We start from the raw sequence: 223,149 nt of genomic DNA, 5'->3' as shown, positions 1-223,149 counted from the left end.
CCTTTGCTTAAAGGTAAGTGGACAGGGAGTAGGGTTTGGAAAATAGAAAGGGAAGAAATTTGGGACTTTATTGGCACCGGTATTAAAAAAGTATATATTTTATTGAAGAAAATCAAAAAAGTATATTTGAGAAAAGACATAACAGGAATATATAAAAATTCACATATATTTTTTACATACAGTAAAATTAGGCGGCAAAGCCTCAAAACCATGTGCAAATGAGATTGCACAACCTACTAGGTAGATAGGGTTGTAACAACAATCGCATATACGCATATATTACAGAGTAACCTGTATTCATAAGACGGCCATAGAGAGGGATGGTTGCCGTCTCCAAAGGTCGTCTGTACAATATGAGTGATCAGATGTTGAGTTAGGGAGTAGGGTTACTATTATTTATTTATTTTTTTTATTATTAAAAAAATAAAAAATGTTTTTCTTTTTTCTTCAATTCTTATTAAAAAAAAATTATATATTATATATTATATATATATATATATATATATATATATATATATAATTTTTTTTTTCTCATCACCATGCCACAGCCGAAGGCCCCTTTCACACGGGCTGTCTGATTAGGTCCGCCTGTCGGTTTTTCAGGCAGACCTGATCGGACCCTTCATTCTCCTCTATGGAGCGGTAATCTGCCGCCATCTGATCCTGTCCGCCAAAAACAGATGGATGGTGGTTCTGTTTTATATCCATCTCGTGGATCGGATCAGATGGCATCGGATGGAAAGAGACAGTCTGTTTCCATCCAATTGCGCTATAGAGAGTAGGGTTCTATCCATTTTATTAAATAAAGGTTGGTTGTTAATTTAAAAAAAAAAAAACAAAAAAACTGGCTCCTAACTTTTTTAGCTGGCTCCTAGATTTCAGGCAAATTTGTCAAGCCCTGTATATATGTATATATATATATATATATATATACACACACACACACACACATATACATACACACACACACACATATACATACATATACACATACACACACTGGCCAAAAAATTTAAGAAATTGTTAATCAGAGTATGGCATCAAGTCAATTAAACTCCTGGGACATTGCTCTGGTCAGTTAAGTAGCAGAGGGGGTTGTCAATCAGTTTCAGCTGTTATGGTGTTAAATTAACAACAGGGACACTAGATGGGTAACAATGAGACGACCTGCAAAACAGAATGGTTTTACAGGTGGAGGCCACTGAAATATTTTTCCCCAAACATCTTTTCTGACTGTTTTTCACAAGTTTTGTATTTGGATAGGGTCAGTGTCACTACTGGTAGCATGAGGTGATACCTGGACCCTATTAGAGGTTGCACAGGCAGTCCAACTCCTCCAGCATGGAACATCAATACGTGTCATTGCCAGAAGGTTCTCAAGACCATGGAGGAGATTCCAGGAGACAGGTAGTTACTCCACGAGAGCTGTACAGGGCCATAGATGGTCCTTAACATAGCTCAACAAACCACCGGGCGCCAGGTCACATTGGCAACTAGAATTAGCGGCCTGATGTCCGGATTACACTGCCAAAGGGGTGTTGTGGCCAGACGTCCCAAATCTCCTGCGAGGTGCGGGAGTCTCCTGCATGTGGGTTGTGGCTCCCTGAAATCCGCAAGTGCTGCGCCCACATGCGGGAGACATGGGATGTCAGGCGAAAGATTGGCGCCTGTCGGCTGTGACAGAACGGAGCCAATTGCTTCCTGTGTAGTTCCAGCTCCGTCCTGTCATAGGCGGAGTGATATCAAACACACTCCATCTGTGAGAGGAGATATAGGAAGCATTGGCTGTGTATGATTCCTCCAGCGCTGCTCAGTGATCTCTGCCAGCATTCATGGTGGTGGATTTCATCAATCAACGTTACTTATACACTTTTTTGCATTTTATGGACACTCTTGTTTAATACTGAAAAGGACTTTTTCATTGAAAGGACTTTTTAATGTTCACCTAACACTGGATTTTTCAACTATTTCATGATATCACTTTTATAGGATTGTTTTTTTTTTTTTTCAATGGATATAATTTTGCTCATAATTTATTCACTGCATATTTTAGTTTTCATGCCACATTATTTACCATATGATTATTCATGATTGCACCATTAGGATTTAGCGCCGCTTCTTATTTATATTTATCATTTGTCGCTGGTATCCAGTCGGTTAACCTGCTGCTTTCCTTTTTGTTCTTTTTGCTTGACCTAGCGCAGATTTTTTGCCTGTTTTATACCCAAAATGAGTTGCAGCTTACCTAAGGTGAGGTGGATGCATTTTTTTTCTCTTGATTTTGGGAATACCACTTACTGTCTTAGGGTGCCTATGCTTACTCATGTATGAGGATGGAGCCATGGTTGTCACTTATGCTGGATTTCTAATGCCGGCCTTTGTTCGCTATTACATAGGGAATGTTTGCAGCTCAGCTCATAGGAAGTGACACTTCTGGCAAGTTCAACAGTTTTGTTTTTTAAATGTGCAAATCTGTGCTACAATTAGTTGTAGGCCAACTACTGCAAGTCTACCATACAAAACAAAGAGTAAGAGAAAAATTATATATCTTTCTACCAGTTTACATACTGGTTGCACTATCCTTTACCAAGGTAATAGGCATACAGTTGACTATTTTTTTTTTAAACGTGAGTGTGTGCAGTTGGTCAGAGTGTAGGTAAACAGCCACTTTTGGTGAGAACATACAGGTGCATCTCAAGAAATTAGAATATCAAAAAGTTCATTTCTTACAGTAATTCAACTCAAAAAGTGAAACTCATTATATAGATTACACCAGGGGCCCGGGCTTGACAAATTTGCCTGAAATCTAGGAGCCAGTTAAAAAAGTTAGGAGCCAGTTTTTTTTTTTAAACAAACAACCAAGCTTTATTTCCAAAAAATAACGTACTAAATTTACACATAAAGACTACTAGAACCCCACTCTCCTCTATAGAGCAATTGGATGGAAACAGACCGTCTGTCTGTTTACATCCGATCCACGGGATGGATAGAAAATAGAACTACCATCTGTCTGTTTTTGGCAGACAGGATCAGATGGCGGCAGATTACCGCTCCATAGAGGAGACTGAAGGGTCCGATCAGGTCTGCCTGAGAAACTGACAGGCGGACCTAATCAGACAGCCCGTGTGAAAGGGGCCTTCAGCTGTGGCATGGCTATGAGGGAAAAAGATATATAGATATATATATATATATATATATATATATATATATATATATATATATATATATATAGATATATATATATAATTTTTTTTAATAAGAATTGAAAAAAAAAAAACAAAAAGAAAAAAGATGTTTTTTTTTAATAATTAAAAAAAAAAAGAAAAAATTATTATTTTTTTTTTTTTAATTTAAAAAATAAATTAATAATAATAACCACACTCCTTGTCCAATTACCTTTAAGAAAAGGTAACTGGACAGAGAGATGAAGCCTGCAAAAACTTTCCATCTCCTTCCAAAGAGCAGATGAGAGGGAAGGCATTGAGAACATGCATTACTCCCGGCCACCACAAGAGGGCGCCAGTTCCCCTAGCCTCTCATCTCACAGAAGAAGGCCGAAAAGCCGGGGCCTCAATTTATGGACGGCGTGGAAGTCCGTGCACTCGGGAAAGAAGGTGGGGGCGCAAAAGGGACAGGACACCTCCTGCAGGGCACCCCAGGCGCCAGGTCGCTAATTCTTGTCGCAAATGCGACCCGGCGCCCGGGGTTTGTCGAGGCCTGGATTACACACAGTGGGATTTCACGCATTTCTCTTTTCATTTTCATGATTATGGCTTGCAGCTAGTGAAAACCCAAAATTTAGTGTCCCAGAAAAGTAGATTACGTAAATAAGACCAAAAAAAAAAAAAAGATTTTTAATACGGAAATGTTGGCTTACTGAAAAGTATGTCCATGTACAGTACAGTATAGTATGTGTAGTGTTGGCTTCCTGGTGGGATCGGGCACATGGAACTCAAACACGTTCTAGCCCATCTCTACACTTGACAATACCCCACAGGTTCTCTATGGGGTTTAGGTCAGGCGAGTTTGCTGGCCAATCAACCAGTCATACCATAATCATTAAACCAGGTATTGGTACTTTCGGCAGTGTGGGCAGGTGCCAAGTACTGCTGGAAAAATAAATCAGCATCTACATAAAGCTGGTCAGCAGAGGGAAGCATGAAGTGCTCTAGAATTTCCAGGTAGAAGGCTGCACTAACTTTGGACTTGATAAAACACAGTGGACCAACACCAGCAGATGACATGGCTCCCCAAATCATCACTGACTGTGGAAACTTCACACTGGACCTCATGTGACTTAGATTCTGTGCCTCCCCACTCTTCCTCCAGACTCTGGGACCTTGATTTCCAATTGAAATGCAAAATGTACTTTCATCCGAAAAGAGGACCTTGGAGCACTGAGCAACAGTCTAGTCCTTTTGCTGCTTAGCCCAGGTAAGACGCTTCTGACATTGTCTCGGATTCAGGATTGGCTTGGCTCATGGAATGCAACAGTTGTAGCCCATGTCCTGGATACTTCTGTGTGTGGTGGCTTTTGAAGCACTGACACCAGCCGTAGTCCACTCATTGTGAATCTCCCCCAAAATCTTGACAAGGCTACGATTAGTTGCTTGTGCGCTTTTTTCTTTCCACTCAACTTTCCATTAATAAGCATGGATACAGCACTCTGCACAGCCAGCTTCTATAGCAATGACCTTTTGTGACTTAAGTGGGGTACACACTAGTAGAAAATCTGCCGAAAATTCCCGTCCAAGGTAAAATCGTACGATTTTCGGCTAGTGTGTACACAACTTTCAGCAGCCGATGCTGACATTTTCAACGAAAAAAAACAGAGGGACAAACGCCAAAAATGTTATCGTCAGTCCCCAGACGACCAATTTTCGTTTAATGTGTATGCAGTAAGTCCGCAAAAAATCGGATACGAAAGACCATGCATGATCTGAAGTTGCTGACGACCCGAAACAAATGTCCCGAAAAAAAGAGAAATTTCGTGAACATTATGCACGGTCTACTAAAAACGGCTATGACCGCTGAGCATGAGCGGAAAAATTGGAGGATATTTCATCCGATTTTCGTCAAGCGTGTACGAGCCTCAATGACTGTCTTCTGGACAACTGTTAAGTCAGCAGTCTTCCCCATGATTGTGTAACCTACGAACTTTGGGTTTTCACTAGCTGTAAGCCATAATCAACAAAATCAAAAGTAAAAAACGCTTGAAATATATCACTCTGTGTGTAATAAATCTATATAATATATATGTTTCACTTTTTGACTTGAATTACTGAAATTAATTAACTTTTTGATGATATTACATTTTTTTTTTTTTTTCGGGATGCACCTGTATTCTTAAACTTTTTTTTTTTTTTTTTAATAAAAGAAGGTTATGCCTACCAAACTGGTCAACGTTATTTAATATGCTAGGGTTTGCAAAACCAGCACAGAAGCAGGAGCAGAGCTCAGCAACTGTTACACAAAGGCAGGAAAGATAAGAATGGGAGAGCAAGTTTTGCAGAGTGCAGCTATCTCACTAGTAAAGGGACAGCTCCCTCCGCAGATGTGTCCTAGTGACAAACAGCAGAGCTAGAACTGAGCATTTATTCAATGGTATCAGATACTGTTTGCTCCATGGCTCCCATCATCTAAGACAGTAACTGGAAAAAAAATTCACTACATACCTGCTATTGGCTCCTGCTTGTATCGGTCAAATCCTGTGAGGAGGGAGCAGGGGTGTATGGCTAAGACTAGGGATGCACCGATCAGATATTCGGATCGGATATTGGCGCCGATATGGCCATTTTAGATGGATCGGGGGATCTGTAACATTGACCGATCCACTGGCCGATCCGGTTTTTGCTTGGTAACGGCTCATCCATCCCTTACTAGGTGCAGTAGTAGTATGGGATAGGAGCCGCTACTTCCTGTATAGGTCCGGCTCACAGGCGGAGTGATATCAGATGCACTCCGCCTGTGAATGGAGGAGCCGTACACATGAAGCAACGGCTTTGCTCTGTACTGCAGCCGCTTGATTTGTGTGTAGCTCCGGATCGGTTCCGGTATCGGCGAATTTCACAACGCTAGATATCGGGTCCAAAAAATTCGGATCGGTGCATCCCTAGTTAAGACACAGTTTGTCTATAGACACACACAGCTTGGCGGTTCACCTGCACCCCTTAGCACACTGCTGTGCAGAAGAGGACAGCGCTGGCAGGGGACCCCAGAAGAGGCAGTAAGAGATCACTCTGAGCATTATCTGTGAACAGTGCAGGCAAGTATGACATCTTATTTTAAGGGGGGAAAAAAGCCTTTAGAATTACTTTAACTAAAGATACATGCACTGCCTTCACCAGGCAAAAGGAGTTTTTTTTTTTAGGAAACAATCAATGGACGACTGCAACGGAATACAAAATTACAAAAATTATAAAAGTTTCATACCATATAAACCTTTGGTAGCTGGCTCTCTTGATTGTTATTTTGATAAAACACTGGTTAGACAGTGGATGAAAGTTGTTGCCTTGTATATGGGCAACATTAGAGATGCAGGAAGATAGGGTTAGTAAGTATACTGTACTTTCCTGACCCTGGCTTTCTTACTGCAGGGGATACGACCACCAACCTTTTGGTGGGAATCTGGGGAATGCTAAGTACCCCAAACCTTGTTAGAAGAGACTCCAGCAGTGTTCCTTCACCACACCATATGTGACCCAATTCCATTCACTAAAAATAAAAGCCTGTTAACAGGATCACAAGCAGCGGTCACAGACTTTCTACTGAAGTGAAAGACATAGGTTGCAAGAAGAGCTGCATTAGAGGCAAATATATAAAAAATGCTGGGGACCCCGAAATGTTTAGGCGGAACTAAACCCCGCTATACTTAACTCATCTATGTTATGTCCGTTAGCTCACTCATCTGCAGACAATTTTGATTGGTCAGGGCATGAGGAAACTCCTGCGCATGCACTGGGGAGTTAATTCATCCCAGCACCCAGAAGATTCTGCTATCGTGCATTTTACACCTAAAGATAATTGTGAATGAGAAGGTAGGGAACCTTTGTTAGAAGCAAAACATAGTATGCCTCTTGCAAAAAAAAAAAAAACCTAGTCATACATTTTTATTCTTGAGACCCCGTTCAGACAGGGGCGACGTGACTTGCTGGGGCGACCTGTGAAGTTGCGGTGCAAAGCGTGCACCGCGACCTCGGCGCGTCATGCACGGACTTCATATCATTGAAGTCAATGCAGGTCACCCCAAAGTAGTACAGGACCCTTTTTCTAAGTCGGAGCGACTTGTGTCGCTCCTATTAGAACGGGTCCTGTGCTAAACTATGGCAGACGACCCACCGCGACTTGTCAGGCGACTTGGTCGCCTGACAAGTCGTGCTAGTGTGAATGGGGTCTGACAGTTCTGTTTTAATTTGTCCTGAAAACAACACTTGTGCCAGTGTTCCCTCAGAATCGGTACCGGAAGTGACGTTCCACCACAACCCCGTGACGGCCATCTTGGTACAACTCGCGTTCATCCACAGTAAGCCTGCGGTCAGAAGGCGGTAGCAGACATCTTTTTACACCCAGTTAGGTCTTGCATTTTACACTTATTTTTACCAGTAAACTGAGCTTATATAGTAAAATACAGTATTTTGAAATCCATGACACTGTTTTGATTTTGAAGTTTAAAAGCAGCGGCTAGCCTGCTGATCTCACAGGTTTGCTAATCTGACAGAACACCGCAGCTTTTAAAATTCATCCAAACAGTCTGATGGATTTCAAAATACTGTATTTTACTATATTAGCTTAGATTACTGGTAAAAATAAGTGTGAAATGCAAGACTTGGGTGGGTGTAAAAAGATATCCGCTGCCACCTTCTGATTGCAAGCTTACTACGGCTGAGTGCGGGGTGTACCAAGATGGCCGTCGCAGGGTAGTGACAGAACGTCACTTCTGTTACCTAATCTGACGGGTCGACTGCTTCATGCTGTGGAATAAGCAGACACACACAGCACTATATCATTAAAAGTTGGATATCTTTTAGAGCTTATGTCAATAGGCAAATGCATCTTTCCGGGAAATTTAGCTTGCATTTGTGAGGAGGAGGATAATTCTGAGACTGATTAATGTTCTGACGTCCAATGCAGCATCAACCTGCCTCTGCAACCCCATTACATTATATATATATGGAATGGAGTTGGGACATGAACAAATTTCCACTGATAATGTTGCGCCAGTGCCGAAACAAAGCATTTTCACGAGTGCTTGTGCAAGTGCTCTGATACCTTTTTCGTGTGGTGCGATTTGAGCCAATACAAAACGGATGTGCTCAAATAGCACTGCAAAGAATCATAAGTGATTTAAACAGGAATGCAGTGCGATTCCTGTCCGAATCACATGCAGTTTCTGCCACCACTCCTGTGTGAACCCAGGCTTGTCAGTGACTTCAGCCTGGGTTCACAAAGTAGCAGTGTGGGGAACCACATAAAATTCGGACAGGAATCACACTACATTCTTGTTCAAATCCCACGAATCTTTACAGTGCGATTTAAACCTATTCATTTTGTTTAGGCTCAAAGCGCACTGCATGAAAAAAAATAAGTATCGGTAATTGGTATTGACGAGTACTTGAGTTTAAGTATCAGTACTCGCTCTGAAAAAACTTATCGGTGCATTCCTACCACTGAGGCAGGTCTTTATATTGGATACATAAAATGCTATTATGAAGGAAATGGCAGGGGGCCTCACAAAAACATTTTAGGGAGCCAATGTTCCATGACAACTCACAGCAGTTAAATGTCACACACAGGTGGTGATTTTGTGAAGCTTCTCTGCTAGGGATAACCCCAGCATCTGAGGGGTGGCCCAGGAACACCCAGCCATGGGGGGGGGATTGGGGGTCACAGGGACACCCCAGCATCCGTGGGGGGTAGTACCAGGGGTTGCACGGGGATGCCCCAGCATAGGCGGCGGGGGGGCACAGGGACGCCCCAGCATAGGCGGCGGGGGGGGGGGCACGGGGACGCTCCAGCATAGGCGGCGGGGGGGGGGGGGGCACGGGGACGCCCCAGCATAGGCGGCGGGGGGGGGGGGGGGGGCACGGGGACGCTCCAGCATAGGCGTGGGGGCGCACGGGGACGCCCCAGCATAGGCGGGGGGCGCACGGGGACGCCCCAGCATAGGCGGGGGGGGCGCACGGGGGCGCCCCAGCATCCGCCGGGGAGGGGCGCACAGGGACGCCCCAGCATCCGCCGGGGAGGGGCGCACAGGGACGCCCCAGCATCCGCCGGGGAGGGGCGCACAGGGACGCCCCAGCATCCGCCGGGGGGGCGCACAGGGACGCCCCAGCATCCGCCGGGGGGGGCGCACAGGGACGCCCCAGCATCCGCCGGGGGGGGGGGCGCACAGGGACGCCCCAGCATCCGCCGGGGGGGCGCACAGGGACGCCCCAGCATCCGCCGGGGGGGGCGCACAGGGACGCCCCAGCATCCGCCGGGGGGGGGCGCACAGGGACGCCCCAGCATCCGCCGGGGGGGGCGCACAGGGACGCCCCAGCATCCGCCGGGGGGGGCGCACAGGGACGCCCCAGCATCCGCAGGGGGAGGGGGGCATCTATGGTGGAACCCCTTTTGTTTCTGGGGGGAGAGAAGATTGGTGAGCATACAGTCAGCAGAAACACTGCATATGTTGTTCAGCCATTCTGCTCAGAGCATTACAGCAGATGTGTCTACCAAGAGTCGCATTTTAGCGCCTATGTACATCCAGCCCTAGCAGTCTCCTGTCATGTAGGAGGGAGGCCGTACTCCCACCCATGTACCTGTCTGTGAAGCACTATAGGCAGCTCAGTACTATGCGATGCCCCAACCACGATCGCCCCATTCACTAACCATTGTCACTAGAAGGACTTTCAGAGCCCAGCTTATGGTGTGACCAGTCAGAGCAGCCGGTGACTCACTCCCCAGCGTCGGCCGACCTCCCACATCAGGCCAGATGGCAGGCCGTACAGGTGCTCACTTACCGGTGATAAGGCGGGGAGGGGAGTTGCTGCCCCTGAGGCTGCTTGTTGGGAGAGGGGAGACTTGTCGGAAGATATCTTCCTTCCCCCGTATCTCGGTAGTCCCGATGGCTCTCCTCCCCGGGCAGCAACGTGCAATCCACACGAAGAGAAACCGGCCAAGATGGCCGCCACTGACGTTCCTACCCACACCGCCGGCGTGCAGCGCTGCGTCTCACCGTGGAACGCAGGCCCTCCCGGCGCACATGAGTGAGTCGCGGAGATGATGTCATCAGGAGGCTTCCAGCTCGTAGGGACTGCTGGCGGTTATGCAGGGAACCATTTGAAGTGGATATGGTGACGGGGATGAAGTGAGCACTGTGAGAAGACTGCATATGATCTCCGCCCAGTACAAAGTACGTTTGCCATGGAGGAGGGTGGGAGAGCTCCTGTCACTCTGTGCTTCATTCACAATGTTGATGTCATGTTCTCGTTAAGGGTACCTGTCATTGTTAAGCTTGGACCCCCAGGCTTGGCCTTTCATGTTCCAGTGTGTATTGCAAGCCTGCAGTTGGAAATAATCCTTTCATTACTAGTCTTTGGATATTTCCTTTAAAGTAGAACTATAGGCAACATTTTTCCCCTTTTGATAGAGTAAGGGAGGGTTACAATCCCTGCCACATTTTTGTTTATTTTACACCATCTGTGTCCCATTGTGGAGATTTCACTTTCACTTCCTGTGCCATAGCCCAAACAGGAAGTGAGAGGAAATTGCTGCAAATTAAGGAAATTACTCGGGAACCCCCAGAACTAGTGTCCCCATTATAAGATTTCCCGACTATTACTTTTCTGGGGACATCCCCCATATTGGGCATTTTCTTTCACTTTCAATGATAATAGTAAACAGGACAAATAGAGAGGAGGGTGAATCTCTCTAATGGGGGGGAAGGGTGGCACAGATAACAATAAAAACTGACAGGTATTCTAATCCCTCTCCCCTCTATTCAACACATCCAAAAGTTTTGCCTTTAATTATACTTTAACATTCATGTATATTCAAAACTTTTATGTTTTACGTTTAGATAGGTTATTTCCTCTGTGTTCTGTTGGGAAGATTTCTCGTCACTTCCTGTTCCAGAGAAGGAACAGGAAGTGAGAGCAAATTTCCATTAAAGCAATGTTCCAGCCTCCCCCTTCAAAAATTAAAAGTCAGCAGCTACACATACTGCAGCTACTGACTTTTAACCACTTAAGCCCCGGAAGATTTTACCCCCATTCCGACCAGGGGGTATTTTGCGATTCGGCACTGCGTGACTTTAACGGAGAATTGCGCGGTCGTGCGACGCTGTACCTAAACGAATTTGGCGTCCTTTTTTTTCCACAAACAGAGCTTTCTTTTGGCGGTATTTGATCACCTGTGCGATTTTTTGATCACGCGCTATAAACAAAAAAAGAGCGTCCATTTTGCAAAAATAGCAATATTTTTCCCTTTTTTTTATATGAAATTCCCCCCAAAAAAAATGTAAAAATCAAAATTTTTTAAAATTTTCGGCCAATTTGTTTTATGCTACATATGTTTGGTAAAAAAAATCGCAAAAAGCGTATTTTGATTGGTTTGCGCAAAAGTTATTGTGTTTACTAACTAAGGGAAAGATTTTTGTCATTTTTGTTGTTTTTTTTTTTTAACGCGTAATGGCGGCGATCTGCGATTTTTTTTTTTGCGGTACTGCGACATTGCGGCGGACAGATCGGACCCTTGACTGACATTTTTGACACTTTTGGGGTTACCAGTGACATTTCTACAGTAATCAGTGCTATATATATGCACTGTTACTGTAAAAATACACTGGTAGTGAAGGGGTTAACTTTATTTGAGAGGGAGGGGCTGTGTGTGTCCCTAGGGGCGTGATTCTAACTGTGATTGGCTGGGGCTTCAGCTGTATACAGACTGATCAACGGATCTACATAGTAGATCCAGATGATCAGCTCTCATACAGCGAGGAGAATGACAGGCAGCTTGTTTACACAAGCTGCCTGACATTCTCCCTCTCCCCCGCCGATCGCAGAGTGGCCGGCGGACATCGGGTCCGCCGGTCACACGCGCGGGGGGGTCCGTGACCACTCGGGAGCGGGAGCGCGCCTCCGGGGGCGCGCTCGCTCCCTAGACCCTCACAAGCTAGTGACGTAGCCCTACGTCACTTTGCCTGTGAGGGGCTGACCGCCGACGTAGATAGTCGTGTGGCGGTCGGCAAGTGGTTAATATTAGGACACTTACTTGTCCTGGAGTCCAGCGACGTCGGCACCGCAGCCGATGTTTCCGCCGCCATTGCAGGTAAGGGAACCCGGCAGTGAAGCCTTGCGGCTTCACGGGCGGGTCCCTATTGCGCGAAGTGCGATGGGCATTAGGATTGGCTCGGCGGCGGGGGAAGAAGGCGGGGGCCAAACTTCTGAGGGACAGCGCCGTCTCCTGGAAGTAGGGAAGGGTACCCGTCAAAACAGGTACCCGTCTCCCCCCCCCTCCCCCCCAAATGTGTCGGAGGGGGGCGAGGAAACAAATGAGTGGAAGTTCAACTTTTCGGTGGAACTCTGCTTTAAGTTGTCACAAGAAAAGGTTTCTACACTGGAAGGTTATCATCACCTCTTGTTCTGAAAACTATAAAATTCTAGATTTCACCTCACTTTCTGTTCCTGTGACAATCCAATACCTGGAAAAATTCAAAGTGTGGATCTACCTTTAGGGGGTTTAACCCCACACCACTCAATCTAAAACTAAAAAACAAAGTTTACTCTATATACTCACTTTGAGGCGTGTATGGATCTGTACCAGAATGATGTGTGTCCTGTATAGAAGGATGTTCAGTATTTGGGCCAGAATCTTCAACAGTTAAGGAAGGCCATAGATGGAGTAGATTTATTTTCTTCAACTGCAGGTTGCAGTAAAGAAATTCACACTATTCCCCCTATAAACACAGACAGTGCTGACAGGGGAATCCTTCTTGTCGAGTCATTGTGTTCTCGGAGGGGGACAGGGGAAGTCAACAGTGAATATTGCTAGCGGCAATCCTAAGCGAATTTGGCAGGCTGGTTGTACCCAAGTTGATAGATCAGCTTGGTACATTCAGCCTACCCACATATGTTTCGAAACTCAGCCTGCTCCTGCTGAACCTGCCGAGATTCAAACCATCAATGGCCAGGCCTTATGCCTCGTACACACGCAATGGTTATCGGCTGACCGATCGTCCGTCTTTTGTCCTGAGTTGTGTTTTGTTGGTTGGAATGTGCCTAGACTGCACACAAATTTTCTCGGCCAACAAAAATCTACTTCAGAAGTGATGTCATGTGCTGGTTAACTTTCCGTGTGTTTTTTCTTCTCTGAGCATGCCCAGTCTTGCTCATCAGATTTTTGTCAGCTGAAATCTGTACTGACTGACGGAAAATCGGCCGTTGTGTTGACGACCAACAAAAATTTTATAGCCTGCACACCAGATTTTATTCGGCCGAAAGGTCGGAGTCGGTTGTCGAAAGCATCATACTAACAAGCCGAAGATCGGACGTTGGCCGAAAATTCCCGGCCAATAATCGATGCGTGTGTACGAGGCATTAGGGTCTACTGTTACATTTTCAGAGGTCTTTCCTGTCCATAATGGACAACAAAAGAAAGTACTTCGTATGACAGAGTTAAAGGATTGATGCAAAGCTGAAGGTTTTGGTTATGTTGGTTAGTGGTGCACCAAAGTGAAAACTCTGGACCAAAACCGAAAATTTAGGACGTGCAAACCTAAACTGAAGAGTTAAAAAAAAAAAAAAATATATATATATTTATATATATATTAGGGATGCACCGAATGTTCGGCAACCAAAATCATTCGGCCGAAAATAGCCAAAAAAGCAATTTCGGTGTTCGGCCGAATAAGTAAATAGGCCGAATAAAATTTTGCCGAACAATGATGTTCTTAATGACGCGGATGGTGGGTCGGTAAGCCCAGATTGCGGGTCCCCGACCGGCGACCCGCCATCCCCGAGCATCACTGTAAACATAGCCGGAGGCACTACAGGAAGCAGAGCCGATGCTTCCTGTATAGCCGCTTAGCGCCGGCTTCTGTCACAGGCGGAGTGATACCAAATGTACTCCGCCTCCGCCTGTGACAGGGCACAGGAGCCATACAGCAAACATCGACTCTGCAGATGGGAGGGAGGGAGGTAAGGAGAGACATGAGAGGACAGAGACACGAGAGGACAAGAGAGAGAGTGAGAGGACAAGAGAGGACAAGAGAGAGGACAAGAGAGAGAGAGAGACATGAGAGGACAAGAGAGAGAGAGAGACATGAGAGGACAAGAGAGAGAGAGAGGACAAGAGAGAGAGACATGAGAGGACAAGAGAGAGAGAGACATGAGAGGACAAGAGAGAGAGAGTGAGAGGACGAGAGAGAGAGAGACATGAGAGGACAAGAGAGAGAGAGTGAGAGGACGAGAGAGAGAGAGAGAGAGACATGAGAGGACAAGAGAGAGAGACATGAGAGGACAAGAGAGAGAGACATGAGAGGACAAGAGAGAGAGACATGAGAGGACAAGAGAGAGAGAGGACAAGAGAGAGAGAGACAAGAGAGAGAGTGAGAGGACGAGAGAGAGTGAGAGGACGAGAGAGAGTGAGAGGACGAGAGAGAGAGGACAAGAGAGAGAGTGAGAGGACAAGAGAGAGAGTGAGAGGACAAGAGAGAGAGTGAGAGGACAAGAGAGAGAGATAGACATGAGAGGACAAGAGAGAGAGATAGACATGAGAGGACAAGAGAGAGAGATAGACATGAGAGGACAAGAGAGAGAGATAGACATGAGAGGACAAGAGAGAGAGATAGACATGAGAGGACAAGAGAGAGAGAGACATGAGAGGACAAGAGAGAGAGAGACATGAGAGGAGGAGAGAGAGAGACATGAGAGGACGAGAGAGAGAGACATGAGAGGACGAGAGAGAGAGACATGAGAGGACAAGAGAGAGAGAGTGAGAGGACAAGAGAGAGAGAGAGAGAGAGACATGAGAGGACAAGAGAGAGAGAGAAAGACATGAGAGGACAAGAGAGAGAGACATGAGAGGACAAGAGAGAGAGACATGAGAGGACAAGAGAGAGAGACATGAGAGGACAAGAGAGAGAGAGTGAGAGGACAAGAGAGAGAGAGAGAGTGAGAGGACAAGAGAGAGAGAGACATGAGAGGACAAGAGAGAGAGAGGACAAGAGAGAGAGAGTGAGAGGACATTTAATTTTTACCATTTAATTATTGTAATGGTGAAAAAATTGGCAAAATAAATGGAAAAAATGCGAAACACCGCGTTCGGTCTTCGGCCAAGCATTTCATTATTATTCGGCTTCGGCTTCTGCCAAGAATTTCATTTCGGTGCATCCCTTTTATATATATATATATATATATATATATATATTATTATACATTTTTTTTTTCTAACTTTTTATTAAAAACTAAATTTTTAATGAATTTAAATGAATATGAATTTATTTTTGACCATTCCCAGCACTTAGTTTCGGCCAATAATATTCAGGAATCATTATCTGCCAGATGCTAATAACCCTATTTTCAGCAACCAATATATTGGTACATCCCTAATGTAAGTTATGATGCTATCCGGTAATCTGACATTGAGCTGTACAAGAAAGATGGTCTACTCTGCACCCCTCACACAAGGGCACTGAGCTTCTTAGTGTGGTGGAATTTAGGAAATGCATTTAAACTGAAAAATGGGGGCAGAGATGTAATTGAGCATTTCTGTCCCCAGCAGGTTAAAGAGGTTGCAAACCCAAAAAAATGTTTTTTTTTTTCAACCTGAAAGAGAAACACATAATGAGCTAGTATGCATTGCATACTAGCTCATTATGAAATACCTTAGAACGAGCCCCCGCCGTGCCGCCCGCTTACCGGTATGATGGGCGACATGTTCAATCGCCCGTCTTCCTGGATCGCGGCATCCGGCCATCTGATTGGCCGGACCCGCGGTGACGTTACTCCCGCGCACATGCGCGGGAGCTGACGGTCACAGCACAGGGCTCTGAAGGAACGGCACCAGCGGCCGTTCCTTCAGAGCGCATGCGCCAGTGACGTCACTGGCTGCATGCAAAGTAAATATCTCCTAAACGGTACATGTTTAGGAGATATCTACAGTACCTATAGATAGGCTTACCTATAGGTAAAAGTTGCAGAGGAGGGATTACTTCCTCTTTAAAACATATGTGAGGGTTTGTGTTGCTAAGGACTCGGCTGATGGGGTGGCCACTTAAGTTAAAGTTTCTGACAGTAAAAATAAAGCAGTAGATAGTAGTGTTTGTCATGTTGTGCACTAATGGTCGTAGTTTAGACCAGTGTTTCTCAACCTTTTTTAAGTCAAGGCACCCTTTAAAAATTATAAACAGTCTCGAGGCACCCCATTCTACAATGTAAATGCTATTTTATCTATCCACACAAGTAGGACACCCAGCGTTAGTATCAGTGTGCAAAAGTATTTGCTTTGGTAGAATAAATCACCTATGACTAGTATTCCAATGTTTCTCTTCTCCCTCAATTTCTCTCCATCACTCATCTAATGTGACTCTTATGCTGACTGAAAGAGGCAGGGGATGGTCAAACAAGGATGCTGTGCAGGCAACTGACATCCTCTATATATCAACTGATGATACCATTGGTCGTTAGAATGCCGGCTGCTAAAAGGTTTTAATGGTGCACAATGAAAACCTGTGACTTTGTGTAACTAAAAGGCAGGTTTCATCCACACACTGGCTTGTATACAGATTTTGAGCAATTTTTTAGGCATTTTGCCAAGGCACCCCTGAAGAGACCTCAAGGCACCCCATGGTGCTTGTGCACCCTTGTTGAAAAAGGCTGGTTTAGACAACAAGCTTTGTGAGCTGACATATCTTATGTCTAGGGACAACTTGGACCTTGTTGCAGTTGCAGGGACGTGGTTCAAGAATTTAAATTAAACAACTATAACCAGGGTACACACCATACAGGAACAACAGAACAGGGAAGAGGGGAGGTAGAGTTGCCAAATATGTCAAAAATAGCATAATGCTAACATTAAAGCAGACCTTCAATCATTTTTTCATCTTTCCATCTTTTAAATCTTCTGCGCTTTGTTGTTTTAACTTTGGATAGTAAAACTTTTTTTTCTCTGCCAGTAAAAACCCTATACAGCCCACATCCTTTTTCTTATCTGGTAATTAGCCCAGGCTAATGACATCATGCACAGCTCTCTCACTCTCGTAAGAGTATGCCAGCACGGGAGGAGGGGTGAGTAATAGGAGAGTCAAGGAGGGTTGCAGAGCTGGAGGGGGCTGGATGAGGGCGGAGATAACAGGAGACTGCAGAGATCCATGAGTATTCATCAAGAGAGGAGAAATGTGCAGGCAAGCAGTGGCGTGAATGTGTCTGTCTGTTAGAGCTGCACGATTATGGCAAAAATGAGAACACTATTTTCTTTGCTTAGAATGAAGATCACGATTCTCACGGTTCTCAAAATCTTTTTTTTTTTTCGGATATATATATATACTTTTTTTTTTTTTCTGTTAACCATTTGAAATAAAGCTGTGACTAGGATTGCCGCCCCCCTCCTCTGTCATGGATTACCCCTGGGTACTGCTGGTTGGTGGGACCATTTCCAGATGGATCAGGCAGACGGTGGTGCTGGCCTACTCAAATAAGGGTCAGGTTCCTCCTTTCCCTGTTGAGGCGCATTCTAGGAGGGCACTCAGTGCCCCCTGGGCCTTCCGTCATCAAGCATCAGTGGTTAAGGTTTGCAAAGCAGCCACCTGGGTGTTGCCAGAGTCCTCCATTTCCATGACTACCCATAGTTTGGCCTGGGCATGACAATACCAGTCAATCAGTCTGGTTAAATGAACTTCTCTAAAGTAGGCCTTCACATCTGGCAGCCCCAACCCCCCACTAGACTTCGGTAGATAAAGGAGCTGGAGCTGAATTTGTGTTCTCCAATGGGACCAAACAAACTCCCGGGAAAAGGCGTACATGCATTTGAAGAAGAGAGATGGGAGACACACGGGGAGAGCCTGCATCAAGTACAGTATTTTGGAAAGGATAGTCATTTTAAGAGCGTTGCAACGACCGAACCATGTCGGGGGGAGAGAGTGCCAGTGGGTTAGGTCCTTCTTAATTTGCGAAAGAAGGGGGTCAAAGTTTGCCATGTTCAGGGCCTCAGGATCAGGTGTGATGTTTACTCCAAGGTAGCGAATAGAGTCTGTCGCTACGGCCTGGCTATTGAAAACCAGGTGCTGAAGGACAGAGGACTGTCGAAGTCGGTGATTCCTACGTTGTTAAAAGCTAGGAAATCTACCTCTAGGAATGTTTATCATAGAGTTTGGAAGGCGTACATTACTTGGTGCAGGGCTTGACAAATTTTCCTGAAATCTAGGAGCCAGCTAATAAAATTAAGAACCAGTTTTTTTTTTTTCTTTTAAACAAACAACCAAGCTTTATTTCCAAAAAATAACATACTAAATTTACACATAAAGACGACTAGAACCCCACTCTCCTCTATAGCGCAATCGGATGGAAACAGACCGTCTGTTTCCATCCGATGCCATCTGATCCGACCCATGGGATGGATAGAAAATAGAACCACCATCCGTCTGTTTTTGGCAGACAGGATCAGATGGCGGCCGAGATTACCGCTCCATAGAGGAGACTGAAGGGTCCCATCAGGTCTGCCTGAGAAACTGACAGGCGGACCTGATCAGACAGTCCGTGTGAAAGGGGCCTTCGGCTGTGGTATGGCGATGAGGAAAAAAAAAATTATATTATATAATATATAATTTTTTATTTTTTTTATAATTGAAAAAAGAAAAATATTTTTTTTTAATAATCATAAAAAAAGAAAAATAATTATTTTTTTTAAATAATTAAAAAAAATAAATTAATAATAATTAAAAATAATAATAACCACACTCCCTGTCCACTTACCTTTTAACCCCTTGCCTACAGTACACTTTCACCCTCTTCCTGCCCAGACTGATTTTCAGCTTTCAGCGCTCTCACACTTTGAATGACAATTACTCAGTCATGCAACACTGTACCCATAAAAAAATTGTGTCCCTTTTTTCACACAAATAGAGCTTTCTTTTGATGGTATTTAATCACTACTGGGTTTTTTATTTTTTGTGCTATAAATAAAAAAAGACAGAAAATATTGTGAAAAAACGCATTTTTCTTTGTTTCTGTCATAAAATTTAGCAAATGAGTAATTTTTCTTCACAAATTTTGGCCAAAATTTATACTTCTACTTATCTTTGGTAAAAATAACCCAAATAAGTGTATATTATTTGGTCTTTGTGAAAGTTATAGAGTTCACAAGTTATGGTGCTAATCATTGAAAATTGATCACACTTGACCACACCTGATGTACTGAAGGCCTATCTCATTTCTTGAGACACTAAAAAGTCAGTAAAGTACAAATACCCCCCAAATTACCCCTTTTTGGAAAGTAGACATTCCAAGGTATTTAATAAGGGGCATGGTGAGTTTTTTGACGTTGTAATTTTTTCCCTCAACTCTTTGAAAAATGAAGATTTTTTTTTTTTTTTTTTTACAAATTGAAGTATTAACAGGTTTCTTCTCTCACACAGCATATGTACAGGTCCTTCTCAAAAAATTAGCATATTGTGATAAAGTTCATTATTTTCTGTAATGTACTGATAAACATTAGACTTTCATATATTTTAGATTCATTACACACAACTGAAGTAGTGCAAGCCTTTTATTGTTTTAATATTGATGATTTTGGCATACAGCTAATGAAAACCCAAAATTCCTATCTCAAATAATTAGCATATTTCATCCGACCAATAAAAAAAAAGTGTTTTTAATACAAAAATAGTCAACCTTCAAAAAATGATGTTCAGTTATGCACTCAATACTTGGTTGGGAATCCTTTTTTCAGAAATGACTGCTTCAATGCGGCCTGGCATGGAGGCAATCAGCCTGTGGCACTGCTGAGGTGTTATGGAGGCCCAGGATGCTTCGATAGCGGCCTTGAGCTCATCCAGAGTGTTGGGTCTTGCGTCTCTCAACTTTCTCTTCACAACATCCCACAGATTCTCTATGGGGTTCAGGTCAGGAGAGTTGGCAGGCCAATTGAGCACAGTAATACCATGGTCAGTAAACCATTTACCAGTGGTTTTGGCACTGTGAGCAGGTGCCAGGTCGTGCTGAAAAATGAAATCTTCATCTCCATAAAGCTTTTCAGCAGATGGAAGCATGAAGTGCTCCAAACTCTCCTGATAGCTAGCTGCATTGACTCTGCCCTTGATAAAACACAGTGGACCAACACCAGCAGATGACTGAAGCTGACTGTGGGTACTTGACACTGGACTTCAGGCATTTTGGCATTTCCCTCTCCCCAGTCTTCCTCCAGACTCTGGCACCTTGATTTCCGAATGACATGCAAAATTTGCTTTCATCCGAAAAAGTACTTTGGACCACTGAGCAACAGTCCAGTGCTGCTTCTCTGTAGCCCAGGTCAGGCGCTTCTGTCGCTGTTTCTGGTTCAAAAGTGGCTTGACCTGGGGAATGTGGCACCTGTAGCCCATTTCCTGCACACGCCTGTACACGGTGGCTCTAGATGTTTCTACTCCAGACTCATTCCACTGCTTCCGCAGGTCCCCCAAGGTCTGGAATCGGTCCTTCTCCACAATCTTCCTCAGGGTCCGGTCACCTCTTCTCGTTGTGCAGCGTTTTCTGCCACACTTTTTCCTTCCCACAGACTTCCCACTGAGGTGCCTTGATACAGCACTCTGGGAACAGCCTATTCGTTCAGAAATTTCTTTGTGTCTTACCCTCTTGCTTCAGGGTGTCAATGATGGCCTTCTGGACAGCAGTCAGGTCGGCAGTCTTACCCATGATTGCGGTTTTGAGTAATGAACCAGGCTGGGAGTTTTTAAAAGCCTCAGGAATCTTTTGCAGGTGTTTAGAGTTAATTAGTTGATTCAGATGATTAGGTTAATAGCTCGTTTAGAGAACCTTTTCATGATATGCTAGTTTTTTGAGATAGGAATTTTGGGTTTTCATGAGCTGTATGCCAAAATCATCAATATTAAAACAATAAAAGGCTTGCACTACTTCAGTTGTGTGTAATGAATCTAAAATATATGAAAGTCTAATATTTATCAGTACATTACAGAAAATAATGAACTTTATCACAATATGCTAATTTTTTGAGAAGGACCTGTATACTTGCAACTACACCCCAAAACACATTCTACTACTCCTCCTGAGTATGGCGATACCACATGTGTGAGACTTTTTCACAGCCTGGCCACATACAGAGGCCTAACATCCAAGTAGCACCGTCCGGCATTCTAGGAGCACAAATTACACATATAATTTCCTGACAACCTATCGCACTTTTGAAGGCCCTGGAGCACCAGGACAATGGAAACCCCTATAAAATGACCCCATTTTGGAAAGCAAACAGCCCAAAGTATAATTTTTGAGGCATAATGAGTCTTTTGAATATGTCATTTTTTTCCACAAGTTTTTGGAAAATGTGGAAAGAAAATGAAAACGCATTTTTTTTACACAAAGCTGTCCATTTATGCAATATTTCTAACACATAGCATGTACATAGCAAAAATTGCACCCCAAAATACATTCTGCTATTCCTCCTGAGTATGGCGATAGCACATGTGTAACACTTTTACACAGCCTAGCCACATACAGAGGCCTAACATCCAAGTAGCACTTTTCACAAAGTTGTCCATTTATCCACTTTAAGACTGGGCCTATTTTTGACACTTGGTGTTTACAAGCTAAAATCATTTTTTTTGCTAGAAAACTACTTAGAACCCCCCAAACATTATATATATTTTTTTTTAGCAGAGACCCTAGAGAATAAAATGGAGATCGTTGCAATATTTTTCATCACACCATATTTGCGCAGCAGTCTTCCAAATGCAATTTTTTTGAAAAAAATTCACTTTTTTGAACTAAAAAATAAGAAAACAGTAAATTTAGCCCAATTTTTTTCCATAATGTGAAAGATAGTGTTACGCCGAGTAATTAGATACCCAACATGTCATGCTTCAAAATTGCGCATGCTCACAGAATGACGCCAAACATTGGTACTTAAAAATCCCCATAGGCAACATTTTAAAAATTTCTGCAGGTTACCAGCTTAGAGTTACAGAGGAGGTCTAGGGCTCAAATTATTGCTCTCGCTCTAACGATCGCGGAGATACCTCACATGTATGGTTTGAACATAGTTTACATATGTGGGCAGGACTTGCGTATGCGTTTGCTTCTGCGCGCGAGGTAACGGGGGACAGGGCGCTTTAATTTTTTTTTTTCCTATTTATTTTATTTATTATTTTTTTATTTTTACACAGTTTAAAAAAAAAAACACCTTTGTGGATTAATTTACTTTGAGAAGCACAAACACTTCTGAATTGAAATTGCACTGGTATGCACTTTTCTTTGCTAATTGCACCAATAGTAGATCATATATATATTTGTAGCAATTTTTAATCACATATATTACACTTTAAATCACCTATTAATTTTTATAACACGTGATATATTAAGATTACCAGCGCCTTTTTACCTATGATATATACCTATTTATTGTTTTATTACAATTAAAAGGGCAGCAGGTTCAACAATCTTTTATTTAAAGGGCCAGGCGCCTTCTCTTTTCTTTTTATTGCTATTTTAGATACTCTGTATCTATTGAATGGCAGCCGGCTCTAAAGCAACTGAGAAAATGGATGTATTTAACTTATTAAAAGAAAGAACCTATAACTCTAGTGAGATCTTCCAACAAAGATCAATTAATGAGGTTAATATGTCCCAAAATTTTAAACAGCTACAATATAATTTGGAGAGACAAATAAGAACCTGGTGGGATATCACTACCTTTGATAGGTACATAGAGGAAGATATTACCCCCAGACGCCTTAGATGGGATGTCAATCCCAATGATGGAATAGAGGACAAAACCTCTATGGAGGAATGGTTCAAATTTTTCAATAATAAAGAGAAACAACTAATGGAACTCTTAACTAAAAGGAGGAAAACCAAACTCAGTATTATAGAATCAAAAATACAAATAATTAAAGAAAAACTAGCTCCACTCAACGAGACCCAAGAATATAAAGATAAAATAACAATGATGCAAAAACATATCGCACAATATGACATTGAGATAAAAAGGAAAAAAATAAAGAAATACCAACGTGACATAGAAGATTACAAAAAGGGTGTGGTTTACAAATGGCAAGAAGTAATAGGTACTAATTCAAGGGAATCATCCCCAGAAAGGGAACCTAATAGCCTGGACGTAAGATACAACCTTATGAAAGACTTCAGGGTAACACCACATAGAAATATAAGGAGAGAAGAGATGACTCCCATCATTTGTGAAGATGACGAGGGGGACACTACTGCCAATACCATCTTGATACCCACAAGTAATAGATTCTCACCCTTAAGGAATAGAGAAGAATTCTCTACTCCTAGATATATGGAACACCCAAAAATAAGGGAAAATCATAACTATGAACGGAGGAACTCCAACTCTACACCCTATACACCCCAACATACCTTCCAACAACCCCAATTTAAGCCGGTGAGAGGGAGAGGCAGAGGGAGAGGAAGAGGACGGGGAAGAGGGAGAGGATATAAGAAAAATAACTATCAATATGATAATTATAACAATTACCAACAACAAAGAGGAGGAGAAAGACAGACAACATATAGAAATGACCAAGAATATTATCAACCGCCGGGCAGATTAAGACAGGAACCCTCGGGAATGTATAGAGAGAGAGAACGACTCCCTTCCCATCAGGAATATAGGAACAACCAACATCATTACTCATACCCCTCAGATGGCCAAAGACCAGGACCTTCAGAACACTATATCTACCCTCATCCCAATGATGGACAAAAGCCAGGTCCCTCGGGACAATTCAAGCAACAGGGGGAAGAGAGGTCTTGGAAAGACAATTATTGGGCCAACATGCGGGAAAACGCAAAAAAAGAGGATGTAGAGGAGGGAGAAAGAAAACGGAAAAGGGACGTCTAGAGCAAGGGATATTCAATTTAGCAGGGGTGGAACTTACACCATCAGAATTGAAAATATTACAAGAGGGACTGAAATTTGCCCCTGCTAAATCTCTAGATCATTTTGAGACTTTTATCGATCTAGAAAAGTTTACACGAAAACTTAATATTAAGAAATTTTTTGCGGAACAACACAAGAAAGGGATAGGAGGAGAGGAAGAAACAGAATACCAACATACCCAACTTCGGAACAAATCAGTTTTTAATCCTAAATCCAGTACCTACCAATATATCCAAGTGTTCAGGAATATTGTTCAAAAAGAGGTACAGATGATGAAAAGGAAGCCAACTAAAAATACAAAGGAAGTTTGGGAAGCCATCAGAAGTTTGGAAGAAAAGAAGAATATCATTATTAGAGCAGCTGATAAAGGAGGGGGTCTAGTGATTCTCAAAAAAGAAGATTATATCAAGGAACTGGATCGTATTGTAAATGATGAAGATACATATGTTAAATTACCTGGAAATCCTACAAATAAATTGAAAGCCAAAATGATACAGTGGATTAATAAAGGGATGAAAAAGGGCCTCCTGAACAAAAAAGAAGGAAAATACCTGAATATTAAAGCCCCTCGTATGCCGGTGATATATCAAATCCCCAAGATTCATAAAAATCTACAGCAGCCACCGGGAAGACCCATAATCAGTGGCATAGAATCTTTATATGCTAGGATGGGTGAATATTTGGATACATTTTTTCAGCCTATAGCTGCTATTGGAAAATCCTTTTTAAAGGATACCAAGGAAACATTAACCTCACTAGTGGACATAAATATCACCGAAAATACAATATTGGCATCGATCGATGTGGAATCATTATATACGAACATCAGACAGAAGGATGCATCAAGGGCTATCAAATGGGCCTTAGAAAAATACACCAATTTAAAGGAACCACAAAGAGATTTCCTATTGGAAGGCCTGAATATGGCTATGTCAAATCATCATTTTTGGTATAAGAATGAGTACTATAACCAAATAAAGGGTGTAGCTATGGGAGCACGTTATGCTCCCAGCGTAGCAAATATATTTTTAGCCAAATGGGAAGAGGAGGATATCTACTCAAAACTTCCACAACAACTGAAGTATTACCGCCGATATCTTGATGATATCTTGGTTGTGTGGGAAGGATCGCAAGAATCCCTGGAACATTTCTTCAAGAAAATGAATAAAAACAAATATCAGATCAAATTTACAGGTAATATGGACAAAAATACAGTGCAATTTCTCGACTTGGAGATCTTTAAGCACAACGGCACTTTAAACACCAGAACCTTCTTTAAAAAGGTGGATACTAATGGCTACATCTCTAAGAGGAGTTGCCATCACCCGGCTTGGATACAAGCGATACCAAAAGGGCAATTCACCCGAATTAGAAGGAATTGTACAGATTTAAAAGACTACAATACACAGACAGATAAATTAATAGAAAGATTCAGAGAAAAGGGATACAAAGAGAAAGACCTGAGAATCACACAAAAGAAAATATCCGAATTGAAGAGAGAAGACCTCCTAAAGAATAAGAAGAAAAAGAAGAAAGAAAACCCAAACTTTGAACTAGCTTTTATTACGGGATTCAACACCCAATACAAAGAGGTTGAAAAATGCATAAAGAAAAATTGGCACATCCTATTAAGGGATGACACTTTAAAAACACTCCTCCCAAAGAATCCAAAATTTATTTATAAAAGAGCCCCGGGACTACGGAATATCCTATCAAAAAATGTTCCAGACCCACCAAAAAAACCACAAATGTTTTTCGCAAAAAATGGCTTCTATAGGTGCAGAAGATGTAAAGCATGCAGGACAAGCAGATTTAAGAAAAGGATTGAACACAAGTTCTTCTCCGCGGACAATCGGGAATTTGAGATTAAAAAATTCATCACCTGCGACACTAGATTTGTTACATACATGTGTACTTGCCCTTGCGGATTAAAATACATCGGACGCACGACCCGCACTTTAGCAATTAGGATAGGAGAACATGTCGATAACATAAAGAAAGGCTTCAAAAAGCACAGCCTGTCCAATCACTTCAGAATTTTCCACAACCAAGATCCCTCCCTCCTTTGGTTCTGTGGAATTGACAAAATATTCAGTCATTGGAGAGGCTCAGATATGCGAAAAATGATATCGCAGAACGAAACCGCATGGATCCATAGACTAAAAACATTAAAACCCATGGGGTTAAATGCAGACATAGACCTTAATTGCTTTTTAAATAATTTTTAGGAATTTAATTGATTATATCCCTTGCCTTTAGATAATATATCTCATATTTATATTTTATATATCCATTTTATATATATATTTTTTTAATTACAAATTATGGATTTTTATATAGATAATATTATTTTAAAAAATTTATAATGTACACTGTACCTTTTTAATAAGCATATGTCCCTATAAATTAATATCTATGTCCATAAGAATGATAAAATAAAAAATAATTGTTCCTATATATGGCCACTAGATGGAGTTATAGTCCCGAATTACACTAAAAAGAATGTAGGAAAAATTAGATGACCACTAGATGGCGTCAATTAAAGATATATATTTTTTTATTTTTTATTTTATAATGTCTAATTTCAATTTTATTTATAATGTTTTATTAATAAAGATTTAATACTAGATATAAATAGTTTTATAATTGTGGGAAATACATTATGTGTTTTTAAGAATTATTGGATGTGAATTGCTGTTGCGGGGAATAGGAATATACCCGGGCGATTTGCAGCAAATGTCAAATACACATAAAATAAAAGGGTCACGTAATAAATCGATACCATCCTGTTAAATATACAGATCGGCACTTAATGTCAATAAAAATAAATGAATGGCGCTACAAAAGCAAAATTAAACACCGGCCAATCATAATAGAGATAGCGATACTTAAGATGTGACTGACAGGGCCAGCACAGACTGCCTGAGGACGCTCGTTAAGCGAAATGCATTGTGGTCAATGCTAACCCGGAAGTAACACACAGAGGCATTCGGAACAGAGGCTGGGATACACATCCACCGCTGCAATACAAAGAAAGGGGGAAAGGAGATACAGGGTGCTGCAGATCCCCGGAGAATATCTTCCTAAGACCCAAAAAAACGATTTTGTACTGCCGAATTGCCCAGTGCCAGGAGGGCACAACAAATAGTAAGAGGCTAATTGTCACCTTATAGTGTATGTTTTTTGGAGAATAAAACAGTATTTCACTATTGGAGGCTATTTGTTCTTCTATATCTTTATGTGTATGGGGGGACTACATGGTCCAACTCGAGTAATATAGGAGCCAGAGATCCAAGCAATCGAGGAGAGGTCTGATCCACCCAATAAAGGGATCACAGGCGTTGGGGGTCCTTGTGACCTGCTGCTAGCTGGTAAGAGGCCACGGTTGTCACATCCCAGCACCTGGAGCACTGTGAATGGATTAATAAGAATTCACCAAGCACAATTTTGATTGCATGCTATTGCTTGGACTTTTAAACACTACTTGGAGCACATTTATATATTTATACTTTTTTATATATTCTTATGTGATTTTTTTATATATCCTTATGTGATTTTTGTATGGAATTCTTTATATATTTATTTATTGGTTCACTGATCCACACCTTTGTGGATTAATTTACTTTGAGAAGCACAAGCACTTCTTAATTGACGGTTGTCACATCCCAGCACCTGGAGCACTGTGAAGGGATTAATAAGAATCCACCAAGCACAATTTTGATTGCATGCTATTGCCTGGATTTTTAAACACTACTTGGAGCACATTTATATATTTATATTTTTATATATTCTTATGTGATTTTTGTATGGAATTCTTTATATATCTATTTATTGGTTCACTGATCCACACCTTTGTGGATTAATTTACTTTGAGAAGCACAAACACTTCTGAATTGAAATTGCACTGGTATGCACTTTTCTTTGCTAATTGCACCAATAGTAGATCATATATATATTTGTAGCAATTTTTAATCACATATATTACACTTTAAATCACCTATTAATTTTTATAACACGTGATATATTAAGATTACCAGCGCCTTTTTACCTATGATATATACCTAATTAAAAAAAAAAATGTTTTGATCATTTTTATTCCTATTACAAGGAATGTAAACATCCCTTGCAATAGAAATAGGCATGACAGGTCCTCCTTATTGTGAGATCTGTGGTCAAAAAGACCTCACACCTCACAACTACACTAAAAAAGGAAAAAAAAAAAAAAAATTGTTGAAAAAGGAAAAAAAAAAAAAGCGGCCTTTTAAACCGGTTGCTAGGCAATGACTTTTGACGTAGCTCCGGTCCTCCAAGACCATAGAGTCGAGTGAGGGCCATCTTGCCCTCACTCGACTTCCTGTCTCTGAGGATCCGGGACCGGATAGTTTTCCCCGCTGCCGGCGGGTCCGGTAAGCTGGGAAAACGTCTGGGACGCGGCGGGAGGGGGCACCTCTTCCCCTGCACCGTAAGGGTAATTCCGCGGCGAATCCGCCACTGGTACCACCCTTATCTGAAAGCCGACCGCCTGCCGTTTAAAAAAATACCGGGGTTATGGCAGCTATCTGCTGCCATAACCCCAGTATTTAGCTTTTAATGGCCGACGCATATAGTCGTTAGGCGGTCGGTAAGTGGTTGCATGTATATGGCAAACAGGTGACGATGACTGATGGGGTGACAGGTGACGATGACTGATGGGGTGACAGGTGACGATGACTGATGGGGTGACAGGTGACGATGACTGATGGGGTGACAGGTGACGATGACTGATGGGGTGACAGGTGACGATGACTGATGGGGTGACAGGTGACGATGACTGATGGGGTGACAGGTGACGATGACTGACGGGGTGACAGGTAACGATGACTGACGGGGTGACAAGTGACGATGACTGACGGGGTGACAAGTGACGATCACTGATGGGGTGACAGGTGACGATGACTGATGGGGTGACAGGTGACGATGACTGATGGGGTGACAGGTGACGGTGATTGATGGGGTGACAGGTGACGGGCGATGGTCACTGATGGGTGACAGGTGACGGGTGATGGTGCACGGCGGTACTGATGGCAGACCGGTGAACTTTAGGCTATGTCCACATGTGAGCGTAGCGTTTGCGGGCAGAATCACTGCGATTCTGCCCGCGATCCAGAAATAATTGCAAATCACGGGACGCCTGTGCGTTGCCAGTGATTTGCAATAGCACCCCAAATGCTGTGCGATGTTGCCGCGATTTCCGCCTGTCGAATCGAGGTAACATCACGCAAACAACGCATGATGCCCCAAAGAAGCTCTTGTACCTTTTTTGGGCGTCATGCGATGTTTGCGCGCGATGTTACCGCGATTCGGCAGGTGGAAATCGCGGCATCGCACAGCGTTTGGGGTGCTATTGCAAATCACGGGCAACGCACAGGCGTCCCGCAATTTGCAATGCGGGACGGGCAGACGGTGGTGCAGGGCTATTCTATTAAAGCGGTAGTATCCCGCTTTTTTACAATTTTACCTACAGGTAAGCCTATAATAAGGCTTACCTGTAGGTACAATTAATATCTCCTAAACCGGCACAGTTTAGGAGATATTAATCGGAGTGACGTCATCGCGGGTCCGCCCAATCGCAGCGCCGGAGCCGCGGAACCCGGAAGAGACGCCGAGGGATCATGGCAGCGCCCGCAGCGATGTCCGGGGGTCCGTGTCGGGGCTTCGTCTAAGGTAAGTAATACATAATGAGCTAGTATGCGATGCATACTAGCTCATTATGCCTTTTGTCTTGCAGGTTTTTTTTTTTTGTTTGCATTTTTGGGTTTACAACCGCTTTAAGGGTCAGGTTTCTCCTTTCCCTGTTAAAGTGCATTCTACGATTCCACGATTTCTCTGGTGCTGTCCTGAAAGACTCATGGAAAACAAGTTACTGGTAAGACTAACTTGGATTTTTTCAGCTGCCAGGTGGAATTCTTATGAAATCGGTACAAGTGGCTCATGAGCCGCGGGATCGCTTTCAGAATTGGCTGGAGGGGACATCAACACCCACAATGTCACCCCCCCCCCCAATTGTCTTTTTGACACCATATTTCTCCATAAAGAGGACCTGTTATCCTTTCTTATATTACACGGGATGTTTACAGTCCTTGTAATAGGAATAAAAGTGGTCAAAAAAAAAAAGGGGGAAAATTAAAGGACAGTGTAAAGATAAAAAGTAAAGCCCCCCTATTCCTCCGTGCTCACGCATGGATCTTAGAAAGTATTATTTTACTAATGAGTAGTTGATGTTTAGAATAAACTTCCAGCAGTCAACAGTAAATGGCTTCAAACATGCTTGGGACAAACATATAGCTATGGAAAAAATGTAATAAAAAACAAAAATATGTATAAAACAAAACTGGCGGACTCGATGGACTACTGTTTTTTTTTTTCTGCCATCACTTTTCTATGTTTCTATGTCACACAGGCTGCAACAGGGTAAATGCTTTCTGTCACTGAGCCAGAATTAATATACAGATCCAGAAAGTCAGAAAATCTTTTCTGTTTGCTAGTTTTAGGCTAGTTGCTCACATTACTAAAGTCTAGGGGAATATGTAATTAGGGCTCATGCACATGGACTATGATAGGCATTTTTATGCCTAGCATAAATTTCCCAGCACTTTCCAGGGCGCCCCACCTGCTGTGTGCAAATTGACATTCAAGAGATTGGCTGTACTTAGTTGTACTCTTGTAAATGCCGATGCTTCCTGGGTGCCTGTCTACCGATACATGCTTGATATATTTCTCAAACATGAACGTTTAGACAGACGTGGTGTAAACCAAATACACAGAAGCATTGGTGTTTACAAGCGTATGACTGCGCATAGCCATTCACTTGAATGGCAGGCTGTATGCGGCACCCTACACCTGGGAAAGTGGTGGGAAATTTACACTATGCATAAGAAATGGCAGTAATATTTTGTACGAACCTTTACAATGCTGGGACAGATCATGTTTTTATCCATGTAGCGCACAGGAAGAAAGAGTTTTTAGCAAATAGCAGCAGGTAAGCATCTACTATAAAGGGTAGTAAAATCTTTGCAATATACATGCTATTCTAAAGCCCCGTACACACGTAGCGATTGTCGGCTGTAAATATTCGGCCAACGTCCGATCGGCCGATTGTCGGCTTGTTAGTATGATGCTTCCGACGGCCGAACAAAATCTGGTGTGCAGGCTATAAAATTTTTGTTGGCCGTCAGCAGAACAGCCGATTGTTCCTCAGTCAGTACAGATTTCGGCCGACAAAAATCAGATGATCAAGACTGGGCATGCTCAGAGAAGAAAAAACACACGGAAAGTAGACCAGCACATGACATCACTTCTGCAGTTGGTTGTTGTTGGCCGACAAAATTTGTGTGCAGTCCAGAGCACATTTCAACCAACACAACAACACTGGACAAAAGACGGCCGATCGGTCGGCAAACAATCGCTGCGTGTGTACGGGGCTTAACAATTACAGATTTCTATTACGTGAGGCGCTTTGATAATTGGTGCTCTGTATATGAATTTTTTTTTTTTTTTTCTGCGAGAATACAGATTTCTGAATTATATTGTTTTGTAGAATAGGCCTAAGAAACCTGAAATACTCCTGTAAAACCATTGTGGGCATATTGTTAATTTTTTTTTTTTTTTTCTTGCGTAAAAATCCATTAGTTTGAATTGGCCAGACTCAATAAAAACTCATCTACCACATTCGCTAACCAACCACCATATGACAAGTGGTGTTCCCATCTAGGCCTTTGCTATCACAGTGAATTTGTGTCAGGAGCTGCTGTTGACGTGTGGAAGAGATGATAGGAAAACAGCATTCTGTGATGCAGGTGGTGTATCTGAAATAAAAAGCCCAGTGTGCATGGCCAGTGAAAATGTATCCAACTGTGATGGCCGGGATAGAGAGTCTGCCAGTGTCTGAGACTGCAGGGGATTGGTGCAGTTGGCACCTGACAGCAGTTATCATGCCTGAAGTGAAAGCTGTTGTCCCTGGCAACATAAGTTTAAATGTGCCACAGCGTGAGGCAGGGAGGCTTGTGAGCTGCATACTTTGCGGCAAAAGGGGAAATGCTATTACTCAGTGTAATTTGTTCTTAGGTGCAATGTGAGAGGCTGGCCAGGAGTAAAAGTGAAATGTTGTCATCCGTGGCAACAACATTAAGGCCTGTTGGGATGAGGGGAGTTTGCCTGCTAAAGAACGTGACAAGTGGTGTCCTTGAAAGAGGGATCAAGTAATCCGGAAAAGCCAGTAATAGAGAGAGCCCAGTTCCTGAGGAATGCAAGTCTGCTTTTACCCTCTAGCAACGGGGATCCTGCTTTTCCTGCAGAAGGAACCAAAGAGTCCAGAAAGGCTGCAGCGTCACCACCTGGGGGCATTGGCCTGCGCATGTGCAGCAGAAACTAGGCTCAACTAAAGGCTATGACACCTGCCCCGGGAACAGGTGTTGCCTTCCTGCAAAAGATTGACTGTGGGACTGATCCCAGTGAAATGGGCGTGCGTTTGTTGGGAAGATCTCCTATGTGTGTAGACATGGACTGCAGTGCGCTACCCTAGGAAGTGGGGAGGCGCGGGTTAAAGCCCAACCTGCAGCAAGGCTGAGAAATGAAATGAACATGTGGACTCTGTGTGTACCTGAGGTAATCCAGCAGAGTGCTGGGAAAGTAGTACGAACGGTGACCAAGAAAGCGCATAGCAGTGTATACAGTGACAGCAGCAGGTGCTATAGAGGTGCCTGGGGAAACCTCCCAGGAGCCTGCAGCAACAGTGCTGAAGGTTTGCCCGGACAGCTGTGATGCTGCCCTAATGGACAAAAGTTTCCCGTTAAAGAGGAGAGATGGTGTAATGGGAAGCTCACAAGTTCCACTGGGTAATAGTCTAAGCCAAAAATACTGATGTCAATGCTGATAAATGTATAACTGGTGATGTTTTTATGAATAATAATCATAATGAAGATTGGATGTCTCCCATGGCAATCCGAGGCAGAGCCGTATGGTTGTACCTGGCAATCTCATCAGGATGTTTTTCGGAGCCGGAGGTTGTTCAGGACACCTCTGATATAGCTCTGATGGAACAGAGAGGCCTACACCATACAGTAAGAGTGTAGGGTTGCAGTCCAAAATGTGAACTGACTGGTAGTGGGTTACCCTGCCTGCTAAGATTAAAGGTACAGAGGTAAAGCGCCACCAGAGCCAGCTGATAAAAAAATACTAATGTACTTTGTTTGCTGTTGAATTCCTGATTTTGTTAGCACCACATCCTCTGCCAAACACTATCGAACACCAATGATGTAGACACCACAGCACTACGGTATAAAGACCACTATCTCCACTGAGGTGGAGATATCTTTAATGTCTCAACCTCTCGACCTTCAGTGAATTAGCCCCTCCACGTCTCTGATAAATCCTCCCAAAAAAAAGTTTTGTGTATTTAGATTTGGAATGCATTGAGGTGTATTTAGATTTGGAATGCATTGAGGTATCACAAATATTATTTATGTATGATAGTAACCCTCTAACATTGCAGCTTGTCCTTATTAGACATAGTGATTGAAGCGTTGTTATATCAGTGTTATAATCTCCAGTTGTCATAATAATAGTTCACTGTGAGATATATTGTACATTTATGGCACCACCATGCCCTAGCTTGTATGTATTATATTTTTGAGGCCTATTTATAATCTTATTATAGACATCGTATGCAAATTTTTATCAACATGTAAGTGAAATGGTGCATCAAACAAAATGGTAATGAGAAATATACATGTGGATACTAGGTGTTTCTTACATGTGTGTTAATTTTGCTTTATTATAGAAGTGATCTGTTATCACAGGGCTCGACAAACCCCGGGCGCCAGGTCGCATTTTCGACTAGAATTAGCGACCTGGTGCCTGGGGTGCCCTGCAGGAGGTGTCCTGTCCCTTTTGCGCCCCCACCTCCTCCCCGAGTGCACGGACTTCCGCGCCGTCCGAAAATTGAGGCCCCGGCTTTTCGGCCTTCTTCTGTGAGATGAGAGGCTTCCAATGGGGAACTGGCGCCCTCTTGTGGTGGCCGGGAGTAATGACTGTTGGTGTAGTATCCGTTTTATTAAATAAAGCTTGGTTGTTAGTTTAAAAAAAAAGCTGGCTCCTAACTTTTTTAGCTGGCTCCTAGATTTCAGGCAAATTTGTCAAGCCCTGTGTTATCATTATTAAAATATACACCCCTGAAGAAAGAATGAACTTCTGAAACACGTCGGTTGTTTTTTGCTTATTCTGCCATGGTGTCTCCATCACGGTAGTCTGGGGATCTATACAGATCTACATATACTTGTTTGTATTCTGTTGATTCTCATATACATCAGACACTATTGCTGTGTCTTCTTTTTTAATTAATTGTTAATAAACCTTGTATGATTTTATATACTTTGTTGACACTGCATTCTGCCATTTGATGATACAATGTAGTTAGGCCAGTAAAGTCCCACTTAGGGGGTTCCTTTCCAATTTTTCCACAATATCAGGATGTAGGCCCCACCCTTTGATCAATCTCACCCTCATTCCTCCTGTCTTTAATGTCTCAACATATTGACCTTCAGCGAATGAGCCCCTCCATGTCTCTGACAAGTCCCTAAAAAAAAAAAAAAAAAAAGGTTATTTAGATTTGGAATGCATTGATGTATCCCGAATATTACTGGAAATGCATGTACTTGTGAAAGGCAAGCACATTCTCTCTATGCATGGGTGGCCCCATCTCAGTCAGACAAGCTGGTACTGTGTAGTGCCAATAAGTGGAGTGAGGTAGCACTGTTTAATATTGATTAAAGTGGAACTGGTGAGCACGGTGCTTGTTACTAGTGTGCCAATTGGCTTTACGGTTCCCTGTAAGAGCGCTTCTGGATGCGGGTTCGTATGCAAGCTGAACTGTCCAAGAAATCACAAGAGACAGACATGTCGAAGGTGTCTCCCCTAAATGCAGTATTCGCTGGACCTCCTAAGTAGAAAATGCTCAGAACTGGCGTGACAGCAGCAGAGATTGTGGCCATCCACTGTAAAGAGGTACAGGTTAAGGTACCGGAAGACACACTGAAATACAGTACTGATGGTGTTCAGAATTGTGACACTGAAATGTGTAATCTGGTAATGAATGTTACTGCAAACAATTATTTTGTTGTCAGGGGTAACCTCAACAGGGTTGATGAACCTAGAAAACCACCAATGTTGAGAAAAACTGGTCCAAGCACCCCACAAAACGAAGATAAGCCCGAGAAAGCTTAGTGTGAAGAACAGTGGGACCCTGTTTAGATTCAGGGTAAGGTGAAGCATACCTGGAAAAAGGGTTTTGGCCTATGTGGCCAAGGGCTGGCACAAAGGTGTCCCAACCAGAGTTTAAGTTTTCTGCCCTCCGGATGGAAACAAAGAGGGGAGGGTATGTGACAGGGCTAGGCCTTCCACTGTGTGGGGATAGGCAGAAAATGCACAGGATTGGCACAAAGAGAGTTCAGAGCTCCAGAGGATTATTTTTGAGTGTAGAAGACTGACTTGTTAGTGTTCTCTGGCTATTGCAATCCTTGATCTGGGCTCGGAGCTTGAAGGCTTCAAAGTGTCTCGGGGGAAAGCACCCTTTAATTCTATGTCCGGGTCTTATTAGGGACCTGCAAGTGGTGTGCTGGTGTGTATGCCCATTATAAGCCAAGCTTGAGCATAACTCAGGGCTCACATTTTGGAGACGGAGCCCTGTCGGAAGAGAGAGCTGTGTGTTCCTACCAAGTGACTGCATCCCATGTTGGGGGTATTACTTGTTCACAGGACTGAGAGAGTCAGTACAGCTGCGCGTGTCTGTGGAGAAAGCTGAGGCAGCTATCAAGTCCAGGGGACTACAGGAATACTCTTAAGTCTTAGGATGAGTGCGAGAATCTAGGGTGCCTGAATACCCCATATTGAGAGGCCAAGGAGTGGACCTGTGTTGCAGGGGTGATGTATCTGTTCCAGTTGAGTGAGCCAAGAGAGGTCAGGTGGGACAGGTCTAAGAGACCAAAGTAAAGAGAGCAGTGGTGCTACTGATAAGAGAGCCAGGTGGCTCGGCATTTTCAGTTGACTATTTGCCTTGTGAAGCTGAAACGCCTGTGTGGGCAACTTTGAACTTTTCTTTTTGTTTTAATAAAAGTGGTCTGGTAAGACATGAATAACCCCCTGAGTTCAGATTGGCAGGACTCATTAAAAAAGCATTTTCCACATAACCTTTACCTAACTAATCCCCAAATAGGACACTCTCTAATCTTTTTATTTAGACTTTGTGCTAATATTTCAATCCAAAAAAAAAAGAAGATTGTAGGACCATCTCCAGGGTAAAATGTTTTCTTTCAATGTAGGTCCCAAAAGGAAACCATTCTCTACCACTCTAATCCAGGTAAGATTTTATGGGGATTGAATGACTTAGTACCAGGTATTCATTTAGCAAATCTGTGACAAATTTACACAACGCATTACATATTTTTCATTTGCATGAATCTCTCTCCTCAAGAACCTTAAGACCGCATTCACACTGAAGCGGCACGACTTCGGGGGCGACCTGTGAAGTCGCGTGCACCGCGACTTCAGCGCGACTTGCACGGACTTCATATAATGAATGTCTATGCAAGTCGCTCCGAGGTCGCCCCGAAGTAGTACAGGACCCTTTTTCTAAGTCGGAGCGACTTGTGTCGCTCCTATTAGAACGGGTCCTGTAGCACTGCATGGACCGCGACTTGTCAGGCTGACAAGTCGCGGTAGTGGGAATGGACACTTAAATCTAAGAATGTTTTCCTATTTTTGTTAAAAAAATATTTGAAATAGGATGTACCATAGTTTTGTGCTTTATTTATAACACTGTTTATTTCTTTTCCATCAGCTTTTCTACTCTGGTTTACATCTCATACTGTATTACGCAGTCACTTAAAGAAGCAAAGCCAGGTTTGTAGACTTTACGTTTCTTTTTTTCTGCTTATATTTTCAGTTTGTATGTAAAGACATTTTCCTCTTTTGGACACTTGTTCTTAGCCAGTCCCTCTTTAAATCTTTACGTGTGTAAACTAATTTTATCCATGACAAAGTAACAGAGCTTTGCTTACTGAACTGTCATGTTTACCATTCACTTTGTAATATCAAGGGGACATCTTACTACCACACAGGGATGTCTGAGACCCCATTCACACTAGCGCGACTTGTCAGGTGACTTGGTCGCCTGACAAATCGCGGTGGGTCGCCCGCCATTGAATAGTACAGGACCCGTTCTAATAGGAGCGACACAAGTCGCTCCGACTTAGAAAAAGGGTCCTGTACTACTTTGGGGCGACCTGGAGGTGACTTGCATTGACTTCAATGATATGAAGTCCGTGCAAGTCGCGCCGAGGTCGCAGTGCACGCTCTGCACCGCGACTTCACAGGTCGCCCCAGCAAGTCGTGTCACGTGTCGTGTCACTCTTCTAAAGTCCATTCAAAACAAGAAATAAGTCACAGGTGAATTTTGGAGCTCATTTGCTCCTTTGCGTGTGTTAAAGCTTTCTTGGTATAGAGAAAAAAAAAAATGAAAAAAAGAAAGAACTGAAGGGAAGAGAAAAATATCTTGCATTCAATGTAAAGTGGGTCCACTGTATCCAAGTTGTTGTTTTTTAAAGCAAGCTTCCTGTCTTCTCAAGGAAGCTGTAGTAGTTCCAAGTACATTATATAGTTTACTGTTCTAATTCATTGGTGCACAGTGAGGGTAGAAGGGGCTTTCCAATTGCCAAAGTGCTGGTATGCATGCCCTCGCTGCGTTTAAAAGATGTTTGGAAAGAGAGCTAAGGTGTAGCAAACAGGCTGCCGGGTCATGGACAAGGTCCGTAAGATCTTCAAAGCACATACATCCTGCTAGTAAGGTCGAATTAGAGGGTCCAAAAAATATGATAGAGCATTGAGATTCAATTTAAATGGAAGCAGGCGTATACAATATGTTGCTGTGCATTGTGGTGAAGTGAATGTTAGCACTCGCTACTACAACACTTTGATTTAAATGCAGCCTTTATCACAGGGTTTCTCAACTAGGGTTCCACGGAAGCCTGGGGTTTCTCCAGAGGGTACTAGGGGTTCCTGGAGCAACAAGCAAATATTGCCTCTCAGATGAGTTCCCAGTGCACTATTGACAGGGTTCGTATGGTCCTGAAAAACCTGGAAAAGTCATGGGATTTTAAAATGGCACTTTCCAGGCCTGGAAAAGTGTTGGAAAATTAACGTAATTATTTGTTCCATATGCAGAAAAGATAGAAAGCGCCACTCAGTGGAGCATGTAAATAATTTTATTGACACATATTCTAATTAAGAAATTACATGGAGGTGTAAACGTCTATCATATTTCGGTGTCCTTCCGGGTCCGCGGTGTTTCCGTACCAGGCTGGCCAGCAGCCGGAAGAGGGGAGAACCAATCAGGGGACTCAGTGTGACCAAGGCAGCACTGAAGCGCATACCTCACCGGAGGGCCGCACGAACGTGATGATGCGGGGGGCGGTAACTGGTTTCGGAGCATGCATGCTCCTTGAAGGAGGTTCGTGTGGCCCTCCAGTGAGGTATGTGCTTCACCGCTGCCTCGATCATACTGAGTCCCCTGATTGGTTCTCCCCTCTTCCGGCTGCTGGCCAGCCTTGGACAGAAACACAGCGGACCCGGAAGGACGCCGAGCTATGATAGATGCTTACACCTCCATGTAATTAACATGTATACATAGACATTTCATGAAACATTAGGTCATGAATATTTACTTGAATACCTGGAAAAGTCATGGAATTTTATTGGTAAAAATGTGTATGAACCCTGTATTGATCTTTTTAGCTATCTGTAAGGGGGTAATTCTTCCCAATGACCACAAGTATAAGGAGCAATCTTCCCACTGACCATCACACTAATGTATCCTGAGTTATAAATATAGTAATTTTTAGCAGGGGTTCCCTGAGACCAGAAGGTTATTTTAAGGGTTCTTCTGTGTTAAAAAGGTTGAGACAGGCTGCCTTATCAACTGCTGGCTTGCTCACAATCTGTCAGACACTGGAGAGGTTCTTTATGCTTCTTACCCTCCCTCTACCCAAGTCTCAGCCGTCTGGCCATTGTCTTTTATTGTATTGCTTAAAAAAATATTAAATGATGGTTATGCAGATTTGATGTTGATTTTAACCAATCACTACAAAACAAAGAAAAAGATTTAGCTATAGATGTACTTTCTTTTACATTAAGTTACTCAGGAAGTATTGAACCTTCAGGTTACACTGTCGCATTGTGGAAGATTGGAAATTACTAAACCACGAAACTGTAGACAAGCCCAGAAAAAAACCTTCCTACTACCAGCTGGTCTCATTTTTTTGCTAGTGTCCTAGGGGGATGGATATATTTTTTTTTTAGCTCTAATGAGTTAAAGACTAACCTAATGTTTCCAAATCACCTTCCAGGGCAGTATAGGAGAGTGGCTCTGCCAAACTAAAACAGGAAACATGTCACCCACAATTATAAAAGCCAGAGAAGATCAGCCTGCACAGTTTGTGTTTCCTCAGGTCTACAGGGAACAACGTCAGAAGATTAGATTCTGATATTTGGTTTTCTCAATCGTTCATTGACAGACGCAGCTCCATATCTTCTTTAGACCATTGGGTTATACTCCTCCCATCAGGAATAGAACACTAGGCAGAAAAAAGCTTTACCATGCCTATGGGGGCTGTCCCTGCAGGCATAACCCCACACACTCTGACACATGGAACTGCAGCTCGGCTCAGGAGCCTCCATAGCAAGCTTCTTTCTGTGGGGGCACTCGACAGAAGGGAAGGGCCAGGAGCAGCGAAGAGGGACCAGAGAAGAGGAGGATCCGAACTGCCCTGTGCAAAACAACTGCACAGAGGTGGAAAGGAAAACATGTATGTTAGTTTGAAAAAACAAAAAAAAACTGAGACTTTACAATCACTTTAAGTGACGTCTCCTAAGCCTCTTGTACAAATGATGAGACTATCGGATGTATTATCGTTTTGTTTTTTTGCATGCTAGCCTCATTGAAAATAAAGAGGCTACTCGATGTACGAAAGTTCTCATACGACAGAATATAACTTCAGAAGTTATATAATGTATTGTATAGTAATGTATTCTTTAGTTTCCGAACATGCGTAGCCTTATTCCGATTTTTTTGGATTCAATGAAAATCATGTTTCTGATCATTTCGGATGAACTGTTGTGATCAGCTCTCGAAAGGTGTGTGCCAACAATCAGATTATGTTACGATCGCTTCGAAAGCGGTATTTTTTTTCGTAAGATTTTCTGATCGTGTGTACTTTTTTTTTTTTTTTTTTTAGGCTTTGGTCTGCTGGGGCTTCTCACTCTTCATCCAAGATATAGATGCTCCCAGGAACAATATCAAGGTTTTGAAAGCCTACAGTATCAAGGTTTTGAAAGCATACACAAGGGGGGCTTTTACGGGTGAATAACATGCCTAAAATATTTTAAATGCACAACTAATCTTTTGGGAAGAATGCTTTTGTAATGAATAGTCTGCCAACAGGGTATTTTGAAAAATAGGTTATGAATAAAATCCCTGATGTTTTCTTTATATCAATGGTAAGCTTCATTTTTTGTTCCGCAGTAGTTGGAAATGACAACGCCGAACAAAACCCCACCAGGTGCTGACCCTAACCAGTTAAAAAGAACTGGTACTGTTCGAGAAATTGGCTCTCAAGCGGTTTGGTCTTTGTCTTCTTGTAAACCAGGTACAATATTGTTAATTAATTGTACTAACGAAGATGTGAAAATTTGTAAATAAATTGTAAAAATCCTTGGTTTTCTGAGAAATCCCCTGTTTGAGTCCACGCATAACTAATATACGGTATCTGTTTTGAGTGAATAGGAGGTGGTTGAATCCTACTTTTGTTTGGTGTCACCATTAGGCAATCTGCCACTAGTTCCCAGGTCAAAAAAAAAAATCCAATTTTTCCTATGGATTTTACGTGTTTCCAAAACAGAAAATGCAGGGATAGAAGAAAACGGGTGAATCAAGCCTTTGAGCATTGATCCATAACCAAAATGTGATTTGGGTTTACCCAGCAATTGAAGGTACAATCTAAAAAAGCATGAATAAATGGCATTCATTTCTGCATTAATTCTGTGCGTTAGACTCTCCTACTCTGCATTTCCACATATTCAGTACGGTGAGTTACTTTTGAATGCAGGATCAGTGTGAAGATGCCAACCCCTTTCTAGAAGGCTACAGGGGATTTGGCCATGACAGCCCATGTGCATAATAGGAAGTTGGATTACACTTGATGTATCCAACCTGAACTTAGGGTAATGGGAATGGATTCTAATGGTGTGTCTGCGGAACACAGCAAGGAGAACACAGTAAGTATTACAAATAATGCTGATATTTTGCTAGTGTTAGTAGCAACTGAGGGTGTAGCTGGGCTTCTTGGTAAATTGAGTAAATCTGCTGTCTGCATGAGTCACTTGTGACAAGTTTTCCTGACTGACATCAGGAGAAAAAAGGTGATAGGGAAAGGATCTCTAGCAGACTGAGAGCCCCTGCCCTTTTCCTATGTGCTGTGAGAAGGGGGGGGGGGGGTCCCTCCCCTCTGTGTCCCTCCCCTCCCCTCTGTGTCCCTACCCTCAGTGTCCCTTCCCTCCAATCATCTTTTAGAGCTTGCATCACTGAAATTTTGCAGTGTGTCATTTCTGCTCTCCGCCCCCTTTTTTCTGACTGCTTAGACAAACTTTATACATTTTTTACTTTGAATGGATGTAGAGAAGAAATAACTTCAGATAAACAAGTACAACTTTTATAGGAGGATTTGTTTCTTTCCTGTGTACCACCTGAGGCCAGTCACTTTAGTGTGTATATGTAATGGTTTACAACAACTTAAACATAGCAGCATTGTATTTTGTATTGCATTTACAGTCTGCAAAGTAGGGCTACAACTAACATTTTTTTTTTTTATATAATTGATTAGTGGGCTAATTTTTGTTTCGAATCTGATAAAAACCTCAAAGTGTGGTGCATTATTATTAGTTATGTAAAGGTTTTTTTTAAAAATATTCTTGAATATCTATATGTAGTGGTAAATATGATTACGGAACAAAATATATCCAATCCACTCTGAGAATAACAGACAGAAGAGATATACATGTGTGTAATTACAGTGAGGGAAAAAAGTATTTGATCCCCTGCTGATTGTCTATGCTTGCCCACTGACAAAGAAAAGATGAATCTGTAATTTTAATGGTAGGTTTATTTTAACAGTGAGAGACAGAATATATCAAAAAATACAAAAATATCCAGAAAAACACATTTCAAAAAAGTTATAAATTGATTTGCATTTTAATGAGTGAAATACGTGTTTGACCCCTTTGCAAAACATTAGTTAGTTAGTGCTTGGTGGCAAAACCCTTGTTGGCAATCGCTGAGGTCAGACATTTCTTGTAGTTGGCCACCATGTTTGCACACATCTCAGGAGGGATGTTGTCCCTCTCCTCTTTGCAGATCCTCTCCAAGTCAATAAGGTTTCGACTCAAATCTTCAGGTCCCTCCACATATTTTTTTTATGGAATTAAGGCCTAGAGACTGGCTAGGGCACTCCAGGACCTTAATGTGCTTCCTCTTTAGCCACTCCTTTGTTGCTTTGGCAGTGTGTTTTGGGTCATTTATCATATTGGAATACCCATCCACTACCCATTTTCAATGCCCTGACTGAGGGAAGGAGGTTCTCGCCCAGGATTTGATGGTACATTGCCCCGTTCATCATCCCTTGATGCAGTGAAGTTGTCCTGTCCCCTTAGCAGAAAAGCACCCCCAAAGCATAGTGTTTCCACCTCCATGCTTGGGGATGGTGTTTTTGGGGTCATAGGCAGCATTTCTCCTTCTCCTCCAAACATGGCGAGTTGAGTTGATGCCAAAGAGCTCGATTTTGGTCTCCTTTGTCCAACACTTTCACCCAGTTCTCCTCTGAATCATTCAGATTTTCATTAGCAAACTTCGAACGGGCCTATACATGGGCTTTTTTGAGCAGGGGGACCTTGCAGGATTTCAGTCCTTTCTGGCGTAATGTGTTACAAATTTTTTTCTTGGCGACTATGGTCCCAGCTGCCTTGAGATCATTGACCAGATTCTCCTGTGTAGTTCTGGGCTGATTCCTCACCGTTCTCATGATCATTGAAACTCCATGAGGTGAGATCTTGCATGGAGCCCCAGACCGAGGGAGATTGACAGCTATTTTGTGTTTCTTCCATGCGCAAATAATCGCACCAGCTGTTGTCACCCTCTCAGCAAGCTGCTTGACAATGGTCTTGTGTAGGTCTACGATCTTGCCCCCGACATCCTTGGACAGCTCTTTGGTCTTGGCCATGGTGGAGAGATTAGAATCTGATTGATTGCTTCTGTGGACAGGTGTCTTGTATACAGGTAACAAGCTGAGATTAGGAGCACTCCCTTTTAAGAGCCGGTTCACTCTGCCACGACTTGTCAGGCGACTTGGTCGCCTGACAAGTAGCGCTCAATTCTGTGCAATGGAACCGTTCTAACCAGAGCGACTCAAGTCGCTCCGATTTAGAAAAAGGTTCCTGCACTACTTGGGGGCGAAGTCGGAGCGACTTGCATTGACTTCTATTAGGAGAAGTCGTTTGCAAGCCGCGATGAAGTCGTGCTGCACGGGCGGCAGCAAAGTCGGGGCGACTTTGAGTCGTCCTGGTGTGAAACAGCTTTCAGAGAGTGCTCCTATTCTCAGCTCGTTACCTGCATAGGAGACACCTGGAAGCCAGAAATCTTGCTGATTGATAGGGGATCGAATACTTATTTGACTCATTAAAATGCAAATCAATTTATAACTTTTTTGAAATGTGTTTTTCTGGATATTTTTGGTATTCTGTATCCCACTATTCAAATAAACCTGCCATTAAAATTATAGACTGATCATTTCTTTGTCAGCGGCCAAACGTACAAAATCAGCAGGGGATCAAATACTTTTTTCCCCTCATTGTGTATGTGTGTGTATGTATATATATATATATATATATATATATATATATATATATATAATGTGTGTGTATATATATATATATATATATATATATAAAATTAAAAAAGCCCTAAAACGCTGTTTTACAGAGTTTCAGACAGGATTGTAATATAATATTCATGACAGACTCCCTTGTCACAGACTGGTAGCTTAATACAAGCTCCCTGCGCCTGCTGTCACCTATTTTATGCTGGCCATTTACAAACAAACTTTTTGCTTTTGAAAATTTGCATTTTAGGAATGTTTGATTTTCCCATCGTTAGTAAGCTGAATCGACATTCTTTTTCAACCACAGTGATGGAAAAAATGGGTAGGAGCAGAATAGAAAACTTTTCTCAATAGAACGAATTTTCGGTCAGAGTATGTGGTTTTCATTAATTTTAAAATTGAATGTTAAAAGCAAGTGAAATTTTTGAACGACATCCATTCATCAGATGTACAAAGTGTTTTTATACGAATATTTTCATCCAAAAATTGATACGTTTGTGGCCAGCATAAAACGTGGAAGCAGCAGCATGCTTTTTTTTTTTTTTTTTACACCAGTCATTATGGGGTTAAACAAAAATAAAAAAACATCAGATAACCACTACTATAAGGGGCTTATTTATACTCTAAAACCATGAGAGTAATAAAATACTATATCTATAGCTATATATCCCACTGCAGGCAAGATGGCCCCCACTCGACTCTATGCCCTTGGAGAACCGCACCGTCGTCGCTTCCGCCCAGTGGCATTAAGCGCTTCCCGAACCGCCCAACGCATATATACTGTATCAGGCTGGCTCGGCTGCGCAAATCGCCGTACCTGTACAGCGATTCGTGGGAGCGCTCCTGGGGGCGAGCGCATGGCAGTGCGTACCCACCCCCACTAGGTAGTGGGGATGCCGATCCACGGAACAGGCGGCACCGATTGCCGCTGGGCATCCGCGATTGTTCCCCTCTGAGAGAGAAGGACGGTCTGCTGTTGTAAACACAGCAGACCGTTGTTCTCTCTGAAATGATCACAGAGCTCCTGTGATCCTGCTATATAGGAACACAGGTCTCTGTGGTCATTTCACAAGTCCCTTCCCCATGGCTCACACTTAACCCTTTGATCACCCCTGGGTTAACCCCTTCCCTGCCAGTGTCATTATTACAGTAATAGTGCATATTTTTAGCACTGATTACTGTAGTAATGTCACTGGCCCCACCCCAAAATGTGTCAAAAATGTCAGTTCGTGGTCCGATCTGTCCACCTCAATGTCGCAGTCCCGCCAAAAATCGCAGATCGCCGCCATCACTAATAAAAATAAAAATCACATAAATCTTTCCCCCTAGTTTTGCGCAAACCAATCAAAATACGCTTTTTTTTTTTTTTTTTTTTTTTTTTAGAGTGTTATAAAGCAGAAAGTAAAAAATATTGTTTTTTTTTTTTTTTTCAGAATTATCGCTCATTTTTTCTTTTTTGTTTATAGCGTAAAAAATAAAAACCGCGCAGGTGATCAAATACCACCAAAAGAAAGCAGGACTGCGCAATTGTGCGTTAAAGAAACGCAGTGCTGACTCGCCAAAAAAATGGCCTGGTCATTAAGGGGGCAAATACTTGCAGTCCAGAAGTGGTTAAAGGGCCTTTTTTTTTTTTTATTTTTATTTAAACAAATTAAATTTTTTTTTTTTTTTTTTCTTTAATTGGTTTTTAGTATAGATGAGATCTAAGGTATTTTTGACCCCAGATCTCACATTAAAGAGGACCTGTCCTGCTTTTTTCTATTGCGAGGGGTTTACATGATACAAGAGAAATGGACGCACACCAGGCAATAGCTCACGATGAAAGGCTTTCTTGAACAAGGATGCAAGGTACAGCAAAATGGATGGTAGACATGTTTCACACGACTCACAGCGTGCTTGTTCACTACCTGGTGAATGTCTCCTATGGAGATTTTTAAGTACAAATGTTTGTTGCCATTCCACGAGCATGCGCAATTTTGAAGCATGACATGTTCGGTATCAATTTACTTGGCGTAACATTATCTTAAACAATATATAATAAAATTGGGCTGACTTTTTTCTTATTTTTTAATTCAAAAAAGTGTATTTTTTAAAAAAAAAAAATTGCGTTTGTAAGGCTGCACAAATAGGGTGTGACGAAGTATTGCAACAATCTCCATTTTATTCTCTAGGGTTTTTGCTAAAAAAAAATATATATATATATATATATATATATATATATATATATATATATATATACACAATGTTTGGGGGTTTTAAGTAATTATGTAGTAAAAAATACATATTTTTACCTTGTAAACAACAATTGTCAGAAATTGGCTTGGTACAGAAGTGGTTAAAGCGGTTAATGTTTTTTTTGCACTGCTCTTTGGAGGAGAATAATCATAGTCTGAATTGCATTTTTCAGTATAATAATCAGTATTATCTCTTTTTTTTTTTTTTTAATATTCCCCAAGGGTTTGGAGTCGACCAGTTAAGAGACGACAATTTGGAAACTTACTGGCAATCTGATGGATCTCAACCTCATTTAGTGAATATACAGTTTAGGTACCGTAAATATTTTTCCTTTAATGTGTAATGGGAATGGTTTAAAAGCTTGACAAGTTTTTTTGCTGCCTGTGTCCAGTTGGTCAGATTTTCCTTCACTGTCTGTTCTGAGATGCAAGACGTGAAAGGAGAATCACAAAGTAATGGAAAATCCTCTCTTAGTCTAGGTTCCCACTTATGCATTTTTTTGTGCGTTTTGTAGTATGCAGAAACGCACTACAGTCCATTTAATATGATTTTTTATGGTACACGTTCAAATCTATGCGTTTTGCAGCCGGTGCGTTTTTGGAAAGGGACGGGGACTTTTTTTTCACATGTTTTGCATGTAATAGACTTCAGTGGAATCACACCAGAAACGGAAGTATTGTGTTTGTGATGCGATTTTAACAGTTGTCAATTGACCAAATCTCTATTCCTAAACTAATGACAGCTCAAAAATTCTGATTTTTGCTCACTTTCAGTCTTGGCCTGGTTGCAATGGTTAGAACAATTGGAGAGGGCAACAACCGACACACAGACAGCAATAAAAACATGACAGCAGTTTTTTCCGTTCCATACTTTATCCAAAACGGGAATAAAAAAATGTGGGCACAGGTTTGATTTCATTTTTTCTGCCTTACTATAACTAAGTTATGGGGTGGCAGTAAACTAAGTTATGGGGTGGCAGTAAAAAAGTTAAACACGCAAATAATTTGATTGCTAACTACTGCATGCTCTTTAACATGTGGGAACTTTGATGGTGTAAGTAGCAGATTATTTGTCTTTGGGAATTCCTATAATTTACTACTCTAAGCATCCTGAAGCTGGTAGGATACACCAAACCTGCAATTTCAGCCACCCAGGTAGAAAAGTTGATGGGTTGATATTTCATCACTTTATACTATTTTTGTGTCAAGCCTATGCCCAACTTGCCTGGCCAAAAGACATACTCTATTTTAATTTTAGTATACAAAGGAGCAGTACTTGGACCATCCTGTGGGAAGTAAGAGACAGCTACTGGTAGACTGGTCTGTGGATCAGCACTATACAGATTAAAGGACCGGAGCATAAAGAATGTATGTTGTGAGATCACCATGCGTGTTCAGAAAAAAATACTTGTTACTAGGTATGTGGGACTTTGCATTTGACTTGAATATAAAAAAGTTGTGACCAAAGTTCAACACAGTAGTTACCTACACATTAGGTCCAGTTTGGTGTCCCGAATCCCTGATCTATCTGGTATGTGCATATTTGCTCATTTTACTGCATTAGCTAGATTCTGCCTGCCTACATTTGTCCTTTGACAGAAAACATAAACTAAAAACAGGCCGGGACTTTAAAGAAGGAAACGTCTGGGTTCCCTCCTAGATGTTTTGCTTTCCACAACTTCTTGCTTAGAATCGCATGGGATGAAGAAATGATAAAGGATTTATCTAAACACATCATCCACAATCAATAGAAAGAGCACAGTCGCCTAGTTTTCTTGGTATTTGTATTTCCTCTAGCCTAACAGGAATATCAAAATGTTTTATTTTGCCATAGGCAATTTGTGCTAGTTGCAGGGGCCTCCCAGTATAAAGTATTGTGCAAATGTTTTAGACAGGCGGGTAGGAAGAAATGCTGTAAATTAAGCATGCTTTAAAATATATATATTAGTGGTTTTAAAGACTGAAGGTTTACCTTCTTGTATTCATTCTATGCATGAAGATACAAAAAAAAACTGTGTGCACCCCCTCTTATACTTTCCTGAGCCCAATCTCGATCCAGCAATGTACACGAGAGCAGAGACTCTCCGGGCTCTTTGGCTCTGACATAGCAGCTGGAGCCATTGCCTGCTGTTGGTAATTTACAGCCTGTGAGGAGGGAGTGGGGGTTGAGCCCCATTCTGTGTGTCAGTGTGGGGCACGAATGCCCCCATAGCAAGTGCCTTTCTATGGAGGCACTCAGCAGGGGGGAGAAGCCCAGAGTGCTGGCTGGTAACCTGTGAAGAGGAAGATCAAGGCTGCTTTGTGCAAAAGCTTTGCACAGAGCAGGTAAGTAAAACATATTTGTAAGTTTAAAAAAAAAAAAACCCTTAAGTATCACTTTATTTGATTTTTTTGTTTTTTTATCAATTTACAAAATGCAAAGTGATCAAACGGAAGAAAAATCTAAATCGTATATTTATTTGGTGTGACTACCCTTTGGCTGCAAACCAGCATCTGTTCTTACACGTGCAAAGTTTGTACACTTGCACAAAGTCAAGATTTTGTAGGATTAGAGTCAGGTGTATAGTTAACCAATTCAAACAAGCAGGTGCTAATAATCATCAATTTCATATGTAGGTTGAAACACAGTCATTAAATGAAACAGAAGGAACTGTGAAGGAGGCTTAAAACTTGGTGAGGAAAAGCCAAACTCTGCTACTAAGATGAGGTCATGGAAGTCCGTTTAATGTCACGGGGCATACACCATGGCATGACTAAGCACAGCAACAATCCACACGGTAGTTTTACTGCATCAGCAAGGTCTCTCCCAGGCAAAGATTTAAAAGCAGACTGGGGATTTCAAGATGGGCTGTTCAACCTCTTTTGAATAAGCTTAAAGAATCCGGCAACATTGAGGACTGTAGACGCAGTGGTCAGCCAAGAAAGCATTATGCAGCAGATGAAAGACACATCATGCTTGCTTGCCTTTGATATAAAAAAAGAAAGCTGTCCAACAGTGCCATCAGCACAGAACTGGGTGAAACCAGTGGGATCCAGGTACACCCATCTACTTTCTGGAAAAGTTGACCAGGAGTGGTCTTCGTGGAGGGAGAAAGAAAGCTGCGCTAATGTGACAAAAGTACAAATAAATGTGACTCTAATAATAAGAACCAACATATGTAATAATGTACAAATGAATGTGAACAAATTGGTAATAACCAACATATATATTGTAATAAAGTCCCACGTAATAGTGATGGTGAAGTCCCAAAAAAATAGTGGTCAAAAGGTCGTGTTGATAAATGTATAAAAATGATATAGGTGCTGTCCTCCACCACAGTGCTCCAATCACCAAGGCATGTGATTATGCTTACCAAAAGGCAAGAATAGATAAGCCTGTAAACCAGCACATATGTTCAAAGAGCCGATTCCCATAAGAAAATCCAGCCAGCAGGGAACATCCAGCGTAGCAGACACAATGCCAGAGAGTGTACAGGGCAGCAATCGATGGTAATTATACCATATAAAACAGCCGCCTCCGTTCCCTTGCTCCCCTCACACTCCGTTCATGGAAGAATTGCTGCCAAAAATCCATACCCATGACATAGAAACAAGGCTAAATTACTCAACTATGCACAAAAACATGGCAGCAGGTGCTCCGATAGGTCAAAATTTTAAATATTGGCTGTAGCAGGAGGCAGTTTGTTCACTGAAGGGCTGGAGAGCAGTGCAATAATGAATGTCTGCAGGCAACAGTGAAGCATGATGGAGGTTCTTTGCAGGTTGGGGGCTGGGTTTCTGCAAATGGTGTTGGAGATTTGGTCAGGATTAGTTGTATCCCCATTGCTGAGCAATACGGGCAGATACTTATCCATCATGCCATACCATCAGGGACTTGTGTGATTGTCCCCAAATTTATTCTGCAGTAGGACAACGACTCCAAACCTACAGCCAATGTTATCTTCAGCGTAAACAAGGTGTTCTGAAAGTGATGGTTTGGCCCCTACAGAGTCCTGATCTCTGCATCGAGTCTGCCTGGGATTACATGTAGAGATAGAAGGATTTGAGGCAGCCTACATCCACAGAGGATCTGTGGTTGGTTCTCCAAGATGTTAACAATCTACCTATCAAGTTCCTTCAAAAACTGTGTGCAAGTGTACCTAGAAAAATTGATAGTTTTGAAGGCCACAAAATGTTGATTTTGAATTTAACTTCTCTTCTAAATATAAAACATACACTGTTGCTGCGCTCAAGGTAACATAGATGAACAATATAAAATCAGCAAATAAACATTTGTGGGTAAAGCAGACACACTAATCCGAAATGTGGCAGATTAAAAAAGAATAAAAATAATAACTGTGGCGCTAAACCCTCTTGATTACAGTCCCAAATAAATGTGAGAAAAGCAGTCCATATGAATCCGTCTCCACACTTGAGAAGAAATTCCAGAGTAGAGAAACCAGCACCAATACTTCTTACCAGATGTAGTTGATCTCCATGACAGAGATCAAAATGCGCATAACCGGTAAATATCAGAAGGCTTCCCCCAATGTTGTCCGATAGGCTCACAGAATGGTGTGGTATGCGGAAAGAAAGAGGACATCACATAGCGCAGACTGCTTTTAAGGCTTTATTCCTACTCACATATAGGGTACTCACAGGAAGAAGGAAGACATCTCGCATGTATTGCAAATAAGCAGAGACCTCCCCGATGTTCCTGGGCGTCTCGACCACGGACCACCGGAACGATGGCCGCTCTGTCTCCTCCACGCTTGCGACACGCGTCACCTAGCACGCCACCCGACGTACGTTTCGTCATATTGGACGTCGTCATCTGGTAAGAAGTATTGGTGCTGGAGTGCTTTTTGGTGGTGGTTTCTCTACTCTGGAATTTCTTCTCAAGTGTGGAGACGGATTCATATGGACTGCTTTTCTCACATTTATTTGGGACTGTAATCAAGAGGGTTTAGCGCCACAGTCATTATTTTTATTTTTTCTCTTCTAAATATACATGGTTAATACTTCTATTTCTGAAATAATTCTTAAGTTACAGTCACACTTCCCTAAAACTTTTGCATGGTTATTTATGCTCCACCATAATTTCAAGGACAGTGGACTTGGATATGTGAGATTTTCCTGGCTATGTTTATTAGAATCCTAGTTGTGGGACCCTTAGGTCTCTTCTCCACCTGAGGGTAGGCAGCTGGAAAATTGGGTGCAAAGGCTCTAGTGGAGTCCTCCCTTAACCACATTTGGTTAAGCTCTGAATCTTCCCCTGTGGTGCCTCAGGAGGTGTGGGGTAGGGAGGAGCCCTCGTGGCTAGATTAGTCCCTTATGTAGGCTGACAATTGTTGTGGATGGACCTTGGCTGACAGCGTGCCAGAGTCCTTTAGGGGGGACGTGCGTAGCTAAAAGTAGGTCTGTGCCCCTCCTCTCCGTGTGTCGGCGAGATGGGAGCAGAAGAGTTTGGCATTTCTGACAACTTTCAGACAGTTGATGCTTGTCTGCCAAGCCAAGTGGTTAATTTCCAGTGCACAGGCCAAAACGTGCTATGTTGTGGTTCTCCCTGAATGGGCAGCAACTTTATGGATGTGTGTGTGTGTGTGTGTGTGTGTGTGTGTGTGTGTATACCCTTAAGCCGGCATCCACAGATGCTGGGGAGGGGATGTGCAAGTGGGTGGGGGATGAAGCAGTGAGCAGACCTGGATGTTCCCAGGAATATTACAGCAGGGTTTCTCTGCTGAGCAATGCTATACCATTCAGTCTGGTTTCATTATGCCAGATAATGTAGTTCTGGCACATATAGGCACCAATGGCTGCAAGATAGGTTGGAGTTCTTTTCTTATAATTCTCATTCCTACTATACCTATACTGTAGGAAGGCACAGTGTGGGGTACCTTTTGGGGTGGATATCCTATCTTTGGGTGTTGTTTGCTTTGGTTAGGGGTGTTGGTAAGCCTTTTACAAGTGCATGAGTTAAATGTGCTGTGTGTTCCGGTTTGTCATTGGTGTGGCAATTGGGAGACCGAGGCTGCAACCCTAAGCAGGGCTGCTGTTAGAAATCGCGGGGCCCCGTACAGACTACCTGGCAGGGCCCCCCCAAGAAAATATTAAAGATATATTTAACTAAAATTGCAACAAAATCACTATTAGCAGACACAAATATAACCTAACTCGCATAATTCCTGCTAAATCTAAAAAAAAAAAAACTATGTTAAATAAAAAAGAAGATGAGATGGGAAAAATATACAGGCTGGGCAGTTGGAGCTCAGTGATCAAGAGGGAGAAACAAAGTTACAATTTACAAATAAACTCCTGAGCAGAGATAAGTGCTGGGAGGGGGGGGCCCACACAAGGGAGGGGGATTAGTGAGGGACAACTGTCTCTTTCTCAACAGATAAAAGCTGAAAGCAGGGAGAGGGACAGGTCAGTTCAGGTGCTGGAGGAAGATTTCTGTATTTGTTGTCCATCACTAATCCCCCTCTCTGTGTGGGCCCCCCGTGTGCTCGGCCCCCTACAAGAGGGCTGGTGGTCCCCCCCTATCAGCGGCCCTGACCCTAAGACTTCTCAAGCTACAGAGTGCCAGCAGCTTAGAGGCCAGCAGAAGCTCCAACCTATGAACTCCTTCCTATAAGTTACAGTTACTGGTGTGTAGGGATACTGAATAACATTATACCCTCTATTAAACTCTCCTTTTCGCTTTTTTTGCTAGGTGGCCTAGGGGGGGTCTGTGGTGATTTAATTAGGACTCTTTTAAAAATGGTTTTAGGCAATAGCCCACCCCTAGCGAGAACTAGAAACTTAAAATGGCAATCCTGGACTAAACCTCTATGCAAGTGTTGCATAGAAAAACCGAAATAACCTAAATATGCACCGTTTAGGAGATATTTACAGTGCATGCAGCCGATGACGTCATCGGCGCATGCGCTCTGAAGGAACGGCCACCCGTGCCGTTCCTTCAGAGTCCTGTGCCGTGGACGGCGGCTCCCGCACACATGCGCGGGATTGATGTAATCGCGCCTCCGGTCAATGAGATGGCTGGAGGACGCGAACCAGGAAGCAGGATGGCCGAACATGTCGGCCGTCCTGTCGCTGAGCGGGCAGCACTGCAGGGGCTTCGTTTTAAGGTAAGTATTTCATAATGCGCTAGTATGCGTTGCATACTAGCTCATTATTCCTTTTGTCTTTACAGGTTTTTATTTTTCTAATTTTTTTTTCTTTTACTTCCTCTTTAAGGACTAGCCAGTGAATATGTTTATTATGAAAAGGATCCTAAGATTTCAGAAAGAAATAACTGTGTCTCATTCATAAATGAGTTGCATTATGTGCATTTTCAATTGACAAAATGGGATTGAATCTTAAATTACTGTTTTGATCCATGGTCTGCAAAATGCTACACTTGAGGCTTCCTGTAGTTTATTGTTTGGTGAATCTTGTTTATGTATGCAAGTGTGTGCCAAGCCTTTGCAAATTATTTCAGGCATAAAGCGTACATTGCCCAACTTTTTAAAAGAGCAGAAAAAAAAACATTTTGATGAGCTTTCATTGTGGTTCTCTTGCTGTGTGTTTTTATTTTTCTGGCTTATAGAAGAAAGACTACCGTGAAAGCTTTATGCATTTACGCTGATTACAAGTCAGACGAAAGCTACACACCAAGCAAAATCTCGGTCAGAGTGGGAAACAACTTCCACAACCTTCAAGAAATTCGGGTAGGTTAATTTTGTATGTTTTCATTTTACCGAACAAAGTGCAATTGGTTTTAGTATGTAGCACTGTAAGTTATGGGTTGTTAAATTTGTAAACTTTAACTATTTCCAAGTTGACATCATGCGGTTTGGATCTTTTCCTGATTGTGTAACTATTTTCAATGCATCCAGTTTCTCTGAATCATTTTTTTTCTTGTTTTAAAGGAAACTTGTGCTGAAAGAAATGCAGAGACTGCCTTTGCTGTCCCAGTTTCCTGGCTTTCTCTGGCTTCAATGTTTCATCACTAACCCAGAATAATAACGCAGCCAATGAGAGCCGAACTCTTACTTGTTTCGGACAAGTCGCTCAAAAAATATTGATCAGCCTGAAAGCCAGGCAGCTAGTTTGCACAGAATGAAATGTGAGCCGTGGCATTGTTTGTCATTAAAAAAAAAAAAAAGGACCAATTAAAAAAAAATGTATACACAACCTATTACTCTGCCCTCCTAACCACTACATCACTACTGTGTTGTAGTGCCGGGTCACACTTGTGCGATGTGGAAAGGCTGCGAATTCGCAGCCTGTTCCCGCATCGCATCCGCACATCTGGCAGTTCACACTGCCATATGCGATATGCAGGGGGTGTCAATGAAATGTTAACGACACCCCCAGTTTGATCGCATATCGCAGTGCGATCTGACAGTTCGCACAGGATCGGATCTCACAAGTGTGAAGCACTGTGCGATCCGATTCTGATGCGGCTGAAAAAATGCCTCATGTGCGACTTTTGTGCGGGTTCAGTGCGAATTTAGCCATACAAAGTGTATGGCTGAATTCGCACTGCACATCCGATCGCATGTAATGAAGGAGCAGTGTGCTCCGATCTTACATGCGATAGCCGCACACGCTTGAGTGTGAACCGGCACTCAGTGATCCAGCAGGGGATGCAGTCATCTGATATGTACCAAATGAATAGATGCAGAAGATTCACTGGCCATTGTGGTTTTGATAGACAGCAAAGATTAAAAGTGCAAACAGCCGGACAGATTATGCCTTGCCTTTTAAGTGTGAAATGGATTTGAATAGTTTTCTCATGATTTTCAAATTATATCTTCGTCCAGTATTACAAGTAATGTTGTGGTCTAGCTAATTAATAGGTGATCTCTGCTTTAAAGTGTTCACCTTTACAGAAAATCTGTATTTGCCGTCACATGAACGGCACGGACAATCTTAATCCATCTGACCCATACTGGCAGTGCTAGATGGAGAGGAGAGAAGGTAACAAGGATTTCAAATCTCTGGACCATTGGAGTGGCTTACAGGAGCCTTGACAGCTCAGGATTGTAGGAGGTAAGTACAACAGAGACTGGCGGAGGGAGTTTGGTAGGGGGTCTGGTGTTGGGTCCCGTTTAGAGATTTTCTGTAAAGGTGAACTTCTTACACTTTGTTTTCCTATTGGGATCAGTAATTTCATTAATGTGAACCTGGTCTAGCCTAAAAGTTAAAAGTTCTAGTCTCTCGGGTATTAAAATTGCTGGAGTGCGGGCACCAAGACCTGTCTTCAGGACTTTGTAGAGCTGCTTCAATCCTAGGCCCAGGCTAAATATGAGGATTTGATTTCTGCCCAAATTAGAATTCAATTTCAGTTACAAGTTCCCCATTCTGATTTAGCACCATTAAAGATGACCAGGCACTAGCAGACTTGGGTAGGAAATGTTTTGCTTTCGGGAATGTTCGTTAGATTTGCTAATGGTTAGTGCGGTCAAATCAACATTTGTTTTTAACCAAAGTAACAAAACATTTTGAAGTAGCCGAAAGGAAATTTTTTCGACAGAACAAAATTCTAACTGTAATTGTGCTTTTTGTTTGAAGGCAAAAATCATAATCAAAATCAAACGCAGTGAAACCTGTTGCTTACATCTGGGATTACATTAAAATAGCAGATCTGGATGAAATCTTAATGGCTTTTGAATAAAATTAGTCGATTAAAAAAAAAACAAAAAAAACATTCTGAGACTGTTTTGCCAATGAAAGCTGTATTAAACCCAAAACCAAAATGTAATATCTTGAAGCTTACCAATTATGCATCAGTTTTCATTTTTAAAATCTTTTTCCCTCGGTGTTCACCTAGTGATCTGGCCAGTAACACTCCTCCTGTATTAGAGTGCCCCACTCTGGATGAAGGAGCACATGGGGCAAATTAGACAGTGGCATTGACAGCCTGGGGTGAGGGTGGTGTTAATTGTACTAGCGGATTTAATGACACTATTAAATTGGCTGGAAAAGTTCTGGAGCTCCTCAGGTTCTAAAGAACCCCAACCGGACCCTGAGTATCCAGCCTATCCAGGAAGGGGACCCCGGACCATAGGGGACTACAAAGCCCAGCAGTCGCCATCTCTCTGGCCTAGGAGGCCACAAGGCTCTTAAGGTCTTTCTGCCATATGGTAACTAAGACCCACAACCTCTGGTGAGTGCACACCCCCATTATTCCTTTAAGCCTTACCACAAGTACCAGCAGTTGGACTACTGGAGGACCCAGCACAAGCATTGCACTTTCTCCCCCTTTAGCACCGAAGTTATTTTTTATGCACTTAAGTCACATATGAACTTTATTTGGACTTATTTGGCACTTATTTGCACTTTAAGGCACTTATGTGATTTGATTGACTTTTTATAACCTGATATTTTATGACCATTTATTGATTTTACACTGTAATTATTTGTGATTTATCACCATCCAGTCTGTTATTTATTGAGTTCTAAAAGTCATCACTTTATTTACGTATTCAATCTACATTTATCACTTTTTATAATTATATTTGCCTCATACATTTCATCCAGGCTATTAACAAGCAATTGTTTACCCCTGGCTACTAACAGCAAGCGCTATACTAATCCCAACTACTTTGGGGTTTTTCTTACTCACTAATAAATTGATGCCAAACTCCAGCTCAAACTTTATAATCAGCTACAGCAAACTTTTTTTTTTTTTCTTTTAGCATAAAGATTGTACATAAAAGCTGATAATTGCAGGCACCCCTGTCTGTGTTAAATGGTTTGCCTCATGCCAATAAACTGATGCATCTGTAAGAGAGCTTGTTCTTTAAAAAAAAACAAGACTTACTTTCCAGATCACCAGATGAAAAAAGAAGAAAGCAAGCCTAAAAAACAAAACTAATGCAGTCATCACACCTAAGAATTTGTAAGCTGCAATATGTTAAATGTTTCCTTTTTTGGGTTTAATACTTCTTGAAATTCTACTAGTATATTCCTAGCTTTGTAGCTCACATAAAAACCAGAATTAAACTCCTACACGTGCATAATGTGATTATACCACAATATACAAACAAATTAAAGTGCAATGGTGCTAAAATAGTGATCCAAAAAGGATTGACCAAAATAATTATATGCGTTTATGGGCATCAATATTAAAAAGCCTCTATTTTGTGTGGACACAGTCCCAATCCATATGGTAGTCCTTGAGTTAGGTCACCCGTGCTACCACAGATCTTGTATATCCTTCACCAATTACAGGAATTTCACCCAAGGTAGTGAGATTACTGGCTGCTTACCAGAATGATTTGACCCCTGTGCTGGGCGGTCAAATCAAGCCAAAGGAATAGAGGAAGGTCTAATCCTCGGATATCAGGATGATCCATCTCAGCAATCAAGCAAACGAGACCATTGCAAGAGAGACAAAAAGAAGGGATCCTCATAGTGTAGTAGAATTAGATTCCATCTTTATTAAGTGTAAATAACTTACAGTTGAGTAGACCACATAGAGCCGATAACCGCAGCGGTGAACAGCAATCAGGGGAGACCTCTTACGCGTTCCACCTGCGCTCCGGAAGCCGGAAGTGGCGTATAGCAATTCCACATGTTTTATCATTGTAAAGGACAACTGTACCTTTAATAAAAAAAAGTATTTTAGCCTCTTGCCGACCTCCTTCCTTAAAAGTACACCAGCAAAGCGGTCCTTGTTGCACTGGATCCTGTATCTTATACGTGATTCAGCACTTCCGGGTAGGGGCATGTGCACCCGCCACCCTGGGTGTGCTGTGATTAGTGCCGGTTCACACTACCGCGGCACGACTTCGGGGGGCGACCTGTGAAGTCGCGTGCACCGCGACTTGCACGGACTTCTTATAATGAATGTCAGTGCAAGTCGCTCCGATGTCGCCCCGAAGTAGTACAGGAACTATTTTCTAAGTCGGAGCGACTTGAGTCACTCCTATTAGAACGGTTCCCATAGCACTGCATGGACTGCGACTTGTCAGGCTGACCAGTCGCCTGACAAGTCGCGGTAGTGTGAATGGGCACTTAGTCCTGTCATTCAGGGAAGGGAGTTCTGTGTTGTAAACAACACAGAGCTCCAAATAGTGACAGATAATCTTGCAGTTTTTTTATGCTCTGCAAAAAAACAGCAAGGGCATTTAGTAAAAGCAGCACATCTCACACACATGACACATAGTTAGGCACATAAATACCCATTGATTGCCCCTAGTTAACCCCTTCCCAACCCGTGTCATTAGTACAGTGACCGTGTATAGTATTAGCACTGATCACTGTATTAGAGTCACTATTGATGTCCATGTCTATGTACCCCCATGACAGTGTGTCAGATTGTCTGCCATATTATCACAGTCCCACTATAAGTTGCTAATCGGCACCATTACTAGTAAAAAAAATACATTTCCTGTATTGATACTATAACTTTCACGCAAATTAAATAACATACACTTATTGGGATTTTTTTTTTACCAAAGACATGTAGCACAATACATTTTTAGGTGGCATTCACACATTTTAGTTTCTTCTTAAGTCTCCCTAAACTTATGCTGGCCATACACGCACAGAATTTTGGCCGTTTGCAGATTAAATGATCATTCGTCGTTCAAAAGCATATTGTCCATTAACTGATAGAATAAACTTGTTTATATGATCGTTTCCATGTTCGTAGTGATCGTTTCGATAACAATAAAATCATTTAAGACAGTATATTTTCATTTTGATTACAACCTACACATGTTCACTTTCATTGAAACGGTAAAAGTTTTCGCTTCAGATCCAATGACATTAGCTGGGCCTATGGTTGAAATCGGTGGTAAAGTTGGGTTCACTAACGGCGCGAATGTTGAATGATCTTACCAAAAACGACCAGTTTTGGATGAAATTCTGTGCGTGTATGGCCAGCATTAACTGTTTTATGCACTTATTACTGGCTAAAATGTGTAATTATTAGTTTATCACCACTTGCTTTTCTACATCCTCCAGCTGCTACAGAATGTGAAATACAGAAGCGAGAACCAGCTGAGATTCGAACCATTAATGGGCAGGCTGACTTACCAAGTTGATTGATCGATCAACTTGGGTACAACCAGCCTTCCCGATTCTCTTGTGATTATCGCTAGTGGCTGCTATAGCCGCTAGAAATATTCACGGTCTTTTCCTGGCGGGGAGGGTTTCCCCCACCCACCCTTGCTGGGAGTAGACAATTGCGGATTCCCCATCAACACTGTCTGTGTTGATGGGGGAATCGTGCAAATTTCCTTACTGCAACCATGGGTCGCACCGTGTATGGCCAGCCTAACGAATCAGCATGGGTGGAAGCCTAGAAGAAACCTTGACAAATGAGGAGGGGGGAAGGGATACGTTTTTCTTAAATTACTGTATATCTATAGGCAAAACTTTTTTGTTTTCTTTTAGATAAATTGGGTTATGAGTTTTTTTTTTTTCTTTGTTGTTTGTATCCTGTTTAAAAGATAAGACCATAGACGGTTCGAATCTCGGCCGGTTCTGCTGGAACTGCCTGATATTCGAACCATGTATGGGCAGGCTGAATGTACAAAGTTGATTTATCACCTTCGGTACAACCTGCTGGATTTTGCATGCGATTATCGCTAGCGGCTAGTATAGCCACTAGCAATGATTTTAATCTTTTCCCTGTGGGAGAATACAATGGCTCAGCAGGAGGGATTTCCCTGTCAACACTGTGTTGATGGAGGAATCCAGCAAATTTCTTTCCTGCAACCCATGGTTGCAGGAAAGAAATTTGCTCAATGTATGGCTGGCTTTAGACAGTTGCTATGTTCTGATAATAATGACCTGAACAAACAGAGAGGGTGATTCCCTCCTGTTGGAACACAGACCACAATAAAACCTGACAGGTTCCAAGAATTTCCAAATTCAAAAATCCAAAACTAAAAAATTTAGCTTTAGGTTTGCCCACTTTATTTTCCAGTAGCTCGGATTCCAAAGCCTGGACAGTAGAGGCCAAACTGTACTTTTAGACACTGCCACAAAGTCCTCCTGCCTCTATCACATTGCATCTCATCTGTAATGTCACCTGCTGGTGAAATTTGGTGTGACTGTGTAACCATTTAGATGCAAAGCAAATCTGTGTTTAGCCTACCTAGTGGAAAAAAAACAATAGTACGACATGGCTCACATTGTGTTCACTCACATTCGAATTGTTCAAATTCAAAAACAGTGGAATTTTGACCAAGTGAAGAGGTAAGACAACAGGAGTCTTCTAACCTGCAAGTAACATCTTAAATTTCCTCTAAGTGATATAGTGGTATTAAACCCAAAAGTTAATATTATATTTCAGAATACCAGTTTCTAGATGTGAGTCATTTTCTTTTTTAGGCTTCTTTCTTCTATTTTTTACCTGGTGATCTGGCCAGTAAGTCTGTTGTTTTATAAAGAAACAAACTCTCCCACTGAATGTGTCAGTTGCACGGACAGGGGTGCTTACTAAGATCGGCTTTTATTTATGTAAAACCTTTATCCCAAAAGGAAAAAACTTTTTGCTGTAACTGCTTATGAAGAATTAGCTGGAGTTTGGCTGTTAGTGTATTTAAATCTGCTAGTACAGCTAATGCTCCCCTCCCCCCAGATTGGCAGGGCTATTGTCTAAAGGTTCCCCCTGTGCTCATTCATGCAGAGTGCAAAACAAGAAAAGGCAGGGGAGCTTAGAGAACTAAATGCATGGCTAAAGGCCTGGTGTAAGAGGGAAGGATTTGGCTATCTAAAACACTGGGCTGACTTTTCATTGGAGTACAACCCACACTTTATTACCAAAAGTATTGGGACGTCTGCCTTTACACGCACATGAACTTTAATGTCATCCAGTCTTAAGCCCCATACACACGTGCAGATTATCTGCAGACTTTTACCAAAACCATATAATATGAGGTCAAACCTAAACACTTTCAATTTGTATGCAATCCGGCAGGCCCTTGCACTACATAGAAAAGGTAAGTCTGCAGACAAAAGTCTGCAGATAATCTGCACGTGTGTATGGGGCATTAGTCTGTAGGGTTCAATATTACATTGGCCCACCCTTTGCAGCTATAACAGCTTCAACTCTTCTAGGAAGGATGTCCACAGGGTTTAGGAGGGTCTCTATGGGAATATTTGACCATTCTTCCAGAAGCGCATTTGTGAGGTCAGGCACTGTTGTGGACAAGAAGGCCTGGCTTGCAGGCTCCTCTCTCATTCATCCCAAAGGTGTTCTATCGGGTTGAGGTCAGGACTCTATGCAGGCTAGTCAAGTTCCTCCACCCCAAACTCTCCAAACAACTCCACAACATAATCCCCTCTCCACCAAATGATTTGGATCAGGGCACAGCAAGGTCCATAAAAACATGGATGAGTGAGTTTGGGGTGAAGGAACTTAACTGGACTGCACAGAGTCCTTACCTCAACCTAATAGAACACCTTTGGGATGAATTAGAGCGGAGACTGCAAGCCAGGCCTTCTTGTCCAACATCAGTGCCTGACCTCACAAATGCGCTTCTGGAAGAATGGTTAAAAATTCCCTTAAACACACTCCTTGTGGACAGCCTTCCCAGAAGAGTTGAAGCTGTTATAGTTTCAGATGGTGGGCCAACTCAATATTGAACTCTATGGACTAAGACTGGGATGCCATTAAAGTTCATGTGCGTGTAAAGGCAGGCATCCCAAAGTTTTTGGTAATACCTATATACTCTTCAAGTCATTAAAGAGGAAAAGAGATTTAACCTCCATTTATGGAAAGGCTTCTTCACAGTAAGAGCTGTAAAAATGTGGAATAGACTCTATCAAAAACTACTTCTGGCCAGTTCAGTAGATTGTTTTAAAAACAAGCTGGATGCAATTTCTAAATGCAAAAAATATAACTGAATAATAACATTTATAAGCAATAACACCTTGAATAGTTGATCGAATATCCGATTTGCCTTATGGGGATTAGGAAGGAATTTTTTTTTCTCTGCTCAAACAAATTGGACCGTGCTTTGTTGGAGGCCTTTTGGCTTCCTCTGGATCAACTATGGGTGAATGATTGTGTATAAAGAGGTTTGCTATTTGATTTTGTTTTCTCTTGGTTGAATTTGATGGACTTTCTTCACCCTGAGAAACAATGTAACTATGATACTGTTTCCTCCAAGGGCACTGTCCATTTCCAGGACATAACGGTTGAATTCTATGTGTAAATGTTATCTTATAACGGCATGGTCCCTGAGTCCCACTAAAGGTAGAGTGTTTCTACTGCTATTTGCCTTTCAGATGACTAAAAATTCTGTTTATTTTAAATTTCCCTTGGACCTACCACATGCAGGAAAAGATTTTATTATGTAATCATAGGTCAGAACAGCCAAAGGATAATACATGCTTCTTTTCTTTCCAGCGTGATTGTTGACACACAAATAAACTAGAAGATAAACAGCAAGTGTGGTAGGGCAGTTTGTGAAGTGTTTCGTTCTTTAATTGGATCCATCAGAAAATATTTTGCTGCTAAGACGATTTTGTACTTTGTAGGGTTCAATAGCCATGTAACGTCTGATATACAATTATGATTTAGCACCAGAATCACTTTTCTGCCTTTTGCAAAGATCCTCTTTCTCCTGTCTTTTTAACAAATTTTAAAATCTGCCATTAAAGCGAACCTGTGCTGAAAGAAGTATGGAAGCTGTGTGTCTGAACTCCTTTTGGATATACGAATTGCTTGCTTGTCATGCTGACTTAATGACTTTGGTGATTTGTGAGTCATTGATCCAAAGTGAGAATGCAACAAGTGAAGTAAGAACATGCATTTTTGGTGCATATTTCTAACTCCGTGAGTACTAAAGCCATAGCATGACAGAAGGAAACCTCAGCAGTGGTATTGCACAGTATTCTATTCAACCACTTGACCTCCAAAAGGTTTTACCCCATTCATAACCAGGCCATTTTTTGCTATTGGGCATTGTGCTACTTTAACTGGTAATTGCACGGTCATGCTACACAGTATGCAAATGAAACACAATTAGAGAGTCTCTCAAAGATGATACAATCTTAATTGGTTGAGCTCCCAAACATCTGACACAGATTAGTCTCCCACTGCAGTTTCCCATCCGGCAACTTGTAGAGTTATGCCTCGTACACATGCATCGATTATTGGCCAGGAATTTTCGGCCAACGTCCGTTCGGCCGATTTTTGGCTTGTTAGTATGATGCTTTCGACAACCGACTCAGACTTTTCGGCCAAATAAAATTTGGTGTGCAGGCTATAAAATTTTTGTTGGCCGCCAACACAACGGCCGATTTTCCGTCAGTCAGTACAGATTTCGGCAGACAAAAATCTGATGAGCAAGACTGGGCATGCTCAGAGAAGAAAAAACACACGGAAAGTAAACCAGCACATGACATCACTTCTGAAGTAGATTTTTGTTGGCCGAGAAAATTCGTGTGCAGTCTAGGCACATTCCAACCAACAAAACACAACTCTGGACAAAAGTCGGACGATCAGTCGGCTGATAATCGTTGCGTGTGTACGAGGCATTAGGCCCCTTTCACACTATCCGTCCGTCGGACGGATTCCGTTTTTCTCAGCTGGGGATCGAGGCGCCGATCCCCCGCTGAGCAGGAGGATGACAGCTGTGTCTCCGCGCTGTGTGCGGAGACACAGCTGTCAGTCCCCCATACATCTCTATGGGGGAAATCAGATGGGAACAGACCGTCGGTCCGTTCTCATCCGATCCCATCCAATCCGATCCGCTGGACGGATGGAAAATAGGGTTTCCATCCATCCAGATTTGACGGATCGGATGTCAGCGGACATGTTTCCGCTGACATCCGATCCCCCATAGAGATGCATGGGGGGACCTTCAGATCCGCCAAAAAAACGGACAGGCGTATCTGAACGGTCCGCCTGTGTGAAAGGGGCCTTAGGCAGGCCAAAGACGGTGCTAATTTCTTTGGTGGCAGGAAAGAAATTTGCATGAATCCCCCATCAACACACAGTGCTAACGGAGAAATCTATCCTGCCGAAAAAAAAAAAATTGTATTCTCCCAGGGAGGGCCGGGGAAGCTGTCCCTGCCAGGAGAAGACAGTGAATATTGCTAGTGGCTATACCAGCCACTAGGGATAATCGCAAGTTAAATCTGGCAGGCTGGTTGGTCGATTGATCAACTTGGTACATTCAGCCTGCCCATATACAGTTTGAATCTCGAACTGTCTGTGGCTGGCCTTACAGTGTTGCAGTGTGATTGCTTAAGAAGAGGAGACTGAGGAAATGCTTCCTCCACCTGCAGCAGACTGATCATCATTTTGGACTTGGCGAAGTCTCTCAAGTGGAACATTAGGACTGCTTTTTAATCAAAACAAGTATAACTTTTTATTAAATATACTTTTGCGATTTCAATAGCTGCAAACTGTGGACATACTACTCATATTTTTTTTAATGACAAAACAGAGGAAAGGATACATGTATGTGGACGAAAGGGACTACAAAATCCCATGTATCAATTGATTATATTATTGGAGAGTAAATGGTATGGAATTCCAATGAAAAAGACAAAAGCTAGGCATCCAATATTCATTAAATCCATCTTGTATTTATGTTGGAATAATTAATCAAAATGATTTTGGGACTAAATTTGACACCACCATAATAAGAAATGGCAGTTTTATCGGTAATATATTTTAATCTGTTCTGTCCTGATTTGCTCCCACTTCCTTTCGGTTTTTAATAACTCCTTTTTTAAAACTAACTTGGATCCTAATGTTCATTTCTGTATGCTTTTGCAGGAAGGTGTTAAATGCAAATATCAAGTGTAATAGTATTTTTATTGGTCTGAGATGACCTCCAAGTTTAAAAATGTCAATATGTCTCCAGCTATCCAAACATTGTTGTGCCTGCCATTGCCCCCTTCTGCGTTAAAAAAAAAACAAAAAAAAAAAAACTTTTATGTTAATGTGTGACAGGTACATTAGGCTGGGACTTAATATGCATTGGTAAAACAAACATTGAAAGGTTGCGACCACATAGCATGGATGAGATGCGTTCCCATTTTGTACTAAAAAGAACTTGTTGCAGTGCTAGTAGCATTTCAGTTTACTCATGTCTCACAGCACACAACCGAAATAGCTTTTTGGTGATATTTCTAGCCCACAGGGGATTTGCTTTATATGCATTTTCCTTTTAAGATGTAGACTCTTCCTGAGTAGGCTGAATATGAAAATAAATGGTAAAATGGAAGCTGGGTACACACAGCTGTGTGCCTGTTCGTGTGAGTGATGTCTGGCTGAAAACTATTTGTAGCTAGAGAGTCTGCATGTATGTTTAGGTTGCTGATAATAACATTTTTATAGTGCTGCTTTTCCCAGCAGGGTGCAGGTTTTTTATATAGTTCTGAAATAAGGGAATGAAGCTATAAAATACCGGACACAATTGACTTTATTTAGAGGGCAACTTCACAATTGACTTTATTTAAAGGGCAACTTTAAGTGATATTAAAGGTTCAGTTTTGTACAGAGCAGCCCTGATTCTCTTCTTCACGAGTCCCCCTTTGTCGCTCCAGTCTCCTCCCCCTTTGACCAGTGCCCCCAATAGCACTGCTGCATGCTCTCTCCTGAACCCTGCTCTATGTGTCCGTAAGACACATAGAGCCGCAGCTTGGCCCCACCCCTACACTCTTTTCATTGGCACAGTGGCTGTGATTGACCGTAGTAGGAGCAGGAGAGAGAGACCTGGGACAGCCAAGGCTCCTGCGCACATCACTGGATCAAGAGGGAGCTCAGCTGAGTATTAGGGAGGACTGAGGGGGGAAGAGGCACACTGAAGTAGGGCTGCACGATATTGGGGGAAAAAGTACATTGCGATATTTGGTTTTTAACGATGTATATCGCGATATTTCTCCCGGACAGTCTCCGGAGGAGGGATCAGTGAGCAGAGCTCAGCTCTCCGCCAGGGGATTCGCCACACTTGTAGAACTTTGTCCCCCAGTGCTCCTCCGCCATGCTCCGGGCGTCTCTCCCCCCTCTCCTGCTGCTTTGCACTGTAGCGCTCTGCAGCCTCTCCGCTGCCATGCAATCCAGCCCTCCCAGCTCTGCCTCTTAGTCTCCAGCGGACCATTACTCCGCCCTGCTCCGCCCATTGTCTCTCCATTGAATCTATTTGCAATACATTACAGCCTGATCCTGCCCCCGATGCAGCCAGGAGAGAGAATGGGCAGAGCAGGGCTGAGTAACGGTCGGCTGGAGACTAGAGGCAGAGCTGGGAGGGCTGGATTGCATCGGGCTGGAGGGGCGGAGTTCCGATCACAGCCGAAAGCAAAACGGATGTGTCGGCTGCCAGCACTGCGAGTCCTCCTCCTCCCCCCCGAGTCCCGACTTCTCCCTGCCTATGCTAAATATCGCGTCTTCGACGATATGAATATCGCCCACGCCCGTAGAACGATAGTCGATATCATATCGACTATCGTTCAGCCCTACACTGAAGGTTTTTTACCTTCATGCATAGAATGCATGAAGGTAAAAAAAAAAACCTTCAGCCTTTCAAACGACTTTCAAATTCCAGTTGTTTGGGCAAGGGGAAGTCATATGTACTCATGTTTTAGTCCAAATGACCTCCTTATTATCACTCCAGTAGGGGGCATATTTATAAAGCAAAAAAATGTCACATTCACCACACATTTACAGTTGAGAGGAGGAATGGATGAACAACAGGATCTCCCTATGTCCATTCACAGAATGCCTTGTATTCTCTGAAACCAAAAATACAAGGCCTTTTGTGAATGAATAAGGGGAGAGGAAGGGGACGGTGAATGATGGGATCCTTTACTGTCATAGCTGCAGCTCTTCAACCCCGCAGCACTGGGAATACAGCACTGTGTGTGGGATCCAGCGAAAATTAAACGGATTTCTAAAGTGAACCGCAGACATCTAGAACTCAAAAGCAAACATCTATTATATTGCAGCTTATCAGGTCTTAGATGTGATGGCTACAATAGTTTTATTTTTTAGGCTTTCTTACTGCTATTTACATGTGGTGATCCAGCCAGTAGGTCTGTTTTTAAAAAGACCAAACGCTCTTCCAGATGTTTGTTTACAGCAGCCTTTCTCAACCTTTTCAACACGGAGGAACCCTTGAACTAACTTTCCAGTCTCGGGGAACCCCTGGTAAAATTTACTTTATCTATAATTCATGATACATTAGTGTAAAGTACAGTATATGATAAAGAAATATTGTGCTTGTGTCAATGTATAATATTGTGCAAAAGCCGTAATCACATCAGTGGGATATTTATCACAATAATTGCTAAACAAAATGTTGCGCTAAAATAAACCTAAACTAATGGCCCCCAGTGAAAAAATTTAAATAATAAAAAAAAACAGTCCTAAGAAGATGATGATGATGATATCCTGCAGCTACAAATTGGAGGTGAGTCACATCATACTCCCTTCACCGCAAAGGCCAACCAGCAACACATGGACAGAGTGCAGTCTTACCAAATGGCCAGGGCCTCCTGGTGACAGGCAGGTCTGGCAAGCATTGAAGACTTCTCCTTTAAATCAAATTCGGTATAAGCTTTAAAACAAACGAGGATTCCACCTTAGGGTGTTCTCCTTATGGACATCCAGTGCTCCTAAACACATTATATAAAAAGGAAAAAGCAATGGATAGTGCAAAACTGTAAAGCATTGATTTATTGAATAAGAAAATCACTCACAAAGGTAAGAGTAATGTGCATATCTGCAAACAAAGCTCCGGCATATCAAGATGGCATCCACCGTTTCTTCTGGTTAGTGCAATGACATAGACAAGTCGCTCCGTCCTACGCGTTTCGTGACAATAGGACTTCCTCCTGGGGCACATCAGTGTGATGGCCAGTGAGAAGAATGCTCCTTACGCTTCTGGTTATTGGGAAGAATAACCCCCTTCCAGATAGCTTGCAATGATCAACAATAATTTATTCATGTAACCCTTTTCCTAAAAGGGAAAAAACTGTTTGCTGTAACTGATTTATAAAGTGTGAGCTGAAGTTTAGCTTCACATTGTTGTGCCCCCCTGTGCTGCTGCATCCAGAGTGGAGGCACTCTAACAAAGGTTGTGCGTTACTGACCAGATCTCCAGGTGAAAACAGAGGGTAAAAGTCCCTCAAAAAAAGAAATGTAGCCACCATATTGGTAAGCTGCAATATATTATATTTTTTGTTTTTGCTTTAAAACTGCTTTATTTCACTTGTGGCCTTAACAAAATAAATTTTTCTTTATCGTTCATCGACAGACGCAGCTCCATAACTTCATTACCATTTGGGTCATGCTCCTCCAATCAGGAATAGGCACTAGGCAGGAAAAAAACGTTACCACACCGAAGGGGGCTGTTCTTGCAGGCATAACCCCACACACTCTGCTTCAGATTGCAGTTGGTTTTTGCTTGGTTTTAGCAATAGGACCTAGCTACCTGTTGGGACTTCGGTCTTAGCTGTAAATAGGGAATTGTTATTATTTTGTGATTTTTTTTAAATTTTATTTTCCCTAGTTAGTTCCTGGAGAACTTCAAGCTGTGGTTTCGGACTGGATAATCTAGATCGTTAAGGTCTCCCAGCCTGGCCAGCAAGCATGAGCAGGTTATAGTCCAGAACTAGGCCTCGTCACGAGCCTGCGAGTGAACCATCTCGTGGGGATGCGATCAACCTGGAACGTCCTGAGTCGCCGCGTACCCCCTGGCTTACAGCGCCCCCATCCTGGGTGGGAGGTGATCTGTTTTGAAGTGGCGCCCACCTTGTATCGTGGTATGGTGAGTAATTGCCCCCCAAAACCTCTAGCGGTCTCGGGGCGGACATGGGCCCTATCCTTGGAATGGTCGAACCCTCAAGACTCCCTCGGTTCCCCTGGCCTCTCGGGAGGACTAGGCCCAAACCCCTCAGTTTTTTTTCTCCTACCCTGTGCAGTTTCCTACCTTGGGGGGGCGAAAATACTGCGGCCGCTGTGGCGCCTTTTTGATGGGGGTGGTTGGTCCTGGTGGGGTCCCTTTCTAGGGACCCTCCGATGCCTAATGTACAGGGACCCCTTTTGGGGGTCCTGGAGACCGCATGGCACGCCGTGGGGGCCACCTTTTTGCTGTGGATCAATGTGTACTTTTTCCCATTGTATTACATTGGCAGCCATTTTCTGTTAGTTCCCCATAGGAATGCATGGGCCAGCCATTTTCCTGTGGTCCACGATTGCTGGACAGTTGAGCGGCATGGCATTTTAATTCTAGCAAAGACACAGGCTGTTCTTTCCTTTTCCTATGCAGATTAGTTTCACTTATGTTTTTTCAGAATATGCTGGCAGCTCCTGAAGTAAATTTTTTCTGGGGTTCCCTGTGGGTTTTCCTTGTACACTCTGCTGTTGGATTGTACTAGCCTGGGGTTTGGTAGCCTGCTGAGATAGCGGTGAGATCGTGATTTGGCGACTCTTAAAGGGACAGTGCACCAGTGTAAAATGGAGTCCCAGGATAAAATTTCACCTACAGACCCCTTAGGTGCTGCTGCAGACCCTTCTGGGTCACAGCCCGATCTCACAGCATTTTTACAAAGCCTGATGTCAAAAGAAGATTTTGTAATTACAAGTGTTGCCAGCCGCAAATGCCCTCTGCCTCCATCGGCAATGTCTTCAGACTCTGAGGCAGATATGGCCACCGCAGACGCACCCCACCCTGCAGGGTCGGGGTCTTCACATTCTGTCGGTGAAGAGGCCCTGTCATCCGCTGCAGCGTGGGAACGTGCCTTGGTGGAAGCCCTTATAGTTTTAGTGCGGAAAGCATTACAATTGGCTGATGAATCTACAGCGTCGGGTACGCAGGTGTTATTTGGCTCCCGCAAATCCCAGAAATCGTGCAAGGTGTTCCCTTGTCCTGATATGTTTAATGCCATTGTGGATGAACAATGTCAGTGCATCAAGCACATGCTGGTGGTGCCTAAGCATTTTAAACACTGGTACCCTTTTGCAGATGTAGTATCCACTAGGTGGACTGTACCACCGAAGGTGGATCACCCAGTTCCCAGGCTAAACAAGTCTACTGTGGTTCCGATGGAGGACTCACTGACTTTTGCGGACCCCGTGGATAGATGGGCAGAGTCCCTATCCCGCATTTACACGTGATGGCGGGTTCCATTTTGAAAACTACTTTTGTAAACATTCTGGTGTCAGACGGTTACTAAATGGGTGAAGCTACTAGAAGCTGAACGGCTCCCCCCCCGGCGGTGCTTGAACTAATGGACCAGCTGGCTCAAGCCCTGGTGTTCATGTGTGATACCTCCCTGGATGCAGCTCCACTAGTGGCCAGGGTGTCGGCAGTGGGGATTGCTATTAGAAGCGGTATATGGTGTGGCTAAAAAGCTGGTCTGCCTACCACGTTTCCAAAAAGGCCTTGACTGGTCTCCCCTTTACAGGAGAAAGGCTGTTTGGATCTTCTCTGGATGAGTTGATCAAAGATCTCACTGGGGAAAAAAGTACTCTTCTTTCTCAATTCTCTAAGGGTAAGGCGCCACGTTCTATGCGAGGGGCCTTCCTTCTCTGCTCATAAGCGGCTTTTTCCTACCTCCGGGTCGCAAGAAAAAGGTAAACCATTCAGGTCTTCTGGGGGTTCCAAGAAGCCATGGTCGGGGAAAAAAAATCAAAGGCCAGACTTTCCGGATCTGCAGACAAATCTTCATCTGCATAAAGGGGCGCCCTTACCCGTTTCTGGGGTAGGGGGGGCTTTTTTGCTTCTTTCCGGAACCATGAACCTCAAATTCAGGACAAATGGGTTCACGAACAGATCCAATCTGGGTACAAGATCGCATTCCGGTCTCGCCCGTCGGACAGGTTTTTCCCATCCAATCTTCACCTATTTCCAGACCGGTTAAGGGAATTGCGAGGGGTGGTACACAATTTGCTGTCGCAAGGAGTAATTGTGCCAGTTCCCTCTCAGGAACACTTTCAAGGGTTTTATTCAAACCTGTTCACCATGCCCAGAAAGGGGGGCAAGGTGCGTCCCATCCTAGACCTCAAGGCTCTGAACTGCTTTGTGCGGGTACAGTAGTTTCGGATGGAATCCATTCGCTCGGTAGTGGCGTCACTACACCAGGGAGATTTTTGGCCTCAATAGATATCAAGGACGCAGTGACAGTCCAGAGAACGAGTCCACAGTAACCGGCCACCTTTTTTAGTTTGACTTTGAAACAATTTTTTTTTTCAAAAATTTTAGTTTTTTCTACAAAATAGTGACTTTATTTTTTTTTTTTGGGTTGGGGGGTGGGGGGAGAGTATACTGGATCGCTGTGTGTTGGAAAGCATTGCTTCCAGTCATTGCATCTTCTGTTCTAATAATCTCCTGCAACTTTTAATATTATTCTATGAATTTCAATAAATAATAATTAATTTTAAAGTGTTAATAAAGCAATTTTTTATTAGGTTTGGGTGGAGTGTGGAAGGATTGGGCTCTCTGGGCTCTTGGAGTGTGGAAGCGCTGTGCTGGGTACAGTCTCCCCGGCCTGGATGTGACGTCAGCTGCGGGGCGGGCGGTGCGTCTGTACAGGCCGGGGCTGCGGCGCGCTGTGATAGGTACAGTCTCCCCAGCCTGGATGTGACGTCAGCTGCCGAGAGAGGAAGCGGGTGGTGCGCCTGTACAGACGCACCGCCCGCTTCCTCTCCCGGCAGCTGACGTCACATCCAGGCCGGGGAGACTTTACCTATCACAGCGCGCCGCAGCCCCGGCCTGTACAGACGCACTGCCCGCCCCGCAGCTGACGTCACATCCAGGCGCGGCGGTGGGGAGTTCGGTGGCTAGTATTGTACAAAAAAACTTGAGTTTAAAAAAAAAAAAAAAAACGCTTCAAACCAAAAAATCGATAAATCGATTAAATCGATTTATCGCCCAGCCCTATCAGAGAGATAGCAAAAACATTAGGTGTGGCCAAATCAACTGTTTGGAACATCCTTAAAAAGAAAGAACGCACCGGTGAGCTCAACAACACCAAAAGACCCGGAAGACCACGGAAAACAACTGTGGTGGATGACCCAAGAATTCTTTCTCTAGTGAAGAAAACACCCTTCACAACAGTTGGCCAGATCAAGAACACTCTCCAGGAGGTAGGTGTATGTGTGTCAAAGTCAACAATCAAGAGAAAACTTCAACAGAGTGAATACAGAGGGTTCACCACAAGATGTAAACCATTGGTGAGCCTCAAAAACAGGAAGGCCAGATTACAGTTTGCCAAACAACATCTAAAAAAGCCTTCACAGTTCTGGAAGAACATCCTATGGACAGATGAGACCAAGATCAACTTGTACCAGAGTGATGGGAAGAGAAGAGTATGGAGAAGGAAAGGAACTGCTCATGATCCAAAGCATACCACCTCATCAGTGAAGCATGGTGGTGGTAGTGTCATGGCGTGGGCATGTATGGCTGCCAATGGAGCTGGTTCTCTTGTATTTATTGATGATGTGACTGCTGACAAAAGCAGCATCGATGAATTCTGAAGTGTTTTGGGCAATATTATCTGCTCCTATTCAGCCAAATGCTTCAGAACTCATTGGACGGTGCTTCACAGTGCAGATTGACAATGACCCGAAGCATACTGCGAAAGCAACCAAATAAGTGGAATGTTATGCAATGGCAAAGTCAATCACCTGACCTGAATCCGATTGAGCATGCATTTCACTTGCTGAAGACAAAATTGAAGGGAAAACGCCCCAAGAACAAGCAGGAACTGAAGACAGTTGCAGTAGAAGCCTGGCAGAGCATCACCAGGGATGAAACCCAGCGTCTGGTGATGTCTATGCGTTCCAGACTTCAGGCTGTAACTGACTGCAAAGGATTTGCAACCAAAAATTAAAAAGTGAAAGTTTTGATTTATGATTGTTAATCTGTCCCATTACTTTTGGTCCCTTAAAAAGTGTGAGGCACATATACAAACTGTTGTAATTCCTACACCGTTCACCTGATTTGAATGTAAATACCGTCAAATTAAAGCTGATAGTCTGCAGTTAAAACACATCATGTTCATTTGATTTCAAATCCATTGTGGTGGTGTATAGAGCCAAAAAGATTAGAATTGAGTTGATGTCCCAATATTTATGGACCTGACTGTGTGTATATATATATATAGATATATAGATAGATAGATATAGTGAAAAAAACAAATAATATACAGAAATATACAAATGTATACAAAAAGTAACAATATATATACAATCAGTATTCCAGAATCAAAAACTGATTCAAAAGAACATTTATCTTAACTTCCTCCCATACGCGCTACAGCCTATGTACGGCTGCAGCGCGGACTCACATTTTCGGGAGGCCGTTTTTAAACGGCCTCCCAGAAACAGTCTCCCCGCGCGCTCCCGCGAGCGCGCATCGGGGAAAATCTGTGTCGGCCGTGTCCCTTGGACACAGCCGATCACAGATCGCGGTGAATGGCCAATCACAGCGGCCATTCACCACGTGATCGGACCGTCCAATGAGAGATGATCTCATATGTAAACATATGAGATCATCTCTCATCGCCAGCGCTCCTTCCTCACACGGAGACTGCAGTGTGAGGAAGGAGGGAGAGCTGCCCAGCGCCAGGGACACAGAAGAATGTAATCAGGGCACCGATCACCAGTGCCCTGATTACACAAGGTAAAAAAACATACACTCAGTGCCCACAGTGCCCGCCATCAGTGCCCCCCATCAGTGCCCACAATCAGTGCCCATAGTGCTGCCAGTCAGTGCCTGCTCATCTAGGCACTGATGAGCACTGACTGGCAGCACTATGGGCACTGAGTGTGGGCACTGATGGTGCTGCCCATCAGTAATCAGTGCCACCCGTCAGTGTCCATCAGTGCCATCCGCCAGTGCCCATCAGTGCCATCCGCCAGTGCCTGTCAGTGCCGCCCATCAGTGCTGCCTCTCAGTGCCCAGCAGTGCCACCTCTCAGTGCCCATCAGTGCCACCTCTCAGTGCCCATCAGTGCCGCCTATCAGTGCTCATCAGTGCGGCATATTAGTACCTCCTCATCAGTGCCCATAAGTGCCTCCTCATCAGTGCCCATAAGTGCCACCTCATCAGTGCCCATCAGTGCAGCCTATCAGTGCCCATCAGTGCCGCCTCATCAGCGCACATCAGTGAAGGAGAAAAATTTATTTTCAAAATTTACTCGCAGAAAATAAGAAAAACTTTTTTTTTTTTTTCAAAATTTTCTGTCTTTTTTTTTTTGTAAAAAATAAAAAACCCAGAGATGATAAAATACCACCAAAAGAAAGCTCTATTTGTGTGAAAAAAATGATAAAAATTTCATATGGGTACAGTGTAGCATGACCGCGCAATTGTCATTCAAAGTGTGAGAGCGCTGAAAGCTGAAAATTGGCCTGGATGGGAATGGGGTTTAAGTGCACAGTAGGCAAGTGGTTAATTAGAAAGGAAGGAATAAAACCAAAAACTTACAATATCAGGAAATGTAGAAAGAAAGAAGAAAAGGAAAGTTTTCTTTAAAAACTGTTGCGGCTGGCACTCAGTGACCCATGGGGAGACAACCAGGCACCAAAGTCTCAGTTGGACCACACAAGGGACTGAGGCAAAGATGCACAATAAAATCATGTTATAGAAAAATAATACAACATACTATATAGAAGAAGTTCTCCATAAAGGGAGGAAGAAAAAAAAGTATATATAAATATATCTTTACCTTGATGACTATTCATCTAAGGAATAAATATACAAAATAATGGAAAAACTTTCGGTTGAGAGTCCCAAAGAGAGAGAGAGACTATAAGTGCCAAAGACAAGGACACACTTGCTGCTTTAACATATTCAAAAGAAAAAAGAAGGAATATTTTAATCGGTATAGGGATTCAATTCAATAAATTGCTGTTAGCACCAATCAGAAGGTAGGAGCAAAGTACCTGTATTTCAACCAGCCGTTTGTATTCCTTCCTTCCAGCAAAGGAATGGAGATACCTCTAAGTAGAAAGTGTATATATGGGGGAAAGAGTCCTCCCATTGCCATGGATTGGCCAATGGGAGACAGTGGATTGCCTAATTATTAATCCTTGCCAGGTTCGGAGGCAGGAACCTCCGGCCGTCCCCCGTACGTTAAACCAGCAACCTCCTACGCCGGGCGTCATATCTGGGGGGCGTAGGCGGATGTCAGAAGAAGGGCGGAAGTGCTGGGGAGACGCACATCCGCCCAAGGACGGACACCCAACTGGAGGCCACCGGGACAAAGGGCAGTAACAGGGGACAAAGGAAGTAGCCAGAATGGTAATAAGCAAAAAGAGTGGAAAATAGTGCGCTGACACATAAACCCAACAGAATAAACCTGTCAGGCAGTGAAGGAGGCGCCGTTGGCACCAACCCAAGCCAGAAGCCCCAACCCAAGTAGGAAGGGGCTACGTGTGCCAGGTGGGATCCAAAAGGACTTCAGTGTCTGGAAAAATCACACGTGATCAGAAAAAAGCAGCCGCAACAAGAAAAAAATGACATAAGGTGCTCAGAACGACCGGATATAAAACCCTCCAAAAAAGGTCTATAGCTCAAGATTTTGTTTAATCCCGGTGGTGGGTAGCCTCTAAATTGTATATCCAACGAGTCTCTCTTTGTAAGAGGACCTTATTCCAATCCCCACCTCTTCTTTTGAGATAATTAGCTTGCAGGGCCCAAAACGCAATTTATTCTATTTTAAATTCCTTATGCTTTTTTCTGATCGCATTTGTGCTTTTTCCAGACACCGAAGTCCTTTTGGATCCCACCCGGCACACGTAGCCCCTTCCTAATTGAGTTGGGGCTTCTGCCTTGGGTTGGTGCCGTTGGCGCCTCCTTCACTGCCTGACAGGTTTATTCTGTTGGGTTTATGTGTCAGCGCACTATATTCCTCTCTTTTTGCTTATTAACATTCTAGCTACTTCATTTGTCCCCTGATACCGCCCTTTGGGCTGGTCTCAGACGGCTCCCGGCCGCTTCCGGTTGGGTGTCTGTCCTTGGGCGGATCTGTGTCTCCCCAGCACTTCCGCCCTTCTTCTGACATCCGCCTACGCCCCCGGATATGACGCCGGGTGTCAGAGGTTGCTGAGGTAAAGTGCGGGGGACGGCCAGAGGTTCCCGCCTCCGAACCTGGCAAGGATTAATACTTAGGCAATCCACTGTCTCCCATTGGCCAATCCATGGCAATGGGAGGACTCTTTCCCCCATATATACACTTTCTACTTAGAGGTATCGCCATTCCTTTGCTGGAAAGGAAGGAATACAAACGGCTGGTTGAAATACAGGTACTTTGTTTGCCAACAGCAATTTATTGAATTGAATCCATATACTGATTTAAATATTGCTTTTTTTCTTTTGAATATGTTAAAGCAGCAAGTGTGTCCTTGTCTTTTGACACTCAGTCTCTCTCTCTCTTTGAGGCTCTCAACCGGAAGTTTTTCCATTATTTTGGATATTTATTCCTTAGATGAATAGTCATCAAGTTAAAGATATATTTATGGAGAATTTCTTCTATATATTATGTTGTATTATTTTTCTATATTAGGATTTTACTGTTCATCTTTGCCTCAGTCCCTTGTGTGCTCCAATTGGGACTTTGGTGCCTGGTTGTCTCCCCATGGATCACTGAGTGCCAGCCGCAACAGTTTTAAACAAAACTTTCCTTTTCTTCTTTCTCTCCACATTTCCCAATAATGTAAGTTTTTGGTTTTATTCCTTCTTTTCTAATTAAGATAAATGTTTTTTTGGATCAGTTTTTGATTTTGGAATACGGATTGTATACATATTGTTACTTTTTGTATACATTTGTATATTATTTTGTTTTGTTTTTATCACTATATAATATATATATATATATATAGTGTCTTCTGAAAGTATTCGGCCCCCTTGAACTTTTCGACCTTTTGCCACATTTCAGGCTTCAAACATATAGATATAAACTGTAATTTTTTGTGAACAATCAACAACATGTGGGACACAATCATGAAGTGGAACGAAATTTATTGGATATTTCAAACTTTTTTAACAAATAAAAAACTGAAAAATTGGGCGTGCAAAATTATTCAGCCCCCTTAAGTTAATACTTTGTAGCTCCACCTTTTGCTGCGATTACAGCTGTAAGTCGCTTGGGGTATGTCTCTATCAGTTTTGCACATCGAGAGACTGAAATTTTTGCCCATTCCTCCTTGCAAAACAGCTCGAGCTCAGTGAGGTTGGATGGAGAGCGTTTGTGAACAGCAGTTTTTAGTTCTTTCCACAGATTCTCGATTGGATTCAGGTCTAGACTTTGACTTGGCCATTCTAACATCTGGATATGTTTATTTGTGAACCATTCCATTGTAGATTTTGCTTTATGTTTTGGATCATTGTCTTGTTGGAAGACAAATCTCCGTCCCAGTCTTAGGTCTTTTGCAGACTCCATCAGGTTTTCTTCCAGAATGGTCCTGTATTTGGCTCCATCCATCTTCCCATCAATTTTAACCATCTTCCCTGTCTCTGCTGAAGAAAAGCAGGCCCAAACCATGATGCTGCCACCACCATGTTTGACAGTGGGGATGGTGTGTTCAGGGTGATGAGCGGTGTTGCTTTTACGCCAAATATAACGTTTTTCATTGTTGCCAAAAAGTTTGATTTTGGTTTCATCTGACCAGAGCACCTTCTGTCACATGTTTGGTGTGTCTCCCAGGTGGCTTGTGGCAAACTTTAAACGACACTTTTTATGGATATCTTTAAGAAATGGCTTTCTTCTTTCCACTCTTCCATAAAGGGCAGATTTGTGCAGTATATGACTGATTGTTGTCCTATGGACAGAGTCTCCCACCTCAGCTGTAGATCTCTGCAGTTCATCCAGAGTGATCATGGGCCTCTTGGCTGCATCTCTGATCAGTCTTCTCCTTGTATGAGCTGAAAGTTTAGAGGGACGGCCAGGTCTTCGTAGATTTGCAGTGGTCTGATACTCCTTCCATTTCAATATTATCGCTTGCACAGTGCTCCTTGGGATGTTTAAAGCTTGGGAAATCTTTTTGTATCCAAATCCGGCTTTAAACTTCTCCACAACAGTATCTCGGACCTGCCTGGTGTGTTCCTTGTTCTTCATGATGCTCTCTGCCCTTTAAACGGACCTCTGACACTATATCGCAGTGCAGGTGCATTTATATGAGACTTGATTACACACAGGTGGATTCTATTTATCATCATTAGTCATTTAGGTCAACATTGGATCATTCGGAGACCCTCACTGAATTTCTGGAGAGAGTTTGCTGCACTGAAAGTAAAGTGGCTGAATCATTTTGCATGCCCAATTTTTCAGTTTTTTATTTGTTAACAGTTTGAAATATCCAATAAATTTCATTCCACTTCATGATTGTGTCCCACTTGTTGATTCTTCACAAAAAATTACAGTTTTATATCTTTATGTTTGAAGCCTGAAATGTGGCAAAAGGTCGCAAAGTTCAAGGGGGCCGAAAACTTTCGCAAGGCACTGTATGTATGTATGTGTGTGTATATGTATATGTATATATATATATATATATATATATATATATATATATTACAGATATGGTCAAAGCTCTGGACAAATACCCCCAGAAGAAGACCTTCGGTTAAAACGTGTAGGGGTTATATATAGAGTCCATATATTATGCTGTACATCAAGTGATTGTCTAAACTTTATGTGATTGTTTGAATTTTTATTCTTTGAAACAACATGCTGATTCTATGATGCTTTGCAGTAGGGCTGCAACTAACGATTATTTTAATAATCGATTAGTTGCCAAATATTTTTTCGATTAATCGGATAAAATCATAAAAAAACTCTATGCCTTTTTTTTCATTTATTTAAAATAATAATGAACAAACAGAGTGTTAGTGCCGGTTCACTACGGAAGTGCCGAGCTGTGAGAGAGCTGTGAGGGAGACAGACAGTGAGTGCACACTGCAGCTTCACAGAGCAGACGGAGCTCGCTGACAGTCGGGGAATGTCAAGAATGCAGCACAACTAATCGATGGAGCAACTAATCGATAATGACAATCGTTGACAACGATTGTAATTATCGATTATTATCGATTTAGTCGATTAGTTGTTTCAGCCCTACTTTGCAGCAGATAGATCTTTTACTCTGTACCAATAAAATTTAGTATTTTTTACATATATAGTTGTATCTGTAGTTGCCAATACATTTTCTTGGTATCGCAACGTCTCTTCCCTGACCATTTATCCTGCTTGGGATTTGTTTCTTCCTGGTTGAGCTCCTTTTTACCTGGTTGACTAAGTTTAGCCTTTGGGGAATTACGTTCTTTGCGTTGTTCTCCCACCCCTCATGACAATACTGCTTTGGGATATCCCAATGGTAATGAAGTTATGGAGCTGCATCTGTTGATAAACGGTAGAGAAAACTGGATTTTTGTAAGAACTTACCGTAAAATCGTTTTCTCTGAAATTCATCGACAAGAGGTATGGATTTTTTTGTCTACTAAACACTGTTTGCAACAAAACTGGAATCTGAAGCAGAGTGTGTGGGGTCATGCCTGCAGGGACAGCCTCCATGGGCGTGGTCATTTTTTTTCCCTGTCTAGTGCCTATTCCTGATTGGAGGAGCATAACCCAATGGTAATGAAGTTATGGAGCTGCGTCTGTCGAACTTCTAAGAAAAGGATTTCACGGTTCTTACAAAAATCCATTCTTTTCCTGTGCACAGTGTCACTTGTGAAGGGTTACACACCTGTAATATAAAAGAGACTGTATACTTACCTTTCTAGCAGCCCATTTGTTAAAAGGCTGCCACTTCGGTGTCCTGCGACTTGGCACTTTAAAGTTGCATGACAAGTCGTTCCCCATGATTTCAAATTAGTACTATTCATATCTGCAAAACTTCAAGTCGCAGCAACTACATACAGTGGGTACGGAAAGTATTCAGACCCCCTTAAATTTTTCACTCTTTGTTATATTGCAGCCATTTGCTAAAATCATTTAAGTTCATTCTTCTTCCTCATGAATGTACACATAGCACCCCATACTGACAGAAAAACACAGAATTGTTGACATCGTTGCAGATTTATTAAAAAAGAAAAACTGAAATATCACATGGTCCTAAGTATTCAGACCCTTTGCTCAGTATTTAGTAGAAGCCCCCTTTTGATCTAATACAGCCAGGAGTCTTTTTGGGAAAGATGCAACAAGTCTTTCACACCTGGATTTGGGGATCCTCTGCCATTCCTCCTTGCAGATCCTCTCCAGTTCTGTCAGGTTGGATGGTAAACGTTGGTGGACAGCCATTTTTAGGTCTCTCCAGAGATGCTCAATTGGGTTTAAGTCAGGGCTCTGGCTGGGCCATTCAAGAACAGTCACGGAGTTGTTGTGAAGCCACTCCTTCGTTATTTTAGCTGTGTGCTTAGGGTCATTGTCTTGTTGGAAGGTAAACCTTCGGCCCAGTCTGAGGTCCAGAGCACTCTGGAGAAGGTTTTTGTCCAGGATATCCCTGTATTTGGCCGCATTCATCTTTCCCTCGATTACAACCAGTCGTCCTGTCCCTGCAGCTGAAAAACACCCCCACAGCATGATGCTGCCACCACCATGCTTCACTGTTGGGACTGTATTGGACAGGTGATGAGCAGTGCCTGGTTTTCTCCACACATACCGCTTAGAATTAGGGCCAAAAAGTTCTATTTTGGTCTCATCAGACCAGAGAATCTTATTTCTCACCATCTTGGAGTCCTTCAGGTGTTTTTTAGCAAACTCCATGCAGGCTTTCACGTGTCTTACACTGAGGAGAGGCTTCCGTCGGGCCACTCTGCCATAAAGCCCCGACTGGTGGAGGGCTGCAGTGATGGTTGACTTTCTACAACTTTCTCCCATCTCCTGACTGCATCTCTGGAGCTCAGCCACAGTGATCTTTGGGTTCTTTTTTACCTCTCTCACCAAGGCTCTTCTCCCCCGATAGCTCAGTTTGGCCGGACGGCCAGCTCTAGGAAGGGTTCTGGTCGTCCCAAACGTCTTCCATTTGAGGATTATGGAGGCCACTGTGCTCTTAGGAACCTTAAGTGCAGCAGAAATCTTTTTGTAACCTTGGTCAGATCTGTGCCTTGCCACAATTCTGTCTCTGAGCTCTTCAGGCAGTTCCTTTGACCTCATGATTCTCATTTGCTCTGACATGCATTGTGATCTGGAAGGTCTTATATAGACAGGTGTGTGGCTTTCCTAATCAAGACCAATCAGTATAATCAAACACAGCTGAACTCAAATGAAGGCGTAGAACCATCTCAAGGATGATCAGAAGAAATGGAAAGCACCTGAGTTAAATATATGAGTGTCACAGCAAAGGGTCTGAATACTTAGGACCATGTGATATTTCAGTTTTTCTTTTTTAATAAATCTGCAACAATGTCAACAATTCTGTGTTTTTCTGTCAGTATGGGGTGCTATGTGTACATTCATGAGGAAGAAGAATGAACTTAAATGATTTTAGCAAATGGCTGCAATATAACAAAGAGTGAAAAATTTAAGGGGGTCTGAATACTTTCCGTACCCACTGTATTAGTCCCTGCACTACTTTTTTGGTCCATCTTTGATGCGACTTGAGGCCCATAGACCTCAAGATTACACTGGCATTGCTTCATGTCAAAGTCGCATGACTTTCAGGTCGCACAAGTGTAAAAGAGGCCTAACAAAGATTTTCAAGATATGATAATATGAATATTGAACTCTTGAATTTGACACTTTTTTTTGTCATGACCTAAAGGTGTTTTCTTACTTTGTGGTGTTGCTACATGCAAAACTTGATTTTTTGTTGATTAAAGTGGTTCTAAAGCCTATACATTTTTACCATAATGCATTCCCTGCATTTAGGTTAAAAATGTTTAGGTAGTAATATTACCCCCCTCCCCCCTTATTTATGTGAGACTTCACTATATTCAGCGCTGTGCTGGTCTTTAGCGGCTCTCACAGGCTTTGATGGGGCAGGAGTGGAAAGAGGATGGGTGGGTGCAGCAGGATCAGTTCATGTCCCTTCCCTGGATAGTCATGAAAAACAAACAATGGAGGGGTGTCCCTGGGAAATTTGGGTGGACAGGACTGATCAGTCAGTGTGAAACGTAGAGAAAAGTAAGATAAAAATATGCAATTTATTTAAACAAAGTTTTAAAATAGTACATCAAACAGATTATACATATAGTGGCAACACACATATATAAAAACAGGTGACATAAAGGCGCAGTGTAGGTGGTTGTGCTCAGGTCTGTCGCATGTTTAACAGTGTTGGGGTATATCCACTGATTAACAATGCAGCAAAGAACATCCCGACATGTTTCGGAATCTGGAAACGATTCCTTCTTCAGGGGAATTTTGAGCATGCACCAGCCACAATTACATCTACAAAATAGGATTATGGATATGAGATAACATCAAATTGAGAAATGTGCATTTCAAACAATACATGTACATACTTGTTAAAAAAGCAATATTTATTAAAATAGTGTGAGAGTGGCAACTGCACATCATACTCACCGCAACGCAATTGTGTCCAAGAAAAATTGAAACCAACGATTATGTATTCTTCGATCTCAATTGGGGTGTTATATTACATCTCATAAGAAGGGACAAACGAGAATATTTTTAGGTGCACCAGTCTAAACAATTCCGAATAGAGACCAAAGGGGCTTTTAAAGATGGAGGTACTTGAAAGATCTCTCTGTTTCCAAGTGTCTAGGGCGACTGGGTATCGTCATGCACTCCCATCTCTATGTGCCCCAGAGACGCTCACAAGGATCAAATATAGCGGGGGACCATCTGAAAAGTGAGAGTGGGGATAAGAAATTGTATCTTGGCTAAGGAGAAAAAAAACATCCTCTAAAAATAACTAGCCGGGGTCCTCTATCTTTGCTTGAACAATTGACGATGTGTGCTTGTCGGTGATGGCTGAAGAGAGAGGAAATTGCTCTCTCTTATGTACCACAGGGGGTTACCTGAAGATTCAATATTGGCCTCACCTGGAGAAGTGTCCCCTGGTAGGCATGGAGAGCGGCTTCCTGGCTCCTCCAGGAGCAGTGAACTGCTGGACTGGGCGACGGACTGGATAGCTTGGATCCTTTCAGTCTTCCCAGTCTGGAAAGTGAGTGCAACCTGACCTTAGCTCCGCGCTGCGTTTGCTGTGACATAGCCCCACTGGACGGGGGATGGCGAGTTAAACGTCTCGTGAGGATGCATAGTCCTCATCACAATCCTAGTCATGACCTGACTCTGGCCCACAGCACCCCAATGCCAAGATGGTGGGGTATTCTGCTTGGAGTGGTGCCCGCCTGGTCCCATGGTGTGGTGGCCCCTAGCAGTGGACGTGGGCCCCTCCCTGTGTCTGTCGGACTGCCGAGTGCCCTTCCTTACCACTTTTATGCTCCCCCTCAATATCTGGGTCCCTCTGCAGACCACCCCCTATTCACCTATACCTAGCTCCCACCCCCCTTCCCCCCGGGGCGGCCATGCCTAATTTTTATGGTGGGACTGTCGAGTGGGGGGGGGGGGGGTGGCGCGCCCGACGGCACAAACGCAGCCTTCTTTGGGGGAATGTTTTGCCATTGGGAAGTGTGTTTTTTTCTTGCTTTGTTATTCCCGCCCCTCATATTGACACTGCTTTGGGACGTCCCATCAGTCAAGAAGGTATGGAGCTGTGTCCGTCAATGAATGACTGAGAAAACTGGATTTTTGTCTTACCTTAAAATCCTTTTCTCTGATGTTCAGTTGGGTTTTAAGGGGTTATTAAGTTGGGGTTGGGTATTAAGTTGGGTTTTAGGTTCTTCTGACACTGCTTGTTACAAAACTGAAGTCCTATAGCAGGATGTGGGAGTATACCCCCTGAGACTGCCCTATAGGCGTGGTCAAATTTTTTCCGCCTAGTGTCCTACTCCTATGGCGAGCAACATAAACCAATCGGCCAACTAGATATGGAGCCGAGTCTGTCAATGAACAGCAGAGAAAAGGATTTTACAGTAAGACAAAAGTAATTTTTTTTAAATTTTTTGATAAAGTACAGAGGGATTAAAAAACCTGTCTGTTTTTCTTGCTGTCTGTGCCCCCGTTAAGGAGATTCACCCTCCGTATTTGTCCTGTTTACGATTATCGATGAAAAAGTAAAGAAAATCACATATTTTGGGTTGTCCCCAAAAAAGTAATAGAGGGAAAATCTTCCGATGGGGACATTAGTTCTGGTGACATGGGGATCCCCAAGGAATTACCCTAATTAGCAGGGATTTCCTCCACTTCTTGTTTGGCTATGGGACAGGAAGTGAAGGGAAATCTCCAAAATGGAACACAGATGGCAAAAAAAAAATATTACAAGGGTTATAACCCTCCCTTGCTCTGACCAAAATGGGAAAAAAAGTTTTGCCTATAGTTCTACTTTAAAGCCTAATTCTACTACTGTTTTATGTTTAGCAATGTGCGACATAGTTGGATTTCGTTGGGGAACTGAGCAGCACTTGATGACCTGCATTTCTGAAGAGCATTCGCTATATGTTCCTTCAGAGAGGCCCATAAAGGGAACAGTAATGTAATAATGCTTTTATCTTTCCCTGCCCAAATCATCAGATATTTGGTGAGGGATATTGTGTCTTCTCTGGGTCACTGCATCAGTGTTAATTTTGTTGACAAAAATATTTTCTTCATATTTTTCGTCAGCTGCATGTTTTCATTAAAAAACAAAAAAATTAAAAAACACTAAATGAAAATAAAATTAGAATTAAGTCAATTGACGAAAACTATGATAAAAATCAATTCCAATTTTCAATATAAATAAAATGGGTTTAGTTATATTGTAATGCATTATTTTGGCATTTTTCTTGAATTTTTATTATATATATAATATATATATTATTAATCATTATACAGTATCTCACAAAAGTGAGTACACCCCTCACATTTTTGTAAATATTTTTTTCTATCTTTTCATGTGACAACATAGTTACATAGTTTGTGAGGTTGAAAAAAGACATCAGTCCATCCAGTTCAACCTATCTTTTCATGTGACAACATCTGGGAGGGAAAAAGGCTAATTGGGCCCAATTTGGACATTGTCAATTAGGGGTGTACTCCCTTTTGTTGCCAGCGGTTTAGACATTAATGGCTGTGCATTCAGTTATTTTGAGGGGACAGCAAATTTACACTGTTATACAAGCTGTACATTCCTATTTTACATTGTAGCAAAGTGTCATTTCTTCAGTGTTGTCACATGAAAAGATAGATTAAAATATTTACAAAAATGTGAGGGGTGTACTCACTTTTGTGAGATACTGTATACACCTGGAGTAAAAATCTAATAACATGTTAATATTTATGGTATTAAGGTTTGAACATGCACTACAGACACATATTTAGCCATTGTGATATATAACCTTGTTATAAATAAACCCAAGTTTCATAAACAAAAATAATTCTTTTTGACAAACAGAAGTGCAACTTTAACAATTTTAGGTCTATCCTATAGCAGTTTTACTGCTACATGGCAGCACCTGTGCACCAGATCAGGAATATATACGTGATCAGACCCTTCCGACTCGGGGGCGCGCATATGTGCCACCATCGGCTCACTTCTGCTGTAATTACACACAGCGGAAGCTGATCAGCGGGTGCAGGGTGCCCGATGTCCTTTGGCACCCACCAATTGTTAGGCGGATAGACAGAACTGCGATCTGCCTATGTAAACAAGGGAAAGCAGGGAATAAATTCCATCTATTCCCCTAGTAAAATCACCTCACACAGAGTAGTAAAACACTGGTTAGACACAATTAACCCTTTGATAGTCCCTGTTAACCTCTTCTCAGCCAGTGTCATTAGTACAGTGACCGTGTATATTTTTATAACTGATCACTGTATTCCTGTCATTGGTCCCCAGGAAGTGTCAGTGCCAGAATGTTATAATAATTACAGTCATATTGCAGTCCCGCTTTAAGTCACTGATCTCTGCAATTACTAGTAAAAAAAAAATAATAATATTCCATAGTTAATAGGCACTATACCTTTTGCGCAAACCAATCGATCTACACTTATTGGGATTTTTTTTTTTTTTACAAAAATATTTAGCAGAATACATATTGGCCTAAATTTATGAAGACCTTTTTTATTGGATAGGTTTTATAGCAGAAAGTAAAAAATATTGTTTTTTCAAAATTGTCGTCTTTTTTTTTTTTTTTTTTTATAGCTCAAAAAAAAAAATAGGTGATCAAATACCAACAAGACAGAACTTTATTTGTGGGGATAAATAGGACATACATTTTATGTGGGTACAGCATTGCATGACTGTGCAATTGTTAGTCAAAGTAACGCGGTGCCGTATCGCAAAAAAAGGCCTGTCATGAAGGGGGTAAATCTTCTAGAGGTCAAGTAGTTAAATTATAAAAGAAAAACAAAACTTGTAAACACTATTGGCTGTAATGCCTGACTGCAAGGGAATAGGTAAATAAATTGGAGTGGGGGAGTGCACAGGGCAGGGTGCATTATATTTTGAGGATGGGGAGGGGACCTGCATGTGGGGATGGAAAAGTAAATGGGAGTGAGGGCGTACATAGGACAGAGAACTTGACGGTCTGGATAGGCTGGTATTTTATACCGTGCTAAACACTGCTATCTTGCTGGAAGAAGAAACTCTCACCACGTCCACAAATCTGATGGAGGAGTTCCTCTTCTGTGGTTTGCAAGGCATTGCTCCAGAACTTCCAGGCAGCCATTACGGTTGTCGGGCATAGTAGCTACTCCAAGTACTTCTGCCGCAACCTACGTCACGAAGGAAGATTTGGCATCGGCATTCGCCAGGCTTGAGGGTAGGATTTCTGGCATGATTGCAGCATCACAAGGAGGGAGGAAACGTGATAGATCCCCCTCACCTGAGCCACCCCCCTGAATCACTTCAGGATTGGGCAGAGGATGTGGAAGAAGTTGCTCATGATGACCCTATGAAAGGTCAAGATGAGATTTCCACTTCTGGGGAGTCAAGGTCAGAGGAGTCTTTATCAGCCTTTCAAGCCCAGAGATTGTTAATTCAGTCTCTTACTGAAATGGTCTAGTCTGGATACAATTTTCTTCCCTTAGAGACGGCTGAAGTCTCTTTTTCCTTCCTAGGCTCATTGCGACCTCCTTATATTCCTTGGACGTTTCCCATACGTACGCTTTTGGAGCAAGAAAAGTATAATGATTGGGATCATCCTGATTGGATTTTTGTTCCTCCTAAAAGGTTTTCACTATTGTATCCTATGAAGGAAAGGTAGAATATACCCTCTGTGGATGCTGCTATTTCTTTGGTTAACAAGAGTTTAACCTGCCCTGTTGATAATGCCCAGGTTTTTTAAAGATCCAGCGGATAAGAAGTTGAAATCTTTATTGAAAGCCTCCTTTGCGGTTGCAGGATCTGCGACACAACCGGCAGTAGCGGCCAGGACAAGGGGTGGGCGGAAAGGGCGGTTGCCCTGTGCGCAATGGTTTACTGAGTGTAGGACCCTCTAAAATTGCACATCATGAATGGGGGAAGGGGGCACCGTTTGGCATCTTTGCCCTGGGCGCTGGATGATCTTGTCCCGACACTGGTAGTGGCCATAGGAGTCTGTCAGTCTTTAAAAAACCGTATGAAGCAAGTATCCAAGACATAAAAAAATAAAACAAAAAAACTGCGCTTGGGTCTATTAAATAAAAAACAGCTGCTGCACATATGCTGGATAAAACATAAAAACAGTATAAAATTGAAAAGCAGCGCTATATAAAAAGTCCAGGTATAGGTAGGGTCCAGGCTGATTGGTCTCCTTGAAGTGCCACCACCAGAGAGAGAGAGAACCACCTCAATCACACTGCCGCTTACCGTCCCACTAATAAAAGAAGGCTCAAAGGTTCCACCAAACTGCTCCTCCAGAAATGCTCAGCGATTCCAGGATCAAGCCAATTAGGTGCGACTCCATACAGATGGTACAAGGCAGACTGATCACTCATATATACCAGAAAAAAGCAAAAAAGAAAACCATAGTGCAACACCTAATGAACCACCATTTAATTTCCTTATGCCAAATAAATGCTTACAGATAATAAGAGTAAAAAGAGCTTATCTGCCAGAAATGTTTGACCGCCAACGAGATGACCGCTGCTTCACTCCGTAGTGACGTCCCGCACCACAGATCCCGCCCGACGCGGCATTTCGTCCAATGTTAGACAGTTCCTTCTCAAGGAGAGTCTGTGGAAAATCTGTCAGATCTACCTCGCACTTTGTTTCTCAGTGGATGCTCTTACGGACGCCATAAGGCAAATGTCACGAGTTGCTCTGATGACAGTGCATATGCGCAGAATCCTTTGCTTAAAGAGCTGGTCTGCGGAATTACCATGTAAAAAGTTACTGGCTAGCTTCCCTTTTCAGGGAAAATGCCTTTTTGGTCATGATCCTGGATACGTATATCTAAAAGATTTTGAGAGGAAAGAGTACGTTGCTACCTGTGAAAAGGAAGAGCAAGCTTCCTTCTTTTAAGGTCCCCAGCACTCGTACTACTAGTGCTTCTAATTCCAGACGGTGGCGACAGCCTCAACCATCTGGGTCTGGATCCAAACCTTTGGGGGCAGGATCAGAAAAAGCTCTTGGCCCAGAGATCAGCCAAATCTTCCTCTAAGCCTACTCTGTGAAGGGGCACCCCCACTTACTTGGGTGGGGGGAAGGTTGCTGCAGTTCTCAAAGGTTTGGGTGGAATCAATCCAAGTCAACTGGGTTATCTCCATATCTCCACCATTTCGCAGGGGTACAAACTGGAATTATGGGTGTTCCCATATCCTCGGTTTATGAGGTCAAGTATACCAACAGATCCCCTAAAAAGAAGGTCTCTCTTTCTGGCATTGGACCAGCTGAGGGCTCAAAGAATGATAATGGAGGTTCCGGAGAACGAAAGGTTCAGGGGTTTTTACTCAAACCTGTTCACAATCCCGAAGCCAAGCGAGGATGTGAGACCTATTCTGGATCTCAAAACTCTAAACCAATTTCTGAACGTTCGTACTTTCCGTATGGAGTCAATTCTTTCAGTCATAGCCTCCCTGCAGGGAGAGGAATTTCTAGCATCCATAGACATCAAGGATGCATATCTTTGCGTGCCTAATATTCCAGGCTCATCAAAGGATTCTACACTTTGCAATAGGAAGCCATCATTTTCAGTTTGTGGCCCTGCCCTTCGGTTAGCCACAGCTCCAAGAGTGTTCACAAAGATCTTAGCTCCAGTATTGGCTGTTCTAAGGTATCCAGATATCTGTAATAGGATATCTGGACGATCTATTACTAATAGATCGATCGGCTTTGGCTCTAAAATGTCCTCCAGACAGTACAGTTCCTGGAACGTCTGGGTTGGATACTGAACTTAGCAAAATTAGCATTATAGCTGGTCCAGCATCTGGAATATCGGAGTCTTCTTGTGTACCCGGTACAGGCAAAGATATTCTTGCCAACAAGAAAGGTCACAGACCTGAAAGATCTGGTTCAGTCCATTGTAAGGCTGAGATATCCTTCTATATGTCTTTGCATGATGTTACTGGGGAAGATGGTGTCCGCATTCGAGGCAATTCCATATGCTCAATTCCATGCCAGACCCTTACGGAACAACATTCTGTCTTCATGGACTGGAAGGGTTCAGTCTCTGGACTGGTCCATGTCTCTGATACCAAGAGTACGTCAGAGTCTGAATTGGTGGTTGTTGATCAGAAATCTGGAAAAGGGGAAATCCTTTTTTCCAGTGTCCTGAAAAGTGGTGACTACAGATGCCAGTCTCTCCAGCTGGGGAGCAGTTCTGAAGGAAGCCACTGTCCAGGGGAAATGGTATTGGGTAGAGCGAGGTCTCCCCACCAACATTCTGGAAATGCGAGCAGTCAGTTGGGCTTTGAAATACTGGACGCCCAGACTTCGGAGTCACCCTCTCAGGGTTAAATCCGACAACGCCATTGCTTATATCAACCATCAAGGTGGCACAAAGAGTCAGTCAGCCCAGAAAGAGGTGGATATCATCCTATCCTGGGCAGAGAAGTTTGTGCCATGCCCGACAACCGTTTTTATTCCAGGAATAGAGAACTGGCAGGCAGATTTTTTGAGCCATCAACATATTTTTCCCGGAGCAATGGTCCTTACATCCTGAGATTTTCCAAGTTACTCTGCCTACGCTGGGGGGTGTTGGATAGGAAAGTGCGCTGATTCGGATTAGGGTGTGCCGCTACCTTAGAGTGAATGATGTGAAATGTGTAAAAAATCAGGTGCGCTACCCAAATGTGTATATGGAAATACAACAATAGTGTAAAAAATATACTATTATGGAATAAATAAAGAAACAATACAAATCGTGCTAACAAAATAGTCCGAAATGTGACTGGTGAAACACCAATGTGCAATAAACGTCCATATTAAAAGTCCATAAATAAAGGTGCAAACGTGGTGACATAAACTTCAAACTCAGGAAGATGTGAACTGTGATTGGAAGGTGCAAGGTCCCACCACCAGCTTAGCCTCTTACCAAAAGTTGAATTTTAAGGGCATATACGGATGTGACCGCTCCAGGGGTCATGCAACCAGGTGGAGGGATTCCCAAAAAAAACTCAGAAGGCACTCTACCACACTCGTGCTCCCTAGACTCTTACCGGACAAAAGCCAGACAAGAAGCTTGGAGTAATATTGATGAGTGATCCTGCCGGGAATTGCTGGGCTCTAGGATGGTTACTGTAGTTGCTTGTGTCCAAGAGGAACCGACCCAAACAGAAACCTTGATGGTAAGCGATCCTGCCAAAAAGTGCCTGGACTCTGATAGGCTACTGTGACTTCTGTGTCTGGTTAACCTCAATGATAGGGGACACAACATAGGGGACCGCCATAGTGCATTATCAACAGTAGGATTTTATTGAATACAAGTGATTGCACTCCTATCTCAGTGGATGCCCAATCGGGAGAAATGTCGTCAGAGAGGAGGCGCCGCGTCATCACAACTAGACCTAGGCAGTGGTCCGCACTGCAGGCGGACCCCGCCATACAGCTCCACCTTGAGGGAACTCGCTATAATTGTCTTCATAACTGTAAGTGCAATCACTTGTATTCAATAAAATCCTACTGTTGATAATGCACTATGGCGGTCCCCTATGTTGTGTCCCCTATCATTGAGGTTATCCAGACACAGAAGTCACAGTAGCCTATCAGTAGCCTATCAGAGTCCAGGCACTTTTTGGCAGGATCGCTTACCATCAAGGTTTCTGTTTGGGTCGGTTCCTCTTGCACACGATTTGTATTGTTTCTTACGCTGGGGGGTCCCAGATGTAGATCTGTTGGCATCCAGGTTCAACAACAAGTTGAAGAGATTTGTGTTCAGGACCAGGGATCCACTCGCAGTCGAAGTGGATGCTTTAATACCTACTTGGGAGGAGTATTCCCTGATTTATGCCTTTCCTCCGGTGCAGCTGATACTGCGTCTGTTGCACAGGATCACGCTAGAGGGGAAACCAGTAATTCTAGTAGCTCCGGCATGGCCAAGGATGGTTTGATATGCACAAATCCAAATGTCTCTTCCACTGCGTCCGGACCTACTCTATCAGTCTTCTGTACAGTCTCTAAATTTGACGGCTTGGCTATTGAAGCCTTAATCTTGGAAGAGCAGGGTGCATCTGGCCCCGCAGTTCATACACTGATAAACGCCAGGAAGCCAGTCACTAGAAATATTTATTACAGGGTCTTGAAATCCTACATTGCCTTGTGTGAAGTCAGGAAATGGTATCACTGCAAATATATCATCGGGAGAATTCTAGCTTTCCTTCAAGCAGGGGTTGATATGAAATTAGCTCTGAGCACTATTAAAGGGCATATTTCAGCCTTATAGGTTTTCTTCCAAGAACCGATCGCTTCCCATTCGTTGGTTTGGACTTTTGTCTAGGGAATGTTAAGTTTGCTCCTGCCTGTGAAGCCACCATTGTGTCCTTGGGACTTAAATTTGGTGCTGGCAGTTTTAAAAAAAAAAAAAGCCTTTTGAGCCTCTGGGGCAGGTTCCCCTGGTTCTTTTGACCAGAAAACTGGTCTTTTTGATTGTGATTACTTAGGCTAGAAGGGTATGGTAATTAGCAGCTCTTTCTTGATTTTTCATCAAGATAGGGTGATTCTACGTCCACACCCAGTTTCTTTTTTTTGCCCAAGGTGGTGTACGCCTTTAATTTGAATCAGGACATTATAACACCTTCCTTTTTTCCAGATCCTCACACAGAGGAAGAAAAGTTACTGCATTCTCTTGATGTAATGCGTGCATTTAAAGCGGAGTTCCACCTAAAAGTGAAACTTCCACTCATTTGCATCCCCCCCTCCGGTGCCACATTTGGCATCTTTCAGGGGGGAGGGGGGAACCGGGTACCTGTTTTTGACGGGTACCCTTCCTCCCCTTCAGAAGACGGCGCCGTCCCTTGGAAGTTTGGCTCCTCCTCCTTCCCCCGCCGCCAAGCCAATTCGAATGCACTTCGCGCATGCCCATTAGGGATCCGCCCGTGAAGCCGCAAGGCTTCACTGCTGGGCTCCCTTACCGGCAATGACGGCGGCAGCACCCGGCAGCCAATGGAAACATCGGCTGCGGTGCCGACATCGCTGGACTCCAGGACAGGTAAGTGTTCTAATAATAAAAGTAAGCAGCTAAAGTATGTGTAGCCGCTGACTTTGAATTTTTAAAGGGGGAGGCTGGAACACCGCTTTAAGTTTTACTTCGTGAAATCAGCTCGGAATCGTAAGACCGAGAGCTTGTTTGTGCGGCCAGAAGGGCCCAGAAAGGGGTTAGCAGCATTTGTCTACAATTTCTCATTGGATTAGTTAGGTTATTACCCAGACGTATGATTAAGAAGGGAAGGTTCCAACTTTTCCTGTAAAGGCACATTCTACCAGAGGAGTAGGTGTCTCTTGGGCACATTGCCATCAAGCCTCTATGTCTCAAATTTGCAAGGCCACGACCTGGTTGTTGGTGCATATGTTCACTCGTTTCTATCGAATGGATGTTGGGACCCAGGAGAAATCTGCATTTGGCCGCAGTGTTCTGCAGGCAGCTGTGAAATCCTTTTTGTGGTCGGATGGTGGTATTTTTTTGTGTCCCCCTCTCCTCAGATGCATTGCTTTGGGACATCCCATATGTTATGATTTATGGCTCTGTGTTCCGTGATGTACGAAAAGAAAAATTGATTTTTTAATACAGACTTCCCAATAAAATCCATTTCTTGAAGTACATCACGGGACACAGAGGTCCCTCCCATCTTCTATGGGGTCTTTATTGCTTGCTACAAAACTGAGGTACTTCCTGTGTGACAGGGGTTATATAGGGGGAGGCATACTTTCTGATATGTTGCCAGTGCCCTTCACCTGTAGGGGGCTATATAACCCATATGTGGTGGGTAGGAAAGTGCGCTGATTCAATATAGGGTGTGCTGCTACCTTAGAGTGTATGTTGTAGAATATGTAAAGAAATCAGGTGCGCTGCCCTAGTGCATATGTGCAACATACAAAATGATGCAAACAAATAAACCAAAAATGCAATAATAATGCAAAAAAATGAAAACGTATGCAATTCGTGTAAAACAAAAAATGTCCAGAAGGTGACTAGTGATACACCAATGTGCAATAAACGTCCATGTTATATGTCCATAAATAAAGTGCAAAAAATGGTGACATAAACTTCCAGCTTGGGGAAAGGTGAACTGTGATTGGAAGGTGCAAAGTCCCACCACCAGCTTGGCCTCTTACCAGAAGTTAAACGTTTAGGGCATATATGAATATGACCGCTCCAAAGGTCATGCAGCCAGGTAGAAAAGTTCCCAGAAATACAGAAGGCACTCTGACACACTCGTGCTCCCTAGACTCTTACCGGACAAAAGCCAAACAAGAAGCCTGGTTCTATGGTGATGAGTGGTCCTGCTGGGGGTTACTGGACTCTAGGATGGCTGATGTAGTTGCTTGTGTCCAAGAGGACCAGACCCAGTCAGAAAGCCTGACGAAAGAAGATCCTGCCAAATGTGACTAGACTCTGATTGGCTGCTGTAACTCCTTAGTCTGGTTGACCTCAATAATAGGGGACACAACAGAGGGGACCGCAATAGTGCATTACCAACAGTAGATATTTATTAAAAACAAATGGTTGCACTTACAGTTGTGAAGACAATAATAGCGAGTTCCCTCACGGAGGAGCTGTATGGCGGGGTCCGCCTGCAGTGCGGACCGCTGCCTGGTCTAGATGTGATGACGCGGCGGCGGCGGCGCCTCCTCTCTGACGCGTTTAACCCGATAGGGCATCCACTTAGATAGGAGGTAGAGCCAGCGCCATCACTACCGCCATTATATATGCCCTGTAGCAAATACTTCCGGGGTTCGGGACCCTCCCCTTCTTACCTGTAGACTGGCCACTTATCATACTCTTTAATAGCAATGTCCAAATCAACCAAAAGGGGATAAGGGGACTCTTGGGCATCGCCAAATATTGTTATGATGTGTGGTTACAGTCTGGAAGGTCGGGATGTCCACCGGAAGTACTTGCTTTGTTTACTTCCTGTCGTCTCATATCTATGATGCTGCTTCCTGTGCTGATGACAAGGGCATTTCCTGTGTAAGCAGGAAATGATGATGCTTCCTGTGCTGATGACAAGGGCATTTCCTGTGTAAGCAGAGTATGTATTCCTCTCCCCCACAGGCATAACAGCCAATAGGAAGAGGAAGAGGACGATCTCCACCTACTACTTAATATACAGAATATTGTTATGCCGCATATCCTCTCAAACTTTCATATCATTGCAGCGAAATAGATAGGAGCCTTGAGGAACATTGAAAAACATTAAAACATACAAACTTTTAATTCCATTGAATTGACCGGGCTACTTAACCCTTTCTAGTGTATGATGGTGTATAATGCTTTTATAAAAAATCATAAAAAAGCTGTGGGGTAACTACTAAGCTTCCCACCAGCTTAGGTGTATTAAAACACGGAATTCTGAAAGAAAAACTGATGAAAATTCCTACCAAAAGTGGAATTGGAATTAAAATAGTATACTCAAAAAATAAATTAAAATTAAAAAGGAGGAAAAAGTTTTTTGATTTGAATTTCTTCAAAACTAGCTATTAGAATGTGGAAGAAGATCCTAGTCACAAATATTGTAGCTCCATGCAGTGACCCACACACTTCTAACTAATAGAGGAAACATGAAGGAAATGGGTCAAATTTACAGTAAAGGGAGCATGGGACATAAATGTCAGCTGTTATTAATAAACGCATTTATGTCCCATTCAATGTTGTGTCCTAGGGGCTTGTAACTTCTGAGTTCATAGATCCAGAAGGTTTCCCTTCTGGAAATTGCTCTTTTCATATTACTCCCCCGCCAGTGGGGTTGATACTTCTCGATTACAATAATCTTCAGTTTGCCCGGATTTTTATGGTGGTGGGTGGCAAAATGATTCGAAAGACTGTGACCAGGGAAACCTTTCCGAATATTGGCCAGATGTTCGCCTATTCGGATGTTGGCAGTCCTAATCGTCCTCCCCACATATTGCTTCCCACATTCACAGGTGACCAGATACACTACCCCTTTGGTGTGACAGGTGATAAAATCCCTAATGGGGTAGCTCTTTCCTGTGGTGGTAGAGGTAAATTGCTTGGTCTTAATGGTAGTAGCATTTAGACAGATATTACACCTCCGGCACGGGAAGTATCCTTGAAGGTTAGGGAAAAATTTAGGAGTTGCAGGTTTTTCAACGGGATTCCTTGCTATAATTTGTTTTAGGTTCTTAGCCTTTCGGTAGATCATTGGTGGTTTGGATGGAAGCGAAGGACCCAATAATGGATCTTGTTGTAAGATTCCCCAGTGCTTCCGAAATATGTGATTCAGCCATCGATAGTGGCTGGAGAATTGAGTTGTGAAGGCAAACTCAAATTTTCCCATAGCATCTTTTGATTTATCTTTCTCTGGGGACAGATAATTCGGATTGTTTGAGAGTTGCAATTTCACGTATCTCTCCTTCTAATTCTACCTGGCTGCATGACCTTTGGAGCGGTCATATTCATATATGCCCTTAACGTTTAACTTCTGGTAAGAGGCCAAGCTGGTGGTGGGACTTTGCACCTTCCAATCACAGTTCACCTTTCCCCAAGCTGGAAGTTTATGTCACCATTTTTTGCACTTTATTTATGGACATATAACATGGACGTTTATTGCACATTGGTGTATCACTAGTCACCTTCTGGACATTTTTTGTTTTACACGAATTGCATACGTTTTCATTTTTTTGCATTATTATTGCATTTTTGGTTTATTTGTTTGCATCATTTTGTATGTTGCACATATGCACTAGGGCAGCGCACCTGATTTCTTTACATATATAACCCATATGTTATGATTTTTGGCTCTATGTCTCGTGATGTACTTCAAGAAATGAATTTTACAGGTAAGTCGGTATTAAAGAATCGATTTTTCGTTTTTTACATTTTAGAATAGTATGTCTCGAGATTGTGCTGAAATTTAAAGGGTGCCTTGGCTGAAAAAAAAGTTGAGAAACACTGCTTTAGGCCCTGGTAAGGGTAGGCATCAGCTTTTTAGGTATTACATTAGTGGCAGTAAAATCTAATCGTCCAACACTTTTTTTTTTTCTCCTGTTTTTCTTAAAGATACATGCACAGTCTGTCTACTTTCTGGCATGACTGTCCCTAGGCATGTCCATCAACACAAATGTTAGGTTTCGCTAACCTAAATTCCTAAAACAGGAAGGTATGTTTCATTACCTTATGGCGCAGACTTTCCATCAAACTGGTTACCTGGGGCATGTCTTCATGCCGCCATGGACTCATAGAGCAGTGTTGCAATAAACGGTGCCCTCTGCATCGAGGACCACCTTCTGCTGCTGCTGGAAGGAAGGAACCCAGGGTGCCATGTGACGACACTGAATGCAGTTAAAAAAATGGTGTGTATACTAAAAATATTTATTAAAAAATGTTGTGTAGGGGGGTGCATCAGTGGTGTAAGGGGGGGGGGCATGGTTGGACCCCCGACCTGAGGTTGGGCTTCAAGGGGAGGCTTTAAGGGTTGCAATTTTTCTTTCTGTGAGCACTCATTCTGAGTTTTTTTTAAAAGGAGCAATAAAGTAGAATCACTATGTTGCTCTCCTAAGCAGAAGGCAGGAGTGTCTTTATGTATTATTCAAATAGACATTTTATAAACACATAAAAAAAGTAAATAGAAGTGCAGAAAATGTGTATTTATATATGTCTAATGTATAAAATTTGCCTATATAAGTAGTTAACAAGTCATAACATATTGAAAGATATCCAGGGATATTGGTTGTTTCAGAAAAATACCAAGATTACATTTTTAAATGATTTATAAGTGTGTATTGATCCTGCAGTGATTTGTGGTGAACACACACACATATACAGCTTCTTAGACATCCACTAGATGTCAGAGTTGCATTAATCTAGAGACCGTATGCTGCGTGGTTTCAAGTTAAATCTCTTCTTTTTTTTCTGTTGTGAATACTTGCATACTGAGTTATGGATGTCTTCAAAAAGATCATTGATTGCTAAATATTTTTAATTCATCTTAATGTTTTGGTTGTACAGAATAATCAAAGTGTTTGTAAATAAGCTGAAAAGTGTTCCACTGAAATCTGCTGGCCAATAAATACATACATTAAACATTTATGGTAATCAACATATTCAAGCAACTTTCTACTCTATCTGCCAGCAATTATTTATTTTTGATTAACAAATACATTTGCATTAAAGGGTCAGTCAATCTAGTAGTAATATTTAAATTATTAGTAAAGTCAGGGGAGCTGACTTGAGTCCTACTTTTCTCTTATAGATTACAAAGATAAGGCTCCCTGCCATTGGCTGCCTTCTTTCTTTTATTCCATTCTCCAGAATAATAAAAAAAATCCACATGAGAGAATGGGACCACCCTGCAACTTTATTATCAGGTGTAAAGGCCACAGACCTCTAGCAGTAAATCATAAAATCAGGACATGTTAGATAATTGGAATATTCACCTTGTGATAACCACCTGAAAAATCAATCTTAAGTAAAATAACCCTTAAAATGAAAAAAGTCATGAGGACAAAAATAGCCCCAAGTGATTCAAGAAGGTTGATAATCTGTCCCTAATCCTAAAAATTTGGTGAGTCCTTTTATTAAAATATATTCTTTCATAAGGCCTAGCTTTGTTCTGTGGCAAATCTGGCATTTGTGTATTAGTATTTGTGTGTTTGTCATGGTGTGTTTGTCATGGTGTGTTTTATATTGTTTCTACGAGAAGAGCAATAGATCTGGCATTTCTTTTTAGTGGGTTTTACAGGGACCAGTGTTTTTTATTTTAATAACACTTAACATGCTGTCCATAAATGAGCAAAAATATCATCCGGCATACCTGCTAACTTGAGAAGTTTTTGGGTTTTTTTTTCTGGCAGAGAATACTTTGGTAGGGCATTACCAAAATGTTGTGCAAGCACAATTCTTGTTAACCTAGAACATGGAGTAGATGCTGCTTCTAATTTCAAAAGAGGTGCAATCCCCTTTGTTAATTAGGATGATTAGTTCTCTGTTCTGTGGTTGATAGGCACAGCACACAGGTCAGAGAAAAAAAAAAAAAGCAGAAGCTACAAGCTGTAATCTCACAGCCATCCCCGCTCCCCACTCAGAGCAAAGAGAAGAGGATGGTGTTAACACTGTGCAGTCCCTGCTGGTGCAGTGTAATTACTGCATGGGCAGAGAGAGGGATGCGAGTTGTGTCCTATGGAAGACTGACACATCCTTTTTATTAGTCCGGGGCAGACCTGCACTAGTTTCTATTTTAGTCTTAAATAGAAACTGGCACAGGTGACACAGCTAGACCTGAAACAGGTCTATCTGCTAACTTAATGTGGCACATCCCTCCCCTGATAGTTATAATGGCACAGGAACCTTGGTTAATTCCACAGGAATAACTGGACATCCATGCTCCAATCTCTTTGCCTGTTCCTGCAGCTCGCTTTGTTTAGAGCAGATGGAGGAGGGTTAGTTCTGTGCATGCTCTACTTAGGTTATGTAATCGCAGCAGACAGCGCTCACCCCGAACAACAAGCTTGCATCTAGCTAGAACCTGCTATTGTTTTCTATATGGAAAACTGCCATTTTCCCCTCTGTCAATTAGGTGTAGACTGGCACAGGTGGGAACTTGCACAGGTGGTGCAAATGGACCCAAAATAGTTCTACTTGCTCTGTTAATGTGGCTAACGCCACTTCTGACAGTTTTCTGCTTCGTTATATTTGCTCAGGAAGCTCGGGTAATACCTAGGTTTGTCTTTATTTTATTTATATATATATATATATATATATATATATATATACTCCTATTACCATTCTGACACTGCAAGCAGAACTGTTCTAGCACTTCTGTACTTTGCTCTTCTGGGAGTTGTATGGAGCTGTATCCTCTTAAGATAAGATATATTTGAACTCTGTAGTAAGTTTAATTTTGAGTACTCGCTAATGTTTTTACTGTTCTGAAATTTCCTTTAGCGCGCAAGGTTTGCCAGAAATGATAGCCATGTATGATGAACTGGGTAAAAGCACTGAAATGGATTTGGGAGCAGTGTGAGAGATTAGTTGCCTAACTGCTAAATGAAAACTAAAAAACACAGCATTCCGCAATATATACCCAATTTATGTAACTGCCAGCATATCTAAGCATTTTGAGGGCAATTTATTAAAACTAGAGCAGCCACAATCTGGAGCTGCTGTGTATGGCAACCAATCAGCTCCTGTATTTCATTTTCAAAGCCTAACTAAACAGATTGAAGATGGAAGCTGATAGTTGCCATACACAGCTGCTTCAAATTCTGCCTGTTCCAGTTTTGATACATTGCTCCCATGGTACATGTTGACATGAGGCAAAAAAAGACCCATTTAAATTTTGCCAGTGAGTGTTAGTTTTTTTATTTTTGTATGCCCTTCACAACAAATGGTAATTTGAGTGATTAAGTCCCCGTTCACACTGGGGCGACCTGGTCGCCTGACAGGTCGCCGTAGGTCGCCTTCCATAGAGAAGCTGCGGACCCGTTCTAATAGGAGCGACACAAGTCGCTCCGACTTAGAAAAAGGGTCCAGAGCTTCTTTGGGGCGACCCGGAGCAACCTGCATAGACTTCAATGTTATGAAGTCCGTGCCGGCTGCTCCGAGATCGCGTTGCGAGCAGCGCGCCGCGACCTATGAGGTCGCCCCGGCAAGTAGCGTCGCCCCAGTGTGAATGGGGCCTAAGTCAGCTACTTAAGAGGGGTTTCATTGGCCCCTGACCCTGGCCTGGCTACTAATGCTGCTTGAGTTTTTATTTATTCAGTTTTGTGTCCCTTTAGAAATAGTTACTTATCAGAAAATATTTATTTCTTAGTACAGCTAGTATAACTACCCTTCTCTTTTCTTTTAACTCTTTTTTTTTTATTTTATCTGCTTTCTTAAATCCCTAGACACTTGGGTTGGGAGAGGCAGAGACAGTCTTTCGGCCTGTGTCGATAGGTCTAAGTATAAAAAAAAGCATAATCCGCTTAAATTGGGTCAAATGCAAGACAGTAGGAGGCTCAAAGTGGTTGAAATACACCTGTCATTGAATTCTGAATGACCTCAGAAGATTTCCAAACATTTCAGAATTAGGCTATTAACCCGTTGCCTACAGGGCACTTAAACCCCCCTCCTGCCCTGGCCAATTCTCCGCTTTCTGCGCTGTCCCACTTTGAATGACAATTGCGCGGTCATGCAACACTGTACCCAAATGAAATCTTTATCATTTTTTTCAAACAAATTGAGCTTTCTATTGGTGGTATTTAATCGCTACTGGGGTTTTTATTTTTTTCTGAACAAACAAAAAAGGACCGAAAATTTTGAAAAAACAAACAGTTTTTATAGTTTGTTATAAAATTTTGCAAACAGGTAATTTTTCTCCTTTATTGAGGTGCGCTGATGTGGCAGCACTGATGGGCACTAATAGGCGACACTGATGAACACTGATAAGGCGGCACTGGTAAGGCAGCATTGATAGTTGGCACTGATGGGCAGCACTGAAGGGCACTGGTAGGTGGCGCTGAAGGGTACTAATAGGGCACTAATAGGGCAGCACTCATGGGCACTAATAGGTGGCACTGATGGGCAATGATAGGCACTGGTAGGTGACCCTTATGATGGGGCACTGATAGGTGGCACTGATAAGCGCTGATAGGTGGCACTGGTAAGTGGCGCTGGTGGACACTGGTAGGTGACACTAGTCGGCACTGGCAAATGGCACTGGTGGGCACTAGTAGGTGGCGCTGGTGGGCACTGGTAGGTGGCACTGGTGTGTGGCACTGGTAGGTGGCACTGGTGGGCACAATTTGCCCCCTCCTCTTCGGCACCGTTGTCCCTCTGATAGCAGCCGGCGATCAGCCGTTTTTTTTCCTCACACTGTCAGTGTGAGGAGAGAAAAAAAACCATCGCCGGCTGCTATCAGAGGGACAACGGTGCCGAAGAGGAGGGGGCAAATTGTGCCCACCAGTGCCACCTACCAGTGCCACACACCAGTGCCACCTACCACAATTTGCCCCCTCCTCTTCGGCACCGTTGTCCCTCTGATAGCAGCCGGCGATGGTTTTTTTTCTCTCCTCACACTGACAGTGTGAGGAAAAAAAACGGCTGATCGCCGGCTGTTGTTTACTTCACATAATCAGCTGTCATTGGCTGACAGCTGATCACGTGGTAAGGGGGCGGGACTGCCCCCTTACTCCTATCTGTGATCAGGTGAGTCTCATGGACTTGCTGATCACAGAGCGAGCCAGTAGCACGCAGGCCGCTCGTTTACGGGAGGACGTCAATTTTTGCCCTCCCGGCAATTAAGGTCCGCGCTGTAGCCGTCTTTCGGCAATAGCGCGGGGGGCAAGTAGTTAATACAGGTTCTTACACTGTGAGTAAATAGTAAAGTCATGACCCAATAAGTGTGGTTATGCGATTTCATTGTTTAGTGACCAAGCTGTTTGATTTAACTGCTGAGAAAAGAAAAGAGAGGGCACGGATGTAACAAAGGTGTCTGTAGGAGTGCCTGGATCACAAATCTTTATGAACAGAAGTCCAAATCCTGTGGCAGATAAAATTGTTTACTTATCTTTATTTATCTGTTGAGTTTAATTTTAAACAAAAAGTATTAATTTTTTTTTTTTTTTAAGGCCCCATGCACACGGGGCGTTTTTAACGCCGCTGTAAGTAGCACCAGGCGTTTTCTTTTTGCAGCGCAAAAACGCACCTCCATGTTATTCTGTGGCCTCATGCACACACGGACGTTTTTGAGCTGTAAGTGGCCTAGGCGTTTTTAAGCTGCAACAACAACCCACGACCTGCGCGTTCTGAGGACCAGCGTTACAGCTGTAAAAACGTCTGACGCTGCTAAAGGCTGAATAACGTTGCTATAGCGTTGCTTAACGTGCGTTAAGCCACGTTATACGTTTTTTTTTTTCTTCCATTCAAAATCAATGGTTCCCTATGGGAGCCTATTGATTTGAATGGAAGTCGCACCGCAAGTCGGATCCGACTTGCGGGGCGACTTGCGCTGTGAGAATCTTGAGGGGGAACTCCACACCAAAATGGGAAAAACGGCGTGGGGGTCCCCCAGGTTCCAAACCAGGCCCTTATCCGAGCATGCAGCCCGGCAGGCCAGGAAAGGGGAGGGGACGAGCGAGCGGCCCCACCCCCCCTGGACCACACCAGGCCACATACCCTCAACATGGGGGGGGTCTGCACCCCCCCACCTCAAAGCACCTTGCCCCCATGTTGATGAGGACAAGGGCCTCTTCCCCACAACCCTGGCCGGTGGTTGTGGGGGTCTGCGGGCAGGGGGCTCATAGGAATCTGGACCCCCTCCCTATGTGAATGGGTATGGGGTACACTGTACCCCTACCCATTCACCCCAAAAAAAGGCAGTGTGTGTAAATAACGACAGGAGGCGTTTTGAAAAGTTTATTAAAAATCTTCATCCGGTCTTCTCCACTCCGGTCTTCTCCACTCTGCTCTTCTGATCTTCTCCTCTCCGCTCTTCTGCTGTCCAATCTGCTCTTTTGCTGTCCGCTCTTCTGCTCTTTTGCTCTTGGCTCTTCTCTTCTTCGTCCTCCTCCGACGATGTCTCCGGTGATTATGGCAGTCTCCGGTCTCTGCAGATTGTTATATAGCCATCAGGGGCCTTATGTCACATACGACGTCATCTGTGACATAAGGGGGCGGGGGTCTCCCGATGACGTTACCGAACGGCCACGCCCCTAATGGCTATATAACAACCTCCGGAGACCGGCATAATCACCGGAGACATCGTCGGAGGAGGACCGGAGGAAGAAGAAGAGAAGAGCCAAGAGCAAAAGAGCAGAAGATTGGACAGCAGAAGAGCGGAGAGGAGAAGAGCAGAGTGGAGAAGACCGGATGAAGGTTTTTAATAAACTTTTCAAAACGTCTCCTGTCGTTATTTACACACACTGCCTTTTATGGGGTGAATGGGTAGGGGTACAGTGTACCCCATACCCATTCACATAGTGAGGGGGTCCGGGATCTGGGGGGCCCCCCTTGTTAAAGGGGGCTTCCAGATTCCGATGAGCCCCCTGCCCGCAGACCCCCACAACCACCGGCCAGGGTTGTGGGGATGAGGCCCTTGTCCTCATCAACATGGGGGCAAGGTGCTTTGAGGTGGGGGGTGCAGAGCCCCCCTGCCCCAAAGCACCAACACTCCCCATGTTGAGGGCATGTGGCCTGGTGTGGTCCAGGGGGGGTGGGGCCGCTTGCTCGTCCCCTCCCCTTTCCTGGCCTGCCGGGCTGCATGCTCGGATAAGGGTCTGGTATGGAATTTGAGGGTAGCCCCACGCCGAAAAAAACGGCGTGGGGCTACCCTCAAATTCCATACCAGACCCAAAGGGCCTGGTTTGGAACCTGGGGGGGACCCCCACGCCATTTTTTTCCCATTTTGGCGTGGAGTTCCCCCTCAAGATTCTCACAGCGCAAGTCGGATCATCCTGATCTGACTTGCGGTGCGACTTCCATTCAAATCAATAGGCTCCCATAGGGAACCATTGATTTTGAATGGAGGCAGAAAAAAACGCTGCTAAAAGCAACATGGCAAAACGTGCAATAACGCCAATGGAAAAAGCTACTGAAAGCACGTTTTTACAGCTGCTTTTTCCAGCGTCAGAACTAACTTTGACGCACGTTTTTTCTAACGCCCCGTGTGCATGGGGCCTTAAGAGTATTCAGTTGCTGATGAGATGAAGTATATGTAATACTTGTTCCCATACTTCTAGATGCTCTAATGCTAGCTGTGATATCAGACAAAGGACTGTCCCCCCTTGGCGCAAGGCCACCCAACACTGCAGCTAGCAAGGAGTAGGCTGCTTTGCTAGTAAGTGTCTTTATCTGGCTCCCAGCACTTGCCCAAGGCAAGCACTAGCACCAAATATGCAGAGGGAGGTAAGGCATGTCAGTAAGTATTAGGTGCCTAATGGGCCATAGACACTATAAGATTTTCTGAAGACTTTTTCCTTTAGACTTACCAAAACCATATAATATGAGGTCAAACCTAAACACTTTTAATTTGTATGCAATCTGGCAAGCCCTTACACTACATAGAAAAGGTAAATCTGAAGGAAATCTAACCACAAAAGATGGATAGTGTGGATAGCTTAAGGTAGGTGTTCACTTGCTAACTGCCCTGTTGGAAGGCCATACGTCAAAGGTTGGTGCCCAATCCAATATCATAGACAAAATTTTAAAGCGCCTAGGAAAATAGGAAAAACTACTGCAGGTACTTTTTCCTATCAGGAACAGTATAGTGTGAAAAAATAGTCATACTTTAAGTTGAATTTCTGTTTTCTAAATATGCAAAGATTATCTATAAAGGCAGAAGAAACATAATGGTTTAACTGTGTTGTTATTGTAAAGTACATAAAGAATTAAGTTATTCATCAATGTCATGTGGTTTTTCACATTTGGTTTGGAATGCGCTACCTGTGGTGTACCATCCTTGAATATACTCTATAGTTGGGATATGCATTTAAGTAATATCACTTATGAGGCTTGATGGCTTGACTAGCCCTTTCTAGGTTGAATGTCTGGTGTTATTTTATTACATCTCTGGCATTCACCAAATCTAGGTTACAGGCATGCACTGTCCTTTCTGCAACCACCAATTTTAACGGAGTCAACTTTGTAAAGGTATTTCTTTCTTTGAGTTGGTTTCATTTCCAGTAAAAGGAGTTGTTGGTTTCCTCCACATAGAACTAATTTCTTATTCAAATAACCCTGTAACTTCAGTAGACCCGAGAAGTATCTGTTTTCAGACCTCTTTAATTTTACTCCCCCCCCCCCCCCCCCCCAAAAAATAGTAGTGTAGTAGAGTGTTTAAAATTACATATGCTGTCACAAAGCGACACTTCCTAACTTGCTGAATCAATCTGTACTTCTCTTGTTTATACGGTCTTTATTGTGATTCTTCATCATATTGATAGAGCTTCACCCTTATTTCTGAACAGGCTAAAAATATGGCACTTATTTTTTAAAACTTGAGACAATAACATGAAAGCAAGAGTAGAGCTGTTGCCCATTGACAGTGGCCAATTAGTTTCCTTGTTTTGTAAATTTTTTTCCAGAGAGTAAAAGATGTAACTTTGTCACTGTGAAAAACAATTCCACATTTCTCTTTTGTTCATTGACAGACACAGCTCTTCATATTCTTTACCGAAGGTTTATACTACCCCCTACAGATGTAGGACACTAGGCAGAGAAAAATCTTGAACACTTCCTGCTGTAGGTATTCAGTTTTTTTTCTGCCTAGTCAGGAGTAAGGACCTAGTTCCTTGCTGGGATCTCTGGTCCTGGCATTTTTTTCTTTTTACATTGAATTTTTTATTATTGTGTTCTTGTAATCAAGTGCTGGACTGGGCGACGAACTGGATAATATAGATCCTTAGGGTCCCCCTAGTCCAGCCAGCGAGCCTGTGCAGACCGCAGCTTTGCACTAGGTCGGCCGCTACATAGCCCCACTGGATGGGGGCTAAGTAGCTGCCCCACTACCCCTAGGGGGTTTTGGGGTGGACGTGGGCCCCTAACCGGGATGGTCAGACCCACAGGTTCCCATCCACCCCCCCGGCCCCTCTAAAATTGAAGTCACTGTGGGTCTTTGGGTTGTTGGCAGTTGTTGGGCTTGAGGAGCGGATGTTTTAACATCAGCAGGTACGCGCCTCACTCGGCCGGATCCGGACAAAAATTTAGGCCACGGTTTTGCGTCCTACTTTCTGGAAACTGAGGCGGCCCCTGTGAGGGTGGCTGATGCCACTGGCTCCTGTTTGGGCATCTGCCTTTTCCTTCACTGCCCCTGGGTGGTCGGCTCTGCTGGAGCTCGCATCAAAAATTTATGTCCGCTCTTGTGACCTACTAGGCCATGTGGCCAAGTCGGGTGCCGCCGTTGGGGGGTGGCCTCAGTGTGTGTGTAGCTGAAGCCCCCACTCTTCTTTTGGACACCTGCCGGGCCGAGGATCCATGCAATTGCGGTTGGGCCTCCGCAAAATTTTAGGCCGCGGCTTGGCCATGTGATCAGCTTGGCACCTCCCTTGGAAGGGGTAGTGCTGTGGGAGCACGTCATTTTTTTAATGACAGCCTTGCCGCCATTATTCTGTGGGACACCTGCCCTGTTTTAGTGAGGGTACCCTGCCTGCACTTCCACGTCATGGCAAATAGCCCCCTTTTTAAGTGGGCTATGTCCTCTATGGAGGGCTCAGAGGGTGACCCCCTTGTTTTTTTGCGGGGGCCTTATACAGTGGGTACGGAAAGTATTCAGACCCCCCTTAAATTTTTCACTCTTTGTTATATTGCAGCCATTTGCTAAAATCATTTAAGTTCATTCTTCTTCCTCATGAATGTACACATAGCACCCCATACTGACAGAAAAACACAGACTTGTTGACATTGTTGCAGATTTATTAAAAAAGAAAAACTGAAATATTACATGGTCCTAAGTATTCAGACCCTTTGCTCAGTATTTAGTAGAAGCCCCCTTTTGATCTAATACAGCCAGGAGTCTTTTTGGGAAAGATGCAACAAGTCTTTCACACCTGGATTTGGGGATCCTCTGCCATTCCTCCTTGCAGATCCTCTCCAGTTCTGTCAGGTTGGATGGTAAACGTTGGTGGACAGCCATTTTTAGGTCTCTCCAGAGATGCTCAATTGGGTTTAAGTCAGGGCTCTGGCTGGGCCATTCAAGAACAGTCACGGAGTTGTTGTGAAGCCACTCCTTCGTTATTTTAGCTGTGTGCTTAGGTTTGTCTTGTTAGAAGGTAAACTTTCGGCCCAGTCTGAGGTCCAGAGCACTCTGGAGAAGGTTTTTGTCCAGGATATCCCTGTACTTGGCCACATTCATCTTTCCCTCGATTGCAACCAGTCCCTGCAGCTGAAAAACACCCCCACAGCATGATGCTGCCACCACCATGCTTCACTGTTGGGACTGTATTGGACAGGTGATGAGCAGTGCCTGGTTTTCTCCACACATACCGCTTAGAATTAAGGCCAAAAAGTTCTATTTTGGTCTCATCAGACCAGAGAATCTTATTTCTCACCATCTTGGAGTCCTTCAGGTGTTTTTTTTAGCAAACTCCATGCAGGGCTTTCATGTGTCTTACACTGAGGAGAGACTTCCGTCGGGCCACTCTGCCATAAAGCCCCGACTGGTGGAGGGCTGCAGTGATGGTTGACTTTCTACAACTTTCTCCCATCTCCTGACTGCATCTCTGGAGCTCAGCCACAGTGATCTTTGGGTTCTTCTTTACCTCTCTCACCAAGGCTCTTCTCCCCCGATAGCTCAGTTTGGCCGGACGGCCAGCTCTAGGAAGGGTTCTGGCCGTCCCAAACGTCTTCCATTTGAGGATTATGGAGGCCACTGTGCTCTTAGGAACCTTAAGTGCAGCAGAAATCTTTTTGTAACCTTGGCCAGATCTGTGCCTTGCCACAATTCTGTCTCTGAGCTCTTCAGGCAGTTCCTTTTGACCTCATGATTCTCATTTGCTCTGACATGCATTGTGATCTGCAAGGTCTTATATAGACAGGTGTGTGGCTTTCCTAATCAAGTCCAATCAGTATAATCAAACACAGCTGGACTCAAATGAAGGTGTAGAACCATCTCAAGGATGATCAGAAGAAATGGAAAGCACCTGAGTTAAATATATGAGTGTCACAGCAAAGGGTCTGAATACTTAGGACCATGTGTTATTTCAGTTTTTCTGTTTTAATAAATCTGCAACAATGTCAACAATTCTGTGTTTTTCCGTCAATATGGGGAGCTGTGTGTACATTCATGAGGAAGAAGAATGAACTTAAATGATTTTAGCAAATGGCTGCAATATAACAAAGTGAAAAATTTAAGGGGGTCTGAATACTTTCCGTAGCCACTGTAGGTGGTCCATTGTTGGCCCTTGGCCGGCGTCTCCTTTGTGGGATCGTAGTCGGCGGCCTACCCTTATCTTTTTCAGGGTGAGCTTAGTATATAGTGAGGATGATTCCTCTGCTCCTCTAGCCGCGCCTAAATAGGCGCTGGTGGATGTACAGTTTGTGTCAGTGCGTGAAACTTTAAAAATGGAGGTAGTGGCTGATGCTGCGCCGGAGGCGCTGGTTCCTTTTGGCACCCACAAGCCCTCCAAAGCGGCAAGGGTGTTCCTCTTTCTGCTTACCTTGACAACATTGTCACAAAACAGTGGGGTTGTACAAAATGCATTGTTTGCTAAGCGTTTTTGCTTGCGCTATCCTATGAGGATTAACTGCGTTACAGGTGGACGGTTCCATCTGTAGTGGACTCACCGGTTTCCAGGTCACATTAAGCTACCTTCATTCTGGTTGAGGAGTCCCCGGCCTTTACAGGTCCCGCTAATAAGAGAGCGGAGACTCTGGCCCGCCAAATGTGGCTGGTTCGGCGATTAGGCCGGTAATTACTATTGCCCTGGTGTTGCAAACTCCTGACTGAGTGGGCTAAGCTTTTACGCCGGGACCTGGAGGAGAAGCAGCTCCCCCTGCCTTGGTGTAGCTGGCGGATCAGTTTGGTCCAAGGGCTACAGTTTGTCTGTGACACCACTTTGGATGCTGCTCCCCTGCTTTCTGGACTGCCTGTCTCAGCAGTGGTCCTGCAGCGCATTATCTGGCTGAAATGCTGGTCTGTGGACCAGGCTTCTAAGAAGGCCTTGTCCGATCTTCCAATCGTGGGGGATCGCCTGATTGGAGCTTCCTTGGATTACATCATCAAGGGCCTCAAAGGGGGAAAGAGTACTCTTCTTCCTCAGGCTTCCAGGGGTAAAGAGTCCCGTCACAGAGGGGGACCCTCTTTTTCGGCTCACAAGCAACTTTTTTGTCCCTCGGGGTCTCAAGACAAGGGATCCAAGCCCTTTCAGCTCTCCACTGGGGGTTCCAAAAAGTCCTGGTCGGGCAAACCACAAGCAGGTGCTGCCAGACCTGAGGACAAAAATTCCTCCGCATAAAGGGGCGCCCTCACGTGGATATGCGGTGGGGGGGATGTCTTCGCTGCTTTCTGGATCCGTGGACCTCCCTGATCCAGGACAAGTGGGTCCACTAAGTCATTTGCTCCAGCTACAAGATCGAGTTTCATATCCTCCGGAAAGGTTCTTCCCTTCCAACCTGCACTTATCCCCAGATTGCTTAAAGGATCTCTATGGGGCGGTGCAAGATTTGTTACTTCAAGGGGTGATAGTTCTGGCTCTAAAGTCAGAACATTTTCAAGGTTTTTACTCAAACCTGTTTACAGTTCCCAGGAAGAAGGGCAAGGTGCACCCAATACTCTACCTCAAGGCACTAAACTGCTTTGTGCGGGTACAGAAATTCCACATGGAGTCCATGCGCACTGTGGTGGCGTCCCTACATCAGGGGGATTTCCTCGCCTCCATCGACATCAAGGATGCCACCATGTTTGCCAGAGTTGCACAGGACTGGACAGTGGATGTTACTGCACGATAACGCGCCTGTGCACTGTGCGATCTGTGTGCGTCAATTCTTGGCTCAGCACAATGTACATGTTCTCGATCATCCACTGTATTCCCTGATTTGGCTCCTATGGACTTCTTTCTGTTTCCCTGCCTGAAGAGCGTCATAGAAGATGCACGTATTATGGATGTGGTGGCAATAAAGAATGTGTGACAGCGGTTCTGCGATTGATTCCTAAAGAGACCTTTGCTGACAGTTTCCAGAAAGTTTATGAATGTTGTCAAAGGTGTGCCGTGAAGAGTGGCAATTATTTTGAAGGCCAATAAAGGTTAAATTGTTTGTATCTTCTGTTTTGTTTGTTTTCGGATACCATTCACCAAACTTTTTAGACACACCTTGTATACTTCTGTGAACAGGAAAGGGAACCAGTTGAGAAACCCAAGCTAAATGGTTTCTGATTGCAACATTGTAATTAAAAAGTGACGTTTTTTTTGCTCACCTCTTTTTGAAAATGCTAGTTGCATGGTTGTCATGTTGCTCTCTTTCTTCAATACTTTGAGTCAGTGACCCAAAATAAGTATTTAAAGCGGAGTTCCACCCTATTTTTGAACTTTACACCGTCCAATGAAAGCATCCTGAAAAATAATTGGATCATTCTTTTTTTTTTGTTTCACTTACCTTATTTTTAATGAAAATTAACTTACCTTCCTTCCTCTTCCTCCTCATATGGCCGCGGCCCCCAACGTCACTTCCTCCTTTGCATTGACTCCTGGAAGATGAGCTTTATCAATCCCAGGAGTCAATGCGCCTGCATCGGTGTCCCTCGTCACTTCCGGTGCATGCGTGTCATTCCCTGCTGAATGAATTAGAACAGCTTCTGGGCATGCACAGAACCAGCTGCAAGATGACGCGCCTGCAACGGAAGTGACAAGCATGGCATTCTGTGACCTTAAAATCCAGGAAGAGGGACACGAAGAGGGATGCTATGGCTTCAGCTGCCCACACCGCAGATGGCGGCGCTGGACAAGAAATTTTCAAGGTAAGTTTTTTTCTTCTTACAGGTACACTAAGCAGGGGACAGTTCAGAGGCTATCGTTGCTTAAATGCACTAGCCCTGACTGTCCTAGAGGTATTTTTATAAAATAAAAAAAAAAAAATTTTGTCCGGAACTCCGCTTTAAACCCATACCCCTGAGTGAGTGTGTATGATAGGAAATCGGAGTAAATTAAGAAGTTCATATATGTGTACTTGTTCTGGGTACACATTTGCATTTCCCAGAGGAGAAGTCAGCAATGGTTTCTCTCAGGAGAGGTCTCTTTTGAAGCAGACCTATGTCTAAATGAAACCCTCACAACCATGAGACCATGACCAGTTATGTGGTCTCAGACAAAGAAGATTATCCCAGAGTGGGGCTTTATTTATACATTGCAGGGCACAGAAGTATCTAGGTACATAGTATTATGCTTTTCCCTTTAGAAGCTTGAGCACATCCCAGTCCCTGCATGCCTCCATTTTTTTTTTTTTTTTTATATTGTTCTCGGACAACAGGCATCTCTCTTCTCTGAGAGAAGTAATTTTTTTTCACTTTTTTTCCCTCTACTAACAAGTTGCTACAGTTACTGCTGAGCCATTGGTACTCCTTTTTTGCAGCTTCTAAACCTTGATTTAGCCCTAGAGATCATACATGGGCTCTGCAATAAATAACCGCTTCAGGAATGTGCTCCCTTCCTCCTCCTTATCAGGAGAGGTATTTTCTGCTAGTATGTTTGAGTTGATGGGGTCAATTTCAGCCATATTAGCTTTCTCAGATTGCAAAGTCTGCAAGAAGGCACCTTCTCGCTCTCTTCCAGAGTGCATGTCCTGATTTTCCTCTAGCTGCATCTACTTTTGCACATTCAGCTAAGAAGGATGACGGCTGTACCTTGACCATTTTGAGGACCTCGAGGAGTCTTGGTCTGCTGACATACAGTATGTCCTAAACTTAGAGATACCATTTTTCAGTCCTTATTGACACGGTACGCTGAGGCTTTGATGTAGAGCAACTTGCACTAGCCATACCAAAGGTCACCAGCCTAGGTTCCCTGAAAAGTTCTTGGCCTGCTAAAAAAAACTTCACCGCCAAGCTTTTTGCCGAGCAATATCCTAATGAGCGGGGGTTCCTATAAAATTTGACTATCCCTGTTGTGGACCTGGCCATGTCCTCTTTTACCAAGACTTTACCTGCCTCTGTTGAGAACACTAGACATCTGTTTAAATACCCTGTGGATAGAAGGTAGAAGCCCTTTCTAATCCTTCAGCCGCAGTGCAAGAAACACCTCTTGCATATCCTCTTTAATGGGAAACATCCAGGACAACTTTTATCTCTGGGCTTAAAAATATTTTCTTCCCTTTGTTTCATCACTACACCAACATCCAATGCACTTTGAAATCCCTACAGAGAAATGGGTAAATCCAAAATCTCCGGAAGTTTGTGTTGGGATAGCCTTCATTATTTGGAGTATATGGGCCCTTCCTAAGGTCTTCTATCTCCTGGATATACTAAAGGCTGTTCTCTCTCATGTTCAGACTCTGCCACTCAGGAGCCAGCCGACCCTTTGCTTATGCGTGTGGGCTTTGGGCCTGATTGTTGTCTTCGTCCACATTTTTGTGCGGCTTCATTTTTTTAAATTAAGGGATGTAGGGTGGGAGGTGGCAGACAGAGCAAATTTTCCTAATGAAATTTGATCTTTGCATATTCAGCTTAAGGAATAGCCTGCATCTAGTACCACCATCTCTAGGCAGATTAAAAAGCTCATCGTTCAAGCGTATGTCCTCAAGGGCAAGTTCCCCCTTTCTCTGCCAAAGCACACTACACCTGTATGATTAGTGCATCTTGGCCTTTCAACATCAGCCATATTTTCTCAGATTTGCAAGTTTGTCACTTGGTCTTAAAGCGGAGTTCCAGCCATTTACTCACCTGTCCAACGGTCCAGCGATGCGGCCGCCGGAAGCCTCGATCCTCTCCCTCGGCGCCGGCATCACTGCTGTGGGCACCCGGCTGTTACGGTTTGCGGCTTCACAGCCGGGTACCCACTGCGCATGCGCGAGTCGCGCTGCGCGCCGTGATTGGCCGGCAATCTTCTGGGACCTCTGACGTGTCCCAGAAGATTGCAGGGAGGGAGGGGGAGAGGAGAACTTCCGCTCAGGGCGCCGCGGCGCTCCGAGCGGAAGTGGGAGCGGGTACCTGTCAAAACTAGGTACCCGCTCCCCCCCCCAAAAAATGACATGCCAAATGTGGCATGTCGGGGGGTCAGGACTCCCTAAAGCGGAAGTTCCACTTTTGGGTGGAACTCCGCTTTAAGGTCACTCTTTATTAAGGTTTACCAGGTGGACTCAGCTGATGCTGCCCATAAGGTTCTTCAGGCAGCTCTGTAAGCTGTTGAGCCCCTCTCTGTTGGTTCTCCTGGTCCTGGTTAGCCTTCATTTGCTGTTTTCCCCATCCCTCAGTAGGAAAGCTTAGGGACATCCCTATGTACCTGAATATTTCCCCTGTGTTCTGTAATGTACAATAAGGAAAATATAATTTTTGACTTAGCATGAAATTCTTTTCATGGAGTATATTATGGGATAATGATCCTTCCCTCTGTTTCTTCTGATTCACCCCAACTATTCCTTGCTACTCACCTGAAGCACAATGGGAGTAGAAAAGTTTATACTGGGCTTTGCTTACAGCTCTTGTTTGCCATTGTCCAATCTTCTAAAGGCAGCAGCATAACCCTACATACACAAATACATCTCCTGTGTCCCATAATGTGCTCCAAGAAAAAGATTTCATTATTTGAATCTGCAAATTACCAATCAAGAGGCTTAGGAGATGAGAGCAAGATGGGACCAAGTTTAGCTTTCAATTAATACTTGCTTACAAGTCTAGGTGGCTTGCTGTTTTCTCTGAAGATTATGAAAGTATTCATTATATGGTCCTGTTGTTTTCTTTTAAATTTTCTTTTTTATTCCAATTTAATTTTACACAGTCCTGGTTTAAAACTAAACAGTGGTTCCCGTTGTATTGCTTTTTAATATGCAAGGCATTGGGCAAAAGTAGCCATACAGTAAAAGTATAGTCAAACACCAAAACACCTCTTTGTAATAACACTAGTTGTTATAGACCCAGCCCTTTGTGCTCATTGGTTAAAAACACAATGAAAATAAATATGTTTTCTTTATGATTATGAAGAACTTCCTTGGGATCATGAAATTAAGCAGTGGTAGAGAGTATGAATTTAAGATGTAGTCCCACATGTTAAAGTGCCTGATGCAGTCCATATGTAGGATAAATAAACTGGTGAGATTAAAAAGGCTTTTGGGCAGTGGGGAAGCTGAAGAAAATTCTTGAAATGTAATATGTACTAGGGAAATAATGAGTTGTCATTGCTGACTTCTGATAAAGCTAATAAAATCTCTAATGATAAAGCTGGTCTACGCATTTTTAGAAGGTCGCCAGTAACTGTAGCATATATATTTTTACCGGTTTTTGTAAGAAATTCCCAATTTGAGCAGTTTCATTGGCCCACCTAGATTAGAATATTTCATGATGCTTTTGTCACTGTATCTCCCTTTTATAAATGCTTTAAGTTAATATATTGGCAGGAGTTTTTGGTGAAATTGTAAATATTGATGGCCAACTTAGTTGGGTAATTCATTGTAAGCAACATTTTCATTTTTGTTTAAACCAACTGTTTTTACAAACCAACTCATTTTCTCAGGGGAACCAGTACAAAAAAAAATCCTTTTTTTTTAAGTTCTCCAAACCTTACCTACATTCCTGAAGGGGCTGTTATTAGGATGAGGAGTTAACCTATAAATCTCAAATTCAAGTTCCTGCCTAGACTTTACATAGGCAAAACATATGGAGCTCTTTTAGAGTTATTTCCCCTCACTTCCTGTTTTGGGGCTGTTTTACCAAACAGGAAGTGAGTGAAAATCTGCAACAAGAAAACCTAAAGAAAAAACACCAGAGGATGCCCACCAAAGTGTGCATTAGAAAGACTTTAATGATAAAAAGATAATAAACAATTCACAAAGGTAGCAAAATATGGTGCTTGTAATAAGCACACCCCAGGACAAATCCCATGTGGATAGATGGCATGTCACTCTATTTCAAGAAACAGCCTCACCACCACTGATTAGTGGGGAGCGTGGGGCTACATTTAGGTGAGTGCTTTCTGGTGTTATTTTCTTATCATTACAGAGAATGGTTTGTTCTGAGGTGCTGCCACAAATGTATCAAGATTGTTGGTTATTAAAATTGATCATTTCTCCTTACATGAACTTTTTGGAAGTGTTTACACCCCCATAGTTTTCACCCTTGGGCTGTTACTCAGCCACACTAAACAAATCTGTTGCACCTTTTTTTCTTTACTTCTTTTCTAACAGAAAAACAGACAACAATAAAATGCTGACAGGGTTCTAGCCTTCCCCTAAAATATTAATAAAAAATTAGATAATAAAATTAAAAGCATTTTAACTCCTGTGCTGGCTTTGAAGAGTATTCTCACTTTCCATCTGGTGAATGAGTTATCCTCAGGACAGAAAGTGATCCAAATTCTCTGTAATGGGGCACCCACATAGCAGTAAAACCTGAAGGCTTTTAATTCTTCCCCCACACTATCCCAACATTTAAAACAAAGATTTAGCTATAGATATACTTTAATAAAGGAAAATAATAAAATGGTCATATTTAAAAGTTTTCTTCCCTTTACTTCTCAATATTGTGCATTATCCCCATCAATGACTGCTAGCCCTATTTTGGGCCAAATGAAAAGCAGGCCATTCTTCTTGACAAAAAAAAACCTCCAGGTCCTGTAAATTATGTGAAAAAACAAACACAAAAGGGCGCACCAGCCTAGTGCATTATCCCACAAATTCACTTTTTTTAAGAAATTGTCATAAAATGTACTCACAAACCCTCATCAAGCTATTTGTCTATAGCTAAATAGTCCTGGAAACGGTACACTCCAGAATTTGGGGGAACACTGCCGTGATTCGGTCTGGCTGACACATTTCATAGCTAGCACCTTCTTCAGAACCAAACCTTACAGATGTCCTCAACTGAGTATATATACATTACCTTGCACGGCATAAGGATTCCAAGCTCCACCCCTGGGGTGGAAAAAGACCATTAGGAGGTCCAGGGGAAAAGTGGCAATATTTGCATTATTTGACTGTCTTAGCAAGAACTGCATATTTCAGGTCTCCCCAAAGTGGCTCAATGATGTTGAGGTCAGGAGATTGTGATGCCACTGCGGAACCTTGACTTGCTGCTGCTGCCACTGAAGGGTCAACCTGACTTGTAGGCTTTGGATTGTTGTCATGTTGGAAAGGTTAAGTGCATCCCATGTGCAGCTTCCAACTTGATAAATGCATCTTTTTCTTTATAATGTTATGATAATTTGCTTCATCTTGCCAAAAAATTTGACCAAATTCCCTGTTTTCTGCTTCCACCCCAACAAAACAGCAGAGATCCACTTCTACACTTCATAATATGGATGGTATGCTTCTCTTCATAGTTCATTAGTTTGGCTGAAAAATTTCCAACCGGCTCATTCAACAACAGTCGATCAAAAGATCGGCAAATGGAGGGTTACCCACAGGGCCAGCTACAGTTTTTTTTGTTAGGTTCAGCAGGAATTGGGCGCAATTCAATATGTGTATTGCAATCTTTACTCTCATTTAATATCCCAGATCAGGCATAGGTCTAATTCGAGTACTCAAGGCATGTAGCCTCAAGTGTTGCCACAGCAGCAATGGTTTACATGGGAGCCTTGTCTGAGTGCATCCTCTTCCATTTGGGAGGAAAACCCTGTATTTAATTATACCCTTCCACTAGACTACCTATTCTTTCTTATTGGCTACTTTTCTCCTACAAAATTGACTTTTCCAGTTTCAATTGCTACATTTACATTCGGACCGCTTTTGCTTCTGACATATCATAAACATCGACATCTGTGATTAGCATATAGATCAGGGTCTTTAATCTTTCTAAACAAAGGGCTGGTTTACTGTTCAAACTTTATGGGGGCAGGAGTGGCCAGTGGAAGTAAAAAATGCCCCTGCATCAGTGGGAGTAAAACAATTATATAGTGCCTGTAGTCAGTAGGAGGAGGAATAGTGCCCCATCATTGGTATTAATAGGATGAATAGTGCCAAATTGTTTTTTTATCAGTCGGAGGAATTATGCCCCATTGCTGGTGTTAGTGGGAGGAATAGTGTCCAATCATTGGTGTCGGTGGAAGGAAAAATGCCCTATTGGTGTCAGAGAGAGGAATGGTTCCCCACAGTTAGTGTCAGTGGAAGGAATGGTGACCCCTTGTTGGTGTCAGTGGGAGGATTAGTGCCCCGAGATCCTAAAAAGGCAAGAAAATTTCCACAGTTTGGAGACCACTAATGTAGATCGATGATTTGTATGGTGATGTGAATTGTGAAGGACTACAGCTATGTATTGTGTGGAATTGGATCATATAAACTAGGACTCATGTATATGAGACCTCCTTGAACTGTTTGGCTGATGAGTCTGTACAGTGAATGAATAACAAGAGGTTGTCTGGTATAGAAATTATACATTTGGCTTACTGAATTGTTGAAGGCGTGTTTGGCTGCATAGGCTTATTTGTGATATTGCAATTACTGTTTTTTTTTTTTTTTTCAGCAAGTTCTCCAGAAAACAAATACCTCTTGTGGTATAAGCCTTGGATGTAATTTTTCTCAATTAATGATAAATTCAGCATACCTGAACTGTGGTTTGAACCTGGTATGAATTAATTTACAGTTTGCCTATTTGGAAAGTGAGAGTAACGGAATTATCCATTTATGTAGTATAAAAATCTCCTTAGATGTATAATGAAAACATCATGCGGCTTCATAGACAATCCAAACAGCGTTTTGGTGTTTAGCTTCTCCTATTTATGGAATTATTTCTTGCCCCCTGGTTCATGTTTATGGTGATCTGTCACTAGGCTGACCTTGTGTCTGATGAATGCGTAGAATAAATTTCTTCACAACAGTTTACATATTCTAATCATTTTGTTAGTGTAGATAAGAATGTGCAGCTTACAGCTTAAATATTTGTTTGCCAGTCATGTGCAGCTGTAGCAGTAACTCTTGTTATGTTTTATTAAAAAGGAAAGTGTGTATGGATCTTATATTTAAGATATAGGTTTGTGGGAAAAAAAATATATGGGGTCATTTTCAACATGTTTTGTTGTGGTATTTTCTTGCTGCAGCTTTGTTGCAGTTTCCAGCAAGTGAAACCAATCTCTTAACATTCTACGAGGAGGTGAGCTGTGAGCTAGATAGGGGGAGACCAGTGGATGTGTTGTACCTGGATTTCGCCAAGGCGTTCGATACAGTTCCCCACAAGCCCTTAATTTATAAAATAAGGTCTGCAGGCATCGACCGCAAAGTTTACTCTTGGATACGGAACTGGCTAAAAGGGAGTGTCCAAAGGCTGGTAATAAATAGCGCATACTCAGACTGGTCTGGGGTGGTAAATGGGGTCCCCCAAAGCTCAGTCCTGGGACCAACGTTGTTCAATTTATTCATAAACAGCATTGAGGACTGGATCAGTAGTTCTATATCAGTTTTTGCAGATGACACAAAATTGGGCAGGGCAATAACTGCACAGCATGAAGCAGATATCCTACAGAATGACCTGAACAAAATAACAGAGTGGGCAACGACATGGCAAATGAGGTTTAATGTGGAGAAGTGTAAGGTTTTGCGCTTGGGGACTAAAAACATAAAAGCACACAATACACCTTAGGGGGGGAACCTTTGGGGGAATCAAAAATGGAGAAAGATCTGGGAGTCTTGGTAGAGGATAGACTAAGCAATAGCATGCAATGTCAAGCGGCAGCTGCCAAAGCCGGCAGAATATTAGCATGCATAAAGAAAGGGATGTATTCCAGAGATAAAACTATAATCCTTACACTTTATAAAACTCTGGTCCCACCGCATCTAGAGTATTCTGTCCAGTTCTGGTTGCCAGTCCTCAGGAGGGATGTGTTGGAGCTGGAGAGAGTCCAGAGAAGGGCAACTAAACTAATTAGGGGATTGGAGGACCTTAATTATGAAGATCGTCTGCAATCGCTTGATTTATTCTCTCCAGAGAAGAGGCGCCTGAAAGGGGACATGATGGCAATTTATAAATACCTCAATGGTGATCTCAGCATAGAAAAAAAGCTATTCAGTCGAAAGGATTGCATGAGGACTCGAGGGCTTACAATGCGATTAGAGGAGAAACGTTTTAACCTCAGGCAACACAGGGGGTTCTTTACTGTTAGGGCAACAAGATTGGGGAATTCTCTACCACAAGAGGTAGTTTCTGCGGGAAGTTTGGCTACTTTCAAAAGACTCTTGGACGTACATCTCAAGGATCAGAACATTCAGGGATATGAGAGATGATTACGGCCACACACACCTACACAGGTTGAACTAGATGGACTATTGACTTTATTCGACCTCAACTACTATGTAACTATGTAACTATGAAACAGAATTAGGACCCTCTTTACCCAGCTGAACTGCAGTGATACAGCCTCCTAAAGCTACATCTTAATCTGTCTGATTTGCATTCACTGGTCCCTCCTTTTCCCAGCTCATTAACATACTAATGACATTTTTAAATAAATGCTTTCAAGTTTCATTACATGCCTTGCTTTAGACCAAGCAAGGTCATCACTGGGTTTCTGGGTTTCTTTATGTAATGTAGTCAGATAATGGTTGGTGGGAGGGGTCAGCAAGGTGCTGTACATAGCTTTCTGAAAATATCATAGCTCCCTACCTACTTCAGTACTCCTCTCAAGAGCCCTTATCCCTGATGCAATCAGTGGGCTGGCTTTTGAGATGTGTTATGCAAAACTATCTATATTAAAACGCCTTAAAAGTTGTAAACCTAAACTGACTTTAGGGTCTCCGCTCCTGCATCTGTGTCCCCAATTCAGTGTCTGCCCTGACTCTATGTAATTCACAGAACAAGTAGAGAAAAACCTATGCCACCGCACAACATATAAGCCCAGCGTGTAATAGGTGATGGCAGCCTTACCCTAACTCCATCCAGGTCACGCTCTTGCGTGTTTAGCTCCACCCACATGGCTTAGTCATGGAGGACCACCATGACTAAGCCCCATGGGTGTGGCGAAATATGTCAGGGGGCGTGGCTTGGATGGAGTTAGGTTGAGGCTGCCATCACCTATCATATGCTGGGCTTGTATGGTGTGCGGTGGCTTAGATTTTTCCTATTAGACGCTGGGCTTGTATGGTGTCCGGGGGCTGACATTTTTCTCCACTTGTTCTGGGCCTTAATAATTAGATGTCAGTGCAGAGGAGTGGGAAAAAGGGAATAGGAGAGGATGATATAACATTGTAGGTGATTCCGAGGGTGCACTGAGATAGACAGGAAAGAAGTGAAGTTTTCTGAGGCGTAACAAGTGGTTAACTGTATGAAAGGCAGTATAAAGGTATAAGAGGTAGGTCTGTAGTGAATTTTTAGTAAAATATTTTCAGGCAAGTATTGTAGGCAGAAACCAAACTAGAATAGGTTATTGGTGAGGTAGCAGCTCAGACAGATGTAGACAAAGCCCTTGAGAAGTTTGGAGGTAAATGGGAGCAAGGAGATGGATTTTAGGTTGTTTAGTCCAGTGAGGACTTTTTAATTATGGGAGTGACCATCGTATATTTTAGGGGGGTGGGGAAGATGCCAGAAAAGAGGAAAGATTGAAGATGTGAATTAGGGAATGCAGAATTGAGTAAGTGGGTGACTGTAGTAGTTTTGTGAAAATGCGTAGTAACGGAGTCAAAGGAGTAAAGTAATGACATGGTACGTTAGGTGGGGGAGATATCTGGACAGTGGAGATCTCATCACACATTGCATCAATCTTGTTTGTCAATCTCAGGGGCAGTGAGTGTATTAGTGGGGATAAAATACAAAGCTAAAGCTAGAGAAGAGTTGACGTGCAGTAGATGAGAGCAAGTTATTGAGAGTGATGACATTTATTTGGCAGCATGGAAGCAGAAATTGTATATTAGGAAGGTTTTGTGATTTTTGAGATTTGTTTAGGGTAAAGTCTTTAGGTTTACACCACATTCGCTCAAGAGCATGGCTATATCTTATGAGACTTCTGCTGTTGTCTGCCAAAGTTGTAGCAGTTGAGGCCTAATTCTGTGTGGTGTGGAGAGCAAGTGTGTCCAGGGAGGATGAGAGCAAGCTGTTGTAGACAGGTGGCCAGTTCAGGGCAGGATAGAGGTCAAATGTTGTTGTAGAGGTAGTCATTAGCAAAATCAGTAGCAAGAGGGGTTAAAATGATAAAGGTTTTCTGCAGGTAACTGTTTGCTTGTTGGACAGATAGGGGCTTGAAGACGGGGAGTGTTAAATTAGTAAGGTTGTGTTCAAAGAGAGAAAAAGTGTTGTTGGAGAGTTTGCAAAAAGCGTGGCATTGGGGAGAATACAAGGCAAGGTTGTTGCCATCAGAGTGGGTAGAAGTGTGTGTCTATTGTGTCGAGTCAAAAGAAGAGGTTCGGTTGGGCAGTAGATCTGTTTTTGTCCCAGATGGGGTAGATTGACAGGCGGACTTTTATTTGTACTCGGCGCTTGGTTTGTAGATTCTGGTTATTATTCTGGGGACCTCTCCCGGTGCAGGATGCTGAAAGTTGCTACTAGCCTCCAGATTCGATCACAAACTGCGCTGGATTGTTTTCTTCGACTGGGATCCCCTAGCCTTTGCTGTGGATGCTCTGGCACATCCATGGGTTCTTTTTCATAACCTGTGTTCTAGAGGCTGGTGAACCAAACTCTTGCCATGTCCAACTTCACACTTAGTTGGGTTTTCCGGGTGGACAAATTCTGTTTTCTCCTGGTCTGGGTCAACGGTGGGGCTTGAGGACCATCCCAGGTCTAATCTCTGCCTTAGCAGTTCTCTTTTGGAGGCTGCTTTCCTTTTTCTACTTTGTTGGGGTTCTTCATACAGTATGTTGCCTGCATTTGCTCTTCCTTTGGTCTCCAGTTGGTCTGTGAACCCTTCATGCTTTCTTGCCCCAAAGGCCTGTTGGCATTTATCTGCTGTGTTGCCCACGCTTCAGTTGGACTGCTTTTGGACTTATGAAAGTTAATAAATACTGTATCCTGCACTGTTCAATTTAGAAAATAGGTCTTTTGACAAGTAAAATTAATTTCTTGGAGTACGGTACAGGACACAGGTCCCCTTCCCTCTGCTCTGTATAATTTCCCTATTCATTGCTCCAAAACTGAGGCTAACTGGGAGTGGAAGGCGTTCTATCTCCCTGAAGCTTTCCTTTTGCTAGTGTCTAGTCACTTAAGGGGACAGCATATAATTCAGGATGATTGAATACTATGTCCTGTATTTCACTCCAAATACCCTCACAGGTCACATTTTCATGCCACCAGTTATGGCTAAAAGAGTAACAGAATGTGGTCTTGCTTTGTTCTCCAGATCAGTAAATAGGAAAACCTTTCTCCAGGACTATCTCCCTTTCTAACCAGGGCAAGTCCCTCTATAGTACAATGTGTTTTCAAGTCGGTCTCTTACTCCTTGTGGCAGCCTCTCCAAGTCCATTTCGCCTTGGCTTTTCACCATAGTGAACTTTGTTGTTTTCTCATTTCTCAGCAAAACAAATCGCTCCAAGTTGAGGGGGTCTATCAAAGTTTCATGATGGGAGTTTATTTGTACTAACTCCACTGCTATGAAGTACTGTGGGTACGCTGCTGTACACAGTGTACCCTGATGCAAATTTACCTTTGTCTTTCATCAGTACAAGTTCTAAAGCTGCTGTTGTTTCAAAGTGAGTATTCTTGCATGTTTTCCTATAGTTAAGTGAGCTAGGCAATAGGTTGTTATGGAATATTGCAGTTACATAGTGACATATTCCTTATTTGTAATTCTAGGAGTGTAGCTGTACCCATATTTTTATAATTTGGGCAGAGGGATTCCAAAGCAAGGAAAGAGCCTCTCTAACGTTTTAGAGCTGTATTTTTGGTTCACTTAGAAGTTGTATTTCAGTTTTATGTGGAGTCTGAAAGATCAAATTACTTACTGCTTTCTTGTATCTTTTGGGAGCTCCATATTGGCTTTTCCTGCCATAATTTATGGTTCTGTTCCCAATAAAGTAAATTACAAATGCAGTAGGATTTTTGGGGTCTCCTTTGTTCTTCCGGTGTGATTGTGGTCCCATTTGTTCTGCAGTAGATTTCACCAGTGGAGTCACTGAAAAATATAACAATCCTTTAGGTGATTTACCTCTCCAACATTAACCAAAAGCCAAAATATTATTCTCGGGTATATTGCCCCCTTAAGGACTTAAAGAATTCAAAATGCTGATCATACCCTCATGATTGATTTTAAAGTGTAACTTTACATATATGATACAGTCTATCACTAGTATTAACAGAGTAGACTTTTTGTGTTTGAGTCGCCCTCTGTAACTTAGTTTATTATCCTGTGATTGGGCCAGTAAGTCTATTGTTTTTCAATTTACTTTAAAGCTGAACTAAACCTGATTTTTTTTAAAACTGTAAGAACACAGCTTTTTATTGCAGAAGAGTCCTGCTATATCTCGTCTGTAATAATATACAATTACCTGCTTGCTCTTAGTCTTCTAATAAATGCAGACAGCTTGTGGGTGATGATGTCACAGCTTGCCGATAGTGGAGCACTCTTTTAATAATTAAGAACTAATCTTTACATTTATTTTATCTTCTTTAGTGGCAGTGGAAGGAGACTCCAGACTTTTTTTTAGAAAGTCATATGGGGTTTGTCTGCGGTAGTTCTTGTATGATGCCTTTATTCCTGTATTTTAGTTATTTCTCGTCTGAAATTTCTTGGCTGATAAGCTGTATGGTGTAATGCGGGTGGAGTACAGCGTGTGCTGACAGATAAATACATTGCCTTAGTTCCAAACTGTACATTTACAAGTGATCTGCCTTAGAAACCATATAGAGTGTATACATTATTTATATGTTTCTACAGGAGCTTTTCATACCACTAATTTAGAGCATCAGTGTAATAACAAAATTGTAACATCAATTTTTTTTTTTCCTGCACCCAAGTAACAGCGTACGCCCAAATTTGTAATCTGTCCCAAAGTAGTGCACAATTTTACTGAAGAACAAATCCTGCTGTCACCCTGTTGCACAAGGTCGAAAATCAAGGGATCTACTAGCAGTATTAATGGGCTGTTACACAAAAACTGCTTTGGTAATGCTATTGACAGACTGCATCATCTACAGTATCTCACCAAAGTGTGTACACCCCTCACATTTTTGTAAATATTTTATTATATCTTTTCATGTGACAACACTGAAGAAATGACACTTTGCTACAATGTAAAGTAATGAGCGTACAGTTTGTATTACAGTGTAAATTTCCTGTCCTTTCAAAATAACTCAACACATAACCATTAATGTCTAAACCGCTGGCAAAAAAAAGTGAGTTCACCCCTAAGTGAATTAGCCAATTTCCCTCCTCGGTGTCATGTGACCCGTTAGTGTTACAAGGACTCAGGTGTGAATGGGAAGCAGGTGTGTTAGATTTAGTTTTATTGCTCCCACTCTCTCATACTGGTCACTGGAAGTTCAACTTGGGACCTCATGTCAAAGAACTCTCTGAGGATCTGAAAAAAAAGAATTGGTGCTCTACATAAAGATGGCTTAGGCTATAAGAAGATTGTCAAGACCCTGAAAATGAGCTGCAGCACAGTGGCCAAGACTATACAGTGGTTTAACAGGACAGGTTCCAATCAGAACAGGCCTCGCCATGGTCAACCAAAGAAGTTGAGTGCACATGCTCAGCATCATATCTAGGGGTTGTCTTTGGGAAATAGACGTATGAGTGCTGCCACCACTGCTGCAAAAATAAAAGGGGTGGGAGGGACCAGCCTGTCAGTGCTTAGACCATATGCCGCACAGTGCATCAAATTGGTCTGCATGGCTGTCCTCCCAGAAGGAAGCCTCTGTTAAAGATGATGTACAAGAAAGTCTGCAAACAGTTTGCTGAAAACAAGCAGACTAAAGACATGGATTACTGGAACCATGTCCTGTGGTCTGATGAGATCAAGAAAAACATATTTGGCTCAGATGGTGTCAATGGATGTGAATGGATGTGGCGGCATCCAGGTGAGGAGTACAAAGACAAGTTTGTCTTGCCTACAGTCAAGCATGGTGGTGGGAGGTTCATGGTCTGGGGCTGCATGAGTGCTGCTGGCACTGGGGAGCTACAGTTCATTGAGGGAACCATGAATGCCAACATGTACTGTGACATACTGAAGCAGAGCATGATCCCCTCCCTTTGCAGACTGGGCCGCAGGGCAGTATTCCAACATAACAACCCCAAACACACCTCCAAGATGACCACTGTCTTGCTAAAGAAGCCAAGCATGTCTCCAGACCTAAACCATATTGAGCATCAGTGGGGCATCCTGAAACGGAAGCTAGAGGAGCGCAAGGTCTCTAACATCCTCCAGCTCCGTGATGTCATCATAGAGGAGTGGAAGAAGACTCCAGTGGCAACCTGTGAAGCTCTGGTGAACTCCATGCCCAAGAGGGTTAAGGCAGTGCTGGAAAATAATGGTGGCTATACAAAATATTGGCACTTAGGGCCCAATGTAGACATTTTCACTTAGAGGTGTACTCACTTTTGTTGCCAGCGGTTTAGTCATTAATGGCTGTGTGTTGAGTTATTTTGAGGGGACAGCAAATATACACTGTTATACAAGCTATACACTCACTACTTTACATTTTAGCAAAGTGTAATTTCTTTACTGTTGTCACATGAAAATATATAATAAAATATTTACAAAAATGTGAGGAGTGTACTCACTTTTGTGAGATACTGTATGTACCTTTGGCCATAATTCCCCTTTAAAGCAGAACTGGAGTATACAGTATTTTCTTTTTATTGCAAGTTCTTTGAAATTGAAAGTTAAAAATAGTGCATGCATGCATTTATGCATATTTGTGTTTAACCATTTGACCCTTGGAAGATTTGCCCCCCTTCATGACCAGGACATTTTTTGCGATACAGCACTGTGTTGCAACGCTATTCATATAAACCTATCCAATAAACAAATTTAACAAATCAAATTTCTTCATAAATTTAGGCCAATTATGCATTCTGCTCCATATTTTTGGTAAAAAAAAAAAATCCCAAGCATATATTGATTGGTTTATGCGAACATTATAGTGTCTACAAACTATGGTATATATTTATGGAATTATTTTTTTTATACTAGTAATGGCAGCGATCAGCGACTTATAGCAGGACTGCGATATTGCGGCGGACAATCAGACACTAACTGAACCAGTGATATTAATGCAGTGATCAGTGCCTAAATTATGCACTGTCACTGTTCTAATGACACTGGCTGGGAAGCGGTTAAACAGCCAGAGATAGATTCTAGTCCCAGCGTTGCAGCAGGAACACAGAATCCATCTCTCTCTCCCCCCCTTTGTCAGAATGGAGATCTGCCTTGTTTTTATGGGCGGATCCTCGTTCAGTGTGGTTTACCGACGATCAAAGGGTGCCGGAGGACATCGAGTGGCTGGCACCTGCAGATTGGCTTTTGCTGTGAATAGTTGCAGCATAAGCAGCCCACCCACAGCATGTGCACGCCCCTTGCAGGCGGAGGTGCAGAATCATGTAAATATAAACAATCCTGCGCAGAAATGTCGCACTATAGCAGTAAAACTGCTATAAGGCGGTCAGCAAGTGGTTAAATTTAGCTTTTTCCATATTTAAGTTATCCATGTGTCATCTAGCAAAGTCTATCTACTTCACTTTAGCGTTAATCCTCCCTCTTTCCTCTTTTATCAACCACTTTTTACATGTTTTATGAAATGCAGCTGTAAATCAGATGAGAAGGAAGAGCACAAAGCAAACCTGGGAGGAGCAGTGGTGTGTGTGTAAAGCATGGGTGTCCAACCTGCGGCCCTCCAGCTGTTGCAGAACTACAAGTCCCATCATGCCTCTGCCTTTGGAAGCCATGCTTGCAACTGTAAGTCTTGCAATGCCTCATGAGTGCTGTAGTTCCACAACAGCCTGAGGGCCGCAGGTTGGACACCCATGATGTAAAGTATAGAAAACCTGTGACCTCTGATCTGTGTAGCAGGCCAAGACGTCATAGAGAATCCTAGGTTCTACAGCTATGCCTGCGTGGCAGCTGGGAGGCCTAATAAGAAAGTCACAAGGAACCCGGGGTTATTTCCTAAAACGGGATCGTGCAAAATAAGGTGCAGCTCTGCATAGAAACAAATCCGCTTCCAGGTGTTATTGTCAAAGCCTAATTTACCAAGCTGAAGTTAGAAGCCGATTGGATACCATGCACAGTTGCACCAGACTCTGTGTGCTCCAGTTTTAGTAAATCTCGCGCACAGTCTTGCGTGTTTGCATGCACCATTTTTACGTTTTTGTTTTTAGCATGTTTGTGGTTGGTGTCGTCCTACCCAGGAGATATGGTCTGCCCTCATGTCATCTCCTGCTGTCTTAGGGACACACGCCCAAAAAATAAAAAATATATATATATATATTAATTAATATTTGTTATACTTAGTGACTGTAACAGCTCTTCGTTTTAAAATCATGTTTTACTTTTACTTTTTCTTACAATCAATTCTGTTGTATGGGATTTCGTCTGATTTTGTGCATTTTCTGGTCTTTGGTTTTCAGCTCCACCATTTAAAATGAGACACAGTATTTCTGTCACATGGCGAGGATCAGGTGTTTTCCATTTCGAAAAGCTCATGTGTTTTCCATTCTGAAGAGCTCATGTGTTTGGGTTAGTTTTGTATAAAAAGTTTAACATGATTTTGAGGGCTTCCAGGCTTCTGAACTCATTGTGAATACTCCTTGTTTCTGAAATGTCACAGCTCTGAAGCTTCTGATAAGACTAACAGGCTTTTTCAATAAACAGTGGAAGAATCTAAATGCTAAGTACTGTAAGCCATAGCAACTAATTACAGTTCATGAATACTCAAGTCAGACCTGTACAAGGAGAATTTTGGACTGGATGATATAGGTATGGCTCTTTGTCCTTTGCATTTTGCTCTTTTCATTTTATTCCTGTAAGTGGCAATGAAGCATTTACAGTTTTGTCATTTACATTAACAATCAAAATATTCTTTTGTGAAGCAACATAAATAGATTCACATTTCCTAGAGCCATATGGTTTTACCAGGACCAGTGGTTAATATGTTAATGTAGCTTTGCTACATAGGCAGATCTATGCCATGCCTTACCAGATATGACACTCTGTAAGCACATGAGAATGAGGGGCGGTGTTCTTTTAAAATGAATGTGTGGTAGGTACATTTTTCGTCAAATAATTACACAGAGTCTAAATCCACTGTTTACTTTTTTTTATGTAAGCACTTTTTCAAACTGTAAGTGCACTATTATCACTTTTTGGGCCTAGTTTGTAATCCCTAAAGGGTTATTCAATTTGTTTCTGGACATTAAAGGGAAAGCAAAAGTCTGCAATATTTGGTAGAAGTCTCTGATTTAAAGTGTATCTACGCCCAAGAACAAGAATTGGTAGTATTGCAGCTTACTGGTTCTTGCATATGGCGACTGCATTGGTTTTTGTTTCTCACACTTTTTTCTTAATATTTTGACCTGGTAATCCTACCATTAACCACTTTACCACCGGAGGATTTTGCTGTCTTACGTCCAGGCCACTTTTTGCGATTCGGCACTGTGCGAATTTAACTGACAATTGCACGGTCGTGCGACGCCGTACCCAAACAAAATTTATGTCCTTTTTTTCCCACAAACAGAGCTTTCTTTTGGTGGTATTTGATCACCTCTGCGGTTTTTACTTTTTGCGCTATAAACAAAAAAAAGAGCGTAAATTTTGAAAAAATAACAATTTTTCACATTTTTTTTATGTGAAATTCCCCCCAAAAAAATGTAAAAATCAAAATTTTTTAACATTTTTGGCCAATTTGTTTTCTGCTACATATGTTTGGTAAAAAAAATCACAATAAGCGTATTTTGATTGGTTTGCGCAAAAGTTATTGCGTTTACTAACTAAGGGAAAGATTTCTGTCATTTTTGGTGTTTTTTTTTTTTAATGAGTAATGGCGGCGATCTGCGATTTTTTTTTTGCGAGACTGCGACATTTCGGCAGACAGAACGGACCCTTGACTGACATTTTTGACACTTTTGGGGGTACCAGTGACATTACTACAGTAATCAGTGCTATATATATATGCACTGTTACTGTAAAAATGACACTGGCAGGGAAGGGGTTAATTTTATTGGAGAGGGAGGGGTTAATGTATGCCTGGTGCTTACTACGTGTGTGGGGGGAGGTGACTGAGTGACACAGGGACAGATCGCAGGCTCAGCTATGCTGAACCCTGCAATCTGACCCTGCCTGTCACTTAGGAGATCCGCCCGCTTTGTTTGCACAAGCGGGCGGATCTCCAGACTCTATTCCCCGACGATCGGGGAAGAGCGGCGGTGATCACCGCCGCTCCTTCCCTGGCCCGACTCCCGATGTGACTGAATACAGCGGGAGTGGGCCTCTGGCGGCGCGTGAGGCGCGCCCACAAGGGGAGGAGTCCAGCGACATAGGTCTATGTCGCTGGACGGGAACGAGCCACTTTGCCGCAGTACAGTCAATGTGTTGTTAACACACTTTCTGTCTTAAGTAAATCTACTTCTAGAAAGATTTATCATCGCACTTGGAAGGCATATATCTAGTGATGCAAAAGTTTTCCTTGAGTACCATTAGGAGCCAGGTTTCTGCCCTTTCAATTGTTTTTTCAACGTCCCTTGGCCACGCACTTCTTGAGTCGTATCTTCATCCAAGGAGTTCTACATGTGGCACCTCCTGTGCATTGTCAATTGCCACCGTGGGACCTGAACCTGGTTCTTTTGCTTTTGATCCTTCAGAAGCCTCCCTTTGAGAATTTTAGGGATATTGCCTTACTTGCACTTCCTCTGAAGGTTGCTTTTTCAGTCAGAGCTAGTGGCCTTTTCTTGTATGTCTCCTTAGTTGGTCGCACACAGGGGTAAGGTGGTTCTTTGTCCGTGTCCTTCTTACCTTCTGAAGGTGGTATCTGATTTCCACCTGAATGAGGACATTGCTGCCTTCCCTGTGCTTGCATCCTAAGAGGGTTGCATTTCACTCCCTGCATGCGGTTTGGGTGTACCTACCTGCTATGGCTTTTTTTCCGAGGTCAGATTTTTTCTTTGTGATTGCAGACGGCCCATGAAAAAGCCTGGTGGCTTCTTCTGCCACCATTTCCCATTGGGTCAGGCAGATGGTTGTTCAGGCTTATGCCATTAAGGGTCAGCCTCCTCTCTTCCTCATTATGGCACACGTTGCAAAGCCGATTAGTGCCTGTTGGGTGATTCCGACATCAGACGTCTGTGTCTCAAGTTAGCAAGGAGGCTACCTGGTCGTCTGTGCACACCTTTACCTTTAACAAAGTTGATGTGTTTTACATATTTGGATGCTTGTTTTGGCTGCAAGCTTTTGTTCCTATTTGGGGGTGGGGAGAGTTTGGGCAGCTTGCATGTTTGCCAGTTTTGCTCCTGTTTCCCGCTCCTCATTGAAACACTGCTTTGGGACATCCCCATGGTCGAGAATTAGGCGAAGCTTGTCTTTTGAAGAGCGCAAGGGAAATTTTTTTTTTTTTTTTTTTTTTGTGACTTACTGTAAAATTCCATTCTCTTAAGTTCATTGACGGACACAGCACCCGCCCCTTTAGTTGGTTCAGTTTTCCTTTTACTGCGGTATTACTGACTGACCTATCTATAGCAGAGAATCTCGATGTTGAGATCAGGGCTCTGTGGGGACCAAAACATTACTTCCAGGAATCCTTGTTCTTCATGCTGAAAATGGTTCTTAATTACATTGGCTGTATGTTTGGGGTCATTGTCCTGCTGCAGAATTGGGACCAATCACCCACCTCCCTGATGGTATGGCATGGCATGTTGGATAAGTATCTGCCTTTTTTTCCTCAACATTGAGGACACTATTGATCCTGAATAAATCTCCAATATCCATTTGATCTGGCTTTTATTAGGAAGTGGTCAATTTCCACTATGGATTCGGGTATACCCTGCCTTGTAATACACATACCGTACTCATTAACGATCCGCTCCCAGGGAGCATGCACAAGCAGCAGATGCAGCAGGACATACGGATACGTCCACCTGAATCGGCGCTGCTTCCATCTGACCATTAATGTACTTTGGCTGGAGGGGAAGCAGTAAAGGGACACAGACCCAATCCTTCTGTTTGTGATTTGCTCTCAGTGTTGTTTTTCTACAAAACTGAAACCTGATGGGAGTGGGAGGGGATATACCTGGGCGGCCAATTGCTTTTTTTTTTTTGTTTTCCAGCATCCAGTTTTTCCTGTAGATGGCAGTGTAAGCCAGTTGCCTCTGATTAGTGAATCTTGTGTCCCTTAATGAATTGAATGGGAAAATGGATTTTACAGCAAGTACAAAAAAAAAAAAAACATGTTTTACTGCAGTTCCTCAATTTTTTTATTTTTTTTAACTCAGCAGTTGCCCTTCAAGCAAGTAGTGTTTGCTTTTGGATTTTCTTTAACCCCTTTGCAACCGCATAACACATATTTGCGGCATCCAGGAAGTGGGCTTTAAACCTGGGCACTGCATAAATGTATTCTTGTGTTTGTGCTGTGAGTACGGTCAGTCACATGCTTCCAGAACTGAGACCGGGCTGTCAGCAACAGCCCCGGGTCTCTACTAATTATTAGGACTCGGGGAACAAGATCTCGATCACATGATCGTTGTGAGATACCCTCTAATTGGCTATCACAGTGATCACTTACATTGTAGCTCTTCCCTGTGTTTTCTTTTGACTGTGAAAAGGAAAAACATCAGACTTGTCTGTTAGGGAGGCGGAAACTAAACATTACAATAATAACCATTCATATACTGTATGTGCGACCTAAAGTTGTAGCAACTTCATAGTAGTTCATGCACTACTTTTGTCCGACTTTCATGCAACTTGAGGGCCATATACTTCAATGTTAACCCTCGAAAGTTGCATGAAAGTCATACCTGAATGTTGTACAATTATCACTGGTCAAAGCCAAAGTTGTATCCGAGCTGCACCCATCCAAAATTGCACTCCAAAGTCGGTGCAACTTTGAAGTCGTATAAGTGTGAATGGACCCTTAGGGGTTAATTTACTAAAGCTTGAGAGTGCAAAATTAGTCACACTTCTGCATTGAAACCAATCCACTTCTAACCTCAACTTGTTCAATTAAGGTTTGGCAATAAAACCTGGAAGCTGATTGGTTTCTGTGCAGAATTGCTACTATATTTGCACTCTCTAGCTTTAGTAAATAAACCCCTTAGACCGCATTCACATTGATCCGACTTGGACCGCGACTTGTCAGCCTGGGAGGTTTAGGAGGTTTTTTGTTTTTTTTTGGCAGGTTTTTTGGTGGTGATAAATGGTGATATAAAAATATACAGCCAATTATTAAAAAAAATTACACACACATATATATATACAGTGCCTTAAGTATTCGGCCCCCTTGAACTTTGCGACCTTTTACCACATTTCAGGCTTCAAACATAAAGATATAAAACTGTAATTTTTTGTGAAGAATCAACAACAAGTGGGACACAATCATGAAGTGGAACGAAATTTATTGGATATTTCAAACTTTGTTAACAAATAAAAAACTGAAAAATTGGGCGTGCAAACTTATTCAGCCCCTTTACTTTCAGTGCAGCAAACTCTCTCCAGATCTCTGAATGATCCAATGTTGACTTAAATGACTAATGATGATAAATAGAATCCACCTGTGTGTAATCAAGTCTCCGTATAAATGCACCTGCACTGTGATAGTCTCAGAGGTCCGTTTAAAGCGCAGAGAGCATCATGAAGAACAAGGAACACACCAGGCAGGTCCGAGATACTGTTGTGGAGAAGTTTAAAGTCGGATTTGGATACAAAAAGATTTCCCAAGCTTAACATCCCAAGGAGCACTGTGCAAGCGATAATATTGAAATGGAAGGAGTATCAGACCACTGCAAATCTACGAAGACCTGGCCGCCCCTCTAAACTTTCAGCTCATACAAGGAGAAGATTGATCAGAGATGCAGCCAAGAGGCCCATGATCACTCTGGATGAACTGCAGAGATCTACAGCTGAGGTGGGAGGCTCTGTCCATAGGACAACAATCAGTCGTATACTGCACAAATCTGGCCTTTATGGAAGAGTGGCAGGAAGAAAGCCATTTCTTAAAGACAGGGCTCAACAAACCCTGGGCGCCAGGTCGCATTGGTGACTAGAATTAGCGACCTGGCGCCTGGGGTGCACTGCAAGAGGTGTCCTGTCCCTTTTGCGCCCCCCCAACCACTCGCCGAGTGCACGGACTATCGCACCGTCCGAAAATTGAGGCCGCGGCTTTTGGGCCTTCAGTGAGAGAACGGGGAACTGGCGCCCTCTTGTGGTGGCCGGGAGTTTGACAAGCAGTAACTAATGGCTATTTCCCCTGCCTGTCCTCAATGCCTGTCCATCTCCTTCCCCAAGAGGAGATGAGAGGGAAGTTTTTGCAGGCTTCATCTCCCTGTCCACTTACCTTTGCTTAAAAGGTAAGTGGACAGGGAGTGTGGTTATTATTATTATTAATTATTATTAATTTATTTTTTTAAATTATTTAAAAAAATAATTTTTCTTTTTTTTAAGTATTATTAAAATAAAATTTCTTTTTCTTTTTTCAATTATAAAAAAATAAATAATTTATTTTTCTATTTTTTTTCCAATTATAAAAAAAAATGATATATTATATAATAATATATAATTTTTTTTTTCCTCATCGCCATACAGCAGCCGAAGGCCCCTTTCACGCGGGCTGTCTGATCAGGTCCGCCTGTCAGTTTTTCAGGCAGACCTGATCAGACCCTTCAGTCTCCTCTATGGGGCTGTAATCTGCCGCCATCTGATCCTGTCCACCAAAAACAGACGGATGGTGGTTCTATTTTCTATCCATCCCATGGATCGGATCAGATGGCATCGGATGGAAACAGACAGACAGTCTGTTTCCATCCGATTGCGCTATAGAGGAGAGTGGGGTTCTAGTTGTCTTTATGTGTAAATTCAGTATGTTATTTTTTTGGAAATAAAGCTTGGTTGTTTGTTTAGAAAAAAAAAAAAAACTGGCTCCTAGATTTCAGGAAAATTTGTCAAGCCCTGCTTAAAGATATCCATAAAAAGTGTTGTTTAAAGTTTGCCACAAGCCACCTGGGAGACACACCAAACATGTGGAAGAAGGTGCTCTGGTCAGATGAAACCAAAATCGAACTTTTTGGCAACAATGCAAAACGTTATGTTTGGCGTAAAAGCAACACAGCTCATCACCCTGAACACACCATCCCCACTGTCAAACATGGTGGTGGCAGCATCATGGTTTGGGCCTGCTTTTCTTCAGCAGGGACAGGGAAGATGGTTAAAATTGATGGGAAGATGGATGGAGCCAAATACAGGACCATTCTGGAAGAAAACCTGATGGAGTCTGCAAAAGACCTGAGACTGGGACAGAGATTTGTCTTCCAACAAGACAATGATCCAAAACATAAAGCAAAATCTACAATGGAATGGTTCACAAATAAACCTATACAGGTGTTAGAATGGCCAAGTCAAAGTCCAGACCTGAACCCAATCGAGAATCTGTGGAAAAAACTGAAAACTGCTGTTTACAAACGCTCTCCATCAAACCTCACTGAGCTCAAGCTGTTTTGCAAGGAGGAATGGGCAGAAATTTCAGTCTCTCGATGTGCAAAACTGATAGAGGCATACCCCAAGCGACTTACAGCTGTAATCGCAGCAAAAGATGGCGCTACAAAGTATTAACTTAAGGGGGCTGAATAATTTTGCACACCCAATTTTTCAGTTTTTTTATTTGTTAAAGTTTAAAATATCCAATAACCTTCGTTCCACTTCATGATTGTGTCCCACTTGTTGATTCTTCACAAAAAATTACAGTTTTATATCTTTATTTTTGAAGCCTGAAATGTGGCAAAAGGTCGCAATGTTCAAGGGGGGCGAATACTTTGGCAAGGCACTGTGTATGTATGTATGTGTATATATATATATATATATATATATATATATAATCCACCTGGATACACAAAGTAGTTGCAATAATATGTACAGGTATACTAACACATGCCAAAGTGCAGAATTGGGCGTTAAGGTTTGTTTTGACGAATGTCATGAAGGGGTTAAGCTAATTGTTTTCCCTCACATTTTTACTTGAAAACTGCACATGTAAAATAAAGAATGAAGCATGTTTTCAAGGCCAGAGTGGACAGAGTTCTGAGTGGTTGAAATGTAACTCCGAGCGTAGTGGCCGCTCAATAGGAAATGGAAGTGTATGATATACAAGAGTGAGTGAAAGAAAAAGTGAGGTAGCAGATGTCAAACCTCATTGTGTTTCTGCAAGAAGATACTTTTGTTTTCTTGTCCAGAACAAAATAGACAAATCTGAAATACAGACTAAGAAGGCAGATTACTTTACGCTTGTTGAACAAACACCAAAATTATCTGTAGTGAAAATAAACCTTAAATCTGCAGTCGAAACAAAATGGTGCATTTTACCCAAACTGCAAAATACAATGTGTAATAAGGGATTTTGTGGTTTTACAGCTCAGTGCTTGTCCTCGAAAGCTGTGCTCTCAGCAACGTGGGTGGCAGGTTATGCTACTATATAATGTATTGTAGTTGGCTCTCCACACTTGTCAGGGTTAGCGTTCAGCCATTCGTAAAATTTTCCCATTGTTCTATTATGTGAACCAAGGCTGTTTTAAAAGTGCCCTCGAACCCTTGAAAAGAGTCTAATTAGAAAGTATGATACTGAACCACTTAATATAGCGTTATATGTTTTGTGCCATTCAAACACTTGTTTATCCCAGTAAGAGCATCCCAAATAATATCTCAGTATTAGTGCTATAAATTCTATTCAGTGAGCAGGGATTCGTAAAATGTGCTTCTGCGTTTTTTTTGTTCCATTTCCATCTTTAGTTCTGTGTCTTTTGACGTACCTTCTCTATTGGCAGCTCTGACTATTTTAGCAAATAATGCTGTTTCTAGTAGGAGTTGCGAAAGACGAGAAAGGGAAAAAAAAAAAGAGCACTTTGTGTGAGGTCCTTGTAAAATGAACCTCAGGAACTTTGCGTTATTGCTGCTTTTTTTTTTTTTTCTGTGCTCCTTCTGTCCTTGACATGTTGTGATTAGAAATTACATCTTTTCAGTGGACTAGATGAATGCATTTTATTTTATCATGACCATAATTTACATACATTTTCTTGTACCTCTTATTTCTGAGATTGGCACTGGCAGAAACAAGCAATTATGGTACTTAAATTCCATTGTGCCAGCACCTCCAAGACACAATCCAAAATAAATAAGAAGTTTGCCTGCTGGGCTGTATGCAGTATACTTGTGTGAACATCAGTGCCCGCTGTTCACACATCATTTTTCACAGAAAGTTCCTCTTGGAATAAAGACTAGTTGTTAGTAAAGGGCATTGGAACATTTGTTGTTCTGTGTTTGTTAAGCCAGCAGATTTAATTTATTTGCACTTTTCAGAGCAGTTTGTTTTTTGCGCCTTGCATTTTTAAAAATGAGAGCTTTATTAAAGGGTCAGTCTGCACAAAACTGAGATTTTTTTTTCACTGGTGGGTTGAATAATCCACAGCTATTTTTCACACACTTCAGCTGTAAAAAAAAATACTATATTTCGATCCACAGGTCTGCCTACTTGCCACAATCATTGCAGAGGTTGTTGGAATCAGAGCAGGATAAGCATAGAGACCTGGCTGTATCCGTCGCTGAGATGCAGATGGGGTTTGGCTTTGGCTACTCTGTTTTACTATATTGATGAAATAGTGTGAAACATATCTGATCATTTTTGTACCTATCCATAAAGGAGTTATGTTGTTTATGCAATTAAATGTTAGGGGGGTGCAGGATAGAATTTTTAGGACAAAAATGCTATCATGCAAGCTTACATAAAAATGTAAAAAAAAAAAAAAAATGATGCAGTGAAGAAGTGAATCTCCAAAAAGTGCCCAAAGATCATATCTAACATGCAACATACATCTGAGACATAGGTTGAAAAAAGAAACCAGTCCATCTAGTTCAATAAACGGGGGAAAAAAATCATCATGCTAAATCATACAATCCTATATACACAATCCTATACCCACAGTTGATCCATAGGAAGTAAAAAAGAAAAACCCCAGCAAAGCATTAACCCCTGATCCTTCCTGATCCCCCGAGAGGCAGCCTGATATTCCCTGGATCAACTTTACCTATAAATGTTAGTATCCAGTTATATTGTACATTTAGGCTCACCAGAACCAGCTCTTGAGGGAGTCCATTCCACATTTTCACATCTCTTAAGCCTCGTACACACCACTAGTTTTTTTTTTTTTCGCACAACCCAGCGGGTTGAACGGAAAAAAAAACTGGCAGCTCAGGTCGGAGCCCCTGTACTAACAATCCAGTGTTAGTACAGCGATCTACACTGCTGTGCTATTGTGTTCTGACAGGGGGACGCCCCCACCCGCCAGAACACTGTGGTCAGCGCTCTTCGCCATTGGCTGAGAGTCCTGACCAGTAGCCGGTCGGTAGACCTTTTTAGGTCATGGCCCATTGACCGAAGTTGAGAGGCCGGACAGCTTCTGTCAGACTAGCTGCTGTATACACGGGCCGAATTCTGCCCGACATTTGGCCCGTGTGTACTAGGCTTTACTGTGAAGAAACCTTTTTGTATTTGGAGATTAAATCTCTTTTCCTCTAGACTTAAAGAGTGCCCCCTTGTCCTCTGTGATGACCTTAAAGTCAATAACTCAACAAAAGTTCCCTATATGGACCACTTATGTATTTATACATGTTGATCATTTCCCCCTTATCTCCTCTTCTCTAGAGAGAATAAATCCAGTTCCTCTAATATTTCCTCATAGCTGAGCTTCTCTATGCCTCTTGTCAGTTTGATTGCCCTTCTCTGCACCCTCTCCAGTTCCCCAATATCCGTTTTGTGAACTGGTGCCCAAAACTGAACTGCATAGTCTAGATGAGGTATTTCGAATGATTTGTACAGGGGCAAATTGCTATCTCTCTCTCTGCTGTCCATACCTGCTCTTAAAGCACGAAAGGACTTTGCTAGCTTTGGAAACTGCAGCTTGGCATTACATGCTATTATTAAGCTTATGATCTAACAGAAAACGCAGATCCTTCTCCAAATATTGATTCCCCCAGTTGTATTCCTCCCACTCCCAGCTATAGGCACTCTGTTTTTTTCTGCTTAGTCAGGAGTAAGGATCTGGTTCCTTGCTTCGATCTTTGGTCCTGGCAATTTTTTCCTTATCTAGTTAGATTTTTTCTCTTTTCCCTGTGAGAATCTACAATCAACTGCGGGATTGGGTGATGGGCTGGATATTTTAAAAATCCAGTAGTCACCCCAGTCTGGCCAGTGAGCAATCATCCTGAACCTAGGCGGCCAGCGAGTTAAACATCTCACATGGACACATATAACCGGGCACCGATAGCCCACGTCAGGGTTACCCTGGCCGTGGCGAGGTGGTCTGTCTTGGGAGTGTTATCTGCACGCACGCTGGACCAGTAAGTAGATGGCCCCTTCTCTTTCCCGAACGGTGGGTGGTGCGCGGGTACTCCCTGGGGTGGTCGGTCCCTCCGGGGTTCACTTCCACCCCCGGCATTGTACATGCCTGTGTGCCCCTGGCCTTTCCCCTCCACTCTGGGTTGGTTCTACTCCCCTGCCTCACCTGTTGCCAGATCCTCACCACAGACGTGCCCACCCTGCAGGGTTAGTGTACATACCTGACCTGTCAGATACTGAGGATATTCCCTCCACAGCTGTAGCTGCGCTCGAGAGGCGCTGGTTGACGCACTGATTACATCCATGCGGGAGACTTTACAGATGGAGGGTGCAGCTGAAGCGGCTGTATAGGTTGCCATTCCCTTCTTTTGGCACTCGCTAGCCATCTTGCAGAGCAACAGTGTTTCCTTATCCCTCCTACTTTGACAAATTTGTCTAGATTGTATTGTAGTGTCGAAAACGTCCCCTTGTGGTTCCTAAACGCTTTTCTGTGAGGTATCCCTTGCGGGGTTGCTACTCCAGAAGTGGACTGTTCCACCAGTGGTGGACCCCCCTATCCCTAGGTTGGTCAAGGCAGCCATGATTCCGGTAGAGGAATCTCCGACCTTAAGGATCCAGCTGACAGGAAGGCGGAGGCTGTGGCCAACAATATCTTCTCGACTGCTGGCTCGTCGCTCAGACCAGTTCTGGCCATTACCCTGGTGTCTCAAACACTAACTGAGTGGGTTAAGCTTTTGCGCCATTATCTAGAGGGTAAGCAGGTTCCCCTGCCTTGGCTGAGTTAGCGGACCAGTTGGTCCAGGGACAACAGTTTGTCTGCAATGCCTCTTTGGCTGCAGGTCCCCTGCTTTCTAAGCTGCCTGTTTTGGCAGTGGGTTTAAATGTTGGTCTGAGGACCAGACTCCTGGGAAGCTCTGAATGCCTTCCTCCTTCAAGGTGATTGCCTGTTTGGGATTACCCTGGGTGACATCTTTTAAGAGTCTCACAAGAGGCAAGGGTATTTTTCTTCCACAAGAATGGAAACCGCTCTTCGTAGCAGACGTAGTCCGGCTTTCTTGGTTCACAAGAAGACATACATTGATGTGAGCATTGGTGAGTCTCTTGGGGTTCATATTTGCTCTGTTTCGGTGGCTCGGATTTTGACCTTCCTCCAACGAGGGGTTAAGCAGCGCCTTGCCTTGAGTACCATCAAGGGAGAGGTTTCGGGCCTTGGCGGGCTTCTTTCAACGATTATTGGCCACCCAATCCTTGGTGTGTACCTTTATCCAGGGGGTTTGACACTTGGCTCCTCCAGTGCCGTCTCCATTGCCGCCTTGGGACCTCATTTTGGTACTGTCAATCCTCCAGAAACCTCCTTTTCAAAATCTTAGGAAGGTTCACCTACTTACGTTGTCCCAGAAGGTGGACCTTTTGGGTGGCAATCACTTCTGTGCTCAGGGTGTCGGAGCTGGCGGCATTGTCTTGTCGTTCAGCCTACTTGGTGGTTCACAGAGATAAAGTGGTTCTTCCACTTTGTCCGTCGTTCCTTCCAAAGGTCGTCTCTGATTTCCATTTGCATGAAGACATTGTGTGGCCTTCCCTATGTCCCAGGCCACAACATCCTAAGGAAATTGCCTTGCGTTCCCTGGATGTGGTTTGGGCAATTTGGGTGTACCTGGCAGCTACAGAGTTTTTAGGAACTCAGACTCCCTGTTTGTGCTCACGGATGGGCCTTGGAAAGGGTCGTCTGCTTCCTCTGTGACCATTCCAGATGGATCAGATGGACAGTGATTCAAGCCTATTCCATCAAGGGTCAAGTTCCTCCTTTCCCTGTTAAGGCACACTCTACTCAGGCATTCAGTGCCTCCTGGGCCTTCCGTCATCAGGCATCAGTGACGCAGGGTTGCAAGGTGGCCACCTGATTGTCTGTGCACACTCTCACAAAATGTTAAAAAGTGCATGTGTTGGCATCTGTTGATGCTTCTTTTGGCCACAAGGTATTGCAGGCTACTGTTTAGAGGACCTGATCCTCTTTGAGGGTGTATTGTTTTTTTCAGGTGTGCTCCAGTTGTTCCTGGTTGAGCTCCATGTTACCTGGTTGGCTATGGTTTAGCCTTGGGAATTTTTTCTGCTGTTCCCACCCCTCATGTTTAACACTGCTTTGGGACATCTCAATGGTTAAGAAGATCAGGAGCTGTGTCCGTCAATGAACGTAAGAGAAAATTGGATTTTTGTTTTACCTTAAAATCCATTTCTTTGATGTTCATTGACGGACACAGCACCCATCCCTCTGTGGAGTTGGATTTCTTCTGACAGTGCTTGTAACAAAACTTAGTTCCTATAGCTGAGAGTGGGAGTATACCCCCTGGGACTGCCCACAGGTGTAGTCAAGCTTTTTTTCTGCCTAGTGACCTACTCCTGTAGGGGGCAGTATAACCTAATGGTTAAAAAGATCAGGAGCTGTGTCCATCATTGAACATCAGAGAAATGGATTTTATGGTAAGACAAAATCCCCATTGCTTTCCAGAAAAAACTGCATTTGTAAGACCGCTGCGCTGTAAGACAGTGTGACATAAAGTATTGCAACGAATGTTTGGGGGTTCTAAGTAATTTCCTTATCAAAAAATTATTTTTCTAATTTTAACTTGTAAACAAGTGTCAAAAAAGGCCTGGTCCTTAAGTGGTTAATAGCACTTTAAGCCAATAAAGCAACAGTTTTCTTTCCTTGAGCATAAATGTTTTACATAACTATAAAAAACCTGATTATTATAAGCACCCTTAACCTTGTTAAATTGTTTCTTTCAACCCTCTAACTGCTGTTTTTACTGCATTACTTGGTCTGTTAAAGGGAGTTAAAAATACCAATCGAATTGAACATAAAAGAAAAAAGCCTAGAGAAAGAAAATGAATGCAGCCAACACATACAAGAATTAGTAATTTTTTTTTGTGTTTAAAGTGGTTCTAAAGGCAGAATGTTTTTACTTTAATGCATTCTCTGCATTAAAGTAAAAAAAAAAAAACCTTCTGTATGCAGCACCCCCCCTCCCCCTTATATTTACCTGAGCCAGATCTCGATCCAGCAATGTGCACAAGAGCAGCGTCTGTCTCTCCACTCTTCATTCACTCAGAGCAACCACAGCGAGTGAGGAGGAAGCAGAGGTGGGGCTGAGCCACACTCTGTGTCAAAAGACACAGAGAGCAGCCCACTTGCTATGGGGGCACTCTGCATGTAGTAAGCAGCCAGGAGCGCCCGCGGGGGGAACCCAAGACAAAGAGGATCAGGGCTGCTCTGTGCACATTCATTGCAGAGAGCAGGTAAGTATACCATTTTTGTTATTTATTTATAAGAATTTTTTTTAAATATTATTTTATTATTTTATATTATATTAAATTTTAACACTTTCAAAACCTGATTGTTCCAGTGTCCTAATCATCGGCCTGGGTCCCTTCCTCTGAGTTTCACTTGCAAATGTGTTTAGTCTTACTGGGCAACATTTATTTTAAGAAGTACAATCACTAAAACAGTTAACAGTCCCAGATTCTATCCTTAAAAAAGTTTAATGTTATTTAAAACTCTAGTAATTGTATAAATAGAATTATAGAATTAAATTTTAAACTTAGATTATTTAAACCCTCTATTTCATTTTCTATCCAGTATTAAAGTATTATTGAAATGATTATGAAATATAATATATGCTTTCAGAGTATTAAGTATTAATGGAAAGAGATGGTGTGCCTCTGTGTTTTATAATAGGCGTTTCTGAAACTGTACTTTTATTGGATTTTTCAAAAATGGAACAAATTATGAAATGGCATTTCAAATAAAAACATTTTAAACAATATTTTGGCAAAATATAAAAGGCACATAGATACCTTTTCATGGTTGTCCATCATGGCCATAGTGACAACAGCTATGTCATTGGGTAAGTACAGCTATTTTTACTGAACTGGTTGGCTGCCAGTCAAAATGGCAATAAAACCACGATATAAATACCTTAGCAACTGCAAAGGTCTAAGTGCCTTTTATTCATTTTAATCGTATTAGGCTATTCAACATTGTGTTGTGCTTCTTGGCAGCCAAGGTGCAGAAGACAGCAAGCGTAGAATGTTGGCATTTACAAGCTAAGGTTTTCTTAGGTTCACAAGAAAAATACAATACTCTCAACAGTCAAAATCACAAAAAATAACATTTTTCTTTTCCAAATATGTGATCTTCCCTTTTAAATATTTTTTTTCACGGGCCTTTGTTTGATTTTTTTTTTTGGCAGGTGGCATACTTTAAAATTATGAGGTTTCTTGTAAAAGCTAATCTATAGTGGGTTTTGTATATATTTCTTTCTGTGTTCTCTGGTATATATAATATATATATATATATATATATATATATATATATATATATATATATACTGTATATATATATATATATATATATATATATATATATATATATATATATAATTTTTTTAAGTGAAGTAAATGGGAAATGCTAATATTATGTAGTTAAAATAAATTGAAGCACCCACGCCTAGTCATATGACTAAAAGTTAATTGTGTTAGTGGGCCGTCGCTATCTATGCTATCCTTACAGGTAGGCCAGTATAAATAAATGTTCAAACACCGCTTGTTCAACCATAAACTGATAGATAATACCACAACTGTTATAGTGAATACTGTGAAATACCACTATAATGGGGAAACCTATCAATATTGATAATTGCAGTGGGATAGGTCCCCCAGAAAGACCTTCAAGTCTAGCTGACTTTCCCTACTAAAAGGTAGGGGAGACGCCAACATCTGGTGAGTGCGGAGTGATTACACTCTTTCACATGGTGGACACACATGAATCATCCTGGGAACAGAGAACGAAGCACTTTAATGCACATAAAGACTTTTTTTGCACAATCATTTTCTGCACTAATAAAAATTTATTTTTTTTGTATCATGTTTTTATATTTGTCACTTTATAGCAATTATCAATATTGATTGGTTTCATCATTACAGTGGTATTTCACAGTATTCACTGGAAAAGTTGCGGTATTATCCGTGGTTTATGGTTGAGCAAGCGTTTGAAGATTTAAATATTATGTAGTATTATATTCCATCAATAAATTCAAGCTCTAGGATGTTATTGTCTACCTACGTTGTTGTACAATACCTAGTAACAGAGCTCAGTAGCTCAAGCTGCAGTGTATACATTTTTTTTTTTTTTTTTTGGATAGTTCTTTCTGCAGTGGACTGTTTTTGCTAACCCCTATTCAATTTTTGTTTGTAAAGCAAAGATTGTATATGTATTTTTGTGTATATATACATTACTGTTAAAAAAGGGGTTTAGAACATCAGTTTTGAAACTCATTAACTTTGAAAAAAAAGAGTTAAAAAAAGATCCAAAACCATTTTAGAAAAAAAAATCTGAAGGAAACCAACTGTATTAAATTAGCAACTGAGGACAGTACATCTGCTTTTCTCCACATTTTATGAGTGAGATGCATTCAGGTTCATTCAGATTTTATAGAGATAGGCTGCAGGCTTTTCCATTGGGGCCTCTGAAGAATAGGCCTCACACATACAGTTCCATATATCCCTGCTGGCTAAAGAGGATCAGAGCACCACCTGGGCTTGCTCTCTCGCTTGTCTTATAAGGGGATATAGTTAGCATGGGGAGGGGGGTCAGTTATGATTAACTTAAAGATTTAGTTACCCTTTAAGACATTTCCTGTAACTAGGAGCATAATTTCAATATCATATGGCACCAACACATGCCTTTTGTAAATGTGTGACTTTGCTGGTTGTGAAAGTCATTGCTGCTTATGTTTAGACGGAAAGTAAACATGTCAATTCACCTTGAACCACTCAAGGAAACGTGTAGTGAGTATATAGAGGCTGCCATTGCTGAACTATTCCCCTGAAAATGTTAGTTACCTTGATATCATGTTAATCCAGAGACTTCAGTACTTTCTGAGTTAGTGACTCAAAACTATCCTGTTCCCGGTCAGTGATTCAGAGTGTACTGAGGTAAGAATCAACCAGAGAACAAGCATTTTCAGAAATTGCAGTTTCCACACAGTATAGGTTTTCTTTAAAAAAACATTCTAACCTCAGCTAATAGATGTAATTCACAAATATATGGATAAGGATTGTCAGGCACGTGACTATAATATTTAGATCTGATTTGCTGCCAAAAACTGTCACTTAACCCTCCTCTTATGTTAGAATTCCGTTACTATCCATGATGTTTAGGGTCGGTTTTGACCCGTGTTTTAAATCAGCCATAAAATACCCTCTGAATAATTATTTATCATCAAATTTGTTTCTTACCTCTTGGTTACCTTGTTAGGCTTCTTTATCCTTGAAAAGATTGGTTTTAATATTTTTGGTGTGACCCCTAAGACCTTTCTTTTGATAGCATACCTCTCATTTTCAAATTTAAAAAATGGTAAAATAAAGTCAGCAACTCTGAAATGTATTTGTCCTATGTTTCTTCACTTTATTTAGAGAAGCAGACAAGCAGGAAAATAGATAGGCCCCTCCCTAACTACAGCTCACAGGGTTGAGAGGGGATTGGCTGTCAGTGTTACTAAGCAGAGAGAGTGTTTATGATTTCAGTTTTGGCACTTATTAGTGTCCTAAAATCCTATATTATAACTGGGTCAGAATTGACCCTAACACGATGAACGTCTTAATTTTCACCACAGTATTTTATAATTTAGTGAAAAGGATTATTTTTCTATTACATTGTTTAAATAGAGGTTCCTGACAAAGTAAAAAAATCTTGATGCAATAAACAAATTTATGAGATACTTATAGACATTCAAAACCTGAAAACGGGTCGGTTCTGACCCTAACAAAAGAGGAGGGTTAAACCTTTTCCTGTTTTAGCCTTAGCCTGTGTTCAAGCCTTGTGAATTGAGGTTGTCCCCAGTGGCATTATGACATTTTAGCATCTTTTATCTTGACACCATGGTGAACAGACTATGCACCAATTTTATTTGAATATTAGTGTTTTTTTAATTTATTGCCTTTTCTCAAATTGAATATTGCAACAAAATCTTAACTGTAATGTTTTCTATATAGTCATGGCGGCTCTGTTTTGAATCTTAAACATAACTTAAAGCGATAGTAAAAGCTGAGTTTTTTTTTTCTTTAAAAAAAAAAATAGGTCATTCATACCTGCTCTGTGCAGTGGTTTTGCACAGAGCAGCCCCAATCCTTCTCTTCTCTGGTCCCCCAGGTGTGCTCCAGGCCCCTCCCTCCATCCAAGGGCCCCCACAGCACGTGGCTTGCTATGAGAGAACCTGAGCAGGCTCACTCCCAAGCCACTGCTCTATCTCTCTATTCAGACACAGAGCGCAACTTAGCCCTGCCCCTGCTCACTGGCTGGGATTGACAGTAGCGGGAGCCAATGGCTTCTGCTGCTGTCTCAGCCAGTGAAGTGGCAGACACCCTGGTGAGCTGCTGCTCTCATGCACATCGCTTAATTGAGATGGGGCTCAGGTAAATATCAGAGGGGGCTTGGGGCGCTGCTTTACACAGAAGATTTATTACCTTTATGCATAGAATGCTGTAAGGAAAAAAACCTTGAGCCTTTACAATCACTTTAAAGCTGAACTGTAGTCACTTATGATAATCTACCCATGTAAAACTATAATCCCATATAAGTGGTTGTTACCCCTCCCCCCCTCAAAAAAAATGATGCTCCTGTCCCTTAAATGTACAAGTTGTAGCATAGTGCTTTCGTTTTTTTTAAATTACCCCTTTGTACCTCCTGCAATACCTGTTTGATCCTGCCTGGTCCTGACTTCCCCCCTGAGAGCAGACCAAATTTGTCATGGCTGCTGAGCTATGGGATCATGGTTAGGATACATGTCTCTATCATCTGCTCTGTCCTGTGTCTTCCTCCCCCCCTCCCCTCCTTGCCTGTCGGGTGTGTGTGTGCGTGCGTGCGATGCCCCTCCCCTCCTGCCGCTATTAGTATTGATTTAAACATTGAAAAAAGTCACTGCTCGACCTTCTCTTGTATTCAGCTATAACACGCTATATAACACGCTATGTAAGTGTATGTGGAAAACAAAGCTTCTAAATACCATTTTTGCAGATATCTTCAGGCCAGTCACGTGACTCCTGGCCGTCAGCGGGAGATCTGGGCTCCTCCTGCTGTAGCCCTGGATTTAACCAGAAGAGCGGCTGGGAGTCATGTGACCAGCCTGAAGATATCTGCAAAAATTTGAAGCTTTGTTTTCCACATACACTTACACACAGTGTGTTATAGCGGAATGCAAGAGAGAGGCCAGCAGCATATGCCAACCCAAGGTTACAAACGCTTTAACCACTTCCCGCCCGTCGTATAGCAAAATGACGGCCGGGAAGTGGTTGCTCTATCCTGACTGGCCGTCATATGTCCAGCAGGATAGACCACTCTGCGCGCCATCAGTGGTGCGGTGTGTCACTCTGACACATCGCATCTCCGACCCCAGTAAAGAGCCTAATGACGTAGGCTCTTTACCATGTGACCAGCTGTGTCCAATCACAGCTGGTCACAACATAAATAGGAAGTGCCGTTGATCGGCTTTCCTTAGTTCGTGCCTGACAGGCACGAGTAGAGGAGAGACGATCGGCGGCTCTCCTGATGGGGGGGGGGGTCTGTGCTGGTAATCAAAGCATTCATTACCGGTGCAGACCCTTGGGGGGATGCCACTAGGGATTGCCCACCCATGGCCACCAGGGATGCCCACCCATGGCCACCAGGGATGCCGATCAGGGCTCAGGGACCCTTTCAGGGCCCTTTTCATCAGAGCTGCCCATGATTGCCATCTATCAGTGCCGCCCATCATTGCCATCTATCAGTGCCGCCTATCAGTGCCCACCAATGCTAATGCTACATATCAGTGCTGCATATCAATGGCCATCAGTGCTGTATATTAGTGCCTCATCATCAGTGCCTCCTCATCAGTGCCTGTCAGTGCAGGAAAAAACTTATCTATTTACAAACTTTTATAACCTAAACAAAAAACCTTTTTTTTTTTTCAAACTTTTTGTTTTTCTTATTTGTGTACCAAAAAAGAAAAAACCTTGCGGTGATCAAATACCACCAAAAGAAAGCTCTATTTGTGGGGAAAAAATGACATAAATGTGGTTTAGGTACTGTGTTGCATGACCGCGCAATTGTCATTCAAACTGCAATAGCGCTAAAAGCTGAAAATTGGCCTGGGCAGGAAGGGGGGTGAAAGCGCCCTGTATTGAATTGGTTAAAGTGGAACTTAATTTCCAAAACAGATATTTTGTTAAAGGATGTTTATCTTTATCTAAAAAAATGCACATTGTGCAATTAATATTTTTTTATTAGGAGCCTGTAAAACATTGCACCCACCAGATCTCAGGCTCCTGCAGACTGTATAAATGTCTTACCGTACCTTGTATAGGCAGGCAATTAATGAATGACAGGAAGAATCAATGATCTACTAGAGTGCTGAACAGCCCCCTGGAAGTTAATCGACAACTACAAGCCATCAGCCGCAAAAGCTGTCCGGTACTGTGTACCTTCATTCACAGAGCGGGGTCCCGCACATTCACGTTCTTTTCAAATTGTGATAGCAGGTGTGGGGAGAAGCATTTTTTAGTTGAACAAACTGAGCACAATAAAATAAACATTCCCAGTAAAATATTTGTTACCCAAGCAATGGCAGTTTACAATGTCTGGCTCTTGCTTACTTCCTACCTGTACAGGAATAGTTAACAGTGGACAGTCAGTCTGTTAGCTTCCAAAAGAAGGGGGGAGGAGTGAGGAGCAAGGGAGTGTCTTGCCATCCTAGGCTATGGGACTGTGTGTTTATGTTGCTTCACACAATGTAGGGAGACCAAATCCCTGCATGTAAGAGTGGCTCTATAGGATGCTGTCAGAGAGTGGAGCCACCCTGAAACAGGAAACATGGGGTAGCTATCATGGTACCAGCTTAAAGGAGAAGTACAACCAAAGCTCGTTTGGCTGTACTTATCATGTGGATCACAGGAGTGCTGTTCATTCTGCACTCCTGTGATTGGTTTTCAGCAGACAGCGGGCTGAAGCCCACTGTCGGCTGTTGTCACTGAGCCGGTCCAGGTTTACATCATGACAATGGAGTTGGGATTCGCCTATATGCTTGGACTGCCACCCGGCTTAGCCTCTCAGCGAGCCGCTGAGAGCCTGAGCCGGCCGCTCTCGCCCCCTCCACAGCCCAGCACACCAGTGAGTGCAGGGGGACAGAGCAGAGAGCTGCTGACTGACAGTCAGCAGCTCTCTGCTCGGGGAGCTGTAAGAACCAAGTGATCGCTCGGTTCTCAGTGTTCGCAGCATCAGACTGATGCTGCATCCACCTAGGGAACTACCGTATTTTCCGGCGTATAAGACGACTGGGCGTATAAGACGACCCCCCTAATTTTCATCTACCGGTAATACTTATACTTAGGTTGCCTTGGAGATATTATACTCGGCGTATAAGACGACCCCCCATTTTTGGGCGATTTTTTTTGAGGTTCAAAAGTAGTCTTATACGCCAGAAAATACAGTATGATTCTAAAATAAAAAAAAAGCATCTCTTTTAAACGGGAACATGGTCATGGTTTAAAAGATAAAAAATATGCCTGATCAGTAAGTGATTAAATCAGCTGCTGAGCATTCATGAATATTAAAAAAAATAAAAACTTAGGGATTATTATCACTTTACTGTGCATGATCTTGTTCTGACTTAAGCTGTAGATTTAACCACTTTAAGGCTAAGTTCACATGTAGGCGTTTTGGGGAGTTTTTCTGCTCTAGGATCAGCTCAAAAAACGCCCAACAAGACAAATCCTATTCATTTCAATGGCCCCTGTTCACATCTGAGCATTTTGACGTTTTAAGCAAAACGCCCAACGCTCAAAAAAGTACATGAGCTTCTTTTTGGGCAGAAAATAAAAGAGAATTATTTTTTTCCATTGGTTACTAGTCAACCTAAAAAAGCCTGCACAAAAACGCCTGAAAAAACGCCTGTAAATAACAACGCCAAGATGTGAACGTAGCCTAAGACTGGAAGGATTTGCCCCCTTAACCACTTTAGCTCCGCTCACATTGCTGCTACTGCAGCAATGTGGCTCGTTATCGTCCAGCGACCTACGTCGCTGGACTCCGCCCCTTGTGGGCGGCGCGTGCATAGCTGAACATCCGATCTGTCCCTGACTCACACAGTCACCTCCCCCCACACACGTTAGTAAGCACCAGGCATACATTAACCCCTCCCTCTCCAATAAAATTAACCCCTTCCCTGCCAGTGTCATTTTTACAGTAACAGTGCATATATATAGCACTGATTACTGCAGTAATGTCACTGGTACCCCCAAAAGTGTCAAAAATGTCAGTTAGGGGTCCGATCTGTCCGCCGCAATGTCGCAGTCCCGCAAAAAAAATCGCAGATCGCCGCCATTACGCGTTAAAAAAAAAACACCAAAAATGACAGAAATCTTTCCCTTTGTTAGTAAATGCAATAACTTTTGCGCAAACCAATCAAAATACGCTTATTGTGATTTTTTTTACCAAACATATGTAGCAGAAAACAAATTGGCCAAAAATTTTAAAAAATTTAGATTTTTACATTTTTTGGGGGGGGAATTTCATATAAAAAATGTTAAAAATATAATTTTTTCAAAATAAACGCTATTTTTTTGTTTATAGCGCAAAAAGTAAAAATCGCAGAGGTGATCAAATACCACCAAATGAAAGCTCTGTTTGTGGGAAAAAAAGGACGTAAATTTCATTTGGGTACGGCATCGCTCGACCGCGCAATTGTCAGTTAAAGTCGCACAGCGCCGAATCGCAAAAAGTGGCCTGGACAGCAAAATCCTCCGGTGGTAAAGTGGTTAATGACCAGGACCTATTTCTCTATCGCTCATTGACAGACGTAGTCTTCTTGATTCTCAAGAGCTGGGTTATGTTGTCTCCGCAGGAGTAGGACTAGGCAGAAAGACAAAACGTTCTGGCTCCACCTTAGGGGCAGTCCCTGAGGGTATATCCTCCCTTTCTCTGCTACAGGGAATCAGTTTTTTTCTGTCTAGTCAGGAGTAAGGACCTAAGTTCCTTGCTGGGATCTTTTTGGTCCTGGCAAGACTTTTTTCTTTAAGAAAAAGACATTTTTTAGGTAGTTTTTCTCCAGTGTATTTCCTGTGAGATCTTCAAGCAAAAATGCCGGACTGGGTGACACTTGTGGTCACCCCAGCCGGCCTACGAGCGCACGCAGACCATGGCATTGCGCTTGGTCGGCCGCGACACATTCAAGTAAGTATGCGGGGCCGGGCGACGGGCTGGATGTTGAGATCCAGTGGTCACCCCGGTTTTCTGCCTACGAGCGCGTGCAGACCAGAGCTCCGCGCTGGGTCGGCCGCGACGGAGTCCCAGTGGAGGGACTGACCTTGCAAGTTAAAAGTCTCGCTTGGACGCCAGGAACCAGAGAGTCGAGGCGTCCGGAGTGGTCCACAACCCCCCACCCCGGTGGAGAGGGTATTGTGAAGAGAGGGTGCCTGTCGGTTTGGTATGGTGAGTAAACGTTCCCTTTTTTCTTTCCTCGTTATGAGGCAGTATGAATTATGGGCCCCTCCATATATGGTCAGTATATATCTGATACTAAAAAGTCCCCCTTGTAAATACAGCATGTGTTTGTGGGAAGTGGACTTGGTTTGAGAGCTAACACTCTACCCAGCAGACTGTAACATTACAGCAGACATAGGAGGTATAATCCTACCTTATTTGTAGTGTATCTCCTGTAGATCCATATATCGCCACTTAGCAGAGATGCAGGTGGATGTGCTGGGAAAACGATTTCGGCGGTCCGCCGCCATTTTGCCGTAGACCAAGTGCATGTATGTCCTCAGGTCACGCCGGCCGCCATGTTTTTGGAGTCTTATGTCTCTTCTATGGGGGCGGCCATGTTTCGTGAGCCCAGCTACCTCGTGGAGAGCTGGGAACGCCGGAAGGCGTACACAGGGGGCGGAGCCACGTCCTTCTACCCGGGAAAAAGCAACAGCTCCTTCCAGTCTGTAAAAGACAGACGCTGACTGCAGTTGGTTGGAAACTTCACTGCATCGGTTGGTGAGCCTTGGGGGTCCCTCTCTCTCTCTCTGTGGGATCGAGAAGCAGGTACTCTGAGGGGCGCTATTGCGCTAGGGGGAGACACACAAAAAAAAAAAAAAAAAAAGTTTTTTTTGTTTTTGCTGGCAAAGGTGTCCTGAATTAACATGGACCCTGCCACTCATGTATCTCCTCCGGATCCCCTCGAGGGGTCTGCAGGATCCTCCAGCACCCCACTGACAATTGAATCATTGTCAGCTATTATGGAAACTTTTGTGTCCCGGGTGGAAGTGGCTTGTCAGGGACAGGGCGCAAGAAAGCGACCCCCGCCTAACCCCTTATTATCTGAAACCTCGGATTCAGACTCTGAGCCTATTTCTGCAGTTGCAGGTACTTCATCTGGGATTGGTGTCTCGGGTCCTGTCTCTTCAGACAGCGAGGAGGATGTTTCGGCATCAGCCATAGCCCGAGAGGAAGCGTTGGTAAACGCACTCATTGTATCTGTTCAAGAAACCTTAAGATTACAGGGTATTCCATCGGAAATAGCTGAAACTGAAATCCCTTTTGGGACTAAAAAACGCATCAAAGTGGCGAAGGTTTTTCCATTGCCCAAATGTTTTGGCAATCCAATCGAAGAAGAATGGCGTCTGCCAAAACGCACTTTTACTATTTCTAAACGCATTAACAGGCGTTATCCGTTTGAGGAAACCCTCATTAAGAAATGGACAGAACCACCTGTGGTGGATTCACCAATTGCTAGATTGAATAAAGCCACGGTTATTCCTTTAGAAGACGCTCCGTCTTTTAAAGATCCAGTGGATCGCAAGATAGAAGCTATGTCTCGCACCATGTTTTCCTTGATTGGATCAGCTTTCAGACCTATAATAGCTATTGGTCTGGTTTCGCAGGCTGTAACTGAATGGACCAAGTGGTTACGCCGGGACTTAGAAGAAGTCCCTCAGGCGGTATCAGATTTGTTGGAACAAATGATACAGGGGTTACAGTTTGTGTGTGATGCGGCGTTAGACGCCACTCCATTATTGGCGCGAGCATCAGTCTCAGCAGTGGTTCTCAGGCGTACACTGTGGCTAAAAGGTTGATTAGCCGACCAAGGTTCCAAAAAAGCATTGGCTAATATCCCCTTTTCAGGAGAGCGTCTATTTGGAGCCAACTTAGATGAGATCATTAAGGATCTCACGGGTGGAAAGAGCACCCTTTTACCGCAAAATTTTAGAGGTAAAGGAACTCGTCAAAGACGAGGGCCTTCTTTTTCTGCTCACAAGAGGTTTTTTCGTCCCGTGGGTGAAAAAATTAAGTCCTCCAAAGCTCCTGCAGGAGGCGTCAGGGGTCGTTGGTCGGGCAAGCAAAAGCCCGCCCCCTCTAGACCTGAAGATAAACCGTCCAAAGCCTGAAGGTGCGCCCCCACCCATAACTGGGGTGGGGGGACGTCTTCGCCGGTTCCCGGATCCATGGCTTTCCAGAATCCCGGACAGATGGGTTTGCGAAGTCATAAGGTCAGGGTACAAGATCGAGTTTCGATCTCTCCCACCGGCGCGATTCTTCCCTTCCAATATCCGACTATCCCCGGATCGTTTAGAAGATCTGCGGAGAGCAGTCACAGATTTACTACAACAAGGAGTGGTAGTCCACGTTCCTTGGACAGAACGGTTTCAAGGGTTTTACTCAAACCTATTTACAATACCCAGGAAAGAGGGCAAGGTGCGTCCAATTCTGGACGTAAGGGCACTCAATTCTTTTGTCAACATAAGAAGATTCAGAATGGAGTCCATTCGCACAGTAGCAGCCTTCCTGCATCCAGGGGATGTCCTAGCGTCCATAGACATCAAGGACGCATATCTTCACATTCCCATTTTCGCAGGACATCAGCGGTTTCTACGCTTTTCCGTAGAAGAGAACCACTATCAGTTTGTGGCGTTACCTTTCGGTCTCACCACGGCTCCGCGGGTCTTCACGAAGGTGTTGGCCCCAATGTTGGCACTACTGCGCCAAAGAGGCATATCGATTCTTGGTTACCTAGACGATCTTCTGCTTCATGCAGAGTCTCCTCAGACCTTGCTACAAAACATAGAAATTACTATGATTTCTTTACAGGAATTCGGGTGGCTGGTGAACCAGCAAAAGTCATTTCTGGTTCCCACCCAGAGGCTCGAATATCTGGGTCTAATTCTAGACACAGTCAGGACAAGAGTTTTCCTTCCGGTAGGGAAACTCCGAAAGATTTAATCAGCAGTCCAGTTGTTACTATCCAACAACTGGTCTTCCCTTCGGACTTGCATGAGGGTTCTGGGGTTGATGGTGGCTTCGTTCGAAGCAGTCCCATTTGCCCAGTCCCATACCCGAATTCTTCAGCAAGAGATTCTTCTCAGATGGAATCGGAATCCGGAATCCCTGGACAATCAGATCCGATTGAGCAAACAGACCAGAGAGTCTCTGGTCTGGTGGCTTCGGTCTCCGATGCTCAGCCAGGGAAAGTCATTTCTGCCAATATATTGGACGACAGTGACCACGGATGCCAGTCTATCCGGATGGGGAGGAATTCTCGGTCAGTTTTCTGTCCAGGGACTTTGGTCCCCGGAAGAATCCAGGTTACCGATAAATGTATTGGAACTGAGAGCGATCAGACTTTGTCTGATTCACTGGACCGAGCAGCTCCAGGGCAGCCCGGTTCGGATCCAGTCGGACAATGCCACGGCCGTGGCTTATGTCAATCACCAGGGGGGCACCAAGAGTGTCCGAGCGGCCAAAGAAGTGGCTTGCATTCTTCGCTGGGCGGAACGATTTGTTCCAGCAATCTCTGCGGTGTTCATTCCGGGGGTGGAGAATTGGCAGGCAGATTATTTCAGCCGTCAGATTCTGGATCAGGGGGAATGGTCCCTCCATCCAGACGTTTTCCACCAGTTGTGCCTACGATGGGGCACCCCGGATGTGGAGCTGTTGGCATCTCGATTCAACAGGAAAGTTCAGAGATTCGTGGCTCGCTCCCGCGATCCTCTAGCAGAAACCGCAGACGCACTGATCGCCCCGTGGGGGCAATACCAGCTAATGTATGCCTTCCCTCCTCTCGCGTTACTGCCAAGACTTCTTCGCAGGATAGAGGAGGAAGGAATTCCAGTAATTCTGGTAGCTCCGGACTGGCCTCGTCGAGCTTGGTACGCCGACGTGGTCAGACTGGTGGCGGACGTCCCGTGGAGACTTCCTCTCAGGGAGGACCTACTGTCTCAGGGACCGATCTTCCATCCTGCTTTACGATCGCTGGCTTTAACGGCCTGGCTATTGAGACCCAGGTGCTGAAGGACAAGGGATTGTCAGCTTCAGTTATTCCTACTCTAGTTGAAGCAAGGAAAGCGACTTCCAGAAAGATTTATCATCGCACATGGAAGTCATACATTGCATGGTGTGAACCTTTGGGGTTCCGTCCTCGGTCTTATTCGATTAGTCGAATATTAGCTTTTCTGCAACAAGGGGTTGAGCAGAAACTGGCCTTGAGTACTATCAAGGGTCAGGTCTCAGCATTAGCTATCTTCTTTCAGAAGCCTTTGGCTACTCATTCCTTGGTGCGGAATTTCATCCAGGGGGTGCGACATCTGGCTCCGCCAGTACACGCGCCGTTACCCCCCTGGGATCTTAATTTAGTGTTGTCGGTTCTTCAGAAACCTCCCTTTGAAGATATTAGGGAGATTCCTCTACCTACGTTGTCCCAGAAGGTGGCCTTCTTGGTGGCTATTACTTCTGCACGCAGGGTGTCAGAACTGGCCGCATTATCTTGTCGTTCACCATATCTGGTGGTTCATAGAGATAAGGTGGTTCTTCGTCCGAATCCATCCTTCCTACCAAAAGTGGTTTCAGAATTTCATCTGAATGAAGAAATTGTGTTACCTTCCCTGTGTCCTAAGCCCAGTCATCCTCGGGAGGTTGTTTTACACTCCTTGGATGTGGTCCGGGCGATCAGGGTATACTTGAAAACGACAGACTCGTTTCGCAAGACGGATTCACTTTTTGTGATCCCAGATGGACCCAAAAAGGGGTTGCCTGCATCTGCCGCGACCATTTCCAGATGGATCAGACAGACGGTAGTACAGGCTTATTCTATTAAGGGTCGGGAGCCCCCGTTCCCTGTTAAGGCGCACTCCACTCGGGCGCTTAGTGCGTCATGGGCCTTTCGCCATCAGGCGTCAGTGGTCCAGGTGTGCAAGGCGGCTACCTGGTCGTCGGTACATACCTTTACAAAACATTATAAAGTTGATGTAATGGCATCGTCTGATGCCTCGTTTGGCCTCAAGGTTTTGCAGGCCGCAATTTGAGGAGACCAGTGGTCTACCTCGAGGGTTTTTTCCGTTGGAAATTTTTTTCTTTAGTCTCATTCTTTGTTTATAATGAGCCTTTAAAACTTCTAGTTTGGCACCGGTTGGGCCTTCTAGATTGGATTTGATTTTGTCAATCCCACCCCTCATTTGTGGCACTGCTTCTGGATGTCCCAGCTCTTGAGAATCAAGAAGACTACGTCTGTCAATGAGCGATAGAGAAAAATGGATTTTTGTAAGATCTTACCGTAAAATCCTTTTCTCTTAAGCTCATTGACAGACGTAGTACCCGCCCCTCTATCATTGAGTTGGGTTGGGTTAAATTCTCTGTTACTGCTTTAGAACAGAACTGATTCCCTGTAGCAGAGAGAGGGAGGATATACCCTCAGGGACTGCCCCTAAGGTGGAGCCAGAACGTTTTGTCTTTCTGCCTAGTCCTACTCCTGCGGAGACAACATAACCCAGCTCTTGAGAATCAAGAAGACTACGTCTGTCAATGAGCTTAAGAGAAAAGGATTTTACGGTAAGATCTTACAAAAATCCATTTTTTGCGATTCGGCACTGCGTTACTTTAACGGACAATTGCGCAGTCGTGTGACGCTGTACCCAAATAAAATTGATGTCATTTTTTTCACAAAAATAGAGCTTTCTTTTGGTGGTATTTGATCACCTGTACGATTTTTTTTTTATTTTGCGCTATAAACAAAAAGAGTGACAATTTTGAAAAAAAAAAAATCTATATTTTTTACATTCTGCTATATAACATTCCCAAAAAAAATTTAAAAATCAAAATTTTTTAACATTTTAGGCCAATTAGTTTTCTGCTACATATTTTTGGTAAAAAAAAAATCGCAATACAATAATATAAATAAGCGTATTTTGATTGGTTTGCGCAAAAGTTATCGCGTCTACAAACTACGGAAAAGATTTATGTAATTTTTTATTGTTTGTTTTTTTTTTTTTTTTACTAGTATTGGCGGCGATCTTCGATTTTTTTTTTTTTTGCAGGACTGTGACATTGCGGCGGACAGATCGGACCCCTAACTGCCATTTTTGACACTTTTGGGGGTACCAGTGACATTACTACAGTAATCAGTGCTAAAACTATGCACTGTTACTGTAATAATGACACTGGCAGGGAAGGGGTTAACCCTGTGGGTGATCAAGGGGTTAAATGTGAGCCTTGGGGAGTGATTCTAACTGTGGGGGGGGGGGGGGGTGTGGTTCGTAAAATGATCACAGAGACGTATGATCCTATATAGAAGGATCACATGAGCTCTGTGATCATTTTAAGGGAGAAGGACGGTTGGCTGTGTTAACAGCCGACCATCCCTCTCTCTGAGCGGGGAGCGATCGCAGGTGTCAGGCGGCAATCGGAGCCGCCTGACACATGCATCGGCTTCCCCGCTGACAATCGGGGGCGGGAGCGTGGTGGCAAACGACGTACCCATTTGTGGTTTTGACTGGGAGAGGCACTCTGCCGCCGTATATATATACAGTATGCGGTTGGTAAGTGGTTAAAAACTACATTCGGTTTGGACACCAATGGAGTGCTTACAGAATACATGTGGATATTCCACTTTAAAAAAAAAAAAGAAGAAAAGTGTCTTACCTGCAATATTCCTGATTTAAATAAAAAAATAAAGGCCACGTTTGCCTTTTTCAGTTCCTTATGTCAGCTATTGGATTTATGTATAAAAACTATATAGTTTCTCTTTAGAATCGATCAATAGGAGATACTCAATTTTAGAGATCACTCCCACTACTGACAGTTATGATAGGAGGAGCAGAGGTAGCCACATATAAATTTACATTTTTTAAAATGAATGTGTAACATACGTGGGAATCTCATAACCCCCCCCCCCCCCCACAGAAGGCATTATTGTTTTACTAAAATTCTATTTTGATTGTGCTACTGTTGCTTAAAGTCTACTAATCTAATTTTTTTGTTGTCCTGGATCGGATAGTCAACTGTAAGATCGTTCCACATTTTATTGATGATTACAAGTCTGTTTCTCTTGATGTTTTGCAAAGTGGTAACTTAGACTGCTATAGTAGAATTCAAATAAATTACCCATATAGTTCAAACACAACACCAAAAATCTCAAGCAAGTTCTTGTTCACAGCCAAGCTCAGGGGCTTTATGCCAATGGATATTTTATTTAACCATAAACGATAATTCAGGTTCTGTTGCTTGACACTGTACACATAGGCAACTACTTTTTACCATGAGGATATCTTCAAAGTGTCTGCATACACAGACATTTCGTACTGTATATCGTTGTGTGTGGCACAGGCAGGGTAGCCAAGAGGGCAGCTCCCTTAATTACTTCCAATGTTGACATCAGTGATGCCCTATGAATCAGCTGCTGCAAACCACTGAGAAGTCCTCTCATGGTAAGATTGCTTACCATACTCTGAAGAGGTGTATGGTTTGCCCAATATATATATATATATATATATATACATATATATATACATATATATATATATATACGCTTGAATCCAGTTGTGTATTAATAATTAAAGAAATTAATTTTAAATATTAAGGGAGTGTGAAATCTATCTTCATATTAGTATTATTATTAGACTAATAGTCTGCCATCTAAGGAATGAAAGGCCAGTGATATGAGCCAATCGCAGCCATTTTTTCCTTTCCTTGAAAAAAATATATATTATATCAAACTGCGCTAACCAAAATAAAACAAAAAAGCTGCTAGCACATCAACTGACATAAGTTGTGAATAAATAGGATAAAAAAGTGCAGCGCTAAACCAAGCGGATAAATATGTTACCATACTGTATATAAATAAAACATTCATAGGGTGATCAGATGTTTATCACCTATAAACAAACGTGACTAATAGTAATCAAATGTGTTGCCACATGTGAATGCAATAAAAAAAAGTCATGAAATAAGTCCCAAGTGAAAACAAGGAAATACGTGAATTAGGGATGAACGATAGTCAATGTGATACCGACTATCGTGCTATGGGCGTGGGCGATAGTCACATCGCCGAAGATACGATAGTAAGGCATAGGCATTAGGGCATGGAGAAGTCGGGACTCGGGAGGACTCACAGGGGTTGTAGCAGAACACAGCCCGACATCCGTCCCACACGTTCAGTCTGCCTGCCTGCAACTAGCCTAGTTCTCCAGCTGATGGTAATATGATCCTAGAGTGAGGAGCTCAGCTCCTCCCTGTAACCAATCAGCGGCTCCCAGCACACTGACACTGAAGAATTGGAAACAAGCTTGTATTGTAACAGTTCAGAGTGAAGAGTCGAGTCAGTTTACTGAGTAGTTCAGTACACCGTCGAACGTGTGGGACTGGACGGATGTCATGTCAGGCTGTGTTCTTCTACCTCCTGCCACCACTGTGAGTCCCGACTGTGCTTAATCCACACTGACTGTCACTGTCAATCCCTACAATAACATTAACCCTGGCCTGCCCTGGCTGTATGGTGCAATCTGCAATTACAATCAGAAGAAGGCTGCGCTGCTGCAATACTTCCATGATTTCCTCTCAATATCGCAATATGTATCGTTGGAAAAAAAATATTGCAATGTACTTTTTCCCAATATCGTGCAGCCCTAACGTGAATCCAAATTCATAGGTGACGGTGAACCGTGATAAGAATCCCCACACCAAAGATCAATAAATGCGCTCACCGGAGGGTATGGACCCAAAATACCCTATAGTATATGGGCCATACAAGCTGGTATTACTGTAGGCTCCCAAAAAGGGACTGGAAAACCGGATGTTCAGGAAGGTACCCAGAGTGTTACAGTCACATATCAGATAGATGAATACTTTACAGTTTTCAGTGCACTTGACAAAGTTTTACATGCTGGAACAGTAGAATAGAACATGTATGCGATTTATTTTCTTGAAGTTCTATTTTTAATGCTATTGTTTTTTAACTCTGTCAAAAGTTTCCTTTTATTTTCCAATAAACACAAAGTGAATGTTATATGGAATCCAATTGGCTCCTGTAGGCAACCCACATCCTCTGCCTCTTGTACATGTGCAGGAGATGGGGGTGTTTTAAAAGTTAAAGCTTAAAAGAATATTTTTTAGTCTTAATGTATGTTCATCCTTCGTCTCTACTTTAGTTATACTTTTTTTTTTTTTCATGGAGAGCATGTTTACTCCTGCCACCAAGCTTGTTCAGTCCATCCTGCAGCTCTTTCTTCGCTTTACCTTTCTCTGGCTTGTTCAAGTGAAAATCAAAGCTTGTGATCTAGCGTTAGAAGCTGCCAAAGATGCAGAAGTCATCTCCTTACATGGTGGTCTTAATGTCTCATAACTGTTTTGCTGCTATAAAAGCGCTTTTTTCCTACAATTGACTCTTTCACTAGAATCAATTCTGCTTGTTTTTGTTTGGGTTTTTCCTTAAAGCGTCTCTTGTAGGGGCTATCCTTTTAATTTGCTTGGAACTGTGGAAGTTTCTTTTGGACCAAGCATCATCTCCCTTTTTGGAACTAGTGCCTCACTTCTACAAGTTTGTCTTCTTCCTACATAAAAAAGAAATGGCAAAAGGCCAGATTGTAACACTTTACGTGTTGACAGGTACAGTGCTGTGGCTCAGCCATCATATCTGTTAAAGGACAAGTGACTATAGATTTGAGAGCAAGTCTTTTTTTTTTTTTTTTTTTTACTTTATGACATTTATTATTGAGGACCTTCCAGACAGGAAAATATGCATGCAGATCTTCTGGCAAATTGCTTCATGTTTCCTTAGCATTTTTTTCTTCTGTGATGTATCCACATGAAGACACTTTTTGATCAGCCAAGTCTTTCATGCCCTATTACACTTTTGCCTTCTGTTTAGATTTTATTTTTGTATTTAACAAGAGGTGTCTAACCGAAAGCATGGTGTCCTTGTTTTACCAAGTTCTGTACAAGTAAATAAAGAAATGTTCTTTGCAACAAAAGCAGCTCTTACTTTCTGCCAGTTTACAGCCTCCTTACAAATGTAATCCCTAGCAAAAATAACACGATTCAATAAAATAGAAGTATTTAATTTATTTTTATTTTTTTAATTTAGCAGCCACTGTGACATTAATACATTGGCAATCATTTATATAACTGCTTTCTTGAGTTAAATGTTTACCACTTTGATGTAAGTGCACATTTTGTGTTTTACAAGATCATAGTCTTTTTTTAACTGTCTTGCACATTTTTAGGTTACTTAGACAGGTGTTTTGTCATTTTAGGAACTGGTTTCTTTTTAACCACTCATTGATTGATTCATTATAAATGTATTTATGATCACTTTTGGTTAACCGCTTCTGCTTTAGAGTAATTTTTTTCATTTTTTGCACACATGTAAAAATCTTCAGTTTTTTTTAGGCCATAACATTATTGAAAACTCCCAAAACATGATCTATTTTCTAAAATCAGATACCTTGTAGAATAAAAAAATTGTTTTTGCAATTTTTAAGTTTGTATTTAGCAAACGCATATTTTCAGGAAAAATATAAAAAAATGAATTTTAATGCACACAATCACAATATAATACCAGATTTTCCAAAAAAAATATAAAAGACCGGGTGTTGTGGAGTAAATAGACACCAAACATTCCAAGTCTTAAAATTGTATGTGCCAGTGATCGTACGAAAAACAATGGTACCCATAGATTACACTTTTTAAAAGCCTTTACTGCTCATCAGTTTAGAGTTAACCATGGGCTATGGTGCTAAAAGCATTGCTTTCACTCTGACATTCAAGGCGATACCCCCGTATGTGTGGTACAATTGCGCATGTTTGCATTTGTGGGTTTGTGCAAGACAACAGGGGTTGCGTTTAATTTTTGTGAGGTTTTTAATACATTTTTTTTGTTATTTAACTTTTTTGCTATCAGAAGGGGTTAACAAACCCCGTGTGATAGCATTGAGCAAGTGACAGGTACTGTTTATGAGGACACTGGGGGTGTAATAGACCACAGGGTCTCCCTTGCTGTCCAAATCATCTATCCGAACACAGATCTGTTTGGTTTCATGCTTCCATTGTTGAATCAGCCAAATAATGATGTCTCTGAAAAGGGACAAAATAATCGTTGCTTCTGTATTCATTCACTGCAAAGGAGATCAAGGAATGGATGTTCCTCTGTCTCCTCTGCTTGGCCTCCTAAAGTCTCTGAATGTGGTCCCGGGCTCCTGGTAAGAGCTGTATTTAATGTCAGTGCAACAGTGTTTTTGCTGGAACAAAACACACAAAAAACAAAAAACACAAATCTGTAGTATCAACATGATTGTTAGGAGCCGGAGAGTTTATTTTGCAGGTCTCTTTAGTGGCGGGGCATTGTAATGGCATACAAATAGAAAACTACATTTTTAAATGGTGTTTTTTTTTTTTTTTTTTTACTATTTTGCAACGGTTTTCCTTTCATAAGAACACAAAACCAGGAGATATCTATTAACATCAGTCACTAAATAAAAATCCAATCCATCCTGAAAAAAAAAAAAAAAAAAACAAGGTATAATACGTGGATGGATACACAAAGTAGTTAGGATGATTTCTACAGTTATATTAACACATGTCAAAGTTGCAAAACTGGTCTTTGGCGTTAAGGTTTTTTTTTACCTTGGCCATAAAGGGGTTAAAAAACATTGTAAAAACCAAAGGAAATAAATTGTTGAAGAAGCTCGTTTTCAAGCGTATTGATCTTAAAGTGATGATAAACCTTCAGAGTATGTAGATTCTATATCTTTTAATCCTTGCCCATGTTCCAGTTAGGGTTCATGCACACACTGCAAAATTGCAGTTCTTTTGGCAGAAACAAATGCTCATATAGAACATTTTTGTACAGGTGTTTTAAGGCATTTAGCTTTTTTTTCTTCCAGAAAACTGCTCTTAAAAACACAAGATCGAAGGGTTCATTTTTTCCGCCCTCTAAACACTGAGCTTAAAATATGCCTCTAAACAACCTAATGTGCATGGATAACATTAGCTGCTTCTAAGCCGCAAAAAGGTACAAAATGAGGTTGAAGGATTGTAAGAGGTGCATGAAAGTCAGCCAGCCCCCAGTTTGATGTACTCACCTTCCAGTCTGTCACCAACCAAATAAGACCTGTCTCTTGGTACAAAGAACAGGGGTTTAGTTGACACACATTTGCAAACGCATGTGAAAGCTGCAGAGCCACGTCACGGCACCCTGTTTAAATCTGCAGTCCTACACTCTTAATTTAGTGTCCTCACACTGGAGGCACATGGCCGCTAATGGGTGGATGGGGAACAGGTGAGAGGGAGACAGCCCAACCTCCCCTAACCCATCCCCATGCACGACTGGCTATTGTCTCAAAAAGTTCAAATAATTAGGTTAAAATATAACCATGGTGCAAACTGGAGAAGACCAGCTGAAAAGCATTACACCTCCATCCCCTTGGTGGATGCAGTATATGGATAGGAAGGGATTTTATATATGGGGCATGGCCTGTAAAGCACACTGCCTTTGAAATCCCTTATTTCCTTTGGGACTTTATATGAGACAAGCAGGTCATGCTATTGGTCTCCATCCCTGTATACGGAAAACACTAGGGTCAAATCAAAAACTGCATCCACCAAAAACGCACGAAAATCGCACGGTGGGACTTTAGATGAGGCACCAAGCTGTAAGCAAGGCGTCTCCATCCCTGGTTGCTTTAAACATAATGGACTAGGTGGGACTTTAGATGAGACCCAAGCTGGTGTTGCCCGGCGTCTCCATCCCTATAACAAAACACAAAATGAGGTTGAAGGATTGTAAGAGGTGCATGAAAGTCAGCCAGCCCCCAGTTTGATGTACTCACCTTCCAGTCTGTCACCAACCAAATAAGACCTGTCTCTTGGTACAAAGAACAGGGGTTTAGTTGACACACATTTGCAAACGCATGTGAAAGCTGCAGAGCCACGTCACGGCACCCTGTTTAAATCTGCAGTCCTACACTCTTAATTTAGTGTCCTCACACTGGAGGCACATGGCCGCTAATGGGTGGATGGGGAACAGGTGAGAGGGAGACAGCCCAACCTCCCCCAACCCATCCCCATGCACGACTGGCTATTGTCTCAAAAAGTTCAAATAATTAGGTTAAAATATAACCATGGTGCAAACTGGAGAAGACCAGCTGAAAAGCATTACACCTCCATCCCCTTGGTGGATGCAGTATATGGATAGGAAGGGATTTTATATATGGGGCATGGCCTGTAAAGCACACTGCCTTTGAAATCCCTTATTTCCTTTGGGACTTTATATGAGACAAGCAGGTCATGCTATTGGTCTCCATCCCTGTATACGGAAAACACTAGGGTCAAATCAAAAGCCGCAAAAAGGTAAACTCCTCTAGAAGCAGTGTTTTCTCTTACGTCCTCCGACAGTCGCCGCCTCTTCATATTCGTCACATATGGGTATTAGACTTTGCTCCGAAGGAGTAGCTAGGCAACAGAATATGTTAACAATAAAGCTTTAACATATCCCACCCTCAAGGGGTGGTCCCCTCAGTCAATACCCTCCTACTTCCTGCAACCATATCTCAGTTTTAATGTCTAGCTTGTCAGGAGTGGCTGGCTCTCTCTGTGCTGGGACTTTCTGTCCCAGACTCTTTCTTCTTTTTAATATTTTGTTTGAGTTTTCTCTCTATCTTTACTTAGCTGTTATTTTTGTCAGCATTAGTTAGTTCTTCGGACGAAGAGGATCATGCGGACTGGGTCTCGGGCTGATCCCCCTGGTCGCAGGTCGTGGGTCAGTGGCTTCCCAGTCTGCCATCGAGCGTTCAGCCAGGTAACGCTCCTGGCACAGTGAACGACCCATCCCTGTTCGGTGCAGGGATGATTGGTGAGGTGGCTACCTCACCGGACGCTGTGCGGTTTCTTAACCTCCATTGTGTGCGTCTTGAATTGCGACTCTCCCTGCCTCATGTGCAGCGGCTTGTTCGCCTGTGCGGGTTCCCCACGCCATGTGAGGTAAGTGTATTTATGTGGGGACCTGTCTGTCTGGGGGGGTCTCAGTCTGGGACTGTGTAACCTGCCTTTAATCACACTGCTTGTCTCCCTATCTCTCGGCTGCATGCTGTGGGCTGCAAGGGGGGGGGGGGAGCTGTATGACACTGTGTGTGTCAGGCTGGGCAGTGTGAGAAGCTGTGGGGCATGTTTTTTCTTGGCATGTTTGGGCATATACAGCGATCGCTGCGGCGATCTAACATGTATCCATATATTGGGATGTAATGTGTGTGTTTTTATGCACTGTGGAGCGGCGTTTTCGGCGCCAAACGACGCCATTTTACCGGCGCCCGCTCCGGCCGCATGGTTTACATGCACGGCGGCCATTTTCTTGTAGCCTCCATAGGCTTACATAGAGCGCCCTGGCAGCATCACTTCCTCTTTCCAGGAACACCGATCGAGGCAGCAGCAGCAGCGGGGTCTCCTCAGGTTTTATCCTTCTGTTCTTGCTATCCATTGCCTGTATTCAGTTTGTATATTCCCTGTGGGGGTCTCATTGTGCCTGAGTGTGGTGCGGTGGGCTGCGCTTGCCGCGCTTGCTAAAAGGGGGCAGTTAACCCTTGGTTGTCTGGCATTACAGGGGCAATGGATTCTCAGGAGGGCAAGTTTCCTACAGTATTGGTGGAAAGCCAGGGGACCGCTGTTTCCCCCCCAGGGGGGGATTTAGCCATTATTGTGGCTGGCCTTGCTGCCCAGGTGCAAATGCTGGTGGCTGCTCAATCTACTAAACGGCCCAGAGTTGCTCTGTCCTCTGATTCTGAGGGTGAAGGTGATGGGGCTGTTCTGGCAGGGACCTCCTTATCGGGGTCCCGCTCCTCTCTTGATCTAGTGGGGTCTGAGGTAGAGGCTGAAGTTGAGGGGGTTGATAATTCTCCCCCTGGCTCGCCTGAAGAGCTTGCAATCATGGATGAGTTGATTGCTTCCATTAAGCAGACGCTACGTTTGCAGGACGAAGTGTGTCCCCCCGCTGCCTTGGCGGCTTATGGGACGCAGAGGAAACGCAGGACGCCGCAGGTTTTTCCCTGCAATGCTGATTTTCAGCGCGCTGTTAAGGATAAATGGCGCGATCTGCGCAAGCCTTTTGCGGTACCAAGTAAATTCAAGCTGCGTTATCCTTTCTCGCCTGCCACTGATGAACGGTGGTGTGTGCCTCCGCCAGTGGATCATGCAATTGCGGTTTTGAACAAAGCCACTGCGATTCCTGCAGAGGGTTCCCCTGTTTTCCGTGATGCCACGGATAGGAGACTGGAGTCTCTTGCCCGTCATACTTATTCTGTTACGGGTTCTATGCTTAAGGCTCTGTTTGCTTCTCTCATGGCGGCCCAGGCGATCGCAAGTTGGACGCAGATGCTTAGGCGCGTCCTAGTGGCCGATTCGGCCTCGGCGGCGACCCTGGATATGGTGGATCAGATCCACCAGGGTGTCATGTATCTGTGTGATGCGGACCTGGACCTGATTCCGTTGGCTGCACGTGTGCACAGCGTGGCGGTGTTGTCTCGCCGCCTGGTTTGGTTGAAATGTTGGTCGGTGGACCAATCTTCACGTAAGACCTTAGCCAATCTGCCTTATGATGGGTCTCGCCTTTTTTGGGGAGTCCCTGGATGTGTTGATTAAGGGGATCACCGGGGGTAAGAGCACTCTCTTGCCCCATTTCCCCAAGGCTAAGGGGGCTTCTGGGAAGAAGCATGCTAATTTTCGGCCCCCTCAGGGGTCCTTTCGTGCCTTTCGGCCGCACTACAAGGGCAAACCGTTCAAAGGCCAAGGCTCTCAGAAGAAGCCCTGGTCTGGGAAACAGAAGTCCGGCCAATCCGGACCTGCAGCCCATAACAGTTCGGCCTGAAGGGGCGCCCTCACCCAGTTTTGGGGTGGGGGGACGCTTGCTCGGTTTTCTTCAGCCCTGGTTGGCCCGTGTGCGGGACAGATGGGTTCTGGAAATCGTTTGATCTGGTTACAAGATCGAGTTTCTCTCTCGGCCGGAGAGCAGATTTTTTCCCTCAAATCTTCAACTGTCTCCAGAGCGCCTGCGGGATCTGCACCTGGCGGTGCGGGACCTGAGGGCTCAGGGAGTGGTGGTTCCGGTGCCTCATCGGGACAGATTTCGGGGGTTTTATTCCAATCTGTTCACCGTGCCCAGGAAGGAGGGCAAGGTTCGTCCGATTCTGGACTTGAAGGCTCTGAACCGCTCTGTGCGGGTTCGCAAGTTCCGCATGGAATCCGTGCGCTCGGTGGTGGCTGCCCTCGTTCCGGGGGAATTCATGGCCTCCATCGATTTGAAGGATGCGTACCTTCACATCCCCATATTCGAGGGTCATCAGAGATACCTTCGATTTGCCATTGCGGAGGATCACTACCAGTTCGTGGCGTTGCCCTTTGGTCTCGCCTCGGCTCCGCGGGTCTTCACCAAGGTGCTTGCACCGGTTCTGGCATTATTGAGGGCCCAGGGCATTTCTGTCCTGGGGTATCTGGACGACATTCTGGTTCGGTCTGCGACCAGACAGGGTCTGGAGGAGGACCTGTCTGTCACAATGCAAACTCTGCAGGAGTTTGGTTGGACGATAAATGTTCCAAAGTCGACACTGAGTCCGTCGGTTCGTCTCCCCTATCTGGGAATGATACTGGACTCGGTGCAGGCGAAGGTCTTCCTGCCGGAAGACAAACTCAGGACTCTTCAGGAGGAAGTCAGGTCCCTCAGGGACGTTCCACACTCGTCTCTGCGGACGTGTATGAGATGTCTGGGATTGATGGTCTCGGCCTTCGAGGCGATTCCTTTCGCGCGGTTTCACACGCGGGGTCTCCAAGCGGAGATCCTGTCCAGGTGGGACGGGCGACCTCAATCTCTGGATCTTCAGATCTTGTTGAGTCATCGCACCAGGGAAAACCTTCTGTGGTGGCTCCAGTCCCCGTTGGTGTCCGGGGGCAAGTCGTTTCGTCCGATCTCGTGGACGGTAATCACCACGGATGCCAGCCTGTCGGGCTGGGGTGGTGTTCTGGGCGTTCTGTCCGCCCAGGGGACCTGGTCGGAGGGGGAGTCTTCCCTCCCGATCAACATTCTGGAATTGCGTGCGATAAGGCTCTGTCTTCATCGCTGGACGGACCGGCTGCAGGGCTGCCCGGTTCGGGTGCAGACGGACAATGCCACGGCGGTGGCCTACATCAACCACCAAGGGGGCACCAGGAGTGCCCGAGCGGCTCGAGAAGTGGCCGACATTCTATCTTGGGCCGAGACTCATGTCCCGGCGATAACGGCGGTTCACATTCCGGGAGTGGAGAACTGGCAGGCGGACTATCTGAGTCGCCAGACCCTGGATCAGGGGGAATGGTCTCTCCACCCGGCTGTCTTCCAGATGTTGTGCGCGAAGTGGGGTCTTCCAGATGTGGACCTGTTCGCGTCTCGCCTCAACTACAAGGTGAAGAGGTTCGTGGCACGGACGCGCGGCCCTCGGGCAGACGCGTCGGACGCGTTAGTGGCCCCGTGGCATCAGTACAGGCTGATGTACGCGTTTCCACCGATTCAGTTGCTGTCCAGGTTCCTTCGCAGGTTACACTCGGAACGCAGCACAGTGATTCTTGTGGCACCGGACTGGCCTCGCCGGTCCTGGTACGCAGACCTCGTGAATCTGGCGGTCGACGCCCCTTGGCGTCTGCCTCTTCGAGACGATCTACTGTCTCAAGGACCGATTTACCATCCTGCTTTACAGTCGCTGGCTTTGACGGCCTGGCTGTTGAGACCGAGGTCCTGAAGGAGAAGGGTCTCTCTCCAGAGGTCGTTCATACTTTGATCAACGCGAGGAAGTCTTCCTCGGGGAAGGTTTATTACCGTACTTGGAAGGCCTATTTTGCCTGGTGTGAGTCCAGGGGGTTTTCACCCCGCACGTACTCGGTTTCCCGTGTGCTGTCTTTCCTTCAGACGGGTGTCGATCAGCGTTTGGCGCTGGCTACGATAAAGGGTCAGGTGTCTGCGCTGGCCGTTCTGTTTCAACGTCCCGTGGCTTCCAACTCCTTGGTTGGCACCTTTATTCAGGGTGTGCGGCATCTGGTTCCTCCTAGGAGGGATCCTTTGCCCCCTTGGGACTTGAATCTCGTTCTATCTGTGTTACAACGTGCTCCTTTTGAACAGATCAGGGAGATCTCGTTGTCTATGTTGTCCAAAAAGGTCGCCTTTTTGGTGGCGATCACTTCGGCTCACAGAGTGTCGGAACTGGCGGCTTTGTCCTGCAAGTCTCCGTACCTGGTTGTTCATTTGGATAAGGTGGTCTTGCGACCTAATCCTTCTTTTCTGCCGAAACGAGTTTCGGAATTCCATCTTAACGAGGATATTGTTTTGCCTTCGTTGTGCACGAAGCCTAAACATCCAAAGGAGATGAGATTGCACTCTCTGGATGTTGTTCGGGCGATAAGGGTTTACCTTAAATCGACTGAGTCTTTTCGTAAGACGGACTCCTTGTTTGTTCTTCCAGAGGGTCCTCGGAAGGGCATGGCGGCTTCGGCCTCTACCATCGCCAAATGGATCAGGCAGACCATTGAACAGGCCTATGCCTTGCAGGGGAAGGTTCCCCCTGTGCCTGTGAAGGCGCACTCTACTAGATCTCTGAGTACGTCTTGGGCCTGCCGTCATGGGGCTTCTGTAGCCCAGGTGTGTAAGGCGGCGACTTGGTCGACCGTGCACACTTTCACAAAATTCTACAAAGTAGATGTTCAGGCATCGGCGGATGCTTCCTTTGGCCGCAAGGTTCTTAGTGCGGCTGTTCCCTAGGGTCCCTTGTTGGGGACTCCTGGCTGTTGGGATAGTTTTTTGTATCCCCTGGGTTTTTTGTCTTTTCCTGGGTTGTTGCTCCTGTTGAGCACTTATTTTTGCTGTTGCCCAGCTGGTTTCCTTCCTTTGGTAAGGTTCCTTTCTTTGATGTGGAGACTGCGTTGCCTTTCGGCGCGGATGCGTTTCCCACCCCTCATGTTTGCACTGCTTTGGGACGTCCCCATATGTGACGAATATGAAGAGGCGGCGACTGTCGGAGGACGTAAGAGAAAACTGAATTTTTGTAAAATCTTACCTGTAAAATTCCTTTCTCTGAGTCCTCCGACAGTCGCCGCCCCCGCCCCTCTTTTGGGGTTTGAATGTATACTCTACTGCTATTCCACTAAAACTGAGATATGGTTGCAGGAAGTAGGAGGGTATTGACTGAGGGGACCACCCCTTGAGGGTGGGATATGTTAAAGCTTTATTGTTAACATATTCTGTTGCCTAGCTACTCCTTCGGAGCAAAGTCTAATACCCATATGTGACGAATATGAAGAGGCGGCGACTGTCGGAGGACTCAGAGAAAGGAATTTTACAGGTAAGATTTTACAAAAATTCCGTTTTTTTTTTTTTAAATTAGAAACAAAGTTTATTGAAGAAAACAGAAAATTACAGACTTACAGAAAACATGCATTTTGTACAGAAGAAGGTACATCCAAATACCATGAGCATCACACATCCGCAAGAACAGAACAGTAAGCCAAACAAGCACATCATCAAGACATCCTGTATACCCCCCTCCGCAGTGCCCACCTACCAATAGCAGAAACATTACATTACTGTAGTAATCGATCAAGAATTAAGTCAGCAGGAGCCAAACCCAGTAGTGCCAGCCAACCACCCCAAATTCTGTCATATCTAAGCGGTACCCCTCTATGTTGGTATATCATACGTTCACATCTTAGAGTGACACCCATGGCATGTACCCACATCTCTAGCGTGGGAGGGGACGGAGAGCTCCAATGTTGCAAAATACGTTTTCGGGCCTGAAACAGAGCCCTGACAATCTAACATTGACGTCTGACGTATATATTCCTCTACCTAACCAAGGAGGCAAGGTTTCGGGTCCACCGGTACAGACAGGAGGTAAGCAGTATTAATAGTCCAGACCACTGCCGTCCAGTACCTATGAAGCTTAGGGCAACGCCACAAGAGGTGAATGAGATCCCCACAGTCCCGGGTACACAATGAGTTCACCCTTAAGCCCATCCTATGCAGTCGGAGTGGGGTGCGATGAGAACCAGTGTCTTTATTTTTAAGCCAATGTGCATCGACCCTTAAAGCTGGTGACTTGACTGCTGCCCCAGGTTTCCTGTTTCAGGGTGGCTTCTTTCTCTCCAATGGAGTCATGCAGGGACTGGAGTTATGCCTCTCTACTCTGCATCAATAGAAGCACACAGCTCCCTAGCCTAGGGTGAAAAGGCACACCCCTTCCTTTCCTCCCTTTTCCAAGCAAACAAACTGACTAGAGACTTCACACTTTCTTGTGAAGACCGGAAGTTCAGGGAAGTAAGATTGAGGGAATAGGAGCCAGTAGCATTGAAAGTTGTAAACTGCAAGCGATGGGTGATAATTATAACAAATTGTTTACTAGGGGATATTTATTTTGTTCTCTATGTGTTACCCAGTGAAGTGACTAGCCTTAGATGATACACAGAAATGAAATAAATCCTGCTGCATAAGTTGTACCTATTTATCTGTAGTTTTCTCTTCAAAGTCCTGAATTTATACAACTTGTCTGAGCTTTCAGCAAGCAGATGGGGAGCTGAAGTTACACTCTGCAGAGCCCAGTGAGTAGAGCTGACTGGAAGGAAGGGATACAGGAACAGAGCTGATGCTGTCAGTTACAAGCTGTATGCTGGAGCTCCCTCCGCTGTCACCTCTTGTGTCAGAAAAACTTGTCAGAAGTCACTCATGCAGATAGCAGAGGAACGAGGCAGCAGATAGAAAAGACAGTGCTCTGGATTGAGACAAGCACACACTATAGAGCAAGGATCACTAAATGGCGGACCGCGTTCCAGACCCAGAGTGATGGTCTGGACTGCGGCACAGCTTTTTTTCTCATATGCATAATGGTTTGTAGAATATTAACATGGTTTCATTACTGATCTGTTTTTGACTTCTCTGTGTTTATGGTTAAGCAATCCAGTCTCTATTAGTATAGAATGGATGTGCAATCCTAAGAACTTACCTAGGGGGCTGTCCTATGAAGTTCTTCATTCAATCCCATTTCCTAACCACCCATGCAGCCTGGTCTTTTCTGAATAATACGTTTCCCCCTTTATTGCTATTATGGAATCTTCTAATACCCTAATATACATAACTGCAAGGGGGGCAATATTTTATGGATAACTGCAGTAGTATTTAAAGCAATGGTTTCTAGAAAATATATCTGTAGGCACCAGATGCTGTAACACCCTACTTCTAAAGTATTGGATTGAAAACCTTGTTATAGTGAATTTTTTTTTCTACTTTAACATTTTAGGTATGTGTTTTGCTCTTTAGTGTCGGCTTATTTTTTTTTAACCTTGTATTCTTTCTGTTAAATACTAATGCCACTTTTTTTAAGGTAAATAAAAATTCATAAAACTATCCAGGTTCCCTTTGCTAGTCATTTCCTGGACTCTGAAGAGGTAAAATATTTACATCCCTGCTGTAAAGCAAAATCAAACACCCTGCAGTCTGAAATCCTAGATGGCAAAGCTCATAGACAGGATTATTTTTAGTTTTCTTTTTAGAATGTTTAATAAATCTTGGGCTTGCTGCTTGTATTGTTTACTCGTAGAGCTGCCATATTCCCTGGCATGCAATGATGGGATAAAATGCACATCTTGTTCACAGTGCACGAACCTCACTTTTTATTTTATCTGCAAGCAATTACAGTAGGTATATATATCCATTTTTTTTAATAGAATGTGGAAGGGTTAGAACATCTGGTAGGTTTGTATTGCTGTCTTTATCCCCACTGGAGTGATTTTGACCCTGGTGACCGTTGTCTCCTGCACATAGAGTGATAGTAAATCCAGAATGTTGAAACAGAAAGCAGGGGGAAATCTTACATTGGAGACACCTGTACTGTTGACAGCTGTGTAAAAGGGAATATCCCATTGTTTTGGAATATCACCTCTTACTTTATGCAGTCTTGGACAGGAAATCTCCCCAACTGGGCACAGACCGAAAAAAAAATAAGCTCTAAAGTACAATTCCAGGATATCACTACCTAATCTTAAAATGGCTCCCACCCCATTCTAACTCTAGAAGAAAAATGTATATTCTTATTATCAACCTGCTCCGGTCCAGTTACAAGACTCTCCCATCCCCCCCCCCCCTTGGTGTCAGCACGGAAGGGCTACAGGGAGAGAGAGAGCTCTGACCAAGGTCTTGAATACATAACCACTTAAGGACTAGAAGGTTTTACCCCCTTAATGACCAGGCCATTTTTTGCAATTTGGCACTGCGTGATTTTAACTGGTGATTGCACAGTTATGCGACACTGTACCCAAATTAAATTTATGTCCTTTTTTTCCCACAATTTGAGCTTTCTTTTGGTGGTATTTGATCACCTCTGCCATTTTTTTTTTTTTGCGATATAAAAGAAAAAAGTCTGAACATTTTGAGAAAAAATTACATTTCCTACTTTTTCTTATAAAAAATAAACTCAATTTTTGTCATACATTTAGGCCAAAATGTATTTAGCTACATTTCTTTGATACAAAAAAATCTCTAAGTGTATGTATGTATATATATATATATATATATATATATATATATATATATATATATATATATTCAAACCTGTTACTGTTCCCAGAAAAGAAGGGAAAGTGTGTCCAGTTCTGGACCTCAAGGCTCTGAATCGCTTTGTGCGGGTACAGAGGTTTCGAATGGAGTCCATTCGCCCTGTAGTGGCGCTCCTACACCAAGGGGACTTTTTGGCCTCTATCGATATCGAGGATGCAAATCTGCACATCCCTATTTACGCTGGACACCAGTGTTTTCTTTGCTTCGCTGTAGGAGAGGGACATTATCAATTTGTGGCGTTACCCTTTGGTCTCGCCTCTGCCCCCAGGGTCTTGACCAACGTGATGGCTCCGGTATTGGCATTACTGTGACGGCCGGAGATTGTGGTACTGGGGTACCTGGACGATCTCCTCTTAAGAGCAGACTCACATTCAGTCCGGTTGGGCAACTTTTTACTGTACGTACTCTGCAAGAGTTCGGTTGGAACATCAATTTAAAAAAATCTGCTATCTGCTGGATTATCTAGGTCTGACTTTGAACTCCGCTTCGATGAGGGTGTTTCTCCCCTGGAGAGCTGCAAAAGTTGCAGAAGACAATTTGCCTGCTGTTCTCCAGCAACCTGTCCTCTCTGCGGACTTGCATGCAAGCCTTAGGTCTGATTGTGTCGACCTTCGAGGAGGTTTAGTTTGCTTAGTTCCACACGAGACCCTTACAAAGGGAAATTCTTGTCAAGTGGAACAAAGATCCAAAATCCTTGGACAATTTGGTTGAGTCACAGCACAAGGAGTGCTCTTCTGTGGTGGCTTCACTCATTGGCCCTTTGCCAGGGCAAATCCTTCCATTGTATTGGACCGTGGTAACCACAGATGCCAGCCTGTCCAGCTGGGGAGGAGTGCTTGGGAAGCCTGTGTGTCCGGGAATCCTGGACCGTGGAGGAGTCCAGACTGCCGATCAATATTCTGGAACTCAGAGCTATAAAGCTTTGCCTGAGTCACTGAACGAATCACCTGCAGAGTTCAGCTTCAGTTGGAGAATGCCACGGCTGTGGCTTATGTCAATCTTCAAGGGGGCACCTAGAGTGTCCTGGCGGCCCGGGAGGTGGCCGAGATCCTGAAATGGGCAGAAAATTGTGTTCCAGCCCTTTATTGAGAGCTGACAGCAACAGATTCCAAATGCAAATAGCACACTTGAAATGAACTCTGGACCTTTTACCTGCTCCTTGTAAATGGGATAATGAGGGAATAACACACACCTGGCCATGGAACAGCTGAGCAGCTAATTGTCAATTGTCCCATTACTTTTGTTCCCTTAAAAACTGGGAGGCACATATACAAACTGTTTCACCTGATTTGGATGTAAATACCCTCAAATTAAAGCTGAAAGTCTGCAGTTAAAGCACATCTTGTTTGTTTCATTGCAAATCCATTGTGGTGGTGTATAGAGCCAAAAATATTAGAATTGTGTTGATGTCCCAATATTTATGGACCTGACTGTAAATTGGTACTTCGACCTAATCAGTTTCTTCCTAATTGTCTATGTCTGCTGCGAACATATCCAGATGGATCAGGCAGACGGTGGTACAGGCTTATTCACTGAAGGGTCAGGTTCCACCTTTCCCTGGGAAGGCACATTCTACTAGGACGCAGAGTGCTTCTTGGGCTTTTCGCCATCAGGCGTCAGTGATACAAGTTTGCAAGGCGCCAATTTGGTCGTCTGTGCACACATTCACAAAGTTCTATAAAGTAGATGTGTTGGCATCATTGGATGCTTCTTTTGGCAGCAAGGTTTTGCAGGCTGCTGTTTGAAAGAGACTTTAGTCTCTTTGAGGTTGTTTGTTCCAGGTGAGCTCCAGTTGTTCCTGGTTGAGCTCCATGTTCACTGGTTGGCTAAAGTTTTAGCCTTTTTGGGAATTACGTTCTTTTTCTGCATTGTTTTCCCACCCCTCATGCAAATACTGCTTTGGGATGTCCCAATAGTCAAGAATTATATGGAGCTGCATCTGTCAATGAGAGAACCTGAATTTTTGATTTACCATAAAATCCTTTTCTCTGAAGTTCATTGACAGACACAGCACCCGCCCCTCTATTTTGAGTGGGTTGGGATTTTTCCTCTAAACACTGCTTGCAACTAAACTGGAGCCTATAGCAGAGTGTGTGGGAGTATGCCTGCAGGGACCGCCCCATAGGCATGGTAAAGCTTTTTCCTGCCTAGTGTTCCACTCCTGTAGGGGACAGCATAACCCAATGGTCAAGAATTATATGGAGCTGCGTCTGTCAATGAACTTCAGAGACAAGGATTTTACGGTAAGTGAAAAATCCAGTTTTCTACTCTACTATGTGTGAATTCTTTGTGAAAAATTGGCACTTCAAGAACCTTCAGTTTCTATAGACCAAAAATGCTTAATGTTCTTTTTTTCCCCAACTCTGTTCAAGACTCAGAAGTGGACTCTCCTTTAGGCTGGGTTCACACATGCTGCGGCCGCCGCTCACATCGGGGGGTCCGATGCGTCCCTGCTCACCGAATCTGGCTCTGAATCAGGTGCGAATTCAGGCCAAAATTTGTACCTGTTACGCACCTAAGATGCACAAGACCCTTTCCAAATGCAGACCGCAGCCACCCTGGAGCTGTGTGAAGCCGGTCACACTGTTCTGTCATGCGAATTGGAGGAGGGGAAACCCGCCTCCAATTCGCATAAGTGTGAGCCCAGCCTTACTTGAAGATGTTATGGAAGAAAGTATTGAGGACATTAATTTTGTAGTGGAAGCAGCAGAGGATTTTCCCTCCCTTGAAACGTATAAGGCACAAGCTATGACTTTGTGCCAAATGCTTTCCACTGTGGATGCACAAATTGATGCCATATGCACTAGTCTGCCTAGTTGCACCTGATTCTCCACAGACCCTTATGGATACAAAAGACTGCCTAAGTCTAAAAAGGCTTTATCCATATATGCACAAATAGATTGTGCACTTTGAGGATTGGTTATGCCCTGAAAAGGCATAAGCTTTTTACTGATCATTATCCTATATATATGGATTTTAAAAAGAAATGGTCTATTCTGGTAATAAATCCTGCCATTTCAGTTCTTAATAATCGCCTCAGTTCTTCTTGAGGATGTTGCCATTGGGAGGATTCTGTTGATAAGCTTTTGAAGCCCTTCTAAAGGCCTTTTTTGCTCTTGTAGGTCCAGCCTCATATCCAGTAATTGTTGCTATGTCTGTTTGCCAGACTACAAAGTTGTTAAGATCCTTGAACAGAGAGCAAAACCTATCTAAAATTCTAAGAGCTTGCTGAACACTCTTGTAAGAAACTTCCTAATGCCCTTTTGGTGGTGAACACCTCTTTGGGGAATCCCCTGACAAATTCATACCAGTTTCTTCAGAATAACCGGATTTTTGTAAGAACTTACCATAAAATCCTTTTCTCTGAAGTTCCACAGACGCAGCTCCTTATCTTCATGACTCATAGGGTTATGCTCCTCCTCCTAGGAATAGGCACTAGGCAGGAAAATAAACTTAACCACGCCTATGAGGGCTGTCCCTGCAGTCCTAACCCCTCAGACTCTGCTATCATCAAACAGTTTAGTTGCAAGCAGTGTTTAGAAGACAAAAAACCCCATACCTCAGAAGAAGAGGGGTGGGTGCTGCGTCTGTCGATGAACTTCAGAGAAAAGGATTTTACGGTAAATTCTTACAAAAATCCAGTTTTCTCTATCGTTCATTGATAGACGCAGCTCCTTATCATCATGACTCATAGGGATGTCCCAAAGCAGTATAATCATGAGGGGTAGGAAACAACATGGAAACAAAACGTAAGTCCCCAATGGCTAAACTTAGCCAACCGGGTAACATGGAGCTCAACCAGGAACAACTGGAGCTCACCCAGAAAAAATTGAACCCTCAAAGAGAAACTAAACTAAAGAGTTCTCTCTTAAACTGCAGCCTGCAAAACCTTGCGGCCAAAAGAAGAATCCGTGGATGCCAACACATCTACCTTGTAGTATTTTGTGAACGTATGCACAGACGACCAAGTTGCAAACTTGTAGCACCTACGCCTGATGGCGAAAAGCCCAAGAGGCACTCAGCGCTCTCGTAGAATGAGCCGTCACTGGGAAAGGAGGAACCTGACCCCTCAGTGAATAGACCTGTACCACAGTCTGCCTAATCCATCTGGAAATGGTCGCAGCAGAGACAGACAATCCCTTAAAGGACGAGGTCCATCAGTAAGGACAAAACGAGTGTCTGATTTTCTAAAGGACTCAATGGTCTCTAAATAAACCCTGATCGCCCGAACCACATCCAAAGAGAATGCAAGGCATACTCCTTAGGATGCTGAGGTTTATGGCAAAGTGAAGGTAACACAATGTCTTCATTCATGTGAAAATCAGAAACCACCTTAGGAAGGAACGACTGATTAGGTTGAAGTACCACCAGATAAGGTGAGCGGCAAGGCAACGCCGCTAATTCAGATATCCTGCGGGCAAAAGGAGGCTTTTGAAGAACAGGTAACACCAGATTTAGATCCCACGGAGGTAACGGGGATCGCCTCGGAGGCGCACTACCTGGATAAAAGTCCGGATTTGGACATGCATGGCTAACGGGCATTGAAAATATGTACCCAAAGCCAACCGCCGTTAAACCCCTTTCTGCAAAAAAGGCCAAAACCCTAGCGATCGGAAAAAAGCGAGGGTGCACCTTCAGCGATTCACACCACGAAATGTACGATTTCCACGTACGATGGTAGATTTTCCTGGAAGTTGACTTCCTAGCCTTCAAGAGTGTAAGAATCACAGAATCAGAAAGACCCTTATCTCTCAACACCTGACTTTCAACAGCCATGCTGTTAAAGCCAGCGACTATAAAGCAGGATGGAAGATCGGACCTTAAGACAGCAGATCTTTCCTGAGAGGAAGTCTCCAAGGGGTATCGGCGTCCAGTCTTATCAGGTCTGCGTTCCAAGACCGGCGAGGCCAGTCTGGAGCCACCCGAATTACCTGAATATTTTCCACCTCTATCCTGCGCAGAAGCCTCGGCAGGAGTTTCAATGGGAGAAATGCATAAATCAGCCGATACCGACCCCAAGGAGTCACTAGTGTGTCTGTGGCGTCGACCAGAGGATCTCGAGACCTGGCTACGAATCTCTGCACCTTCTTGTTGAGGGTGAGAGGCAAACCGATTGACCTCGGGAGTCCCCCACCGAACACACAGGAGGCGGAACACCTCCGGTTGTAGGGACCACTCCCTTTGATCCAACACCTGACGACTCTAATGTAATCCGCCTGCCAGTTTTGCACACTTGGAATGTGTACAGCAGAGAAAGCTGGAACAAAACTTTCCGCCCAAGCCAGAATCTTGGCCATCTCCTTGACCGCCAAGACACTCTTGGTGCCCCCCTGGTGATTGATGTAAGCCACAGCCGTGGCGTTGTCTGATTGGATCCGAACCGGACAACCTTGCAGACGAGTCGTCCAATGACTCAGACAAAGCTTTATCGCTCTAAGCTCCAAAACATTTATCGGAAGTTTTAACTCTTCCATCGTCCAGGTACCCTGGGCACAGAGCTTCCCCAGCACCCAGCTCCAGCCCGACTGGCTGGTGTTCGTGGTTACCTTCGTCCAAAACAACAGGAGGAAGGACTTGCCCTGGCACTTTGCTGGAGACTGAATCCACCACAGCAGAGCAGATTTTGTGTTGTGGCTCAACCGAATCACGGTATCCAAGAACTTTGGATCCTTGTTCCATTTTACAAGAATCTCTCTTTGCAAAGGCCTTGTATGGGACTGAGCAAACGAAACCGCCTCAAAAGTCGATGCCATCAGACCCAAGGCTCGCATGCAAACTCGTAGAGAGGACAGATTGTTGTCTAGCAACAACTGAATCGCCCCTCGCAACTTTTGCAGCTGGTCCGGGGGAAGAAAAACTCTCGCCAAGGCTGAATCCAGAGTCAAGCCCAGATAATCCAATCTCAGAACCAGAGTCAGTGTGGATTTCTTGAAATTGATGTTCCAACCAAACTCCTCCAGAGTTTTGACTGTGATCGTCAGATCCCCAAACAAGGCTGAATGAGAGTCCACCTTCAACAGGAGATCCTCTAGGTGCCCCAGTACCGCAATCCCCCAATGACACAGCAGTGCTAATACCGATGCTAGTACCTTGGTAAACACTTTGGGAGCGGAGGCGAGACCAACGGGTAACACCACAAATCAATAATGTTCCTCTGCTACCGCAAAGCGAAAAAGCCACTGGTGTCCAGCGTAGATAGGGATGTGTAGATATGCGTCCTTGATATCTATGGAGGCTAAGAAATCTCCCTAATGCAGAGACGCTACTACCGTGCTGATGGACTTCATCCGAGACCTCTGTACCCGCACGAACCTGTTCAGGGCCTTGAGATCCAGGATGGGACGCACCTTGCCTTCTTTTCTGGGCTCCGTAAATAGGTTTGAATAAAACCCCTGAAAACTTTCCTGAGCGGGAACCGGCACAATCACTCCTTGCGACAGCAAGTCATGTTCCGCCCCTTGCAAGTCACTTAACTGTACTGGATATAATTGAAGACGGTAAGAACCTGTCCGGACCAGACCGGAATTGGATCTTGTATCCTAATTGGATCAGTTCATGAACCCATTTTTTCTGAATCAAGGAGGTCCAGGGCTCCTGAAAGAATCAAAGATGTACAGGAGAGTATCACACATGAACACCAGGGCTTGGGTCAACTGGTCTATTAGTTCCAGTACCGCAGGGGGAAGCCATACCTTTTCCAAGTTACTTTTCAGTAACCCATTCAGTAGTAGTCTGCGCTACTAAAACATTCACAAAGGTAGCCTTTAATATGTGACCTGCTACCACATGTAAATGGCGGGACAAGGATTCCACCCTTCTATCCACGGGCTCCAGAAAGGTTGGAGATTCTTCCAGCGGAACCAGAGTCGCTTTATTCAAACTGGCCACCAGAGAATCTACTTTTGGTGGTACAGTCCACCTATTGGACAACGCCTCCGCAAAAAGGATAACGGCATGCAAAACGCTTAGGCACCACCAACATGTGCTTAATACGTAGTCATTGTTCATCCACAATAGTATGAAATAATTCTGGAAAAGGGAATACTTTGCCCGACTTGCAGGATTTGCGGGAGCCAAAAGACACCTGCGTATCTGACACTGTATGTTCATCAGCCAATTTTAGGGTTTCCCGCACAGAAACTATCAGGTTTTTCACCAATGCACGTTCCCATGTGGCGGCTGATGAGGACAGGTCCTCTTCATTGTCAGAATGTGAAGACACCGACCCTCAAGGTGGTCTGCGTCTGCGGCGACCATATCTTTCTCAGAATCTGAGGACCCTGCCGATGGAGGTGAGGGCGGAGAGCGTTTGCGACTGGCATCACCAGCAATGACAAAATCCACTTTTGACATCAGGCTTTGTAAAAAAAAACGGCAATTTCTGGCTGCGACTGTGAACCGAAGGGTTCCGCAGTTGCTTCCAGGGGGTCTGCAGGTGGATTTTTATCCTTGGACTCCATTGCTTAAATAAAAACATTTTTTGTGTAATGTCCCGTTAAGACCAGGAAAAACACGGTCCCACCGCTATTACTGCGGATTCATGATCCCTGATTATTATGTAATAGCAGAGCAGAAGAGGAAAAAACCCACAGGGAAACCCAGGAACGTTACCAGAGCACAGAGAAGCATCCAGCCTAATCAGTGTAAAAATGAAACTAACACTTTCTGCGCAGGAAGAGGAAGAAGCTCTGCCTCTATCATTACAAGCCATGCCTCATGCCTGTCCATCCCACGGACCTCAAGAAAATGGCCGCTCATACATTCTCAATGGGGAAGTATAGAAAATGGCTGCCCATGCAAACGAATAGGAACACAGAGATCATGAACCACAGCAAAATGGCAGCCCCCATGGCGTGCCATGTGGTCTCCATGACCCCTCAAAGGGGTCCCAGAACAATAGGCATCTAAAGGTCCCTAGCCAGGGACCCACCCAGGACAATCCACCCCCCTCAAATAAGCAACATAACTGCCGCATTATTACCGCCCCCCCCCAAGGTAAAACCTGCTAGGGGTAGGGGAATGCCAAGGGGTACACCAGATTAGTCCTCTGGGGGGGGGGGTGCCAAGGAACCGAGAAAGCCCCTAGGGTCCAACCATTCCGAGGAGGGGCCCAGAGGAAGCTGCGGCTCAGGGCGTTTCAGGTCGATGCATCCCAGCGAGACTGTCCACTCGCAGGCTCGTCCCCATCCATGTCGTGGCGAGGCCTAGTTCTGGACTATTACCTGCTCCCGCTCGCTGGCCAGGCTGGGTTACCTTAGGGATCTAGATTATCCAGTGCAAAACCGCAGCCTGCTGTTGCTTGGTCCTCAGGAACTAACTAGTTAAAAAATTAAAAATCACAAACTTTCCCTGTTGCAGCTAAGATCGAAGTCCCAGCAGGGAGCTAGGTCCTATTCCTAACACTAGGCAGAACAAACTGTTTGATGGTAGCAAAGTCTAAGGGGTTATGCCTGGAGGGACAGCCCTCATAGGCGTGGTTACCTTTTTTTTCCTGCCTAGTGCCTATTCCTAGAAGGAGGAGAATAACCCTATGAGTAATGAAGATAAGGAGCTGCGTCTGTCGATGAACGATAGAGAAAACAGGTTTAAGCTTTTTATTCAAACCTGTTTACAATGCTGAAACCAAATGGGGGCATGCACCCGATACTGGACTTAAATTTGGTGACAGGGTCTTATTAGGGGAGTTTTACAACCAGTCTTGTAATTGGTACATATCAATATGCAATGAATTACTCCATACCGGTTTGTTTGTTGCAAGTCCACGATTTGTGTGTTTCACCACTCTCTCCTCTTCTCAGCATTAATATCCGTCACTAGTGGTTTGGCAATTGCAGCTCACCCATGAATGTTTTGCTTATGGAGTTCTCTCCACACAGTTTTTGTGGACACATGCTTACAGCGGAAGCAAAATAATGTCAGGAAAGGGGGGGAATAGCCTGTTTTAATGCCCCCATTTACCTCCTGGGATGGTGGTGGTAGGAGTCTCAAGCCCCCAATTGATTGATTTCAATGGGAGGTTTGTGATTAGTCAAAAAAGGTTTGCTGATTGGGAATGTTTTGGAAGTTCTGGGGCTCCTCTAGGGTAGGTCATTTAAACGAACCTAAACCCCCCACAACATTACAGAAATTCCCAGGACCCCTATTTAAGCAGGAGGCTGAGGGGGGTCTATGTCAGTCGCTAGAGGCATATTTTGAAGAGCGCTCTGCTGAATTTGACTGATTTTGTTTACAGTTTTTAAAAATGTATCGATTATGGTGAATTAGTAATTGTTTATATATGTGAAAACCAATAAACAAGGCCGTTGACGTATTTAATGCAGTTAGGTGTGTCTAGAGTTTATGCCACCTGCCGTCCCATGCTACATCACTTCCACTTTTAACGCAGAACATGTCACTTTCACACCTGTTATTCGTGTTGTGTTTCCATATTTTTTTCCAACCCTTGTATTGCTTTCTTTGTAATTTTCACAAATGGGATTCGACATGGCAGTTTATTTTAAGTAAGCAGGTCACTGTCTTTTATTTAGCTTTTCCTTGCAGGAGTGGTTTCTGCCTCTGCCCGCTAAATGTTAAATTCAGTACCTCCTTATCTGTCAGGATAGTTCTTCTAAATGTGTGGGCATTTTTTGATTTTATAATGCAGCTATTTTTTTTTTTTTCCTTCCCCTTGTGGTTGTTGGAAGCAGATACTACAATGAACCAATATGTGTTTGTATTTCTGTGTCCTATACCTTTCTTTTATCGTCTGTTGTTTTTTTGTATGTACATAAAAATTAATAAAAATTGTCAAATTAAAAAAAATAGAATAGCAACCTCTCTCCATGAGAGGCCGAAAACCGATAATTCAACTGTTTTGACTTTTGCCAGCAATTGTTTTTTGACTGTGTTTTTGCATATATAACTAAAATATGATGTAGAATTTTTTGCTTCTTGATCCCTTAAATGTGCTTTTTTTTTTTTGTAGCAACTTGAACTGGTTGAGCCCAGTGGCTGGATACACATCCCTCTAACTGACACTCATAAAAAGCCCATTCGAACCTTTATGATTCAAATAGCAGTGTTGGCAAATCATCAGAATGGGAGAGACACTCACATGCGACAGATCAAAGTCTTCACACCAGTGGAAGAGAGCTCTATTGGAAAGTTCCCCAGATGTACCACTATTGATTTCATGATGCATCGTTTCATCAGGTGATCTAACCACGATCCAATAAATGGCTAACCCTAACATTGTCACATATGAATGCTTTTATTTTCTTTTATTGCTGTTGTCAAAATGTATAGTTTTATTACCTGACACCAGACTATAACTTTTTAATTTTCAGTCTGTTTTAGTATATTGGGGAACAGTTATAGTTTGTTTCCTCATTGTTCATGGGTTTAATTATTGCGGTGTTCTTATTTTTTAAGCTGACATTTTTACAAACATGTACTACTGCTATAAAAAAGAAATTGATGTTGCATTCTTTCTGAGATGTGTTAATTGCACTGAAATGTTCTTTATGCCAAAAACATGATAACTTTTACTTTTGCTTTTATTTTGTAAATTTCTTTTTCAATAAATGATATAGCAATTGTTTGGTATCTCTTCACTTTACCATCATATCATCCGATACGTGCAATTACATTTTATGCTTTGTAGCAAGCTCAGTAGGAGTGTGCCTTGAATAATAAATAAATGTACCCTCTCCTTCAGTGTCCCTTCTTGTGTTCCTTTTTCTGTAGCCTCCTGGGGTATTTGACAAGGGTTTCTAAGAAGGCTACAGAAGCAGACCCACCATTCACCTAGGTGTAAAAAAAAAAATATATATATATATATATATATATATATATATATATATATATATATATATATTGCAGAGGGGGTGGGGGGTTGCAGGGAGTAAAAGTCCATTTTGAAAAGGAAATTCTGCTTTAATCCAATATAGTGTCTTTTAAAAGTATTGGCCCCCTTTATGCTTTTCCTGTTTTGTTGTATTACAACCTGGATTTAAAAGGCTTTGTACCATGTAAAATACACACCATGCTTAATACTTTAATAATCAGGACAAAACCAAAATAAATCCTGAGTGCGCATAATTATTTATCCCCTTTGGTATAAAACCCCTAAATAAGATGTGGTCAAACCAAATAACTTAAGAGGTCCCATAATTAGATGATTACGTACGGTCCACATGGGCAACCAAAGTGTCCCATGTCATTATAAATGCATGTGGTATACCTGTTCTCAAAGGCCCCTAAAGCCTCATACACACGATCAGATTATCGTACAAATTTTCTTTAGTTGCATGCTAGTCTCATATGGAAAGTGAAGAGGTTAATTTCATACGAAAATTCTCGTACGACAGAATTCAACTTCAGAAGTGATGTCTTGTGTTGAATTGTTTTGTATGTATTCTTTAGTTTCCAAGCATGCCTAGTCTTGCTCTTATGATTTTTTTTGGATGAAAACTGTTCTTATTAAACGTAAACCGGACGTTGTGTTCACGTACGATAAAAATTTTACAGCCTGCACATCCAGTTTTTGTCGTACGAAAATTTGTAATCGGCTCTCGAAAGCACTATACTAACGATCCGAAAATCGTCCGGTCGTTCATCAGACAAAATTTTACTTCGATTTTATTATCGTGTGTACGGGCCTTAAGTCTCCATTACTACTAAGCAAGCAATATGAAGATCAAGGAGCTCGCCAAACAGGTCAAAGGTAAAGTTGTGTAGAAGTATAGATCAGAGTTGGGGTATTAAAAAAAAAAAAAACCCTTTGAACATCACACAAAGCACAATTAGGTCCATTATAAAAAAAAATTTAAACAATGTGGCCGCCCATCAAAACTCAAAGACCAGACAGAACGGTGGGTGGTCTTTGGTAGGGTGGCTACAAAAAAGCAGTTAAAGAAGAAATTTAAGAATGCATGTTTGTGCAAGATTCCTTCAAGGACATGGAAGAAATTTCCCTGGTCAGATGAGAATAAAATTGAACTTTTTGGCCATCATGGGAAATGCAACGTGTGGTGCAAATCCAACACTTTCCATCACCCAGAGAACAACATATTCATAGTAAAGCATGGTGGTGGCAGCATCATGCTGTGAGGATGCTTTTAATCAACAGGGACCGAATTAAAGGAAAGATGAATGGCACTGTTTCAGGTTTGAGACTAGGATGGAGGTTCATCTTCCAGCAGGACAACATCCCTAAATGTACTGGAGTGGTTTAAAGGGAAACATTTGCGCATGCAAGGTATTTTGTTTGCCACAATAATAAAACATATTTTGCACCTTCAAAGTTGTAATCATGTGACTATGTGACTTGTGAGCTGCTATAATAAAATTAAAACACCCTACAATTTTTCTGCAGCCGCTACTACCTTAACACCTTCTCATAAATGTACAAATCAACAACTATATAAATATAGTGCAGCGCCCTATCTCTATCTATCTATCTATCTATCTATCTATCTATCTATCTATCTATCTATCTATCTATATATAAAACATACATTCTACTGCCAATAAATATGTACACCAATAATATTGATGATTAACAATCTCAGTATCACTACCATACCAACAATATCCAGTATAACCAAAAGGAGTCCTTTATTGTGCTTGAACAAATGTGTGACCTCCACCAGATGTGTTCTCAGCTGGTTTTATTGATCTTACATACTATGTAGGGTCAAAACCAGCTTTTGTTCTTCAATATGAACTGTTAGGTTTGTTTTCTGCTTTTATTCTAAATATTCTCCTCAATGATACTTTCTGCTTTAAGAAAACTCCAAAGGGCAAACTCCCCCAGAACATATATGCACACTGCATCTTAAAAGCACTCTCCAATCTTCACCTCCCACTCTGCAATGCACATGCACAAAAAGAAACAATTTAGTGCTTTATCTTCTAAACAAGTTTATTCCTCCCCCCACTTATACAAATGCACTCACAGTTCAAAGGTGCTCCACTGCACCAAACCTTATCCAAGTAACATTAGTTTAGAATCACAAAGTTCTCACTGTAATCCCTTGTGTAGTATACTGTTACCAAGGTATGGCATTATGATGTCATCCAGCCCCGCCCCTACACGTTTTGTCATAGGGCCACGTGACTTCCTCAGGGGTATCTTATGAATTCGTATCTTATTGTATGTTTAGTGTGTGTGTGTGTGTGTGTGTGTGTGTGTGTGTGTGTGTGTGTGTGTGTATACAGTATCTCACAAAAGTGCTTACACCCCTCACATTTTTGTAAATATTTTAATATATCTTTTTATGTGAAAAACACTGAAGAAATTACACTTTGCTACAATGTAAAGTAGCGAGTTAACAGTTTGAATAACAGTGTATATTTGCTGTGCCCTCAAAATAACGCAACACACAGCCATTAATGTCTAAATCGCTGGCAACAAAAGTGAGTACACCCAGAAGTGAAAATTTACAAATTGGGCCCAAAGTGTCAATATTTTGTGTGGCCACCATTATTTTCCAGCACTGCCTTAACCCTCTTGGACATGGAGTTCACCAGAGATTCACAGGTTGCCACTGAAGTCCTCTTCCACTCCTCCATGATCACATCACGGAGCTGGTGGATGTTAGAGACCTTGCACTCCTCCACCTTCCATTTGAGGATGCCCCACAGGTGCTCAATAGGGTTTAGGTCTGGAGACATGCTTGGCCAGTCCATCACCTTTACCCTCAGCTTCCTTAGCAAGGCAGTGGTCATCTTGGAGGTGTGTTATGAGATCGTTATGTTGAAATACTGCCCTGCGGCCCAGTCTCTGAAGGGAGAGGATCATGCTCTGCTTCAGTATGTCACAGTACATGTTGGCATTCATGGTTCCCTCAATGAACTGTAGCTCCCCAATGCCGGTAGCACTCATGCCGTCCCAGACCATGACACTCCCACCACCATGCTTGACTGTAGGCAAGACACACTTGTCTTTATACTCCTCATCTGGATGCCGCCACACACGCTTGACACAATCTCAACCAAATACGTTTATCTTGGTCTCATCAGACCACAGGACATGGTTCCAGTAATCCATGTCCTTAGTCTGCTTGTCTTCAGCAAACTGCAGGCTTTCTTGTGCATCATCTTTTAGAAGACATGCAGACCCATTTGATGCAGTGTGCGGCGTATAGTCTGAGCACTGACAGGCTGACCCCCCACCCCTTCAACCTCTGTAGCAATGCTGGTGCACTCATATTGAAAGTGAATTTAAACCCGCGCTAAATAAATATAGTATTGTGCCAAAATAATAAAATGTGATGATAAATAGGAGTACAAATAAAATATACTAAATAAATAAATTAATGGTGCAGCTGCTGCTTACCAAGTAAAAACTTGGAAGAAATAGTAAAACAAGATAACACAGCGCTTGCAAAATAAATATTAAAAATAATCAAGCAAGTGGTAACATTTTTTTTAAAAAAGTGCAAAATATTTCATGCATAAAGTACCAAATATGGCCATAAATAAAATTTTCTAATACTAAATAAAGTGTCCACTGAATTGATGGAGTCCACAAATTGAAAAATGTTTGACTTTCAAATCCACTGAAGTGCAATGTAACTGAAAATTATTAACATATGAACAATGTACAATGGAGTGCTCCAGTGCAGATACAAAGGTGCTTAAAGATGATCACTCGTGTCAGGTGACTTGAACCCCTTCAGGAACCCTACTCGCCAGAAAGGATGGACCCTTATTAAGGGTCAAAAGCACTTGTATATATGTGGGATTATCTAATCTGTACTTATAGCTGGTAAGGTTTATAGCATGCCAGATCTTCTCCTTAATAGGATAAGCCGAATGGTATCCCTTCAAGTGGGTGGCCCTGGATAGCTCCAAAGAGATATCGATTCCAGAATAGTGAAGCCCGTTTTAAAACTTATTTATTAACATATAAGCAGAAATATACTCACAAAACGAATGTAGGTAAAGGCAGAGAACAATATTGCAATGTTGCAGATGGCTCCGGGAACGCCGTGGCCACGCGCGTTCCACGGCAAACCAGGAAGTGCTCCGGAAGTGGGCTCATATGTCTATATCCGAAAGACTACCTCTGGATATAGTGCTGAGCACGTGTACTCAACTTCTTTGGTCGACCATTGCAAGGCCTGTTGTGAGTGGAACCTGTCCTGTTAAACTGCTGTATGGTCTTGGCCACCATGCTGCAGCTCAGTTTCAGGGTCTTGGCAATCTTCTTATAGCCTAGGCCATCTTTATGTAGAGCAACATTTCTTTTTTTCAGATCCTCAGAGAGTTCTTTGCAATGAGGTGCCATGTTGAAATTCCAGTGACCAGTATGAGAGAGAGAACGATAACCCCAAATTTACCACACCTGCTCCCCATTCACACCTGAGACCTTGCACTAATGAGTCACATGATGCCGGGGGGGGGGCTAATTGGGCCCAATTTGGACATTATCACCTAGGGGGGTACTCACACTTTTGTTGCCAGGGGTTCATACATTATTAGCTGTGTGTTGACTTATTTTGGGGGGACAGCAAATGTACAAGGTTAGTCAAGCTGTGCACTCACTACTTTACATTGTAGCAAAGTGTAATTTCTTCAGTGCTGTCATGTGAAAAGATATATTAAAATATTTACAAAAATGTGAGGGGTGTACTCACTTTTGTGAGATACTGTATATGTGTGTGTATATATATATATACACACAGTATATGTACTGTACTGTGAGATACTGTATATACAGTGGTGATTGAAAGTTTGGGCACCCCAGGTAAAAATTTGTATCAATGTGCATAAAGAAGCCAAGGAAAGTTGGAAAGATCTCCAAAAGGCATCAAATTACAGATTAGAAATTCTTATAATATGTCAACAAAAGTTTGATTTTATTTCCATCATTGACACTTTCAAAATGACAGAAAACAAAATAATGGCGTCTGCAAAAGTTTGGTCACCCTGCAGAATTAATAGCATGCACTGCCCCCTTTGCAAGGCTGAGACCTGCCAGTGTCATGGATTGTTCTCAATCATCGTCTGGGAAGACCAGGTGATGTCAATCTCAAAGGTTTTAAATGCCCAGACTCATCTGACCTTGCCCCAACAATCAGCACCATGGGATCTTCTAAGCAGTTGTCTAGAAAACTGAAAATAGTTGACCCTCACAAAGCTGGAGAAGGCTATAAGAAGATAGCAAAGCGTTTTCAGATGTCAATATCCTCTGTTCGGAATGTAATTAAGAAATGGCAGTCATCAGGAACAGTGGAAGTTAAAGCAAGATCTGGAAGACCAAGAAAAATATCAGACAGAACAGCTTGCAGGATTGTGAGAAAAACAATTCAAAACCCACGTTTGACTGCACGATCCCTCCAGAAAGATCTGGCAGACACTGGAGTTGTGGTACACTATTCCACTATAAAGAGATACTTGTACAAATATGGTCTTCATTAAAAAGTCATTAGAAGAAAACCTCTTCTACGTCCTCACCCCAAAAATCACGTTTGAACTTTGCAAATGAACATATAAACAAGCCTGATGCATTTTGGAAAGTTCTGTGGACCGATGAGGTTAAAATTGAACTTTTTGGCCTGAATGAGCAAAAGTACGTTTGGAGAAGAAGGGGCACAGAATTTAATGAAAAGAACCTCTGTCCATCTGTTAAGCATGGGGGTGGATCAATCATGCTTTGGGGTTGTATTGCAGCCAGCGGCCCCCGGGAACATCTCACGAGTAGAAGGAAAAATGGATTCAATAAAATTTCAGCAAATTTTGGATGGTAACTTGATGCCATCTGTGAAAAAGCTGAAGTTAAAGAGAGGATGGCTTCTACAAATGGATAATGATCCTAAACACACCTCGAAATCCACGGGGGATTACATCAAGAGGTGTAAACTGAAGGTTTTGCCATGGCCTTCACAATCTCCTGACCTCAACATAATTGAAAATCTATGGATAGACCTTAAAAGAGCAGTGCGTGACAGACAGACAGAACAGAAATCTCAAAGAACTGGAAGACTTTTGTAAGGAAGAATGGGCAAAGATACCTCAAACAAGAATTGAAATACTCTTGGCTGGCTACAAAAAGCGTTTACAAGCTGTGATACTTGCCAAAGGGGGCAGTACAAGATATTAACTCTGCAGGGTGCCCAAGCTTTTGCAGACGCCATTTTTTTTGTTTTCTGTTATTTTGAAAGTGTAAATGATGGAAATAAAATCTAACTTTTGTTGGCATATTATAAGAATGTCTAATCTGTAATTTGATGCCTTTTGGAGATTTTTCCATCTTTCCTTGGCTTCTTTATGCACATTAATACAAATTTTTACCTGGGGTGCCCAAATTTTCGATCACCACTGTGTATGTATATTTATATGTATATATATCGCTGCAAAATTGTAATCCTGTTGTGTACATCCCATAATACAAAACCTCAAAAAACTCTTTTAACCACTTTACCACCGGAGGATTTCCCTGCTTTACGTCCAGGCCACTTTTTGCAACTTGGCACTGCGCGACTTTAACTGACAGTTGCACGGTCATGCAATCCTGTACCCAAACGAAATTTACGTCCTTTTTTTCCCACAAACAGAGCTTCCTTTTGGAGGTATTTGATCACCTCTGCGCTTTTCATTTTTTGCGATATTAATAAAAAAAAGTGCGAAAATGTTGCGAAAAAATTGACATTTTCTACTTTGACAGTTAAAAAATATCCAATATATTCAATTTTTGTCATATATTTAGGCCAAAATGGATTTAGCTACATGTCTGACAAAAAAATCCTCAATGAGCGTATTTTTACCCGATTTAAGACAGGCAGATTTTACCCCATTCCTGACCAGGCTATATTTTGCGATTCGGCACTGCGTTAATTTAGCGGACAATTGCGTGGTCATGCAACGCTGTACCTAAATTAAATTTATGTCCTTTTTTTTCCCCACAAATAGAGCTTTCTTTTGGTCGTATTTGATGACCTGTGCGATTTTTAATTTTTAAAAAAAAGAGCGACAATTTTGAAAAAAAAAATATTTTTTACATTCTGATATATAACATTCCCCAAAAAATTAAAAATCTTATTTTTTTAACATTTTAGGGCAATTTGTTTTTTTTTACTAGTACCTTTTTTACTAGTAATGGTGGCGATCTGTGTTTTTTTTTTTTTTTTGCGGGACTGCGACATTGGGGCGGACAGTTTGGACCCTTAACTGACATTTTTGACACTTTTGGGGGTACCAGTGACTGTTACTGTAATAATGACACTGGCAGGGAAGGGGTTAACTTTATTGGTGATCAAGGGGTTAAATGTATGCCTCATGGTTACTAATGTGTGTGGGGGGAGGGGATTGTGTGACACAGATCACAGATTCAGCTATGCTGAATCCTGTAATCTGTGACTGTCTGTCACAGAGGAGATCCGCCCGCTTTGTTTACACAAGTGGGCAGATTTCCTCACTCAATCCCCGACGATCAGGGAAGAGTGGCAGTGATCACCGCCTCTCCTCCCCTGGCCCGACTCCCGCTGTGTCTGAATACAGCGGGAGCGAGCTTCAGGCGGCGAGCGCGCGCCGCCGAGAGGTGGCGTTGTTCAGCGACGTAGGTCTACGTCGCTGGACGACAACGACCCACTTTACCGCAGTACCCTCAACGTGAACGGTCGGCAAGTGGTTAATTCTAGGTTGTAATGCCAATCAAACAGGAAAAACTCTGAGTCACGGCACCAAAATAATGAATAAAGATTTAGTATTACAAGTTCCTTAATTTGCAGGAAACCTGTAGAATTACTTACAGACGAGATAAAGTTCCAAATTCTATTTATTATTTACGTAATTACGGAGAGCACACACACATAACATGCTGTTCAAATATGTGCTCTGCATGCCTGCCAGAGTCTCCTTCTTATCACACAATACGCATTAACCACTTACCGCAAATCGCCGTAGCCCTACGTCGGCTGCAATAAGTGGCTGTACCGGGGTGATGCCTGCAGCTAGAGGCATCATCCCAGTACCGTTTTTTAGAGCCGGCAGTCGGCTTTCAGGCGGTAACGACTGATGCAGCTCAGGAGCCATTAGATCATTACCCCAGCAAGCGGGAGGGGATGCGCCACCTTCCGCGGCTCTGCCTGGGTCTCCTGTCCCACCAGGAGACCCGAGCAACTAGCCGGCATGTCCGCCGGCTGGTTGGAGTCCTGATCAAAGCCGGATTCGGCTTTGATCGGGTCCCCGATGTAGTAACCCGGAGGCGGCGTCCACGACGTCACGTCTGGGTTACTCGGCTGCTAAAGGCGCTGAAGTTAAAAAGTGACTGTATTCAAAAATGCAGTTTTTGGCATTTTGAATACATTGAAGTGCAGTGGTGGGGTCTAGGGTCTTTTAGACCCCCGATCCCTCCATAAAGAATACCTGTCACTGCCTATTGCTGTCACAAGGGATGTTTACATTGCTTGTGACAGCAATAAAAGTGATCAGATTTTTTTGATTTTTTTAAACCTGTGCTATAATTTAATTAATAAATAGTAAAGAAAAAAAGCGTCGCCTATGGAGATTTTTATTGACCGTAGTTTGTCGCCATTCATCGGATTTGCGCAATTTTAAACCGTAACATGTTGGGTATCTATTTACGCGGCGTGACATTATCTTTCACAATATACCAAAAAAATGGGCTAACTTTACTGTTTCGTTTTTTTAAATGCAGTGAAATGTAAATTTTACCAAAAAAAAGCATTTGAAAGACCGCTGCGCAAATACCGCCTGACAAAAAATATTGCAACGACCGCCATTTTAATCTTCAGTGTCTTTGCTGAAAAAATATATATAATGTTTGGGAGTTCTAAGTAATTTTCTAGCAAAAAATACTGATTTTAACTTGTAAACAACATGTCAGAAATTAGCTTGGTCCTTAAGTGGTTAAAAATGACAATTGGGGTGCCCAAAATGCTAGGAAAATCCCCCATCTATGCTGTTTACAATACCAAAGTTGTTTATCGCATAGCTCAAGTGGCCATTTTAGATTATAAAAGAAATTGAGAGAACACACCATATTTAATATTAATCTTATTCCTAATTGATTTATATTATGATGTATATCAGTAAGGATCACTATTCTTCCTCTACACAAGGAAGGTGAATACTTTTACAATGTATTGTATGCATATGAATTACCTCAGATGGGCAAAGCGTTAGCCAAGCAGTATTAAAGTATCTACAATGACCAACGGATAGCTTGGCACAGGTAGACGAGCACCACATTTTTAGTATCTGGACGGCTATTGATCTGCTGAAGAGCTTTATACATATATTAAAGGTAGTTATTGCTTAAATATGATCTGATGTGATGTCAAATGAATTTGCTTTACATAACATCTAGAAATTATGATAAATTGATTACACATTGGTTAGGCCATCTTCAAGCGTATGCTGCCCGGAGAGAGGTTCAGAAGGGATAGCGAACAGAATACATGCAGCTCTTCAGTTTTTTGCTTAAGCTTTTATTGTACCAAATTACCCTGCTTTGTTTGTTGTTAGCATGGCAATGGGGTTCTGCCTTACAGGTACACCTTGTAGCTAAAAAAATGCAATAAAAAATGCTTTTTACTTCATACTTCTCTTTCCTTCATACTTACCTCCATCTCTGTTTCAATACTGTATTCTTTAGTGATGTAGGGATGAGCAGGAAAGCCACCCAGAACGGTGTCAGACATCCTTTGCATGATGGAACAATAGAGTTGGTGTAAATCATTGCTTTTATAGACCGCTAACAATCCATTAGATAAGAGAACACTAGTGCACTTCACTCTTTATAATTCAGGGGAAAATGTTTCTTTTTTGACCTGTCTTGGAACATCAAGTATCTTTGTGTATCTTTACAATATCTAAATTAGATTGGATATAAAGCTGGGAACCATACAGTAAGCAGTGGTGGAATACTGTAACCAGGTTTTTGTGGTTCAAGTGTTAATAGTCATGCAAGTTTCAGATGACTGTAAGATGCCTCTGGTAATTCTAATGGAGAGGATAAGGAAGTGGGAGAGGAAAATGAAAGGCCACCTGTGTTGAGAAACTATGTACTCTTCAGAGCACAACTGATATTTTATCTTCCCAGCAGTAACTAAAAATCTTGTAAAAAGAATGGAATGAAATGGAGCCTTGTGATTTATTTCTAAGAGTTGGACATCCTAATAAAAACCACAAAATATGTATAAAAGATTATAGCCGCTGGAACAAACTGTATCCTTTCTTTTCAACCTGGGTGTATCCTTAGAGTACACATTAAATAAAACTTTATTTAGTTCCAAACACTACTTTTTCTCCAAGTTTTTTTTTTTTTTTTTTAAAAGATTCACACTAGTTATTTAACTTCTTGTATCCGTTCATAGCTTTTTTTCTGTACCTGTTTTTTATTAGACAGCAAGACTGGTGACATTGCATTAAATCGTTCTAGGGATTTACTTGATGAACTGAGTGTGCCAACTTGGCCTGATCACAAAGAACCTAACATTTAAATCAAAAGAAATTTGAATGCATTGGTGCCAAATCAACACATTTACAGTTTTTTGCGGAACACCCTCACTTTACATTGATTTATTGAATGGAAATCAGTTTGTAAGCATATAATTGCAGGGGTTCTTACTGCTTGAATTTTGTGGTCATTAGTAATATTATTCAAGGAAATACATCGCAGGCACCACCTTATATAATAGCTACATAAAAAAAAAAAAAAATTTAAAAACAAGTGTTAGAGTCAAGGCAAGGAAGAAGAAAAAAAACAGAAGTCCTTGAAAACATGTTTGATTATTTTAAGGTGCAATATTCAGTGCTACAATATCCATGTTACCCTTTAGTGTTGAACTTAGAGCATATGAATCAAGGCAAGGTAGAAGAAAAAAAACAGAAGTCCTTGAAAACATGTTTGATTATTTTAAGGTGCAATATTCAGTGCTACAATATCCATGTTACCCTTTAGTGTTGAACTTAGAGCATATGAAAAACAAAAAAAACCTTAAAACACCAAGGTTTCAGGGCCAATTAAGTACACTTCTTTCTTGTTCATTGAGGACACAGGAATTCAGAGACTGTTGGGTTATGCTGTCACCAACAGAAGGATTCAACACTAGCAAGCAAAAAAATTGTGGGCCAGTCCAGTATAACATCTCCTACATTCATGAGACTGTCTCAGCAAGGGTGTCCTTGAGCAAGAGGCTTCCTCCCCAGCAAAAGATGCATAGAGCTCAGCCTAGGTAGGATCACTCCTCGTAGGCCAACAGGAGTTCTCGCTTTTCAAAGTGGGGGGATGTCTAATAGCCTTTGCTGGCATTTGGACAACCAACATCTTAGATGCTTGGTATGGGAGGCAGTTGCCAGGAGCAACAAGTTAAGAGTTAGAAAGGATCCTGTCCTGTGCAGAACTGTAATTCCCACATTGCCTGCTGTTTACATCACAGAAGTGGACAACTGCTAGGCAGACTACCTCAGCCCAGCAGCAACTGGACCTGGAGGAAGGGGTCCCTAAACTCAGAGGTGTTCCGGGACTTGTTCCACAAGTGGGGGATGCATGGTGTGGCCTCTCAATCCCCATGTTCAAAAGCAAACTGGACAAGTTTGTTTACAGTTACAGGCATCCTTTTGCAGAAACAGTGGATGCTCTGGTGGCTTTGTGGTATCAGTACAGCCTGATACACACCTTTTTTCCACTGAAGCTTCTTTCTTGTCAGCTCTGCAAGATTGACATGGAGAGCATTCTGGTGATGCTTATAGGTCCAGACTGGCCCAGGTAGATGTGGAACTCTGACCTGATTAGACTCCTAGCAGACCCTTTGTGGGCTCTTTCAGATTGTCTGAGTTTTCTGTCCTGGCTTTAATGGTGTGGCTGTTGAAGCCTAGGTTCCGAAAGACAGAGGCATCTCATACTCTGGGAAAACCACTATCCTAAGAACTAGGAAGTCTACTTCCTACAAAGTCTCCCTGGGATGAATCATGGCCACTCTCACTTACAAGTTTATGTTTCTGGTAGCCAGCACCTCTGGCAGGCACGTGTCTGAGCTGGCAGCGTATCTACTGTATGTACTACTACTTAAATTTTGGAATGCTTTGTGTATTTCATCTCTTTTACTTTGCAGTAATCCAGCACGAAACTGCCTCTGTGCAGAAGCTTCCGATAATCTAAACACTGTTGCTTTCTCTTCTTGTGCAGGTTGACTGGTCTGTTATCTATCCGCCTCTCCTATAATTTTCTACAGGCAAAATGTACCCAAATGTATTCTGTTTCACTTTTTTGTAAAAGATGGAGCTTTTTTTTTGCTGGTATTTGACAACTAGTGGATTTTGTCTGCTATATAAAAGAAAAAAGACCACACGTTTTAGATTGCTTATATTTATTTTTCTTTTCTTTTCTAATATATTGACATCTATAACATGTTTTTTTATCTCATAGAAAATGATTGGAGTTGCCTCTTGGCATCCAATCCAATCTAATCCATATAATCCAATAAGATTTTGCTATAAGGCTGTCTTTCACCCTTCCCTGTTTGTGTTTTCTGCTATCATCCTAACCCACTGTACTATGCTGTTTAACATACCTTTCCCCGAGTCCTTGGTTTGTCAGGAGGGTTACGCCATTGCCTCAAACTTGTGCCACTTAACCTTGCCTGGAAGTTTGAGAACCAGAGGAGGAGTTTGATAGTTGCCTGCCATTTCTCAGAATGAGTCAGCAAAGCAGGAAGAACCGATGAATGAGGATAGAAGAACATTTTAATACAAAATTAAACTTTAGTGATGTGGATGATCTGCTATAAGTATTATACTTCATTTTAGAGATCCAGGAGGAATAGGTACAATGATCTCTTCAGGATGGCATGTATCAGGGTTTGGGCATACGCAAGAATCGTATCTTCTCTGTTCAATTTTTCTCTCCTACTCCAACAAATGAGAATACAAGATACAGAATGAAGGTCCTTCTTCTGCTAGTCCCTAGATCCCTTTTAGATCAACATTCTGCTATGATAGGAAATAGGATACCTCTGTTGGACATGACATTCTCACTGGTATTCAAGTACACAGACCTAGCCTTTGAAAAAAGGGGTATACTAAAGTATTCCACGAACAAAAGATTAGATCAAAGGTCCTAGTACTCAACCTCATCTAATCTGAAACCAGCCAGAGCCCACACTGTTTTTGCCAGGAGCCTGGAAGCATTGGCAATGCCAGGTAAGAATGCTTTATAAAACAAACACTCTGGGGGATAATATTTTGGAATCTTTTCCTACTCTTAAGGGGGCACTGAGTTATAGAGCTGATGTATCTTCAGGAGCTATCCGTATATGGACTAGATTTTTTCCTTTTGATGGTTTTGCTTGCAGGGTTTTATGGTTAAAACCGAGTTGGGTGATGCTGCTTCAAAAGCAATGCTTTGCAGTATTCTTTTTTTTTCAGGAGATTGTATTCCATTTAGATTTCTCAGCTGATAGAAAGTCCTTCCTATGAAGAAGAAGATAAGCTCCCCAGAAAGCATTTTATGTTTGCCCTTCTAGGAATCAAAACCAAAGAGAAAAGTTACTCTGACCAAGAGAAATTCTAAAACACTCAAAAACCTAAGGGAATTCCAGTACCACCTGGACTGAAAGAAAAGGGGTTTGTACCGATGTCTTTTCATTTTATGAAAACCTTTAAGGAAAATTCCAGCTGATTTTAAATTCAAGTCCATTTGGTACAAAATTACCACATAGACTTTATTTTTTTTATTTTTTTTTTGGGCTGGATTGTTCCTACACCAAATTGTTTCATGACCTCCATAGATTTAAGGGATGCATAACTGCACATTCCTCTCGGCTGCGATTCTCAGAAGAATCTTTGGCTTACAGTGCAGATAGGAGATCAGATGCAAGTCTTTTACCTTTAGCTGAGAACCCAGCCTTTCGGCCTCTCTTCCACATCCAGAATTTTTATGAGGGTGATGGCAGAGGATTTAGCCCCCTTTTGTTTGAAGGGAGTATTGGTGATTCCATATCTGAATGCTCTGCTGTTTCTTTGCCGCTTCAAAGGAACAACTGACAGTGGATCAACGTTAAAAGAATTTAGACAAAATCTGGGCAGCTTGGATTGAAGCATGTGGTTTGACTATATAGGATTAGTAAATAACCCCTGCTGTCACTGATTAAATTATGTACAATCTTTGGAAATATAGATGCAGCTCCCCTTGAGAGCCATGAGAATGATCCAAGAACCCCTTAACCCTTAACACCCCCCCCACCACTTTGTTATGCTTACCTCCCTTTAATCTTCCCTTTACATCCTCTATCCAACCCTCCCCAAACTCTCCTTAAAGAATAGATTGTCCACATTGAAGACCTGCACTCTATAAAGTATGTTTGTTATTACCTACTGTATATACATAGACAAACAGAATATATAGCTGTATGGTATAACTTATTTATATCTTATGTGCAAATATTTTTATGTATTCATTGCTATTTTCTTTTCCTTCACCCCTATTTTTCTTTGCTCCTGGACAAAAATCTTTCAGTTCAATCTTTAAAGTCGAATCTCTATCCCTCTGAAGTTGTACTTTGGGCTACACTGATACCATGCAGCAATATTTTTTTTCGAGACAAAAAGATTGCAAAGCTACAACCATACAGTTGCTTCAATACAATCAAATTCTGTCTCTAAGATTGGCAATCTCAACACGAGGTCTGTTGACTTCCTTGATCCTGGCAGTACAGTGGGTAAATTTTCATGTGCGCTCTTCAGGCATGTATTTTTCAGGTTAGGGATTTAAAATAAATGAGGGGGTTTTGGACTCTCCCTACTTAAATTATAAATATGTACTATCTTGTTTGTTCCTATAACGTGCTATTCTGTTAAAGCACTGATAATATCAATAGTTATACGTTGAATATTAATAGCAATAATAATAAACACAATGCTCACACAAGCAAATGTCTTATTTATTTACAAAGAAAGTGAAACCCTGACATAGAAATCTAAGAGAAGATTACAGAATAAATGTATACAGTATAAATAAAGGAAAGATGATACGTTATGTAAGTCCATCCTCAAAGTTCTAAATCTTGGCTAGGCTCCAGGGAAAAGAGAGGCATGACCTGGCTTTTTCATACTACACACAAGCGACACCCAAACTGACACCCTCTGCTCGCCTTCTGTATTGTCCTCTGTCCAATGAGCAGAGATCAGTGAGCTATTAGGAAGTATGTTGCTGTCCTCAATATCCTTCAGCAGATGGCGTGATCACACTGCAACAAATGCCTTGGCCCTACTCAGCATTTCAGCCTGGCTGGCCCTCTGATGTGGTTTAAAGAAATGCTATTAGGCATTTCAATCTTCACATCACCAGGAGGTCCGATACGATACTCGGTTATTTCTATACCCTACTGCTAGAGGGTATGCGTGAACCCTCTTCCAGGGAAAGGATCCTGGTATGCATTCTTTTGTTACACACACCCTGCTATGTAATCCTGCTCTACTGACATTACATGATGATTTCCAGCAGTGTCCAGGTGACGTAGGTATAAACAGACATTAACCACTTGCCGACTGCCTAACGCCGATCTACGTCGGCAGTCAGCCCCTCACAGGCAAAGTGACGTAGGGCTACGTCACTAGCTTGTGAGGGTCTAGGGAGCGAGCGCGCGCCCCCGGAGGCGCGCTCCCGCTCCCGCGTGGTCACGGACCCCCCCGCGCGTGTGACCAGCGGACCCGATGTCCGCCGGTCACTCGGCGATCGGCGGGGGAGAGGGAGAATGTCAGGCAGCTTGTGTAAACAAGCTGCCTGTCATTCTCCTCGCTGTAAAGACACTGATAAAACGGATCTAGTATGTAGATCCGTTGGTCAGTGTCCTTACAGCTCAAGCCACAGCCAATCACAGTAGAAAGCACGCCCCTAGGGATACACACAGCCCCTCCCTTCCAAATAAAGTTAACCCCTTCACAACCAGTGTATTTTTACAGTAACAGTGCATATGTATAGCACTGATTACTGTAGAAATGTCACTGGTAACCCCAAAAGTGTCACAAATGTCAGTCAAGGGTCCGATCTGTCCGCCCCAATGTCGCAGTACCGCAAAAAAAATCGCAGATCGCCGCCATTACACGTTTAAAAAAAAAACAACAAAAATGACAAAAATCTTTCCCTTTGTTAGTAAACGCGATAACTTTTGCGCAAACCAATCAAAATACGCTTTTTGCGATTTTTTTTACCAAACATAGGTAGCATAAAACGAATTGGCCGAAAATTTTAAAAAAATTTGATTTTTACTTTTTTTTTTGGGGGAATTTCATATAAAAAAATGTGAAAAATATTGTTATTTTTGCAAAATTGACGCTCTTTTTTTGTTTATAGCGCGTGATCAAAAAATCGCACAGGTGATCAAATACCACCAAAAGAAAGCTCTGTTTGTGGGAAAAAAAGGACGTCAAATTCGTTTAGGTACAGCGTCGCACGACCGCGCAATTGTCCGTTAAAGTCACGCAGTGCCGAATCGCAAAATACCCCCTGGTCAGGAAGGGGGTAAAATCTTCCGGGGCTTAAGTGGTTAACAGTACAGAAATGTCTGCTATTAACATGTTGCGCCCTCCAACAGGATTGGCTGGCCAAATCTTTGGATTCTTTAACAAAACCGAGCCAGTTAAAGAAATGTTTCTGGTGGTGGAGGGATCATGATCGCACAACCTGAAAAAGGGGTTTCAATGGGATTGCTCTAGCACCAATATTCTTTCATCAAAAGAGCAGGTCCAGGTATTAGCACACAATGCTGAGTCAGTAAAATACATATCTAAACGGGGGCACCAATAACCTTAGGGGCAAAGCCAGTGACGCACAACAAGGTTACAAGGAAGTAGGGCAGAACATAGCTGATTGCCGATGGTAAATATTGAGCAATACCCCAACTCTTAAGTCCAGTACACATGATGAGAAAATCAGATGAAAATAACCGCAATCAGAGTGGTCGTTCGATAATCTGACCATTAGTGCAGAGCTTCTGACAGCTGATCACGACTGTTCATTCTAAAGTTTCCAAAGGAGCATGAGCAAACATTTTTCCAGTCAGATAACAGATCTATGATTATTATGTGTTCATACGAAAGAATTTGAGTGTAAAAGATAGGGCAAGAACGGAAACTAAAGAACGAACCAGAAGAAGAAAATGGCAATGAAAACAAGTATTGTTTACAATGAAAAATGCAATCAGACAGGGAAAAAACATAGGCGTATTATTTAGCCTTTAACACAGATTAAATATAATGTTTTCTGAATAACAATAGATTATCATGATGATACTCTTTGGACCAGGGATTCCCAAACTAAGGCCCTGCAGCTGTTGCAGAACTACACATCCCATGAGGCATTGTAAAACTCTGACATTCACATAGATGACTAGGCATGATGGGAATTGTAGTTCCTGAACAACTGGAGGGCCGTAGTTTGGGAATCCCTGCTTTGGACTATGTTTTCTTAATAAAGAAGCTAATGTAGCTTAATTTTCAACTGTAGGTCATAACAGAATGGCACAATCAATAAACAAAATATGGCAACAAGTAAACAAATGAAATGACCCCTGTCCAAAAGTCTGCATACCCTTAGTTCTTAACTATGTATTGCCCCCTTTAGCATCAATGATAGAATGCAGTCTTTTGTAATAGTTGTCTATAAGGCCCCAAATTTCTTGCAGGTGGTATAGCTGCCCATTCGTCTTGGCAAAATGCCTCTAGGCCATGCAAAGTCCACTTCTTAATCCTTTTCCTTCTCTTTTAAAGTTCCATTACCTTGTTACACAGATCTTTTGACAGTTCTATTCTGTTCCCTATGGCTCTGTATCTAGCCTGCTCAGTGCATCAACGTGAGAGCTAACAAACTCATTGACTATTGGTTGAACTAGATGGACTGACTAACTATGTAACTATTTACAGTGTATACACAGACATTAATTGCAATTTAAAAAGCCACAATGTGGGAAATTAACCTGTGTGTCTGTACCATGGCCAAACATTCCAGAGTATATCAACTTTTGATCAGGGCCATTTGAGTGATTTCTGTTATCATTATGATTTAAAAAGTATCCAAGCAAATATGTGATAATAAATAGCCTATTATGATCACTATCCTTAAATAAAAGACAGTTTTTTTGGCATGATCAGTCATATTTTCAATATTAATGCCAACATTTCACAATTTATGCCAGGATATGCAAACTTTTGTACACAACTGTACAGAGGCTGTCGTCATTGACCTTTTCTTTTGAAACTACTAGGTGCCTGTCTGTCATACTTATCCTTATGCTTCAGTACTTAAAGGTGTTGAAGCAAGTATGCAAATCAGAGGTTCTGACAATATCTTCTGCATGCTGCTCTTTATGCAGGCTTCCATTGTTTCTATGAGCAGGGGGTCTATGGAAATCTACCAATTCATGGGTGCAATAGGAATTAACGTTTACCTAAAAAAGGTTTAACATGTTGGCTAAAGAAAAGGAGAATTGTGTTAGCTGCCTGGGTTCATCAAACTGTCTTACTATAAACAGTAATTTCTGAAAGTTCCTTGAAGTGGAACTTTACCCATAACAACTTGATAAAAAATAATGTTCTTTGGCAAGGAATTATGCTATCAAAATTAGTGTGTGCTGTAAATTGCAGCCTCCAGCAAGAAGAAACAGGAGCAATGCTGGAGGCTGCCATTTTACTGAAGCCCAGAGCCCCAGCAGTAAATCCTAAATTGGAACTAAACTCAACGATTTAATGGTTTCAAAAAACATTTTCATTCCTGGAATGCCGGGAATGCTAACTGGCACATTTGCTTGTTTCCTCGACCAAACTGTCAAACCATCAAACAGCTGGTGTCATATTTAATTACATGTGCAGCACCATGGCAATTGAAGATCAAACAGAAGCAGCGTCCTTAGCTGTGAAGGATAGGAAGGTCTAATTCCACTTTAAGGCTGTCAGCAGATTGACCTCTACAAATTCGGCAGTGCCTAAAATAGAGGGCAACTGAGCATGTGCAGAGCAGGGTGAGACATTGTATTACTGGATTTTCATTTTTACTTTTACATAGCTGTACATGATAAACGGGACAACCTGAAGTGATCTAGTGGGACTTAATTTTATGACTAAAGTTCCACTTTAATTTTGTGTTTCATTTTGTGACTGTTAGTGCCAGCAGCACAACTACTCCAGCAAGTATTGTGCTGTTTTGTTAATTAATACTTTCCAGTTTCCAGAGAAAAAGTCAGTGAGAAATGGAACATAGCTGTATATTCATATTGAACTCATATGTTTTAAAGATGTTAGCTGCCATGGCAAAGTCTGTTCCTCTTATATGACTTCTTAATCTTTGGCAGCTGGGCATTGAGCAATGGAGAAGATGATTAAAGCAGCCTTGGCTTTTACATGTGGAAGATAATTACTGACGTACGGAAGTAGTTTGAAGTAAGAAAGACTGTAAAGGTCACTTAGGGAAGGCAAATTACTAGACCTTTTTAAGTGTGAAAAACAAAAAACGTAATTCACATATTGAGGGGCAGGATGAATGAAGTAATAAAATAAAAGTAGTAAAATTCCTCACTAGACAGCGATTAAAAGTAATTCAATATAAGAATTAAACTTAGTATACCTGAGGTACCCACACACTAACCTACCATTGTTGCTATAGGTAATGAACATGTAGCGCCACCCCTGGAGGAGCCGCTGTATATAATTGGTGATGACATGCCTGGCCCACCCAGCACTTACTGACACACCTTGGGCGTTTTAACAATTTATTTGAACAGCAACAATTTATTTGAACAGCACAACACGGTCCTGGGTACAGTTACTGTCTCCCGCAAGAGAATTCCAACTGTAATCGGGGGGGGGGGGGGGGCGGGGAGTTCTCCTGCAGTGAGGTACCTTGCAGAAAGGCAGCTAAGTCCCTGCACACTCCTGCACTTTCTCACTATGTGTTTCCTCACATATACAGTATATATTTTTCTTAGATAGAATCAGACACCACCAAAATTGCTACCCCAAGTGGTCTGCCTAAAGATGGCCGTCACTTTTATGTATTATTAAATGTTGAACTGATGGCCTTCTTAAAGATGACTGCTACATTTTTACACAAAAAAAACTGTTTAACCTACCTCTGTCAGTTCCACAGAAGAATAATGCAGCAAGAACAAGAGGAAAAGCAAAGTTCCACTATAGTCTTGGCTACATACTCCCCCCCACCAAAGTGAAACTGGAGGGGATTCTGTGAGGCTTAGAAAGGAGGATTTTTTACTCAGTTTTATTTAAAGGGGGTCAGTTTATTCTGGTGAGTTTTTGCAGTTCATTTAAAGAGATGGTAATCCTGTTTTTTTGGGGAGCATTACTGACTCACCTAAATTTAAAGAAGGGGGCCCTTCAAGTCTGGTGAACCTCAATGATATTACATATTTGAAGATTTATTAATATTATAATATAATAATATAATTTCAGAGTAGCTTTTTAAAATAATAATTATTGGAATATTGACTTACACACCATGAGAGTTTCTCCGTTCTAATTCCAATCCTGAGTGTATTAGAGTGGGAAACTTGTTTCAAAGTCCAATCGGATCTAAAAGAGGAAATGTACATGAGATTCTGTATATCAAACCCTTTGGGGAAAAGTGTTATCTGACCTGCCGCATTTTAAGGGTTCAATATATTTTGGTGAGTCTTTATTCTTCTCCATGTAAGCACAGAACATTGTGGTGAAATATTTGGGGAGCTGAAGGAGTATTCATTTGGATTGGATTGAGTACACGACCGATCCCCGTTGCTCCTGCCCCCTCACACACTAGCGGTCTTAAGAGTGGATATAGAATAGATCAGCTCTAAACGTAAGGACGACTGGGGACAGTCCACCACCTGGCGTGGCGGAGGATCGGAGTATAGCTTTTCTTTGTGCCCCTGGACAAATCGAGCAGTTAACCCATGCACTGCAGGTACAACCCCACTGCATGAGAAAATAAAAGTTTTTCTTCCTTAAAGAAGGGCTTTATCAGACAATCAACATCTCCTGCAGGGGCAGCTCTGTTCCTTGTTGAAAAGAAAAAAATAAAAGACTCCACCTTGCGTCCATGCATCGGATTTGAATGAAAGTATCAATAAAAAACATTATCTACTTCACTTATTTCCTCAAATTTCAGAAGGACTTCTTTCCTGCCAAAGTATTTACCACGCTAGACTTATGGGGAACGTATAACTTTGTCTGCATTTGTCAAGGACAAGATATGGACTATTTGAGTTGTTGGTTATGCCTTTTGGCTTTTGCAATGCTCCCCCAACTTTTCAGCATTTTAATCAATGATGTGCTGCGGGATCTGTTGGACTAGATTGTTGCATACTTGGAAGATATCCTTATTTTTTTCGATAGTCTAAAGGAGCATCACAACCATGCTTCCACTGTCTTTAAAAGGTTAAGGTAGAATCAGTTGTACATTAAATTGGAAAAAAGTGAATTTTATAAAACCCAGATCCAGTTCTTGGGATACTTAGTTTTTCATGAAGGATTTAGAAGGAATCCTGATAAGATCCCAGCAATGGTGGATTGGCCTGCCCCTAAAATTGTTAAGATGATTCTAAAGGTATTTTTAATTTTTTTTACAAAATAGCAAATATATTATACTTACATGCGCTGTAAAATTTTGCCATTCCTCCTCTTCTCGAGTCCCTTGTCAACATTCCTGGCTCCTCCCCTTTGCCTAATGCCCCTATAGCATGCGGCTTGACACATTCCATTGACACACAGATCTCAGCTCAGCCCCACCCAGTGCTACCTCTTTACGGGCTGTGATTGACAGCAGCAGGAGCCAAAGGCTCTCACTGCTGCCTCTCTATCCTAAGAGGAGAGAGAGCCGCTGCTCTAGTTCACATCACTGGATTAAGATTGGGCTCAGGTAAATATAAGGGATGGCTTGCAGAAGATTTTTTACCTTAATGCATAGAATGCAGCTGACAAGGAAAGGGTCAACTTTTGTGTAGTCACCTGAGCAAACTAAAGACTCTTCACTTCTGCATCAATATTGGTACATCCCAATCCTGAACTACCTTTTATCGTGGAGGTGTATGCTTCAGAATCTGCCATAGGTGCTCAGCCAATAGGAGAAAAGATGCTGCTTTATCCTTGCACTTATTTCTCTTGTTCAATGGCCTCAGCCAAAAGAAATTATTACATTGAGAATAAGGGACTGCTGGCAATTAGAGAAGGTTTTTCTGAATGGAGGGTAATCATCATGCATCGGTTCTCATTGATCATAAAAATTTAGAATTAATGCTTTCTGCTAAGAGATTGTGTTCTAGGCAAGCACTTTTTGTTGCTATTCTTTTCCAGGCTCAGCTTTATTATTTCGTATTGACCTTGACCTAGGCCAAGGAATGGTAAAGCTGATGCTTTATCGTCGATGTTGTCTGGGCCTTTCCAGGAATGCAGCTCTGAATGTATGATCCTGTCTCAAAGGAGCTTCCTAGGGGCCACAAGTTCTAAGACAATCTTGAATCTTCTTTAAGATGATTACAATAATGAACCACTTCTTAGTCACAATCCTTGATTATAAGAATAGCTTTGGACTTATCTGCATTGTCTCTAAGTACCTGAATCTGCTCAGGAAGAAGCCCCTAGGGCGGTTCATGACTCTAAACTTGCTGAGCATTTTGGGGGTTTATAAAACAGAAGAACTTTTTCCTTTTGGCCTGGTTACAAGAAAGATGTTAAAAGATATGTGGCCTCATGCCTGACCTGTGCGCTCAATAAGACACCCCAATTATCTCCTTTGGGGTTGCTCCAGCCACTCCCTGTTCCATCAAGACCATGGAAGTCAATTTCTATGGACTTTGTGGTTGATCTACCTTCCCCTAAAGAAATTAACATAATCTTGGTAGTTGTCAGTCGTCTCTCGAAGATGACTTATTTTATCCCAGTTTAGGGGGTACCCGCTTATGATAAAACTGGGGAATTAATGATTTGGGAAGTCTCTAAACTCCATGGAATTCCTGGTAAAGTAGTGTCTGAGAAAGGAATACAGTTTACATCAAAATTCTGGAAAAACTTTTTCTCAGCTTTAGGTGTTACTCTGTCCTCTGCTTTTCATCTTCAGTCTAATGGTTAGACTGGGAGGACCAATCAAATGCTGGATCACCATCTTTGATGTTTTGTTAGTTATCTTCAGGATGACTTGGTGGACTATCTCACTACTGTAGAATTTGTATATACCAATTCTAAACATAGCTCCACTTCTCAATGTCTACCTATCTCAACTCCAATTCCTGCTGTTAACAACAGATTTAATACATTACAGGAGATTCCAATGGCTTCAGCCCCTGCTGCCCCTCTAGGTCTATACTCTATTCCTTGACATAAAGCTTGAACTCCTTCTGGTTTTAATTGAGTCCACTTTTCCTCAGAACCCTCTGAGTTGCAGGGTCTTCTTAATAAAGCTTCAGTGTCCCTATTCTTGACTCCATTTTAGGCTGAAATTGTTGCTCACAAAGGCATAAGATATTTATATATTGGCAGGTTTAGCATGGCACGTACATCGACCACAAAACCTTTAGTTCCCCAACAGGTTTGGGATGGAGGGCTTATAGCTTCAGACTGGCCCAAGCAGATGTAGTACTCTGACTTGATCAGACATCTGGCAGAAAATCCATGGGCATATCCAAATCACTGGAATCTTCTGTCTCAGGGACTGTTTTACCATCATATTTATCAGTTGCTAGTTGTAATGGCATGGTGTTGGAAGCCAATGTCTTAAAGGACAGAGCCATCTGTGAATCAATGATTCCCATAATGCTAAAAGCTAGAAGGTCTACTTCCCCAAAGATCTACAATTGCACATGGAAAGCATATGTTGCTTGGTGCGTGGCAAGTCACTCATCACATTCTCCCTTGGATGACTTCTGACCTTTCTGCAAAAGTGCCTGGATCAGCATTAAGACTTTTGTACAGGATGTATCTCATGTGACAACCCACCAGTATCTTCTCTCCATGGGATCTAAATTTGGTTCTCTGGGCACTTCAAAAACACCTTTTTAAACCTATCAGGGATTTTCCCTTTCCTCACTCTTTCCAAGTTGTGTTTATTTTTGTCATCACCTCTGCAAGAAATGTATCTAAGCTTGCTGCTTTGACGTGTAAAGCTCCCTTTGTGGTCCTAACAGGGAGAGGGTGGTGTTGGCCTTCACAAGGTTGTTTTGGCCTTTCATCTCAATTAGAAAATTGTTCTTCCATCCCTCTGCCCAGCTCATTCCAAGCAGCAGTATAACACAACAGTCTCTGAATTCACATGTCCCTCAATGAACTTCAAGTAATGGATTTTACAGTAAGTACAATAATCCCATTTTGCTATTTATGTGTAATGAAAAATCTTTATTAATCATACAGTACAGGAAACATGGGTTTTATGCAGGCTACCTTCAGGCAATTGAGCCCTTATAAAAAAGCATGCTAGAGCTGTCCCAACCACTCTATGAGACACCAGTTTTTGCTAGTGTCCTTACGTGATGGACCTCCTCGTCTTTCGAGAACTTTTTTATGACACTTCTATCAAGATCTGATTGCTTATTGCCCTGAGCTAACTAGCAGTTTTTGGATGGTTACCTCTTAGGGTTATACTTTGGGGACCATACCTTAACCCCACTGTGTGTGGCTGGCTTGTAATGTTTGTTTTTAGAACTGGATTTTGCGTTAGGGGCTCATCTAAGTGGTTTGCTAAACTGTATCCTATGAGAGAGGATATTATGAAAAAATGGGCTGTTCTGGTAGTAGATTTCAGCTTTTTTTAAATATCCTACAATTGCTGTTGAGGATGTTCCCTCTTTTAAGCATTCTGTTGATAGGCATTTTGGAGCCCTTATAAGGCTAATGCTGGCCATGCACTATACAAAAAATTGTTCAAACTAATTTTCGAAAAACAAACACCCGGCCGTGAGAGCACCGATTGTGCCATTATGTAATGACCGATAAATCATTCAATGGACATAAATGAATCAGTTTTTTTGTTTGTTTTTTTCACATATACCTAGTGCAAACAGTTTGGACGAGAAACACATTAACCTTTCAATTTGTCGTTCATTTGGCAGAAAATTTCCAAACTTGTCCTTTTTTCGGGCCCAAAAACATCACTACCGATTTGTGCCCAACTGGCTGAAAAATGAACGAATTGTCCAAATGACCGAATTTAGGCTGATTTTACGTGTAGTGTATGGCCAGCATAAGTCTAACCCTGCAGATGACCATTGCTGCCATGTCTGTTTGCCAAATTATTGCTAACTGGACAAGACAAATTAATATAGACCATGAATCTGTCTTTGCTGACCTTGTTCTTTTAGAAAAATTGTAGCTAATGCCCTTGTGTTTTACTGTTTTGTGTTGACACTGTAAAGCAGGGGTAGGCAACCTTTGAGAGGTGGAGAACTACCTGGACAACATGGAGGAGATCAAAAATCACCAGGGCTGGGCATCCTTTTGAAAAAATTAATAAATAATAAACTAGCAAGCCTCGATAAAAGTAAAGACGGCATGACAAAAACTTAGAAATATAAACTTAACCTACCTTAAAATTTAGCTTCAGTGAGAAACTTTGCATTCAATTTTATCCACTTTTTTCATGCCTGGGGAGTAATTGGTCATCCCCCAAGGCTGATGCTGAAGTCCATTATAAGGCAGAACATTTGGTACTGCAGGCTGATTTGCTTAATTAGTTTCAGGGCCCGACAATCTGCTCTGATTTCTGGCTAGTGTAAGCAGTATGTAGGGTAGTGTACAGGGGTTAACAGTAGGTAGGGCAGTGTCCAAGGGTCAGTAGTAGGTAGGGCAGTGTGTAGAGCTCAACAGTAGGTGGGGCAGTGTCCAGAGGTCAGTATTATGTAGATCAGTGTACAGAGGTCAGTAGGTATGTAGGGCAGTGTAAAGAGGTCAGTAGTAGGTAGGGCAGGGTAAAGAGGTCAGTAGTAGGTAGGGCGGTGTCCAGAGGTCAGCAGTATGTACTGTAGATCAGTGCACAGAGGTTAGTCGAATAGAGGGCAATGTACAGAGGTCAGTAGTAGGTACAGTCAGGTCCATAAATATTGGGACATCAACACAATTCTAATCTTTTTAGCTCTATACACCAACAAACAAGATGTGCTTTAACTGCAGACTTTCAGCTTTAATTTGAGGGTATTTACATCCAAATCAGGTGAATGGTGTAGAAATTACAACAGTTTGTAAATGTGCCTCCCACTTTTTAAGGGACCAAAAGTAATGGGACAGATTAACAATCATAAATCAAACTTTCACTTTTTAATACTTGGTTGCAAATCCTTTGCAGTCAATTACAGCCTGAAGTCTGGAACACATAGACATCACCAGACGCTGGGTTTCATCCCTGGTGATGCTCTGCCAGGCTTCTACTGCAACTGTCTTCAGTTCCTGTTTGTTCTTGGGGCATTTTCCCTTCAGTTTTGTCTTCAGCAAGTGAAATGCATGCTCAATCAGATTCAGGTCAGGTGATTGCATAACATTCCACTTGTTTCCCTTAAAAAACTCTTTGTTTGCTTTCGCAGTATGCTTTGGGTCATTATCCATCTGCACTGTGAACCACTGTCCAATGAGTTCTGAAGCATTTGGCTGCACATGAGCAGATAATATTGCCCGAAACACTTCAGAATTCATCCTGCTGCTTTTGTCAGCAGTCACATCAACAATAAATACAAGAGAACCAGTTCCATTGGCAGCCATACGTGCACACACCATGACACTACCACCACCATGCTTCACTGATGAGGTGGTATGCTTTGGATCATGAGCAGTTCCTTTCCTTCTCCATACTCTTCTCTTCCCATCACTCTGGTACAAGTTGATCTTGGTCTCATCTGTCCATAGGATGTTGTTCCAGAACTGTGAAAGCTTTTTTAGATGTTGTTTGGCAAACTCTAATCTGGCATTCCTGTTTTTGAGGCTCACCAATGGTTTACATCTTATGGTGAACCCTCTGTATTCATTCTGGGGAAGTCTTCTCTTGATTGTTGACTTTGACACACATACACCTACCTCCTGGAGAGGGTTCTTGATCTGGCCAACTTTTGTGAAGGGTGTTTTCTTCACCAGGGAAAGAATTTTTTGGTCATCCACCACAGTTGTTTTCCGTGGTCTTCCGGGTCTTTTGGTGTTGCTGAGCTCACCGGTGCATTCTTTCTTTTTAAGGATGTTCCAAACAGTTGATTTGGACGCACCTAATGTTTTTGTTATGTCTCTGATGGGTTTGTTTTGTTTTTTCAGCCGAATGACGGCTTGCTTCACTGACAGTTACAGCTCTTTGGATCTCATATTGAGAGTTGACAGCAACAGATTCCAAATGCAAATAGCACACTTGAAAGGGCCCAGAAAGACTTGGTATACAGACATACTCATACTCCTGGCAGATGAGCCTTTTCCTCTCCCATACAGACCAGACTTTCTAGCTCAAGGCTAAGTAAGAAAATCCCCCTCCCACAAGACCTACCATCACACATGGATGGCCTACTTTGCCTGCTTCGAGGATAGGCAGCTGAGTCCCAGGGAATACTCTGTTGTTTATATTTTGTCCTGAGTCCCCTTAAAGGACAAGTTTCTGTCTTATCTATCCCTTTCAGAAAACTTTTGCTTCACAATCACAAAGACTTTTCTTCAGGGAGTTGCTCATATAAATCCCCAAATTTGATTCCCTCTCACCTTGGTATCTCTGGTGCTCTAGGTACTCTGCATGGGCTCGTTCACGCCAACAACCATGCTAAACACACACCCACTGGTGTACACTGGGAAGAACAGTGCTGATGCACCAATCTTGGCACATTGGGTTATATTATTCCAACAAAAAGCCAAAGCACTGAGTGGCCGGCTTTTTGTTGGAATAATCTGTTGTGGACTTCTCAGCCTGAGCACTGGTACTCATGTATCATTCATACGGCAGTAGAGCTTAGGTGAGTCTTGCATGTGTTTACATTGAGTTATATGCAGGCTACCTTTATGTGAGAGGACACTGGCAAAAAAACTTGCTAGGACTGCTCCTAATGCACACTCATGTAATTTTAATACTTCATGAGACCCCAGTTTTTATGTAAGCAATAAGAAGTAACCACAGAAGACAGAGGGGAGGGGCCTGTAATGTATTTCAAGATTAGGATGTTACAGGTAACTCAAAATTCCAACTTTCTTAATCATACATTAAAGGACACAGGACTTGTATCCATAGACCATGGGATGTTCCAAAAAAAAAAAAAAATAACCTAAGAGACGGGCAAAACCAATTCAAACTGAACTACCAAGAGGACCACAAAAAACAAGAAAAGAACCTGAAAACATTCAGAGGGCACCTTTCAGCTGAAGCTTGCATAAGCCAAGGCCTGAACATCCACCTGGTAAAACCTGTGTGTGTGTAAACATAGGAATAGGTGGAGATCTTGCAAATCTGGAATACAGATACTCGAAGATGGAAAATCCAAGAGACACCAACAGATCTGGTGTAATGAGTTATGATAGAAAAAGGTGAACCCATTCCTTAAGGTGCAGGCCCTGGAAAAAAGTTGTTTAATCCACCAGAAATTGGGGGAGCAGGAGGCAGAATGTTGCCTGGGGGAGCTTATAAAAAGATACTCTGTTTTTCAAACAGAAGCCCTTAATACCAGAAGGACAGAGGGAAGGGAGAAAAAAAGACCCTAGTCTAAAGACCACCTTATGTGCAATACAAGAAATGGCTTTTTACAAGAAAGCACAGCCAGCTCAAAAATATGCCTAACAGACAAGACATAATGGCCACCAGAAAGACAACCTTACATGTGATGTCTCCCGAAGGAATATCTCAAATCGTCTGAGAGGGTTAAGCAGTAAATCTCTAAAGTAGTTAATGTGGAACTAAATCCTCTTGTTTTCCTATCTGATGAGCATGACACTATCTCAGACACTATTTAGCTCTGAAGTTTCCATGTTGCTGTACACATCACCAGCTATGACACCAGGCATTTGTGGACTTGAAAGTTTGTTTGAAAGCTCACACAAGCACACTGGCTACTGTGATAGTTATCATCAGAGACATGCCTTGAATGTAGCATTTACTGCTCATGCGCTCTGACCTAATAAAAGTGAAACATTGATATGTTTGTATAAGAATTCATTGTATGTCCGTCTGTGGTGCCTCAAGTCAAGTATGGGATTTTAAGGGCAGGAGTAAACAAATACACAGAAGTAGTACAATTTTAAAAAAATAGAAATTTATTCCATGTTGAGGTTTTATACATAACATAGGTGAATAAATGGGTACAGTCCCATAGTGATAGTGAAGAAGAATAATAAGTTGTGTTGAACGTGAATTGAGTGACTTTAAAGAAACAATTGATAATTGGTCCTGTTCTGCTGCTCCTCATATCCAAGACTAGGAATGATTGCAGAGAACGGGCTTGATCGGTATTTCCGACATGTTTCGGCCTGTAGCGGCCTTTATCAAGGATTTTTTACCGATTCTGAAGTAAATGAAAATAATGTCAGTGGTAACAGTATATGGCTGTAATCAACATTAATTTGTTCATAAAAATGTGTTGTTACATACATATTTTTTGTCCAATTCCTAAAGTATTGTTTTTCCGGGATGTCTCCGGGAGCTGCAGGAACAGTGCTGTATTAGATGAGAGGATGTGTATTAGAGTTTACCAGATTTGAGCAAATTGGGAGTAAAAAGTATAAAGGAAATTTTAGTATTTTTACTTATTGGGCCACGCTTTTTAGGGGTCCAAGATGCAATGTGGTCAGGATAGGTGAGAGTCCACATCGATGAAGGTCCTCTATAATAAAGGTATAAGGGTATAAAAATGGTACTTGTGATGAGTAATACATCATGGGTTCTAAGTTGTGCAAGTTTGGGAGTAAGGTGCAAAGTAGAGGTAAGTAGTTAGACTTGGTCAGAAGATATGTGATAATCTTCTCCGAGTCTATACTTACATTTGCTTGATGTGTGGTTCAAATAAGGTATCCTAGCACGTAGTCTCCAGGTCCTCTCCTCCCTTGGTCCGGGAGAGACTGAGGACTCGGAGATGTTCCCTGGCCTTTTAAAGGCTGTCGCGCATGCGCGGTAGTGCGCTGCGTGACGCCAATGAGCGGCGTGCGTGGTCAGGTGGGGGATGCGCCTGCGAGATGCGGGAGCTGCATCCCTTGTGACCGTGCGGACGTGCCCAGACGGCCGCCGACACGGAGTGAAAGCCGAGATCCCCAATGGGGATGGTGGAAGGTCAGAGACCGACCGATCGGCTTTGAAATGCCCCGATCCAGGGAGGATTCGGGGCTTACCGTGCCGGGAGTTCCCGGAGTATGCGGGAAAAACAAAAAAGGAAAATGGATTGAACAATCTTGTATTGAGGTGATACTTACTTAAAAGTAATCACCTTAAAGTACAGTAGTATAATAGGCAGTATAATTAAGATATGAATTATAACTTGTATAGAAGATGCAGCAATATAGTGGTGGAATGTGAGACACAGTTGTGGGAGAGTCTAGATTGGGTTTTGGGGGAAAAAATCAGAGTCAGGCATATGCCAATTGTGTGGCAAGTTTTTTAAAAGGTTTTTAAAGAAAAAGGGATTGGATGGTGAGTGGTGATAAATTTGGACAATTTGAGCAATCTAAACGATTAAATGGTATGTGATAGTTTTTTGGTAGGTAAAGGGGAGTTGATGGGGGAGACAAAAGGGTGGGGGGGGGGAAAGGTTTGGATTTTTGGGGTTTAATCTTTTTTTCCGGATGAGAAGCCTGGAAGAAAGGGGCGGAAGCTTTGTGCTTCGTTTAATCCTGGTGGAATGGTAGCCTTGAGATGTGTAATCCATCGCATTTCCAATTGCAGCAATGTTTTGTTCCAATCACCACCGCGTAGGGGGATGTGAATCCTGTCCAGTGCCATAAAGTTGATCTTTGGTATTTTATAGTTATGGTCGTCTCTCACGTATCTACCTAGCGGTACATAGAAGTTGCCAACCTGCATGGTTTGAAGATGTTGGTTGACCCTTTTGCCAAACTCTTGTCGGGTCTTTCCTACATAGAAAGACCCGCATTCACAAGTCATCAGGTATACTATCCCTCTCGTTTTGCAATTGCAGAAATGTTTTGCTTGGTATGGTTCTCCATTGGGTAGGATGGTATTGGTTGTTTTGCGGATGACATGGCATTGGGCACAACTCCCACAAGGGTAGGTGCCTTTGTTTTTACATGGATCTTTTGTAGATCCTTCCTGAAATTCGCTGCGTACAAGTTTCTGTTGTAGGGAACCTGCCTTTCTGAAGGTGATGAGTGGGTGTTGTGGTAGAAGCTTGGAGGTGCTTGGTTCTTCCATAAGGATCGGCCAATTTTTTGTGAGAATTTTTCTGACTTCTTGATGTTCATTGGTGAATCTAGTGATAATACGGGTATCCAATCCCGTTTTGGTTGGTTCCTTGTTTTTGAAGAGGAGTGTTTCTCTGTCATAATTGTTGGCACGATTGAATGCTTTGCGTAGTGATGTTTTTGTATAGCCTCTCTGTAAAAGTCCGGAGGTTAGTGCATCAGCTTCCAATTGAAATTTGGCTGGATCAGTGCAGTTTCTTTTTAATCTTAGGTATTGGCTGTAGGGTATGGAATGAATGAGGGGTGGTGGGTGAAAGCTGGAGGCATGGAGGATGGAGTTGCCTGCTGTGTCCTTTCTGTAGAGGGTGGTGGAGATTTTTCCGGTAGGTTCTTTGTATATTAGGGTGTCAAGGAAAGGTATTTGTTGCTTGTTGTAAGTCATTGTAAAGAACATGTTATATTCGTTTTGGTTCATCCTGTTTAGTAGTTGAGGTATCATATGTTCGGGCCCGTTCCATATGATCAGTATGTCATCAATATACCTTTGCCATGTGAGGATCCTGTCCGTGTAGATGGTATTGTCTTCATTAGATAGGAACTCTTGTTCCCATGAGCCTAGATAGACGTTGGCGTAGGAGGGGGCGCAGCTGGTTCCCATCGCCACCCCACAGGTTTGAATGTAGTAGTTGCCTCCAAAGGTGAAAACGTTGTAGTTCAGTATATATTGTAACATGTCAAGGATAAAGGAATTGAAGTTTTGGTCACGTTCACTAAGGCTGCAAAGTGTTTTTTCCACTGTTTGTATCCCTTTGGTATGGGGTATATTATTATATAGGCTTTCCACGTCAATCGTGACTAGGTAAGTTTCTTCAGGTATAGAGATGTCGTTCAGTATTCTGAGAAGATGCAGAGTGTCTTGAGTGTAGGAGGGTAATCCTTTTACGTGAGGGCGTAGGTATCTGTCAATAACCTTGCTTATTGACTCCGAGATACTTCCATTTCCTGATATGATCGGTCTTCCGGGTGGGTCGTTGATATTTTTATGCAGTTTTGGTAGTGCATATAGTGTTGGGGTTTTGGGATGAGGGGTCCTTATGTATTCCCATAAGGTTTGGGAGATGGTGCCGTTCCTGAATGCATTGTCAACTTTGGTGTAAAAGATTTCGTTGTATGATTTAATCATTATAGGAGTGATTTGTATGTAGCATTTGGTATTGGAGAGTATGGTGTAGCACATGTTTTTATATTTTTCTTTACTCATAATTACTACATTTCCTCCTTTGTCTGAAGGTTTGATAATGATCGTATCATTATTTTTGAGTTCTTGAAGTGCTCGTTTTTGGTTATTAGTCAGGTTTGCGACATATCTGTGTTCCTTGATGGCTTCTATGTCTTTAGTAGTTTGTCGCACAAATAGTGCAATGGCAGGATTTGTGTTCAAGGAGGGGAATTTGTTGGACTTCTTTTTGAATGTCGGTATGTCTGAAGTGGTTTCAGGTTCATCGTTGTCGGGGTCTTGGTCCGGTTCAATGGGATCATCCCAGTCATCTAAGTCGCTTTCCTGGAGTAGTAGGTTGAGGTCACGGATGGCTCTGAATTCGGCCGCTGTGAGTGTAGGTGTGGTTTGTGGTTGCGGTTGTTTTTGATAAAGAGTTTTAAGTAACAGGTTTCTGGCGAATAGATTGACGTCTTTGATTGTTTCAAATCTATCAATACGTGTATTGGGACAAAAAGAGAGTCCTAAGGATAGCACTTCTTTTTGATCTTCGGTTAGTATGTGAGGTGATAAATTTATCACCGTTTTTCTTCCTCCTGTTTCTTCTCCGATTGGTGTTTTTTGGAGGGTTTTGGGTTTGTTTTCCCTAAAAAAACACCCTGTTTGGGATCAACTTTGGATCTAGTAAACATATTGTAAGGTTTGGAGGGTTGGTCAGAATTCGCCGATTGTATTGTCTGTTCATCTATTGGGTTAGTTCCTTGAGGTTCAGTCTCTTGAGTGTTTTCATTGTCTGTTCTTCGTTGGGGTTCCTGTTGTTTAGGAGGTCCCCTTCTGTTTCTGTATTGTTCAGGGCCAGAGTTGTATGAAGATGAATCCGATGAGTAGTAGGGTTGTCCAGTTTTATCAATAGATCTGCCATATTGTGTTCTTCGGTTGGACCGTATAAGAATTCAATAACATTTATTGAGCGATATCATTTCTACTTTCCTTTGGGAAACAGTTAAAATGGTAGGTTTAGTTTCACTTTAATTTTTACATTTTTTTTAAACATGAAAAGCTTTCAGACATTTTAAATCAGATACTAGGTTATATCGTAAAAAACAGAAAGCCATCATTGAATGCTGCAACTTTGCACTCTTTCTTATCTAGTTTTTTTTATATTGCTATCAGATCTGACATATTGCTAAAATGGTTTCTTTGTTAAGATAACAAAAAATGCGATGGGGAGCAGCCCTGCAGGTTCTGTGTAAATTCTTCAGTGAGTAAACCTTTTGCTTGATAAAGGAGCATAATAGAGGGAAAGGATACAAGCGCCAAAATATCATCTTCCATTTTCATGCTTAAGATTATTGTAGCCATATGAGTGCCCTTGCAACAGCATAGTTAAATACTGTCTGTGATACGTTTTTTATTTGCAATAACAGATACATTTTCAGCATACTCCAAAAGCTTATTCTGAAACTTTTAGGTGTCCTTTTATGAACGGGTGAATTTTTTTCTCTGTTGGCTTCTCTACAGTTCTCCGGGGAAAATGATCACATCTGGCACCCATTTTATGAATCGGAGAACTTCAGTTCGCCCAGGGTGATCAGAGGAGAACAGTTTTCTCGGAGATCTGTGTAGAAGTCAATGGAGTGTCTGTAATCTCGTGAGACAAAGCGAGATTACAGTAGTATGAAAATCCCTCGCGCGCTTTAACAAGCAGAGATAAATTATCACTGCTGAGTACACGAGGTTATAAATAATAGTCCCCTTACATAAATATGTATATATATACACTGAATACACACACACATACATTGTATATATATATATACACATTAAATATATATCTACATGTATGTGTGTATATATATACATGTATATATATACATAAATATGGCAGGGGGACATGATTACTGTGTTGGGGGGTCTGAACAAGGAAGAAGGAAGTCGATAATCTTCCTTTTTCCCCCTCAGTTCTCCCCCGATTCTGTCTTCACTCCCCGCTTCACAAGCTCCAGGCTGGTGAACCCAGGAGTGTGAATTCTGACCCAGATCGCCAGTGAAGTGCGGGGATCGCAGCTTCATAGCCTGGCCATTTCTGTGTCTGTCAATGACAGATTCCCGTGTGAAGAGATGATCAGCGGAGAACATGTTCTCCTGCGATCATTTCTGTTTCATAAACTGAGAATGATCGGAAATGAGCTGCGATCAGCAGGATCACTGCTCATCTCCGTTTCATAAAAGGACACCTTAATGTTATTACAAATGAAAAAGGTAGCATAGATGATAATCAAGCTTAAAGTGGATCTTCAGGGTGAAAAAAACCCTTTCCTATTCCACTCCTATACCTAATCTATAGATTTTTTTTTATAATTTTATTAATTTTTATTATTTTTTTAAAAAAATGTACAAAACATGGCAGGATTGACACATACAGTGCCTTGCAAAAGTATTCGGCCCCCTTGAACTTTCCGACCTTTTGCCACATTTCAGGCTTCAAACATAAAGATATAAAACTGTAATTTTTTGTGAAGAATCAACAACAAGTGGGACACAATCATGAAGTGGAACAAAATTTATTGGATATTTCAAACTTTTTTAACAAATAAAAAACTGAAAAATTGGGCATGCAAAATTATTCAGCCCCCTTAAGTTAATACTTTGTAGCGCCACCTTTTGCTGCGATTACAGCTGTAAGTCGCTTGGGGTAAGTCTCTATCAGTTTTGCACATCGAGAGACTGACATTTTTGCCCATTCCTCCTTGCAAAACAGCTCGAGCTCAATGAGGTTGGATGGAGAGCCTTTGTGAACAGCAATTTTCAGTTCTTTCCACAGATTCTCGATTGGATTCAAGTCTGGACTTTGACTTGGCCATTCTAACACCTGGAAATGTTTATTTGCGAACCATTCCATTGTAGATTTTGCTTTATGTTTTTTGGATCATTGTCTTGTTGGAAGACACATCTCTGTCCCAGTCTCAGGTCTTTTGCAGACTCCATCAGGTTTTCTTCCAGAATGGTCCTGTATTTGGCTCCATCCATCTTCCCATCAATTTTAACCATCTTCCCTGTCCCTGCTGAAGAAAAGCAGGCCCAAACCATGATGCAGCCACCACCATGTTTGACAGTGGGGATGGTGTGTTCAGGGTGATGAGCTGTGTTGCTTTTACGCCAAACATAACATTTTGCATTGTTGCCAAAAAGTTCGATTTTGGTTTCATCTGACCAGAGCACCTTCTTCCACATGTTTGGTGTGTCTCCCAGGTTGCTTGTGGCAAACTTTAAATGACACTTTTTATGGATATCTTTAAGAAATGTTTTTTTTCTTGCCACTCTTCCATAAAGGCCAGATTTGTGCAGTATACGACTGATTGTTGTCCTATGGACAGAGTCTCCCACCTCAGCTGTAGATCTCTGCAGTTCATCCAGAGTGATCATGGGCCTCTTGGCTGCATCTCAGTCTTCTCCTTGTATGAGCTGAAAGTTTAGAGGGACAGCCAAGTCTTCGTAGATTTGCAGTGGTCTGATACTCCTTCCATTTCAATATTATTGCTTGCACAGTGCTCCTTGGGATGTTTAAAGCTTGGGAAATCTTTTTGTATCCAAATTCAGCTTTAAACTTCTCCACAACAGTATCTCGGACCTGCCTGGTGTGTTCCTTGTTCTTCATGATGCTCTCTGCACTTTAAACAGACCTCTGAGACTATCACAGTGCAGGTGCATTTATACCGAGACTTGATTACACACAGGTGGATTCTATTTATCATCATTAGTCATTTAGGTCAACATTGGATCATTCAGAGATCCTCACTGAACTTCTGGAGAGAGTTTGCTGCACTGAAAGTAAAGGGGCTGAATAATTTTGCTCGCCCAATTTTTTATTTGTTAACAAAGTTTAAAAATATCCAATAAATTTTGTTCCACTTCATGATTGTGTCCCACTTGTTGTTGATTTTTACAAAAAATTACAGTTTTATATCTTTATGTTTGAAGCCTGAAATGTGGCAAAAGGTCGAAAAGTTCAAGGGGGCCGAATACTTTCGCAAGGCACTGTAAGTACAAAGTTCCCGCTAACATGTAAAAAAAACAGAAACCAATGCGTCACATAGAGAGGATTAGGAAGGTTATAAGTCCCATTTTTCAATTCTAATCACGTGTGGTAACAGATAGGTCAGCTTAGATAACATCAGATATTTGGACAGAGGCATCGAACATCCATATAGAAACATAGAAACCGCAAACCGTATGCTTAAAGGATTATTCTCAGTTCAATGTGACACTCTAAATTAGCTCAAACGTGCCTGTTTTAGGCAAACTAAAAAAACAATCCAGTGAAAGGGTGTATTACCTGCTGCCACGCCCCACTTCAAGAACTAGGCTCTATCTGTCATGAGACACAAAAGTGGGTTGGAGGACAGCCCCCCCCACGCCCCCCCAGGGAAAAGAAGAAAAGGAAAAGAGAAAACAGTAGAGAGTGAAAGGAGAGTGACAAGTAAAATCAAGAGACCATCTGCTCCAGGATTGGCTTGGTCATCAGGCATGTCCTGAAAGATAATTAATCCATAGTCCCAAATCCTTTCAAACACTTTCATTTTGTAATTTAAGAGCGCAGAAAGTCTTTTGTTTACGATGATCCAAAATAGCTTAGCTTTAGCCATGTCAACTGGAATTATGGCAGATTTCCTGGATCTCACAATGGTAATTTGTGCCGCTAAAAATATGAAGATTAATCTCCTCACGTGTCTATATATTTTTAAAATTTAAGATATCTACCTAAAAGTCTCAATTATATTACTTACCAACTCTAATCATGTAATAGATCAGGACCTGGTTATTCTTTCTATGTTGTGGGAGGGTCCAGTGTGCAGTGCCAGCAAGACTTCCTGTAGATGTTGGATGCTGCACCTTGGCTGTTGAAGGGTCCATCACAGGGTCCCTGAAGCCTTCAGGAGTAACAAGAAGAAATCCAGAGAATAAATCATACCTTGTATCTTCAGGAATTTTACGAAAGGGATATAAGATCACTACATATTACGTGAAAGAACAACTAATAACATTAACAATCACCCATGCTATCTGAGACCTGTGCAGAAATCCTGATAATACATTTATGTATCTTTGCTGTGTAGCTTATTGCTCATTACAGGCTGTTATTGAAGGTGACAAATAACAAAAGTATTATTCTATAGGGTCACTGTACATAAAATAAATTGTAAATTTAACTATAATGCTTGCCATTGCAATTACTTATTTTATTTATTTATTTATCTGTGAATGTTTTTTTTTTTTGTTTTTTACACTAGCCATTTTTTTTTTGTAAATTCTTTATTTAAAGACATGCCAAAGATACATCAACTATAATATAACATAGCATCATAGTTCGCTTAACTGATCAATATGGTACTTGTCTGAGGGTATACCCACACGAGCCGATCAATATCGACCGCCGCAGATCCCTCCCATCTGAACACAAACGAATCATGTAATACATTGTGAACTAGCAGGTAAATATAACAACATTCCTTGCTATGCCATGGACAAAGGTAGAAAGACGTGAGTAACTCATCACCCATGCTATCTGAGACCTGTGCAGAAATCCTGATAATACATTTATGTATCTTTGCTGTGTAGCTTATTGCTCATTACAGGCTGTTATTGAAGGTGACAAATAACAAAAGTATTATTCTATAGGGTCACTGTACATAAAATAAATTGTAAATTTAACTATAATGCTTGCCATTGCAATTACTTATTTTATTTATTTATTTATCTGTGAATGTTTTTTTTTTTTGTTTTTTACACTAGCCATTTTTTTTTGTAAATTCTTTATTTAAAGA

At 42.7% G+C, this 223,149-nt stretch overlaps 1 protein-coding gene and 1 long non-coding RNA gene across 2 annotated transcripts; both read left to right on the top strand.

The window, feature by feature from the left end:
• The first annotated feature begins 10,024 nt into the window (after positions 1–10,024).
• Positions 10,025–40,512, top strand: LOC309564249. Its single transcript, XR_014225749.1, has 3 exons — positions 10,025–10,393; positions 36,977–37,038; positions 40,428–40,512. It is a non-coding gene; the product is annotated as an uncharacterized lncRNA (long non-coding RNA).
• A 5-nt stretch (positions 40,513–40,517) lies between these two features.
• ANAPC10 (anaphase promoting complex subunit 10) lies at positions 40,518–184,416 on the top strand. Its single transcript, XM_082268866.1, has 5 exons — positions 40,518–40,551; positions 40,715–40,838; positions 46,577–46,667; positions 53,922–54,042; positions 183,797–184,416. Exons 2-5 carry the CDS (start codon positions 40,724–40,726, stop codon positions 184,025–184,027), a joined length of 558 nt encoding a protein of 185 aa, XP_082124992.1. The 5' UTR covers positions 40,518–40,551; positions 40,715–40,723; the 3' UTR covers positions 184,028–184,416.
• The last annotated feature ends 38,733 nt before the right edge of the window (positions 184,417–223,149 follow it).

Source organism: Pelophylax lessonae, assembly GCF_965119305.1.
Source record: "Pelophylax lessonae genome assembly, chromosome: 1".
NCBI classification, from domain to species: domain Eukaryota; kingdom Metazoa; phylum Chordata; class Amphibia; order Anura; family Ranidae; genus Pelophylax; species Pelophylax lessonae.
The sequence above is the reverse complement of the archived record's forward strand: the minus strand, read 5'-3'. Positions and strand labels throughout refer to the sequence as shown.

Bases quoted from the DNA above. Each gene is read 5' to 3' on its own strand.
- ANAPC10 (XM_082268866.1), top strand. From the start codon at position 40,724: ATGACAACGCCGAACAAAACCCCACCAGGTGCTGACCCTAACCAGTTA. The intron at 40,839-46,576 runs GTACAATATTGT...ATATTCCCCAAG, and splicing joins TTTGTCTTCTTGTAAACCAG to GGTTTGGAGTCGACCAGTTA. The intron at 54,043-183,796 runs GTAGGTTAATTT...TTTTTTTTGTAG, and splicing joins ACAACCTTCAAGAAATTCGG to CAACTTGAACTGGTTGAGCC.